At 42.0% G+C, this 257,003-nt stretch overlaps 11 protein-coding genes, 2 long non-coding RNA genes and 1 pseudogene across 39 annotated transcripts; 10 read left to right on the forward strand and 4 right to left on the reverse strand.

Moving 5' to 3' along the window:
• Positions 1 to 5,555: 5,555 nt before the first annotated feature.
• LOC133509054 (transcription factor HES-5-like) lies at positions 5,556 to 6,634 on the forward strand. Its single transcript, XM_061835699.1, has 2 exons — positions 5,556 to 5,670; positions 5,784 to 6,634. The coding sequence occupies exons 1-2, from the start codon at positions 5,614 to 5,616 to the stop codon at positions 6,198 to 6,200; spliced, it is 474 nt and encodes a 157-aa protein (XP_061691683.1). The 5' UTR covers positions 5,556 to 5,613; the 3' UTR covers positions 6,201 to 6,634.
• Positions 6,635 to 10,987: 4,353 nt separating this feature from the next.
• Positions 10,988 to 12,936, forward strand: her12 (hairy-related 12). The gene is given in 3 exon segments (XM_061808582.1): positions 10,988 to 11,071; positions 11,073 to 11,156; positions 12,156 to 12,936. Coding segments are annotated over 3 exon segments (543 nt in total). The 3' UTR covers positions 12,531 to 12,936.
• A 376-nt stretch (positions 12,937 to 13,312) lies between these two features.
• LOC133509008 (taste receptor type 1 member 1) lies at positions 13,313 to 24,745 on the reverse strand. 6 transcript variants are annotated; one of them, XM_061835646.1, is made up of 8 exons: positions 23,542 to 23,635; positions 21,641 to 21,780; positions 21,092 to 21,398; positions 20,219 to 20,521; positions 19,760 to 20,152; positions 18,878 to 19,099; positions 18,098 to 18,218; positions 13,313 to 16,360 (listed from the first exon to the last, which is right to left on the reverse strand). In XM_061835646.1, exons 1-8 carry the CDS (start codon positions 23,626 to 23,628, stop codon positions 15,435 to 15,437), a joined length of 2,499 nt encoding a protein of 832 aa, XP_061691630.1. In that variant the 5' UTR covers positions 23,629 to 23,635; the 3' UTR covers positions 13,313 to 15,434. The 6 variants fall into 6 exon arrangements, with proteins under 6 accessions (XP_061691630.1, XP_061691653.1, XP_061691638.1 ...); XM_061835669.1 differs by adding an exon at positions 22,808 to 22,851 and having other exon boundaries at positions 19,760 to 20,521; positions 23,542 to 23,570; XM_061835654.1 differs by lacking the exon at positions 23,542 to 23,635 and adding exons at positions 22,808 to 22,823; positions 22,906 to 23,530 and having other exon boundaries at positions 19,760 to 20,521.
• Positions 23,592 to 39,401, forward strand: rprd1b (regulation of nuclear pre-mRNA domain containing 1B). 2 transcript variants are annotated; one of them, XM_061835680.1, is made up of 8 exons: positions 23,592 to 23,732; positions 24,116 to 24,312; positions 27,542 to 27,671; positions 31,038 to 31,171; positions 31,429 to 31,553; positions 36,043 to 36,169; positions 36,990 to 37,165; positions 37,814 to 39,400. In XM_061835680.1, exons 2-8 carry the CDS (start codon positions 24,162 to 24,164, stop codon positions 37,961 to 37,963), a joined length of 993 nt encoding a protein of 330 aa, XP_061691664.1. In that variant the 5' UTR covers positions 23,592 to 23,732; positions 24,116 to 24,161; the 3' UTR covers positions 37,964 to 39,400. The 2 variants fall into 2 exon arrangements, with proteins under 2 accessions (XP_061691664.1, XP_061691671.1); XM_061835687.1 differs by lacking the exon at positions 23,592 to 23,732 and having other exon boundaries at positions 23,739 to 24,312; positions 31,432 to 31,553; positions 37,814 to 39,401.
• Positions 39,402 to 40,165: 764 nt separating this feature from the next.
• On the forward strand, positions 40,166 to 68,929 carry cdk11b (cyclin dependent kinase 11B). Of its 8 annotated transcripts, XM_061835748.1 has the most exons (21): positions 40,541 to 41,010; positions 41,102 to 41,194; positions 43,794 to 43,924; positions 44,082 to 44,221; positions 45,731 to 45,858; positions 45,952 to 46,090; positions 52,088 to 52,263; positions 56,049 to 56,171; positions 56,281 to 56,379; positions 56,474 to 56,653; positions 56,753 to 56,827; positions 59,088 to 59,299; positions 60,894 to 60,984; positions 61,076 to 61,197; positions 61,301 to 61,406; positions 61,489 to 61,610; positions 61,727 to 61,834; positions 62,170 to 62,286; positions 62,588 to 62,736; positions 64,089 to 64,278; positions 68,457 to 68,929. In XM_061835748.1, exons 3-21 carry the CDS (start codon positions 43,808 to 43,810, stop codon positions 68,547 to 68,549), a joined length of 2,487 nt encoding a protein of 828 aa, XP_061691732.1. In that variant the 5' UTR covers positions 40,541 to 41,010; positions 41,102 to 41,194; positions 43,794 to 43,807; the 3' UTR covers positions 68,550 to 68,929. The 8 variants fall into 8 exon arrangements, with proteins under 8 accessions (XP_061691752.1, XP_061691761.1, XP_061691732.1 ...); XM_061835768.1 differs by lacking the exons at positions 40,541 to 41,010; positions 41,102 to 41,194 and adding an exon at positions 40,166 to 40,509; XM_061835777.1 differs by lacking the exons at positions 40,541 to 41,010; positions 41,102 to 41,194 and adding an exon at positions 40,166 to 40,500.
• A 3,191-nt stretch (positions 68,930 to 72,120) lies between these two features.
• On the reverse strand, positions 72,121 to 89,872 carry mmp23ba (matrix metallopeptidase 23ba). 7 transcript variants are annotated; one of them, XM_061835842.1, is made up of 8 exons: positions 89,481 to 89,872; positions 82,095 to 82,227; positions 79,606 to 79,745; positions 77,311 to 77,478; positions 77,065 to 77,229; positions 75,013 to 75,123; positions 72,547 to 72,673; positions 72,121 to 72,451 (listed from the first exon to the last, which is right to left on the reverse strand). In XM_061835842.1, the coding sequence occupies exons 2-8, from the start codon at positions 82,196 to 82,198 to the stop codon at positions 72,277 to 72,279; spliced, it is 990 nt and encodes a 329-aa protein (XP_061691826.1). In that variant the 5' UTR covers positions 82,199 to 82,227; positions 89,481 to 89,872; the 3' UTR covers positions 72,121 to 72,276. The 7 variants fall into 7 exon arrangements, with proteins under 7 accessions (XP_061691826.1, XP_061691820.1, XP_061691773.1 ...); XM_061835836.1 differs by having other exon boundaries at positions 82,095 to 82,231; XM_061835789.1 differs by lacking the exon at positions 89,481 to 89,872 and adding an exon at positions 86,584 to 87,082 and having other exon boundaries at positions 82,095 to 82,231.
• On the forward strand, positions 77,774 to 96,898 carry ubiad1 (UbiA prenyltransferase domain containing 1). 3 transcript variants are annotated; one of them, XM_061835870.1, is made up of 6 exons: positions 77,774 to 77,911; positions 87,361 to 88,649; positions 91,504 to 91,687; positions 91,794 to 91,857; positions 92,741 to 93,355; positions 96,183 to 96,898. In XM_061835870.1, the coding sequence occupies exons 5-6, from the start codon at positions 92,776 to 92,778 to the stop codon at positions 96,668 to 96,670; spliced, it is 1,068 nt and encodes a 355-aa protein (XP_061691854.1). In that variant the 5' UTR covers positions 77,774 to 77,911; positions 87,361 to 88,649; positions 91,504 to 91,687; positions 91,794 to 91,857; positions 92,741 to 92,775; the 3' UTR covers positions 96,671 to 96,898. The 3 variants fall into 3 exon arrangements, with proteins under 3 accessions (XP_061691854.1, XP_061691838.1, XP_061691847.1); XM_061835854.1 differs by lacking the exon at positions 91,794 to 91,857 and having other exon boundaries at positions 77,779 to 77,911; XM_061835863.1 differs by lacking the exons at positions 77,774 to 77,911; positions 87,361 to 88,649; positions 91,794 to 91,857 and adding an exon at positions 91,154 to 91,172.
• Positions 95,518 to 95,636, reverse strand: LOC133497365 (5S ribosomal RNA; annotated as a pseudogene).
• Positions 96,899 to 98,158: 1,260 nt separating the features above from the next.
• On the forward strand, positions 98,159 to 141,843 carry mib2 (MIB E3 ubiquitin protein ligase 2). 3 transcript variants are annotated; one of them, XM_061835899.1, is made up of 19 exons: positions 98,159 to 98,292; positions 110,459 to 110,842; positions 112,740 to 112,911; positions 118,496 to 118,602; positions 119,540 to 119,734; positions 121,104 to 121,246; positions 122,951 to 123,058; positions 123,153 to 123,257; positions 123,379 to 123,541; positions 124,094 to 124,227; positions 125,024 to 125,172; positions 125,974 to 126,130; positions 126,697 to 126,851; positions 133,935 to 134,061; positions 134,138 to 134,416; positions 136,787 to 136,965; positions 137,040 to 137,236; positions 137,693 to 137,758; positions 139,381 to 141,843. In XM_061835899.1, exons 2-19 carry the CDS (start codon positions 110,620 to 110,622, stop codon positions 139,620 to 139,622), a joined length of 2,901 nt encoding a protein of 966 aa, XP_061691883.1. In that variant the 5' UTR covers positions 98,159 to 98,292; positions 110,459 to 110,619; the 3' UTR covers positions 139,623 to 141,843. The 3 variants fall into 3 exon arrangements, with proteins under 3 accessions (XP_061691883.1, XP_061691875.1, XP_061691868.1); XM_061835891.1 differs by lacking the exon at positions 98,159 to 98,292 and adding an exon at positions 99,745 to 99,882; XM_061835884.1 differs by lacking the exon at positions 98,159 to 98,292 and adding an exon at positions 105,410 to 105,564.
• A 31,460-nt stretch (positions 141,844 to 173,303) lies between these two features.
• On the forward strand, positions 173,304 to 192,674 carry ttll10 (tubulin tyrosine ligase-like family, member 10). Of its 3 annotated transcripts, none has more exons than XM_061835918.1 (13): positions 173,304 to 173,406; positions 179,202 to 179,457; positions 180,025 to 180,160; positions 181,012 to 181,130; positions 181,235 to 181,355; positions 182,626 to 182,711; positions 183,805 to 183,991; positions 184,126 to 184,297; positions 184,379 to 184,519; positions 191,291 to 191,407; positions 191,495 to 191,588; positions 191,661 to 191,832; positions 191,900 to 192,674. In XM_061835918.1, the coding sequence occupies exons 1-13, from the start codon at positions 173,371 to 173,373 to the stop codon at positions 191,952 to 191,954; spliced, it is 1,692 nt and encodes a 563-aa protein (XP_061691902.1). In that variant the 5' UTR covers positions 173,304 to 173,370; the 3' UTR covers positions 191,955 to 192,674. The 3 variants fall into 3 exon arrangements, with proteins under 3 accessions (XP_061691902.1, XP_061691894.1, XP_061691910.1); XM_061835910.1 differs by lacking the exon at positions 173,304 to 173,406 and adding exons at positions 174,391 to 174,514; positions 174,755 to 174,889 and having other exon boundaries at positions 191,291 to 191,588; XM_061835926.1 differs by lacking the exon at positions 173,304 to 173,406 and adding exons at positions 174,391 to 174,514; positions 174,755 to 174,889 and having other exon boundaries at positions 179,202 to 179,311; positions 180,079 to 180,160; positions 191,291 to 191,588.
• LOC133509184 (uncharacterized) lies at positions 185,537 to 190,947 on the forward strand. The gene is made up of 3 exons (XR_009797257.1): positions 185,537 to 185,658; positions 187,540 to 187,660; positions 188,640 to 190,947. It is a non-coding gene; the product is annotated as an uncharacterized LOC133509184 (long non-coding RNA).
• LOC133509187 (uncharacterized) lies at positions 188,278 to 197,765 on the reverse strand. The gene is made up of 3 exons (XR_009797258.1): positions 197,626 to 197,765; positions 195,468 to 195,505; positions 188,278 to 188,624 (listed from the first exon to the last, which is right to left on the reverse strand). It is a non-coding gene; the product is annotated as an uncharacterized LOC133509187 (long non-coding RNA).
• On the forward strand, positions 194,623 to 204,423 carry LOC133509168 (pleckstrin homology domain-containing family N member 1). Of its 2 annotated transcripts, XM_061835939.1 has the most exons (11): positions 194,623 to 194,746; positions 195,938 to 196,076; positions 197,674 to 197,791; positions 199,259 to 199,405; positions 199,789 to 199,875; positions 199,959 to 200,046; positions 200,692 to 200,828; positions 200,915 to 201,061; positions 201,768 to 201,854; positions 204,156 to 204,231; positions 204,299 to 204,423. In XM_061835939.1, exons 2-11 carry the CDS (start codon positions 195,982 to 195,984, stop codon positions 204,412 to 204,414), a joined length of 1,098 nt encoding a protein of 365 aa, XP_061691923.1. In that variant the 5' UTR covers positions 194,623 to 194,746; positions 195,938 to 195,981; the 3' UTR covers positions 204,415 to 204,423. The 2 variants fall into 2 exon arrangements, with proteins under 2 accessions (XP_061691923.1, XP_061691927.1); XM_061835943.1 differs by lacking the exon at positions 194,623 to 194,746 and having other exon boundaries at positions 194,956 to 196,076.
• Positions 204,424 to 207,146: 2,723 nt separating this feature from the next.
• Positions 207,147 to 251,192, forward strand: scn1lab (sodium channel, voltage-gated, type I like, alpha b). The gene is made up of 27 exons (XM_061835973.1): positions 207,147 to 207,303; positions 209,756 to 210,072; positions 211,585 to 211,702; positions 212,078 to 212,168; positions 213,002 to 213,130; positions 218,118 to 218,209; positions 221,133 to 221,411; positions 221,784 to 221,847; positions 222,772 to 222,913; positions 223,029 to 223,235; positions 224,396 to 224,674; positions 226,600 to 226,941; positions 227,582 to 227,696; positions 228,709 to 228,947; positions 229,036 to 229,209; positions 229,317 to 229,673; positions 230,526 to 231,056; positions 236,283 to 236,418; positions 237,504 to 237,658; positions 239,136 to 239,309; positions 241,123 to 241,245; positions 241,884 to 242,159; positions 244,519 to 244,572; positions 244,680 to 244,817; positions 245,134 to 245,238; positions 245,333 to 245,603; positions 245,696 to 251,192. The coding sequence occupies exons 2-27, from the start codon at positions 209,806 to 209,808 to the stop codon at positions 246,877 to 246,879; spliced, it is 6,042 nt and encodes a 2,013-aa protein (XP_061691957.1). The 5' UTR covers positions 207,147 to 207,303; positions 209,756 to 209,805; the 3' UTR covers positions 246,880 to 251,192.
• Positions 251,193 to 257,003: the final 5,811 nt, after the last annotated feature.

A 257,003-nucleotide genomic window follows, 5' to 3' on the forward strand; every position in this document is an offset into this window, starting at 1 on the left:
CGGGCGCCTTATATGGTCCTCGCTGGCTACCATTCGCCCATGGGCGCCGCATTGGTGACCCCTGCTTTAGAGTCTTCCAGACTGAATATATGTTCAAATAAAATCTCTGCTGGGGTCTGGGGGATTCCAATTTAGAAAACCTCCTTTTGATAATCAATCATGCCATCCACCCGTTCACCCTTTTTTCCCCACCCGTGCCAGCTTTTTTGAATGTGTCAGAGCCATTAAAGTTAATGATTCGCTAAAACAAAGTTTATTGGTTTGAACATTAAATATATTGCCTTTGTAGTCAATTAAAACTTTTTGTTTACCACTCTGTCCCAACTTTGTTGGAATTGGGGCTGTATTTCAACTTTCATGGATATTTAAAATAACACCACAGTACTACAATACAGAAAAATCAGCATCAGCATAAACAAACATCCTTTGTACAAAGGTCTAAGGTTTTGTTTTTCTTTTTCCCCACAATGATCTTTCTGGGACCATTTGCAAGGAATTTTAAGGCGCACAGTGGAAAAAAGAAAATAATTCAAGTCGCACTTTTGGACCAATCAATTATTTGGGAATTAAATACCCAAATAAAAAGGGATAGTGACCCCCCCCCCCGCCCAAAAAAAAAATAATAATAATAAAACAATGCTAAATTCATGCATCTTAATACGAAACACAAATGTTTGAAGTCTCTTGGTCGGGGGGGCAGCACAGCGGGGTGACATCATCAGCGGGTGAGGGGAAGACGCGCAGGGTTTCCCTGGACGATTTGGTGTAACCGTTGTGGAAGATGAGGGCTTTCTTCACCGCAAAGAAGGACACCGTCCTGTCCCAGGCGTCCGAGCTCGAGCCGGACACCCCCGCGCTGAGTCGCCTCCGCAGGGCCGAGCGCACCCTCGCCGCTTTGTCTGTGCACTTCCTCTCCATCAGCATCACCCTCCACATGCTGGGGGTGGGAAAGGCACGTTCAAAAGGTTAATCCCTTGCAATTTGCCCACAGCCCGATTGTTAAAATTCCAAGCCACTTATCCTCATTAGTGCTTATCGGGAGCTTATCTACACCATCGCTGAGTGGGAATTGAGCCCACATTGGCTGCACCAAAAACAAGTGTGTGTACCACTACGCCATCATACATTCAAAACTTGACAAATCAAATTAGGTTCACTTGTAAAGGTTTTCCTAAAATTTTGCCTGAAACAAACACGTCCCCAGTTTTACACCCCTCCGATCTCTCAAACTGCTGACATCATGGAAACTGCAGTGGCGCCTTGAGATTAATTTGTTCCACAATTTGACTGTACATATCTCAAATCATCATTTCTCGCATTCAATTGAAAAGATGCCATTCACCACTTCTATCCACCCCCACACAAGAAATACTGAAACATAGTAGTGTCCGTATAGCACTCTATCTATCTCATCTAAAAGTTGTTCTTTCCAAAGAGTCCACTTTGGGTACCTGAGGGCAGCATAAGATCGACAGATGGATATACTGCTCATTGAGAAATCTCAACCCCTCACAGGTCATCAGTGCGGCACTTACATTGGTCGTTCTTCGCAAAGGATAAAGAATATATGTCTATATATAAAATATCTGTCTACATGTGTTGAGCTACTGTTTGTCTTCAATGCGTTGCTTGAATAGATAATGCAACATGGATCATATTTAGCGTTTGCATTAATAGCCAATATTTATCTCTTAATGTTAAAAAAATGTAAATAAAATGCAACATACTCACCTGAGATTGTGATTAAGTATTAATATTTTTTGCTAGTCTGATTTACTGGTAGCTATAGCCAATCAGAGGAGGGAAAAGAAAAATGCTACAAAGTGATCCGAATAGACTGTTGGGAGTAAATTAAAAGAATTTCAAGATCCATATCTGACTCTAACATAATCTAAGAATCTCTATACTTACGCTGTGTGTTGCTCTCTCATGCTGCCGTCCCCGTTGTCATCCGGACTCGTGTCACGACGCCATAGCCCCCCCCGACCCCCGTTTTTATAGCCTCTTCGATTTAATGTGTCCCCAGTTCTCACGGTGTTGGGCCAATCACGACGCGGCATTATAACAATGCAACATGGGGATAAATGAGTCGAATTCATCGCATACAAAAGCTTCAGTGGAAACAAACAAGTGGGAGGCCCCCCCAACCCAGACTAGCTTACTAGCCCTTGTCACCCCCCAGCTGATGTGTGGTGGGAACACGGACGGAAGCATCTGCCCCGAATCTTCAAAATACGCCAAATGACTGAAATATTTATCCATCAAAATACAAGGCATACGTGAAAATATTAACGGCACAATTTTGGGCCTAGCTCTGGTATGGGATTGGGTAGGCGGCCCTGTCGACGAACTTCAACGCACCGTATTTGACACAAGGTCATCTTTTTAACTCTGCTCTTACGTCATGTTTGGCAGACTGGAAATGTTCATGTTTAAGCATGAAAAAATGAATAAATTAAGAAACCAAAAGTCAGTCATCCGGTCAACATTTAGTGCAGAACTCTTTGGATGAATCCCCTCTCTTCCCGCATTTCAGTAAGTATTATCTATATTAAAAAAAAAAATATTGGTTACTGTAATCCACAAGGGGTTGAATTGAGGCTATATGACTCTTATGTTTTTTTTTTTTTTTAAATATCCCCCCCCCCCCCCCCCGCGCACACACAAACTGCTCCCACCAGCTAATGACTTAGGGTGTTATGCTTTCAGGCTAACAATTTTAGAATTAGGATTAAATTTATCAGTGTAACTGTGGATCAGATGGTAAAGTGTTGGGCTCACAGTTCTGAGGTCCTGGGTTCAATCCCGGGCCCGCCTGTGTGGAGTTTGCATGTCCTCCCCGTGTCTGTGTGGGTTTTCTTCGGGCACTCCGGTTTCCTCCCACATTCCAAAAACATGCAACATTAATTTGACACTCTAAATTGCCCCCAGCTGTGATCGTGAGTGTAGCTGGTTCCTTTCCTCCTCCCATTTTATTTCAATGAGGTTCTCCTACGCTTATCAAGCATATTTTGACCATATTTAGCCTTTTTTGTAATTAATCAGAATTATGATGATTTACAGCAGCCGTTTTGCATAGAGAGTTCATTATTATGACAGATGATATTAATTGATTTTTATTGTTGTGATTTCATGACTTCAATGTCACAGGCAATCTTATTTTTAATAATAATCCTAATAATAATGACGTGCCCTGCGATTGGCTGGCAACCAGTTCAGGGTGTACCCGCGCCCCCTGCCCGTTGACAGCTGAGATAGTCTCCAGTACTCCCCACGACCCTCATGAGGATAAGCGCTGAAGAAAATGGATGGATGGATGGATTAAATTTATCCTGATGGCCTTGCTTTCCCTGCTTTCTTTTTTTAATTCAAAATGAAGAGTTTTTATTTCATTATTATATGTATTATATGAGGCCCACGTTGAGCCGCGACCGTCGTTGGTTAAGAAACAGGATGGTTGAAATAGGTCGATCTGAACTTCAACATAACAGGAGGCCTCACATTACTGTGAATTTTGGTCACCTCTGAACGTCAGGAAAAGTACAGGAAATGTCACCAAACGTACACAACTCTCACACACACGCACACAAAGTATTTTCTTTAACTCGGTCTCTATTTCAGCCTCCAATTCTCACGGTAAATGTCTCCCAAATTCACAATAGCTTACCATGGGTCCAGATGGTCGGCTGCCTGGAAGCCCTGTCGATAAGCTTGTGTTCCTCTTTGTGTGTGTGTGTTGGGATAGGGAGGGCGGGATTGTGGTTGGGAGTGTGTGTGTGTGGGGTGGGGGTGTTCAGTCAATGTCTCCGTTGAATAGGGCACACTTCCTTTGTGCGGATGGCCTCAGTGTCATTAACACTGCAGTGTGGGAAGCTCGAGAGCACCTCATCTCCCACGTTCAGCACAAGGCCGGGGAAATAAGCGTGTGACCGAGACGTGGCCAGCTGCACCCTAAGTGTGTGTGTGCGTGTGCACGAGGCAGAGTACAGAAGTGTGTCAAGCCATGGGAACGGGGGGAAGTAGGCAGGAGTGTGTCGGATGTGTGAGCTTGTGCTGGGAGTGTGTGGACGCTTAGTGTGTGTTTACAGCATTGGCGTCTACTGCGAAGTACGCACTCGCGCGTACACGCCTTCAAAGGGACCCAGTGACACGTTTAAGTCAGTTTTGCACTGCTCTCACGCTCATTTGGTGTTGATGTCCAACAATGACAGACAACAGATATGATATTCGCTTGATGTGATGATGATGTTCAACAATGACAAATAACACATATTTGCTTTGCGTGTCATTTGTGCATTGAAATCAGCAATGACTGTACAAAGAAATACAGTACTGATGGCATTATTTTAGAAAGAAGGGACCTCCAAAAGCTCCTCATTTCTATTGATTTTGACTAATATTTGTACAAACTCCCAACTTCATTGGACTTGGGTTGACTGTGTGTGAGAGAGCGAGAGATAAAAAGAGAGACATATGTCATGTTTGTTGTGGTGTCTAAAATCTAGCACGAATGAAGTTGTACCAATGCCACATTTCACCCAAAGGCAACTGGGTGAGTGCTGGAGCCTATGCCAGCTGTCAACGACCAGGCGGCAGACTCCACCCTCAACTGGTTGCCGGCCAATCACAGATACAAACAGCCGCATCACAATATAATCACACCTAGGGACAATTCAGAGTATCCAACTCATGTTGCACGTTTTTGAAATGTGGGATGTGCCCGGAGAAAACCCACACAGGCACAGGGGGAGCATGCAAACTCCACATTGACCCCGGATCCTCAGAACTGTCAGGCCAACGCTTTACCAGCTGATCCACCGTGCCGTCCCTGCAATATCAAGAAGATGAAACAGAGATTTCATCGGCGCTTGTAATTCAAGTCCCAAATTTGTAATTGTTAAATCCAACTCGATTTTCTTCATCAAAACAGTGAACAGCAACCCTCATGAGGATAAGCGAAATGGAAGATGAATGAAGATATGAGGTTATTTTAAATTCACAACGTTTTATTCTCTTTGTTTGGATTTAGTTTTGACGGTCATCGATAACTTTGTGTGGAATTAAACATGTTAAAGACTTGGTTTTTTTTTTAATTGATTAACCCTGTAAGTCAAAATTTTGCTTGCAAGTGGAAGCAAAAAAACATTTATTCATACAGCCACCTACAGTTTTTTTTTTTTTTTTAATACGCCACGTGCACACACTGCCAACTTCACTTTGTATGTCATTACATCCTGGGAGTGTGGCGCGCTTACTTCTGAGGGTCACCACTTTCCCATATCAACACAAGCAGTGGGTCAGTAACCCCACCTCACCTACGTCCTCCTCCAGCGCCCCACCCCCCCCGGCTCTTTTCTTTCCCAGTCTATCCCTCCACCTGCTCCCCGGAGACACGCTCCATTGTCCCTGGGGCCATAAACACTTCATTGAGCATGTGGCGGGCCTGCGTTCCTCTGAGCCCTTCCCGGCCTTCCCATTGGCTCGGGGAGTGTGAGAACCTCAGGCGAGCCCGAGACCCACACATTCATATGGAGATTGGCGTGTATAAATACAGGGAGGCGGCGCAGAGGAAGGCAGCTCACGCTTGGGGAACGAGCAGACCTGGCTGCAACCATGGCTCCCACTGTTTACGGACCGGCTCACTTCTTCAAGGAGACTTCGGCTCACAAGGTAAACCCCGTCGCATACTAGGCATCGCTCTTGAAGAGAACCGTGTGTCATCGGAAACCTTCAACAATTCCCGGGGGCTCAATGGTTATGCTCTTTTTTTTTTTTTTTTTCAGCTGAGAAAGCCAATGGTGGAGAAGCTGCGACGAGATCGCATCAACACCAGCATCGAGCAGCTGAAGTCCCTGCTGGGCCCCGAGTTCCTCCGGCAGCAGCCCGACTCCAAGCAGGAGAAGGCCGACATCCTGGAGATGGCCGTGTGCTACCTGAGGAGCTGGCAGCAGCAGCAGCGACCCACTTCGTCCTCATCCTCCAACGGCTACGCCCACTGTGTTCACCAGGCCGTCAGCTTCCTCTCCCACTGCAAGGTCCAGAGCCCGGCCCAGAGGCGACTGCTCGGACACTTCCAAGACCTGCAGGCGTCCGGCGAGACCAGCGTGGGCGCTCCGAACACCCCGTCTCCCCCGGGCTCACCCCTCAGCTCCTGTAAAGGTGCCAGCCCGGCCGGTGCGGCCCTGTGGAGGCCCTGGTAAACCTTGAGGACCACAAGCCACAAGTTAAAGACTCTGTGAAGTCAAATTCTTTCGGGTCACTGTGTGGCCATATAGGCGCCGTGTGCCGGTATCCCTTTGGGAGGATTTGATATGGTTAAGGTTTTCCTAGACGACTTGTGTGGTCACCATATGACCGTCTGTACTGACTGCGACATCGCACCCACGTTGGGTTCACATTTTTTGGAGAATTGTTTTGTCTTTGATACTGCGTATCAGTTAAAGGGTCCTGCAATGCATCCCATGGATTCACTCGTGCTGTAAATCTCATTTTGATTGAACACGATTGTCACTATGTGTGTGGCTTTACACGCGACAACACATTTACGTCAATTCTATTGTTCAGAATGGACGACTGTCATGTTCTGCTTTGAATGCCTTTTGAAAAGGAATGACGTGTGCTTCCCTGAGAAGAAAGTCAATAAAAAGCTTCGGAAGAAGTTTTGCAAATCTTTTACTCTTTCATGTGTTTATTCCAGAAAACGTCACGAAATTCAAATAATGAATCAGTGAATTCAGCATTCGTTGTGCTGAAGGAAACACCGGCAAATGTGTCAAAGCAGGTGTTGGGGTCATTTATACATTATGTTATGATACAGTATGTCAGTGTTGCCCAACTTTTATTGAACCAGGGTGAATATTTTTACGAGAAAAAAATATATAGCTAAAAAATGTTACAAAAGTATATACTGTAAAATAATGAGAATCTTTTCTCAATTTACTCATTACTTGATTACCTAGGCCAGTTTAATTGACCACAAAGCTTTTGTTCTGCTGTATAAATGTAACGAGGAGATCCAAATGTAGTTACATTATTTGTCGTAAATAAATATGCCACTTCAATATGCTAGAGCGCGGTTGTTGGGAATCAGTGCGTTGACAGTGGAGCTGTAAAGGGCCACTGTCATGCAATGCATGATTTTTAGTATGTTATCAATGAAAAAACGGCAGCCAACATGGACACATGCATTTTTTCACCACAAAACATGATTTTGATGTATACACTTTTTTGTATCTCCCGCCATGAAAATCCTCTCGAGGGATTTCTTTTCGAGAAGAAGCAGGAAGTCACCTACATAGCAGGACCGCCCTCAAGTGGACTCGTTTGTATCTATTAGTTTTACCTCCTTCGTGTTAGCCAAAATGCCGGCTCTTGTTGACAAGGCCGGGTTGGCTCCTCGCCTCGGTGGCTCATGTCCGCCGCGGAAGTGGGCGTTTTTCACAGCTGTGCGTAGGTGTAAAGGGCGGGGAGGTGGTTTGGCCGTGATCGCGTGTCATCTAAATATGGCTCGAAACAATCGTGTAATATTGCCCCGGTAACTTCACTCAGTTGTGTGATGTTCTCTTTTTCGAAAAGAGCTTCCGAGTCAGAAGGGACGTGTTCGTCCCCCATAGTGGGGTCCACCGCATGTTTTCAATGGCGAATGTCTGGAGTGACGTCACGGACAGGGAATGCAGCCAATATGGCAACCACTTGGATGTCGTCGAATGACACTTCTGCAACTATGCACATGGATGACGCACTCTCCGCTCATATTCATTTTTTCGTATAGACATTGAAGTGAATAATGTTATATGTATTTTTACATTTCAATATCTATTTTAGAATGTTTATAGGGATGACACTTGGGCTTTAAGTGAGCTTCAATTTGGAGCAACAGCTTGAAGCGACTGAACTGTATGTTTTCTTGTTGAGTCTATGACTATTGTGGCAAAGCATTTCGAGTTTTCTCAATCGCAATCTTCAGCTGCAGATATGTTATATATATAGGTCACTTGTGTTGGCAGCGATCTATTCTTTTTAGGAATGTCAAAATAATCTTATCTTTCAAATAGGTCAAGTCCAACGTGGCACACATTTCAAATATTTCCCTGGACACAGGGGTGCTACACTACATATCAAACAGAAACATTTGCAACTTTGGAGTATCTGGAGTCTTTCTTGGACTTAGTGTGCGTATTTTTGGAATGTGGGTTGAAGCTAGAGAAAACTCCCTAGCAAATATTGGGGGCTGAGATCCAAACTCAGGACCTCAGAACTGTGAGGCAGACTTACAAACCACCAGAAGACTGTGCTGCCCTAACTTGATACATTTGAAAGATATATAAATATGATGCTATTTTATTTTATTTTTTTTAATTGTAAAACACTATTGAGCTGTGGGAGGTCATTCACTGAGTATTGATTGAAATGGTTAGTGATTGGGTTACCAGTTACAAATAAACTGGATTTCTTTCAATATTTTGGGCTTTTCACATTTCAGGTAAATTGACACAAGATCATTACTGCTGTCACTGGCAAACAAATGCAATGATGAAATGGTGAAAACAGGCTCATTAACTTCAGTTAATTAGCATGAGCTGTTTTTGATATGTAGTTAGTCAAGATCTGAACATTATTGGTGGTGCACTTTTTTTTTTTTTTGGTTTGTGAAGCCCCCTTCCCAACTCATGCAAATGTGGATGAGCTGCACTCATGCACTTCATTTCACTGCAGGTGTCTGCTGGCAAAAAGCTCGTGTTCTCATGCAAGTTTCATCTGGTTGGTGCACATTGAGTGACACCCCCCCCACCCCCCAAATCCCATGCATCCCACTTGTGTTGTGGTGGTCGGGGTGTGCTGTCTCGTGCTTGAATTATGTGTCAAGTGCCTCTAAAGTCTGAGAACTATTTGTGTGCGCGTGTACAATTTGCGCGTGGAATGCGGCATTCCTTTCCTGGGACTTTCTCAGGGTCTAGCCGGCCAAACCAGATGGCCCCACAGACCCGAGCCCCCACAAACCCCACCAACCTCCAACAAGAGATCAAACACCATAGCTAATGTGATGTGTAACAAGACACACTTCTATTGTTCCTGCCCAGGGGCCGAGCTGAATGGCCACGGACTGTGGGAAACGGCAGAGAGCGCACTCACAGAGGGATGGCTTGACGGGAAGACGCTCTCCGTTGCCGACCAGCCGCACTTTATGGCAGGAATCCTGAAGCTGTAACAAGTGGGAGGGGGGACTCATCTTCGCGCACACTTGTGGGGGAAAAAAAAAAAAAAAAAAGAACAGACCTCCGGCAGGCCCAAACAAGACAGCCTAGCAATGCAGAAGATGACACATAATTAAGCTACTTTGCCTGTGGAGGCCACACTAAGGAGAGAGTTTCAAAAAAATTGCTGAAAGCCAGTAGATGGATGGATGGATGGATGGATGAATGGATGGATGGATGGATGGATGGATGGATGGATGGATGGATGGATGGATGGATGGATGGATGGATGGATGGATGGATGGATGGATGGATGGATGGATGGATGGATGGATGGCCAGGTGGGTCAGCAGGTAGATAGGTATGTAAGTAGACAGCTCTGGGGTCATTGCAATGAAGACAGTTGACTAAATGCAGATGGTGCAGATCGAGATTGTGTGTATTTTTGTGTGTTTGTGAGTGTGCGCGTGTGCTCCTGCCCTGCAACCACAAAAGATCAATTAACATTCCCAGTGGAGCAGGGAGGAGCGGCTCGGGGCTTTTGTAGTGTATTGAGCCTGATGGTGGGAACTGGTGGGAAAGTGGGCGCACAGGCCTGCTCGCACTGAGCACTCCGTTACTCCAGTACCGGTACTCCACTACTCTCTCCGAGGACCATTGTTAATGCCATTTAGTCGACATTAATCTGACACATCACGTTACCACATGACCCGCAGACAAAGTGTGGCGGCCGGCACCGGTTTAGCGCGCCAAATGTCATCATCCAGCATAAGGTCCAGACGCCAAACAGCAAAGAACCTTAGTATGGAAATAAGAGGAGGAAAACACTTGCACTACTGCTACTCACGACAAGGCTTGTATGTATGAGTAGTGGGGTCATGGACCAGTGACAAGACTGGCGTTGGCTCTGTCCGGTACTCAACAGTCTTGCTCCAAATGGCATCATTAGATCCACACAACAGAGAAACTTCAGGGAAAGTTCACTCCAGTACAGTATTCACATATTCCCCAGCCTGGGATTTCAGGAGAGAAACAGCACTCCTGACCTTCGTGACAATGTTTAAAAGGTCAGTACCTCCCTCTGAGTGGTTGTGTGTATCCCCAGATTCCAGATAGATAGATAGATAGATAGATAGATAGATAGATAGATAGATAGATAGATAGATAGATAGATAGATAGATAGATAGATAGATAGATAGATAGATAGATAGATAGATAGATAGATATAGATAGATAGATAGATAGATAGATAGATAGATATAGATAGATAGATAGATAGATAGATAGATAGATAGATAGATAGATAGATAGATAGATAGATAGATAGATAGATAGATAGATAGATAGATAGATAGATAGATAGATAGTGTACCTTCATATTTCATGACTGTCTTTCTGTTTTAAAGAAACAAAGTGCACCACCTGTCCCCTTGGAACATTTTACAGGTCCACTGTTCCTGTTTGTGCATCACACTTGAACTTTATATTGTTTTAGTGCAGGGACAGTTGGTCTTTCATTTGCAGCAAAGTTCTCTTTGAACCCACAGGCCCAGGTTTTTCACGTCATATCATCGTTACACCCCCCCCCCCCCCCCCCATATTGTATTTTGAGCTTTAATGTGCAATGATGAGCTACTCTGGCCTGCTTTATCACTCGTTGCTTATCTTGGGAAACGTGGCCGGCACAGATACATGACCTCTGGGTTATTGATGTCTCTTCTATTGTTGTGTTGCGAGTCCCACTGGTCAGAGTGTGGGAACCCTACCCAGGCCTGAGCCACATGCCTTTGTTATGCTAATAGGAACCTATAAAAAGGGGAGCAGCCTCCGCACAGACACCAGAGCCAACATTACTATCCTGCAAGAAGTTTCTGCTGTACACCTGGATCAAAATGGCACCTTGCTCCTCCAACTTCTCCTTCATGCAGCATGCCAGGATTTCGGAGAGGGACAACATCAAAGTAAGTCATGGAGCAGTGCTTTTCTCAAACGTATCACTGAGCAGTAGATGTAAAGTACTTGATGATAGAGCAACAGGTGTCAAACTAAGCGTAGTCACACAATTTTAAAATTCAATAATGTGTGCCTCCATCATCCTTCTTTCTAAAATCTGGAGCACAATTGCAAATTGTTTAAATAACATTATTGGAAAACTTTCCGTCAATTAGCAAACATTCAAATAAACCATAGTTCAATAAAAAATATTCCTTGTCTTCCGATTTCAAAACTAGTTCTCCATCAGTTTGTTGTTTATGTGTAATACTATGATGGTGCTTTTATACTATGCCTTTATATTAGCGCATATATGCGCTTACATAAGACAGAATACTCACATCTCCAAAACCATCGCTTTTGGGGAAACCACAAAAACATCATGCTAATGTAGCATCACCAAAGACAAGCCAATCTTAACAAACTGGTTTAGTGAATAATTAGGAAGAAAAAAAAAACAACAACTACAACGCCCACAGACCAGCAGTACAAATTTGTAAAAATAAATAAATAAATTGACTGTCTGAATATAAACCTAGATGTATATATTTATATTTACGGCGCAGGTTTGATTCCCAGCCATTATCTGGCGCTAGCCGGAAGTCAGAACATTTTAGCATACTAACGCTAAGATTCCCAAGGAGGGTGCCATGAGAGATAATCCACAGTGCTGTGGGAAATTTAATTTCACTTCACTGGTCTGAAAAGTATTATTTATGAATTACAAATGTACTTTAGTCCATCTATCTATGCCAGTGTATTGTGACAGATCTTAGCTGGAAGCCATTAGCTGGAAGAAAGTACTGTACTGTCAAGTTTTGCTTCCACCCTTTTCAATTCATAATAGTCAAGCCTTCTTGAGTAAATAAGATTTAGTGTACAATTAAAAGACCCATATTTCACACCGAGTAACTTTGTGAAGAAATTGATCATGTCTCTCCTTTCCCATCTCCCCCCCTCGCCCGCAGTTAAGAAAGCCCGTCGTGGAGAAAATGCGTCGAGATCGCATCAACAGCTGCATCGAGCAACTCAAGCTCATCCTGGAGAAAGAGTTCCACAAGCAAGAACCGAACTCCAAGCTAGAAAAGGCTGACATCCTGGAGATGACTGTCAGCTTTCTGAGACAGCAGCTGCAGCGCCCCGCCGGTATGACTGGCGGCGACTACAGCCGAGGCTACTCTCACTGCTGGAGGGACTCGCTGCACTTCCTCTCAGTGGCCCCCGGTGGCACGGGGGCCTCGCTGCAGGCTGAGATAGTCCGGAGGGACCCCAGCTCTTCACCCGGCAGAGGCACCAGGCTGGAGGAGAGCAACGGAGGCGCGGTGATGTGGAGGCCCTGGTAGAAGACTCGCTTTGTAAGAAATATGCAGTATGCATTTCTAGCCCTGTTCCTTCCTCAACATCTCATCATATTGATGGACACGTTGTTAAAGCCAGAGATTGCCACTTATCTAGAAGTCTCTTTTGCTTTGACTGTGATTCACCGTTCGACCTTGGATCTCTGGTGTTGCGTGATGATGGTTTTAATGAATTGTTTACTCCAGTGGAGTTTTACACTATACAGTATCTTGCTCGATTGTAACAGTGTATCTCTGCCATATTGTGCCGTACTGACAGCCCTTGTTGAGAATATTTCTCTTATCGTTTGATGGACTATGCCAAATTGTAAAATGCTAAGTGATGTGACGTCTGTGGCCGTCCAAGCGGATGTGACCGTGTTACTGTTTTGCTATATGACATTTATGCTCTTACGACGCATTTTGTATGACAATTATAAAACAAGAATAAAACAATCATGAAAAGCAATATAGCGTTATGTATTTATTACTTAATGATGCAATAAAATATTTTGTAAAGTCACAGAGGGCTTTAAAACAATTTTTTTTCCCCACATTCCAACAGGAATTAATGATTTTTTTTTGGGGGGGTGCAAAAGTTTTACAAATGTAGAGAGTACAAATACCAGTAACAGATATTCTTATCAGGCCAATACTGGCCTTTTTTCTAGATACTAGATACTTGTGATGGCTTTCGATACCTGCCGCTGATACATAAGGCCCCCTCACCAGTAGTTGGCGTTACATTGTAGTGTATTGACCCATGGGCGAATCATCATGTCTGCCAGGAAAAAATTAAAGAAAGGTCTTTGAGCACAATGAGCTGTCATTGTGTTAATTTTATACATCAAAAGTACTGCGTGAAGGACCAGAGTCAAGAAGCACTACAAGATTTTTCTGCTTCTTCTGGATGGGGTCTGATTAGCAAAACATGCATGTGTGACTGCACAAGGGGATCGGACCGCAGGAACAATGGGAGACGCATCATAACTCCAAGGTGGGGCGGCTTAGACACATGGCTGACCAGGGGAGATAAAGGGTCTAAATCAGAGGTAGAATGATAGGCTGTCATCCTCTTATCAGCCAAGTGCTCTTATCTGTTTTCCCATTCCCCAGCAGATGATTCCAGTGTGAATCAATTAAGAGCCGGCTTGAACCCAGGAGGGGTGGGGCTCCGGGTATTGCCAGGTTAATTGATGGGAAATGAACGAAGCACAGTGATTGGCTGGCAACCAATGTAGTGTGTACTTTGCCTCTTGAAAATGGATGGATGGTTGGATAGTGGATGGATGGAGAGGTCGGTTGACAGACTGGATTGGTGACACATCCATTTTGGAGATGGTCACGGCATCATTTAACATTTGAATTTGAAGTCTCAAAACATGATCTCATGTTGCTGACTGTAATATTTCAAGCCCCTCTTCAAATTGGCCCACCCCCCAAAAAAAAAAAAAAAAGCTGGAGAAGTTGAGCTCCAGTGTCTCCGACTGGACCTTAATGGCCTCCAATAAAAAGTGGCGCCTCTTGCTCAGTGGCACACTTCGCCTGTTGACCGAGCCCACGAAGCCAAGAGTGCGGCGCAGACTGTGGGAAAGCCCCACTCGGGCTCTCCTCACACATCTACTCGTCAATGGGGATGACCTCCCAGCCACAAAAGACCTTTTCATCTACTCTCACAAACAGTGGCTAACAGCACTGTGCGGGTGTGCGCGTGCGCGTGTGTGCATGCATTCATGTGAGACAGAAAGAGAAAGAAGACAGGCCAATTGTGCCTCTATTCAAAGTGCTAAATGATCTTTTTAATAAGATGTTGCTTTTTTTTTTTTTTTAGCAGCTACCACTTGTTGTTGACTCCCTGAAAATACAAAATGCCTTTTTCTGATTGGCTCTCCCAAACAGGAAAATGATATGGATGCAATGACACACCATAGAACATGTTCAAGATGTTTATAGTACCCTGATTGCTCGAGATATTGTTCAATCACTTCCGTGATGACACCCATAACTCAAACATTTGCATCTCAATCATCTTTGAAATTAATGGAAATTCCATTAATCACAAATTCATCACAAAAAATGTATTCCATCATATTTTACTACAGTGAAATAATGAAACGCAATTAAACAATCCTTGCTGCATTTTTTCCTTCAGTTCGATGGGCATTGTGCTGCTCATTGTGATGTGCGTCCCTTGGCCACCTGGGGGCAGTACAATATCCATTCTATCCATTTTTTTTGCCGCTTATCCTCACAAGGGTCGTGGGGAGTGCTGGAGCCTTTCCCAGCTGTCAACGCGCAAGAGGCCCTGAACTGGTTGCCAGTCAATCGCAGGACACATAGAAACAGACAGCCACACTCACAATCACACCAAGGGGCAATTTAGAGTGTCCATTTAATGTTGCATGTTTTTGGAATGTGGGAGGAAGAAAAGGAAGGAGTAAACCCACGCGGGCACGGGGAGAAAATGCAAACTCCACAGAGGCAGGGATTGAACCCAGGACCTCGGAACTGTGAGGCCAACGCTTTACCAGCTGATCCACCCAGTACAATATCTTTGTGAGGATAAGTGGCTCAGATAATGAATGAATAAATGAATATGTGTTTTGTGTCGTCGCTCGGTGTGTGGGAGGGCCCCACGTTTCATTGGAGAAAACAAATTGCCCAAAACACAACAATACAAGGTACATTCCAATGCATTTTCAATTTTACCCCACCCCTCACCTCACCATTTTAAAAAACTTGATGCTCTGAAAAATCCAAATGTGCTTTTCGTTTAGTGCTCATACTGAGAAGAAGAAAAAAAAAATTACTGGACAAATGCACTTAAGTCCAGTCATGAAGTACTTGCACTTTGTTGCATCGCTGTCATTCGCTGATACTGTTTAAGTATCAGAGAATGACATTTACCATTCACTGTTTACTCATGGTGTACATCTGAATGCAGTTCTGGAAATGAACAGCGGTGTTCATTTGTGGCCTCAGTACGATGATGTACATTTTGGGCAGGAAATAGCCACCCAGGACAGCCAGAACGCTGAAGAGTATGGCAAAGACGTGCGCGGCCATTGTGAAGGGGCCTCTGCTGACGAGGTAGATGGTGAAAAAGCTGATCCAGGAAACTAGGTAGACCATGAGGCTGAAGGTGACACACTTGGCCTCGTTGTAATTGGCTGGTAGGTCTTTGCCCATGTAGCTGAAGGAGAAGCAGGCCACGCTGAGGAGCGACACATATGCTAGCTCTACGCCTGCCCCATACGACAGGGTGCTGCTGCACTCCAGGACCACGCTGTCTTGGTAGAAGTCCACATCCTGGGATGGCTCAGGTGGGTTAACGGCTACACGCGTCACAGAAATGAGCAAAGCGATGGCGGACACGATGAAAATGGTCACCTCGGGCCCTTGATTTTTGGCCCACTTGTCGTAGGCTCGTGGCAGCTTGGAGGCCAGTTTAAAAATGCAGACCACCTGCACGGAGCGCACGGTGATGCAGGCCAGACACACGCTGAAGCTGAACATGAACAGAGGCTGCTCAAGCATGCAGGACACGTGAGACGGGGGGCCGAAATGGCACAGGGAGCTCAAGGCGGCGGCGGTTAGGGCGGCCAGCATCAGCAGGCAGGTGCGTCCACCGGCCGACTTGGCCACCGGCGTGCGGAGGTGGAGCAGGAGAACGGCAGCCGAGCCGGAGGTCAGAAGGAGGCAGCAGGCCAGGAAGAAGAGCAGCGCCATGGCGAGGGGGGCGTCCCAAGCCAAAAGAAGAACAGTGCGGTCAAAACACCTCTCGCTGCTTGCTGGAGCCCACTGCTCGCTGGGACAGGGCTGGCATTGAATGGGTTCTGGGAACAACGTTCAGATTCAACACCACGAAGGATTCCTGTCATTACAAATAAACAAACCCACACCTTCTCTGAAGACCACATTGTAGTTACGGCTTCCCTCAGAGGGACATTATGACTGCGAAATCATAAAAATCTTCAGCCGCCTCATCATATTTACACATGAAATTTATGAACGAGTTTTGGAATCACAAATCAAGGGGAATGGGTTTTTCAACCATTGTTCATGTTTGGTAACACAAAAATGTTGATATCCAAATGTGATCATTTATGACATATGTCAATAGGAAATTTTGGTACAGATTTTCATAAGAATCGTGGAAGTTGAAAGAGATGGTTTGCCTTCGCGAGCCACATAAAATCATGCATCTGGCCCTCAGGCCTTGAGTTTGACACCTGTGTTTTACGTCATCCGCATCTGTTCTGATCTGGTCTAATGGCCAAACAGTCGAGAGCCTGCTTACCTTTGAAACATTCTCCCACCACATTCAAGTCACTGGTAAACAGCCATTGTCATGTTAACCGGTTTCATTAGGACTACGGTACTTTTATTGTGTATTTATTTGTTTTATCTATCAAGCCATCCGTCTTCTATACAATGAATCTCTTAACTGAACCTATCCCAGGTGATCTCAGGCGAGAGGCAGGGTACACCCTGGACGGGTTGCCAGCAAATTGCAGGGCACATACTGTATAGACAAACTGTTCACGCTGCAATTTACACGTGTTCTCCCCGTGCCTGCGTGGGTTTTCTCCAGGCACACCGGTTTCCTCTCACATTCCAAAAACACACAACATTCATTGGACACTCTAGTTCGCCCCTACATGTGATTCTAAGTGTGACTGTTGTTTGCCTCTATGCGCCCTGCGATTGGCTGGCAACCAGTCTTGTCTGATGACAGCTGGGATTGGCTCCAGCATTCCCGTGACCCTCGTGAGGATAGGCGGCTCAGAAAAGTGATATCCTTCCATCCATTTGTTATATTACTTCCTGTTATGGGTGACAATTTTGATGGTTAATATTTTTTTAAATTATGAAACTACTTTACAAAAAAAAAAAATCCGTCCTGATCTCCGAATTACTTGACAATCTGTCCGTTTTAAAAATCAAATATGACCCCTAAGCAAGATGGTACGGTACTTTACTGTATTAGTGTTCACTACCATCTGCTGGTTGATTCAAGAAATACAACTCGTGAGTCTTATTTTATTACTTTAGTGCTGCGGTAGGCACTTATTTAAAAAAAAAAAAAACATGTGAATTTTCTTTGGAGGCATGGTGTGGAAACTGGTCAGAGCGATGGATTCACAGTTGTGAGGACCGGAGTTCAAATCCCAGCCCCGCCTGTGTGGAGTTTGCACATTCTTCAAGTGCCTACGTGGGCTTTCTCCGGGATGCCGCTTTCCTCCCACATCCCAAAAACATGCATTCGTTGGAGACTCAAAATTTCCCTTACGTGTGATTGTGAGTGCAACTGTTGTCTGTCTCCGTGTGCCCTGTGATTGGCTGGCAATCAAGTCAGGGCGTACCCCGCCACCTGCCCGAAGATAGCTGGGATAGTGACAATAAGCAGCTCAGGAAACGGATGGTAGATGGATTTGCTTTCATGCCTCAGTGGTTATCTGTGACTGATGGGTGATCAATCCAAAAGTGTACCCCACCCCTCACCTGAAATCAGGTGAGAGAAAGAGGCCAACTTCACCCTATTGTGTAGGAAATGGACAAGAGATGCGTACCGCTTAGGTTGAGGAAGGTGGCAGCAGGACAGGCCTGGCAGTCGAAGCAGCAGGCGTGTTGTCCTCTCATCAATTTCCTGTGGCCTTTTGGGCAGGGGGGAGAACAGATGGACGTGGGAACCTGCAGAAACAGGAGACAGAAAGTTTGTTTTAACACACCTGGTATGTCTTTTCTTTTTGCCTACTGTTTGTTATTTTAGTTTAAAATTCCCAACTGAAAAAAACTTGTTTTTAATAATTCATTCACTGCCATTAATGGCGAATGGTCTTGTTCATGCTGTAGCACTGATCACCTCCTCGCCTGCACACCCGCTTTCCATCAGAACTCATCAGAGCTTGCATTTAAGCTTGGCAGTCCCACCATTCCAGCGGCAGAGGATTCTCACACCTCTGTGGTTCATTGGCCGACTCTGAGTATTGGTTGTTTTTTTTAAAAAAAGTTCATTTAATGAGCTGTGCTTATACTTATTCTTGTGCCTTCGGGTCTCCTGCAACGCTACCTGCCTCAACCAAACTGCCGAGCTCACTTTTCAGGCTTCCTGCAGGGAACACCCTCACACCTCTGGATTCTCAATCTCACACAACTCACAATAAAACCGCTTGCCACGGCTTCTTCTTTTGACCCTGTGAGGAATTACTCATATACATTAATGTCCCCAAGAGAATTAGTTATTGAATTCCGAGGTAGCTAGTCACATCTTTTCAGAGATTTTTCTTTTTCTTTAAGAGTACCCACCACTCCACAGTTTATTCCTCATAAGGTACAATTCCAAATCTTACTGATCTGGTCGTCATCCCCGCGGTGTGCCACTCAATGGCCTCATCATCAAGTGTGAGGTGAGGGGGATCTGGGCTGAAGGAGCCCACCACTCGGTGGGACCACTCCGTCCCCCTCCAAATCCATGTCACTATGTCATATCCGGTGGGAGGGTCTCCGTTCACATCAAAGTACACAGAGGTGTTTTCCAGAGAAAATCTCGTGTCCTTGAGCATGGGCAAGAGCTGAGAGCAAAGAGGGAGTGTTAATGGCTGTGTACACAATCACTCCCTATCCACTATGTAATCCACCAGTCTGTAAAGATATTTTAGATAGATTGCTATTTTGTACAGTTTATGTACATTATTTATGGAGATGCTGAGAGGTTGTCGCTTGGAGTGAACAGGTTGGATAGGATTAGAAAGAGCTCATTAGAGGTACAGCCAAAGTTGAATGTTTTGGAGACAAGGTGAGAGAGAGCAGACTTAGATGGTTTGGACATGTTCAGAGACGAGAGAGTGAGTATATTGGTAGAAGGGTGCTGAGGATGGAGCTGCCAGGCAAAAGAGCGAGAGGAAAACCAAAGAGAAGATTGATGGGTGTTGTGAGGGAGGACATGAGGACAGTGGGTGTCAGAGAGAAAAAGATGCAGGAGATAGGCTTAGATGGAAAAAGATGACAAGCTGAAAGGAAAAGAAGAAGATTTATGGAGCAATTTATTTATTCAGTCAACCATTGTGCCCTCAACCTATCCCACAATGCATCTCGAAGTAGTTAACAACCAATGTCACTAAAACCAAACGACATGAGGGGAAAAAAAACACTATGTAGTGATTGGGGGTCGAAAAATAATTGAATTATTCTGAATACAGCCTTTTAACTTGGGCAAAAAAAACAGAGCTGACCTGCCAAGGGTGCAGTCTCCTTTTTTGGCAACGTCTGGAATCACATTGAAGAGCCTGGTGCAGAGCATAAGCCACGGCATACACTGCCTTGTATACGTTGAAGGAGGAGGTAACGTCATACTTCTCCAACGTGAAGTTATGCCTGGCTAGGCTGAACACGTCGGTGCTGTGCAGACACACGCGGCTGTTGGCGCTCGAAACCGCCTGAGCTTTGCCGTGACGGAGCGAAGCCTCCACGATGTTCCTCTCAAAATCCACAAAGCCACTTATGGCTGCGTTCTTGATGGACACACCAATTACAGTGCCTACTGTGTGGATCCCGGGGATCCCGGATATGAGCGTGGCCGTTGACCAGTCTTCTGTGCCAATCCACACCTTTCCTGTGAGTTTGCCCTGGACAACAAACGGGAAGAAGCCACTGAGTTTGGACTTACTGGAAAAGAGCACAATGGTATTGACCCTGGCTCTCATGATGCCCTCGACCATGCTCCTCATCATGCCGGCTGTCTCGCTGCCGTAGGCCGGGATGACTCCCCGGTAAGCCACGCAGATGTTGTGATCCGGGGCCTGCTGGGACAGGCTCTCCATGCCATCCAAGCCGTAGTCGTTGTCGCTGCCCAACAGAGCGATCCAGGTCCATTTGAAATAGATCAGCAGCTGGATTATGGCCTCCACCTGATTTTTGTCACTGGGAATTGTGCGGAAAAAGGATGGGTAGTGGACCTTGTTGCTCAGCTTTTGGTTTGATGCTTCATAAGAGATCTGTGGGAAAGAGAATGGATTACATACTACTCACAAAAAGTTGGGAACCCTGAAATTTAACCTGAAAGGCCAGTATCTTTTACTTATTGTTAGTAAAACAACTACATCCATCCAACCATTTTTCTATTGTACTCATTTGAAACAACTCATTGAGCTTGTGCTGATCCCAAGTGACATCAGGCAAGACGTGTAATTGGCTGCCAGTCATATACAGTTGTGCCTTGAAATAGGAGTGACCTGGGCACTTCGGTTCCCTCCCACATCCCAAAAACATGCATTCATTGAAGACCCTAAATTGCCCCTAGGTGTGATTGTGTGACTGTTGTCTGTCTTTATGTGCCCTGCGATTGGCTGGCAACCAGTTCAGGATGTACCCTGGCTCCTGCCCGATGACAGCTGGGATTGGCTCCAGCACTCGCGCGACCCTTGTGGGGATAAGCGTCTAAGAAAATGTGTGTATGTATGTAGAATTTTAATTATTGGTTATATTATTATTAATCCTCCTTTGCATCCTTACTTGTGGGAGGACCATCCTCACAACATCAGTTATGATAATACATGGTACCTTACCTGTGGAATGAGGTAGGCCCCGAGTAGACCGGCAGGAGTAAAGGTTTTGCTGCTGCTGTCGGGCCCGATCACAGCCACAGTCATGTTGTTAACGGGTTGTTCTGTGTTTGGAGCCTGGTCATGGTAATGATCGGCCAGTATGTCCAGTGTGGCCAACACACTGGCCGGAACCGAGCAAATGTCGTACAGCTGGTATCCCAGAGACACACCGGGCAGGAGAAGGTGTGCACCAGACTTGTTGTTGATTTCATCTATAGCAAATCGCATGGCTTGCATCATGTGGAAGCCATGCTTGTTGTGTCGACCTCTATAAGATAAATACGATGGAATTTTAAAAATAAAAAAAGATGCATGACATTTTCGAAGTTTGCCTTAATAATAGTTAGCAGTTCTGCCTCACAGTTCTGTGTGGAGTTTAAATGCCCAATGCCTGCGTGGGTTTTGGCCGGGCATGTCAGTTTTAACCCTAATCCCCCAAAGCATGCATGGCAGGACATAACACCCAAGCAGTTATGTAATATGTTGCTGTTGGGGTTCAAATAAACTCACTCATTGCATGGACCCAGAGCAGGCAAACCAGCACTTGGCCCATTGGCGTTATGGAGAGGAAAGAGTCCAGCGATGGAGAAGTCCCCCTGCAGATGTAGTCCTTCCCCCTGGGAGTTGTAGTCCAGTTCTCCGTCAGTCACCTGCAGCACCAGACAACATAAGAAGAAACAAAGAGTTGTCGCACACATGTCAGCACATGTCAAACGCAAACAAGACTGATATGGAAGCATCGCTCTACTTATGAAATGCACGCTATGGAGGGAGGTTTTCCATGTGTGGATTTAAGGCTGTGGGATGAGAGGATCACTTTTGCATCTTTCTCGAGGTGAGTAGTGTTCATTTGCATGTCTAATTTGTTTGTGTAATGCGTACTTCCCATGTTGCATAAATGTTATTCATCATCTCAGTTGTTTAGTGTTTTTGAAAATGGGACATTTAGTGATTTCAAGAACACAGGCTGCATTTCATGAAGGGTCAACGTTTTCTGGTTATGCTTTGCGTGTATGAACTATCGAGAATGAAAATGATTGTTTGAGTGTGTAATTTGCATTGCGGCCAATATTTGAAGCTCATTTTTTCAGATGTGTCTGTTGAATTGACAAAACAATTTGACTCTCTCCTGCATCCAAGCCACAATTATTATGTTTTGACAGCATTACTGTGTATTTAGTCCACCACAGCATCAAGAATGCAAACAAAAAATTTGAATGAACATATTTGCAAAAGCAAGCTGTTACGGAATTGTATTCAACATATCATAAAGTATTATGTTATGTTAGAACAGTAGGATCAAACACAAATCTCAAAGTTATTTTTTCAAATGGTTAATTACAATCACTAAATAAAAACAGCATTTACAAGGCAAAAGACACATTCACACACACTGATTAATACAACACAACTCAAGAAAATATATTAAATAAATACTTAGTAAACAAATAATTTTTAGAATTTTGGAAAGAGAATTGTAAAAATGAAACGTGAAAACCTATGATGCACTTACTAAGTAATACATACTGGTTCAGAACAAAGTTGCTAGGATAAAAATATTTTCCATTGTTAGATTTTATATGCTGAATTTATATGCCCTGCAATTGTCTGGCAACCAGTTCAGGGTGTACCCTGGACATTATCCATCCATGCATTTTCTGAGCCGCTTATACTCACAAGGCTCGCAGGAGTGCTGTCACCGGGCAAGAGGCAAGGTACACCTTAGTTGCCAGCCAATCGCAGGGCACATGGAGACAGAGAACAGTTGCACTCACAATCACAACTCGGGGCCATTTAGAGCCTATAATGAATGCATGTTTTTGGGATGCGAGAGGAAACCGGAGTGCCCGGAAAAAAACCCACGCAGGCACGGAGAGAACGTGCAAACTCCACACAGATAAGGCCGGGATTCAAACCCTGGTCCTTAGAACTGTGAAGCCAACACTCTACAGCCACCGTTCTGCCATCATAAGAGTCAGTGATGGTAAAAAAAAGTATATGATGATGATTCACAATTATAATAATTTTTGTTAATTTTGACGATTTGCTTGCTCTCATTTTAATCATCAAAATGAGACACTCAGATGGCTCTGGCCAACGCTGCCATTGAAAACCCACAAATGGCCTGCTTTAAACATAACATCTAAGAACACTAACATCGTGGAATTTTCCTACCAAAGAAGGTTTCGGTAACAAGTTTCACAATGATTTCAGTGATGTATGGGCAGAAAATCTTGGTATTTTGTTTAAAACATAAAGTGGCATAAAATTCATAGTCCTTATCCGATTTTTACAAACTAGAGCTCGTTTTAGTCCCGTGGCAGTCCTCTAGCTAATGATCTACATCGTCTATTTTGAGATAAAGGTATTTTGAACAATTTACAAACATTGGTAATGGAAAAAAAACGTACAAATAACGATCTAAAAGGAGACGTTCGGCTCATGGTGACGTCAGTACTTCGCGACGCACATGTTGAGGTGAAAGTGCGAGCTGCCATTTTTGGATCATTCTTCCTGATTAGTTGAGCTAAAAGGAGACTCCCCACGAGTCGCTCCACCTGGACGGTTACCTTTTTATTAACCCCGCAGTCGTGGCTAGCAGGTATTCTCCTCAAATATTACAGAAGTTATGTCGGTTAAACACGGGCTAAAGCGTGGGCTAACTCGTAGGAAGCGGGTGGCTACTTAACTTAGCTGCAGCTGGCTAAGCGTTAGCTGGTGCTGTAAACAAACACTTGAGCAAACTGCTGCTCGCAAGCCAGCTCAGAAGCTGCACGGTTTTTTTTTTTTTTTATTTCCAAACAACAAATCCGTTGGTTAGTGGTATTGAATGTTATAACGGTGTTTTGCTTGAATAGGTAGCGGAAGACTTCATTTTTGTATTATTATTTTTTTAACATTTTGCGTGTACTTGCTTGAAGTGCAACTTTAGTTTTAGTGACAGTGGAGGTTTCCTCCAACTAACCGGGACCTCCGTCGGTTTAGAGCGGGGTCGTGGTGCACCCAAGGAGACTCGTAGCAGCACACGGACATGTCGTCGTTCTCCGAGGCGGCCCTGGAGAAGAAGCTGTCGGAGCTGAGTAGCTCGCAGCAGAGCGTGCAGACTCTGTCCCTGTGGATCATCCACCACCGCAAACATTCGGGTCTCATCGTCAAAGTTTGGCACAGGGAGCTGAAGAAAGGTGAGGCTCTGGTGCACTCTTTCCCCCCCCCCCACTTTTTTTTTTATTTTTTTGCCTGGATGTTGATCCAGAGTATGAGCAGTCAAGTTATTTGTGTCACCGTGAAGTGCCTTCGCTGTCCTCATCAGAATCAATCAGTCGTTATGCTAATCATGAAAATACAGTAGACTGATGCTTATAAATGGATTAAAATTATTATACATTGCCAAATATTTGCACACCTACCAGGATGACAAGGTTTTCTTTTAAATGTCTTGGCTTAATTTTATAAAATTTTTGTTGATTGTATGTGATTCTTGGCATGTTCCACGCACTGCTGTGTTAGCTACAGTGTGGCTAATGATGAGACATTGTATATCCACCCATTTTCCACACCACTTATCCTCACTAAGGTCATGGGTGTGCTGCTGCCAAGTTCAGCTAACGCTGGGTGAGAGGCCTTGGCAGCCAATCGCATTGCACATACAGTCCCCTCCAAAAATATTGCAATAGCAAGGTAAAAAGTGTGTGGCTTTAAACAAAAAGCCTTCTGACCTGAATTGTTCAACACCTCTAGATGTAAATACCATGAAATAAAAGCTGGAATTTTGAACTTTTGTCTCATTCATCTTTTGATCTGAAACCTACAAAGGAATTCACCTTGCTGTTCCAATACTTTTGGATGGGACTGGATTTCCACCCTGTCAGCAAGCTCACATAATTTGTTGTTTTTGTGTACATTATGATTGCATTTATTAAAAATATTGAACAGAATGCATTTCTTCATGTAGAACAGTTACTCAGTTCAAGAAGTGAAGTTCAATGGAAAATCTCAACTTTTTGTGTGAAATGGTGATGTCCCAAAGGTACATAATGGGGATACTGACTGATTTACCGTAATGATCCACTTCAGAAATAACATACACAAGAATAGCTAAAAATTGCCCTCAAAACTACACTGCTGCTAACAATTAAAAAAAAAAAAAAAAAAAAGATATTGAAAGTCTGTTGGCAGAGACCATTTTGATCAAATGGATTGGATAGACTTATGTTGTGGTTGGAGGTGATGTCTGACAGTCGATACCTGACTATATTTAAATTGATGCACACCATTATTTTGTAGGTGGAGTTGGTATTGAGTAATCGTCCACAAATTTGGTTCAGTTTTCATGGATTCACCAATTTGTGTTTTTGTGCTCATTTTGAAATGCACCAAGATGCCCTATCAAAATAGGAAAGGGGTACAATAATTTCTGCATGAGAATACAAGACGTTTCAGTGACGAGAGACAAGCTTTGAATGATTGGAGGAGCTGAATTTTGTATAGATTGTTAGCAAATCTAAAGGTGATACATGTACATTCATACCCATCCATTTTCTTAACCGCTTATCCTCACTACAGTCGCAAGTGTGCTAGTGCCTATCTCAGCAGATTCTGGACGAGACGGGAAGTAGACCCTGACCTGATCGCCAGCCAATCGCGGTGCACATGTAATTGATCAACCAACCCTTTAGACTCACATTAACACCTGTGGACAATTTAGAATCTAAAGCAGGTGCCTCAAACTCCATTTACTTTGGGGCTGCTGGAGGCAGCGTCCGCCTGAGGCTGGGCTGCAGTGTCGGCGCACATGCACTCGCGCCCAGTTTCACATGGTTAATTTGAAAAGAATATTCAATATCCCCAAACATTTAAAAAAAAAAAAAAAAAAAAAGTTAAACACATTAAGGTAAACCAGGAGGCAGCAAAGTGGTGCTACTGGTTAGACCGTTGACCTCACAGTTCTGAGGTCTGGGATTCAAATCCCAGCCCTGCCTATAAGGAGTTTGCATCTTCTCCCCGTGCCTGCATGGGTTTTCTCCTGTTATTCCGGTTTCCTCACACATCCCCAAAAACATGCCATCACTCACATTTGAAAAATGTACGGGTGTGGTCAATCATGCCCGCAGATATAAAGTTGCGGGTCTGTGATCTGTTTGTGATTATGTGTACCCCTTTAAGAGCGGATGGGTCGGTGTCAGGTAAACTAGGAAGTAGAAGTAGGCTGAGGAGCAGCTCGTTCTGTGAAAAAAAGATGTCAGGCTGTGGTTCACTGAGAGGGCTCAGTTTAGAGGGAACACTGGTCAAGACTACACAAAATAAGCGACGTCTTCAATATCTATGTATTTCTACTCAAAACAAATTTTACACACGTTCGTGCTCAACTGTGCAGATTTGCGAGTGCACTGTTGCGCAGGCGCGTATGTGCCCGTCAAGTCACACTGACTGAACATGCATTAATTAGGGACTCCAAATTGCCCCTCTGTGTGATTTTGAGTGCGACTGTTGTCTGTCTCTATGTGCCCTTTGATTGGCTGGCAACCAGTTTAGAGTGTACCCCACCTCTTGCCCAACCCTGGTGAGGATAAGCGGCTCGGAATATGAATGAGTGAAGAAAAATAATGATGCTTGTGTCAACAAGTTTTGTACAAAACTACTAGTAAAACGCTACATGACAATGGTACGATTTTCACTCAGAAAAATATTTCTCTGCTTGCATGTGGCTGAGAGTCATATAGTCCACCATGATTGGTTGGCTTTGTACACAACACTGTAAAAGTGCCATTCATGTAAAACTCGAGGTTCCACACTAACATTAAACTGTCATATTAAAGTGGGGGCCACAAAATATTATCTCATGGACCGCCAGTTTGAGACCCCTGGTCTAAGGGCAACCTACCAGGCATGGTTTTTTTTCGAATGTGGGAGGAAACCAAAGTACCTCGAGGGTGGGGGGACACGCTGGCACAAGGATAGCATGGAATCTCTACACAGAGGAGGTGGGATTTGAGTTCATCTTGTTCAATACATTTTTGGCATTCCATTTTATAAATATATTTTTATTTTTACTTTACTTTTATGTATGCACTGATACAGAAGATCTTATTGTACAATGGTGTAAGTAAGTAAGTAAGTAAGTATCTTTCGGCTTGTCCCTTTCGGGGTTGCCACAGCGTGTCATCTCAGATGAACGCACATATATATGTTTGGCACAATTTTTACGCCGGATGCCCTTCCTGACGCAACCCTTCTCAGGGAGTGGAGGCCCCAGTGGGATACGAACCCACAACCCCTGGTTTACCAAACCAGTGCTCTTACCGCTGAGCTACAGGGCCTCTTATTGTACAATGGTGTAATCACAATAAATGTCATTCATTCATAAAGCCCTTACAGTGTTGTCATAATTCAATCTAATTTGTTGTCTTACAGCTAAAACCAATAGGAAGCTGACGTTCCTCTATCTGGCCAACGATGTCATCCAAAACAGCAAGAAGAAAGGACCTGAATTCACCAAAGACTTTGAGACAGTCCTCATTGATGCCTGCTCTCATGTTGCAAGGTACCCGGGGGGATAAATGCATTTTTCACAATCTTAGTTTAGGGAATAATGTGGTTGATAATTTTTCCGCGTAATTGTGAAGCCCCAGAACTATTAAGACAGCAAGAGTTTGATGACATTTGTGTTTTTAAATGTTTAAAATGCTTTATAGAGTTTTCACAAAAATATCACCAAGCTCTGGGACATACTTTCCTAGGCTGTTATTGCAGCCGCCTTCACTTATTGCTTGTTTGTGGGTTTTGCTACCTTTAGTTTTGTCTGCAGAAAGTTTCTCAAAAACATTTTACCTACATGAAAGCCTCAAGTCCGATTTAAAATGGCATCCTTTAGTCTGCTGTTCAGAGCAAGGTTGTTATACTAAACGGGTGAAATAACTAAAACTAAAAAACAACTTGAACATTTTACATTTGCAAAACTAATTATAGCAAAAATGTACTTCCTTTCTGTCTTTGTCGATTAATTTCATACATGAGCTTTCGGCATTGATTTCAAATGAATTTATTTCTGATGAATAAATGGCTACAGGGCGGAACGGTGGCACAGCTGTAGAGCATTGGCCTCACAGTTCTGAGAACTGGGGTTCAAATCCTGGCCCTGCGTTTGTGGAGTTTGCATGTTCTCCCCATGCCTTTGTGAGTTTTCCCCGGACACGCCGGTTTCCTCCCACATCACAAAATTATCCATTAATTGGAGACTCTAAATTGCCCTTAGGTTTGATTGTGAATGCGACTGTTGTCTGTCTCTATGTGCCCTGCGATGGTTCTGGGTGTACCCTGGTTGGCAGCTGTGATTGACTCCATCACTCCCGTGACCTTCATGAGGATAGACGACTCAGAAAATGGATGGATAGAGCTACATGAGGGTTACGAACACTCCTCTGGGAATTGTCACTTACTGTGTGTCGCCTTGAAGCAATGTCATTGGACAGTAGCGTCGTATTGACTAGACCAAGCGCAGGTTTGCCACAAACTTAACTTTGATGTCTAAACTATTTTTGTGCCTAAATGTTAGTAATGGAAATGGCTAAGACGGGTACTGACTAGCTACACACGGAGAAACGGACAACTGCAGAGAGTTTCTAAAGTTCCCTGCCACAAAAGGCAGACGTGAAAGCAGACGAGTTTCTCTCACTGACACAGCAGGTGATTAAACTACTCCAACGACGACATTTTCATATGGCGAACAGCAGGAAAACTCGAAAAGCTTTGCCACAATAGTCATAGACTCAACAAGAAAACATACAGTTCAGTTGCTTCAAGCTGTTGCTCCAAATTGAAGCTCACTTAAACCCCAAGTGTCATCCCTATAAACATTCTAAAACAGATATTGGAATGAAAAATACATGTAACATTATTCACTGCAGTGTCTATACGAAAAAATAAATGTGAGCAGAGAGCACGTCATCCATGCGCAAAGTTGCAGAAGTCTCATTCTACGATATCCAAGTGGTTGCCATATTGGCTGCATCCTCCGTCCGTGACGTCACCCAGACATTCGCCATTGAAAACACACGGTGCACCCTAACTATGGGAGACAAACGCACTTTCTGACACGGAAGCTCTTTTCGAAAAGGACAACACCATACAACGGAGTGAAGTTACCGGGGCAATATTACACGATTGTTTCGAGCCCTCAGGGCAATATCACACTATTGTTTCGAGCCACATTCAGATGATATACGATCACGGCCAAACCGCATCCCTGTCCGATCCACTTCTGCGGCGGCGATGAGCCATCGCGAATGAGCTGGCCAGTGTGGCTTATGACAGAGCCGAGCCGTCCTGCTTTAGGGGGATGTTCACAGGCGCTCAAGTACTGAGCAACACAGTCGAGCCGGGGCGCTTTATGCGCGCACCCAGCTGCGTGAGGCATTCTCGGGTGGGTTCTTCAGAGATGCCCCCATCCCCAAAGCCCGACGCGCAGCCTTCGCAGAAGCAGTGACCGCCGAACGCGGCGCCTCAGCCGGTGTGGCTGATTTTCGGCGCCGTGGTGGCATATAATGGAGCCGAGCCGTGATGCTTTTAGGGGGATGTTCAAAGCTGCCGCAGTACTTGTTGAACACCGTCGAGCCGGGGTGCATTACTGGCTACCTGTTATTTGGAACCCACGAAGCTCTCGTCCTCTGTACCTGTGCAATCCATTTTTCACAACGAACTGGGTCTCTTGCAAACTTATGAAGACTAAATCCATTCTCCCGAATGTTCAAGCGATGTCCAGCAATGCAATGTGCCGCCATTTTGGCTAACACGAAGGAACAACGAGCTACCTTCCCGGAGGTAAACCTAATGCAAACAAACGAGTCCACTTGTGGGCGACGCTGTCCTTTACGTCACTTCATGCTTCTCGAAAATAAATCCCTCGAGAGGATTTTCATGGCGTGAGTTACAAAAAGCTGTATACGTCAAAATCATGTTTTGTGGTGGGAAAAAAAACGCATGGGCCCACATTGGCTGACGTTTTTTCATTAATAACATACTAAAAATCATCCCATTTCATGACAGGAGCCCTTTAACCCATTCATGGGCAGGGTGGCAATTTTTTGCCTTATTGAGATAAAAGTTTCCTAACAGGCCACAATGAAGTAAATTACACTTCTTTTTTGTTTAACGCATAAAACAAAGGGCAAAAAAGATGTACCCGCTCGCGGGCAGTGTGCCAAAACTGGGAAGGGTATGTCATCAGATCTGTGAAGTGGTACATACTAGAGATATGTTTATTAATTAATTCTTATTCTAGAACGACACTTATGCATTAATAATACCGATGGATTAGCACTTTGAAGACAAACTTGGTTGCTTACTGACCTTTCTCCCTTTCTTTTCTCTTGGAAAACGCTCCATGTGTACTTGAGGCAGCCATGTTGGGTCAGGAAGGATAGGGAAATAACTCTGTGCTAACTTTGACCGATGAGTTATCCTCTCCTGATACCAAATTATGGCTTCAGATTAAAACACTTAAATATTTTGATATACCGACGCATAGAATCATGATGTCCCAAAAATGTGACGCTGCCCACGAAGGGGTTTTGAATACAGACACAAATAAAAAAATGATTTAAACACTGTATATTTAAACCAAAAATTTCAACTAAACCATATAATTTTATTTCATGAATGTCACTATCTTAATGCAGCCATGTACTTTAATGTGAAAATGAGAAACAGGCTTGTAAAGTCTGTACATCAACTTAATTGTAGATATTTTGTGAATTTCATTGTTTTCATCTCTTTTGAAGTGTATTTGGCTGTCATTCATATGGAACATCGATAAATCTAGAATGTCTTCAAGCCATAATTTGACACCTCACATTACTTGCGCATTAAGCGCATGCTTGTTCTTCCACTAAAGTCCGTTGTCCTTTTGCAGTGAAGTTGATGAGAGTTGCAAAAAGCACATGGAGAGACTCCTGAACATCTGGAAGGAGCGCAACCTTTACAGAAGCGACTTCATTCAGCAGCTCACCCTGGCCATCGAAGATTCCAACAGCCCCCAGCCTACAGGTTGTCAAATAAATCCCTCTGTTTCAAGTGAATTTTTTCATAAGACTGAAACACAATCACAGATTTGGTGCTGTTTTCGATTTTGTGGTTCACAATTTGCACATATAACTTTTCCCCTGCCGGTTTTGGATCAGTTGCAACTAGGGTTATGTTTAATGAAATGGTAAGCACATGCTATAATGCAGTTTTACAAATGTTGGTTTCTTCCCTGAAGTAACCATTAACAATAACTATGAACTCTTCTGTGGTCTTGACAGTAGAAGATAAGAAACCAGTGAAACGAACCTACCAGAAGATCCAGCAAGATGAAGAGGAGGATGAGGACGACGACTACAGGAGCATTAGCTCTCCTCGCAACACGGACGCCTCCGCTAATCAACTGGTAACTTGGCAACTTTTCTCTCTGTCAGAACTAGGGGTGAGTTTCTGTGGAGTACTTTTGGGTGGGCTGTGCCCATGAGCTAATTTTGGAAAGTAACCTGAAATTTAATTGAGCTTTTTAGACCTTGAAAAATGCAGCCCTATGGGGGCACAAACCAGTGCAATCTGTAGGCCGGTCCCAAGCCCGGATAAATGCAGAGGGTTGCGTCAGGAAGGGCATCCGGCGTAAAAACTGTGCCAAACAAATATGAGCGTTCATCTAAAGAATCCCATACCGAATCGGTCGTGGCCCGGGTTAACAACGCCCGCCCCCGGCACTGCTAACCTGCAGGGCGTCGGTGGAAATTCAGCTACTGTGGGTCGAAGACAAAGAAGAGGAGGAAACCGGATCCAGCGTCAGAAGAAAAAGAGGAATGCACAGAGCCTACAACTGAGTGTAGGGACTTTGAATGTTGGGACTATGACAGGAAAAGCTCAGGAGTTGGTTGACATGATGATTAGGAGAAAGGTTGATATTCTGTGCATCCAAGAGAGCAGGTGGAAAGGTAGTAAGGCTAGAAGTTTGGGAGCAGGGTTTAAATTATTCTACCACGGAGTAGATGGGAAGAGAAATGGAGTAGGGGTTATTTTAAAGGAAGAGCTGGCTAAGAATGTCTTGGAGGTGAAAAGAGTATCAGATCGAGTGATGAGACTAAAATTTGAAATTGAGGGTGTTATGTATAATGTGGTTAGCGGCTATGCACCACAGGTAGGATGTGACCTAGAGTTGAAAGAGAAATTCTGGAAGGAACTAGATGAAGTAGTTCTGAGCATCCCAGACAGCGAGAGAGTTGTGATTGGTGCAGATTGTAATGGACATATTGGTAAAGGAAACAGGGGCGATGAAGAAGTGATGGGTAAGTACGGCATCCAGGAAAGGAACTTTGAAGGGCAGATGGTGGTGGACTTTGCAAAAAGGATGGAGATGGCTGTAGTGAACACTTATTTCCAGAAGAGGGAGGAACATATAGTGACCTACAAGAGCGGAGGTAGAACCACGCAGGTAGGTTATATTTTGTGCAGACGATGTAATCTGAAGGAGGTTACTGACTGTAAAGTAGTGGTAGGGGAGAGTGTAGCTCGACAGCATAGGATGGTAGTATGTAGGATGATTCTGGTAGTGGGTAGGAAGATTAAGAAGACCAAGGTAGAGCAGAGAACCAGGTGGTGGAAGCTGAGAAAGGAAGAATGTTGTGCGGCCTTCCGGAAAGAGGTGAGACAGGCTCTCGATGGACAACCGAAGCTCCCGGAAGACTGGACGACGACAGCCAAGGTGATCAGAGAGACAGGCAGGAGAGTACTTGGTGTGTCATCTGGTAGGAAAGGGGAGAAGGAGACTTGGTGGTGGAACCCCATAATACAGGGAGTCATACAAGGAAAGAGATTAGCGAAGAAAAAGTGGGATACTGAGAGGACTGAGGAGAGGCGAAAGGAATACATCGAGATGCGACGTAGGGCAAAGGTAGAGGTGGCAAAGGCTAAACAAGAGGCATATGAAGACATGTACACCAGGTTGGACACTAAAGAAGGAGAAAAGGATCTCTACAGGTTGGCCAGACAGAGGGATAGAGATGGGAAGGATGTGCAGAAGGTTAGGGTGATTAAGGATAGAGATGGAAATGTGTTGACTGGTGCCGGTAGTGTGCTAAATAGATGGAAAGAATACTTTGAGAAGTTGATGAATGACGAAAATGAGAGAGAAGGAAGAGTTGAAGAGGCAAGAGTGAAGGACCAGGAAGTGGAAATGATTACTAAGGGGGAAGTCAGAAAGGCATTACAAAGGATGAAAAATGGGAAGGCAGTTGGTCCTGATGACATACCGGTAGAGGTATGGAAGCAATTTGGAGAGATGGCTGTGGAGTTTTTGACCAACTTATTCAACAGAATACTAGCGGGCGAAAAGATGCCTGAAGAATGGAGGAAAAGTGTTCTAGTTCCCATTTTTAAGAACAAAGGGGATGTTCAGAGCTGTGGGAACTATAGAGGAATAAAGTTGATGAGCCACACAATGAAGTTATGGGAAAGAGTAGTGGAGGCTAGACTCAGGACAGAAGTAAGTATCTGCGAGCAACAGTATGGTTTCATGCCTAGAAAGAGTACCACAGATGCATTATTTGCCTTGAGGATGCTCGTGGAAAAGTACAGAGAAGGTCAGAAGGAGCTACATTGTGTCTTTGTGGATCTAGAGAAAGCCTATGACAGAGTACCAAGAGAGGAACTGTGGTACTGCATGCGTAAGTCTGGTGTGGCAGAGAAGTATGTTAAAATAGTACAGGACATGTATGATGGCAGCAGAACAATGGTGAGGTGTGCCTTAGGTGTGACAGAGGAATTTAAGGTGGAGGTGGGACTGCATCAGGGATCAGCTCTGAGCCCCTTCCTGTTTGCAGTGGTAATGGATAGGCTGACAGATGAGGTTAGACTGGAATCCCCTTGGACCATGATGTTCGCAGATGATATTGTCATATGCAGTGAAAGCAGGGAGCATGCAGAGGAACAATTGGAAAGATGGAGACATGCACTGGAAAGTAGAGGAATGAAGATTAGCCGAAGTAAAACAGAATATATGTGCGTGAATGAGAAAAGTAGAGGGGGAAGAGTGAGGCTACAGGGAGAAGAGATAGCGAGGGTGGACGACTTCAAATACTTGGGGTCAACAATACAGAGCAATGGAGAGTGTGGTCAGGAAGTGAAGAAACGGGTCCAAGCAGGTTGGAACAGCTGGCGAAAGGTGTCTGGTGTGTTATATGACAGAAGAGTGTCTGCTAGGATGAAGGGCAAAGTTTACAAAACAGTGGTGAGGCCGGCCATGATGTACGGATTAGAGACGGTGGCACTGAAGAAACAACAGGAAGCTGAACTGGAGGTGGCAGAAATGAAGATGTTGAGGTTCTCGCTCGGAGTGACCAGGTTGGATAGGATTAGAAATGAGCTCATTCGAGGGACAGCCAAAGCTGGATGTTTTGGAGACAAGATTCGAGAGAGCAGACTTCGATGGTTTGGACATGTTCAGAGGCAAGAGAGTGAGTATATTGGTAGAAGGATGCTGAGGATGGAGCTCCCAGGCAAAAGAGCGAGAGGAAGACCAAAGAGAAGGTTTATGGATGTGGTGAGGGAAGACAAGAGGGCAGTTGGGGTTAGAGAGGAAGATGCAGGAGATAGGCTAAGATGGCAAAAGATGACACGCTGTGGCAACCCCTAACGGGACAAGCCGAAAGGAAAAGAAGAAGAAGAAGAGACCTTGAAAAAGACCATTTGGTGAATGACCGAAAATAGCACAATTCTCACCACTAATAGATACAGCAATAAAAATAGTAGTAATTGTTATTATTATTATTATTATTAATATTGTTAAATTACATTTATTATCATTTTTTCTTATAATATCTATCTCTTCAATGCATTATAAAACTTGTTTAATGATCAAAAAGAACATACCCTTTTTTACAGTATGAGTGAAATCTGAATATTTCATCTCAGGAACAGAACACTGGAAACATTTTGGTTTGTCTCGAGCTCTATTAAAGCCTAAATAAGTTGAACAAGTTCACCTTTTGATTTGAGGAACAGACACTGTTGGAAATGTAGTTTATACATATATAATAACCATACAAAAAAGAAACAAAGACACACTAATTATCATTCATTTGTATGCATTTATTGCCATTAATATACACAATTGCTGAGAATCGCATGCATGTACTGTATTTGTCCTACATGTGTAAAAATGCTGGGGTATGGGTGGATCTTGAGACGCTAATGTCCATTGATTGGTGAATGCTCAAGATCTCCTCTTTCTGCATTGCAACATTCCCAAAACTTTACCAGAACACAATGACACACAGCACATAAATTCCAGTCTGCATCAATTTCAATGAAAACCTCAGAGATTAACTCCATAAATAGTATTAAGCAGGCGTAAGGGTTCCAAATTAGCCGTCAATGCATGCATTTTTTTCCCCCAAGTAAAATGTTAACAATAACACTGTTAGATTGTACTGTAGTGTTTGTGTACTTGGCACAGGCTGTACAGTATTAGTGACTGTCCATGCCAGTGTACAGTGTGTGTTGCAGTGTGCTACACTGTGTTAGCTGTGGCTAATCAATAAAGGGCTGAAATGTTTTTCGGCTTCTGTGGCTCTCCTTTGTCACATGCAAAAGCATTACAAAAAGGACCCATACTATTTAAAAAAAAAAAATGATTGTTTACAAATGCCAATGAAGGATCAAGTACAATATAGCAGGATACACTATACCTACTTTTGGCCCACCCTGTAGCGGCACCCGTCCTCCTAAATCTCAAGAGGTGGACACAATTTTGAAAAGACAAAAACTAAAGCAGAAATACATATAATGGTCATGATTAAAACAAATATAACATTTACTACATGTTTGTGCCCTCTCCTGTGTTTGTTGCTATCTTTTTTTCATGTAATGTAACAAATCTTTAGACAGAGGAGCTGGTGAAAGCGTTGCAGGACTTGGAGAATGCCGCATCAGGCGACGCTGCTGTACGACAGAAAATCGCCTCATTGCCGCAGGAAGTCCAAGATGTTTCACTACTTGAAAAAATAACCGGTAAGATGAATAGTTTTTCCTTCACTGTCAATTGCATTAAAATGAACCCGTTTATCACTGGCAACAATCCGCAATATAGTGAGCATATGTTTTTTTTAAAAATCATTTTGTAAAATTATTTTTCGATTTTCACATCCTAAATGGGATTTTTAACACAAAGCAAATTGCAAGCAAAAAATGTCGCAAAAAAACAAGTGTATAGTACATGAATCTCTGTGCTTTGAATAGCCTTAGATGGCAGAGAAGATATGGCATTCCATAGTCATTTGTCCATTTACCTAGATCCACGATCTCAATCATTTTAGTAGTTTGTAGGCTACATTGACCCCAACTTGACCACTTTTTTTTTTCTCTCTTTCTCGTCTTTTCTTCTCTCTCATCCTTGTCATCCCCAAGTCCAAGCACTTCCGGTTCTATGGTTCTTGTGTGAAAATAAAAGCTTTAGTTTGAAAATAAGAGCCTATACTATGTATAAATGAACTAAAAGTTGCCCTAGAGGCAAAACAGTGACTGCACACTGGATTGGACCATCTGGTTCAAAAGGACACTAAGTATTCTCTTCAAGACAACATAATCAAGAGACAATCTATGCCGAAAATCATTGAAATCATGTGAAACTCCCTAAATGTTTGTTTTATATACAATTTCTATATACACTTTTACTGCTTTTAACAAAATATTTTAATAGTATACAATATGCAGGATGTAAAAAGCTGTATAAAAAATCTCTATGAACTACAGATTTTCGCAACAGATGGGTAAATGCTTGAATCACAAAAATGAAATGCACGCCCTCCCATATTCTTGCTGGCCCATGTAGATAAGGAGGCAGCAGACAAGCTTTCGAAGACAGTGGACGAAGCGTGTTTACTGCTGGCAGAGTACAACGGCCGCCTGGCCGCAGAGCTGGAGGACCGCAGGCAGCTGGCACGCATGCTGACCGACTACATTGGCAGCCAGAAGGAGGCGCTGGTGGAGAGGGAGAAGAAGCTGGAGGCAAGGAAAACATCTATACCACTGTTTCCCAACTTTTCTGGAGTCATGGAACAAACTTTGCATCAGAAAATCTCACAGCACACCACCAAACAAAACTGTCATAAAAAGTATACTGATATAATGAACACGAATAACGTTGCCCACAAATTGTGTAAAATATGGACCCGTTTAGTTGAACACAAACCTGTTGCTTTGCTTTATGAATGACAACAAGTTGATATATGGGCTAATTTTACCTCCTGTCATCCAGTGGAAGAACATTTAAATGTTCTCCCTGCCATTTTATGTCACCACATATACTTCACCCTTTCAAGATATTCAAGCCATCTCACAGACATGGCAAAGATACAGATTAGGCTGCATGATTACCGCACAGGTGTGCCTGAGGCTACTCTAAAATGTACACTTTTACTCTATGAGGAGAGTGGTTGGGGTCAAAAACAGTATCTGCTGTGTACAAGATTTTGTCATTGAAAAACTGAGCTTTGGCATCACTTTCCAAAACGTGATGTCTGTAAGTGTGGAATTCTGAGCTTTTCGTCTTTCCTTCTGAAATATGCGGCATTGTCTCGTGCAGTAGCCACCCTGATTTAATTTCATGCTCGACGTACAAGAGGTACGGCTGACTTAAAGAACACGTGTGTGCAGGAATACAAGCAGAAGCTGGCCAGGGTGACCCAGGTGAGGAAAGAGCTCAAGTCCCACATCCAGAGTCTGCCTGACCTCTCCCTACTTCCCAACGTGACCGGCGGTCTAGCCCCTCTTCCCTCGGCCGGTGACCTCTTTTCCACCGACTGAGTGATGGAGCTCTGACCAGTTACCACCTCATGTCCTCCCACACCCACCTACCAACGCCCACCCTCAGCATAACCATAGCAGGCTGTGTTGCTGGCAAGGGACTGTTAAGGTTAACACGTACCAGCAGGACAAGTGAGGGACTGGTTTGTGGGATCGAGGTCGGGACAATAACATTGGGTTTTGCAAAATCGCAGCTCTCTGCAGAGAGAACAGAGACTCAGTAAGCCTGGATTTTCTCGCTTAGTGTTCACGCCACCAGCTTGGGGTTAGTTCTTTACTGTTTGTTTTTATTATTTTTTTATTTGTTAATGACATAACATGTAAGTGAATAAAGAGGAAAGGGGTAGTAGACCGTTGTTACGGTTGTCAAGTTGTGTTCAAGCTGCCGTTTCTATTACCTGAATTCCGTACAATGATCTGGCCTTATTAGAGTTTGTGACTGCACTGTGATGAAAATGTACCATTGATTAGTTGCATTTAGGAGGGTTTTTTTTTTTTTTTTTTTTTGGGGTATTGTTTTAGAGAGTTCATTTGAAGGTTACAGAGACAGTGTTGTTGTGGGAGGTGAAATCAGACAGATATGATGAAGTACCCAATAAGCATTTTCCAGATTTTTTTTTTCCCATCTCATTACTAGGGGAAGTTTGTGAGGAGTCTTTAGTATGGTCCACCATTGCTTCATTTTATTGCCTGCAATATTTGGCAATTCAGTCACAAAGATATGTAAAGGGAGTTTGACCTCCAAAATAAGAAAAATATTAATTATCCCATTAAGTAGTCCTTGAGTTTTTCCTAAAGTCACAACTAATACAATTGATGGGAATAAACTCATAATGCAGTTTATAAATGATGAATGATTGACCAGAGCAAATTCTCACCCCATGGTTAAGAATAGAAGTAATCCTATAAATACAACTATTGTCCCAGTCCCGCTTGTTTGTCCAAATGTCACACAACAGCCCCAGTGGATTGGGTGTGTTGTGTTGCCATTTAAATTCAATGAATGTGAAGTTTATTTTATGCAGCTCAAGTTAATTTTTACCTGTCTGCAAAACAAATTACTGATGTGAAAAAGACAGGAAAATATGCAGCGGTCACAATGTTTGCTAAACCAAAGGGTGGGCGTGTGTATCTTTATTTTATTTTTTTTAATGGAGTCAATGCTGGACCTCCTGAGCTCAGTCTTGACCTCAATTATCAACTAAAAAGAGTTTTTATGAAAAGGTTCAAATGTCACTGAAGCCACTGGAAGGTAGGAAGTGCTTGAGAAAGAACACTATTTGTCACTGTAGTTACATCTATTCTTGCCCTCACTGTGCAGTCTGCATTTTTCCCTGCATAACCACCTTGTACAAGCTGGAGTCTACCAATAGGGTAGTTTTATTTCTGTAATTAAAGTGATTCAGTGGCTGCCAATAAACTGGAACCATTTGAACAAATATGGCTTCAAGCTGATTACAAAAACAGGTTGAAAAGAATGCATTACCAGTTAATGCATGTACCAGTATTTTTTTTAACCTAACAACTACAAAATGCAGACATTACTTTTCATTTTATGTACCAAATAGTACAGAATACACTAGTCTGAAATTGTATTACAATTCAGCTCATGGGAACTTCATTAATTGCACATTAACAGCAAACACATTTGTAAACTGTAATGGAGAGGCAGGTTTTTATATTGTGAATATGTAAGTTGGTTTTTTTTTTTTGGTGCCGAAAATGTGTGCGCACATATTTGGGAAACAGATGTGACAAAAACTTTTTTTTAATCTGTTTATAATACTAAATATCTTATATTTATATAATATACTAATTAATTTTTTACAATATTGTATTTATAATACTAAAATTTATTTAAAGGAACCTTTCAAGCCAATCAAGGTACAGGACAGTCAAAACTGTTAATATACAATTTAAAAAAAACATCCATGGTTTTGTGAGTCACTTATACTCAGAAGGGTTGCGGGAGTGCTGCAGCCAATCCCAGCTGTCATCGAGCATGAGACGGGGTACACCCTGAACTGGTTACCAGCCAATCGCAGGGCACATAGAGACAAACAACAGTCAAGCTCAGGGTCACACCTAAAGGCAATTCAGAGTGTCCAATCAATGCATGTTTTGGGGATGTGGGAGGAAACCCACACAGGCATAGTGAGAAGATGTTAACTTCACACAGCTGGGGCTGGGTTTTGAACCCCAGTACTCAGAACTGTGAGGCAGATGCTCCAACCAGTTTCTACACCGTTCCACTTAAAAAAAAAAAACAAAAACAAAACATTAACTATATAAATATAAAACTACAGCGGAATAACAGTTGAGAGAACAATCACAGTGAAAAGGCCTTTCTTGGTTTGAATTTTCAAGTTTTAAAATTGTACAAGGTGTCCAATGTTCCAGATGTCAGGAGGGAGCGCCCCCGCCAAGGAGAAGAACACCCCCTTCTAAACCACATGCGGGACAAATGTGCCGAAAGGACGATGTGGCTGATGGAAGAATCACACTTCAGAATTCCAAGTGGGGGTGTTGATGTGAAGGTTTGAGCGGTATGAAGGAGCGAGGTTATGAATGGCTTTCAACGTATAGAGAATACTTTTGTTTTGTTTATGCGATGTTTATACCGCTCCTCCTTGCTTGAATGTGGTAGTAAATATACAGTAGTTCACTACCAATTCCAGTCTCGTGTTTACATGTGTTCCCGGCTACTAATCTATGTAACACTGTGATTTCAGTTGCCAAAGAATGACATACCGCTGTAAAGATTCAAAATTGCACATCTTAATTGTTTTTTGTGCCCAAGTCCAAATATATTAGTGTACGGCCCTGTGGATGAGAGGAATGACTATAGTATCTGCGCTTTAGTAAAGTGTTGCTTTATATTCAGTCAAAGATACACAGATATGACACATCCAATATGGTTGACGCGCTGACGTATGTCAGCGGGCCATAATGGGCCAAAGGGGCTCTCTTGTCACGCATAATCTGCTTTCAACAGCCACGTTAACCACCTCATTAACTGACTGTCCCACACGGGCTTCCCTCTCAAGGTAAGAAACGAAAAGGAAATAAATACAAATAATGAATCAACACCGACATTGATAACCTGTCAAATATGAAATCTTCCACATTCCAAACCAGTAGGTGGTGCCCACACAATTGCTTCGCTGTTGGCTTAGCCATTTTTCTTCTAATGCTTCCGGTGTGCCAGAGTACTGCTGAGCCGTATTCCAGGTTTGTTGTGCTCTACTTGTTCTTTTAGAAATTTTACCAGTATGTCCCTGATCGTGTAAATTCAAGGTAATAAACTTACTCTTTTTTTCGTGCGATTCCCCTATTAGATGAACAACAATTTCTTGTTGTACTTGACGTAAGCTTCATGTAGTTTGAGGCAAATGTCGCGAGTGCCGACTTTAGCTCAACGTGTTTGTAGCGAAGCAGTATGTTGTTTTCCCATATTGGACTTAGAAAGGAAAACCCTCAAGAGGCTGGCGTGTTTGGTGTTTTTAATTTCTCCTTGCACATCTGCATATTTAGCCGCTGAAGATATACTGTAGTTGCGGTACCGGATTGCTAAACTCAACTCAACTTCATCACGTTAGTAATTAAAGCGCTCTAAAGTCACTACACTGTACATCGATCTATTTATTATCCATAACGGGCTCGTAGGTATGCTGGAGCCTAGACCAAAACAATTGGGCAAAACAATTAAAAAAATATTACAATCTTTAAAAAAAAAAATCTCTAGTCAGTATGGGCCTCTAAGGATCTCATTGTGATCAAACTGAGAGCAGGCTAATACAGTATGTTAATATGTTTAAGAGCAGAACGGAATACCTGCTGAAGAAAAATAATTGAGTCGTTTCTATTTTTTCTCTTGAATTTTGTACAATATTGACCTATGGTTTCACTTTTTTTTGTAGTGGTTTAAATCTTAATGCAGTTTTACATATCTCGCTGTAACGGGGACGTGTTCACTTTCAAATGTAGTACAAAAAAAAAGTGGGAGGCTGATCTTATTGCGATTGGGACCGGTATAACGTTTTGTGGTTATAAGGAGTAAGGTTGTGAGACCAAGAGTACGTTAAACTCCCATGTTTTGTTTGTGGTTGTGTTGTTTTATAGACTACACTCTATACATACTACATGTACGGATTGAAAAAAAAAAGAGCTGGAGAGAGTGCTTGAGCATTTTCTTTCCATCATTAACTTCAGATTAACAACCAACAGGCTTTGAAGCACTGACATACTTCACCTAAGTGGTAGTGGTGTAGCACTCGAGACCACATTTTGTAGGTCTTGGAATTGTCTCAGACTCAACTCCCAAAAGTCTTGGTCCTGTCTGGTGTCGGACTTGGGATTTTCTGTCAAGACCAACACTTATCTGCTATTCTTCAACTTGTGATAATTAGAAGTGCTTAATCAAAATAATAAATACATTGAATTTGTACATGTAATACAGTGTTGCAGAGGCATGTCAAGCGGGACAGCCCCACAACATCCAGAGCCTTTAGGAACTTCAGGTGAATCTCATCTACCCCCGTGGCCTTTCCATTTAATGGCTTTTTGAGCACCTCAGTGACCTCCACCACAGAGAACTATTCCGGTGTCCACCTACAGGTTTGCGGGTTGCTGCCATGACTGGCACTGACTACCTTATTCCATCGTATGGTTTAAATGAGAACATGAAGAAGTGTGTAAGAATTTCATTTGTCAAGGTTTTTATTTTTTAATGTTGGTTATATGTGTTACGGCGGCACGGTGGATCAGCTGTAAATTGTTGATCTCACAGTTCTGAGGTCCAGGGTTCGATCCTGGCCCTGCCTGTGTGGAGTTTGCATCGTCTCCCCGTAACTGCTTGGGTTTTCTCCGGGCACTCTGATTTCCTCCCACATCCCAAAAACATGTAACATTAATTGGACACTCTAAATTGCTCTTAGATGTGATTGGGAGTGGGATTGGTTGTTTGTGTGTGCCTTGTGATTGGCTGGCAACCAGTGCAGCGTGTACCCTGCCTCCTGCCCATTCACAGCTGGGATAGGCTCCAGTGACCCTTCTGGGGATAAGCAGCTAAGAAAATGGATAGATGGTTATATTTATACACGGGTTGAGATATTTTTTTTTTTTTGAGGAGCAGTTTTGATTTCTTCATTTGAGGAGCAACTTTCGAATTGTGAGTTTTTTTTTTTTTCAACGTTTTATCAAGGGATGGACTGGAGAGGTTTGACATAACTACACAAATTTTTCAAGCCTTTGAATTACTGTAAAGTGCCAGCAGAGTGCAGCAATACACTGTTAGATTTGACAAATGCTTTCTCAGTCTTTTGTATGCTAGCAGCAGTGTTGGTGGGCCAAAAATAGCAGCATGGAAATTGGATCCGCTCAAGCAATTTTGCACTCGAATAGATAAGGTATAGGTAGAGTATTCACAGCAAATGCATTGTGTGTTTGTGTCAAAAATGTGTAATGACTGAATGTGTATAACAAGGACTATATCCACAGCCCGGAAATAACACAAGGCCTCATAACATAAATGCTGGTGAGTTTGCGTCACTCACGGCCCATTAGAGTGGCTGAACAACATATTTAATACGTCACCAAAATTCTAAAGGTGCTGTTGACATGAAAATTTCACCATATGTTGGGACCAACCAAAGCAATGCATGCATACAAGGAAAGTAGAATAAATAAGTTGTAATAATAAACATCATTAACCGTATTTTATCTTTGGTCATTCAGCGGACCTTAGTCTCCTTGACTTCTTTTTATCGTATATGATAGGAGTTTTGATTGAATGAATCTTCTGAAATGTATGTGTGTGTCTGTGGTGCAGGTGGTGGAGCGTGGATGCTGATGGGGGACGAAAAAGAGACCTGGAAAGTTAAAACTCTTGAAGAAATACTGCTGGAGAAAAAACGCAGAAAGCAACTTGAAGAACGAACTGATACCAAGCACCAAAAGAATGTAAAGTATATCAGATCTAGATGTAGTTAATAAGTCATCTTCTGTCTATTTACAAGTAGTATTGTGCACATTTTATTTTGAGATGATGCAATTTAGCTGTCTGGTGTTCACTTTTTTTTTTTTTTTTAAATTCATCAATTGTTTTATGCCTCGACAGATTTCCCAGAGCATTGTTGCACAGGCGGATGCTCGGGAAGCTAAACGTGAGACCCCGGAGGAAGGAGAACTACGGGATCAAAGGATGGAAATAACAATTCGCAATTCTCCCTACACACGTCAAGATTCCACAGAGGACAGGTACGAGTGCCAAACATCAGTTAACACGGCAAAGTACAGCAATACTTCCAAAGTCGACTACACCGATCTGGTCGGCTCGATCTGTAATTAACAGTTTATGCTCGTCAATTATAATATCATGATTTGCTGATTGATCGCCTCCGCAAAAGACAATTTTTCCCCGTCACAATCATGTACAATATCATTTAATCCAAAAGCTAGTTTATTTTTGGTTTTGGTGAATTTCTTTTGACCCAGTACTGTAAACAGAAGTGTCTCTGGTAGGATGACGTGCAAAGTTTTTAAGACATTGATGAGTTCAGCCATGATGTACGGATTAGAGACGGTGACACTGAAGAGACAACAGGAAGCAGAGCTGGAGGTGGCGGAAATGAAGATATTGAGGTTCTCGCTCGGAGTGAGCAGGTTGGATAGAATTAGAAATAAGCTCATCAGAGGGACAGTCAAAGTTAGATCTTTTGGAGACAAATTTAGAGAGCACAGACTTTGATGGTTTGGACATGTCCAGAGGTGAGAGAGAGAGAGTATATTGGTATAAGGGTGCTGAGGATGGAGCTGCCAGGCAAAAGAGCGAGAGGAAGACCAAAGGAAAGGTTGATGTATGTTGTGAGGGAGGACATGAGGGCAGTGGGTGTCAGAGAGGAAGATGCAGGAAATAGGCTTAGATGGAAAAAAATGACACGCTGTGGCGACCTCTAATGGGATAAGCCGAAAGGAAAAGAAGAAGACTGTAAACATCTGACCGCCAATATTGTGCTCAGTGGCACCAACTCTGGGGAAGTGGTCCAACTCGTATCTTATTCCAGTTGGGAGACTCATCCAAACAACAACAGGCTCAGATTCGGTCAATGTTACCTAGCTCCTGCTCAAACCTGGAGTTGAAGTGGGAGAAGACAGAACAATCACCCATAAAGCAGTCCTATATGTTCTTTAACTCAATGCCAAAGTGTAGAAAGAAGTCATAAATTTGTATTTAAATATTTCTACTGAGGTAATCAGCTCGAATATCTGCAGCTAGCGCACTGAGTACTGGAACCCAAACAGAAAATGGTCTAGGGTCTCCGGACTTCTTTCTGGCTCTCTGAGTCACCAAAAGGGTTTTTTGAGTTTAGGTTTCGGGATGGAACATACAATACAGATAAGTCAGTGAGTTAAGAGGGCGCTATCCTGTGTAATAATTTGTGAGTAACAGGACTTTAAAATCTCAAGGTCATCCTAACCCTACATTGTAAAACTTCCTACGAGTGCTTTGTCACATTCCCCTTCGCAGTTCAGGAAGTTCTTTGACAAATTTTGCCGAATGTGAAAAGTAGTTGCGCATACACTGGATTTTTATGATGCACTGTAAAAATGCAGAATAAAATTCTTCCTTTATCCTACTTGAAACTCCACTGCGGCCTAACAATAATGTTAAAACTAATGTGGTGGTGGTGTGTAAAAATGACACCACCTCCACTGTAAGGGGATCTTGTTGGGATAAAATTTTTCGTTTTGTTTTCTTAAACGCAGAGGAGAGGAAGACGATTCTTTAGCTATTAAGCCTCCACAGCAAGTTGCAAGGAAAGAAAAATCTCACCACAGAAAAGAGGAGAAGAGAAAAGAAAAAAGACGCCATCGCAGTCACTCGGCTGAGGGAGGTGCGAGACCCAAGTTCATATATGTTTAGCAGTATATATATATATATATATATATATATGCATGCATTTACAGAATCTATATTCCCTTTACAGCAGGAAAGCATGCACGGCCCAAAGATAAAGAGCGGGACCGCGATCGCCGGAAGCGTCAGTGGGAAGAAGACAAAGCCCGGCAAGACTGGGAGAGGCAGAAACGAAGGGAGCAGGCTCGAGCTCATTCACGCAGAGAGAGGTGAACACAATATGGAAAAGCCATTGTGCTAAAATTGCCACACACACACAAAAAAAAAACCCACTGCTTTCTTCCCCAACTTTAACCCCTGCAGTTTACATGTTGTTTTAATTTACATATTTATTCCGATGATCACATTGTCATTACTTCTTTGCTCCTTTTTACCTCCCTGAAATCATGTTTACTTTCATAACTAGATGAGCTCCATGTTGACGTGCTAACATTGTGTAAAGTACAGTAACCCCTCGTTTTTCGCGGTTATTTGGTACCAGAACCGCCCGCGAAAAGTGGAAAAAAATGTAAGGGTATATGGCTTTTTTTTTCTTTTTCCTCCTTTGCGTCATAGGTCCTTGTCATCTGGTTGGGGACGCTGCGTTATACCCTAGCAATGCGCCTTCGGTACAGTACTGCACAAATGTATGCTGGCGTTTTTTGTTCTTTTTTTGTCGCTTCATTGGTCCATGTTTCCTCGCCGGGGATTTTTTTTTTTCGGGGGGGGGGGGGTGTCAGAAATCAGTGATGCACTGAATCCGCGATAGGTTACCCGCGAAGTAGAGAGGGATTACTGTACTTCGGATAACGCGCTGACCCTTTTTATGTGGAAAACAAATGTATTATTTTTGTTGTACATATTTTGTTGTGTGGGAGCACAGTAACCAACTCGTTAGCAGATCTGCCTCACAGCTTTGAGGACTAGGGTTCAAATCTAGCTTCGTCTTTGTGGAGTTTACATGTTTTCCACATGCCTACGTGGGCTTTCTCAGGGTACTACAGTTTCCTCCCACATTCCAATTCCTACCACATGCATGGTAGGTTGATTAAAGACTCAAAATTGTAGGTGTGAATGGGAGTGTGAATGGTTGTTTGTTCATATGTGCCCTGCAATTGGATGACAACCAGTTGAGGTTGTACACCTCCTCCTCCCTGAAGATAGCTGGGATATGCACCAGAAACATCCGCGACCCCATCCGCGTGATAAGTGGTTGTCACGAACATGGGACAAGGGGTAGGACTCAAATGCAGGACTCTGAGGGAGTGACATGATTTCGAGGGTGGTTTTATTCCAGGCTGGTGTCAAACACAGGGTGGCAATCGAACAAAGGCAATGACAAAAACACGTGGCAAAAACAAGAAAACAACACTTAACTACAGTGAAGAAAAGCAGTATTTGAACACCCTGCTATATTGCAAGTTCTCCCGCTTAGAAATCATGGAGGGGTCTCAAATTTTCATCGTAGGTGCATGCCCACTGTGAGAGAGATCATCGAAGAAGAAAAATCCTGAAATCACAATGTATGATTTTTTTTTTTTTAACAATTTATTTGTGTGATACAGTTGCAAATAAATATTTGAACACCTGAGAAAACCAATGTTAATATAATTACAGAGGTCAAACGTTTCCTGTAGTTGTTCACCAGGTTTGCACACACTGCAGGAGGGATTTTGGCCCACTCCTCCACACAGACCTTCTCTAGATCAGACTGGTTTATGGGCTGTCGCTCAGAAACACGGAGTTTCAGCTCCCTCCAAAGACTTTCTATTTGGTTTAGGTCTGGAGACTGGCTAGGCCACGCCAGAACCTTGATATGCTTCTTACGGAATCACTCCTTGGTTGTCCTGGGTGTGTGCTTTGGACCATTGTCATGTTGAAAGACCCTTCCACGACCCATCTTCAATGCTCTGACTGAGGGAAAGCCGTTGTTCCCCAAAATCTCACAATCCACGGCCGCGGTCATCCTCTCCTTAACACAGTGCAGTCGTCCTGTCCCATGTGCAGAAAAACACCCCCAAAGCATGATGCTACCACCCCCACGCTTCACAGTAGGGATGGTGTTCTTGGATGGAACTCATCGTTTTTCTTCCTCCAAACACAGTTCGTAGAATTATTACCAAAAACTTCCATTTTGGGCTCATCTGACCACAAAACTTTCTCCCATGACTCCTCTGTATCATCCAAATGGTCATTGGCAAACTTAAGACGGACCTTGACATGTGCTGGTTTAAGCAGGGGAACCTTCCGTGCCATGCATGATTTCAAACCATGACGTCTTAGTGTGCAACCAGCAGTCACCATGGAAACGGTGGTCCCAGCTCTTTTGAGGTCATTGACCAAGTCCTGTCGTGTAGTCCTGGGCTGATTCCTCACCTTTCTAAGGATAATTGAGACCCCATCAGGTGACATCTTGCATGGGGCTCCACTCCGATTGAGATTGACTGTCATGTTTAGCTTCTTCCATTTTCTAATGATTGCTCCAACAGTGGACATTTTTACACCAAAGCTGCTTGGCAATTACTCCGCAGCCCTTTCCAGCCGTGTGGAGTTGTACAATTTTGTCTCTGGTGTCTTTGGACAGCTCTTTGGTCTTGGCCATGTTACAAGTTTGAGTCTTACTGATTGTATGGGGTGGACAGGTGTCTTTATGCAGCTAATAACCTCAGACAGATGCATCTGATTCAGGATAACATATGGAGTGGAGGTGGACTTTTAAAAGCGGACAAACAGGTCTTTGAGGGTCAGAATTCTAGCTGATAGACAGGTGTTCAAATATTTATTTGCAGCTGTATCACACAAATAAATTGTTTAAAAAATCACATTGTGATTTCTGAATTTTTCTTTTTAGATTATCTCTCTCACATTAGACATGCACCTACAATGAAAATTTCAGACCATCCATGATTTCTAAGTGGGAGAACTTGCAATATAGCAGGGTGTTCAAATACTCATTATCTTCACTGTATATTTGGCTATGGTGGCACAGGAAAGCTGGGTTGTGGCAACAAAGCAAATACTCAGAACGAGCTCGTAGTTCACTTGAGGGTCGTGCAGTCTTATACACTGAACAGGGAACTAGTAACACAACACTACGCTTAAATACATGGCATAATCAGAGCCAACAGGACAAGCCGTAAGGAAAAGAAGAAAATGTGCAGGTGAGAAGCTGCTGCCAGAGGCAGCTGCACACAGGGCAATGGCCTGGCCACGCCTCTCACAGTGGTATAGAAAATGAATTGTTTTTTGTGGGACTCGTATTTTCACTTTTATGGTCTTTCTCCTTTTTTATTTCATTCAGTAAATTTGCCATTTTGGTTTTCTCATTTGTTTGTATTCTACCTTTCTCTGAACGTTCAGTGTTTCGTTCTGCAGATAGTTGTCTTAAATGAGAGGCAAACTGTTCTTGTCAAACTTCAAAATACTTTGTAGTATAACTTTATTAGTTTCACTGACAGTCCCCAAAAAAAGGATTGAAATGGGAAGGTCAATTCTTGTTTTTGTTGTATACTGAAGACATTTAGGTTTTGGGTCAAAAGGTGAATATCAGACACAATCTTAGAATCTTAGAACATCCTGCCAGCCTCCACAGGGTAGTGGTGAAAGTATCACAATGCACTGTTCAAAGTCTTGTGCAACTAAATTTACATGCCATCCCCCAAAATACAAATCTCTCATCAAAGAGAATTGGAAGGCCAGATTGTTTTTTCCAGAAAAAGACAGAGATGAGCCACAAACGTTTAGGAACAAAGTTTTGTGTACTGATGATATCAAGGTTAACCTGTACCAAAGTGATGTGTATTAATCCAAAGTATGGAAAATGAAAGATCTGCTTATTATTCAAAAACACACAAGTTCTTCCGTGAAGCATGGTGGAGGTAATGTCATGGATTGGTCTTACATGGCAGCTTCTGGAGCGGAGTCACTAGACATTGATGGTGCAACTCATGATGGTGCCAGCAGAATGGATTTTGAAGTCTACAAAACTATTTTGTCTGGCATTTTATAGTTAAGTACAGGCGAACTAATCTCGAGAAGCTCCATCATCACCAAGACAATGACCAAAAAACACTGCCAACATAACGAAGGACTTCAGCATACTGGTCAAGTCAGTCACTGAACCAGAGCATTCATTTTACCTCCTGAAGTCCTCTGGAGACAAAAGGAAAAATTCCCCAGAAGCAAACAAGAACTGAAAGAGGCTACAGGAAAGGGCTGGAAAAGCATTTCAAATGAAAAATGGAATCCTCTGACATCAATGAGTCGTAGGTTTGATGCAGTTATAGCAAGCAAGGGCTATGCCACCCCATAATAGTTATTCACTTTAATGTAATTTATAGACTTTTGCGAGACTTTTGCTCATTTGAAAAGTGGGTGGCTTCCAACAAAAGGTGCTCTGTCCAGAGTTTAACGCATCTGTCTTGACTTCTGAACTTTTGATCTGAAACCCAAATGGCTTAATTCTCCAACAAAAACAAATAAATTGACCTTGCCATTCCAGTATTTTTCTGGAGGGTATTATATGGCCGGCTGCTTAGTGCTAACGCGCATTAGGAAACATGGCAGATGGACTCGTGGAGCTTTTGCATCACTTTTGTGGTTATTTTAAACCATCAAACTGTTACTTTATCATAAACATGGCTTTAACAGGTACAAATAGGACATCCTACAATACTCACAGGCATGAATAGTAGGAGGAATACGGAGAAAAAAATTTAAGTTGTGCAAAAATTGGTCGCAAAATGTAGAATAAGATTCATCTAAATTTTCATATGTATTTTTCAAGTAGCGTAAACATTCACCAGACGGGGTGGAAAAAAATGCACAACCCCGTGTTTTTGATAATTAGTTGACCCTCCTTTGGCAACAATAATCTCGTTACACATGTAACGATCAGGATGAATTTTGGAACATCCCCGTTTACTGAAGTGTTTAAATTCTAGAAGAATCCTGTCTTCTCTAGTGTGAAAAGCTCTCTTGAGGTTCCATTGAGTGGTTGGTTATCTTGTAAAGATGACTGCAAGCACATAGCACACAATGCACATTAAGATAAATAATAATAATTTAAGACGAAACTTCCAGAAATCATAGAGACATGCCGTTCCCTACATCTCTTTTGTTGAATGTACCATACTTAAAAAATGTACAGCACCATCCATCTACCATACCTAAAACAAAATTCCACAGGAATGACATTTGTGGGAGGACACGGAAGCTGTTCCTCTCTAAAAGAACAACTTTCTTGCACATTTGAAACTTGGTTTAAAGTGTACTTTGATGTCCCACAGCATTACAGGCAAAAGATTCTTTGGACAAATGAGACAAAAGTAAATTGTTAGACACGACACCATGAGTGGAGGAAAAATGGCACCGCTTACCAAAATCAAACCTTATCCCACTTGTGAAGCATGGTGGGAGCATCATGGTATGAACAGTACCCAAGTTTATCAATAGGTCTACAAAAAAAAGAATACGTGCTCTGGATTAGCCCAGTCAATGTCCTGACCTCGACCCATTTGAGATGCTGGAGCAGGACCTCAAGAGTTACACCAGACATCCCAGAAATCTTGTTGAACTGTAAAAGTTTTGTTTCCAAGGAGTGGTTCCAAATTCATCTCGATCGTCTGATCTGGAAGTACAGGATATGTTTGCCTGAGGTTATTGCTGCCGAAGGAGGGTTCACCAGTTATTCAATCCAAGGGTCCAGTTAATTTTCCTCCCCCCTCAGATTATTTATTCTTGTAATTTAGATGACAATCAGACTACATTTTATGACCAATGCAGAGGAAATTCAAAAGTGTTCACACATTTTTTTTCTTCTACTGCACAGTATTTGTTTTGGTGTGTGGAAACAATTAGAAATGCTGGCCTTCAGCGTGAGTTTAATTTGCTGACTGTACTTCTCGTTGCCGTCATCAATGAACTCTCTGACACTACTGCTACTTTCAGACTAAGGTGTGCACACCAGAGGTGCCATCACAGTATGTTTAATGTGTGCGCCTTGTAAATTTAGTGTAAAAACAGTTTGAAGGCGTTTTGTTTTATTTCGTGCATGTAGTTTATATACTGGTGCAGTCAATGGACTAAATTTTTAAATATTACAGTAGTTTGAACATTTAGCCATATAGTTATTTAGCACCTCTGCGCTCCTAACGTCATGATGCATTGTAGTAATAACGTTTCTAAAATCTGCATTGACAAAATCGGGCTTCTGGTTGTCCGGACAGACCCCGACTGGATTCTCCTGGGTTTTTTTTGGACCACAGGGACCGTCTGGAACAGCAGGAGCGGCAACGGGAGCGTGACAGAAAACTGCGTGAGCAGCAGAAAGAGCAACGAGACCTGAAGGACCGAGAAAGGAGGGCTGATGAGCGACGCAAAGAAAGAGAAGCTCGACGAGACGGTCAGTGGTTGAATCTGGTCATGGAGGATTTGTTTGACAATTAGTCGACAATTTCGTACTAGAACTGTTAAATGAGATGGCTCGTATTTTAGAATTAAATCTCGTCTTTTGTCATTTCAATGAAATCTTTGCTAAGAGAGGGACAGTTAAGAGAGGAGCTTGCAGTTGGCTCGCACTGTCTCTGAAAACACGGAAGAACAAACCCACAGATAAACGTAAATGGGAGGGAGTCAAGGAATAAAGGCCTGTTAAGTTATCTTTTCGAGAAAAGGGAGGCTGATAGAGTCACAGAGAAGGGAGGAATATACAAGCATCAACAGTACATTTGTAAAAGTCATACGAACTATCTAAATAATAACTATCAAAGTGAGAATCACACAAACTTATGGGATTGTCGAAAAGAATAATGACATTTTCTTGTGACAAATCTCCATTTTGATAATCAAATAAAAAAAATAGTAACAATATAATATGGGCTACATGTATGTAAAAAAATTGGCTTTACACGGTCAGGATTTTTGGGGACGATCATCAATCAACTGGTTTAAAAAATGATTACTGGTCACCGAGCCGATCACATGCTGGAGCAATGAGTCTATTTAAATGACCTGTTCATTTATTGTATATATCTGTCTACTTAATTACTCAAAAGATTGATTTAAAATTCTGAATGTGTGTGTTTTCTTCTATTTATGAAAGTGAGGCATAGTGACAGACAGAACAAATTAAGTCTTCTATTGGATGGCAGTAAGTGCAGAGTGTCCCAAAAAAATTTATATACTATTTAAATAATTATAAACTTGACTTTTATTATAATTTGAATAATTTTTAACTTGTAGAAGGATTTAAAAATACTATTTAAAGTGTGTATAATTTTTTGGGGACACCCTGTACATACAGTTATTAATGTATCTAAAAATGTGACATTTTTGTTTGTTGGGGTGCCATCAGATTCTTCAATTGTAAAGTATGTCCCTTGGCTCCGTAAAGTTTAGAAATCACTGCTCTGGTCAGATCATGTACTAAACAGAATGGCAGCATGTTTACACACAAACACTAGCTTGGAAGGGTATGTAATGTTATCTAAGCCATATCGTATTAAAAATATCAGAGCATACCTCAAGCAAGCCTTACAGAAATGTCTTCTCCTGTCCTGAGAACCGGTGACTACATCGCACGTTTTTTCCACCATTTTGTTCTGATAATACAGTCGGCATGATCCACTCGTGTTGTCACCCCAACTGTGACGAGTATCCGTTCGCATTTGAGTTGACAAGGTAAAGCCCAATGATTGTAAAAAACGAGATCCAATGGTATCAGAGTACAAGATTTTTTGCAGTAGTCTGAAGTAGTGTAATGGTGAAAGAGCAAATTTGTATTTTAGTCTGATCCGCACATTGTGTTGTCTTTTTCAGTCGTCTTGTGTCTCCCATGCCGCTGATGTTTTTTTTTTTTTTTTTTAAATAACTTTATTGGGTGTCAGTTACAATACTACCTCAAAAGACATGGAAAAAAAAACTATATACTGTACCGTATTTTTGCGAACATAAGGCACATCGTATTAAAAGGTGCAGTCTCAGTTGCGGTTGCAGTTTCAGTATTTAAAACGTATACAGTATAAGGCGCAAGTAAATGTGATTAAGGATAGCGATGGAAATATGTTGACTGGTGCCAGTGGTGTGCTAAGTAGATGGAAAGAGTACTTTGAAAAGTTAATGACTGCACAGAATGAAAAATGGAAAGACAGCTGGTCCTGATGACATACCAGTGGAGGTATAGAATACAAGCAGGAGAGAAGATGCCAGAAGAATGGCAGAAAAGTGTACTAGTCCGCATTTTTAAGAACAAAGGTGATGTTCAGGGCTGTGGAAACTATAGAGGAATAAAGATGATGAGTCACACAATGAAGTTATGGGAAAGAGTAGTGGAAGCTAGACTCAGGTCAGAAGTAAGTATATACTAGCAGCAGTATGGTTTCATGCCGAGAAGGAGTACCACAGATGCATTATTTACCTTGAGGATGCTCGTGGAAAAGTACAGACAAGGTCAGAAGGAGCTACATTGTGTCGTTGTAGACCTACAGAAAGCCTATAACGGAGTACCAAGTGAGGAACTGTGGTACTGCATGCGCAAGTCTGGTGTGGCGGAGAAATATGTTAGAATAGTACAGGACATGTATGAAGGCAGCAGAAAAGCGGTGAGATGTCCCGTTGGTGTGTCAGAAGAATTTAATGTGGAGGTGGACTGCATCAGAGATCCGCGCTGAGCCCCTTCCTGTTTGCAGTAGTAATGGATAGGCTGACAGATGAGGTTAGACTGGAATCCCCTTGGACTATGATGTTCGCAGATGATATTGTGATCTGCAGTGAAAGCAGGGAGCAGGCGGAGAAACAATTCGGAAGATTGAGGCACGCACTGGAAAGGAGAGGAATGAAGATTAGCCGAAGTAAAACAGAATATATGTGTATGAATGTGAGGGGTAGAGGAGGAAGAGTGAAGTTCCAGGGAGAAGAGAGAGGGAAGGTGGACGACTTCAAATACTTGGGGTCAACAATCCAGAGCAATGGAGAGTGTGGTAAGGAAGTGAAGGAACGGGTACAAGCGGGGTGGAACAGTTAGCGGAAGGTGTCTCGTGTTCTATGCGACAGAAGAGTCTCCGCTAGGATGAAGGGCAAAGTTTATAAAACAGTGGTGAGGCCGGCCATGATGTACGGATTAGAGACGGTGGCAACTGAAGAAACAACTGGAAGCAGAACTGGAGGTAGCAGAAGTGAAGATGATGAGGTTCTTGCTTGGAGTGAACAGGTTGGATAGGATTAGAAACGAGCTCATTAGAGGAACAGCCAAAGTTGGATGTTTTGGAGACAAGGTTAGAGAGAGCAGACTTCGATGGTTTGGACATCTCCAGAGGCGAGAGAGTGAGTATGTTGGTAGAAAGGTGCTCAGGATGGAGCTGCCAGGCAAAAGAGCGAGAGGAAGACCAAAGAGAAGGTTGATGGGTGTTGTGAGGGAGGACATGAGGACAGTGGGTGTTAAAGAAGATGCACGAGATAGGCTTGGATGGAAAAAGATGACACGCGGCGGCGACCCCTAACGGTACAAGCTGAAAGGAAAATAAGAAGACAGTATAAGGTGCACCATATTATAGGGGAGCAGGCATGGTGGTGCTCACGAGACCGTGAGGCACAGTTGTACCTTTTTATTTTTGTAAGCAGAAAAACAATGAGAATTTTGATTCATCAGGAACCCCCCCCCAAAAAAAAAATTTAATCTTTTAATCCTCAATTTCTTTTTCCCAGACCAAACATTTGCTAGCAAGATAGCGTCTGAAAATTTTGGGAAAAAAAATGGTCCTGCATTTCAGGTGATTCCTTGATCACGCTGTAGATTTCTTTAAGCAGCTCCAAATTGCAACTCCTTAGATACCAGACCAAACATCTACTTGTGGAATAGATGTTTTTTTTTTTTCATTTTAATTTTTTTTGATGGCTATCAGTCCAGTGCAGCAGGTGTTGTAACCAACCAAACTGATTTTTTTTGGTATCATATCAGTGGTAAAGCTCGATATTTAGATCCAAACAAAGTGTTTTAATTTTCTCTTAAACAAACAAGCTGAAATCTAAACAATAAAATATCACATTCCATTTAGAGCCGTAACAAAATACTCTTAAAGGCTCAATGAATCAATTTTTCACAGTACAGTGAAACTAAATTGCTTCACCCCACTTCTTAAAAAGGTAGCTTCACATTCAGTCACAAATGAAACCAAAATCTCTGGTCTACAGTGCCTTCACAACACCGGTTGTTACCAGACGAGTATGGTGAGAAGCCGAAACAAAGTCATCGCAGCCGCAGTCCTGCCCATGTTCCTCGGGAGAAAACGGAACCTGGTGAACTACGGAAAAATAGTGAGTGTGTGTGTGGCATAATTACGTGCACCATTTTCTTTAACAGTGGATTCCAGAGAGACTGTCAAGGGCCAGTTTTTCTCTACCATAACTCATGGTTTACCTGCAGCATCAAAGGAGGAGAGGCCCGAGGTTCAAGACCTGCTTGCAGACCTCCAAGACATCAGTGACAGTGAAAGGAAAACCAGCTCTCCTGCGTCTTCTGCGGGTAAAAGATTGATAAAGCAAGGGCTACAGAAAAAAAACCCTCAGGTGATAAGTAGGAAAATTATCACCACTCATTCACACTTCTCTTCATGTAGCATCAAGATCTGGCTCTGAGGGAGAAGAGGAGGAGGAAGAGGGGTCCAGCAGCAAGACTGATGGGGAAGAAGATGGAGAGGGGGAGGACGAGGACGTGGAGGAGGGGGAGGAGGAGGAGGAGGAGGAGGAGGAGGAGGGGGAGTCAGTTTCAGGTTCAGATAGGTCTGAGCAGAGTGCAGGTATGGTACAATCATAGCATAATTTCACATTGTGCCATAATTGAAATGTGTGCTGTATGCAGCCGTGTGTTGTTTAACATTGGGCCTCCCTTCTTGCAGAGGATGTGAGTGAAGAGGAGCAGTCAGAGGAGGACTTTGAAGAAGAGCAGGAAAATGGAAATCATCTACCTGCAGGTCAGTCGCTGATGTTATCATTGAACATTTCATCACGATGTAATCATTTGACCATTCAGATGTGGCTAACAAGGCCATATATTTTACGGCGTCCTTATTCTGTTCCCTATTCGCTGTAGTTTTTGTTTTTGTACATCTGACTTAATAGTCATAATGTATTTGCTTGGTCAGTAATTCAATAAATTACATTTGAATTACAAAATGTACTTAACATGTACCACATGAGGGTTTTTGAAATGTTGTTGCTGCGGCCACATCTGTGATCCAAATGTAAATGAGAAGGCAGACCACTAAATGTTTCTGAGCATAGCAAGAGACGCCTGTAATCAATTTCAGATTCACTCTCTCACCGCAGACGCTTTTACTTTCCTCAGTTTGGAAAGCACTAGTGTGATACTGCATATTATAAAGAGTAGTTTAACACCCAAACCACTGTTAGAGCTAAAATCTCGATGAAACGAACCCCGATGTAATACATCAAAGATAAAATGGGTCGTCAAAAACTGAACAATGTCCTAAAATCGTTTCCATTTTTCATTTAAAATTCCATTGAGAAAAGTCTGTTAGTTCCAGAATTGGCTGCTGTTGTTTACTGCCGCTATGGAGAAATGCTGGCAGAGAAATGGGACTGATGCATTCCTGGGTCACACATACAGTTTGACTGCGATTCCAGAAGACGTGCCTATGTTTTGGCCATGTTGAATATGGGGCATAGTCGTGGTGGCCATGTGACGATGGTGCTCTTGTCTATAGTACATAACTTTCAAACATTTTCAAGCTTTTTTTTCCAACATTTATGATGACTTTTACTGTATTGGGTGTTTTTAGGCCAAAATAAAAATTACAAAAAATGTTGTACTGTACTATAATGTGGGTGCATATTCTGCATGGTTTCAAAAAAGGCTTCAATTTTCAGTTCAATTTCTTCATACCTATAGCTAGGTTTGTTTTGCAGCGCAAGTTAAGCATGAAGATGCAACAACAACAATTTTAGACAAACAAAAACTAAGTATTCAAGGTTCCTATCCAAACTTCCCCTCAACCTTGCGTACATGATGTGCTTTGTTTGGTATGCCTTGTTCATCTCAATAATTGCATCCGAAAGAAAGGAATTTCTATACTGCTTGGTTTTGTCCTTTGGGATTGCAAACCTTTGCCCTGTGGTAAGGTGGAATTCACTGTGCAAAGCATGGGACTCCTCTTTAAGATTTAGCTAGTTATTCCGTATGCTTGACTGAGCTGTGACTCACCAATCAGCCTTCTCGACCATTTGAAGACACGAGAAAAAGAGGAAATCGTTCAATAACAGCAAAGTATGGTAATTTCGTCATGGTTTTGTCAACATGGAAATAAGACATCCGTCAAACAAAAGAAACGCTGGTGTCTCTTTTTTCACAAAGCTTCAAAATTTGCTTTGAAGTTCATCTGAGTCAACAACTTCAGTTTTATTCTTAATAGAGGTGGCGTCGTGTGTGTGTGGGCGTACCTCCTAAAATTTATGTTCATCTTTTGTCTTCGATATGTTTAATTGAAGATAGAACTCCCAGCACCATTTAACGAAGTCGTCGATTACGGAACAATGGCTGGTTTCATCGTCCTGGAGTAGACAAACAATGACCGAAGAGCCATCTGCATACTTTAAAATGCTCTTATTTTCTCATCTACTCTGGCACATATTTGTATAGAGAATCAATAAAGGGCATAAAAGCACACATCCTTGTGGGGAGCCAGTTGAGGAGGAAACCGGATCACGTAAAATCCCATTTACCCTCATTCTCTGTCCAATTCATTTAAAAAGTCAGCCATCCAGCTCACCAGATGACTGCTCAAAGAAGTTACTCTAAAAACCTACTAATTAATGTACGAGGTTGAAATTTATGAAAAGCAGAGGAAAAATCATATAAACGGAAGTCTAGCATCAGACCAGATTCCTTCCACATGTCAAAAACTTAAGTTGAACAAAGTGAGTGGGGCAGCCTCGAGCATTCTGTGTGGCCTACAGCCAAACATTAAGGGGTCAAGGACATGCTCTTTTTAACTGAACCAATTTTTGGAAATTTGTCCTTAAAATTGATGACCCACTGGTCTAAAGTACCAAGCGTTGTACCGGACAATCGAATATATCTGCCGCCGCACATATTAGTCCATTCTATCTAGAATCCATTGTATTAGATTCAGTGTGATACTGGTCCAGACTAATTAGGGCCGAGTATTTGAATAAAATTGAACATCCCCCTAATCCTCAACTTTCATTCAACAGTAACAGAATCCCGGTTTGACCACGACACAGAGGAAAGTGGTGAGGAGATGGAGGATGAGGAGGAAGAAGATGCAGGGGATGGTGACCCTACGCCTCAATCGCAGACTCATTCACGCTCCCCCACACCCGAAGGAAACTATGTTCCTGACTCACCCCCAATTTCACCTGTGGAGCTGAAGAAGGAGCTGCCCAAATATTTGCCTGCGTTACAGGTGCTTGTCAACACATTACACTTAGCTATATGAAACCTGTGATTTCCAACCTTTCATGGAGCCATGCATTGCACATATTTTACAGTGGTCATATCACCAATTAAAAATAAAATAAATAGTAAATGCATTACTGTATATACGTCTTGCCATCTAATAGAAGAGAATTTATCTGTTTTATCCGTCACTAATACTCACTGCTATAAATAGATGAACAAATAATTATTTCCGGTAAGTATATATATTTTTTGGGAGCAATTATCAAATAAAAAAATATCCTTGGAATACTTACTTGCAAAGCGTTTAGGGGACATTGGTTGGTAATCACTGTATTTTAGACCATTATATTTCCCCAAATAGTGGCCTCTGCTCTTGAGTGACCTAATAATTTACATTCACTCGATTGAGACACTTCACCTCAAATCAGTATAAATATTTTAATGCAGTAATTATATACTTGTGTAAAATGGATCTCTGTCTTTTGTTTTTAAATATTATTAAATATGGTGGTTTTACTGTTGAATCAGACTGGTGCCTTGACTTTTGAGTGACTCAACTAAACTTAAATCGCTTTACAACACAAGTGTTTGGCAGAGTGTTCGAAAAAGTGGCTTCAAGATGTATTTTTGACATTATTGTCAAACTAAATAAAGTGAATGGAATTAAACCTTGTGTATTTAAAACCATAATTTTGCTTTTTAGACCGCTAGCTTAATGGTAACACACAATGCAAAATGTCATATAGTCGCAGTGCGATAACCCTTAAAGCAACAGATATTTGAAGACAATTGGGAAAAGCAACACACGTAGACAATATAACAATACTCACAGGGATATTCTTTGCAAAAACGCCTATAAGAGCAGCTTGCTTAGTTGTGACAGTCTTCGTATGTATTATGTACTGGCCCCGGTTTGCTAAGATGCCACACCAGAAGGAGCTTGATGTGGGGGTGGAACAAATACAGTGGAACCTCGGAATGCAAACATAATTCATTCTTGTGAAGTGTTCAATGTTTGATTTGTTCAACCTTTGAGACAGTTTTTTGCATTGGAAATATTGTAAATGAATTTAATCCATTCCCAAACTCCAAATTATAAACTCCTATTTTAATTCCCATTTATGTAAAAACATGTCAATCCTGCATTTAAGCAATGAAAAATTCAAAAAGGTTAAAGCAGAATCAGAATTTATTGGCCCAGTGTCTGTATCATTTACCTGTTTGGTAGCAGTGTGAAGGTTTTCTGAGGGAAGGAGTAAGTGTTACGCCACAGTCGCTTTCCATGATTTGACTGTAGAATTCTCCGGTAGCTTCTCCATTTGTTCTACTATCTGTGGTCTTTGCTTTGTAATCCTAGTCACTCCTCTGTCAACACTGGCTGCCTGTGGTCATGAAACAAACTCGTATTTTAAGGCCTCACTACATTTGATGGATGCCAATTTGACAGTGTCACCATTAATTTGCTTATTTGTATTTGTGGTATTTTGATCTTCTTGAGGATTGATTAGTTGAATTGCACCAAGTACAAATGTACTCAATGAATGAATGATTCCATGATGATGCTGTTCATAACCTTGTTGTGTGTTGTTGTTTTTAAGGGTTGTCGCAGTGTGGAGGAATTCCAGTGTCTGAACCGAATTGAGGAGGGGACATATGGTGTGGTGTACAGAGCGAAGGACAAAAAGACAGGTATGGGAGTAGAAGTGATGTGGAGTCATTGGCTTTAGCAGTAATCGCTCAGATGTGTAGAACTGTGGAACATATGTGGTCATGTTTGCAGATGAAATCGTTGCATTAAAAAGGCTTAAGATGGAGAAGGAGAAGGAGGGGTTCCCCATCACGTCTTTGAGAGAAATCAATACCATATTGAAAGCTCAGCACCCCAACATCGTAACTGTGAGGGTGAGTGGACTTTTTTTGGATTTTTTTTTTTTTTATCATTCCTTTTTGAGAGGCATTTGGGGTCCCTTTCAGAGCTTAAAATCTATTGTATCATCCATTGTAGGAAATAGTTGTTGGAAGCAACATGGACAAGATCTACATTGTGATGAATTATGTTGAACATGACCTCAAGAGTCTGATGGAAACCATGAAGCAGCCTTTCCTCCCTGGTGATCCACCATCTTGATGATTACAAAGGATGCATACCACAATAAATACACGCTAAAACGGTGCTGATCAATTGTCTTGCAGGAGAAGTCAAAACACTGATGATTCAGTTGCTTCGAGGAGTCCGTCATCTCCACGATAACTGGATTCTCCACCGGGACCTGAAGACGTCCAACTTGCTCCTTAGCCACAAGGGCATTCTTAAGGTGAGCTGGCTTAGAAATTAGGTGTGCTTTTTTTCTGTACCAGTACTTACATGGAGTATATTTGGGATAAAGGACTCGAGAATTATTCTTTTCCAATATTTTTTTCTTTATTTTAGGTTGGTGACTTTGGTTTGGCCCGTGAGTATGGATCGCCCCTGAAGCCCTACACTCCTGTAGTGGTGACCTTGTGGTACAGATCGCCAGAGCTGCTGCTCGGAGCCAAGGTAAAAGTGCATCTTCACCAACCACGCGCACAGTAATCAGTCACACTCAAGTGCAAAAACTACTTTTTACTGGGGGATAATGTCGTCACCTCTGATTGTCTCCCCCCCTCTTCCCAAATATATTTCCAAATATAATCCAACATCTGTGAATCACTTAGCTTATGGAAACCCGATTTTGACTTTTACACAAGATGATTTACACATGGTAAACGTCCAACGGTCGTCACAGCACATCCACTTTCACAGGCGAGACAGACCGAAGCAGAAACGTGCCAGGCAGACTGTCTGTGTTATGTTTTTATGGACTGCCACTGTGTTTTTTCTCCTTCCTACAGGAGTACTCCACAGCTGTCGACATGTGGTCTGTGGGCTGCATATTTGGCGAGCTCCTCACCCAGAAACCTCTTTTTCCTGGAAAATCTGAAATTGACCAAATGAATAAAATATTCAAGGTAAAGATTCTGATTTATCATCACCATTAAAGGTGCTTTGAGCCGGTGAATCCTCCGAATGTCTCACAGTAGTGAGCTTACGGTGCAGGTCTGCACTGTACCACAGCGTGGAGCTACTAGATTTAAGTGGCTCCAGGGAAGAATGTGAGAAGGCCACCCTGGTTGTCTGAATGTGTTGGGCTGATTCAGACCTCTTAAATTATTCTGCTGTCGTTACCTGTGAAGGAGCTTTTACACACTTCTGGTTGAGTGGAAACCCATCTGCCTTGCCACTAAGATGTTTTTTTTGTGCGCTCTTTAGGATTTGGGGTCACCGAGTGAGAAAATCTGGCCAGGCTACAACGAGCTGCCTATTGTGAAGAAGACGTCCTTTACAGAGTATCCCTACAATAACCTGCGCAAGCGCTTTGGTGCACTGCTTTCAGACCAGGGCTTCGACTTAATGAACAAGTGAGTTTATGTAAAGCTTTTTGGTTCCTAAAATTGAAGCCAACACTGGGCTCCAAACCTACACACTGATGTTTGACTCTATGGAACCTTTTATGTTTGGGCTTATGTTCTGGTCAAACATCATCAAAAATATTATTTTTGTGTGGTAATTTTGTAGAATGACATGAGGTAAAAGTATTTTAGTCATTGCTGACGGAATACCAAAATCAGATGTGAGCTGGAGGCAAATATCAAACAGAGACATCAGTTACAATCAGCAAGATTTAACAGTGGGGGGAAAAAAAAGCTCACTCACTTCAATGTATTCTTACGTTGGTCTTTCCTTCTGTGGCTCCAGAGTGTTTTATTCGCTCCGTGCTTTTTTGGCCGCCCGCTTATAACATGACAACAGTAGCGGGCTGGTGATTCATCAGCATGCCTCGGCTCCATCCCCATGTTATGTTTTGCAGATCCACTCACCACGGTGACAAGCCATACTACTAAAAAACGTTCATGTGAACATACATTTTGATAAGGGACCTTTGATCCCCAAGAGCAGTGCATTTGGCGAAGTCTGTGTTGTTGAGCAGCTGCAAGCAAGGGAGACATTCCCACCCACAGAGCCCTTTGCATGCACCTGTAAAAGGCAAACATGCCCTGTGCAGTCTGAGGATCAGGTTCACTAGAGGTTTTTGGCAGCCTTTCAGCCATGAAAAGACAGGCAGGGGAGATTCAGTGCATGTGAGGTTGATGCAAAGAAAAACACTCTTGTTTGAAAAGCTTCAGAAAGAACCCACTGAAAAAATGTTCAACGGTGTATGTTGGCAACTGGATCTTTTTGCAATATGAAACACTGGATGCCTGGAAACCTTTCAAGTCCAAGGAGGACTTTGATATGGAGTCGAGTTCAATCACAAGTTAACGTTCAAGTGTTAGCAGAATCTCCAAACTGAAATGTTCCCACCCTGATGTAAAGAACATCCAGAGCAGCATTTCCACAATCCACAAGGATTTATAGTCGTGATGTAATGAACTGAAAGTTCTTGGCTGAAAGTGAAAACCCAAACTAAGGACCCCAAGGCCAAAAACCAGGACACTGAAAGAAATTATCAATCAATAAAAATAAAATTAAAAAATAAATTAAATCTGGCAGTTATTAATTATAAAACTATGCCAATTATGAATAGAAATTTTTTACTTAGTCCTGTTTCTACGGCACTATAGTATTGAACAGTGAGTGTCTGCATGGATGTCACAGGCTTTAGCTCATTTGTTTTTTTTCCAGGCCACAAAGATGGCTGCTGAAAATAAAAAGTAATCTGAGCGGCCTGGGCCAACATGTCCACATGAACTCACTGTTCATTGTCTTTCAGATTTCTCACATACTGTCCCAGTAAGAGGATCCTGTCTGATGAGGCGCTGAAGCACGAGTACTTCCGCGAGACGCCGCTCCCCATCGACCCATCCATGTTCCCTACATGGCCGGCCAAGAGCGAACAACAGAGGGTAAAGAGAGGCACCAGCCCTCAGCCTCCCGAGGGTGGCCTTAACTACAGGAAACTGGTTAGTAGTAGCCGTTTTAACAATTCACCTTGGCAACAATATCATTTGTTTCACAATTCTCGGTTGCCATTTTGATTCAAACACGATATTGCTTCCTTTAGAATGATACAATCCGAAACGATTCAGTAACTTTTTAGCAAAAAAATTCATCCGGTGTAGCTGTGAAATAAATAAATATTATTATTATATTATTATTATTATTATAATATATAATATAATAAATATTGGACAGTGCAGGTAAAACTTCCTAGATTCATGTATTTTGTAAGGGAATCAAGGACAATTAATTGTGGTTATTAAGTGTAAAGATGTTCCTGATGTATTATCTTGCAGTAAAGTACAAAACCACAACGTGGTTATTTATATTATTTCAGCTGAGCAATGGGTCATAAACACATCTGTTAGTGGCTAGCAAGCTAAGCTAAGCTAACCAGCTTTAAAGGCTTCAACATGCATGGTGACAGTCGTGAGTCACACCCATCCTTTTTGATAATTCCTCACTTGTTTCCTTCTATCATCCATCAGACAGAAGTCTTATATGTCAATAAAAATGGTTGAAATGCAACACACGCTAATAAAATACTGCAATATAACTGTCTATCAAGTGTAACGTTCCCCCCCACCCATTAGTCGGTTAAATGAGAGAGTGAATGTGAGGCTTTGTAAAGTGGTTTGGGCACGGGGATGGTGTAGATCAGGGGTGCTCAATGCGTTGATCGAGGCAGTCTCAGTCGATCCCAAGACGGCGTGCCAAAAAAAATAAAATAAAAAAAAGACGTTAGCCAATGTTCCCTCTAAACTGGGTGCGTGCGCAGTTCTGCACCGCTGTTGCAGTCTCGTCACAGATATTCTGCGTTGCGCGCAAAATATATACACACACACAATCCAATGCAAATTGAAAGTACAACATACAGCTATTCAGTTTTGTGGCATTTTGCAATGTGATTCAATGAGTGAGGGATGACTGGTTGTTACATCCAACGGCACAATTCACACACGTACTGTAAAAAAATGAAAAGAAGAAGCCACTGGTTTCTTTTAGGCTGCGCACGGAACTTGCTCTATCAACAACCGCTGCTCCGCCACACTCTTTTTTCCTAGTTTGCCTTACACCCCCCCCCCCCTGTTCTTAAAGACGTACACACATAATTACAAATGTTACAGTACTTACGCAGCCCACCGCTGCTTTAGTTAGCAACACAGTCTATGGCAACGTATAGCAAAGATGAGCTAGACATGCTGCTTATGTTTACTTTCAATACTAATTGAGAAAGTTAAAAAAGAAATGCTGTTGTTTTAAGATGCAATGTTGGAATATGTGAATAAATCGAAGAAAAAGTGGTTAAACTGGATGAGATTTTCTCTTTTCCGAATGGGAAAGCTCTGGTCTGAAGCCCAAGTAGAAAGTGCAGGTTGACATGGTGTGTCATTTTAAAATTCCACCTTGGCACAGTCTGGATGAACGCACAGACAATACAGTGCACAAAAAGTTCATTATGTATTTTAAATATAGGAGGAAACATAACATTAACCTTAAAACAGTTTGGGAGCGTCATCGATATTCCCCCCCCTTTTTCCCGTCATCAGTAGCTCGCAAGAAGCTGGCTGCTTGAAAAGTAGATCTTGGGGTTAAAAAAATCTGTTTACCCCTGGTGTAGATAAAGCGCGACAGTCCTTTTAACATTTAAGTTGAGGGGACACCATACAAGCATTTTTATTGTAAATACAACATATCCACAAATCCATATACAGTCTGATGTGGATAAATGAAGGAATGGTTTTATTTGTATCGGGGGACACAGAAATAAATAAACATTTACTGACTGTAACGCAATCGCTCGACGCATGGATCAGTGTGCTTGCAGCCTGATTTATTTTGTAGCACTCGTCACTAGAAATTATTTTCATAAATACAAACGAATCCAAGGTGTTATTTCCTAGTATTGATACAATCGATTGACCTTTTAAAATTATATCAATTTATACATTTTCGTTCTTATGGCTAACTTACCGGGTACAGACTGAATCAGTTGAATCGTAGGAAGATTAATCGATACAGCGATATAATAAATTTGTAACACCACTAGTAATTATGCCTGTCACAATACTTAACAATTTGACGAATAACCTGGGCATGACAGATTTTCTTCATTATTCAGCCAGTAGTTGACGATAGTGAACGTACTTGATTGACAGGTGAAGGGCTCACCTTAAGCTCCTTTAGAGGACCAACCACAGTCCTGAACTCACGGGGCAAGCCTTATTTGTCATGATTTCAGGAATATAAAAAATTAAATGCTATTATTGTTTATGATGATAGTTTTTGGGGAAATATATCCTAAAAAATATATATATATCGTGACAGCCTTACTGGTAAGGCCATTAAGCTCCACTTTCTCCATTACTTACTGTAGAGCTAGTAGGATTTCCGAAGGCTGCCTGTGTTAAATAGATTAAAGGCCAACAAGCCTCTGCTTTGTGTCTTGCTTAGTTCCTCCTCGTGTTTTCCATGATGCGCACCGTGACGCTCCTAATGTTTTCAGCAGTGGTACTACCCACAAGGAAGTTGAAATTGGAATGATAACTTTTCAAATATAATATCTTGTAAGAAAAAGATTTATAGGATTGATCAATATGCTCTTTTTGGTCTATTCGAGGTACAGTGAGATCTCTATGGTCAAAACCAATTCCTTCTTGGTACTGTATTTTTTTCGTAAAACAATTGAAGAGATGTGTTCCGCTGTCATACAGACAGCGTCATACCCTTTATTAAGTGCGCACATATATTTAGGGAACAAGTTTATTTCTAAAACAATGTCAAGTGTAAACTACGACAATATTGATCTTTTGAAATCAGTGTCACAGAGGAGGCTAATCCAAGAGTTTGCAAGTTTGGCCGGTGTGGTCACAGGGATGTTTGACTTAAAAGCAGGTATATCAAATTCATTTTCATGGCAGGACACATTGTTGTTATGGATTTCCTCCTGAGGGGAGTTGGGACTGTGAAACTCATATCCTGGTTCATTATTACATGTCCCTTCATTTGATTGTTGTCATCCATTTTAACAACCAATTTGAAATCAAAAATCACATAAAATAGTAGCAAGCAAATATTTTAGTATACTGTGTAGGGGTGTACTGTCCAAATCCAATCTTTGAGATCAGAAATAGGTGTGATGTCAGCCCAAAATGAGAATCAGATCGGACTGGATCGAAAATCTCAGACCTGACCACTCTTTTACAAGCAGCCCATTCAATGTTGCGCTCCAGCACTTCGATCCAGCAGCGCCCGGAAGGGGTGGAGAGCCCAAAAGATCACAACAAGTTGCTAAGTTGCCGACATGAATGTGGCTTGCTTCAAGTCATTTCTTGACACTTCAGTTGAAATTCGCTATAAAATTCGCAAAATAAATACATGAAAAGAATTACACCTATTGAAGTCAGATGCATCACTTTGTTTTTTTCTAATTTGTTTAAAAAAAATAGCCAGAACAAAGCTAAAATGAAAAACCAGCAAAACAAAATGAGCATTGAAAATATAAAGCGATTTTAAATTAATTGACTATTTGTTACTGCGTGTATCTCACGGTCAAGAAGTGCAGAACAGGAACAGCGACCACAACAAGGCACGAACTTGGACCGTTAAACACGAACTTCACGTTTCCTCCTCTTATCCACCTCAACATTGTCAATAAAACTAAACCCCAGTTGCATCAAGAAGTTCAAAAGTGTGTTGCCGCACGTGAAGAAAGCAAATGTGTTGATCTCACCATGTATCGGCACACTGACAAAGTAACTGATTTGGACTTTATGTTGCACTTCAAAAATATTTGTTTGAAGGTTCTTTTTCTTTTTTCCCCCAAAATTATTAATTTGACCTATTCACATGTAAAATATGCTTGTTGGTTTTATTGAAGTTAGATATCGGGATTTTCAATATTATTTCATTCACTTTTACTATTCACTTTTTGTAACCCATTGTTTAATAATAAATGAGTAAGTTTTTCTCATAGACAGTGTTCCTGATTGTTCTCTGTTTGTGTAATATCTCTTGATCAACCAATTTCCAACATTTATATTCTCCAACTTTCCTGTATATTCAGGTGATCTCCTCATTATGGGTCAGTATTTTTCCGACATGCTCAAACGTCCATGTTGTCTGGCTCCTCTCTCTGCAGGGGGATGACGATCTAAAAGACACCGGCTTTCACCTGACCACCAGCAATCAGGGAGCGTCTGCAGTCGGTCCTGGATTTAGCCTCAAGTTCTGAGCGCTCCCCTTGGCTGGGAAAAGGAGTACTCCCGCAGAACGCTGCCACCGGGCTGAACTGAACTGAACTGAACTGAACTGAACTGAACTGAAAAGCAGATCAATATGGCATCAACAAGGACTGTTGACGAGGACTTTCATACAGTAAGGAAGGTGGCTATGATAAAAATGTTCAACTCTGCTAAGTCTCATTACCATGTTTAATGGGATTTAGTAAATTAAACTCGTACATTCACTTTTTTTTTACTTGATGAGGGGTGAAGATGGAGCTACTGTATAAAGATGCGGACTTTCTCACAATCTGACAGCCACTCAAATATGTTCACTCAAATGGTAAGATTATATTTCTTTTGCTAGAAATAAAGACCAATGAAACTGTTATGCAATTGGTTTGCTTTGCAAAATACAACGGCGCCTGACCAGAGTGAAGGGGGCAGGGGGGGAGCCATCTTTAGCCTTCCAAGGTGATGTCATTCCGCATGTCGCCATGCAGCCTTTGCTCTGCCATTTCTAATTAAATGGCTCTTCAGTGTTGGACTTGAATACATCAACTATTTGATTTGTAGCCCACCAAAAAAAAGGGAGGAAAAAAAATGAAGCGCCACGTCCGCTCAGTCCAAGATGTGACGGTTTATTTAACAACACAGACAGACAAAGAAGTCACTTACTGGGTTTGATCGGCCCCCGTCCGTGGGGCTTTTCTGTGCGATGTTCCACCTGGTGCGGTGATGAAGAGCAGCTGGTGGATCACGTGACTGACGGTGTTTGGCACGACACCATCTAAGGAAAACAAGTGAGGCTTGTGACATGTTCCACATGCGCTTGCAGGTCCAAATACTGTCCATCCAAAGGCCAGTGAAAACACTGCCTGTCCTTGCTTTAAGAGAGCTCTTTTGGCTGAGCGTGTACTTTGTTCTACAACTCACCTTCTTCACACTCGCAAAAAAACCTGCGCTTGACCGGTGGGTTTTTATTGGGTTTGCTGTTTATGTTCACTGCAGTTCTCCATTTGGTTCATGGAGTTGAATCACAGGAATTAATTTGTTTACTATCTCCAATGAACATTTGAATTTGCAAGCCAATTGTTTTGTTGACCAGGAACAATATACTGAAATCCCATACAAGAGCGCCATCAAATGTTCTGCTTTTACAGAGGTAATAATGTTTTTATTGACACTGGTAGAGAGATACAGTGGTGTCTTGAGTTATGAGTTTAATTTGTTCCGTGACTTAAATTCATAAATCTTTCCCCATTGAAATGTATAGTAGTGGTTTTAAGCCGTTCCGACCTCCCCACCAGCAACAACAAAAAAATTTTGCAAGGTGTTTTTGAAAAACAAATATCGTTCTCATTAATGTTGTTTATAAATAAGTAATGTAAATCAGTTTGTGCATCATGATTTAAGTTCATTACCCAAGACATCTTTCCCCATTTAAATGTATAGTAGTGGTTTTAATCCGTTCCGGGCTCCATGCCAGCAACAACAAAAAAAGTTTTTGCAAGTTGTTTTTGAAAAACAAAAATAGTTCTCATTAATTTTGTTTATAAAAAAAAGTAATGTAAATTAGTTTGTGCATCATGATTTAATACTTCAATACAATTCAATTGTTCCTTCCGACATTGGCCACTGGGGGCTGGCTAATAGTCCTACAGACAAATGAAGAATCACCACCACTTTGACCCAGTAAACCATCTAATAATATTGGCTATTAGTCGCAGAGAGCAATGAACATATACCTATGGGTATTCTTATAGTATTTATCCACATGTGTTACTCCACCATTTGTGTTCAAATTCCCATTGCTAAAAGTACTGTAACACTGCTAAGCAAAATTGTTTGGTTGTTTTAATATATTTAGTTAGTTTTATGTTTAGTTTGACACTAGTAGCATGAAGCAACTCAAAGACTTTTTTTTTTTAACTGATTTTTTTTTTTGGGGGGGGGGGTGAAAAATACGCACTCAAGTATAGTTTGCACACCCAAAATTGACTGAACAAAATCAGGAAAATCCTCCTTCCTATGTTTAATATACACCCATGACTTTTTAACCGTTGATACATTTACAGTGGGTGCGGAAGTTTTCAGACACCCTTAAATTTCTCCCTCTGTTATATTGTAGCCATTTGCTAAAATCTAAGTTCTTTCCCGCAATTCAGTGTACATACACCACCCTATAGTGACAGACAAAATAAAGAAAAACTGAAATATCCCACACTCAAAAGTATTTCAGACCCTTTGCTCAGTATTTAGTAGAAGCCCCGTTTTGAGCTAATAGAGCCATGAGTCTTTTTGGGAATGATGCAACAAGTTTTTCACACCTGGATTTGGGGACCAACTGCCTTTCTTCCTTGTAGATCCTCTCCAGTTCTGTCAGTTTGGATGATGAACGTTGGTGGGCACTCATTTTCAGCTCCCTCCAGAGATGCTCAATTGGGTTTAAGTCAGGGGTCTGGCTGGGCCATTCAAGAACAATCACAGAGTTGTTCTGAAGTGTTTCAGGTCATGTCTTGTTTGAAGATGAAGCTTCGGCCCAGTCTGCAGTTCTGAGGACTCTGGAGAAAGTTTTCGTCTTGGATATCCCTGTACCCGGCCACATTCATCTGTTCCTGCAGCAGGAAAAACACCCCCACAGCATGATGCTACCACCAACAACCTTCACTGTTTTTGGACTGTATTGGACGGGTGATGAGGCTGGTTTTCTTCACACGTGCCACTTAAAATTAAGGCCAACAATTTCTATCATGCTCTTATCAGACCACAGAACCCTTTTTTTTCACCATCTTGGAGTCCATCAGGTGTTGTGTTAGCAAACTCCATGAAATAGTAATCTGTTGGAATATCTACAAAGTGTTTCAACACACAAAGTGACTGTCATTGATATGCATTTCATTTTATGAGTTTTAGTCGACTTTAGTATGGTCAAAAATGACCGGTCATTAGAAATCAATGGGGTGAGACAATTAGTGTAAAATCTCAGTTAAGGTGCACCCTCATTTATAAGATGGGGAGTGCGCGCACACGCGGACACACGCCCAGCAAACGCTACAGGAAGCTTTGAGCAGTCGTCTATGCGCCAGGAACAGCACCTGGGATGTCAGTGGCTTGCCGAATTTGTAAAATGTCGTTGGACAGATGGCCTGCTACTACTTTAAATTGTCATCCAGAAACGATTTCCTTAAGAATCACTGATGACTCAACAGTAGCCAATTAATGATTTGAAATAAGTAACTGTGGTCCCGTTACTTTTATGGATACAGTAAAGTGATAGCTTGCTTGCTCCTCAAAATGGCAGCCATTTTTGAGTAATATGTTACTGGCATCACTGCACATAAACAAAAGATATGTGAGTGTAACTTTTGTCTGAAGATACGTACCAGCATACAGTGGAAGTCAACTATCCTATTTTCTGAGTTTGGTCACATGATGATGCGCATAGAGCGAATTGGGTAACGTGCAAGTGGTCATAACTTCCTGGCTGTTGATTGTCTCAGCAATAAATGCTTCAAGGGTGATCCGTGGGACCTCCAACTTTGCGTATTGAGTTTAAAAAAAAAAAAAAAACACAACAACTTAAGGTCACGGAACGTTTATTTCATTTTGCTCACATAAAATAACATTTTCACAATGACTGTCATCATTTGATAGAATAAAAGGTAACAAAGAAAGTAATATGTGCCCAAGTGAAAGAAGTGTGAGTGAGATTTCAGTTCAGAGCCGCAGAGGCGTTCAGAATCGCACACGCACCCTCCATGAGTATTTGGTGAGAACTTTGTCCTTCTTTTTCACGATACAGGTGTATGTGCCCTCGTTTATGGCGTTGGCCACGATAACGATGTGGTCGTTTTTCAGAGAGATGTAGTTTGGGTGCGAGAACTCCAGAAGCTCGCCGTCCTTGTACCAGCTGAAAACGGTAAACGGCTGCTGAGTCAACCAGCAAAGAACAGCAAAACAGAAGGCCGCATGAGACAAGGTGAGCAAACGGGGGATCATACTCACAATACTTTGCCTTTCTTCGATGCTATTTTTTTCCCACAGCGGAACGTCAGCTTTTTCCCCTCAACCACAAACTTGTGTTTGGTCCTTGGGGGTGTCTGAGTCGGAGCCACAGTTGGGAAAGGGAATTCTGATGGGGAAAATAACGTTTAGATCAATATCCAACATGCAAAAGGCAAGAAAATAATATACTGGCGGGCCACAACTTTCAATAATTTTGAGAGAGATTGATACTGAGTGCCATTCTTATAGCCCGCTCGGCCATTAGGCAATACAATACAGGGTGTTTTCGGGTTAAGACGGTATCGACCTAAGACGTTTCGACTTTACAACGGCTGTCCCGCGTCCGCAATTTTGTCTGAATAATGCTTGTCCGTGTTTGTGCGCGTGGAGTATCTTCACATTTTTCACCTTCCTTTTTTGACGTTATCGCACCAAAGAAGAAAGCTGTGTCTTTTAGCAATGCTTCTGCAGCCAAAGGAAAATCCATGACCATAGAAATGAAGCTCAAGATCATAAAAAGATTGAAGAAAGGAGAGACGCCAACATCACCAAGGCTTCAGTCGGTCGACCGTGGTGACAATTATTAGAGACGAAGCCTGTAAGAGTTCCGTTCTTATGTCGGATACAATGATCACAAAACGAGGTTCTTTGATACTTGTCGAGATGGAGAGGATTGAGGATCAGGTTCCTCCGCAATAACGAAGCACAGCCTCCCCTTCTTCTTCTACATCCACCCCTCAGTAATAATGCTAAGTCCATCACCTTGTTTATTTCAATGTATTTGCTTTTCATCCAAAGTATTTTGACTTTAATGGTGGAATCCGACTTAAGTCGAAATTCGAGTTCAGTCGCTACTCTACGAACGGCTCTGTCGTAGACGGAGGACTCCATGTATAGGCAAATGCTGCCTGCACGGGGCGCCACAAAATTGGAGGAAAAAAAACGAGAAAACTTGTTATACAGTGGAACTTTGGCATAATAGAATAATTGAGAAGGGGGAGCATGCGAAATCGCCAATTGTCTGTTACATTGAAACACTTTTTTTTCTAAGACCATACGCACAATACAAAATGATTGTTTAACGTGAAAGAGTGACTCACTCAACTTAGATGGCTTTTTCATCCAATGTTTGATGGGTCTGATTGTTCAACTACGACTCAGAAATGTATCCCATAGCACGTTTAAAAGGATCTGAATAGTTTGAATGGCTGTAAAATTGCATTTGTGTGCACGAGTGAGGAGTAGAAGGGCAAACACTGAGCGGTGGCTTATTTTCTTGCTCTGTTATGTTGGCTCTGATTCTGGTGAAACTTGTGTAACTTTTATGCCTAATAAACAGGAATATGTGTCACTTGTGGATGAGCAGCTCACCCCGGCATGCGCGGCATCACCACAGCCCCCTCCCCTCTCACATGTGCCCTCTCTCTATTCAAACTTGTGTAACTTTATTTATTCCTTGGTATATTATAACTTGAGCTTTTTAGCCTTACACACACACACACACACACACACATGCACAAGTTTTAAAAACAGCAACAAGAAAAAATGACAAATAGCCACCTTGGGCATAGAGGGCAAAAGCAAATGCCGGGGCCCCCGAAGGCCTCCATCCCCACTACTCCCCGCATGGCCACTTCTTAGCAGTCAAAGATTGTAAAATAACCCCTGCGAATTTTATAAGGTAAAATCATTCATGGTTGTGGTAACGTGAGGGTGATTGGTCTCTGTTTTAGCCCCTGGATCTTATGTTTGAACATTCTTATTTGGCATACAAGAAGTTAAGCACTGTATAGATTATTATACATAAATGTATATTGTATTTGTAAAGGCAGAATGTTTGCTGTAGATCCTCTGTAAAGTGTGACATTGGACCTAATGAAAATGAGAAAACCGGAAAATCTGATTAACCTTATCATAATGGACACTTAGTACATTTTCTAAACTTCCCTCTGAGCTGTGGCCAATCTCGCTTGCTCTGCTGTGAGAACAGTCGGCCTCTCTAATGAAGCAGAAATCCAAATTGACCTGGTGTGTCTCTAACCCTGGAGCCACAGTCTGAAATTCCAGCGGTTTGGAGGGGCTCAGGAATTTTCCACAGCCATACGACGTCTCCCAATCAACGATGAGGAACAGATTAGAGCGAGCCAAGGAATCGTATCCTCCTGCCTGCGCGTTCTGTCCCTTGTTGCAGGCCGAAACCTTGGAAAGCAACAACAAAGCGGGAGGAGCCATTTTGTGTTGTGTAAGAGGGGCCGCTCTGACACGAATGTGTTGCAAATGTACACAACCGGCTCATTTAAACTCATCTGCTGTCACTGGCGTGGACCATGAATGCACTGACACTGTTTTATTGGTTAGGAACTGTTGGCTCACTTTGCTGCATTGGCAAAAGGATCACAGGCACTCCTTAAAGTGCTCAACAGAGACAGCTCTTCCTTCCCTCCACTTGGACTGCTGCTATCTTACCGTAACAGAAATCACAGCTGGAGGGGCAGTGCTTCTGCATCAGCTTGCGCTTGCTTTCACAATAGCCTTTCCGAGCCCATGCAGGACAGATGAAGAACCGGTCCAAACATCCTGAAGGAGACAGGAGACACGATGTGGATCACTGAGCAAATACTCTAATCTTCATGTGCCAAGTGGATCACGTCCGGAAATGGAGTCAAGTAGTTTCTAGACAGTCGAGAGATGACGGCCACGCCGTGTCACGGACCCCTTCAACCTTTTCCCGACAGAGTCTGTTTCCACCTGTCAGTGCAGTGCAGTTCACTTGGGTGGCTTTTCTGAAACATCCTGGGTTCAGAGACCCTTTACAGGGGTGGGGGTGTTTTTCCACTGAGGGGCCGGGGAGGCTGGACCCCAGTTTAAGAACCACTGAACCATAACTTGGAGTACTGTGGGATCTCTAAGGTTCAACACAACCTGCTCCAACACTCACATCTTTATCATCCTTAATCATGATTCACTAGTAAACAGATAATGGGCATCCAAATAGCACACTATAGGGTGCACCTAAAAGCCTTTAATTTTCTCAAGCTGACAGTACGCCTTATAAACCAGTGCGCCTTATATATGGATCAATATTGAGCCTTTCGTGCAGCTCCATTGAATGGATGCATAACATAACCCCAGCCTCTACTGTCGCGTCTATTCTATGTGCCTTATCTGGTGCGTCTTATAATGCGGTGCACCTTATATATGGAAGAAGTTTTAAAATATGTCATTCATTGGAGGTGCGTCTTATAATGTGGTGTGCCTTTTAGTGCGGAAAAAAGGTAATCAAACAAAATCAAAGCCGTTGCACTTGGAGACTGTGTGACAAACTGATATGGAAGTGAAGAGAGAGGATGCTCAAGAGCAAGTCTAGCACATGCCTGCTTTTCGGTATTCTCAGGCTGTGTTAACTATATATTCCCAGCCGCCACAGCTGCCTCATTTCAGGCCACGGTGGGCAAAATAGAATCCAAATCTCAATAATCTTTACTCGCCAAGTATGTCAGAAACATACAGGGAATTTGTTTCCAGTAGTTGAAGCATGTGGTACGACATACATGACGACAACACAATCAATGGAGACATAAAGACATTGCAGTAACAGTCACTGAGCAGTACGGGCTCCTAGTAATCTGGCATTGGTGGAACTTTTATTTTTCTTGTGATAATTGTGCAGAGTATGCAGAGTCCTCTTGTATCTAGCGCTGATAGAGTGCTTGCTCGTGCAATAGTCCGGTGCAATGACTGTTGCAAAAAGACTGCCAGAACTGCAGTGTGCTTGTGAATAATGAGCTTGTTTTGGGATTTTAGTACAAAACACAGATTTGTAAATTAGTTTTTGATCGAAGAGGCTGCAAAGCGTAACAATGCTGCCCAGTGTTCATTTTATCTGTAGAAATCTTGACAGAACGTAACAAACGCGAGGGATCTCATTAGAACGTTACACACTGGGACAGAACCTTCTGGGATCTGTGGTAAACCAAGAAAGAAATTCAGCAAGGAAAAAAAGTGGCCAAAATCCTATGGGGCACTACATTTTGGGAGAACGAGGCTGCTTGAACATTGCGTAAATGTAGCCTTAGCAGTTGTGCAAATTTATAAAGAAGTCTTCTGTCCTAAGAAAAGCTCAGCGAGGAAACCTGGAAAGTATTTGTCAGGACAGGCAAAAACAAAACAACAATTAACCCATTGTGGTCGTCCGCCGTGTTTTTTTTTTTTTTTTTTACTTATGTAGGACTCGGTTAGCGTCAAGTAGGGTATTTGAATGCGGTGTTACGCTCTCTAATGTGTCAAGCTAGAATCACTGCATGGAAAGAAAACAAAATGCGCTTTCTACTCATAGTAAATGGCCGCATGCTGACGATAAAGACGGCCAAATCTTGGATAGCCTCCATTTTCGTCCTCTGTTTACACGTTTTGTGCGAAACGTAAGCCACATTTGGTTATAGTGTTCCAAACAGTACTATTGCGGCAAAACGTACACTATGTTGTAGTGTTGTCATTTAAGGATTGATTGGATCGTACCATAGAGACGATGCAAACCCCACACCTCGTCCTGCGTGATGAGCTTGCGGCCAGTCAGTGTTGCGTTCAGGTGCATAATCGCTTTCGAGTCCCTGGAGTGCATTAGTCCCAGCACGTGGCCTATCTCATGTGTTGCCACGTGGACGAGATCTGTGAGCCACACCCCTGCAACATGGCACACGGCGGATGAACAAACAAATCGCCGTGTGACCCAGCTGAGAGGAAACCACCATGAGGACGGCGTGCCTTTCTTCCAGCTGAAGCGCATGTTCCCCAGAATCCAGTATTCGTGATCGTCGAAGTGGATCTCACCCGTCGGCGGGAAAAATGCATGCGCCAATTCTCCCGTGATTCCATCGAAACAGTGGTGCAAGTAGGACTGCAGACAGTCGGTGTGGTTGACTGGGTAGAAGCCTGGAAAAAAAAAAAAAAGCCACAGGTGGCAAAAGTAATCTCACGGTGGATATAAAGGTCTACACACCCCTGTTTAAATGCCAGCTTTTTGTGAATTAAAAAAATGAGGCCAAGCTAAATCATTTTAAGTGTGCGTGTTTGTGTATGGCTATGTACTGAATCCACCGACACGATCAAGCTAAATGGAAGTCGACACTAACCTACTCTCCCATCATTTTAAAGTGCCTCTGACCCAAATAATGTTTAGCTGCTCTCATGGGATTTTCCTAACATTTCTCTTTGCTTTCTCACAGAAGTCCCAAGTTTTTGTGCCAACACTGACTGTTGCTGTGTTTGGAACTGTTCATATTTCGCTCGACCCTGGCCCAGTCTGTCGTCACCACTGAAGAAAAACAGCCCCAAAGCGTGACGCTGCCGGTATGATGTTCTTCAGGTGAGGAACAGCGTTATGTTTCTGCCAAACATACCTTTTGGAAATATTGCCAAAAAGTTCAACCTGGGTTTCGTCTGACCGTAACAAAATGTCCCAGTTGTACTGAATGTCGTAAAAAGTGTTACGTAGGCCCAAAATGTAAAAATATATTTTTACAGCCATATCTAATACTTGTTTTTATAACTTGTTCCAATTGAAAAAAAATTCTGCACACCAAATAGTTTCCCTCTTATTTTACTAAACGGCATACGATGCTGATATTGAGATGAAAACACCGTTACCCAAGTACAGCAAAGAGCTCTGAATGGTCTACTTAAAGTGTCACTGTCATGAAATGGATGATTTTTAGTATGTTATTTAAGAAAAAACAGCAGCTGGTATGGACCAATCTTTTTTTTCACCACAAAACGTGATTGTGACGTATACGGCGTTTTGTAACTCCCGCCATGAAAATCCTCTCGAGGGATTTGTTTTCAACAAGAAGCAGGAAGTGACGTTGGAGGCAGTAGCGCACTCAAGTGGACTCATTTGTTTCTTATTAGTTTTACCTGCGGGAAGATAGGTCGTTCTTCCTCCGTGTTAGCCAAAATGCCGGCTCCTTGCATTTTTGGATATTGTTCGAACACTCAGGAGGATGGATTTACCCTTCATAAATTGGCAAGAGACGTGGTTCGTCGTGAAAAATGGATTGCACGGGTGCAAAGGATGAGAGCTTCGTGGGTTCCACATGACAGGTTTCTGTTTATACAGCTACTAAAAAAAAAAAAAACAATAGTTGGGGGCAGGCGTAATCTGTAAGTCAGGGGTGCTAAATGTGTCGATGTGCACATTGGAAGGATTCCGTGAAGCCCCACCGCCTTATCGACAAGGCCGGGCCGGCCTTGTGAATCGCCATCGGCCTTGTCGGTGGCTCATGTCCGCCGCGGAAGTGGCCGTTTATCACTCCCGCGTGGAGGTGGTTTGGCTGTGATCCCCATATCATCTAAGTATGGCTCGGAACAATAGGTTAATATTGCCCGGTAACTTCACTCGGTTGTGAGATGTTCTCTTCGTTGTAAAGAGCTTCCGTGTCTGAAGGGGCATGTCCCATAGTAGGGGCCGCAGCATGTTCTCAATCACAAATGTCCGGGGTGACGTCACGGGCAGTAGATGCAGCCACTTGGATGTAGTCGAATGACACTTCTGCAACTTTGCGAATGGATCAGGTGCTCTCCGCTCATATTTATTTTTTCGTCTAGACATTGAAGTTAGTAATGTTATATGTATCTTTCCTTTCAATATCTATTTTAGAATATTTATAGGAATGACACTTGACCTTTAAGTACAGTAACTAAGTATTCATATTTCATTACATCTCAACACTGCAAGTGACCACCTCCCCTTGCTCTGCTCTATTATTTCATCTCAGCGGGGATGGCATTGAGCACAGCAACATGATTTTTTTATGGAGAGTTTATGACTGAAGGCAGGAGGCAAATCAGGCTTGACTTCGAAAGCCTCAACATGGGTTGACGCGCATGAAAGTTGTTAAGCATGAATGTTTTTCCATTGGAAAAAAAAAATGTCTCAGGGTGACTATACGACTTTTGGTTTTATGATTTTAAGAGTCTAGTTTGGAGACTTCATGCTTAAGGGATGACCCCACAAAATGTTTCAACAATCATAAAAGTGGCAAAGGTCTTTGGAATACCCACCAATCTTAATGTCCGCCTCCTGGTCCGCTGGCACCTCTCGGAAGCTGAAGGGCGAGACGTCGCTCCACATGCTGAAAGCCTTGGCGATGCCTCGACGTGTGTCCGTGGCATTGATCAAGTTTGTAGGGTAGGATAGCAACCTGTTTAAAAAAAAGAAAAAAACATTAGTTTACCTTCATTCATAAATCAGATTTCCTGTTAGTGTCTACAAATGTATGTTTAATCCCTTTCTTTAGCATTATTTTGAGGTCCCATCATTTCGAATTGCATAATCCGTCTCATAATAGTGAAATGCAGCTACACTGTACTCAATCCATCCATTTTCTATTTCATATAGCCTCACTATGGTTGCGGGTGACTAAGATCCTATCCCATCTGAATTTGTGCGAGAAGTGGGGTCAATCCAGTGAAAATACAGTACAGAAAAACAAGCACTCACACATTCACACCTATGGACAATTTACAGTAGCGTCTTCAATGAACCTAAGAAGCATCTTTTTCAACGTGGGAGGAAGCTGGAGTACCTGAATAAAATCCACGCAAAAACAGGGAGAACATGCAAACTCCAAACAGGAAGGCCCGGAGCTGAGATTGGAAACCCACAACTCGGGACTATGAGGCAGATGTGCTAGCAAGTAAACTACAGTGCTGCCTTCAGCTGTACATGTGAAGGTAAAATAGACCTCCAGCAGTGCAAATGATTAACCGGCCTGCTTTTACTTGGGTGAGCGCCGGCAAAAAGGAAAGAACTGCTGGTTGTGTCCAGAAATGGAACGTCCTGCTTTACACATCTACCGTATGGCTAAAGCAACATTGCTAATGAAAGGAAGAACAGCATACTATACACCACTGCACTTATGGGAAGGAATTCACCTCCCAAACTTTAATCATGCATCATTAAAGTGCGGTGTGTTCAAGTTTTGGAAAAAACTCAAACTGCAATTTACTAATAGACATACAATTTTATATACAAGCTGCCGTTCGGCTACATTTTTATTGTTAAGATATGAGCGCTGCATTTTAAACTTAACTCATTTCACAACAGGCAGCAGGTTGGCAAATAGTGAGCGAAAAAAACTGACACACCCAGTTCACATTTTCTCTGGAACTAAACAAAGAATATTACAATGTGTGTTTCAAACAAAACAATAACCTTCCTTTAAATTCGTTTCTCAATATTAACAAATATGCCATAGACAGGCTAACAAATACGATCAACATGGTAGTGGTATAATGCTCGCGGTAACGATTATTTAAACCCAAACTGTAGCAAAATATCTAGATGGAAAATACTGACTAGCCTATATTTTTAGTCCTCTGTGGAAAAAAAAATATTACACTAGACTGAGTCATTTCATTGTCAAACTCTTCTTCGTTTGTGTCAGCATGACTGTTTCTTATATTGCCATCTGGGGGTTAAAATGCAAACTTCTTCCTTTCCTTCCGGCTTGTCCCGTTAGGGGTTGCCACAGCATGTCATCTTTTTCTATCTAAGCCTATCTCGTGCATCTTCTTCTCAAACACCTACTGTCCTCATGTCCTCCTGACAACATCCATCAACCTTTTCTTTGGTCTTCCTCTCCCTCTTTTGCCTGGCAGCTCCATCCTCAGCACCCTTCTACCAACATACTGACTCTCTCGCCTCTGAACATGTCCAAACCATCGAAGTCTGCTCTCTCTCACCTTGTCTCCAAAACATCCAACTTTGGCTGTTCCTTTAATGAGCTCATTTCTAATCCTAACCAACCTGCTCACTCTGAGCGAGAATCTCAATATCTTCATTTCTGCTACCTCAACTTCTGCTTCCTGTTGTTTCTTCAGTGCCACCATCTCTAATCCGTACATCATGGCCGGCCTCACAACTCTTTTATACACTTTGCCCTTCATCCTAGCAGAGACTCTTCTGTCACATAAAACACCAGACACCTTCCGCCAGCTATTCCACCCTGCTTGGACCTATTTCTTCACTTCCTTACCACACTCACCATTGCTCTGAATTGTTGCTAAGATGCAAACATCAGAGTTAATCATGTTGCACAGATTTTTTTCATTTTTCCTTTCTAATTATGTTTTTATAAAATACAATGTTAAAAAGGGCTATTTTCCATATATAAAACATTAAATAAAAGTTTGTCGGTTTTTTTGGGGTGCCTGGAATGGATTACTCGCACTTCCATTCATTTCAATGGGGAAAGGTGATTTGACATACAAGTCTTTTGACTTGGCAACTCAGTCATGGAACGAAATTAATCCGTATCTCAGGCGCTGCTCTCTTTCTTGCTTAATTATATGCTTATTATATGCTTATCTCCTTAGTTACTGCAAGGGTTTCATGATGGCCACAGTCTGTGCCCTTAATGGAAGAATTGGATTACCATTATTTCTAAAATGGGAAAAATTGAATCCAAAGACAAACAAGCAAACAAATGTGTGACTTTTGAGCACAGAGGTTTGACTATGGTTTGTAACAAATCAGGATAAAAGGATACTTGTATGTGAGCTTGAACTTGTCCCATTTGAGCTTCTCTGGAGTGAGGGTGTAGCGCTTGTTCCTAGAGAGGTGCAGCACTTGCGAGTGGGCCTCTTTGCGCATTCCGATGAGCAACACGGTGGTGTAAGCTTCTTCCTTGGACAAAGAAAATTCTTTGATTAATCACCTCACACGGCCCCTCAAAGAGAATGCCGGACTTCGGCAGCGGCCTGAAGAAGCTTTGAGGAAGCATGCGAGGAAACTGAGGGAGATTGATGACAAGCGTCAGAAGCCATGCAAGCATAAATTCCATTTGTCATATAACGGGCTTCTACCATTTCATTACTTTGCAAACGAGACCATTACCGTTTTCACGCAATGGACTTCCGCCTCGTGGAAAATGAAGAGGTCAGCAGTGAATGTGCTATCCAAACGCGAGGTATGATGGGGCTTTGGAGTACAAATTCCAGGTAATAACACCTGGATTAGACACTCTTTGTGAAGCTTTCACAGGCTGTTGCTGGGTGCCTTTGGGGTTCAGTACTCTCAGTAAAAAAAAAAAAAAAAAAAAACTTGACTGAACACAGGTTTTACTTTGTTTTGGAAGCAGTATTTCACATTTTTGCACATTTTCACGGAGATTGGATCTACTTTTCCAAGCCGCTCCCTTCTCCATTGGACCCCCGTGAAAATACAGTGGTGATACAAGTGAGGTTTTTTTTTTTTTTTTTTTTGGGGGGGGGGAATAAGAGCTTTGTCCACGTCCATTTCCCAAGCCGCTTATCGTTTGAATGATTTTTTTAGATGCCTAGATTTTTTTTTGTTTTGTTTTTTGCAAAAATCCACACACTTTCCAACAAGCACCAATATGGCAGAGAGTGAACCATTTAAAAAAAAATTGACTTTTAACTTTTTAGCACTCCTAGTTGAAGTGTACTGTCAAAACAAAAAAACAGACAAAATCAAAACAAAAAACAGACAATTGTTGTGTATTTAAAACAACAACATAGTACGATTATGTAAACATTTGTATGGTTTCACAGTCATAAGAGCCCTCTGGGGGAAAGCATAAGTCCGATGTGGCTGGCGATAAAAATGAGTTTGACACCCCTGAAAATTTAAGACTCACCCTATATTTTAAGGGTCTACATTGTGATCAAGATGATCCTTTAAAAAAAAAAAAAAAACCCAGTCATGTTTCCTCTGGCATTGTGGAAAACCAGCAAAGAGCCTTTATTCACTGTTGCGTTTTGCTCCCAGCCCTCAGCTTCCTGTTTCTGCCTCACCCAATCAAGATAAATAGATGCAGCGCTTCCTTTGCTTCCTTTCCAAAATAGAGAACCCAGAGGCCACACAGTCCCGCGCTGTACTTTCACTGTTATATTATTTACAGTCTGCAAGCTCTCTTGATTCACTCGCTTCAACTCACACCACGGATTCCCGTCCTCATTAAACCTGAAATGACGTTTCATGCAGCAAAGCCGGTGCTGACATTCTCGGTGTCTTTTGCACCCTCCAAATTACATGTGCTAACAAGAAAAGATTTACCATAAACTATGAGGCACCCTAGACTAAACAGAGAAGACCCGACGGGTAAACATTGTAAACACACTCCGAGAATCTTTAGGAGCCATCAGCTCCCCACGAATCGACTCACTCCTTACTCCGATATTAGATTATTATTATTTTTTTTGTAATGTTATTTAGAAGAAAATGAAAGGACTCATTATGTACTAATCTCATTTGTCTGTCTGGCCCTCCTGCCATACACAGCAGTCGGTTATCTCAGGGTGTTACGTAACCCCGCTGGAACACTCTTGATGGACACATAATGAAAGCGTGTAGCAAAGGAAATGAAATAAAGCCGCGTTTCTCATGACGGTCACAGCCTTCCTTTTGGGAGTGATTGGCTATCAACCAACAAATAAACACACTGCCTTCTTCAGGGCTCTCTCAAACGGGACTGGTTGGGAAAATTGAAACTGTACAGACTTTCATTGTCCCATCGGCTGCCTGTGCCCTCTCCCTCCATTATAGTACTTCTGGAAATGTATCAATGTAACCCCATCACAAGACCAAAAATTACATTTCTCTAGAGTTACAAGAATATTATACCAGTCAAATTTCATTCATTCATTCATTTTCCATCCTCAGTAGGGAGCTTATCGCAGCTATTTGCGGGTGAGACGTGGGTTACACCCTGAACTGGTCGCCAGCCTATTTGCAGGGCACACACAAACAAACAACCATTTGCACTCACATTCACACCTCCAGGCAATTTAGAGTCTTCAATCAACCTACCATGCATGTTTTTGGGATGTGGGAGGAAACCGGAGTGCTCGAAGAAAACCCACGCAGGCACGATGACAACATGCAGACTTCACGCAGGCGGGGCCGGGATTTGAACCACGGTCATCAGAACTGCAAAGCAGAGGTGCTCATCTGTTTCCGCCTTGCTGCCCCCAGTAAAATGCACCGTATTTTTGTTAACTCTGCATAATTCTTTTTACTTTTTATATCAGGGAGACGTACCCTAAAGTACAAAATATGAATTTTACAAGTTACATAAGGATTTTTATCCGTTCAGAAGCATGACGCAGTTGTAATCGTATAAGGTGAGTGCAGTTAACGGGGCGTCTTCTGGCAAGGAGAAAAACAAAACTTGAAAACACAACAGGTCCAAATTAGCGTGTGTGTATCATCAGTACGTAAGTACGTTTTAATTATGGAGCACTTTGTTCACATTGGTACCTATACAATAATGTATAAAAAATAAAGGACGTCATTAATTGAATACTCTGAGCTCAAATGTATGGAAAGTGGTTTCAGCATTTATTCAGTAATCTTGAAGCCAAGGTAAGTGTCATCTACGTAGTAGTTTTTGTCCTGATTAGTAAGACAATAAGGCAGGAGAACAACTTAAGACTCCAACAGTAGAATAAATGTCCACCCATTTTCTTATCCATTTTCTTTTGCTTATCCTCACAAGGGTCACGGGAGTGCTGAAGCCTATCCCAGCTCTCAACGGGCAAGGGGCAGGGTACACCTTGAACTGGTTGCCAACCAATTGCTTGAACTGGTTGGCAACCAATCGGAGGGCACATAGAGGCAAACAACTGCATTCACAATCACACCTAGGGGCAATTTAGAGTGTCCAATTAATGTTGCATGTTTTTGGGATGTGGGAGGAAACCGGAGTGCCCAGAGAAAACCCACGCAGGAATAGGGAGAACATGCAAACTCCACATAGGGTGGACTGGGATTGAACCTTGGTCCTCAGAACTCTGACGCTAATGCTTTCCAGCTGCTCCACTGTACCGCCGAGAATGTCTCACTAGTAACTTTTTTTCACTACAGTACAACCTCTCCCAACTGTATGCGATTTCTGCATGCTAGAAAATTAAATTTTATATTCTAGTAGCACAATTGCATGTTAGTAGTGACACAAAACTGTGCACTAATTGACATCTGAGTGCCACTGGTACTACTAGTGAAGCAATAGATGTGAACTAGTAGAATTTGTAAAGTCACTCGTACTATAAGCATGTAGTGGTCAACTAGTGCAGTGTTCTCTCCCTAGTAACATGTAGTTTTCCAAAACTAGTGTGAAGGAATAATTTTGATGTACTAGGAATAAAAACTACATGTTGCTAGTGAGGTAAAACTTCTATTATTGCGACTAGTGACATTTTTAGTTCTATTCAGTAACAGCTAATCTTACGAGTAGAGCACAGATGCCTCACTAGTAATGTGGTTGTCTTAATAGTATGTCAAAAGTTTTCGTAGCTCCTAATGTCCAGAAAAAGTCCTGCTGTCGTGGGAAAAAAAATACAACAGTTATTCTAATAGTAATACGTTTAAATAGTGAGGCAAAATAGTGCACTAGTCACCATCTTCATGTTACTAGTACTATTTAAGAAGCACTATAGATGCTGATAAGTAGAAATTTATGTCACATCTAGTACTAGAAAAACGCAATTGTCAGTAGAGCAATTCTTCCTCAATTCTAACGTAGTCTTCCTAATAGTACGCCAAGAAGTTGTACTAATGGAAAGTGGCAGTAGTAGTGAGCAACAATGATGCTAGTGTGCTCAGGGATTCTACAGTGTCTTCAAATATGCTAAATTGTCCTCCTAGCGAGGACAGAACAAACTTGTACGTGGAGCTTAAGGATATGAATTTAAAAAAAAAATACTCAAAATCCATTGCGGCCAGTTAGAGGTTGTACTAGTAGGCCAAAGGTGGCACAAGTCAGATGCTGTAAAGTTTGGACTCGTGCACGCGAGTCATTGTACTGCTGCAGTGCAGTGCACTGAATTGTCTTACTTGAGGACAAAGAGTGTACATGTTTCCCATCCAAACGTAAATAAATAAATATCATACCGCACTTTTGGGGCAAGGTGCCAAATGAGCTGTAGTTCTGAATCTTGTGTGAGGGACAGTAAAGGCCGTCGGCGTGTTGTACATAAGAAACAGAACAAGAAAATGACACGGCGCTGGAGCCTGACCATGGAGGGCAGTGCAGGCCGGTTCCCTCGGCATACCTCGGTCCTCCACGAGGGGAACGCGGCGCTCCGGGGCATCTCTCCGAGCAGGAGGCTGAGCAGCGCAGCCGCCAGCAGAGGCCCCCACCCCCACTTGCTCGGACAGCTCCCCCCCATGGCCGCCGCGGCGGTGCTGTGGCACCCCCGGGAGACTGATGTCGCAGAGCGGTCCATCGAGCGGCTACTCCTCGGCCATTGCGCTCGCTCCGCCGTGCGCCGGAGCCTCTGCGGGTCCCGAGTGGGAAGGAAAGTGGATGTAGGTGTGCACTGTGCGGCTTCCCTCGCCTCCTCTCTCCTCTCCTCTCCTCGCCTCGCCGCGCCGCGCCGCTCAGCGGGCTTTTGGTTTCACGTTACTGCACACGGGGCAACAGGTCAGCGTCGAGACGCTCTAATTGGAACCAAACGCGCTCTGTCCATCCCGGAGCCACAGCACACTTCTCGAGTCTGGCTGCGCCCCTAGCACGTGCCCCAAATCTTCAAACTTGGCTTTTACAACACCCCCCCCCGCCCCCACTTTCTTCTTTTATGAGACTCTGCTGCTATTCATCAGAGGTGGCAAAAGTACTCATGCACTGTGCTGAAGTAGATGCAAGGATACCACAAACATGCAAAAAAAAAAAAAAACTTGTAAAAGCAGAGTACGGACGAGTATTGCATTCACTTGGATCAAAAAACCTGTTTTTCAGAGTGATTTGTTCAGGTTTTTGAAATGCCTCTCTGTTTTTCTGATTAATTTTTCAGGCTGTTTTCCATCCACCCATTTTCTGAGCCACTTATCCTCACAAGGGTCGTAGGAGGGCCAATCCCAGCTGTCGTCGGACAAGTGGCGGAGTATGCCCTGAACTGGTCGCCAGCCAGTCACTGGGCATATGGAGACAGCCGACAGTCGCACTCACAATCACACCTAATTTAGACCACAGGTGTCAAACGCAACTCCCAGGGGCCAGATCCGGCCCTCCACATGATTTTATGTGGCCCGCAAAGCCAAATTTAGAGTTATGTCGTGTCATTATCAAAGCCACTTATCCTCACAAGGGTTGGAGGAAAGCTGGAGCCTATCATATCAAAGGCTACACCCTGAACTGGTCACCAGTCAGTCGCAGGGCAGATATCAACACTATAACTGAACGGGAATTGATCCCACACAGCACGCACCAAAGGCAGGCGTATGTACCACTGCACCATTGGCGACTCCCAAAGTTAGAGTGTCAATTTCAATTATTCTTGTCAAAATTTGTACAAAAATTGCCATGCATCATGAATGATAAAGTTGAGATATTACTAGCATGACCAAACATGAATAATTGAAAAACACAGTGCCCTTGATTTCTGATTTCCAAAAGTAGATCAAAAATTGTTGATATAACAACAATAAGATGAATATTTGTATTTTTTCATAAAAGCCCCCTGAGGGAAACTGGAACCACAATGTGGCCCGTGAGAAAAATGAGTTTGACACCCCTGATTTACAGTGTCTGATGAATATTGCCTGTTGTGGGGATGTGGGTGGAAACCGGAGTGCCCGGAGAAAACCCACCCAGGCACGGGGAGAACATGCAAACTCCACTCAGGAGGGGGTCTGAGATTTGAACCGCAGTCCTCAAAACTGTGAGGCCACCTCCCTAACCAGTTGTCCACCGTGCCACCTCACCCTGTTTTGATGACTATTTTTCTCCCGTCTTTTTCTGAGTATTTTTTTTTCCCATATGTTTGAGTACCCACCCCCGACCCCACATTTTATAAGTTATTGGGACGCACCGAACTCAAGCGAGCACCTGGAAACGACAAGTAACTCTTTACAAACTCACAAATGGCTGATTATTGCTAGCACACCTTCAACATGCCAATCCATTTTTTCCATCAGTCTCCTGATCATCTTGTGTCCTCGCATAGGCAGCCTGAAAGCATTTTCAATGCATCATCTCGTGTCCGTGGAGCATGCCATATCTGCCCAATGGATTGTGGACAAACATTGCTGTATCGAGCAGACCTGAATGGGGTTCCCTCCTGAGCAAACGCAAAGTTCGCAGGTGCGTGAGTAAAGTCGACAAACTAGACTGTGTATGATGCAAATATCTGTTCTGCCAAGTCAAAAAGAACAGTTCACATATCCGTAATTACATGTTTTCCATGCCCAATTGACATTTCATCTGCAACTTCCTTTAAACTAAGACGATCGTCACTTTTGCCATTCATGTCTACTAGGGTTATCGTTACAGTATCTAAAATGCAGCTGCAGGTGAATGGCTATTGGATGGAATTGGAGGCAACTCAAATTTGATTGTGACTTGTCATAATTGTAGTTCAATATACTGTATCTTTTAGTCACTTCAGGTCAAGATATCTACATTGTTTTGAAATGTCGTGAATTAAGTTTTAACTCTGCGAAAATAAATTTGAAGATATTTTGAACTGGATTTACAGATGCAGTGTTCACAACCCATTTGCAGATATCCATGATTGACTAGTAGATCTGATGTTTGTATCTGCCACTTGTAGATATGATTGATGATAAACCACATGAATGACAAAAGTCTAAAGCAAAATAGTGTTCAAATATCTGTCATTCAGTTTTTACTCAGCAATGCTTCTTTGATGTGCGTGCTGAATAGCAACTCTGGAAAAAGCTTAAGCGAATTGGCGAGAGTTGGCGAAAAAAAAGTCAGAAGAAAAGTTAGAAGAAGGCTCTCTGATGGTTAGCAAGTCCTCTCTTGTGTACTTGAGTCCCGAGATGCCCGTGAAACACAAGCAGTAATGGAGACCATTCTGGAGGCGTTAGGTAGAGCGGTTAAATGGCGGCGCACAGTGGAGTGTGGGTAATTCAGCAAAAAAAATGTGATGCCAGTGAAAACAATCCATACCTCATTTCTTGCCCAAAGTCAGCAGGTGCAGGAGGTATCCCCTGCAAAATGCCTTGACAAAGAGATTTTTTGTTTTCGGTCAGTGATAGCAAGTGTCCAGGCCCTGCGGTAATTAAGCAGTCCAAAACCACGGTGCTCCCACCATCATACATCACAGTTGGGATGAGGTTTTTTTTTTTCCATTCCTTTTCAAACAAGTCTACACTCGTTGTACAGTGGTGCTCTTTTGCAAATCTCAAACATGTAGCAGTGTTGTTTAGGCCGTCATGGTTTCTGATATGGTGCGTGACAATCAGCCCAAGGCGCACACGTGAAGGTCGGCGTGTGTGCCACATACACTTGGGTCTGCTATTTCAAGAATAAACAACAAGAACATCAAGGCTTTATACAGTGATTACGTGACCCACTGCAGCTTCAGCAGGTTGACAATTATTAATTATAGATCTTCCAAAAGCTCTTTTGTCCAAAGAGTAGTTTGAATCAAAGAAGGCATTTTGACAAAAAGCTAATTCAAAATGTATAGTTTTTTTTTTAACTTATTATTATTATTTTTTTTTTTGATTTTTTTTTTTATTGGGCAGAGCAGCTTTGACCAACACTTGCAACCTCATCAAATTGATTGGACTTTTGGTTGGCTGACTCCTGACTCAGATGAGCTCTTTAGCCTCAGGGGTTCACATACCTTTTCTTCTCTGTGAATGTTTGATTTTAATCTATTTCCAATAAATACTGAAAAAAAAACCCACGTCATTATGTCTTGTTAGCTGCGATTGGCTGGCGAACAGTTGAAGGTAATACCCCATCTCTCAACAGAAGATACCTGAAATAGGCTCCGGCACACGGGCGAACCTAGTGGGGATAAGCAGTATGGAACATCAATGAATGCATGTTTTATTTGTGTAACTAGACTCCATTATTCTATTGTGAGGTCAGATCAGATAAAATACATGTTCCAAAGGGATCATATTTTTAACTGACTGTCACACGATCAATGACAAATACCAATATGCTTGATGAAAATGTTGCTTTTTCTTTGTTTGTGTCACCTGTCAGTCACCTCTATATACACATTAACACCCCCCCCCCCCACCCCCAGGAGTAAACTAGGTCCTCAGTGCAAAAAATTGACCTGGAAATACTTTTGGATTTAAAAAAAAAAAAAAAGGTCAGTTAGCACCTACCTAAATATCTAAATTATTAAATGTAGCACAAATGAGGACTTGTAATGATAAAAGTGTGTTGGTATTGAGCGGTTGAGGTTAAGAAATGTGATACATATTTTGGTTTAAGACAGGTTCATACTGTACATCAATACTGAAACGAAGCATATTTCTCAGCTCACAGTCCAGGAGCGGTGGGTGGAATTGGATGGAAAAGATACAAAATAAAAAAAATATAAGATAGAATATTACATTTCAAGCAAGTGCTGGGTGGTTTTAAACTTTTCAAAATTATTTTATTATTATTTTTAAAGAAAAGGACGCCCACGGGGAATTTTGTCTTCAATCAACCTATCATACATGTTTTGGGTAAGTGGGAGGAAACCGGAGTAAAGTAAAAGAAAAAAAAAAAACAAAACCCCGCACAGGGAGGATATGCAAACTCCACACAGGCGAGGCTGGATATGAATCCAAGTCCTCAGAACTGGGAAGCCGATGTGCTAACCAGTTGTCCCCTCTGCAGCATAAAAAAGTTTGTTTTGTTGAATTAATTCATTTATTTAGGGGGGATCATTTGTTTTAGGGGTGCTGGGATCCATTGTACTTAAGCCCCCCCCCCCCCCATATTTATGGTAGTCACGTTGCATTTTATCTTCTTTTTATCAATTGTGAACTGATCCCAAAATTTGGACATTCTTTGTCCTTTACGTCTTTTACTGTAATTAGCACAATTTATTGCTATGTGAGTCCGCTAATGTGGGTGTATGTACTAATCATTCCGTTCCAGAGGCCGATACCGGCAACTGGTAGCCATGTTATAACGGAACTATTAGTTTTCCGCGTGGTCTCGTCGAACCCTTTAGATGGTGGGACGTGCTAAGGAGGAAATGGTGCCTGTCAGTTGCACCAGGGGTGAATGGCCATCCAGACGATTCCCATCCAGGATGACACGTCGGATCTGAACGCGCTTCCCTCCTCTGAGTGTGGCGAGCGATACTAGGCTGTGGCTCAATGGACTCCTTGTTTTTTCCGGCGAGTCTATAACACGTAAGAAGAAGCGCCTGTGACATTTCCTCCTCCACACTGTCCCGATGTACAGAACATTAGCTTCCTTAGCTGCTAGCCAGTTAACTTTAATCCCATAATCTCACAGATTGGCCTCCAAACAAGACATGAAGTGCACGTTACTAATGCACTTCTGTGCTATTTCCTTTGAGGTTAGTGCAGACTGTGGAATTATCATGAAATGTGTGATTTATGGACAATAGGATAGTTTGTCGCGTTACTGTGCAACCTATTGTCAAATTATTATTAAATCCAATGCCCTCGCTCTCTTTTTTTTTAATTTAAGTTTACAAGCAATAATACTGGCACCACTCACCTTAACAAACACAAATGACTTTTTTTTTTTAAAGGTTGTTCTCTCCTCAATTCAGAACCTTACCAAAAAAAACCAAATGATTTTAGAAGCATTGTTGGAAATAATTTACATTGTATTCACCATATAAAGGAAAGGTGAGGCATAAATATCCAGTTTATATCTGCATTTAAAAAATAGTTGGAATATAAACTGATATATACTTTCTGATTGATCAAAGACTTGATTTACACTGTGATTTGCTCACAAATTCTTCAAAATTTAGACAGATTTTCTGTATTTTTATTTTCTTATTTTGTCTCATAGGTGAGATTTATGTATGATGAAAATTACAGGCCTTATCTTTTTACGTGGGAGGACTTGGACAATTGGCTGGTGACTAAATATCCTTTTGCCCAACTGTATGTAATTAGGACAGGTTTTCATCAATTTTTCATCCTTTTAAGTGCCTTTCTAACATCTCCCTTACTAATCATTCTTATTTCCTAATGAATCACTTGTGCCTCTTCTACTCTTCTTTCTCATTGTGCTTATTCATCAACTCCTCAAAGTATTCTTTCTTTCTCATCTGAATCCCTGTCTGGCCAAGTTGTATAGCTCTTTTTCTGTAGGGTCCAACCTGACTTATGTCATCACTCGATCTGTTACCGTGTTCACTTGCATGAATATTAAAAGTCATAACATGGGTTACTAAATAATGTTTTTTTTTTTCCCCCCTCTAGGTATATATCACAGATATCACCACTTATATAAATAAATGGCCGAGGAAATGTCTGAAGAGTACAAATACAGCATGACAGAAACATTTGTACTGGCCGGATCGAATGGCCACAACGGGCAACTGTGGCACACAACAACCACCAACTCGGCAGCAGGAGGTCACGCCTCCGGTGCCAACCGCGTATCCAGGATGGCGCGCGTGGCCTCCGACGTCAAGCACACGTGCGCCGCCTATGTTCTGGCGCTCAGGCCGTGGAGCTTCAGTGCCTCGCTCACGCCGGTCGCCCTTGGGAGTGCCTTGGCCTACAAGCTGGAGGGTTCAGTGGACTTGGTTGTCCTCCTGGTGTGTGCGGTAGCTGTGCTGGTAGTACACGGAGCTGGCAACCTGGTCAATACTTACTACGACTTCTCAAAAGGCATCGACCACAAAAAGAGCGACGATAGGACTCTGGTGGACGAGATACTTGCGCCACAGGACGTTGTCATGTTTGGAGCCTTGTTATACTCTTTAGGATGCTTGTGTGCCACATTACTCTTCTTCCTGTCGACACTTCGACTGGAACACCTTGCCCTGATCTACTTCGGGGGACTCTCCAGCTCTTTTTTATACACTGGAGGTAAGTAAAGTCCTTATCCATTCATTGTTGTGAAATTTTCATTTGTGATTCTGCAGTTATTGTAAAGATGTATGACCCCCTCCCCGCACCCCCATTGGTATTGGAACTGTGTCCTTAACATCAAAAGATGAATATTTAAATCAACTACAGCTAGGCTGTACGGTCTTAAACTAAAGTATCCCCCCCCCCCCTCCCAAATTCAGATGTCTTATTTCGATTCCTCCCCCTCCAACTCCCTTTAGAAAAATAAAAAATGACATACATGTTCAAAATGGTTTTGCTCTTATTTATTTATCTTATATATATATATATATATATATATATATACATACAGTGAAAAAATAAGTATTTGAACACCCTGCTATATTGCAATTTCTCCCTCTTAGAAATCATGGAGGGGTCTGAAATTTTCATTGTAGGTGCATGTCCACTGTGAGAGAGATAATCTAAAAAGAAAAATCCACAAATCACAATGTATGATTTTTTTTTAACGATTTGTGTGATGCACCTGCAAATATGTATTTGAACACCTGTCTATCAGCTAGAATTCTGACCCCCAAAGACCTGTTAGTCCACCTTTAAAAGTCCACCTCCACTCCATGTAGCTTCATAAAAACACCTGTCCACCCCATGCAATCACTAAGACAAGAGAGCTGTCCAAAGACACCAGAGACAAAATTGTACAACTCCACACGGCTAGAAAGGGCTACGGAAAAATTCACAAGCAGCTTGGTGAAAAAAGGTACACTGTTGGAGCAATCATTAGAAAATGGAAAGAGCTAAACATGACAGTCAATCTCAATCGGAGTGGAGCCCCATGCAAGATGTCACCTCATGGGGTCTCAATTATCCTTAGAAAGGTGAGGAATCAGCCCAGGACTACACGACAGGACTTGGACAATGACCTGAAAAGAATTTAACACAAGCAATTCAAGCCTTTGGAACATATTAGTCAATACACACCATATCACATGCATGGTTGTATGCGGGTGTATTTGTGGGTGTTGGCAGCCGCAGACCCACAGAAAAAATGTAAATATCCACCGCCCACGCTATTACTAGTCACGAGGTCCCCAAAGTCGCAACACTTGTTTCTGTACCGTGATCATGTGTGGTGTGTTGTGCAATAAATTTTTGCAGCGTGGTGGTGGTGGTGGTGAAGAGAGACGGTCATGGGGGCATTGTGCCCCGCAAATGTCACCCCCATCCAAGCCAACCAGTTCCCCAAAGGATGTGTGAATATATCTACTGTACTGTATTAAATCAGCGGGGTATGGCAGGTCAGAGAGCAGCCCGGTCATATATTTTTACTTGCACACTCTCAATAGGGGTCAAATATCCGACCATTTTTGTCGCAGTCTTGAATGCTAAGTGTACCACAACACCATGTCCATGAATCACCAAGTCAAGGTTATGCATCACTGTTAGGTAATTTAATATACTTTACCATCACTAGTTAGACAGTATTGTAATGCACCTTCAAGTGGTCAAGGATCGACACAGTTGCCGGTGCATTGTCAACCATTGTATTGAACAATTGTGAAGAAAATTAAACAAAATGAACATTCCTACATGAGTTGCTATGGCCACAACTCAAGTTATTCAACATGGAAACTTGTTAATGGGTAAGCCAGTTAACAGCTAGCCAAGTCTACGCGCATACTTGGTGACACCTACGTCACTCACTGGGGCAGGACCAGCGTTTGGAAGCCGTAGACACTCAGTGCACAGATACTACAGTGAAACCGAATGACGGTGGCCCTAAGTGAACAAAAATACAAACACCAATTCCAATGGCTTACGGATCCATCCATCCATCCATCCATCCCTGATCCGAGGCCAATTTATTAACAAGTGGGTTGGCCATTGGCAGGGATACATCAATGCGTCCGCTATATTGAAGATGTCAGTCCTGCCTGATGCGCCGGTCGCTCTGACTGAGCAGGATTTCGCTCCAGCACTTCTAGATTTGGCCCTCTGAATAAGTGAATAGCACAAGGCAACATCATTCTGATTTTCCAAACATTCTTCTTTTCCTATCGGGTTGTCCCGTTAGGTGTCACCACAGCGTCTCACCTTAGATGAACGCATATTTGTTTGGCGCAGTTTTACACCGGATGTCCTTCCTGACGCAATCCCTCTGCATTTTAGCCGGGGCGAGAAGTTTACAGCACCTGGTATTCCCAGGCGGTCTCCCATTCAAATACTAACCAGGACCAAACCCGCTTAGCTTCCGAGATCTGATGAGATCAGCCGTTCTCTGGGTAGCATGGCCGTAAGCAAATCTGTAGTGTATGTATATTTGGTTAATGAGCTTTTGCATAAAGGTATATTCATCATCCATCCATTTTCTTAAGAGGCTTATCCTCACAAGGGTCGCGGGAATGGGAGAGCCCATCCCAGCTGTCATCGAAAAGTGTGCCTGGAATGAATTTCCAAACTACCCGAACGTAACTGTCGAGTAGAAAATGTCCTAATTCTTTGTCGCATATTATTCCTCTCGGTTGTTACCTGAGGTCCCTTGACTCTGCAACTGTATATTCGTCTTTGATCTGCCTTTCACATTACATCACTGGCAGAGATAGATATAGAGTATTTTCTCATTAAGAACTCATTTCACTTATCACTTCTGACGATGGCTCATGGCCCATAGGGTGCTACAACACTGTGGCATCTTATTTGTGAAACACTGGACAAGATTGATAGGCAACCCTAAATTCAAAGAATTTTCAATTTTTGTCGTTGTGTGTGACAGCAAATTTGAATGACTTTCTGTGTGGGTCATTGCGCGCCTGGCCTAATGTTTTCTTCCCTTTTGAATTCTCAGGGATAGGTTTAAAGTACGTGGCCCTGGGTGACGTGGTCATCCTCATCACTTTCGGCCCGCTGGCCGTCATGTTTGCACACGCCGTGCAAGTGGGCTACCTGTCAGTCCTGCCCCTAGTCTACGCCGTTCCGCTGGCCCTCAACACTGAGGCCATCCTCCACAGTAACAACACCCGAGACATGGACTCTGACAAGCAGGCGGGTATCGTCACGTTGGCCATCCTCATCGGGCCCACGCTCTCCTATATACTCTTCAACGTGCTGCTCTTCGTCCCCTATGTGCTCTTCTGCATCCTGGCCACACGCTACACAATCAGCATGGCGTTGCCCCTGCTCTCGCTGCCCATGGCCTTCCCCCTGGAAAAGCAGTTCCGCAGCCGGTGCTACACCAAAATCCCCCAGAGGACAGCCAAGCTCAACCTACTCATGGGACTCTTCTACGTCTTTGGCATCATTCTGGCACCTCAGGGCAGCCTACCATTACTGTGATTAACATCTCAAACACTTTTTTTGTTGGTTTATTTTTTTAAATACAGATTACGTACACTTCAAAGGCTTTAATTTATTATGTAATTTATGCCCTGTAGAAATAGCTTTCGCTCTAGCTCTGTGACACTGAACACAGATGTTTATTCAGTATTAAGGTCAACGCCTATTTCCCATATTTCTTTCCAAATAGTGTTTCATTGCATTGTAATAAAAGTCTCTGATGCTTTACACCTTTCATTTTTTTTTTTGTAAAGAATAATAAGTGAGCTGAGGTGTACGTTAAATTGCTGTATTCCATTTGAATGATATGCACAAAAGCAGCAGTGTCTTTTGCATCAGGGAAGGATCATTAGAAATACAGTAACTATTTTACTTAGTTTAGTGTCAGGTTTGTGTTTCGGAAAGGAATATGTTATTGTTTGGAAAATTTTATTTAAAAAAAAGTGCTAGTTTTGTTTGTGGTTATAAACCTGTTGATCAGCAGGGAGTGCTATTTGTCAACTACTGAAACGTCATGAAGTCCTAGAGGAAAATAAGATATACAGTATGTCCTTACAGTTCCTTCGTAGCAAGACCGTTTTTTTTTTTTTTCTTTTTGCTTGTCTCTTTTGATACGATGTTGTACCTGAACATCTATCTTGTAGTATTTCAACAAGGAGTGATGGGTGACTTTGGCATCAAGGAAAGGATCTTGGAGGGACAGTTGGTGGTTGACTTTGGGAAAAGGGTGTCATGAACACCTTTCTTCCAGAAGAGGCAGGAACATGGGGTGATCTACAAGAGCGGAGGTAGACGCACGCAGATGGATTACTTTTTGTGCTGATAATGTAATCTGAAGGAGGTTCTTGACTGTAAAGCAGTGGTAAGGGACAGAATGGCAAGACAGCATAAGATGGTGGTGTGTAAGATTAAAGGTCAAGTTTCATCCCGATAGATATTGTAATGAAAAATACATATAACATCATTCACTTCAATGTCCATACGAAAAAATAAATATGAGCGGAGAGTGCGTTATCTATGCGCAAAGTTGCGGAAGTGTTATTTGACGACATCCAAGTGGTCGCCATATTGGCTGCATCTCCTGTCCGTGACATCACCCCGGACATTCGCCATTGAAAACATGCTGTGGAGCCTACTTTGGGAGACACACACGCCCCTTCTGACACAGAAGCTCTTTTCGAAGGCAAGAACATCACCCAACCGAGTGAAGTTACTGGGGCAATATTACCCTATTGTTTTGAGCCATATTCAGATGATATGCGATCACGGCCAATCCGCCTCCCCCGTCTGAGCCACTTCCGGGGGGGAAAACTCCAGCCAAGGTGATGAGAGAGACAGGCAGGAGAGTACATGGTGTGTTTTCTTGTAGGGAATTGGAAAAGGAGACTTGGTGGAACTTCATAGTTCAGAGAGTCATACGAGGAAAGAGGTGAGACAAGAAGTGGGACACGGAGAGGAGAAAGAAATACATGGTGATGCAACATAGGGTGAAGATAGAGGTGGCAAATGCCAAACAAAAGGCTAATGTTGGTGTGTATGCCTGGTTGGACACTAAAGAAGCAGTAAAGGATCTATACAGCTTGATCAAACTGAGAGGTCGACATGGGATGGATGTGCAGCAGGTAAGGATGATTAAGGATAGAGATGGAAATGTGTTGACTGGTGCTGATAGCCAGCTGTACAGATGGAAAGCCTACTTTGATGAGTTGATGAATGAAGAAAATGAGGGAGAAGTAAGAGAAAGATGCAAAGAGATTATTTTTTCATGTATGTTTATTGAAAGTCAATCAGTTGAACAGAACAAGATTTCTCCGGGGGGACAAATGACAGTGAGTTGCCAAGAGAAAGTGAAAGAAAAAAAAAATGAATGACCTTTGTGAGGATAAGTGGCTCAGATAATGGATGGATTACATATTGTTATAGCATTACATATCTACAACAAAGCAACAAATGTAGATATTGTCTGCCTCTATAGAACAAATATACATATAAGTGGGGGGCAGGGGGGTTTACACAAACAATTCACATATTCAGAACTTATTTGTTGCCGAGGTGTGCTGTAGGTGTGACTGCATCAAGGATCAGCTCTGAGCCCTTTCCTATTTGCTGTGGTAATGGGTAGGATGAGAGATTATTTTGTACTGACCATGATATTTTCAGATGGCTTTGTGATCGGCAGGGAAAGAAGGGAGCAGGTGGAGGAACACTTAGAAAGGTGAAGGAAAGCATTGGAAATGTGAGGGATGAGGATTAGTTGAAGCAAAACAGAATATATGTGCGTGAATGAGAGGGGCAGAGGAGGGACAGTGAGGGTGGAGGACTTTGTAGACATGGGCTCAACAGTTCAGAGAAATGTTGTGAAGAAACGCGTTCAAGCAGGTTGGAATGGGTAAGGTAAGAGTCGAGTGAAGCCGGCTGGGATAGGTTGCAGTCCCCCTTGAGCCTGAACAAGATAAAAGGTGTCGAGAATGGGGGACACTGTGGCAACTCCTAACATTGACATTTACAATGTTTCATAATTTGTCTATAGCTCAATCCTTACCCCACTCCCCAAGGTTCCTTTCCTCCTCCCATTTTATTTCAATGAGGTTCTCCGACCCTTATCAAGCATATTTTGACCATATTTAGCCTTTTTTTTTGTAATTAATCAGAATTGTGATGGTTTACAACAGTCGTTTTGCATAGAGAGTTAAATATTATGACGGATGATATTCATTGATTTTTATTGTTGTGATTTCATGACTTCAATGGCACAGGCAATTTTATTTTTAATAATAACATAATAAATGATGTGCCCTGCGATTGGCTGGCAACCAGTTCAGGGTGTACCCGCGCCCCCTGCCCGTTGACAGCTGGGATAGGCTCCAGCACTGCCCGCGACCCTCGTGAGGATAAGTGGCAAAAGAAAATGGATGGATGATAATAATAATAATAATAATGCATGTGGAATGGTAACCCCACTTAACCCATAATTGGCTTTTCAAGACGGTACATAGGAACAATTGCCGATTTTTTGGCACCGAATTCTATTTAAATGTTTACGGGAACACACGAACGCAGCATCGCTTCTGACGTCATACATGGGCGTGTTGTCATGGCTGTGAACCCCCCCAGTTAAATCCATATTTAAAAACACCCATGCCAGCGTCGGTCGCAGGCCGGAATAAGGGATTATTGGTTGCCACAAAGTAGACATTCTTAACCAAGACCCGGTGAGTAACTGCACTGTGAAAGAAATTGTTTTTCACCCCAATAAATGTTGCCAGACCTGGGTTAGCTTGCTAGCGTCAGCGTTTGACAAGCTAATAACACACACCAGCCCTCCTCAATCATCTCCTCAGGCACACGCACACATTAAATAATGTCGCTCACTATTAGTCCGTTTGGTTTGCTGCGTGCAATATAGAGAAAACACGGACAGTATTTCCTCCCAATTCCCCGAGTAGCACATTGCATGAGGAAAGTGCTACTTAGACCGTTTGCAGTTATGTAGTGGCTGTGAGCCGAGGCAGGTGGTTTTCACTTGACAGGCGACTGGAGGGTCATTTCGGCGATGACGTTGCCACTTCTGTTGTGCACACAATTTGTTAGCGAGCGTTCGATTATTCATTCCGTACCATGTCCTTGATATCCACCTTCATGTCCACGTTCCAGTACGCTCTTTGTCCTCAGCAGGAAGACCATTCAGTAGAAGTAGTAATAGCAGTAATTATTTACAATAATAATTACTAATAGTGGTAATTAGTAGCAGCTCTATCCTTCTAGCCTGTATTTTTCTTGTAACGATTTGCCGCCACCACCAGTGTCACTTTAGGCTTACTCCTACAACCTTAAACTGAATATCAATGATATCTAAAATGCTCAACCAGGTGTAAACCCTCCTTCATGTCCAAATTGTCCTCTCTTCAAAAGACTACTCGGCGCCCTAGTGGAGCGACAGTCTTACTTGTAACTTTTTTCCCCCCACTACTGGTGCCACATTTGGCTTTTGAGGACGCAGTTATCTTTTACTAGGAAACTACTGTGCTGCGCTACCATTACTATTAAGCTCAAGTAGTAGGCATGTGCAATTCTACCACTAGCACCGAAATACCCACATTGTAGCTTTGCCTCAATAGTCACGTGTAATTTTCCATCCATCCATCCATCCATCCATCCATCCATCCATCCATCCATCCATCCATCCATCCATCCATCCATCCATCCATCCATCCATCCTCACACCACTTATCCTTGTTAGGGTTCCGGGGTGCTGGAGCCTATCCTAGTTGACTTTTAGACACGGACAACCATTCACATTGACACCGTCACTGACTGGGAACTGAGCACAAGCTGCCCCCTCCAAAGTCATCAAGTGTGCCAGTACACCATCGGTGACTTAATTGTCCTACTAGTGTGCTGAAATGTTATCCAGTCGCTGAAGGCAGTAGTGGGCGAAATAAAACATCCTTTGGTAGTCGATGTTTTTGAGGTTTAGTTTAAAGTACATGCTCGTACGTTCTTTTTTTCCCCTCTCTAATAATTGGATGGCTTAGGATACTAGTTGGTAAACTTCATGTAGTAAAACAAAATGGTGCTTGTTGACAATTGTGTGTGACTAGTTATACTAGTGAATACATTCTACTCTTCAACATATAGTGCTTCTCTAGTAATAGTATTAGTAAGATGTACTGTGCACTTCAACTTCCCTGCTTTTCCTCAGTGGTAATGTGGTTGTCCTACTGGTTTGCACATATATCATACAGTAGAGGAAATTAATTTACAAGTCAGAAAGTCATTGTTCAAGTGTACTGAATTGTCTTAATACTGAGACGAACGACATATCGTCATTGACATTAAAGTCAATGTTAAGTACAGTGGTGTGAAAAAGTGTTTGCGGTCTTCCCGAGTTTATTTTTTGCATGCATGTCACACTTAAATTTTTTTTTCCTTCATCATCATCATAAGCCAACTGCCATCAGAATGAGGGTCATCGCTATCGAATGTGGAAAGATGGATATTCAGAAAAAAGCTAAACAGTGGGTTTTAGTAACATGACCCGGTGAAGAAAAGCTACATCTATAGTTAGCAATCCAATTTAATCTTTATAGGTGCACATTTTAAGTGAGTATGTGGTGTGTATGTTGTGTAAAGAGTGTGATCTTGGACCTGCTCTGCACAGAAAGTGCCTTGAGATTTCTTTTGTTGTCAACTGATTTGAGTCATGTCTGAATCTTAATGACCAGATTTAGGTTCATGCAGGTACAGCAGGAGGGTTTGATAGTGTTAATCCAAATTGGGATTTTTCTGACATTAGTGGAAATCAAACGCCAATTTGGTACCACTTTAGTTCGTTGCTAAACAAAGTTCTACTGTCTATCACCAAGTATTTGGCACATATGAAGCAACGTTTACTGTGCAGTTGTTGATTATTTTGGATAAACGGGCTGAACTGAATTCGAATGGATGGCAATGTCATTGTTGATGCACGTAAATATGGCGGCTTCAAAACAGGGCTTGTTTGTCTGGGAGATGGCTGTTGTTTTTAACTGTGTGTGTGTTTTTTTTCGGCTTGTCCCTTTCGGGGTTGCCACAGCTTTTACGCCGGATGGCCTTCCTGACGCAACCCTTCTCATGGAGTGGAGGCCCAGTGGGATACGAACCCACAACCCCTGGTTTACCAAACCAGTCCTCTAACCACTGAGCTACGGGGCCTCCTTGTTTTTAACTATTTGTAATATATGCAATTGCTTGAATAAGTGTAAAAACACTTCCAACTACTACGCTAAATTGACTGGACCTTCATCTTGATAAATAACCCGAGGTTCGTCTGCTCGCATATGTCACACAGCTGTTTTGATTAAATATAGTGCGCATGTACACCCAATCTCAAAACAGTTGAGCAAAATTTCCAAGTCTCCATGTAAAACAAGACTTCACCGATTTTATCGGCCTGGTCAGCTCAGCCAATAATTGGCATTTTTTTGCTGATGAGCCAATTGGTTTTGATGTCATCATTCGCCAATCCGATCAACGACATCATTAATTCAATGACATAATCGATCAGCTCTGAAAAAGCCATTTATTCCGCATCGCCGTCGTGCACAGTATATCTGAAGCCACAAGATAGTTATCTTTATATAGTTGTATTTATATCATTTTTATGTTTTTTGATGTACTACTGTAAATATCTGATAGACAATTAAAATAATAAAGTCTGGGCAATGGGAAAGACGGATGCGCGGATCAGTCTTTCACAATTGCGCAATGTCAGATTACTGCAATAAAATCTTGTTTTACGATGCGGTCGCATCCTGTTTTTTAGATCATTAGACTTTTATCTGGTCAACTGGATACAGTCGTTACAGTGGGGATTACAACACGGGTGGATCACGCCGATCGTATTATTAGAAGAAAATGGGAGGAAAAAACGTGTTGGTGGTCAGGACAGGAGAGAGTGTTCATGTAAGGCTTGCTTGAGGTATGCAGTACGAGGTATATTACTTGCAGTAACAAAGTAGATGTCACGATCGAATATTATCACTCATTTTGAAGACTATATGCTTGGCTGTATATTTTACCCGTTTGTAATTGTGCATACAGCATTTGTGTACAAATATTCCCTATTTTCAGAGATGTACGGTGGCCCAGATGTGCATATCACAACAGAGGAAAAAAAACACCACGGCAAGTTAAAATAACACAGCAAAAAAATACGTTAACGGCAACTAAAAAAAAAAAAAACAGCAAATAACACAATGGCAAGTTTAAAAAAAAAAAGACAAATAACTAAACACAATGACAAGTTAAAAAAAAAAAAACACAATGCCAAATAACTAAACAACGGGAAGTTAAAAACCACAATGGCAAATAACTAAAGATGGCAAGTTAAAAAGCACAACGGAAAATACATAAATAGAATTCCACGTAAAATGACAAAAAACAATGCCAAATAACCAAACAGACCGGCACATTTAAAAGACACCGGCAAATAACGAAACACGCCGCCACATTTAAAACAAACAAAAAAAAAAAAATAGAGAGAGAGAGAGAGAGAGAGAGAGAGAGAGATGACATAACATAATAAAATCTGGGATTAAATTAGTTAAAATACCATACCGGAAGAGTTAGGTCGTGGTTGGGGATAATACTCATTGCTGATTGGACGAGAGGGACGCTTTGACCTTTAGGGTGTCTGGTGTGGTTTTTGTAATGAACATTACAGGTGTTTCAAACGTAGCTGTGTTATCAAATATTTTGACACTGAACATAACCTAATCTGATTCTGAGGCTCAGCATTACATAAGTACGGCGATCCTCGGGATGCCAACCCAGCACCCTCTTTTAAAAGATTGGGAAGTTCGGTTTCTTGACGTACATCCACACCATTAGGCATGCTCTCGTTACACATACATATGAGGTGATGATGGATAAATATGTTCAGGACTAAATCACCACATTCAAATAATTATGCATTCAACGACAATGGGTTGCCCAAATGGTGTTGCCCAATCAAGTCTTACGTATCACCCAATTAGTGATAAGTCATATCGCCCACACCAGCCCCTACTTCTTCCTGTAGATTCATCCAACCAGCGATCATTCTTATCCCAAACTAGTACCTATTTCTTCCGGTACCTTAATGTTGTTTTTTCATTTGCTGTTGTTTTGTAATTTGCTTCTGTGTTTAGTTATTTGTTTTGTTTTTTATTTTTATTTGCTTGTTGACAATTCTTTTCTGTGGTGTCAAATTTACAAGGCGCTGTTTTGGGGTCCTTTTAATGTTTACGATATCAGCCATGTTAATAGTGTTCGCTCGCAAAATGTTGCACGATAGAATGCTAAGTGATTTTGAGACCTGTATTTTTCGAAATTATCACTTTTTTTTTTTTAAAGTAATCAATCTCGCTTTACTAAGGTACTATATACACCTTTGTTTTTGTGTTTTGTTCAAAGATGACAATAGCTGCTGCTTTTCAGTCCCTTTATACCACAGGTTTTAACAGAATACACAGAGCTGTTTTCGGCTACATCGCACACTCAAGCACTTTCTGGCTTGAGCCATTTCATTATTTTTGTTTGGTTCCATTGTTCCATTGTTTTTTTTCATCTCCTGCTGATGTCATTGCCTCAATCAACAGGGCCACACATAAAGTTCAGTTACTGCAATACTCTTACCATGAAAAGATTCAATTGAACAGTGATGACTTTTCTGGCATTGTCACTCAACCATGAGTTATTTTTACATTTCCTGTAATGTTGATATATTTTTTTCCCGCAAAGGTGACACTAGTTCAGGCTGGAGTTGAACGATGCAAGCACCAACATATGACTAACTGTTGACTTGGAAATGAGAAGAAATTTACAAAAAGTGACATTACAATAGAGGAAGCCATTATAATTTGAAAGCAGGAAGACGTAGAACACAGTATCTTATTTATTTTAATCACCTTGCTAAATGAGCATGACCTTTATTCATTGCTCATTGGCTTTTCACAATGTTTTTATGCCTTTAGAGTGTAATTTATTTTTTTGTGGTCAAAATGGTTTTTGTTGAAGAGCAGAGATAAATTCCCTGTGTATTTACATACTTAAAAAAAAAAAAAAAAAAAAAAAAGATGATTCTGATAAGACGTCAGGCTTGTAATGTCCTTGAGTAACATCTGTGAGTGCAAAAAAAAAAGGGGGGGAAGCTGTGTGTTCCAAAAACAAAGGGCAAGGTACACAGCAAACCAAATACAAAGTACGTATTAGGCAGAGAGTGTTCACTCCCCCCTTAGTGCGATGACTGCATGGTGCTCAATGCTCTCATATACAGTCCTGTCTCCTGTCCTACCTGGAATAGACTGCACTCTTGCAGGCCGTTGGAATCCAGCAGTCTGACATGTTCAAAAGTGGCCTGAAGATCATTGGGAGTGAGTATGATAAACCATGATCATTTGTGCTCTGCAAGAATGCTTATGTACGCCCCTGTTCTTTACAAAGGTAGATAATGTTTACTGAAACTGGAGTTGCTTTTAAAGTCTTTTGTCATTTCAGTGGAGTTTGAAACAGGAAGAGTATCGGGTCTTTCTATTTTAGGACCGTCAAGTCATTTGTTTTCAAATGGGTTATTTACTCATAGCCTTTGGTGATTTTTCTCAAAATCCTCTGGCCACCAGGCGATTCTGATATAAACCAGATTGCAAAGCATTTACATCCAGTTGCACTGATGTTGTATAGAAACAACAGGCTGAATCTGTGGATAAAAGCCACATACTTCAGACAAACACACGTGATGGTGATTCATTTTCCATTTTTCAGCAGCACACAGATTATTATTAGTTTGCTGAGCCAGGCCTGCTCGTGACTTGTTTTAATAATCACAAACATGCCATATCGCTTCAAATTCTGTGCTGCACTGCTTACAGCCTTATACAACACTTCAGTGACTTAAAACCATAACTGTGTGTGTGTGGTGTGTGTGTGTGTGTGTGTGTGTGAGAGAGATCTTTGCACTGTCACACTATCGCAAACCCCGTTTTAATCACTTCAAAGCAAACTGATAGCAATAGGGAGGTTGAGTCTTACTACTGCTACTGTTTCCGCTGGGCCAGTAATTTTTTTTCCTTTTTATTAACTGACCATTCCATGTTGTAAAGCAGCTCACTGTGCATCTGAATCCCATTGTGATCAAAGTAATGTGTTCACTTTAACCGATCACTCCATGTTAACACCGTATCATAATTTTGTATTCCTTTCCCTGTTCTTCAAATCAATGGTTTAATCAATCTGTTGGTGGTAAGTGGGTTAATTATTTTCTACATCAGTGATTCCCAAACAGTGTGCCATGGGAAGTTATCCAATTTCATGTAATTGCTATAAAAAAACATTTATTACAAGAAATAATGTATTTTTTATTCATCTATTTATGCCAGTGAGGCACAATGACAGACAGAACAAAAAATCCTTTTCTATTAGATGGCAGGAAGTACATACAGTAATTAATCGATACATTTTTGGTGACATTTACTTTTGTTGGTGTGCTGTGGGATTTTTCAATTGTAAAATATGTGCCTTGGCTCTATAAAGGTTGGAAATCACTCGTCTACATTGATTGCGTTAATGGACAATTGAACACCACATCCATGGTACACAAGAGAGATAAAAATGGAGTCGATGGATGGATGAAATCAATTTATTACTTTACAGAGAAGTGTTTTTTCATCCTGTCCTGTTCAGGTGTTGGGTGAAACAGAGAGGAGGATTTGTATTCCTTTTATGATGAACAGTTTTAGTGTGTCACAGTGAAGTTTTAAAGCTGCCTTTGTGGTTCTCTGTATTCTGATGGACTTTTGTTAAAAATATCAGTTGGGTAGAGAGCTTTTAAAGGGGAGTAATAGAAAAAAAACAAAAGGGAGAGACAGTGACAAGACAACTAAATCTAGGAAGATGAGATAACAAAATAAAGGACATTAGCTGTAATTAAGATCGGAAAGTACATCTTCATATGCCTACTGCAGTGGTTCTTAACCTGGGTTCAATTGAAGCCCAGGGTTTCAGTGAGGCAGTTGCTGGGGTTCATCCGACAACTCCATGCACACCGCGTGTGTGTGTGTGTGTGTGCATGCATGCGTGCATGTATCCCTACTTTTTTTTAGACTGCATTTTGAATGTAGCTGCCATTCAAAACGCAACGCTAAGTCAATGCGTGTACCATTTGTGTACTAAACCTTGAGTTGAAATGCTTTTTTTTTTTTTTAATTCTTTTTAAATTCTTTATTCAAAGTTTGAGTTTAGTGGTGTCAGACAGGGCATCAATAATAATATAAAAAAAACAGCCCCCAAAACTTTTAGAGGATTGTAGAAATAAAGAAAAGGAACACAACAAAGTCTGTTCCTATCATATGAGAGTGCCACTTAAGAGGAAGGACAACAGCAAAATTCCCCATTCACTTTCAGTAAATTTTCATTGAATTAATTTTTTTTTTTGCATGAAATTTAAGTTTTGTTGGTTTTGTTCTTTTAACAATTAATTTTTTTGTGCGGAAGTGTTGCACAGTTCATTTTGTGCATCACTTGGGTGACTAAAAACTACAGACAATAAAATATATAACTATTTTCCGTCCATTTTGAATAGAAGTAAATTAGTAACGGTTCTGTAAACAGTAAAGGTGATTCTTTTTGTAAAGAGCTACTGTAAGTTGGCCAGGTATTCTATTACTTTGGTCTAGTGTAGCGGTTTAAGTAGCCACTTGTGTGGCTAAATGTGTTTGTGTTGTAGACGAACACCTGTCTACTTCCTGTTATTTGTGTGTGGAGCAGGTTGACGTTTTCCTACTCAGTGGCAATGTGGACAACAGGCGCCACTCCATCTGTTGTTGAGGGCTAAGATCTTTAATCCTCCACCTCGTCTTCAGCCTCAGTCACACACAGGCAACAACATTTTTTGTCAACAAACATCAAGGCTGTCCTTAAGTAACTCAGGTCATTATTAAGCTGCAACTACTGTGTACTAATAACAATGGAATCACCAAAGTCAAGCATAATATGTTTCAGATCCACTAACAATTTTCTTCTAAATTCAAAATATTTATTTTCCATGCAGACCACTTTAACTGAAATAATACAGGGCCAAAATCTCTCCACTATACGTACATCATACATTGAAATAAAATTATAACATTCTTAATAGAACAAGTTACCCATTGTTCACTAATACTGAACCAAAGTTAAATTAAATAACTTTTTTTTTTTTTTTGCTGTTTGTTGAACTTGAAGGTTGAGCAATCATGGTAATAAGTTAAGGGTTTGCTGAAGATGAGTTGCATTTTAGCATTATTTTTTGGTCATTCAAGTACATAATTACGTTAATTATTGCTTTATACAGACACTCTTGTGCTATACTATGCATTAAATACAGGTGTCTGTGTTAATTCCATTTCTACTATCACCCGCAAAGCTAATGAAAAAGCCAGAGTAGACATTCATGGAGGTTTTAGCCGCAACGGATATGCAGAAGTTTCATTAGGATGTCACACGTGATGTTTTGAAGCCATCTTATTGATTTACTTTGGGTGGTTTTGGTGTTCAAAATGAGATTCTGGAAAGCTATAATATGCTCCATTTCAACATTATCATTCATCACCACCACCAGAGTACCCTGTTTGTAACGTGATACTTGATGCTATATTTGTCCTGAGAAAAGGGCTTACTCAGTCTCTTTGTCAGTAGGAAATTATTTTTGTCATGCTGTCACCTTGAATGCTAAAGTGAGCCTGCCATTTCCATTAAGACAGAATAGGTGCTGAAATCTGAAGGCTTTGTAGTTGAAGCACATTGTTAGCCATTCAAACAATTGTACCTTTTGGATTCAGTCAGCTATAAGTTTTCACATTTCCTGTCATGGAGAGGGTGTCACACATGCAGTGACCCTCTATCATCTTGGAGTCTGAATGGAGTCAGTAATAACAGAATTGGAGATTAGATGATATTGCTGTGCAAGGCTAAAATAGCGTATATACCTTACGTGTTCTTTTTGTAGAGATGAGGATGGATTTTGGACATGAACTTGTGTGGGTGTCCTCACTTGAATATTATGTGAATTTTACTTGTCGGTGCCAGTACAAGCCTGTTTATCTTTTTACGTGCATGGCCACTGTTCTTGTTCTGCTCGTGCACACAATGACACAACAGCAAAGTGAGTGCCCCTTTTGATCTATTTTCTAAGCCGCGTATCCTCACAAGGGTCGCGGGAGTGCTGGAGCCTATCCTAGCTGTCAACAGGCAGGAGGCAGGGTACACCCTGAACTGGTTGCCAGCCAATAGCAGGGCACATGGAGACAAACAACAGTTGCACTCACAATCACAGCACCTCTAATTTATAGTCTCCAATTAGTGCTGCTTTTTTTTTTTTTGGGTTGTGGGAGGAAACACGAGTGCCTGGAGAAAACCCACCCCAACTGTGGTAAACAGATGTGGTTAGACTGTCGTTTTGGACAGGTAATGGTGTACAAGTTGCGACTCTGTCATCATTTATCATTATTTTAGCCCCACCAAAGCAAACTGTGCCTTTAAGACCAGAATAGCATTGTAATCTTGGTAAGCATGCAGACATAAAAGTAGTCTGTGGTGAGACACAACATGTACAATTAAACTTCTTGTGAAAGGCTACTTTATAAAATGAGGTAATTTGGTCATTTTGCGTCATAGTGACACAGGTAGTTTTGTCTATAATGACAAATTAATTGAAATGAATTCTGTCTACACCAGCATGCATACACGTACGACACTGGGTTACGTGCTACCACTTTCCTAATAGTATAAAAACGAATAAATGAAGTAATCAGTCAAGAGTGTGACTGTGGGTGTTCTTTGTGGTCTATAAATATCAGCTAAAAATGGTGTACCGTGTTACAAATTGTACATTTAAATATATTTGTTTGGAGTCATGTGGGAGTCTCCTTTCTCACAAAAACAGAAAATTCTTTTTGCGGAGAATAGTATGGCATAAGTATGTGTTGTTTGGATTGTTTTTGCTATGAAGCCACAATATTTTAAATGTGTCTATGTGTGCTTAACAAATCAGTCATATCTACTCCGTTTCTCTAGAAGTGAGCATTAATAAGCCTTGAATAATACAACCACCAAAGACAAATCCACTGCAATTTAAATAATTAATGTGCCTCCTGGAGGCACTGTCAGATACATTGTCGGATATCACATCAAACTTGAGTTCTTTAACTTTCAGGACAGAATAAGCAGTGTGGAGCGATATGCACTTGGAAAGTTAGTGAGTTACGTCTTAAACTTTGCATTTCTTTCTTTCAGTCACCCCTGATCTGCTCCCGGAAACCCCCCTTGAACCATCCCTGCCTGTGCTATCATCAGCGCGAGCCAGCGGGAGGGCCCGGAGACGCAGCGTAAACGACGGGGCTGCCAGGGATCGGCCATTGAGCGCGGCCCTCAGGCCAGGCCCGGGTAAAGGCAGCATGGAGGTGGGCATGCGGGTAGTTCGTGGCCTGGACTGGAAATGGGGAAATCAGGATGATGGCGAGGGTCATGTGGGGACTGTGGTGGAGATCGGGCGGCAGGGCAGCACCACCACTCCAGACAAGACTGTGGTCGTTCAGTGGGACAGCGGCACAAGGACCAACTACCGCACTGGCTACCAGTCTACTTACGACTTGCTGTTGTATGACAACGCTCAAATCGGTAAGTGCTCCAGACTTGAGTCACACCAGAAAAGTGGGCGGCTTACAGCGATTAAAATGCCACAAAACCTTTTTTTAAATGTATTTTTTCAAAATTTTTGAAATGCTAAAAAGAAGAAGAAATAATGTACAGTAGTACTGAATTGTTTAGATATGGCGTAAAAGCCTTTGTCCTTCTGAATTTTCCTAATTTTGTGGGCGGGGATAAAAAATGCCCACATGATATTAAGACATTTAGGCATACACTTTCCATCCCCCATCATATAAACAGTGAGCACTCTTATTCCATTGTCACTTCCTCATCAGTTGATCCAATAGCATGCAGTTAGCCATCAAGGTATGTCCACAGCTCGAAAAAATACATTTCATATGAAGTCTATTTGGTGTTATGTGCGCTAACATATCTCTGTCGCGTGGCCCCACGCGCATTCTGTTGCGAGGTCGCAGCGGACCGCAAGGGATCCGCCACCCCATGGCCCCTCACTAGTCCTATAGAAGTGAGTGAATACATACTACAAGGTTCCCGTGCAATGATGAAGAGCTTTCAGCCACTTGTGCTGCGGGTGAGGAAGAGGAGGAGACATCCAAAAGCTGCAACGCGTGCCTCATGAAAGTCCCTCTGTCGATTTATGGCCCACAAAAATTTCAATGAAAACAAAAGGGCCGAAATGGCTCTTTGCGGCCTGTGGAGGCTATGTGCACCGCTCCTTTCCTAGGAGATAACTGTGAGCTGTGATAGAAGTATTTGATTTGAAATCTGGAGGTTGGATTTTCAGAACGCCAAGCGACATGCCCACAGCTTCTGGAAGCTCAATAAAAACCACTTCAGTTCTTGACCATTTTGAATTGTGATTTCACATACATTGTATTTTTTTTTTAATCCATTCAGCCATTGTCCGGCTTGCTAACATTACTCTTTTCTGTGATGTTTCAAATCTACAAGACATTTTTAGACCTGTTTGTGGCACTTGAATACTTGATTTTGAGTCTTTGTTGAACCTACCATAATGTTTTCTGGCTGTGGAAGGACACCATAGTAAGTGGCGAAAACCCATGTAAGCTTATGGACAACATACAAATGGCACATAGAAATGTCAAAGAACTGACCCTTTTGACTGTGAAGCAGTTGCGGTAGCTTCAAAAAACATTCAAAATTATCCTTACATATACACTAGCTTTTAATTAATTGGACATTCTAAATTGCCCTAGGTGTGATTGTGAGTGTGGCTGTTTCTCTATGTGCCCTGCGATTGGCTGGCAACCAGTTCAGGGTGTATCCCGCCTCCTGCCCGTTGACAGCTGGGATAGGCTCCAGCACTCCCCGTGACCCTTGTGAGGAAAAGCGACAAAAGAAAATGGATGGATGGATATAGCTTTTGTAAATGTGGCACTTGGACCCTGTTGCAGATTTCATTTCTAGAAGAAGAAATTTTTTAAAAAGATTGGGCAGCATCAATGATATCATGTAATATTGGAGGACATCATGTCAGTCACCAGATGCTCTTCATGCTTTTGGGAGGGGTGGGTGTGATGCATACAAAAAATTCACACATTCCCATAATTTAGCCATTTTCTTCAGTACAAACTGTTTCCCCACACTAATCCAAAACTACTTTATTCCTGTGTCCCAGGAATCCTCAACCCTCCATGCATGCTTGTGCATTGACTTGATCATAGCATTCCCATGATGCATTTTCGTGTGCATGGGAAGAGAAAAGTTCACTCTGACTCTCATTCACTTTATTAATGATCTTAGCATTTTGTCCCTTTGTCCTGTGACAAACTTTTCCCTTTAATTAATGAACTGAGAGAGAAGAGAAGAGCAGTGCACAACTTGTCTGTTTGTACTCCGCTAACTTTATTCTGCATTGCTGAAGTTACACCTCCTTCTCTCGCAGGGGTGCGTCATTACAATATCATCTGTGACAGCTGCAAGAAGCATGGCATCAGAGGAATGCGATGGAAGTGCAAGGTGTGCTTTGACTATGACCTGTGCACACAGTGCTACATGAACAACAAACATGACCTGAGCCACGCGTTTGAGCGTTATGAGACGGCACACTCTCAGCCGTGAGTATTATACTCCCCCCTTCTCCAGGATCATTCATCACCCTCTTTTTACTTTGTAGTCATTGTGGTGTACTACCAGCCTCCCTTGATTTTATCAGAGGGGCTAAACGTTGAACTCAGATTACCATAGAGACTGTTGTGTCCTTTTCTGGATGGAAGAATGTACTCCTTTCCTTTGCTATTTAGGCTTTTTATCAATGTTTGTTATTGTGTCATTTTCAGTTTCTTTGATACTTTGTGTGTGTGTGTGTGTGTGTGTGTGGTGTGTGTGTGTGGTGTGTGTGTGTGTGAATAATGTATCTGAATCTGAAGATCTATCTGAAAACACTCGTGGCAAATCAAAACTGCAATGAAAGCATAGAAAATGTACATTAGGCATGAATAGACTACTCTATTCTATTTTCTTAAGTGGGGGAATATATTTATGATTGTTTAGTTCTGGGTTTTCGCTGCCAAATGTTGACACTGGCAGCTCCAACAGGACCTACACAGTGGTCAAAGCACAGCAAGCGGTCCACATGACAATTTTAGGTCTTGTTCTCAAATTAGCACCATAGGTTGTTGCTTGATGCCATCAGGGAGGGGGGGGGTCTCATACAGGGTGCTCTTCAAACTAGCAGAGCCACTGCTTACAGCATGGGATTGCGCAATAAGCCAATTGTGTGCAGTTCTCTAGGATAGTGGTTCCCAGTATTTTTTTTTTATCACAGTTATGTCTCACATTACGGCATATTTTGACGGACTGTCGAAGCTGCTTTTCAGCATCCACGAGCTGCCCATGCCCCACGATAGCCTGCCGTCTGCCCATTGGCCATTGTGTCCAATCAGGCACTGTAATTGCCTGCGCATGGTGCCGTTGGTGGGGAACTTTCGTTCTTGTAGTGGCTTACTGAATTCAAATAAACTTCGAAAGCAATAAATTCAGGAAGTGACCAATAATCACATTACACATCCAAGCATCTCACAATGAAGGTCTAGCCTAAATAGATATTAAATATTTAAATCAATTGCAACTGTTTATAATTTACTGGTACTGCCCTCCTAATTTTGAAACAGGATTATTAGTTATAATTGATGATATTCCATCCATCCATCTTCGATACCCCTTTTACTCACTAGGGGTGCTGGTGTTCTGGAGCTTAGCCCAGCTGACTATCGGTGAGAGGCACGGTCCACCCTGGACTTGTTGCCTGCCAAATCACAGGGTTTATATGACCAAATAACCATTCTAACTCACATTCACGACTATGTGGAAATGTAGAGGCTTCAATTAACCTACTGTGCATGTTTTTGGAATGTGCGAGGAAACGATAGTACCTGGTAAAATTGTAAAGATCTTATATGTTAGCTTATTCTCTTACATTCTTGAACATATTTTATTTTCACGTGTCAGAGAAGTCCAGTGAGATGGCTCCTATTTGGGTATAAAAAGATGAATTCAGTTTGAAATCCTCACTCCTATTTAAAAATTGCCAAAAGGGAAGAGCTCAGTAAAATTCAGTGCTATTTTATTATTCTAGATGTTGTTTTTTTTTAACGGGGCTCGATTACTTTAGCTAAGTGGTGCACATTTAGGCTTTCACTAACCCAATCTTGTATGAACAAACTGGTGACACATTTTGACTTCCCAGTCAAATACTACCTTGATAGAAATCAGCTTCTTACCTCCTACCTTTTATCTAATGATTTGACACAGCTTGGAGTTTGTCACTCACCACAGTTTTTCATCATAGATATTGATTTGTCTCTGAGGTTGAAATGTTGTTTGGCTTAGTAGTGTGCTGTGTATTAGTGGAGCTTTACTTTGACCTTCCAACCAAGTCAATATCGGGGTTTACTTACACGATGTGAAGTGAAACATTATCTCACTTTTTAATTTTTTTTTTTTTATTTTTCTTTTTTTGTTTAAGATACAGTGGTACCTCTACTTAAGAACCTCTCTAATAACAAACAATTCAGGTTACTAAATGCCTTCTTGGAAAAATATGGTCTTTAGTTAGGAAGGAACACTCAGGATAAGAAAGGAGGAAAAAAAAATCTGCCCTGGATTCGCAGCCCACAAATTCCACCAAGCGTAAATATCCTGTATCTTTGTTTATGTGGCGCGGTAGAGCTGCTCTCTCATTGGCCATCTTCATAGCATCTTTCTGCCATCCCATTGGCTAGGAGGGATGTCAATCTTTACCCATGATGCTTTTCATTTCCCGTGGACACTCGACTGGCACCGAATCACGTGAGTGTTTTCACACGCTAGCACATATTGTTAAAGTGCAACTTTTTCACAAGTTTTTCGTTTAGTTTTTTTGCAAGTTTATTCATCTTTATTTACCATAGGCCCCAAGAAACTTTAGCCGAATTGTGTGCATGTGTCCATTCGTACGTATGTTTTCTCTCCGCTGTCAAATGTTTGCCTCCTCCTTCATCCCCCATGATGCCTTTTCCTTGTTACTCACTCTTCCCTTTGCATAGTTGCCCAATGCCAAGTGTAACTCAACATCATGTTTTATTATTCTTTACATTATGTACTTTGAATGCTTATTTTTGCCAGTGGGTGGGGGTCACGGGGCTTGGAACGGATAGGCTATTTACATGTAAAATGTGCTTCTTCATAAGAAAAATTCATGTTAAATGACTTAAGGTATGAATTAACTTCGTAAGTAGAGGTACCACTGTACATAGTAACAAAGGTATAGAGATTTCAAATGTCAACAAAAAGCATTTCATTTTATTTAGTGCAGGGTTTGTTTTAAGGAATTAAAGCTTTCTACTTTTTGACTATTTTGAGATGCAGTACTTGTTGCTATGCATCTTTTATCTTTTCTATTTCTGCCAGGACATCACATGAAAGTCACCTCTTTTCTCATCAGATGGAGGGGTGGTGGTGGTGTGTGAGAGAGAGAGAGAGAGAGAGAGAGAGAGGGGTGGAGAGAGTGAGCAAGAGAGAGAGATATCTCTATGTAATGCGCCATGCTGCCTTTTCCTCTTTTTTTTTTTTTTTTTTTTTTTATAACACCAGATCACACTGCATATTCCCTACAGCATTTTTAATAACACAGTCATGGGACTTGGTTTTTTTTCCTCTTCTTTGAATGGCTCTTTTAGCGTGGTTTCAGTAGTGCTCCTTGTTCTACCTCCATTTAACTCTCGTGTTATGCTGTGGGCCAAATTGGCGCATTTTAAGTTAAAGAAATAGACCCAAATTAGACAATGTTTTTCTTGGTAAAACTCTGCTTGATAAATGTAACAACAGTGATTGGTTGATTTCACACATTTATGATGGACTGTGTAGCAATAGTCAATAGTGGCGTTTTTCAGTTTTTGAATTTAATAATGATATTAGTAAAGAAAGATACACTGTGTCAATTTGACTGAAGCATTATTGCAGCTTTTGAGAAACAAACTTAACAGTGAGGGTTAATATTGCGAGAATCGTTCTTGTAACCACTGGTGTAAGGCTACATGCCCAAGTCCCTATTGCATTTTATCCCTGAGAAATCACACATATACCATCTTAATAAAAAAAATCTACAGTGTTCTAATTTATTGACATAAGAAAGCTCTCTACTTCAAGACTGTCTGCACAGAGTTTCTGCACTTGACACTCATTGTCTATGGAAGAATGTGGTTGGATGTTTGGTGGTGGTCAGAGGGGGCTCTAGCCACAGAATGGGAGCCACGCTTCCATCTGACTGCCTCGGGGCAGCCGTGACTACACTAGTTGGTTTTCACCAAAAGGTTGTGCTTGAGGAGTAAATGAATAATGCATGAAATTGTAATGTGTCTTTGGGTACCTGGAAAAGTGCTCTAATGTATTATTATGATTATCATTATTACAATATATCCAAACTACCAATGTACCGTTTATACTCACTATTATTATTAAGTTTGGTGAAATGTAGCTTTTGAAGCCGCTTACGTTTGGTTGACATCGCCATCATGAAAAACACACTGGGAGTCTGCCATTTTGTTTTAGGGTAGCCATTACTCTAAAGGGCTGTTTTTATCCGTTTGCAGGGTGTTGCCAGAGGGATTTCGTCCCCTCCAAAATATTTGCCACATATACCAGACTGATGTACAAAACTAAATTATGAAGGATTTGAGTTTTCATCCTTGTATGCATTTCAAACTCGTTTCACTCAGTCCACTGTGTGGTGCTCCTCTATATTTCACGTACCCCTTGAGCTTGGGTATGTAAAAATTCATTCATCCCTGCTCACAGCTGTTTGATATTTATTGTTTTATGCATCCGCCCTCAAATGTTGCGGAGATGATGAATCTCCTCCGCATACTTGGACACCAGCTGACCAGGTACACGAAATAGTCCCTCGATACACCAAATTTTGCTTATGGAAAGGAGCTATTAGCGAGTAGCTACCATGCAGTGGAAAAGAATGAATGTGAATGTTGGCTTGACATGGGCCACAGTGAAGGAGTCTTAACTGGATTCAACAATACATTTGACGACGTGATGCCTGGTGTGAACTTGGGTCCACTTAAGTTTAAGGCAGTGCCAAGGCTTTGGCTAAGCCTGCCTGCTCGCTCTCCTAAAGCTCTGCTTTTAAAGATTAGCCTTAAAGCATCTGTCTTCAAATGCACACTATTCCCAGCACAGCTTTGTTCGAGCTCACACAAAGATTTACTGCCGTCTCCTGCTCGGGATTCTAGGAAAGTGGACAGGCCTTTCTGTCAAAAAAATTAAATTGGTGAACTCTGGCTTCAACTTTTAATGCAAGGCATAACCTTCTGAGTGAGATATCTGAGCAGCAAAGCTTTGATGACATTTATTGACAACCGCACTCCCTGGACTCGTCTTTGCTCTACATTGGATTTCAACTCAAATGACCTGATTCTGAGAAGTTCTCCAGCTGAAATGGAATTTAGCATTTGATTTTTTTTTTTTTTTTTTGTTTGTTTTTATTTTATTTTTTAAATATAAAGTATGGGAATAGGCAGTTCCTTTGCCCCAAGATCTGATCAAATCTTTACCATCAGGTATATTTGCTTAAGAGGACTGTCTTGAATATCTGCGTGTGTGTTTAGATGCTGTGGATCGTGTTGCCTGTAGCAGCGTGCTTTTTTTTTTTAGACCCAGAGAGATATTACCGTTTTTGTCAGCTCTGTATCTTTTTTTTTTTAATCTCATAAACAACACCAAAACACAAAATTTTGACACTTTGATAGCAAAAGAATATAATCTCCCTAAAATATATCGAATCTTTTCATCTTAATTGGGTTTAGGACATCCTTGTTGCTCTAGAGGTGTGGTATGCTATGTTAATATTTTGTGACACCCAATTCATATAAATGCAAATTATCTTATGGATGACAAATGGGAAGGACAACAAAAAAGATTAGTCTTGTGCTTGACCGTCCTACTTTATTGGATTTTTGCTGTTTAAACGATATATCGGTTATATATAGCAATGCTGTAATAGCAAATGTATTATAAAGGAGCAGTTTGTTTTGTTTCTAAGAGAATTCTCCTGTTGCCAACTTTGTGTTCTAGGACAAAGTGTTGTGCTTTAAATTTTACAGAACAATTACAAGAGTTTTCTTAGCTTTCTCTCCATGCTTTTTATAACAGAGTAAGCTTGGCACCAAGGCAGAACCTCCCACGGATAATTCTCAAGGGAATCTTCCAGGGGGTTAAGGTGGTTCGTGGACCTGACTGGGACTGGGGAAACCAAGATGGTGAGTGGGTTGTGATGGGGTTTGCCGTTCGTGGCCCCAACTGGAATTGATGCTTGGGAACCGCGCCTTTTCAAAATGTTTCTTCATCCACAACCCATGTAACCCAACCTCACATTTCATTAACCTATGAAATGCAGTGTTAATATGTCTGCATGTGCCTATTTTGCTTGTGACCCATGTTTGTTGTATAAATGTCCCTTTCTTTGTCTCTCCTCTTCTCTGTAGCCTCATCAAAAAACAAGTCTTTTCACACGTGTGCATATCGATATTGAAAATATGGAGGTTTAATGAAATCCCTTCTCTTTCACATACAAAATGTTTAGTAACCAATAATGAATGCTATTTTGAGGGGAATCTGGAACGTATACAGGAAAATCATCCTGGTCCTATTGTCTCTGAACATAAAGTAGCTATACAGTACTCCCATTGCTGGGCCAGAGTGAATGAGTCAAAATGTCCTTTTGGTGGTTTTGAGATCAACACCCTGGGGTTATGTGAAGTCACTCATCTTGTTGAGATGCTATATGTGGTATATGCATACAGGACACACTGAACATGCTCAATAACTTTCACAGGTCACTGGTTTATCTGGTGTGTTTGGGCACAGAGGAAGACTGATGAAAATGACTCGTAGTAAATATCGTCTTTGTACCTCAATTAGGAAGAAGGAATTGTTTTGTTACATCCATGTAGCATTGCCCAGTGGGATTGAACTATTTTTGTCCGGCATCTACTGTCATTACCCCACCACCTTGTATTTTCACCATCAATGTTACTTAATCTTTAATTAATCTTTTGTCGCCATTTCCTTCCTTTCCAAACACCTAATGTAACATGTTGATGTTTCCGTTTTGAAAGACAGTCAATCCTCTCTGTTGAGCTCCTGTTTACAAACACTCTGATTATCTCGTGCCTATTTGTGTTTGCTGGTGTGTAGGCGGGGAGGGTAAGGTTGGGAAGGTAGTGGACATTCGTGGCTGGGAAGCAGAGTCTGGTCGCAGCGTGGCTAGTGTGACCTGGACTAATGGCACTACCAATGTCTACCGAATGGGGCATAAGGGCAAGGTGGACCTTAAGTATGTGTCTGATGGCCAAGGAGGCTTCTACTACAAAGACCACTTGCCAAAACTTGGTAAGACAGAGTCCTATATGAAATCTGTATTCCTTCAGAATCTTTAGCCCATCCATTAAAGGAATAATCCGCTGAACAATGAAAAGCCTTAATCCGATAGGTCATGTCATATGTACTGTACCTTGAAAATTTGAGGTTAATCCGACATCATTTAATGGTGTTTTTATCGGCAATTATGAATTTTCATGGGCGGCGCCATTTTGGTGAGCCAAATGACCTACTTGCGCGGATGTGACATATTCTGTTTATAAACAAAGAAATCATGGCCGATTTGTAGTGTAATCACATGCCCTACCACGACACGTGAAAATGGCCTACTGTATCATGAAATTTTGCCAGAAATCATTTAGAAATAATCACAGGAAGGCTCTGTGGCATATTTCGCCCAGTAAGAAAAAGAAACATTTCAGGACCCAGTGGCTGGTGACGTGTGGTCTCCCTGAACCGTACGACATGTACAGATGTATTTGCGCATTTATTTAAGACCAACACTTTCAAAGTACAATAAGTCTGACGAAAGTACGTCTTACCATTAATGAGACTTCTTGTGCTTTCAAATGTCATGCAGGTGTTGAGACTTCCAGCCGTTTATTGTGACCATAATTAAATTTGATTTTCCATCATGATGGTACGATGGTGAACAGTTCTTGCTGACAAAGGCATGTCTTTTATTCGTTTGATTATCTTGTCTTCTGCTAAGGTGGCAAAATGTTGATTGGCAACGTCGAGTACGAATGCTTTGGCATACTCCCCATCTGTGAATTTAAACTCACAACATAACCCTCCCTCTCCACAAAGGCTGTCCATTCTTGTTGAAAACTTCGGTACTCCTCATATTTTATTTCTTTGACCGACCTTTGTCAAAAGTTTCCATAATCATTGTTCCACACAATCGGCATGCGACGGTTCTGCGCCTGTGGTTAGTTCGCGAATCAGACTCCGCGTCATTCCCATCCGAAAATCCATCCAAATATTCACCAGTATTTACAGCCACAGGTTCAAATCTGTATGGACGTATTCCTCCGTCTTCCCGATCAACTGATGCTGCTATTACTTCAGCAGATGAGGATAAATCCGAGAAATCAGCGCTGTGCACGATTGTTTGCGCAGAGGAGGTGCACGAAACATCACTTCCTGGTTTTTAAGTCATGTGACTCGCCAAAATGGCAGCGCCCGTGAAAATTCGAAATTGCCGATTAAAAAAAATCATTAAATGATATCTGATTAACCTCAAGGCTTTTCATTGTACAGCGGGCTGTTCTTTTAAACAGCTTAGTTTTGACTTTTTAGGAAAAAAAATATATAGTGTGATCATTCTTATGCTAAAGACTTGTTTGCGTCTTGTTAATTTAAACATTTGTCCAACCAGGAGAGCACGCAGAACTGCAGCGCCAGGAGAGTGCTGATGGCCACTCTTTTCAGCAGGGCGACAAGGTCAAATGTCTCTTGGAGGTGGACATTCTGCGACAGATGCAGGAGGGCCATGGGGGATGGAATCCCAAAATGGCAGAGGTATTTTAGTTTTGTCCTCAGTGAATTATGATTGATATAATGTGGTTTTGTTTTACAATGTAGAAGACAGGGTTCCTACTTGCTGTCTCAAGCCTTATTCACTATTCACATTGGCAATAATGAATGATGAGTTAATCACAATATGATTCCCCCTACTTGTCTTATATTGGAATAAAGATTTGTCTTAGTCCAACAAAAAAAAACTTCCACTTTATTTTCAATTTTTTTTTGGTTACAAAAAGACTGAACAGTTGTCTGTAGGGACAGATATTCAAAAGACAAATCCAATTTGATTATTTGAATACTATCTGGTTACATCCTGGTCACTGTTATGTCAGGTCTCAGATTTTGTCACCACTTCAGTCGCTGACACATTTTGGCGGGTGTGGATTGACACCCGGTTCTCACCAAAACACTTCCATTTAGTTTAACCAGGAACACCGACCCCTCGCCGCATCATGGCTGTGATCTGCTCTACGATGCTGATCAGAATCAGATTTAATGGCTAAGTATGTAACAACACACAAGGAATTTGTCTCCGGCAGCCTGTGCCTTCCCGGTACGACATTCATGTTGATTACTGAGAAGAACAAACGATCTAATGCTATTCTGATGCATAAATCCAAGATGCCTGGGTGGAACATCTTCTTCAGAAGCAGCTCGTTAGCTGCTAGCTGGCCGCTTGCTCTTGTCAATCATATGACACAGTGTGTTGAATGAATTTTGCTTTAACTTGTGCCCTTGTCATGGCCTCCCAGGAACATCTGTGCAGCTCCTCGGGTATGGCCATGGGACACCTCGTTCCCCAGAGATTATTGTGTTGGCTATGTGCATCCGTGATAGCGACTGTACAACTATGCATATGCGCATACACAATTAGTCATTGTGGCAGACGTAAACAAAGGAAGTTATGCGACATTGCAGCTTTGGAGCTTTTGTTGGCATAAAGTATGCAGTGGCGGTTTAGTGCAAGTGCAAAGTGTGCCATGTCACAGGGCGGTGTGGCTGTGGGGTGGCAAATTAGCAGGGTCAGGGCTTTTAGATATGAGTGCTATTACTTTAAACTTGCTGCAACCCCATTGACGACTGGATGTGTAAGATATATATATATATATATATATATATATATATATATATAAAACTGTACCACCTGCATTGGATCCTTTCTTGATAAGTAAAAATTTTCCATCCACAATATGATTATAATTTTTTTCCCCCCATTCACAAGTTAATTTGACTTACTACCAACTCATTTGTAGCTGTAGCCATTACCAACAAATTGTACTAAAGAGGGATGATCAATATAAATGAATTAATCCATTTGTTTTTAATAGGAATTTTGTTGATGACACCCATCATTATTTTATTGAACTCTCCTTGGCCTCAACAAAGTTACTTTGTGTAGTTGCAAGAAGACTGACCAAGTTCTACTACATCCACCCAGACACTCCTGCGGGCAGCATTATTCTGGTCAATATGGCACTGGGTTTGAATCAAGAACTAAGAATATTCTGTGAAAGATTGTCCCATCTCATTCAAAAAATATCGTGGCATATTACTATGCCGGAGGCTCAGATGGACTTGGCGTTTGTTATAATAAAGGACAGAGCATAAGCGCTAGAGGTCCTCGCTACTAAAGTAAACATTAAGGTTTGAGCCATGCAGAGGGATACTCTGGGCCAAACAGCCTCTTTGTGTTTGCAGTATATTTGCCGGATCGGGACAGTTCATAGAATCACTGACCGGGGAGACGTCAGAGTCCAGTACAGCAACAACATCCGCTGGACTTTTCATCCAGGAGCCCTCACCAAAGTACTGAGTTCCACTTTCATCCCAGTAAAAGATTTAGATTTTGTTCCAAACAGTTTTACAACATTATGCTTCCAATTTGTTTGTCTTCTCCTAGGTGAACACATTTGGGGTCAGCGAACTTGTGCGAGTATTAGAAGACATAGATAGTGTCAAGAGGCTACAGGCCGGCCATGGAGAATGGACGGACAGCATGACTCCTGTACGCTCCTGCTCATGCTGCACTTGAATTCATTATCACTCAAACTCAGGGGAAAAATATGAGACAAGGCAATATTAATCCCCACTTATCTCCATGACTCACCCCCCCCCCCCCCCACTAGGTGCTTGGCCAAGTTGGTAAGGTGCTGAAAGTATATGCAGATGGTGACCTCCGTGTGGCATTTGGAGGCCAGACATGGACGTTCAACCCAGCGTGCCTCTCAGCCCAGCCTGTGGAGGTAGACGCCAATCTCATGACATCTGAAAACCCCAACGAATCTGGAAGTAAGCCATCTGCCAGGACCAAGGGGCTCATCTTGAACTTCTAGGCCATCTTCTCAGTCCACGTTTTTCTATTAATCCTTCCAATTTCTCCTCCCAACTGCTCTATCGCTACTGTGCATTCATGCATTAATGTACTCTATTCATATGAATGTATTGTCTTAATTATAGTGTTTGGGGTTTATTTCTCAAGATGGTTGTCTCCGTTGCATGATCAAGATGCTGCATGTTATCACTGAACTTACAATTGATTTTTCTCATCGCTGTGATCATTCTGTCTGGTCATAATATTTTGTGCCTGCATTCGCTGTATGCGTGCGCATGTGGTCATGTTGCATGGCTGGGGCATTTTGACTCATTCCTGGAGTTTATCATTGAGCTCAACTTGACAATTCTAAACACCCTTTTTTTCCCCGTTTGGAATGGCCTACATACACCATTGCTCAGCATATTTCCAATAGTGGACTTGAAAAATACCTGAATGCTTCTGTCCCCTTTGTTTTCCTACTCTTTTCCCATCCTTTCCCATCTCCTTCTACCTCTGGCACGACTCAGGTACAGTCATCTCTGTGTTGGAGAAACTGCTGTCCCAGTCCACAGAGCAGGATAATCCCAACCGGCTAGTCATTGAGGCAGCACACGGCAGTGTCAATAAAGTCAAAGAGTTGTTGCAGAAGTATCCTGACAAGGTCAGTGCAGCACTTTTACTTTTTGCTTTACGACAAGGGATTTTCTAAAATGGGTGAACTGTTTCTACAACTGGATCTGATGTACAGTGAGGGTTCCTACGCAAGTATGGAAAGTAAGGAATTTAATATAAGAAAGATGTCCAGGTCTATAAAAGAATGTAAAATGGAAACTATTGTATGTACAAATATTATTGTTACAATAAATAATAATAATAATGCTTGTGTGGAGTTTGCATGTTCTCCAACTGCCTGCGTGGGGTTTTCTCCGGGCACTCCGTTTCCTCCCACATTCCCAAAACATGTAACATTAATTGGACACTCTAAATTGCCCCTAGGTATGATTGTGAGTGCGGTTGTTTGTCTCCATGTGCCCTGTGATTGGCTGCCAACCATTACAGGATGTACCCTGCCTCCTGCCAGTTGACAGCTGGGATAGGCTTCAGCACTCCAATGACCCTTGTGAGGATAAGCGGCTAAGAAAATGGATGTGTGTGTGTGTATATATACTATCGATTTTATATGCAGTAGTATATCTATCTATGCATGTATGTATGTTTGTGCGTGTGTGTGTGTCTGTGTGTAAATAGTCTGATTTAGTATTGCAAAGGTCATGTATGTGTTTAGTGATCATACATTATCTGCTGGTGACCACTACTGGTAATAGGATTACATAACACGTGTACGAACAATGTGGTTGTCATTCATGCTCAGATTATTAGGAGCCAAAGTAAGGGCATCTCTGTTTGCATTCATTCTACCACCAATGAATCTTCAACTGTGCTTATGCTCCTGGCAGGTGGACATTAAGAACCAGGGCAAGACTGCTTTGCAGGTCGCTGCACACCAAGGCCACATGGAGGTGGTGAAGGCTCTGCTTCAGGCCAACGGTGCCATTGAAGTCAAGGATGAAGACGGAGACACGGCGTTACACTACACTGCCTTTGGGTAACGACACAGATGCCCTTTGTTGCTTTAAAATCAATAAAAATGTCATGATTGTCAAAATTAGATCGTAGCTCAGTGTATGTGATAATCCACTCAGATAAGACATGTTTTAAGTGATGCCTAATCGGCCAGCCATATTCTCTACTCAGACTAACACGTGCTCAGATGGACTGTGTCTCTTAAACTCTCACCGGAGATTACGAGAATATTTAAAAAATGCTTTGTGAAATTGGTGGCATTTGAAATGATATGATTTTAGTGTTGAATCTTCCTGGGCAGTCCTGTCCATCACAACACTTAACTAGCATGTTATCATAAGCACTTTTATGTTTTGTACACTGGGTCTGATGGTAACTTACTGCTGACTGAATGAGAGAATAATTTGTGTACTTGTGTTGCGTACATCTTGACTTTTCTTACTTTATTATTACTTTGTTTATACTTGTTTGTTTGATGTTTTCGTCAAAGGTGCCAAGGTGATACAGATGTATACAAGCCAAAAGGCTATGACCGTGAACATTTACATCTTCATTCATATGCACAGTCCTTTTAGTCTTTGCTTGATGGTATAGTGGTGTACCGTCGATTCAGTTCCCGCTCAGTGACTGTTGTGAATGTGAGTGCGAATGGTTGTCTGTGTCTTATATGTGACCTGCGACAAACTGCTGACGAGTTCAGGGTATAGTCCGCCTTTTCGCTCAAAGTCAGCTCGGCAACTTCAGGATAAGCGGTGTTAAGAATGGATTGATGGATGGTTGGATTTAGCAGATTCTTTTTGTGTTTCTGATTTCTTTGATTCAGTAACCAGGCAGAGATTGCACGGCTGCTCTTGAGCAAGGGAGCAAACGTTAACCTCCTGAACAATTCGTTGTGCACGGCACTTCATATTGCCGTCAACAAGGGCTTCACGGATGTTGTGCAGGTGCTCATCGAACATTCAGCCGATGTCAATCTCCAGGTGAGAGGGTTTTCCATAATGCCATGATCATTCCTTTGCACCGTCTTTTTTACGGGGCGCTTCCCATAGCCCCCAGTGGCTCAGTTATAAATGTTATGAGATTCTTTTGAAACATTTGCACAACTTCACCAACATTTATACTATTTGGCTGTGATCCTTCACTTCAGCCCTATTAAAGTCTGTAATTGAGTGTTGCTTCTGAGGCTGCCTCAGAACTCACTAACAGCATTTTCTTCTGGTTGACTAGTGTGGCCCCTCAACTAAATATGGAATAGTGGTCTCATGTTTGTTGTGTTTTCTTTCTTTACTATTTTTATAGAATTCCAAATCACAAGTTTTATTTTAAAGGCCAACGAAGAACCCTTTACATTCTCGTAAACGTCTCAAAGATGTTGTTACACTAATTTGTTTTTGTTATTTGAGTCACAGCGGCATCGCCGTTACATTTCTCACGATCAGTGACGGTTATTTTTTAATAGTCCAATGTACTTTAGCATTATACATTTTGCCTTACTGTCTAGGAAAAACTGTTTACTGTGGTCTAACGTCCTCCCACCCCCGCCCAGGATTCTTATGGGGACACACCTCTGCACGATGCCATAGCCAAAGATTTCCGTAATATCATTGAGATCCTGGTTGTTGTGCCAAACATTGATTTTACCCAGCAGAACCACAGAGGATTCAACCTCTTGCATCATGCTGCCCTCAAAGGAAGCAAACTGTGAGTAAAGTTGTCATAGGAAAATCTGTTCAAGTGCTCCCCCCCTCTGTCTCTCTATTGATAAAGTTGTCTGTGTAAACACACACAGACACACACACACACACACACACACATGCTTACACACAAGTGGAAAGGAAGATGACTGACAATCTATAAAAAAAAACATATATTAAAAAAAAAACATATATATATATATAGTTTTTTTTTTATAGATTGTCAGTCATCTTCCTTTCCACTTGTGTGTAAGCATGCGTGTGTTACATATGTATATACATACAGGCATTCTGGAACCTCGTTTTGTGCTCTAGTTTGTGTATGATTAGGTTTTTCGCAAATTTTTGCGGGGGTCTTATTTTTTTCCTGGTTTTCAAACATCCACTCTGTTTGTATACAAAAAAAAATATTACTTAGGAATTCATTTACCAGAAGCATATTAAGGATTCAACAGACTGCAAGGTGTATTTAACACTTCAAACGGATAACCTTCCCGATCCACTCTGCAGCACTCAGGCAAGATCAACGTAATGCGTCTTTCAAAATCAAGTCTTTCAATATAAAAGCACACATTTTATGATCACAGATTCACCCCACTTTTTGGACCTCTTGGTAGAGCTGCGCACTATATAACAGTTGAGCATTGTCATTGCAACGCATGTGTGTCGGTTTTGTCACATTGCAGGGTCCTGCACAATATTTGTGTAATGATATGCAGTCCATCAACTGAATATTGATAAATGACCAGCAAAGTGACCTGTTTGAGATGCTAGTAGGATTAGCTCTGATGTTATGGTAAATTATTACCTATCAAACACTGCACATGGCATAGATCAAAAGTGCTATATTCTTTTTTGTATGAGAACTATTAATGGGAATGTGGGAAATAATCACATGTCTGCATTTACGCTCTCTTTCAGAATGTGCCAAACGAATGAATGTATGTTAGATTACAGGTGGCGGGGTGGGGGGAGACAGGGGGGAGGCAGGAATGCAGGATAGCCATGGCATTATAGAAGAGATGAACAGGTGTACACAACTATGTGTTTTGCCTAAACAAATACACTCAAATATGTAAATACTAATGCATATGAGCGGCACAGAGGAGCGACTGGTTAAAGCGTTAGCTTCTCAGTTCTGATGACCAGGATTCAAATCCCGGCCCCGCCTGTGTGGAATTTGCATGTTCTCCCCGTGCCAGCGTGGATTTCCTCCGGGCACTCCTGTTTCCTCCCACATCCTAAGAGCACGCAACATTAATTGGACACTAAATTGCCCCTAGGTGTGATTGTGAGTGCGGCCATTGTCTGTCTCCATGTGCCCTTCAATTGGCTGGCAACCAGTTCATGGTGTACCCCGCCTCCTGCCCGTTGACAGCTGGGATAGGCTCCAGCACTCCCCTCGACTCTTGTGAGGATAAGCGCCTCAGATAATGCACATGTTAAAGAGGTGTAAAAAAAAAAAAACTTTGCTTACGAACAAATGTACATATGACTATAGCATTACTGGGCAATAATAGAAATTATTTTAACTTAATGTCTGGCTCGACTTTTGTTCAAAACTACAGTGCATTTAGATACAGGTCGGCTTCTTTAAAATCACTCTCTATATTTTTGTGCTGTACAGAGCAAAGCTTTTCTAGAGAGAGAAAATGAGAAATGTGTGCTGTTTTTTCACGTTAGGTATGTATTGTAATTTTTACCATTGCAGCGTACATATCACAGGATTAAAGAAAATCACATTCATCAATCATTATTTTTCCCAAGGTCATGCAGCCCTACCACATTGTACCTTTTTAAAACAGGGAAAAAATTGCTTCAGTGTGACTGCTAAGCCGCCATGGGGACCAAATAATGTTGTGAAATTCATTTTATTTGTGTGCGTTTATTTGGCCCTGCCTTTTGACAGGTTCTTAACGCCAATGTTGCTGAATTTGTCAGTGTTGCTAAACATTGTGAAATACCCTTTGTTGTACCCGTTTTACTCAATACGACAAAATCTTCATTATTACTGTCATTTTGTTGAGAAGAAAAGAAATATTAACGAGAATTCGAGAAAGAACTCGTTGCAATGTACAAAATGGCACCCTTCTCTTCCTCGCTGTGTATGCCATGTTTATTTGTCCACTTCAGTCATCTTTTGTGTTTCAGTTGTCTAGCTTATCTCTCTGTGCACATACACATTATGCCGTTTCTCATTCAATCTCAATAGAAAGTATTTCACGTTTGACTGGGAGTTATGTATATATTTGCCATAATGGCATATCTATTGATGTCAGCACAGAACCAGTGGATAGCTATTATTAGCCTTGTTTCACTGCAATTAAAAAAAAAAAAAACCTCAATTGTGTTGTAAAATCGTTTTGAATCAGCCACATCACAGCCACTATTTTTCCATCCGGGGGAATTGTTTTTTAATATAGGAAGTCTTACGAGCTGAGTGATTTCTGTAACTTAATATTTTTCACAGTCATCCAAGTCCACCTAATCGTGATGGGGTTTGTGCTCCTGTGCTCCGGGGCTTTTATGACCTCATTTGAACGTTACTTCTAAATTATAGCAAAACCACACAGTGGAAAATTGTCCCTGGCCCTTTTTTAAAGAGCTTCCATGAAGACAAAAACTAGACAAAAAAACACCAGCATCCCCATATATTTCCTAACTAAAGTGATGCCACTTAATTTGAGGTTTCCATCTGAGACTTTAATATAGAGTGTCTTATGTAATTTGATGGCTAAAAGCTGGAAAAGTATACCATAACGTGTGGAGTGAGGGTGCTGTTATTAACATTAAACAGGGATTTTTATTCATCCGTTTGATGCTGTTTCTCTAGGTCAGCCTCTTAAGTCTTTCAACAGTTAAGAGCCTTCCTGTTTACCCAAGGCTACCAAAATTTGTTTTGCACAAATCCTCCTGATATGAAGGGTATATCAAACAAGTGGACAAAAATAATCTAGTATAAAGTCTCAGATGTACCATTAAATATTATATTGTGTCATGAAAAAGTATTGGCCCCCTTCTCAAATTATTATTTTTTGTATAGTTTCCACACTTTGCTGGAAAGAACTGGGGGTAAAAAAAACATTCAAACAAATGGAAATATCAGACTAATATAACCCAAGTGAACTTAAAATGCAGTTTTTCATGCTAATTTCATTTATTAAAGGACAAAAAAATATTCCAAATTGGCTAGGACTGTGTGGAAAAAGTAATTACCCATTTGTTAAATAAATGAATTCATTGTGGGTCGTTTTACCTGTATAATGTTAGTATTCTTAATCTGTTTACTTTATATAAATTTTACCATATCCCTTGTAAGTATTCTCTGTAAAAAAGTGTTAAATAAGTAAAATGGTTACGTAGACTTATTCACTACCAGCTTGTGCTCTGGCTCATATAAACCCAAGTCCAATTAAATTGGGACTTTGTGTTGAACATGAATGAAAGCAAAATACAATGAATTGCAAATCATGTTCAATATTTAGTCATATGCATACACTACAAACACAAAATATTTAATGTTCAAACCGATAAACTGTTTTTTGCAAATAATCATTCATTTTAAAAATTTATGGCTCGAACATATTCCAAAAAAGCTCAGACAAGGTCGTGTTTACCACAGGTACATCAGATTTTTCTTTTAACAACATTCAGTAAACATTTGGGAAATAAGGAGAGTAATTGTTCCAGCATTGTAGGTGGAATTCCTTCCTTTCACTTCCTTGATGTACAGCTTCAGCTGTTCAACATGTCATACTTTACACTTCACAGTGCGTGACACATTTTCAATGGGGAAACAGGTCTGGACTGCAGGCCAGCTAATCTAGTACCCACACTCTTACTACAAAGTCACAACCGTTGTAACACGTGCAGAATTAGGTTTGGCATTGTCTCGCTGAGATAAGCAGGGTGACCATCAAAAAGAAGTTGCTTGGATGGCAACATATGTTACTCCAAAACATTTATGTACCTTTCAGCATTAACGGTGCCTTCACACATGTGTACATTGCCCATTGCATTGGCACTAACACAGCCACATACCATCGCTGGCTGTTGACCTTTGCGTCCATAACAGTCAGGATGGTTCTTTTCCTCTTTTACCTGGAGGACAGAATTTGGAATGTGGAGTCATCGGACCACAGAACACTTTTCCACTTTATCAGTCCATCTTAGATGACTCAGGCACAGGGTGTTGTTAATAAATGGCTTTTGCTTTTGTAATAGCGTTTTAAGTTGGACTTGCGGATGTGGCAGTGAACTGTATTTACTGACATTGGTTTTCAGAAGTCTTCTTGAGCCCATGTGATGACATCCTTTTACACAGTGTTGTTGGTTTTTGATGCAGTGCTTCCTGATGGATCGAAGGTCACAGCTATTCAAAGTTGCTTTTCTGCCTTGCTGCTTACATGCAGTGATTTCTCCGGATTTCCTGAATCTATTGCTGGTATTATGGACTGTAGTGAATGAAATCTGTAAATTCCTTGCAGTTGTACGTTGAGGAAGATTGCCCTTACACTGTTTTGAGTATGTTTGCACGTACAGTACTTGTTCATGGCCCCGTCACACCATGACGTTCTGGTCAGCGTTCTATAGCGTTTGAGGAAACGTTGTTAGTCGCCCATGGTCGCCGGGATAGCTCCAGAAGAGCGTTGTTTGAACGCTAGTGAACGTCAATGATCGCTGGGAATTGGCGGAGAACGCCGGTCCGGGAAAAAAAAAGTTTGGAACATGCACAAAAGTTCTCACAGAGACCAGCGTTCATCAACGTTTAATTTTAAACGCTGCAGAATGTTCAAGAACGTCCGTGGAACGTTTTACTAAGGTTTGCCGAGCGTTGCATGTGATTGGCTATCGTTAGTCAGACGTAACTCTAGCTTTACTTGGTTGTTTGCTTTGCAGTGAACGACTCACTGGCGACCTGTCAACGACCACTGAACAATCCCCTAGCGGACACAGCATGTAACTAAAGTGAAACGAACGTCGTTTGGCGTCCATTGAGCGTCATTCGAGCGTTTCCCGAACTTCCATGCATGTGGGTATATGAACCGATGCTTTGTAAGCAAGGTCCATTTAATATTAAGCTACAGTAGAGAGCACCTACGATGGAAGATGCAGAAAGCAGCAGTTCGTTTTCTTCGCGGAAAAACTCCACCAGACTATCCTCAACAGCCTGGTCCAGGATCCTGCAATCCTTTCTCTGCTTCTTTTGTCTCTTTGTCGGCCTGTCCTCACTGGGGTTTGCAAGGTGTTTAGGGTCCCCAGGGGGTGTCACATGGTGCGTGACTTCGCGGACGTGCTCTTCCTCCTGCTGTTGTTTTTCCTCCAAACACATTGCTCGTGATGAAAGAGGCCTAGCTTTCTTACTAGCAGCGCTAGTTGCTGAAGTCCGCGCCCTAACTTTTTTTCTTCTCGGCGGCATGATGCTCACTGTTCTAACTCACGACAACAACTGAAGTGACTATGAACTTTCCAACGTTTGAGTGCCGGTTCCACTGTAAAAATTACACGCCAGCAAAACGCTTTTCTGTTGTTATTCACCCATTAGTTACCAGCTCAACACGCTCGTCTTATGTTGACAAATCGCTCGTCGCGTCCCAATGACGCATTTGCACACGCTAATGGTTTTTAGGGGTATCTTATTTGGTCGCTGTTACACGCTTTTCGTGCGTCAGGCACATGTTAATCACACGCCATATGTGTCATCCGCGTTTGAGAATGCTGAAAAATAGAACGATTGAAATGTTCAGAGGACGTTGGCCAGAATGCCATGGTGTGACGGAGCCTTCACAAAGAGGTAAACCTCGCACCGTGCTTCCTTGTGAATGACCGAGCAATTCAGGGAAGCTCCTTTTATACCCAATCATGGCACACACCTGTTCCCAGTTAGCCTGTTCACCTGTGGGATGTTCCAAACAGTTGTTTGATGAGCTTTCCTCAACTTTCTCACTCTTTTTTGCACCTGTCCTATCTTTTTTGGAATGTGTTGCAGCCATAAAAGTCCAAGTTAATGATTGGTTGCTAAAAACAATGTTTTATCAGTTTGAACATTAAATATTTTGTCTTTCTAGTGCATTCAGTTGTATATAGATTGAACATGATTTGAAAATCATTGTATTCTGTTTTTATTTAACACAATGTCCCAAGTTCATTGAAATCGGGTTTGTATTACCTTTCAACTTTGACACGCTTATACCATGTGGTGTCTGACGTATTCCAGAGTTAAAGATGCACCATCTCTGTGTACCGTCATTTCTCATGTATAATATGCAGTTGTTTTTCCTCCAAAAATGGTGAAAAGCCAATATTGCACATTATACATGGGTATAGGGGAAAATGACAAAATCCTTTAACAGTTTACAAATGCAAGTTGCCATCAATAGGCTATGAAAAAAAAATGTACACTTTCATTGTAATAAACCACTGCCACTTACATTTCAATACAAAACGGCGGAATGTGTGACTCCATAATATATACAGTTGTATTCTAGTTTACATACCCTGGCAGGATTTGTGAAAGTTTTTTTTTGTTTTTAAATACAATTAATAACTGAACAACCTTAAAATCCTGAATTAATTCCTTCTTGGTTGTCTTATGTAATAAGAGTGCTTTTCTGAAAAGCTTGCTTGATAGTTGAATTTGAATCCCATTCAAATTGTTTCACCTGGGCCTTCATGTTTTCTCTAAAGAACTGTATCCATCTTACAAATTCTGCCTGGATAATTAAACATAACACAAATGTGTGTTTTCTCATTTACTGAATAATACTAGGGCTGTGAATGTCAAGAGCATGTAAATAACAATATAATGTGTCCAAATAAAACTGCTTGACTTCTGAATAAAAACTAACAAAATACAGATAATACATCATGTTTTGATCATATAGATGCTTTGTAAAAATGCATTGTACATGGGTAGAGGGATTTTTCCAGAATGTTGAGGTCAATTTTGGGGCTGCGCATTAACACAAGATATCACGGTAATCTAGTGTTAATTGGATTGGCCATAACAATGTTTTAGTGTTGCATTGCCAATTGTCAAGCAGTCAAAATTAGTTTAGTACTTTGTGGGGCTAATTCAGTGTTGTGACAGGGCCACTGAGAAGATTCTCGGGCAAGCACGACAGCTGGTGGACGCTAAGAAGGAGGACGGATTTTCCGCCCTGCATCTGGCCTCCCTCAATAACCACCATGATGTTGCTGAGATCCTCATTAAGGAGGTGTGTGTAACATAATTTAAGAACATTTACGTTTTAATTCCATGTTAGCTCTACCTTAATAAGAGTTTTCTCACAGGGACGCTGCGACATGAACATCCGCAACAACCGCAACCAGACGCCTCTGCAGCTGGCGGTGACGCAGGGCCACACCGATCTGGTCCAACTTCTTGTGGTCGAAGGTGCAGACCTGAACATGGAGGATGAGGATGGGGACACCGCCATGCATGTGGCTCTGCTGCGACCACAGCTGGCTAACCTGATGCTGGGCCCCGCTGTGGGAAGCACCAGCAGCAGTAGTAGCAGTGGCACAGAGGAAAGCGGCGAGGGCTGTGCCTCCATGTCTCTCTATTGCAGGGTAAATGATGAGGGAGTGTAATGAAGGGGAAATCTTATTGACCTGGTAGATGCTTTGTCAAATAAGCAATTTTTAATACTTCCTGATTTTGATTGCAAAGGAGTGGGAAATTTACAGTAAATTTCCACAGGAAGTTAAGATGGGCAATTTCCAAAAGATTGAGAGTAATTCAATGGAAAGTCACATCACATGTGAACATAAATAGAAGCATTTTGTTTTGGCAAAAGCAGACATTAATGCAAAAAATACAGAATCATGGCCTTTTAATTGATTTAACTGTAAATACAACTATCAATTTTCTTTCATTTAGAAAAAAATACATCCATTTTGAATTAAGTAGAACTCATCCCCCCTATCCAACCCATTCAAAACCTCATTCAGAAAATAAGATGTAGTAGTGTAGGTGTGTGTGTGTGTGGGGGGGGGGGGGGATATCTGTATGCTGACTGGAGAACACACCAGTATTAATGAGGCACCAAAATGAAAATCTTTGGTCAAAAAAATCTGAAAATGAGAAAACCATTTCTGAAAACAAATACAAAGAAATTACTCTACCATTAATTAGTAAATGTGAATTTATGGGCATGACTTCAATGCTGCAAACCTCTTGAAATTCACTTCCACCACCATGTGAGGATGAGCAGATTGGAAAATGGAAGGATGGGTGTCAAGTACATTTACGTGGGACAGTTACTGGAGTACATTATTTAATTGGATTAAAAAAAAAAAAAAATTCTGCATGCTGTTCAGTTGTACAATTTACTCATGTGTTGATCATAATCATTAAGTGATAGATTCCATTTTTATTTTAATCTATTTATCGCATCACCCATTCAATCCAGAATCGGCCTCAATGGCTAAGTATGTTATTAATTTTAAAATTAATTTTGTCTCTGGCATTTGGAGCCACTTTAGCATAACAAAAAAAGTCATTTTGGACACAAACGACACGTGTGGAGAGTCATTGAGTAATGTAAGTCTACCATTAGTATGGTGATACTGATATAATAGCAGTTGTGCAAATGATGCAGTCCTCAACCAGAGTAGAGCAGTTTGAATTTAATTGTGCAAATGATGCATCCGGTTTTCAACATGAGTAGCCAGTAGGAATCAACAGCAATGCAAATGCAAGTCAATGCAAATACTGCAGATATCAACTGTTGGAGCCATTATTCACAATGGATGTCATACAAGACCACTGATAATCACTCTTGATCTCGGGCTACATGCAAAATCTCATCCTGTGGGTTCAAGATGATGGCAGGAACAGTGAGCAAAAATCCCAGAACCACATGGAGCCACCCAGAGAACTGCGACCAAAGTAACAGAGTTTGCTGGAGAGCATTGGGTTGATTCAGAAGAGGATTTGGAGAATGTCATATCGTCTGATCAAACCAAAATGGAACTTATTGGTAAAAACTCAACTTGTCGTGTTTTGAAGACAAAAAATGCTGAGTTGCATCCAAAGAACACCATCCCTACTGTGAAGCGTCGGGGTGGACACATTACACTTTGGGGCTGCTGTTCTGCAAAGGGACCAGGACAACAGATCTGTGTAAAGGAAAGAAGGAGTGGGCCCGTGTACCGTGAGATTTTGAATGAAAACCTCCTTCTATCAGCAACGTCCTTGAATTTAAAACATAGCTGGGTCTTTCAGCATGACGATGATCCCAAACACACCGACCGGGCAACAAAGGAGTGGCTTCATAAGAAGCATTTCAAGATCCTTGGAGTGGGCTAGCCAGTCTCCAAATCTCAACCCCATAGAAATTCTTGGGAGAAGTTGAAAGTGTGTGTTGCCCAGCGACATTCCCAAACATCTCTGCTCTCGAGTAGATCTGAGCCAAAATACCAATGCCTGCGTGTGAAAACTTTGTGTAGACTTACAGAAAACATTTGACCTTGTCATTACCAGCAAAGGGCAAATTCACTCATTCACTCATTTTCCACCTTAATTTTCTAATCTTTGATTTTTCTGGATTTTTTTTTTTTAGTCTCATTTTTGGATGGATGAATAGATGCTTTAACAGCATGCCCATAATTATGACAACCTCCAATTCTAAACTCTTCCTTCCTTCCACGAGTTCGTGTATATGTCAAGTGAAACAATGTCGGAAGCCCTTTCCTTCCCGCAAGACCACAAACACTGCAGCACTGTTGCACATCATGTGCACCCCCCCCCCCCCCAAAAAAAAAAAAAAAAAAAAAAAAACACATACACATGACACTGTGCACTTCTATTTTCACGTTAGTCTGTGTGGTCAAGAAACCTGTAAAGTTGACCGTCATCCACCATTTTCTCACAATGGCGTCTTGTCTGTTCCTTTCTGTTCCCACACACACTCTTCCCTTGATGGCGTGTTCCCACAGCTCAACGCTTCGGGCCTTCTCGGGAATACTGAGCTCAGTGTTGGCGTGGCGATCGCCTGCTTCCTTGCGCAGGAGGGGGCTAATATTACCTATGCCAATCACAAGGGAAAGAGCCCTCTGGACCTGGTGACAGACACCAACATGCAGCTGATCATCAAAAACTTCTCAGAGAGGCACAGGTGTTTGTCTGTAAAATTACACAATAAGCGAAAACCTGTTGGCAGCATAAATTGTTTGTTTTGTCATCCCTCAGATTACAACGCCTGCAAGCTATAATATCGGGGCAGCAGGGCCCGAGCGCTGCTAACCTGCGTCGTGTTCACACTACACCCAACACCATGACCAATGTGGTTCTTCCTGCACCACCCGGGCCCAGTGAATGCCTCATCTGCTCTGAGCTGGCTCTGCTTGTTCTCTTTTGCCCCTGCCAGCACAGGGTGGCCTGTGAAGGTGAGTTGACCATTTCTCTCATTATTTGTGTTTGGTATAGGAACGGCTGGGGAAGTAGAATTAGTTCCTGCTTGTTTAAACCAGAGGATGACTAAGTCAGAAAAGATCATATTCCTGGGATACGAAAAAAAAAAATGGTGTGGAGAGCCATGACACAAAGTTTGAAGGCTTTTCCAGAATTTTCAAGACAACTTTGAGGGTGCATTATATATGCTAAATTATGCTTCTCATTATTACAATACACCAAAGAGCCCATGCATGTGCACTGACTTAACCCGTCCTTGTTATGTCACGTCTTGAAATAAACATAATTTAAGTGTGTAGCAATTCTATTCTGCTTACTATGACCGAGTCTAGCAATTAACTTGATTTTGAAGCTACCTTGAGGTCAAATTACTGCGTACTTGTTTTACATTTGGTGCATGTATTTTCTCATTGTGCTCCTTGCTTTAACAGAGTGTGCCCATCGAATGAAGAAATGCATTAAATGCAAAGTCACAATCACGAAGAAAATCCGGCAAGGTAAGCCAAAACCCCTCCCTCTTCTGTGCAGGCACTTGTTTTGAAGCTCATCGAAGTCCGTAATAAATGCTATTAACTGCTTTGTTAGGTACGCGTGCAATACAAGACTCCATATAAAACATTCTGCCTTTACAAAGACAATATTCAAATTATACTTAATTTATCACCCATACACTGGGATCTTCTTTGATGAGTGTCCCACATCTGAGCCACAAAAACCATCAAGGACTCACAAAGTATAGTAAATCTGTCTCCACGGTGACAAAGTATGGCTTGAAGTACTTGTTTTATTGCTGTGGTGACACCCAGCGCAACCTGCAGGCAGAACGGCGTTGGCTCAGTCCAATACTTTACGGTCTACTTCACGTAGATGCACGCGTAGGTAAACACACACATTTAAGGAAAAGTTAACAGTTTACTCTGTTTGCTAGCCCGATAATTAGGAAGGGAAGGAGCTGTTTAAAACGTTCGCTCCTCGCTGGATGTTCCTGTGTTCCTCACATTACAAACACACACGTGGAATGGGAGAAAATTCCGGACTACCTGGAAAAAAACCCACGCACGCATGCGTCATACATGCAAACTTCACATAGGAAGACTGGAGTCTGGATTTGAACCCATGATCCAAGAACTGAGAGAGATGTGCTTGCCAGTCATTGACCGTGACACCAAGATATGGAAATACTGGGGAAAAATCTTGAGACATCAACCATCAGGTTAAAGCTGTGGCACAAACGGGTCTTCCAAATGAAGCATAGCCTGTGGGCAAACTGTTTGCAGAGTAGCTTCGGGACAGCAAAGTCAAGTGTTTTGAATTGGCCATCGAAAAGCACGAATCTCAGTCCAATTGAAGTTTTATGGGCAGAACTGAAAAGGCAGATGCGAGTGAGCAGGTCTACAAACTTGGCTCCGTTACACCAGTTCGGTCAGGCGGGCCAGAGTTCCTCCCTGCAAGGACTTTCAGAATGTTTGACCCAACCATGACATACTGTTTAAAGGCAACGGTACCAAATAGCAATGAAATGTATGTAAACGTCTCACTCTGAAGTAATTGTCTGAAAAGGGGCAAAAAAAAAACCACTTTATTATGACATTTAGCAAATGTTTTTTTTTTTTTTAATGTTTAGTATCATTTGTTGTCAGACTGAAGGGGGGAAAAAAGTTTGTGTTCTTAAACCGTGCAAGTAAAATTCCGATTTCAACTGTACATTGGTACCTGTGCTTACGAAGGTCCCGAGTAACGAAAAATTCAGATTACAAAATGCCTCCTTGGAAAAATATTGTCTCTAGTTATGAAGGAAATTCAGGACACGAAAGGGGGAAAAATAGGCGCGGGATTCCCCAAAGTCCACCAGACGTAAACAATCCTGTATTTTGGTTTGTGTGGCGCTATCGCCGTACCATCTTCCTGGCATCTCATTGGCTAGGAGGGATGGCAGTCTAGAGCTATTTGATTGACAGCTGAGCAGATGTGGTTTCATCTTATTCAGCAGACACGCCCACACCACTTGTTTTGTATACTTTAAAAAAAAAAAAAAAGATTCATTAAGATGTGTCAGTCTTCTTAATGTTGTTCTCTGTGGTGTGTGAAATTTACAATAAACTTGCTCCTCTCTCCTCAGACCAGACGGAGGTGGAGTGCAGCCCCCGTAGCGAGAACGCCGAGCAGCACAACCTGCTGAAGCAGCTCCAGTCTCGCTACCGGCAGATGGAGGAGCGCATCACCTGCCCCATCTGCATCGACAACCACATCAAACTCGTCTTTCAGTGCGGACACGCTTCGTGCATCGACTGCAGTGCCGCGCTCAAGGCCTGCCCCATCTGCCGGCAGATCATTCGCGAACGCATCCCCTTGTTTGTCTGAGCAAGGAGACGGAGAGCGGTGGAGCAGCCCCCGTCCCCCTCCGTCATATCGTCTACCTAGCTGCAGAGGCACATTGACTTCTTATTTGGCACTGTGGACGGGGCGAAAAAAAAAAAAAAAATATATATATATATATTGTCTGAACATTGCTGCTTTTATGTGGAGGTCTGCTACCCTTCATCCTCTGACTGGCTCGGCCTCATTTCTGTTTACACGGCTGCACAGAAAGGCCCCCGCCCCCCCCATCCCTGCACAGCCAGTCATGTGATTTACGTTTGCTCTCATTTAGATCTGGGAATAGTAATCAGTATTGGTTTCTGCGGCGGGCGCGCTATTTAGTCCCCAACCACTTGCCTGTATGCAAGGGGGGGGGGAAATACACAATATACAGTGTATGCATGAGTATATGCATATTGTAACACTAATGGTTGGTTTGTCATTGTTGTGGTTTTTATTTCTTTGTAAAGTGCAGATTTTTATTTATGTGTGAAAGGTGGTATTACTTTGTAATGTCCTAAGGTGTTTGTTTGGAGGGGCAAAAAAAAAAAAGTTTTTGATTCTACTGAAATAATCCCCAAGCCTACGTCCTCTTACTCAGGGTATCAAAACGTTCAAAAAGCACTTGTGATATCCACAAAAGGTTCAACGTTGTCGCGTCACATTGTGTTTTTGTCGGTAGCTGCCTCAGAGTGGCAATGACCTGAAAAAATGTTATCGTTAATAGTCAGATGAATGTTTCTGCAAGAAAACTGGTGGACCTGTTCATCTTGTAAAGGAAGAAAAAGAGAGAGGGGGGAAAAAAAAAAAAAAAAGAAACTCTTGATCAGCATCCTTCCACACTGTTTGCGTATTTAGCTCCCATTAAGGAGCTTCCACTGTGTTTTACTGTGTGTGTATCGCCAGCTAGCAGGAGGCTGTTTATCTTTGAATATAGAAGGGCCAAAACATGACTGAGGTTGTTACATTGTCTACATTCCCGCCGGAGTCGTTTCACGAGAAAAGCCCATTTCCTCCGTTCGCCCTCTGGATTGTAGTCTCCAGCGTCTTTCTGCTGTCTTGGTGTTCCTTGAAGGGCTTCTGTGTATGAGAAAAACAAGTACATTTTTAAGCACTTACTTTTGTTTTTCTGTAACTAACTTCCAGAGATGAGAAGGTTGATTTTTTTTTTTTTTTTTTTTTTCTCTCCTCTCCCCCTCCTCCCCTTCTGTTTTTATTTTTAAATATTTGTTTGGCTTTTTAATTCCCCATTTTGGGAGAGACAATTTTGAAATTTGTACATTTTGAATGTCAAGGTAGGGATGACTTTGTCACTACCTTTTTTATGTATATGGAAGAAAAGTTGAGTAAGTGAGAGAGAGAGAGAGGGAAAATGCCACAGGGATTGAGGTGGGTCAAGCATCAAGGTGTACTTTGAACAATGTCAGTGTGCTAAGTCGCATAAAACGTGCACGGGCATTGGACACAAATTGAGGTTTGAAAGCTGTGGCGACAAGACTTCAAAATTCAAACTTTGCCCCTCATGTTATGTTGAAGTACATCAAGGTGTATTACGAGCACGCGGATATACAGGCGTGCACAATAACCTCACGGTGCGGAGTGATTCCATACTCGCTTCCAGATACTATTGAGTCCCATATTGTTTGGAGTGTTTTCCAAAACATGTATATGAGTTATCGCTTGAGAGGAAGCTTTTTTTTTTTAATTTTATTTTAAATATATTAATTTAAATTCTGAGAGCTCATTGAAGGCATGGCAGGCAAATGCAATAATGTTAAGAAAGAAAAGAAATGGTGATATTTTTTTCTTTTTTTTAATCTCCCCTTGATGGGGGCATAGCTGCGATAATAAGCAGCCACCAGTTGAGGTTTGAAAAAAGAATCCTTCAGCAGCAAATGTTAATTTTAGTTGAAGTAAAGTTCAGCTTTCAGATTTCTGATGTTGGCCTTACTCTCTCTTAATCCTCTTGTTTTCTCAGTTTCTGTACAAAAATATTTTGCAATAAATATGGAACACTTTTCTAAGGACGTGCTACCTTGGGATTCATTCAATTTCTTACAGTGACAAGTTGCAGGCAACTAAATTATTAAACGCATTCACTTGAAAGCTTTGTGAGCTTGTATGTTAACATAGTTATCTCGACATGTTTCATTTTACTCTGTATATTTTTTGTTGGTTCAGAATTATGAAACTTAAGTTCCTCCCTAAATAGAGCGACTACTGTAATCCTTGTCATGCAAATGATTGAATTGTATGTATTAAAAGAAATAATTGATAAGACCGCTTTCACTCACCCCATCATTTATATATTTTGCACATTTGTAGTGCAAATATTTGAGATACAAGTGCTGTATGGCAGCAGAGAGCTCAAATCAACTCACTCCAGCAGCCATTCAGCAGATAGCGAACAATTAATTAAAAAAAAAGTAATGGAACTAACTATCTCAAGTACTGTATCCCCTCCCCAGTGTAGAAAATTTAGCCAAACATTACGTCAACATGATCAGAAGCTAATGTTCTAGCGAGCATTAATCTGTGCTAAAACTGCATCTCTCTCTACTTACCTTTTGGTTTGTCAGTGTTTCTTTTGCTCGAGAATTTTATCGTCCAACAGCACTGCTATTTAATCAGGCGAGAAACTCAATGTGTTATATTGATTATTAATGAATAATTAATAATAGGGATCAGCTGGTAAAGCATTGGCCTCACAGTTCGGAGGTCCCGGGTTCAATCCCGGCTCTGCCTGTGTGGAGTTTGCGTGTTCTACCCGTGCCTGCGTGGGTTTTCTCCGGGCGCTCCGGTTTCTTCCCACATCCCAAAAACATGCAACATTAATTGGACACTCTAAATTGTGAGAGTGTGAGTGTTGTCTGTCTCCACGTGCCCTGCGATTGGCTGGCAACCAGTTCAGGGCGTACCCCGCCTCCTGCCCGTTGACACCTGGGATAGGCTCCGGTACTCCCCGCGACCCTTGTGAGGATAAGCGGCTAATGAAATGGATGGATATTTCATAATAATATTAATAATTCTTTTGGCCATTAATTTGAAATAGCGGGATACGTAAGCATAGCGCAGACCTTTCCATAAATAGGCAGGTCATGAAGACTGACTCAGTTGTTTATTTCACACCTGAAGGCTGGGCGGAACCTCCCGAGACTGTAACTCCAGTGTCTCCTTGAATGCTAATTTGCACCTCATTTTTATTAGTGAACATCATTGGAATTTTTTTTATATTAATAACAAATGTCTTGATGTTGAATTTGGGGTTTTAGTCAGCTGTAAGCTACAATTATCAAAATGATATTAAAATCATGAAATATTTCACTTTGTGCAAAGAATGTAATATATGTTTCATAGTTGGAATTGAACCCTTGATATAAATTACGTTTTCCATAATAATTTATGGAGACGCAACTATAAACTAAATGCCTGTTCAGCTACATGAATAGATTAAAGTAACTTTATTGTTTCAGAACAGTATTTCATAAATGTATTTAGGTCATCTGTCATAAAATAGAGAGCGGACACATATTTAAGGGATTTTTCAGAAGCTTCGTAAAAGAGAAATTGTAAAAACAAACAATCCAAATCTTTTCAAGTCAGTAAGTGGAGTCACTTAAATGTTTTAATATATCATTATTATGATGACAGTAGAAAAAAAAACCCCAAATCAAACAACGATATAGTGATGACTAATAATCACAATCGTCAAACAAAAGCCATTTCCCGTTGGGAATGACTCAAAATGTAAGTTAAGTTCTGATCAGTGGCAGAGCAGCTATTTTAATAGGCAACTGCGCCACCTTCTGGTGGTCGAGGTCAAATCTGCGATGAAATACATGACTGAACGCACCAAGATCTGAAACCGGGGGCGGAGACAGGATTCAAATCCACGCTTCATCTCAAACTCTTGGAAACTGAAGAGCAAAAACAACCTTTTTGTCTTGGGGAGGGGCGGGGCGGGTGCGCGCTGCCGTCTGTTGCCAACAGGGGGCGCCCTGGCCAAGTCACACACTGGGCGGCTTCTATACTGACAACACGAGTCCTCTTAAGACCCGCTTCAACGTTTCCAATCAGCGTGGTCAAAATTAAACCTTAAACATGGCAATAATTGTAGTGTTATGATATTGTCTCCACGTTATGTTACAGTAACACACTCGAGAAGAACAACAAGACACTTTTAACAGTCACGTGTTGTTATAATCAGCGCTATGAAGCGCTATGAATGAATTAATGAGCGGGAAAGCATTTTATCTTTGGCAGGTGAGCCAGGTATGGTTTCGGCACGGTCCACGGATGCGACCGCTTTCAAGATCTGTGTCAAAGAAAGAGGAGAGAAAAAGTCAGGGTTTCACGGAACCCGCTCCAAGAGTAAACCTGGCTGCCAGACCTGCAGTTCTGAGGGATGAACGGAACTTGACCGGGTGTCCTTCTGATTGGTGAGGGTGTCATCAGACAATTGTGAAGGAAACCAAAGCAAAACATCACTCTGACATCATTCTTTCACTTTGTGTCCTTTTTCTGTCCTGAATGTCCGGCAGCCTCTCAATATGGAGCCCTTCCGCTCTCTTTTTTGGAAGCGTTCCTTAACCTTTTTTGTTGTGTGTGTAAATAATCCGGTTTCTGCAAGGGCTCTTGTCCCAACATCCTCTTACGTCCCTTTAATCGCTGTCACCTGCCCTGCTGCTTTTAACCAGTTTGAGTCTGTGAGTCTTGAGTCGTTACGGGGGATTGTGGGCCACTTGAAGCCCCCGTTGTAGGACCAATTGTTATGTTCTGGTTCTTGTCAAATCTGTCTTTCTTCAGGAGTTTAAACAGTCCTTTGTTTGCCCTTTGATCAAAAAACCCAGAGTTGATCCTGCAGGCCTTGTTCATTTCAAGGCCATTCAAAATTTCTTTTTTTTTTTTTTTTTTTTTTTTGCAAATATCCTGGTGAAGTTACTTTATTCCCAGTTGATGTTTTTCTCCCGCCTGGAGAAGTGGGTGAGCATTAGGGGCAAAGAGTTGGAGCGGTGTCGTACTTGGGAGACAGACTGGTTAGCCTGTGTCAGCCTTGGTGACTGTTTCACACGTAAAGCGTCCCACAGGGATCAGGTCTAGGTTCCCTTTACTTTTCCCTTTATTTGGTTCCGCTGTTTTGCCTCCTGAATCAGGAAACATGGAATTTGCTTTTATGCAGAGGAAAATGGATATTCTCTCACTACATTGTTGGACTGTCTGGCTATAAAAGCTTGGCTGGCTCTGAACATTTGAATTTGCAATGACAGTAAGATGGAGGCGGTGAACGTCACGATGGACCTGAACTCCTCGGGCCCTCTGAGACAATCGTCTCTAATCTGGGTGTCACGTTGGATGGTGATTTGAAATTTGACAGAAAGATCAGAGGAGATTTTACCACTTGGGACGGCTGTAAACTTGAATTCCCTTGAAGCATCATTTTGAAACTGTGCTCCATGCCTTTGTCACCACGTGGCTGGACTACTGTAATGGAGTCTACCTGGGTGTCACCGGGCCGGCTATAAGTCGTCTGCAGATGGTACAGAACGCCGCAGCACGTCTTTTAACCAGCACGTGTAAATTTCAGCACATTTCCCCTACCTTGGCCTACTCGCTGCACTTCAGAATTCATTTCAACATTTTTTTATCCATCCATTTTCCACACCGCTTATCCTCACAAGATTCATTGGAGTGCCGAAGGTCTATCCCGGGCTTTATTTGCTTTTAATGCTCTTGCCTTGCCCGACCTCTCTTGAGTTCACGCTTTCAGGCCCGCTCATTCTCTCCGGTCAGCTGGCCAGCTGCTCCTGTGCCTAAATCCCGTCTGAAGCTGAGAGGGGACCTGGCCTTTTGGATCGCTACAAAACTACGGCACAGACTGCCTCAGCACATTGGACAGGCTTAAAATACATCACTTTTCATATTGGCCTTTACCACTCAGTGAGACATTTACTGATTTATCATTATTTATTCTCACTTCCTTTTACTCCTGCTGATTTTATTGCCCATTTTATTTCAATCTCTGAGTTTATGGTGTTATGTATTTGCTTTGTGCAGCACTTTGGTGCACTCTTCCTGATTTTAAAGTGCTTAACAAAGGCTGAATTGATTGGAAACATTATATATGTATATGTGTGTGTGTGTGTGTGTGCAGGGTGGCGGCGCAACGGGTTACTTCGAGCGTTGCTCTCACAGTTCTCAGGACTGCCTGTGTGGAGTTTGCATGTTCTGCCCCTGCCTGCGTGGGTTTTCTCCGGGGACCCCGGTTTCCTCCCACATCCCAAAAACATGCAACATTAATCGGACACTCTAAATTGCCCCTAGGTGTGATTGTGAGTGCGACTGTTTTTTTTTGTCTCTATGTGCCCTGTGATTAGCTGGCAACCAGTTCAGGGTGTACCCCGCCTCCTGCCCGTTGACAGCTGGGATAGGCTCCAGCACTCCTGCGATCCTTGGATGAATGAACTTACATATATGAGATATTTAAATAAATTTTTCTGAATAGTTTTAACCCCCCAAAACGTTTTAAGCACATTTAAATTAAGACAGTGCTGCCAGGCATGTTACACCACAAGTAGGAGCACACTAAAGCACACAACTCTAAATTCTGACTTGCCTGTATTAAAAAACCCTGAAATCACAATCATTTATCTTCTTCTATCTTGATGCCACTTTGGCCCTCACAGATGACTGATGTGGCAGCCGCTTTTGTGGTGTCATTATTACATCACACAAACATCAAGGAAACGTAACAAATAATGTTGCTTAATGACATCATTGTAGGAAAAACTATTTGTGTCATGTAATTATTATATATATCTACGAAAGAATATTTTTCCTCATTGTTTTATTATAGCTGCTCATCGGGTTTATTCAATACAACGGCCGTTCTAGAGTCCAGCAGCTAGGAACCAGCAAGTCATGATGATGATGAGTCTCTGTGTATACTATCACTAAACGCAATGTTTTCCCATCAACAAGTTGTGCCGCTTTGCTTGCATGTAAGCGCAAAATCCACGCCTAGTTCGACACCTGCTGAGGATCCGCACATGGAATTAGCTACAACAAACTTCAGGATGAGGCAAGTATGAATGTGTAGCTGAGATATTTGGCCATCCATTTTTGTACAACGCTTGTCGTCCGGGTCATGGGCGCAGTTGGTTTCGGACTGCTCACAAGCCATTTTTTCACCAGCTGATTAATATTGCAACGGACGTTTTCGTTATAACGGGGCAACTTTCAAGGAAATGGACAGGAAGTTGAGCGTGTTGGTTTGAAGTAGACATTTTGATTAAACCTTCAGGCCATCCATCCATTTTCTGTAGTTTCTTTCCTCATTCGGGTCCACGGTTGAGCTGGAGTCTTTCCAGGCAGACTTTGGAACCCCTTGGATTGGTTGCCAGGGAACATACAATACAGTCAAACAAAAGTCAAAATCATACTCACACCACAACTTAATCTCCAACGAACCGAACAAAGTCAATTGCGATTGGCTCCAGCACACCAGCCAGCCGATGGCGAATTGGACTGCTCCACTGCAAATTGGCCGGGTGCTTCAGCTAGTAGCAAGTAACTTGTAGCCGCTAGTAGTTTCGAAGACCGCTTGCTTCACTGTACGCACCCACACAACTGACATTTAAGAGAAGGTTGACTATTTATTATATGCAGCAGCGCGCAAGCTAAAAAGCAAGAAAACTAATGAGTTTGCGAGCTAACAAGCTCTTATAAACGGACCACCGGTGAAGGTGCCAAAGAATATCACAGCGGGTAGTGCTGGAACGAGCCCAAAAAGAGGTCGCACAATCTTGGGCCAGTTTGAGCCCGCAAGCCATATGTTTGAAACAGTGCCTTATGTTACTAAGTATGTATACATACTGTGTATATTATGTATACTATTTAATTGCACAACTCAGCATGCGCAGGCTTGATACACGGCTTTTGGAGAGTTGCAACTCCTAGCCTGTTTGTGCTGTATACATAACATCAAAGATAGAATGGCGTCACAAACTTTTTTGCCACGCTAAAAAGAGTCAGAATCAGCAAACAAAAAACATAAACAATACCAGGGAGCACGTAGCGAAGGCAGCCGCACTGCTAGGCGCCATCCTGTTTTGGAATCCACTGTGCCAACTTTGGCCCAACAGCTTTGCACCAATGTCACGATGTCCGCCATATCAGAATGAGAATCAGCTTTGTTGGCCAAGTGTTTGGTATACGACTCATGTTAGATGCTGTAAATACTCATGAGGCTCCTTGGACGACAAGGTGCGGTCGAATCATGTTGTTGTTCCTCCCTGTAGGCAGCCACCTCCCAGGCAGCTGGTTGCTGCGATGCGATTCCAACTGATGCAATATCAGCCAACCTTGGCTCAACTCTCAGGGTATGTCACCATGCTCTCATTTTGTTTTTGCTCACGTGTGGTGTGCTTATCGCTTGTCCAAAATGCTTTGCTTTCGACCTAGTCAGCTCGCGCTGCTCCTTTGGGAGCGACGGGAGGTGTTATTTTCGAACCCCGACCTGCTTAGCTCCTCAAACTGGTCGCCCGTTAACAACCACAAATTGAACCCGCGCCAACTCCACCCTGCCCTCATTGTAGTCAACCTGCTGTTGTGTCTCAGGATTTGTTAAGAAAGTGGTCTTAGATTTCCCTTCAGAGAACACAAGGGCCCTCTTGAGCAGATGGGTACATTTGAGCTGCTTAATTAAAGCTTGATGACACCCCGATGATATGTGTTGAAGGGGCGTTATTAACAGGTCTCATAGTTTTTTTTTCTCGCAACTTGGTGCCCGGCAGCCGCTACTGCCTGCTTACTGTTATTTGCATAGGAAAATCCAGGTTCAGTCTGTAGTCGGTCCCTACCAGACAATTCACGTTATCTTTTTTTCCTGCTCAGAACAACACGTCTTTCATTAATGATCGGCGAGCCTGATTTTTTTTCTTCTCGGGGCTGTATTAAAAAAAAAAAAAATGGATGGACGCAAGGGCCAATGTGACATCCTTTGACTTTGTTAAACATGCTAAAACCAATACATCAAGCAATTATGCATTTTAATTATTTCAAGATGCCGCTATATCATATCTTTCCTTAAAAGGTGATAAGGTAAATGGTTTGGGATTTTTTTTCTCAATCATTTTTGGGGGTGGCCCACAGCCCTGTTATTCCTGTTGAATAGATCTGCCTATCCCCTGAACAGGTCTCCATATTCGGAACTAAAAAAAAAAAGGGCAAATCTGTAATAAGATGTTTTTATTTGAGGGTCACAAAGGACATGAATATTTTTGCTTCTGAATTTGAATTATCTTTATTCACAAGGCATTATAAAGAGGCAAGGCAAATTTACAAAGCACACGTCAGATGTGAGTCACATTGGACCCGAAGAGCAGATTGAGGTGGGGTCGGGCGAGTAGATTTAGAATGGTTTATTGCAGGTTTGCTCAGGGTAATGATTTCTAAGACGAGGTGGCGGACCGTCAGGACAAGGAGCGAGCAGGAAGCGGGAACGGAAGCAGGTGGGGTACCTTGGCAGCGCGGTTGGTGCTGTCAGCAGCACGGGGAAGGCACAGAAGGAACACTGGAAATACAAAAACTCAGCCAGTGAATCACAAACAAAGTATTACTACTCGGGCGCGAGATCTGCCCTTGAACTGACAGGCTCATATGCAGGCAGTGATGAGTGCTGATTGGAGACAGGTTCGCGGACAAAGTGATGCTGATTGCCGGGGTGAGAGAGGGAGAGGCAGCACGCAAAGTGTGCCACTCAAGAGATGCAGGGAGTAGATCATGACAGCGCACATCATACGCAAGGTAATGAAATGTGCTCTACACAATGGAAAGCATTTAAAAATTCAGCAGAAAGAAGTTTTATCACCATTTTCGTTGTAAATAGAAAAGCACTATGTGAAACCATTTTTTTTTCCCCTATTATCATTATCATAAGTACCCTTGGCGGAATGGTGGTGCTACTGGTTAAAGTGCTGGCCTCACAGTTCTGAGGACTGGGGTTTAAATCCTGGTCCCGCATGTCTGGAGTTTGAATGTTCTCGCGTGGCCGTGTGCGTTTTCTCTGGGCACTCCGGTTTCCGCCCACATCCCAAAAACATGCATTAGTTGGAGACTCTAAATTGACCAAAAAATTCCCAAAACTCTACCAGAGGCTTACACTAAAACATGATGGAAACGAAGATGCTGAGAAACAACATGACGTGTTGCATAAATCTTGTGACGTGGAGTAAAGAAGAGCAGCATGACGTGTGCATTGAAGACGTCCATAATGTACTGTATTTAAATAAATGTAAAATATATTTAAATATTGTCCCTAATATTGTATCCCTTTTAATGCAGTGAATTGCTCCTCATATTAGGGAGGTTACTCCCGCTGGGCTTGCCAAAGAACTGCGTGATGCTCAGCCCCCCGACATCTTGCCATGTCGAGCAGCCGTATGTTTTCTTCTCACGACTTACGCCTCTTCTCGTTCTCGTGCAATTAAAGTAACGGCTCAGTGCACGCTGCCGTGGAGACAAAGGCCGTGCGCATTGTTCCGCTGGTTCTTTTGAGGTCAAACGGACTTAAAGTGGTGACCTCCTTTCATGTGTACCCTCGCTCTTCCTGGCCTCGCTGGCACTCCATTCAGCACTGTGGCCCGAGGCGGCTGACTAGGCTGCCTTTCCGACTCCTCTGTGGTCAAGCGCTATACAATTAACCTTGACTTGACTTCAAAAATTCTCACTGACTTTGGGCCTGATGAATGAAATGTGATCACATTCTGATCCTATGGGTTGTTTTCACTGACGTCCTATTTTTTGCTTAATGACCCATACACCACTGCGCGCCGCCATATAACACCCCACCTAACGCCTACCAGTGCGTACCCTCCCCATTTCTGTTTGCGTTTTTGTGTTTCACGGGTGTCTCTTTCTGCCATTGTCATCAGATTTTAAACAAATAAACAATTCGCTCTGCTTGTGGTGAACTAATATACAGGTTTTCTTTTTGGAAAAAAAATTGAATAAATGGAGTTTGCTTCGATATCAAAAAAACAATATTCCACCCACTTTCGTTTTCTGTGTTAGCATACAGGTAAGTAAGTTTTTATATGGGCACGGAAAACGAAAGGCGGTGGAATATGCTTTCATATCAACAAGGAATGATGCACGGACGTTACGGAGCTCGGCACACACTGTAGCCTGCTTTTAGATTCTAGAGTTTTTGAACTGTAAGCCGTTTTATTCGCCACGTGAGTTCACATCTTTTATCCGAGTCCGCCTCAAGTTAATCAAGCTAGCACGACAGTCGCGCTGTTAACGCTCGCCGTGCAGCTTCATCAGCTTGATTAGTGATAATTTTCGGCGTTTTGTAATAACTAACATCTTTGTTCACACCAGGTCTGTTTGAGCAACCCACAGAACCGCAAATAGGGATCTTATGGGTTGTTTTCACATGACGTCACCCGTTGCGCTGCCTCGGGCAAATAGCTTCCGAAATACCACCAAGACCCCGATTTTCGTTAGCTACAACAACCCAGCGATGAAAAAGTAAGACCGAACTAACCATTTCCGAAATGTCTAGAGCAGACAAGTGTCCGATCCCACTGGTCCTCTGTCGTGATGTCTTTACGATAGATCGCCTTTTTCCATAACATTTGTCTCTTCATCAGCTTGATTAGTGATCATTTTAGGCATTTTGTAATACCTAAAATCTTTGCTCAACCCAGGTCTGTTTGAGCAATAGGCCTCTTCAAGTTCTACTCAATGTACAAGAAAGGAGCTCAGGGAAATGAAATGGCCGTCGTCAGCTATTTGCCCGAGGCAGCACTCTGGGTGATGTCACGTGAAAGCAGCCCATGTATGTATTATGTCTGTAGATACATGATGTGCTCACTAAATTTGAAATTCAACCAAGCTGAGCATCAGAGTAGAATGATCCACCGGATTGGTAAAGTGCGCATTATTATCTTTGCAATGGCACAATCCATGTGTTCGAGTGTTCCTAATCAAATGGCCAGTGAGTGTGTGTGTGTCTGCTTTGGATTTGGATTAGATAACATTCCGTCCACAGAACTTTTATTTGGCGCTAAAGTTTTTAAGATGTTAGTTCGCTCCATCTACTCTGCCCCAAAATAAAAAGGCCCCACTTTTGGCTCAAGCTACAAAGTTGCACTTAAACACATCCTCTCCTCAGAGACCCTCCCGTGCACCTCACGCCCTCTGCTTTAAGTCTATCCTGTAGATGAAAGCTATTAATAGTAAAATCGGAAGAAGAATGGGGAGTGCCGGTGGTGTGATAACCCAGGCGGAGTGCCCAAGTGCCTCCCGTTCACCGAGGGTAATTAGAAGGATCCAAGGCCTGCTTGATTTTGGCTTCTCGTGTGTTTTGCTATCGTGTGTGCTTAACCTGCGTGTAAGGAGGCTGAGGCCCAGCGCTGTACCAGGCAAAGGTTTCCACCAAACTCTTCTTGCATAACTCAGCCAGCGATAACGCCGGTACATTCCTCTCAACACACATCACAGCTGCCAACATCTTTGCCGTGTTGTTCGTTTTTTTTTTTTTTTTTTTTCCCCCTTTCACAGCTTTGACTTAAATTCAGTCCATCTCAACGCTCAAAACATGTGCTGCGCGGAATAAGTTGCAATTTTGGGGGGACTTAAGGAGGAAAACGGAATTACGGTGACGAAACAAAGCCTTCCAATTGTCCGGCCAAAAGATTTGGGTGGTTTTTCAAAGGTGGCGGCTATTCACAAGGTAGGTCAGCTGGACCCCACTTAATAGAAAGTCATTGTGACAATGGAGCATGGATGCTCGAGTGCTTCGCAGTTGTGAGGTACGGGGTTTGAATCCTTGCTTCAGCCTCCCTCTGTGTGCGTCTCTTCCCTGTGCTTACCTGGCTTTTCTCGCACATCCGGCCCTTAAGCAGTGTTTGACCAGCCCTAGCAGTCAAGTAAAAATGTAAAATGTCCGATGCTTTTATTTTGAAAGAGTTGCTTTTATCTTGATGTGCACATGTTGGTAGCACAAGCGGAGCAACTTGTCACTTGGCAAGCTTGCAGGATGTGGGAGTAAGTCACACGTGCAAGTAAGTCTCAAGTCTTGACTTTCAAGTTTCAGAAAAGTGGCAAGTCAAGTCATTACTCGGTTGAATAAGTCATATGATCTTGCTCACTCACATCTCAGTGATAATATATATATATATGCACTGATCGCAACACAAAAAAGTAAAATGAAAATTAAATGAGTGCAGAAATAGTTTACATTTCCAAATGTATGTAGCACTGTTGCTGCAATGATAAATATTAAGACACAAACGGGTAGTCATCAGATTAAGATATTTTGTTTCACAAACCCTTGTCGTGTGTGTGCACATTGTAGGTTGTGACTGAATGAACTTCAGCCCATTTATGTACCTCAGTTTACCGGAAGACCTTCCACATCAAATATGGTGAAATGCTTCATCTCGAGGTTCTCTCTCTCGCTCGCTCTCAAGCGGCTGCTAAAAGGATTATTTTTAGTTTAAAATAGCTGGGATAGAATCTAGCTCACCCACAACCCTGTTTAGGATAAGCAGTATGGAAAATAAATAAATGGCTGACTTTAACCTAGCTCCCTTGCTGCATTGTGGCAGTGCATCGTAGGTACTTCAATGTTGGTGTCTAACAAGATGGCTAGTTAGCTTAGGTACTAGTAAGTTTAGCTGACTAGCTCCTGTCAGCCATTTGTCATGAGATGTTGAATGGATCTTGCGTAACTGTATCCAATTCATTTGCTGTGCTCGCAGTCTGCCGCAAACATCCACGTGGCTCCTCATGGCCAACGGGCGCCTCATTCCGCAGGGATTTTAATCTCAGCGGAGGCTATGGCTCCGTGATACATACTGTATGTGCGTGCACAGTAAGCCACAGTGGTGGTGTAGATAAAGCATTGCAGCTTGCCAGAATCTAATACGTACTTTGAAAAGTATTATTCAGTATTTTTTCTCGAACGGACTCAAGTGAACGGATAGTGAGGGATTTTGGTGCAGGCAGCGTGGGGCTCAGTTCCCACTCAGTGACTGTGCGGATGGTTGTTTGTGTCTATACGTGCCAGATCATGGTGTAGTCTGTCTTTTGCAGCTGGGATAGGCTCCAGCGTCCTGCCACCCTGAACACTCTAATGAGTGCTGAGACTAGATGGATGCGTACATTGGGGGTGAAATGAGTTCTACATTACGATGTATCGATAGAAGAAAATATCAAAATTAAAATTGTCTTAAAAAGTAATCAATCATTTGGATCGATGCTAGGTAATAACGCACATGAATTTGGAAGTGGCCCTCGCATTCTTTGACTTTTCTGTAAGCAACCCTTGGACAAAAGTTTTGGACTTTGTATTAATGCATAACATTAAATGGAACACAGTTCATTAGCATGTTTGCATGGCCATCGACAACCTTCTCAGTTTCTTACGTGGCCCCTTTTTAAAATGAATTGTCCACTCCTATTGTAAATTGTCCATGGGTGTGAATGCGCGTGTGCTCGGCCATTTGACCCGGACCCGATTCAGGAGAGAAAATGGGTGGATGGATGTGCTCATCTCAATCTGACATGGCTTTAAACAGACATCACGTGAGTGATTTTGCTGAACCTGAGCTGTTTTAACTGCGCCTTCCTGCATGGCTAACTTCCAGGATGTTGATTTTAGAGCCTCCTTAACTGCAGCGCTTTACCTCAATGTAAACACGCCACTATTTGCAATGCCCTGGCCATAAACCATCCGCATCGGACCAGGCTGCTGTGTACACTCGCTCCCCTGGTGCCAAGTCTTACCTGCAGCCTCAACACTTCCTTTTGGATCAGCCGAGCAACAGCTGGTATCCATGGCTCCTGCTCTCCCATAGGCCCGCGTGGGATAATCTTGCCTCTAGCTGTGTACCTGCGATTGGCCAGCCCGTACGAGACGGGCGTCTGGAGACCGGAATGTTGACAGAGCTCGGACAAATCCGAAAGGGTGTGTGAGGTTGTAAAACTGTGGCCGAGCTCGAAGAAGCCTCGTCAGCTGCCCGTGTTAATATGTAGCTCTCTCACAGGGGCACTTTTTGTAAAACGCAGAAGCTCAGACAGCGTTTCTGCCTTGGACTTTGATTTCTTCCTGATTCATGCCAGAAAAAAAAAAAAAAAAAAAAAAAGAAGAAAAATCCAATCTGCTGATCATTTACTACCTACTAGTATCAAATTAGCCTAATTCTCTCTGGGTCATCATTACAATGCACTTCACTATGAGATGTGAAAACAGTATCTCATTGTGCCACTGGATTCTCCACCTTGGACTTTGTGAATTATTCTCGTGTGTAGGTGTGTTCAAATGCATTATAATTAGCTCTCTGGTAGGACTATGGAAATTCCAAAGAAATGACACTTTACTACAATTTCGTCAGTGTACCAGCATGTTTGACAGATTGTATTAACTGTCCCCTCAAGTGAATTAACCAACTAAACTGCCAAACCGAGATATTTATATATATCCTGTGATCATCAGCACTGGTAGAGTGACTTGATCATGATTGCAGTGCTCCCAAGGGAATTATTCCCAGGAGGAAGTGATGGGAAACATTATGAGGCCAGATGATTAACCAGCATGTCTACTTATAGATCTTTGACTGCTCACAATGCCCTGAGCATCTGACAGATCCTTGTTGAGAAGAACTTTGTCCCACTCACCTGACCTGGCTCTGTGCGCTTTTACCACCTATTTCGCTAGTTCAAGGAGGTCATTGGAGGTTGGAGGGTGGTTGAAGACATGGACGACATCGAGATTGTCATGACCGCAGAACTGAAGAGCATCCCGGAAGAATCTTTCCAGGGGTTCATGAATGGGTGGCAGAGAAGCATGGGAAGTACGTTAGACTCCAGGGGAATTACTTTGAAGAGGCAAAGTTTGGATTTGAAATACTGTACATATTTTGTGACCCTATTTTCTGAGATGGCGTAATGAAGCCTTTCCCATCCGACTGCAGACAGGAGGGGAGGTGCACCCTGAACTGTCCACTGGCCAATCACAGGGCACATAATGACCATTCACACATTTGGGTCATTTAGACTCTTCAATTAACCTCCCATACATATTTTTGGTGTATGGCGGGAAACCAGAGTACCTGAAGAAAATCCACACAGGCACAGGGAGAACATGCAAACCCCACACACACACAATATCGTATTTGAACCCGGGTCCTCAGATCTGTGAGGCAGACATGCTAAACCAGTGGTCCACCCGTGCCACTTTTGTGACAAGAGTCCTCAGTCCTTCTATGACACTGGATTAATCATCCTTTGGATTGATTATTCGTCATTTATATTGAAGAAGAGCACAGGTCTAATGTACATGCTTGTCAGCGGTGGAGTTGAAGTGTGTGTGTGTGTGTGTGTGTGTGTGTGTGTGTGTGTGTGTGTGGTGTGTGTGTGTGTGTGTGTGTGTGTGGTGTGTGTGTGTGTGTGTGTGTGTGTGTGTGTGTGTGTGTGTGTGAGTTGGTGTGCCACCTGCACTGTGTTTCCAGGATCAGTATTCCGCATCTCTCCTTTTGGAAGAGCTGAATGACCTCCAAAAGCACTGATGGTGGCTTGAATGCTGCACGAGCTACAATAGGCTTTTTCTTCCAGAACATTGTGAGAATGATTGAAGTCACCAGGAATAGCAGTTTATAATATGATCCAACTCTTGAAGGTTTTCAAGGGTAATCCTGCAAATACCTTGGGAAAAAAAAAAAAAAGCAAACCAAAGTGTGGTGCAACCAGTACGTGAGTAAACCAGGCCTTGCATGTACTGTATAATTGGAGTGTATACATAGCGTTTTAAAAAAACAGATAATTTGGTCATAGCCTCAGGTCTTTGTACTCCTGCACACACACGAAGCAATGAACAGGTGATTCTCCACCTTGGTAACTAGTCCCAGCGGGACACCTCCTGGCTGTGTGTTCACCTGAAACCCCCGTTCCCTCCCCCAGAGAGCCTTTATCTCACAAACACATCCCGTGTCATTAGTGGGACCTGCTGTTACCCTGTAGACAGACCCCGTGATACACTGGATGTACTACGTTTAGACTTATTATCAAACAAATTCGTAAAAGACTGCAACAAACAAAGCAAGCAAAGCAAAGCAAGTTTATTGATATAGCGCATAGAGGCAACGCTTGTTGCATACCTCATGAAATGTTTACACAACAAACAAATGTTTACTGCTAATTATCCTTTCGTTTTGTATACCACTCATCCTTAATAAGGTCAAAGGGGGAGCTGGAGCCACGCCCAGCTGACTTTGGGCCAGAAGTGGGGTACTGGTCGGCAGCCCATCCCAGGTCACATGCAGATCAGAACTGACATTCACAACTATGGACTGTTCAGTGTCTTCAATGAATGTGGTCTTTTCGAAACAAGTCAAATTCTTTCACAGTTTAGAAAATAAGCGTCAAAATTCCCAAAAGGTAACTGCATGCCCAAAATTAAGTGGTGGGAAGCTCACTTGATAGTGCTCTTGTGCAGTATGCTTCTCTCACGTCATGCAAAACATTTTTCCCTTAAAATATTGATTGCTTCAAAATTTGACTCGAGCAATTCCACGTTAATGCTAACTCTGTGCTTTAAAAATGTCCAAAAAAACATTGTTTAGCCCTGAACTGTGACAAGCAGTACATATTGAAATGCCAAATGCCATGCCTCAAAATGTTTAGAATTGCTTCTGTCAATGGTTTAAACCCTAAATTATACCACAAACTATGATCACGAAACACTTTGTCACTTCAAACCCCTTCCAACCTCACCTGAAAAAAAATACTGTCAAGATAATTTGATTAGGAAAAATCACTGATGGTGCAGTGCAGGGGTCGGCAACTAAGCTTTGGTTACAGCCCAAATCTTTCCCTGACGATCCAATCTGGGGGCGAATTTGCTCTTCTTTTCCTCCAAAAAAAAAAACTTTTAGTTCTCAGTTCTACAATTTCATTGTCATTTAATACAACTCAATTTGTTTCAGGCTGATATTAGTGTCCTGCTGTGGCTCATCCTTACGTGGTCAATCAGGTGCTTAAATACTGTAACGAGGATATAAAGTGTGCACTGTGGCTCAACTTTTTTTAATCATTTGAGAGGGGTGGAGGGGTTTAATTATTGCCCACAGGCCGCTCTCTGCCGCCTTTTGGTTTTGCTGTGCAGGTAGCCTGAATTCAGTTCCCACTCAAGTGAAGGTTTCAATGGAAGACGGAAACGAAAGGATGTGATTGACTGACGACCAGTTCAGAATGGATGGATGAATATGGAAAAAAAATGTGATGATCTTGGTCTGTATGTCTTTCTCTGCATTAATTTGAATCGTTTACCACCCTGCTTTTGCGATCATTAACCCCGCAAGGCGACATTTTAGGGTGTGACAGAGCACAAAAACTGGTGCAGCAAATAGTTGCAAAAGCAAAGATAAATTGCGAATAAATTCGGTTTGCTGTATACTGCTTTCAAGAAAAAACGTTTTTTTCTTCGGGGCCTTTTTTTGCCACTATGTTCAGTGTGAAGAAACCTCACATAATGACATAATGGGCACTCTTAAAAGCACCTTTGCTTGAAACTATTGAGGATTTTATGCCCGGTGTGACGGTCTGCGCGCTCCCCCCTAACAGGGGAACTCTGGGTACACAGTAGACTCTTACTGGGAAATCTCCCGGTCTCATAGTTCCCCTTCTTCTACATAGAGCTAACATACGTTATATTCTAACCTTAAAACAAAAGTTGATTCAAAAAAAAAAAAAGATATACACGTATATGTACGTTCACTGTGTTCGACTTTCTGTGACGTCCGTAGCAAACGAACACTCGGCGACAAGTTGCTGAATGGCACATGTTGAAGCATTGATGGGGATGTTTCAGAATGGCCGGAAGTTTACAAAATATACGCACATGCGCATTAATCACAAGGGGACTTTTCAGCACCGGGAGCGCTCAGACCATCACACCGGATAAATGAATATGTATTTGCGCCCCCTGACACCACCATGCTAGCGCTCTAGTAAATGCATTAAGCTGTGAACTAATTTCAATCCTTTGAGAAGCCAGGCTGGCAGGTGTGTTTGGAGATGGTGCACAGGGTCGGAGTACCTGACAATGGCCTCAACTGAACACACACACAAGCCATTTAAATCCTTACAATACTAAATATGCCCGAGAGGCAAGGGAACTTGTCACGCTGTTTATGTTTTGACACAATGAACGACGACCTTTGGACAGCATTTACACACATTTGCCTAACAAACTGCAGCGTCTCGCCTGTGAATGAATGAAATTGGAGCCGGGCGGGCAGCTTTAGGCAGTCGCCGCTTGGGTCCGTTTGTGTGGGTGTTTGCACTTGGAGCGGCGCAAGAAAACAACGCAGTCCTTTCGTTTGTTATATCTCTGTTTGATTGATTTGTCAGTGATCATTTACTGCATTCCCGTTTAGAAAACGTTGTCAATAAAATGACCTCAAACTATCAAATTTACCGTTCTCGCAGGATGTTCATGGGTTAACAGCGGACCTCATTTAAAGTCTGTCGCTAACCAGAACAGCAGTTCTAGAGACGGCGTTCCTAAAAGACTATTAGCAGTCCAGCAGGCTGTGTTTCTGGCAAAACAGGAAAATTCATCTGGATGGCTTTAAATAAAAGTATTAAATATACTCCCTCATGATAGAATAAAATGCAAAAATATGTTTCATAAAAAGAGTTTAGCACAAATGTAGATGCACAGACTTGTCTTTGTTTTGCATTGGTGTCTTAGAGTAAGACTAAATAGCTGAAAACCAGTCCATTTGGACTCTTGTCTGTAGAACTGGACAAATTGCATTCATGGAGGGCACACTTAATAATACCAGTCGTGGAAAGATATGCTATCCCATTGTTTTTGATGGCGAGGTATCCCGGTACCTTTTTAGTAGCAGTACACCGTGCAACCTCAAGTCCTTCATGATCTTGTTTTTTTGAAGATATTTCATGTAAAAGATGTCGAATATAGCTAAGACTCTGTCACTGATGTTCGACTGATCACGAAAAAGTAAAATTTGAGCATAAACCAGCCAGTGTGTTGCGGAATAGGATGCAGCAGTAATTGGTACGCTTCACACGGCTTTTCTATGGCGACAGCTACTCCACGAGAGATTATAGCACAGGACTGCATCATTTACACATGCACGAGTCTGAATCCTTTGGGGCCAATTATACAATGCTGGTGGCAGGAGGCAAGTCGGGGCAGGGCAGGGCCAAGGCTGCCAGACCATTCGTGCTCACTCTTTTCTCCCTTGGTGATTCTCCATTACTGGGAACAGACATGATGCTTGCATCTCAAAGACCAAAAGTGAGATTATTTCATTGTTATCCATGAATTGCCAGAAATAGGGCCTGATTTTTGAGTGGAATTTTCAGCTGATCCTAAAATGCACTATGACAGTCATACATGAGCTGAATTTGACTTTGTCCACCTTTTCGTACCCATGTCCAAGGGTTGAGCGTTTTAGTACTTTTTGCAATTTTCCTGTTCTCGAACAAAGACCTCCCAAGGACGCCCACTGCTATGCCTTTCTGTGCCTTTTCTAGTCTCTGTTGTTGCAACCCGCTGTTGACATAATACTCAATGGCCACTTCCCTATGAGAACATCCTGTTTGAATACTCCAAATCAGTTTGTAGACGTTCTCTGGGTCTCATGTCAAAATGAGACCAACATGAGGAAGACCTCTCTACAAATAGAAATTCTATGCGAACTGAGGACAGTATTGTTGATTAATGGCTCAAACAACGGCTGTTGTAAAGTCTGCCTTTCAGCAGCAAATTACGAACGTTACCGAAACATTGAAAAGTTGGATGTGTGCGTTAAGACAATTTAAGTTAACCTGCAAAAGTTAAAGACACACTTTGGCCTCGTCCATCAATTTTAACAAAAAACTCCATACATCCCTAACTTTTTGGGAATAGTGAATATTTTTGTTTGGTTTTAGGGTGGAAATAACCCTTAGTAATGGAAAAACCGCTACTGCAAGTACAAAAACTTCACTTGAGCAAAGACCGGTTACAGGACAGTTTGTGTGGATCCACCAATGGAACGCACCGCTGCTTGTATCAGAGATAAGGTTGAAGCAGGCAGAACTGTTCAAGATGTCCATAAGCAATGTTCTGGAAGATCTCGGGCATTCGCCTGCCCCACGACAGAAGAATAATTGGTGGAAGTGCTCCCCCAATCCCCAAAGAAATCCATTCAGCAGAAACACAAAGCTTAAGATTGACAAGAAACTTTTGGAAAAGTAACATAAACAATAAGTGACGCTCACACTGAAGATTCTACTGGATGTCTTGGAACAGTTTTCATACAACCCAGTAACCCTTTATTATCTTATCTTTATTTTCTTCAATTGTGAATTGTGAGTTTCCCATTCATTCATTTTCCATACCACTTATCCTCACAAGGGTCGCAGGTGTGCTGGAGCCCATCGTAGATTTCATGCCAACCAATCATCCAACATGATGTTTGTTTTCCATTATTTAGGGTTGTTTGCCCCCCCCCCCAAACAAAACCCCGAAAATATATTCCAATAACGGGAAATCAAAGGGGATAGATACATGCATCCAAACATACAAGCGTAGCTGGCCTGATTGTGAGGCAGACAGTGAGCTAATTGTCTGGAGACGAGCAAGCCGATCAGTGTAATGAGGGCCCCTTTTACACATCGCACCTGAGCAAAGTCCTCCAATTTCCACTAAGACAATGTGAATCTCTGTAATTATCCTCTTGGCCTCCGAACAGAAGGCCAGCAGGGAGACAGGTGGATAAAACAACAGACAGGCCTCCGTGGCCAGACGCTGCATATTGAGCAATTTCATCTGGGAACCTCCCTAAGGTTTTTGCTGGTTGGCCTCTCCGCCTACCCGTGACCTTTTCGAGACCACCGAAGCCTTGCTTTGGGAATCTTTGGATATGAATGATGATTCTCCAGTATGAACACCGAAAGGGTGATCTTCAAGATTAGCTAAATCTTTAGTGTAATATCCAATCAAATGATTTATTCATTCATGTCCAAATGCTCTTTCGGAGTTATTAATCAAAACGTAATCCAAGTAGAGTCCATAATGTATGCATTTACGCGGTATTATCAAATCACCTTTCATGTGGATTTCAGATCTTAGAATATCTTATCTCAAACTTTAGATTCTGTGTTTTATACTAAAGAAGACTTTTGTGGTTGTTCTGACCTAAAGCACTCTAATCCAAAAAAAAACATTTCGTGTTGGATGTACTCACCAACCCCTATGAAGCTGAGCACTACTTCTTGGCTGTTGATTAATGTGAAGGGCACTTCGGAGGCTACTTCATTTTTCAACTACGTCAATTACAGATGATTAATATTACAGATGCAAATAACCATAATTTTTCATAATAGATTAAACCGACTGCCATATCACCCGGAAAACCATTGATCATTGCTTTCCAGAGTAAAACCCGCTTTGCACTTTGCACATGTCTTTGATGAAACACAAAAGATAATCTGTTCCTTCTGTTTTCTCCAAGGTATGTACACTTATTTGGTATTTGTAAACTGTGAGGTGGAGATCTGTCGCAGATGGAGACCCAGTTCAGGCGTAGAAAATGTCTTTCCTCAGACGGAGAAGTGCCTCCCACCCCGCTTGTTGTGCTTTCACTAACAAATCCATGTAAGCAAAGCCGCAGTCCTTCTGTTTGTGTTAAATTTGCGAGTGATGGTTCTGACCTGCTGACTGATGTCCTTGCATCCTTCCTTGCATGACCGGCTGGCTAGATAGCTATCACTAGTCAAATAAATTGAGGTCAGTCTCCCATGGTTGCCCCTCTCCTCATTTGCAATGCAAAACAATAACCCAAACAAAGGAAACCTTTTAGAGCACTGTCATTTAGTCAATGGCTCTCTTTAAAGAACCCGAGCTCCTCACAAGATTGACTTTGTGCAGGGGACAGAAAGATCTACAGCACTCAGTTACTTAGAATTGTCTTGTAAACCTGTGGTGGAATGGTTTGTTCAAGTACAGTGACGAAAATAAGTATTTGAACACCCTGCTATATTGTAAGTTCTCCCACTTAGAAATCATGGAGGGGTCTGAAATTTTCATTGTTGGAGCATGTCCACTGTGAGAGAGACCATCTAAAAAGAAAAATCCACAAATCGCAATGTATGATTTTTTTTCAACAATTTATTTGTGTGATACAGCTGCAGTATTTGAACACCTGTCTATCAGCGAGAATTCTAACCCTCAAAGACCTGTTCGTCCGCTTTGAGAAGTGCACCTCCACTCCGTGTATTTTTCTGAATCAGATGCACCTGTGTGAGGTTGTTAGCTGCATAATGACACCTGTCCACCCCATACAATCAGTAAGACTCAAACTTGTAACATGGCCAAGACCAAAGAGCTGTCCAAAGACACCGGACACAAAATTCTACAACTCCACACGGCTGGAAAGGGCTACGGAGAAATTTTCAAGCAGCTTAGTGAAAAAAGGTCCATTGTTGGAGCCATCATTAGAAAATGGAAGAAAATAAACATGATGATCAATCTCAATCGGAGTGGAAACCAATGCAAAATATCACCTCGTGGGGTCTTAATGATCCTTAGAAAGGTGAGGAATCAGGCCAGGACTACATGGCAGGACTTGGTCAATGACCTGAAAAGAGCTGGGACCACCGTTTCTAAGGTGACTCTTGGTAATACACTAAGACGTCATGGTTTGAAATCATGCATGGCACGGAAGGTTCCCCTGCTTAAACCAGCACATGTCGAGGGCCGTCTTAAGTTTGCCGATGACCATTTGGATGATACAGAGGAGTCATGGGAGAAAGTTTTGTGGTCAGATGAGAGCAAAATGGAACTTTTTGGTCATAATTCCACGAACCGTGTTTGGAGGAAGACGAACTATGAGTTCCATCCCATCTCTACTGTGAAGCATGGGGTTGGTAGCATCATGCTTTGGGGGTGTTTTTGTACACATGGGACAGGATGACTGCACTGTATTAAGGAGAGGATGACCATGGCCATGTATTGTGAGATTTTTGGGGACAAGCTATTTCCTTCAGTCAGAGCATTAAAGATGGGTCGTGGCTGGGTCTTTCAACATGACAATGACCCAAAGCACACAGCCAGGAAAACCAAGGAGTGGCTTTGTAAAAAGCATATCGAGGTTCTGGAGTGGCCTAGCCAGTCTCCAGACCTAAACTCAATAGAAAATCTGTGGAGGGAGCCTGAAACTCTCTGTTTCTGTGTGTTTCTCAGCCCAGAAACCTGTCTGATCTGGAGAAGATCTGTGTGGAGGAGTTGGCCAAAATCCCTCCTGCAGTGTGTGCAAACCTGGTGAACAACTACAGGTAACGTTTGACCTCTGCAATTGCAAATAAAGGCTACTGTACCAAATATTAACATTGGTTTTCTCACGTGTTCAAATACTTATTTTCTTCACTGTACATCCCCCTGCAGTTAATTTTGGATTGATAAATCAGCCTTTTATATGATTTTATAAAAGTACAAAAGGTTCTCCATTGTTTAATTTGTATGGAGAAGCTATCCCACAGAATATGAAAATAGATATCGATTGATTTGGTGAATATTTCGTTGTAGTTTGCGTCAGTGTTGGTGTTATTTCACAGCAATCATCATCTTCCACATTTGCCAGCAGAGTTCTGCCACACCCCTGCTGAAAGAGGATATGGTTCTGCTATTGTGTTTATTGTTAAAAGACTAATCCTGACAATTACACATCCAGACCGAAAGTGGGTGCCTTGCCCAGCATCAAGCCTAACCCCGGTCAGGTTCTGGATTAGGCCTCTGTTTGCGCCTGGGGGCAAGAGCCCCCCTCTCAACCCTTTTGTTGGCTCGCGCTCTCCCACCTCCTCAAAATGCTCCAACCTCTGGTGTCTTTTTCTCATGTTTTACTCACCTGCACTTTGTTCACCTGTTGTTCCCACTGGGGTTATTGTTGAGACAAAAAAAGATGTGTGTACACAAAGGGAAGCAGTTTGTCAGAGCAAAGGGCAGGTATTTCAGGTTGTGCGCGATTTATACAGTAATAATGAAAGCAACGGTTTAAACTCGATGACACCGTTGATAAAACTACATTGAAAATGTGACTCTTGCCATTTGTTGGACACGTTGGCAGTCTTCTAGTCGTGTTTGCACAGAAGAGAGGAAGTAGTTCCCCAAAAGCCTAGCCTGACATCATAAAAAAAAAAAAAAAAAAACACAAGAAGGTACCTGGGGGCTGATGGGGGTTGGAGGGTAGGTAAGTGAACCGGTGAGGTGAGAGAATGCACGGGGGTGGCGTGGGGGGTCTCTTCTTAGTCTCTATTGGCTGAAGACTTTGCAGGGGACACACCTGGAAGTGCCGGAGGCCAAAGGGATTGGCTGCGACCTGAAAATTACACCTGCGGGGAGAAAGAGGAGGAGGGGGAGTCGGGCTACATGAAAACCAAGCCTTTTACAAATTCTGCCTCTGTCTTCTCGAGGAGCTTAACAGTCCAAGACTGCCGAAGAGAAGAGGACAGCGGAAAAGAAAGAACTTCTGCTTCGGCACCAGGAAGATAACTGATGCGCTTTTCTTCCGGGGTTCGACTCTTCCTCCGCTATTATGCAGGCTACGGCTACCTGAAAGCAGGAACATCTTACGCCTCCTAACCGCCACGCCACTGCCCTTCAGCGAGAACAGGAAGGAAGAGGACTAGCCAGCGAGGCGTCAAGAGCCCCGACACAATGATGCCTCTTGTACTGAGTTTCTGGCTCGGTGACCACACCTGGGAAAAGCTGGGTAAATTCACAAATTTCAAATTTCTTTGTCGTCATTATTTGCTTCTTAAGACGCAAGCTGTGGTCAGCACCTGTTGCTCAGCGACGCCGTTGTTCAAACTTTTTGGATGTTTTTTTTTTTTGTTGTTGTGGCTAAGATCAGGAAACGCGTTAACGATTGTGCGCTGAAAAAGGAGCTTTAGGCCGGTTTTCGACGGGGATGTGAAAATAACACGGATCAAATTCCAGCTCCATTTAAGCAGAAAGAAAGCCTACGACACAATAGAAGCCAACGTTCATTCCCAAACTGGATAGACCAGTTGGGGCAGGTAAAGGCAAACTGCCAGACTTGTCAAGGGACATGAAGACAGAAACTGACTCCTTCTCCTCGATCATACAAACTTCTGCACAATGAGACATCCGTGACGGTAGGAGACTGTTTTACTCATAATGTTCCTGCGACAGACAATTAGCCTTAGCATGGGCAGCGCTACAGTGTATAGTGTATCAATTATATAACACATTACGCAACTTTTCTCTCCAACCCGTTGAACTGTTACTCTAGTTTTCTTTTAAGATTCTTGGTGCCTTTCGTCTCGGTTTTTAGAAGTCAAGGCGACTGCTCTTTTAAAAGAGGAAGTGGATGCGCGGCAGACCTAAAATGTCTGCTCATCCGTCCTGTTAGCCTCTAAAGTTCGTCTGTGAGCTCGATACAAACTGCAGCATCATTCTTATTTAGCTGGGGAATTTCCACCACAGAAAGGTTATATGATCATTTTAGAATCCTCCTGTGTGTGCGCAACACAACTCACTTAGATGAGTGCCGCACAAGTCCAGGAAGCGGACGGCAAAATGGAGGGAAAATGTCGACCTTTTACACTGTACAGCAGAGACTACAGACTGAGGTGGATGATTGTGATTGGTGGAAGGTTCATTTCTTTCATACGCCTGGAAAAACTGCAGGTCACATGAGCGCCTGTTGCTCAGAAAGAAAAGGAAAAAAAATATCTCAAAAATGAAATTGAATGATTTTGATGAAGAGCCTTCTTTGCTCTAGTTCCCGAGGGGAAGTGGACTTTTAAAACATTTAACGGTGAGTCGTTACCATCAAGGTGCACTTTTATTTCCTTGATGGAGGAGAATGGGGATCGTTTTAAATAATTGAGGTGATGATGCCATTACATTTAGAAAAATATAATATAAATAATAGAAAGCACGTTATATCAAGTATCATATATAGTTATTACACTTATTTTAAAAACAATTTTAGCAAATAAAATAAATAAATAAACCCACTCATTGAATACAAACGTCTTATATTAACAGGTGATCAGGGTTTAAATGTCTCGGTTGCCAGGCAGCTGCAGGGTTTGCGGAGCCCGAGATAAGGTCCACACTTAAGTAAAGTTTTGGGTTTCCTTTCCATTGTTTCCCCACAAAGACGGCGACTATTGATTAAGGGCCAGACCAGTTTACCTATTGGGTTGTTCACCTCGCAGTGGAGTCGCATTCCAGCACAGAGGGCAGAGTTACCTGATCACGCCTCACTTTGAGCGAGGAAAAAGCGTGGGCAGCTACGAGTGCTCGCAAACTCCCGTTGCGGTGCGCCATGTTGTACAATAGCATAAACCTTTGCCAATAAGCACGACTGCAAGCGGAGGTTTATTGGACGCGAGGGCGTGCTGGTAACTTTGACCAGGTACCGTAAGCTTTTGTCTAATCTTTTCACACCCTTTCTCTTCTCCCTCTCCTTCTTGTCGTCCTCAGAGGGCCTGCGGCACCAGTTGATAATGCTGATGATTAACTAAATAGAGTCTGGGAGAGCAGGTCTGCTGGGCTTTCTCATTTGGCGGGGCCTGACTCACCGTAAGGGAGTGTTCCCAGGCGGCGGCCTGGAAATTCAAGACCTTATTCCTCTTTCTTTTTCAGCGCCTGCCTTCCAAACACCGTCTTTGGTTTGGTTGCATTCTTTGATTGGGTTACCTTTCAAGACGGTAAGACTACAGGTGCGTTCTACATTCTTGCTTCCCCGTGACCTTTTCTCCCTCTTCTTCCCTCCCCTTTTCAACCCTGGGCTCAACTTTTGCCTCGCTTGCAGGGTGATGGAAAAGCCTCCAATATATCATTAACATGCCATTTCTGCAACCAAGGCCGCATTTGAAATAATTCTAACAAGGCGTTCTTGAACAAGATTTTAGTTAGTTTTTTGTTTTGTTAAAAGGAAAGTTAGTTTCGTTTCAGCTTTGTTTGAACAACTCACTTTGCGGTTCGTATGGGGGCAAGCGTTGGGCGTAGCGTGCCTGTGAAGTAGCCACAATATTCAGGAAAAGAGCGCCGTTTCAGTGACCTCCTGCATACGGGCCGCTCAGGTCGAGATGAACAGCATTCCATAAGCCTTTCATCACTTCACTAACACAACAGGACGACAGCAACAGGATTCCACCGATGTGAGGGGTAGGGGGGGGGGGGTGCTAGTATGTTATTCTATCTTTGACTGCAGGTTAACTGCTACTCAAAGTTTTGATGGGAAAAATCCAATTCACGTGAGAGGGTGATTGGGCAACAATCCCCCCCCCCCCCCCCCCCCCCCGTGGCTTGACTTACTTTTTACCAGGACTCGATTTTGTGTGAAATTAGTAACTGCCGCGTATTGTGTGGAAAAAGCAGCCCTTCTTCCTGTCGTTACCGTACCATAGCTTCAGACTAGTCAGAACAGGTTTGGGCAATCATTAACAACTTTTGTGGCCCAGTGTTCTGTGACAGCCAGTGTGGGCTGGAGAGCACAGCACAAGGCTTCTTAACCACGCCGAGGGGATGTCCCGCTCGTAGAATGCAGCAACAGTCTGGCTACTTCGCGAGCATTTTACTAAATTTGCCACTCGAGAAGTAACTTACATTTGTTAGAATTAGCTGAATTGCGTCTTGCCTCTGTGCTGCAACAAAAGTGAAAAACTTCATTAAGTGAAGCCCAACAAAATGGATATAACTGCCTATATTAGAAGTTTGAAGTAGAAATATAACACACTATTATTTCCAATGCTTACACTACCCTTAAGATAAATGACTTGTAGATGATTTTGCAAAATGAACCTGAACTGCGAGTATACGTGCACGTGCTGCAAAGACTCTCTCGCTCTACTAATAACCCATGCTAAACTTAGCTCCTCCCCAATGAACAAAGCTTGTCTCTTAGTCGAGATGTGTCACTTTGTCACTTGGTTCCTTGGCATCACTGCTGGCTTACTGGCAGATTTTACTATTAGTATATTGTTTGGTGCCCTCTTGTAGAATGGAAAAAAAATGTGATTTAAAAAAATATATAATCAAGAATAGTGAACCCTTAATTTAACGTAGTAGCGGTTTGCTTGATGTCACATATTTGTCCATCAATGAAAGGCCTTTATGAGTGTCTTTGAACATGGGTGATCGTCTCCATCTTACGAGGCAGCATTGGACTTAATCTCTTTTTCTAATACTGCCTGGTAATGATGATGATTGTCACCTGCTAGCAACAGATACACAAAAGAGGATTCGCAGCAGTGTAGTGTTTGATAGGCTGAAGAGGCAGGCCCTGAGGATCCATCTTACCAAACAGTGCTGGATTGTACTACTGTTGTTCTAACACTGTCTGGTAACGATGTTTTCTCGGGGACCACAAAACTGCAGTCTGTCACGCGGTTTCCTCACGAAATCTTCTCTTTAACAATTCTAATGATTATTGACTTCTGTCTGACTCAACTGAAGCACGACGCAAGGGTACATTTGGCAAGAAGACGGAAGGAAATGGATTGTCTTTGTAGCTCTAGAAAATGCTGCTCGTCCACTGTGTTATGCCGCCTAGGCAATAGGATAGATGTGTGCGAAAGGTAATGCGACTCTCCCAGTAGCAAAAAAATGCAGAAAATGTATGAGACCGATAATAACAAATCTGACAACAGCGCCGTGGTACTTTTGTCACATGAGCATTCTATGAAGACATGCACATTGCCTCATGTTTTAGGGGGAAAGTAAATGCTGCTAATAGCCATGTAGTACAGCCTCAGTGTTTTACTTCCTCTTTACTTACCTTTTATTACCCTTTTTTTACCTCTGAGCTTTTATGTCAACCCCACCCATCCCGCGTTAAAAAATAGCAGTACATTGATTGTTCCGCTGGTCGTGCAAGGTCGTCTTGTTCTTTTTTTTTTTTTTTTTTTTCCCCTCGCCAGTTGCCTACTACGAACAGCGCCGGCCTTTGTGCTGCGTGGCGGCCATTGGTCCAACTAGCCCGGGCAGTTTGGCGCATCCTGAAACTGTTGTGTGTGTGTGTGTGTGTTTAAGGAGGGAGAATTACCCTTCAACACTGAGCCGCTCCTTTATTTACCCACTCAGCTCCATTACGCACGTCACCAGAAATGGGCATCTAGTTGTGACTGATGTAGAAAGCAGGGAGGTTTGATGGTGCTGGTGTATTGAAATGCAACAGAGAGAGGCATGTCAGGCCTTTTCTTCTGCACTGCTGCTTCCTCACAGGTCACCCTTTCAGCCTGTTGATAGGCGTCTTACCAGACATGGTTAGATGTAATTTCTGGTGTCTAATACTGTCTGGTAATGCCGTCCATTAAATGGCACTGCCTTCCGCTGTCTTCCCTCTGCTTTCTCACTCTTAATGTGCATTCACGTGTTCACCTTGGCATACTTGACTGCAGAACTATGATCCTTGCACTGGAAGAGTGATGAATGTCACTGGGATCCTTCCATGTGACTTGAGTCAAAGTTTAACTACTCTCAACTGAGAAAGTTTGTAAGACTTTTAAGCGGGAACATGACTGTGACGACCGTATCGGCAATCTCGTTGAAACTTGTGCCCTCTACCCTTCTTTATTGTAACTGATTACCTTTCAGGAATTTGGCTTTTCTTCAGGTACAGTAGATAAATGCACATTTGTGTGGAAATGCTTTGACCTCGGGTATGTGAAAGAATAATATATTAAATAAATAAAGTAAAAATTCACGTTGTGTCTTTTCTATTCTTTTTTTTTTCTTTTGTCGTCCTACAATTTCCTGAACCCACTGGCAAAGTATTCCCACTTTTTGGCTCCCTCACAGCAGTGCTGACGCTTCCCTCGGTGAGAGCGGAATGCCGAGTTCCACGCAGGTGTGGATCAGGTTACGGCAGAACAGAGCTTCTTTTTAAATCTGCCACCCCGCCCCCAACTGCCATTCACCCTTGCTGTGTCTTTCCTACTGTGAGCACAAGCTTGCTGACAATATTAATAATAATAATGAATCATGACCATCTTAGTATATTAATAATAATAATGAGAATCATTGAAACAATTCTCGTGAAAAATGAAATCATACAAAACCTGTTGTAATAATTTCAAGATGACAGGAAGACATACACTGAAACAGTGATTCCCAAACTGTGCTGTGAGCGCTCTTCAAGTGTGCCGTGGGAAGTTATCCGATTTTATGTAATTGCTAAAAAAAACATTTATTTCCGAGAAATAATGTATCTTTATTCATCTATTTATGCCAGTGAGGCACAATGACAGACAGAACAAAAAAATCCTCTTCTATTAGATGCCAGGATGTAAATACAGTAATTAATCGATCCATTTTAGGTAACATTTACTTTTGTTGGTTTGCCGTGGGATTTTTCAAGTGTAAAATATGTGCCTTGGCTCTATAAATGTTGGAAATCACTGCACTAAAATACTGGTACATAAATGAAAATTAAGAACAGTTTTTTTTAAACAGGTTTAATACTATTATTACTCATGATTACTGCTACTAATCATAATACACAAATGATAATACACAAAAGTAAAAATGATTATAATATAACATTAATTCATTATTATTATTATTAAGCACCTTTCAAGCCGCTCTAGGGAAGACAAAAAAAAAAAAACAAGTGACACAATAAAAATAGCAGAACATAAAATGGGAAAATATATGATAATTATTAGGGTAAGTAGGCAGTCTGGAACTGGTTTGTTTTGAGTTTGGATTTGATGAGGTTAATCCGTATGTGATTCGTGACTTCTGAAGTCAGGCAGCGACTGTAGGAGTAACGAAGCTCCCATCCGAAAGTGCACTGCGTTGTTTGAACAGAAAGAGTTGAGTCACTGCTTGAAAAAAAATCATCTCAAATAACTTTTATAAGGCTTGAATCATTTTTTTACTGCTATGATCTACGGGGAAAAATTGTGAAAAATATGTGTTCCGACTGGAGCGAGATTGTACGACTCGACTTGCGGCATCAAGTAACGACTTGACTCAAATTGCCTGAAATTTACTGAGTGGTGACATTTTTTTTTCATTTTTTTTTTCTTTTTTCCCCTCCACAAGTAGACTTGCTTAAGACTTGAAGGTTATGACTTGAGAATTACTTGTGACTTGTGAATCAGTCCCACCTCTGGTGATCATATGCCACTTGACTTTGGATATTAATCATTTTTGGTGTTGTAGAATCTTGTAAGCAGTGACTGTTACAAGCAATTGCCACAGCAGCTGCTGCTGACCAACGCGTCACTGAATAAGACCGTTCGATGTTGGTCCAGTTTTTGTGACATCATTGTTTCTAATTTCAGTCTGATAATTATCGAGACGCCAAAATATTATCATCTATCTACCTGTCTTCTGAGTCACTTATCCATACAAGGGTTGCAGGAGTGCCAGAGCCTGTCACAGCTCTCTTCGGGCAGTGGGCGAGGTACACCCTGAACCGGTTGCCAGACAATCGTGGGGCACATGGAGACAGACAACAGTCGCACTCAAAATCTCACCTAGGGGTAATTTTGAGTATCCAATTAATACACGTTTTGGGAATGTGGGAGGAAACTAGAGTGCCTGGAGAAAACCCACGCAGGCACTGGGAGAACATGCAAACTCCACACAGGCGAGGCAGGGATTTGAACGCTCGACCTCAAAACTGTGAGGCAGATGCTCTAACCAGTAGCTCCACCGTATCGCCTATTATAATACAGCACATACAGTATATATATATATATATATATATATATATATATATATATATATATATGTGTGTGTGTCTTATTTAGAATGCCGACCTGACTGCTGCAGAAAGCAGAGTAAAATAAAGCAAAATTAAAGCAAATACATATACCGTACAACTTACTCTACATTGTGATTTAATTGCACATTTGAATTACACATTATAAAAATGGTTTAGAACTGGCTAAACAAGTGCAGCAATACAATCACGCTCACTGTTTCAAGGATATGAATAATAATAATTAATTCATAGTCTCACTGCTCACTAGCCCAATGAAATCCAAACAAGAAGTCTCGTGAAGGGATCCAGTGGCACGGCAGACAGGGAGGACGTTGAACGTGCACTCGGCCAGCAGCCGACAGCGTGGCCGCCGCTTGCGTTCAGCCTGTTGCTGCAGGGCTTCGGTCGACTGGCTAAACGCAGCTCTGATTTGATCGGTCGGAACACAAACACGCAAAACAGTTTTTTGCGTTTCATTGGTAGGTCTCGGGCACCAATGTCCCAACATTTATTCATCCATTCAGTAATCATTTATTTTCCCATCAATCATCCAGAGTAGTTATATCTACATTACCATCATTAAAAAAAAGTTATCTTTCGCAACTAAAATACTTCTTGTCTACCTCTTATTATCTAAGCAGCTTTATTTAATATGTGCTTAAATTAACTTGTTTTTTATATGATTGCTAGATATGCCTTTGAGGTTGCTCGCATAGAATTGTATTGATATCAACATTTGAAATATTTATGCTTTCGGGCAATATGAGCTAAAAACCCTCACGTATTCTCATGGGTTGGCAAACTATTTGAAAACCTTGGTGGATGTCTTTCTAAATATATTTTATAAATGCATACGTTCATCACAGCAGAAGAAGACAACTTGAAATACGTCTATTCCCACATTGTTGACGTCACGCGGGCTGATCGCATTCCAGACTGAAGGAAAACCTGCAGAAGATTCCTGAGCTGGTCTGTGCATGCGTGGAGCAGTCGGTCCAGATTCCTGCTCTCAGGTTTGTTGCCCGAGGATGGCGAAGAAAAGATTCCGGTTGTACAGAAGCTCAAAATTTTGGTTAGCCTAATTAGATGAGTCATTTTTTAAGCATTTTTCGTAAAATAAGAATCCATCCATTTTCTTTGACACTTATCCTCACGAGGGGAGTGCTGGAGCCTATTCCAGCTGTCAACGGGCAGGAGGCGGGGTACACCCTCAACTGGTGGCCAGCCAATCGCAGGGCACATAGAAACAAACAACCGTATGCACCCACATTCAGACCAAGGGGCAATCTAGAGTGTCCAAATAATCTTGCATGTTTTTGGGAGGTGGGAGTAAACTGGAGTGCCCGGAGAAAACCAATGTAGGCACGGGGAGAACATGCAAACTCCACACAGGCGGGGCAGGAGTTTGAACCTCAGTACTCAGAACTGTGTGGCGAAACGCTCTCTCGAGTTGCTGCACCGCGCTGCTAAAAATAAGAAAATACACAACCAATGTAATAAGAAGAGTCTAGCTACTGCCTCAGGTCTTGTTTGTGCGTATGAGCAGGCGCGACATCCACTTGAAGTTAGCAAATGTTTAATGTTCAAATGTTCTGTCATATACTGAATGGACTAAATCACGTTTTTCATCATTTCATCATTTTACCAGCAGTAATCAAAACCAACGGAGAAATCGCAGACAAGGCTGGAAGAAGTCTTCCATGATAGGCAGTGGTAGCCAGAATCTAGGAATTACAAGTGAAGGTGAAGAAGGATGTCTAAATTTCCAAAAAAATACAAAAGTTGTACTTTTCCAATGCGTGTTTGCTTGTGATAGCGCTAGCGTGATTCTAGCAGCTTTATTGCGCCACACAAACCAAAATACAGGAAGCTCATCATGGGTAAAGATTGACGTCCCCCCTAGCCAATAGGATGCCAGGAAAATGTTACGGTGATAGCCAATGGTAGAGAACCTCTTATCGCGCCACGCAAACCAAGATACAGGATGTTGACATTCGGTGGAATGTGGAGAATCCAGTGCCTATTTTTTCCTTTCGTATCTTGAATTTCCTTCGTAACTAGTGACAATATTTTTCCGAGGAGGCGTTTAGTAACCTGAATTTTTCGTTACTGGAAACGGTGGTAAGTTGAGGTACCAATGTATAAAGAAAATGAGTGTGAAATGTAATATCTTTGTAAGGTCACTTCATCTTTGAGAAGTAGCAAAAGTAGTTTTTACACAGTATTTAAGTAGACAAATAAATACCCAGGGACTGAAGATGTGGCAGACAAGATGTCAAATCATTCTCATGTACTGTGCTGTTACCTGTTACGTTGGGCTTGAGGAGCTTTACTGAAATGACGCCAGAATTTCCACCCCAGTTAGCAACTGAAGTTGGAAAGAATTCAGAGACAAAAAAGGGTGAACATACAGGATGACTCTGACTGGTGGAGGGGCCACGAGCAGCTGAGAGGATTCAAAACTGATGCGGCATCGGCAAGATTTCTACCCAACTGGTAAGTTTATCACCTCTTTTAAGTTTTAATTGATTGTGCATTCTAAACAAAACTTCACATTTAGAGGAGTTGTGGGTTTTACTCGTGAAGTGAGGCTACATTCAAATCTTGGTCACAGTTTTAAAACTGCAAACTGACCATTGAAGTACAATAGTAAAAAAAGAAAAAATATTGAAATACATTACTGTACTGTACAATACCTGTTTCACTAACTTGTCACAATAACAAAAACAGTTTTCCACAAACTAAATAGTCTCTCTTTTTTCCTACCTCCTTGTACTGAAAAGAAGAAATTTTTTATGTTGCATATTTTTTTTTTTTAAACCAAGAGAAAGCAAGCATTGGCTATGCAAAACTATCTAATGATAATGATCGTGGAAATGCTTCGCAGGTGTTATTTTTCATATTTGAGAACTTTTGAAAAAAAAAAAAAAAAAAAATAAGGGGCAAGCCCTCTTTGACAATGTATGGAATCAAATTTACAGGTAATGCTTTTCAATTCATAAAAAGTCATTGGAAAAACAAATTGGCAGAGTACAGATAGTGGAAAAATCTTTTGAAGTACAGGAACTACTTGGTTACTTGCCCCCACTGTCTCAACCGTGGTGGGACTGAGAACTAAAAGAGCCTGGGAACACCTTGCGGTACCCCCCGGTCGCCATTGTACTCGTGTAAGGAAATCAGCGCAAGAGAGCAAAGCCTATTGAGGCACGCCTCTCTTTACTCAGTAACTTAACTCCATTGCCGCCACCATAGAACACACGTTCAAGGAGAATCCCTCCAAAGAGCGATATTGGTTGTTGTGTAGCGACATCATTGCTGCGGGCTGTAAATTCCCAGCACTTCCTGATGCAGTTGATGTGACGTGGGAATGGGCCGGTCTCCCAAGAATTCACACTACGCTCTCAACCACACGCTGTTTTATTTGTGTTTTTCATGTATAATATTGTATAGACTTTCCATGTTCTCCCTTTGCCTGAGTGGGTTTCCTCCCACATTTCTAAAACATGCATGGTATATTCATTCAAGACTCGTAATTGTCTGTAGCTGTGAATGTGAGTGTGGATGATTTGTTTGTCTGTAAATGGTTGGCGACCAGATAAGATCCCTTGCCTGAAGTCAGTTGAGATAGATGCCAGCACACTTGTGACCGTGTTGTTGTTGTAGCCAGCCAATCGCATTCTTCAGTAGTAGACTTCTAGTTCCAGGAAGCAGCCACTTCCTTCGGCGTTTCCACAGGTCCATTACGGTCAGCATAGTGGGAACCGCTGCGCAGTTGAAGATGTGCTGCGTGTCGTGAGGGCCCTGTCCGCATTTCAGGCAGAGGCTGACGATAGTATTTTCGACACGAGCCATAAAGTCATTGAGCATGCGGCTTCGTCCAGAGCTGAGTTGCGATAGTTTGGATCTTGTAGCCCGCGGAAGATCGATTTCGGTTTTGTCCACCTTAGGGGTAGGGTAACCACCAAGGATGACTACCGGTTTGTAGCTGGCCACCGCTTCCTCAACCGGCGTTCAATGGAGCCTAAGTAGCCCGTCCCGGTAGGCTTGTTTATCGAACACCGTGTTGGTGGGCATGTCTTCGTTGAGGTCTTGATGGACAGACGTCATGGCGAAGTAAGCGCGGTTGAGGTGGTTCGTTTGACACCTGATGACACGGGTGCGCGGGTAGCTGGCAGCGTAGCAGATACTACTGGGCAGGTAGTTCGTTGTGTTGCTTCACCGGTAGGATTTTGGTTCTCACTCTGCAGGTGGTCCTCGTTAGCCATGGCCAGGCAGCTGGTAGTGACTCCGAGGGCGGCATTCTGCCGGGTCTTTTTCCAGTGTGATTGCTTGAGTGAGGGAGACCACATTGGAGCACCGTAGTTGATGATGGATCTTCCGATATCTCGGCACTCGGGCCCCAGTTTCAGCCGGAAATGGCTTTGAGTATATATACATTGAACAGGAGTGGGGATAGAACACCACCCTGAGGCACGCCCAGGGTGGTGTTCTATCCCCACTCCTGTTCAATCTATATATGTCAAAAGTCCCCACGCCACCCGCCGGTGAAGCTCTCACGTCGTATGCCGACGACATCTTGATCTACGTGTCCAACAGTAAGATCAATGCCGCCTGTGAGCGTGTGAGCAACTACCTCGACACCATACATCAATTCCTGGTTGAATGTGAACTTGTGACCCTAGTGAGGGTAAGCAGCTCACTATGTCACAGCCAATGTCAAAGTATGAATACTGAAATCATAATCATCTCAGCTCATTTAACTCACAATTTTACTGAATCAGCTTCCAGAGGCCTCCATGATTTTTTTTTTTTTGGTCAGAAACAGTTGTTTGTACTACTGTCAGAAACGTTGGACCTTTCCATGCTACTTGGATAGCCAAGTATTTTCCTTAAGTTGGTGCTTGGTAGTAAAAGATTCATGAACGAGTGCTCAAGATTGATGGACTGCTGTTTGTAAAACAAAACCAAAACGGTTTGTGCTCGAACACAATATGATAGCTTTGCCCTCCAGGTAGTTAATATTGGATGAATCTAAACACAAAGTGGCTGTGCAACACACACTCTTGCTGTGGAAAGATTGTCCAGTTGGCAACTGTTGCCATGACTCCCACTACTGGGTAAACTGCTGATTGTTTATGTGAATGGAGTGGAGTCGAGTGGAGTGGAGTGGAGTGGGGGTAGACTTGATGACCCTCAATGTGGCATTATGTCTGTGGCTTCACTGAGTTTCTAAGCCCACCAGACTGGAGGGTTGAATGCACATGGTGGAAGAAAAGCACGCTGAGAAGTCGAGAGGTCGAGACGTTGAGTGGAAAGCTAGCAACAATAGGCTCACGTTTTGCTTGTTCCCAATTGCAGTGTGAAGGTAAGGAAAGAATCCATTGCATTTGTTGACATAAAAGTGATATTTAGGGCCTGAAAATGCTAGCATTTAAAAAAAAAAAAAACTTGTCTCTTTAAGTCAAACTGAAATTCCACTGTTATCATTTCCATGTAGCCTAAACATCGAAAATGGTTCTAATTGGGCCTTGAGATCAAAATGATCCAATTTTCAAATTTTTCAAGATATAAGGCATCATTCGGATTTTTTTGCTTTGGCTTTCAAGCAAAATGTTTTAGACATACGTGTATATTACAGCAGTGAAACTCAGTTGACCTCACAACAAGCAGTTGAGACTTAAATCTGTTTATTGCCACACCCAGTTGAAATTCACTGTCACACTATACATAAAGCTAAGATAATTAGCTGTATTTAAAGCAACTGTATAACTTTGCGTCAAAGTCGAGCTATCTTCATGCTTCCATGCAATGGTACCATGAAAGCCCAAAGGCGGGCTCATGAATTGTGTTGGTGTTGTTGTGTTATAACCCTTAAAGCATCAGATATTTGGACACATACAGTGGAACAGTACACAAAGGTTCTGGGGACCTTGGTTCAAATCCCGGCCCCGCCTGTGTGGAGTTTGCATGTTCTCCCATGCCTGCATGGGTGTCCTCCGGGCACTCCGGTTTCCTCCCACATCCCAAAAACATGCAACATTAATTGGATACTCTAAATTACCCCTAGGTGTGATTGTGAGTGTGGCTTTTTGTCTCAATGTGCCCTGCGATTGGCTGGCAACCAGTTCAGGGTGTACCCCGCCTCCTGCCCGTCGACACCTGCGATAGGCTACAGCACTCCTGCAACCCTCATGAGGATAAGCGGCTCAGAAAATGGATGGACGAATCTCAAGGCACAGATGAACCACAAGGAAAAAGGGTAGTGTTGGATGAGATCAGGAGGGCAAACTACCATTTTTACTAGGTTGCTGATATATGAACTTTATGTGATTACACTATAAATGGCAATCCATGCAGTGGAGCTAAAAAAATGAAAATCCATGCTTCAGAGGCCAACTTCAAAATAAAAGCATTGTCCCGTGTATTATTTGTGTGGTTTTGTGGTGATGGCCGACCTGTTTTCATCGCTGTGGCAGGTGGCTTGACTCTGACATTTTGATAGGAGGTAGAAATAATTACATGATGATTTGAACCCAAACTTGCTCCAATATCGTTCAAACCATTGTTAGACATCATAGCATACAAGGGGAGCCCAAATTCCTGATTTCCAGATTAGTAATATGCTGTTAATGACAGCACTTGACGTTAATTTCAGTCGATGACACAGGGTGACATTACCCAACATTTCCACTCAATGGAATAGGTGAAATTTTATGGATTTAACTACTGTTTTTAAAGTGCGTAATGATCAAAGAAATACATGCTACGATTAATGAATATCCCTATTTATCATCTTCTTCATCTGGAGATCATGTCAATTCGGAGCTGTGTGGAGCTTTGCAGTCAGGCCCTGAATGATGACAACCAAGTGCACAGGCGAGGCGAAAAAGCAGAGGACAACCAGGCTTCAGTTGTCCAGTTGAGTCCTGCACATTATGTCATACAGGTTGAGTTGGCAAAAGATGGACAGATGAAAGTCAAGGGGAAGGGGAAGCCGACTGGTGATGACAAAAGGAGATGTATCCAGATGGCTATTAACAAGACGGCACACAACAGAACCTTAGGTGTGCTCGTGTCACATCCCAACCTTGTAAAGTACAGTGGAACCTGGATAAAACAGACTTCGATATAACGGATCTTACATAAAACTGGACAGTGTGTCCAAAAATACTTTCCATTTGTTGATTAAACTGCCGGTGACAAAGTCTATTATTTCCAGAATTGGCCATTGTTGTTTATTGGTGCTGTGCCGCAATGCAGACAGAGAATGGGACTGACGTATTTCCGAGTCACAGATACACAATATGACTAAATGTCCCTCCCATGCCTATGTGGTGGCCATGTTGAATTTGGGGCCTTGCTGTGGCAGCCATGCCTTCATTGTTAGAGAGAGAAAGGGTGTGGTAAGTTTGAATAAAATGTAAAATTTAAAAACATTTTCAAGCCACCCAAAAAACTCCCAAACAGCAATTTTCTTCTGTGTAGTAATATGAGTGCATTAGTCTAAAAAAATGGCTTCATTTCAAAAGCTAATAGCAATATTTGATGACCCCTTCCGCCGTTATGAGTCTGTTCTATCGAGGTTGCACCGAAAATGCTTTTTTTCATAATTGTATTGGTAAAAATGTCAGGTGCATGCCTCCATAAGTCCTTTCCCAGGACCTTGCTGATGTGGTCCTATCCAGTTAGGAAAGAGGGACAGTATCCCGAGGAGCCTCGAGGTTCTGGGCCTTTCTTCTTCTTCGGAGGCACCAATGGGGCTGAAATGTAAGTACGACACGTGCTTTGAACACTATTGGGACGTGTTTATTACACATACTGAGATTTCAAGTAAGTTAAACTATGGAGTTGGTTTCCACTTTTCCAGAAAACTTTCTGGAAGGTGTTGATATGTCTCAGTTCTTCCCAATGGTCTTGTGTGGGCTTGTCCATCTAACCTTTGACCTGTTTTACTGAATACAAGAGTCGGTTGTAGAGGACTCGTATTATCCAGTAAATCCATCCATAATTGTAACGAGTGAAAATGCTGAGTGGCTAATAACTACGATATGTCTCAAAGTCATCCATCTATCCATACATCCATTTTCTGAACTGCTTATCCTCACAAGGTGCGCAGGAGTGCTGGAGCCTATGCCAGCAATCATCAGGCAGTAGGTGTGGTACAGGGTGTACTGGTTGCCAGGGGCACATGGAGCCAGACAACAATCACACTCACGGTCACACCTAGGGGGAATTTAGAGTCTCCAATTAGTTCAACGTCAGCCAAGCTCATCGTTTTCAACATTGAAATAATAATATATGTATCTCATTTCCGAGTATGAAATAATCATCTATTTGTATTTTTTATGCTCGTTCTGCAAGATTCTCCAAATTCTTCACAATTTGAAGAAGGGCTGTGTCCTTATTCTGCACTGATGGTGGGGGCTTTATTGCATACGTATTTTGATGATATCAGGTTCTCATTGATCCATGCAAATCTTGTCTTGGGAGATTCTCTCCAACCTCTGATTGTTTCTCAGATAGGCTGTGTTAAGTAAAGTTTTCTGAATCTGAAGTGTATCTGTTGCTCCCTCGGTCTTTTGTGTGATTGAACATGATTGCTATCCTCTGCCCTTCAGAGTGAGCGCTTACTGTGAGCGAAGAGGATGGCAGAGGATTCACAACAAGCACAGGGAGGACTTCAAACTCAAGTGGTCTGAGACCAAATCTCCACGCACCTACCTCAATTTCAGGGAAGGTGAGCGCACAGGCTTATTTTCAGGATATCACAGCACACAATTCTTTCTTTCTTTCTTTTTGTGGTCTGGTTCAAGCAGTCGCCATTTCCCGTGTTGTTCCCAGGAGAGCAGCTCGTGTATCAGATCCCCAACAACAAAGTGCTCACCACCAAGATTGGCCTGCTCAGCAGTTTGATGGCATATGAGCGAGTCAGGTGCAAAGTCAACCATGGCCAAGCGCTTAGGTGACTTTCTGTGAATCCACACAGGCTGCTTATGTTGAAAAAAACACAGACGTAGAGTACCTAAACCTATTTCCTCGGAGACATTTTCTTTGAATCATTCATCTCTCAATGCAAACCCAATAAAGTTGATCTAGTGTTGCAAAACATAAAAATCTTTTCAATGTATATTCATCTTACAAAGATTTAACGTTCAAACTCTTGAATGTTTCCGTTTGCTTTGCAAACATTCTATCATTTTGAATTTGATACCTGCTACGTGTTCAAAAATTGCTGGGGCGGGGGCAACAAAAGACTGGGAAAGTTGAATAATATTAAAAATAAAATCTGTTTCCACAAGTGAGCAGGTTAATTGTAAAGAGGTGAGTTTCATGACTGGGTATCACAATGAGAGAAATCAGAGAATGTGGAAAAATCCCAGCAAGTAAACACCTAGGCTGGTTTGTTGATAGTTTTCCAAACTATTATAGAATATAATTTCTAGTTGTTGTTTTTTTCTTTCAGGAATAAATCAGGTCATATTCTGTATTTAACATGAAAAAAATCCATGATTTTAGTACATTAGCATGCAAAATTTGAGATTATTTTGGGTAATATATCACTTCATGGCAGCACGGTGGATCAGCTGTAAAGTGTTGGCCTCACAGTTGAGCTGAGGTCCCGGGTTCGATCCCGGCCCCGCCTGTGTGGAGTTTGCCTGTTCTCCCCGTGCCTGGGTGGGTTTTCTCCAGACGTTCCGGTTTCCAGCCACATCCCGAAAGCATGCAACATTAATTGGACGCTCTAAATTGCCCCTAAGTGTGATTGTGAGTGTGGCTGTTTGTCTCGATGTGCCCTACGATTGGCTGGCAACCATCACAGGGTGTACCCGCTGACAGCTGGGATAGGATCCAGCACTCCAGACACCCTTGTGAGAATAAGCGGCTAAGAAAATGGATGGACAGATGGTTGGATGGATGGATATCACTTCATGCCATAAAAAATCTGAAGAATCGTTTGAGAGCCGAATGAGCCGGCTATCTTTAATTGAGCTGACCAAAAGAGCTGGTTCTCTCAAAACAGTCAGAATTCCCATCCCTGATTCAATTTGTCAAAAAATATAAAATTGACCAAATTTAGACAGAGGACCTTTCTGCCTGACAGTGACAATATATAGATGTAATTATATTATAATATATAAAATAGTTCACTGGTAAAACTAAAACTACACTGTTTATTTAACTTGAATTCTCTGTGCATAATACTGTATTTCGGAATGTGCTGTGCTACACAGGAAGCTGAAAATGGAGGAGTTTATTCCTACAACCTTCCGTATGGATGTGAAGGAAGAGCGGGAGGCTTTCTTTGCTCTCCAGGGGGGTAGAAATAATTCTTTCTGATCCTCTAATACATACACACGACACGGGTTGAATAGCCTTTTTGTGTAGAATATCAAACTGCAAAATGTAATAGTCTGCGTAGCAGGGTTAACCGGTGAAGTGGTGATGATTTCATGAAAAGCGGAAAAATAATGCACTCCACCTCCCATGAGGCCCTGATAAAATCACCCGGGGAACATGCTGTTGCCATAGCGATGAGTCAGCAGAACCCAGGGCTGAGGCACAAACATGAGGAGACGGACTCAACGTGTTGGACAAAGCTAAGGCAAAATCTACAGTGTAATATAAGAATACACATGCATATTTGACCTCAGAAGACTTCAAAGTCAAGTCAAGTTTATTTGAATAGGCATTAAAGACAAAAGAGTCTCAACGGGCTTCACAGGGCCACAGGTGACAAAGATTGACAACACTCCGATGTGAATCCCCCAGTCAGGCAAGGAAAAAGTCAAAAGTCCATTTGCGAGAAATGGAAAACAAAACATGAGAAGGGACCACACATTGGAGGGAACTTGCTCTCAGAATGACCACGCTTCAGTGACTCTTGAATGGAATACATTTATCAGATAATTTGGTGCTATACATTGTTGCATTGATAGCCTTAGGAAGAGTGGCTCAGCCTCAGGACCCGGTCCAATGGATCGGAGCTGATAGCTCTTACAGCAACTCCTCTGGGGAAGCGGAGGTCCACCTCAGATGGTTAGTGCAGAATCCCTACAGGGACAGGATCAAATTCGGTCATCATCACCTCCACCCCTCTCCGAGGATGGGGGAGGAGAGAGAAGAAGCGGCAGTAAAACAGGCCTACATGTATTTGAACGCAATGCCAAAGTGTAAAAATAAGACCTAGTTTGAGATAATCAATGCAATACTGCTTCAGTGACAATAGGGCAGCATCAAGTAAATAAGAGTTTGTGATCGTGACGATTTGACCCTGACGACCCTTTAAGGCTATTTCCTGAAATTGTTAAATAAAAAAACACATTGACGTAACGGGAAATTCAAATTGTCTATGACAGTACATGTGTAGGGCTTTACTTTTCACACTGTTGACTGTTGCTGATGCTCATCAGGTGCGAACAACAATTCCAGTCAAATGTGGATCTGCAAGCCCACGGGTCTGAACCAGGGCAGAGGGATCTTTCTGCTGAGAAACCTGGAGGACATTGGCACCTTCAAGCTGAAGCTGCAACGCTTGGACGACCTGCGGGCCAGCACCAAAATGCTTCACCGCCAGCCGCAGGCTTATGTCGTCCAACAGTGAGCACAGACACACATTCTGATACACACAAGATACTGTGTATACTGTATACCAGGGGCTCCACAAAGTACCACATTATCCACCAGATTCTTAGACTTGATAAGTGTCATCTGTGCAACTTTTAAATGTGCAGTTACATCCAGAGGCCTCTGCTGCTAAGAGGAAAGAAGTTTGATGTCCGCTCTTACCTCCTAATCGCATGCACGTCACCTTACATGGTCTTCTTTCGCCACGGATACGTCCGACTTACCTGTGACCCTTATGAGCCCAGCTCCAATAATCTCTCAGACCACTTGACCAATCAGGTACAAGCGAATAGTGTGAATCAGTTAGTCTTCAGAGGTTACATGATGGGTGTTTGTGCGCCCCCTGCCGCCCGCCTGCAGTACATGCAGAAGAAGAACCCATTGTACAGTCAGATGAAGGAAGACACCGTGTGGTCCATGGAGAGCTTCAACGCCTATGTCAACAACTGGTTTCAGGTTGCCAAGGCTCTACCGAGGGACTGGGTGCTGGGGGCCTTCACGGTGAGTGCTGCCGTTGTTGTCTGGTTGCTCGCAGGGACCAATTATCGGTCATAGAATGATCCATGCAGACTCAACTTGCTCCTAATTGAGGGGAAGGCGAGGTTGGCGTCAGCTCGTTTGTGTCTGACGATGCATCATCTTATCATTGCCGCTGAAATAATGATATGGCTGCGACAGTGACAAAATACAACTTAAGAGTAACAATAAAAACAAAAACATGACAATAAATAGTCACGCAGCTCGTTTCTTGGCCAATTTATTGGTTCTTGCCCCTCTGTTAACATGTTAGTATAAATATAATATAATTCATATAATTTTGTATTGTCTGAAATGTTTCAGATAAAACAAAACACCCCAAAAATAGATCAGCACTTAAGTCATCATTGGGTCGGGTGTACAGTAGAGTCTACTCTATGTTATATTGCATTATATTAAAATAAAATGTTTCATATATTCGGATCTTTAAAAAACTGTTGGGATGGTTCAGTATGCAAAATACCTGAAATTGTAAACACGTAGATTACTCTGCACTAACCAATTAACTAACACCCTATAAAGATTGGTGGATAATAGGTAAGGTTGGGCATTGTTTGAATTTGAGCGATTCCGGTCCTGATTTCCATTCCGGCTTCAAATCATTCTTGATTCAGATTCTTTTAAGGAGGCTCGTTCATTTGCATTGTCTTAAATAAAGGGTGTCCAATTATGAAAAGCAATTTTCATTTCATAGCATAGATTGAAATGAACATTTGACTCGGGGTTCTTTATAACCAGGATCCATGTCACGCCTATGAACAAAAAGGCAATGTGTGTGGAGCTAACCCGAATGACTTAATACTCATCAATTAATGTTTCAGCAAAAAATTAAATATGGGATTTTTAAAATAGTTATTTAAAACATCAAAATGGTTTATATGTGCATGTTTTAACTTGTTTTGCTGTTTTAGGCATGAAGCCTTTAATTTTGAAGGGTATGCATGGGAACTCTGCATTTTGGCACAAAAAGTAACTTCACATGAAACGCTCAAGTTTAAAAAATGAAAGTAAACCCAGACAGCAAAAAAAAAAAAGAGAAATGAATGGAACCAAATGCTCTGTAAAAGATTGATTCCTTAAACTGTTCTCTGATGAGCCACAAGGTAATGTTTCTGACACTGTGAGACGTATGTGAATATTATCCAAATTCATTGTGATGTAAAGTTGCTAGAGTGAACGTTGCTCAAGTTTTACCACAATTTTCAGCATTACTGGCTCTTCCATCAGTTTGAAGAATAAAACTAAGGCTAAAAAGCATCAGTACAGAAGTGCAATCTACTGATGACCTAGTTAGCAGCTTCATTGTTGCCACAAATATTTACTTATTGCAAATTGCTAATTTGACTCCGCGCGGTATAGGTTGAGCCCCGGAGCAGGAGGGAACGTCACAAAAGCCTCCGTTGCATTATCCAAACTTATTCCAAGTGCTGAACTGAGGTGACTGCTCATTTATTTTAACAGTTAAGAAAGGGTTTATTCACAAGCACAAGTCTTTGGGCTCATTCTTTTTCATTGGTTTTCTTCTTCGAGGTCGGCATCGAAAGAGAACAACCACATTTTTTAATTTCCAGAATGTTAGTCCCAATTCCAATCGGGTCCTAATTCTTGATGCTCCACCCTAAATACAATTATCTCTCCTATGATCATACATTCTTAAAAATGAATCCACCAATGACCCGTGGCGTCAGGTTAATGAAGCAGCAAACATTCTGGAAATATCTTCAGGGTCAGAACAGGAGAACCGAGATTAATTCCAATGTTTCAAGCCTAATTGGTGAACACGTCCTTTCTGTATCTGTATATGGCTTTGTCAGAGAGCTGTATATGTGGAATTTTTAAGAGGAAAATTAAAATTATGATCATTTAAAGGATAATTTAATAGATAAAACTAACGGACAGAACTGAGGTTTTTTGGTTTACCTTTCCACCCGCTAATTATTAGGCTTTTATGATGACTACCGTAATTCCCGGCCTACAGAGCGCACCTGGTTATAAGCCCCCCCAAGTACATTTGTAAAGGAAATACCATTTGGTACATAGATAGGCCGCAGCCGTTTAAAAGTCCCAAGTGCCCACCTTGAAACCCACATTGAAACACAAGATATTTACAAAAAAAAGATGGTACACAGATTTTAATGCTAGCGCCACTCCGCTACTGCTAACAATAGCGCCGGGCTAACGGGAGCGGTTAAAAAAAAAAAAACATACCGATAAAAATCACTGACACACGGCAGTGACACGCTTGCGCAGCGCTAACAGGGCCGGACCGGTAAAAGTCACTTCCTCGGCACATATATTCCACCGGTCTCACTCTTACCTTTTCCGCTCGAGTTCCCCATTTTGGCCGTTGGAAAAAAAATGCACAAATTAGCCGCATCACCGCATAAACCGCAGGCTTGAAAGCGTGTGAAAAAAAGTCGCGGTTTATAGGCCGGAAATTATGGTACCTCTTTTGTGATGAGAAGCAAATGCACCACTGTACGCGACCATTAACACCACTGCCCACCTGCCCCCAAACTGTTTTTTTGAAGACCAAGGTCAAGATCTATTGGCCGACTATCGCTGAAGTTGACAGTTTTTAGAGGCCTCGTTGAATTGTCTGCCTACTGAACGATGGAAATTGTATAATCATCGTTTTAGTAGTGGTGTGATGGCTGGGGCATGGGGCCACTGTGGTGTAAGGTTCCCAAACCTCCTGTGTGTAAGCCAGTCCATAAAAGTATTGCAAAAAAGACTGCCTTTCAGGTAAAGTTCACATGTCTGCCAGCTAGGCCTGAGCTGGAGGTGATTGGACATTGCTTTGAGCTGGTCCCCAAGTGCAGTGGAGTGCTGTCATTACACCTTATTGTTTCCTCTATAAAATTCCGAGTATGAAATTAACACATACCCACCTGCCAAATGCACGTTAAAATTCATTTTGGTGCATGGTCATAAAAATATACAAGCCAATTTGGCTGATGTGTGACCGGTGGCATTCCTGCCAGAGATGGCACTCGTGTCGAAGACAGCCTTGCTGCGAAATGCGAAAAGTTGGAGAAGATGTAGCTACTCCCCCGAAATGACCACGCCATCAGACAAAAAGCCCATCCAATGTTGCATATGTAAGTAAGTGAATTAATGTTACTCTTTACATGTTTTACAATCTGTGCAATTACTGTGATATGGTACAGAGTACAGTAATGTAAACGCTTCCATAGAAAGAAATTGAACTTTTTTTAAATTAAACTTTGTCTTTTAAAATCTCACTGAAATGTACTTTGTTGTAGGCTCTTACAGTGGCTTAATTAATTTACATGATAATTACCGCAATTTCCGGCCTACAGAGTGCTCCTTGTTATAAGCCTCACCCAGTACATTTGTAAAGGAAATACCATTTGGTACTTGCATACGCCACAGCTGTGTAAAAGCTGCAAGTGCCCACATTGAAACCCACATGGAAACACCATATTTACAAAGAAAGACTGTACACAGTTTAACGCTAGTGCCACCGCGCTAATGTTAGCACCGCCGCGCTAATGGTAATGCTAACGCTAGGGTTAACAGGGCCAGTTAAAAAAAAACATACCGGTAAAAATCACCGAGACACGGCAGTGACACGCGAGCGCAGTACTAACAGAGCCTGACAGGTAAAAGTCACTTCCTTGGCACAAATATTCCATCGGTCTCACTCTTACCTTTTCCGCGCGAGTGCTCCCTTGCGGCCGTTAGAAAAAATGCACAAATTAGCCGCATCACCACAAAAACCGCAGACTTGAAAGCGTGTGAAAAAAGTCGCGGTTTTTAGGCCGGAAATTACGGTAATGTCAGAGTGGAAGGACCTGAATAGTCGCGAGACATACACAAATGTCTACCAGGCAAAAGCGTTCACACATTACATAACAGTGACAGTTTTTATTTTTCAGAATCAGAGTAAATGTCATTTATTATTTATTATTATTTGTGTAATTGTTGGCAAGCGCATACATTGTCTGAGCCTTCCACAGGAACTTTTGAAGAGTCGCTGTCAACAGAACGCCGCGCCATTGGTGTGCTTACGTCCTTGATCTTTTTGTTGCTCTTCTTGCCATCCCTGCAACGACAGCAGACTGTGAAAGAGGGTTCAGTCTTATGAAGTGGATAAAGAGTGAATTCGTGCTCAGGCCTGAAAGGTGAGACCCTCTCCGACCTCCTGAAAAACCTCCTCCGCTCACTTGACATCAAAGACTTGGATCTTACACAAGCCGTCGACATCTGGCATGCTGACAGCTTGCGCTCACGCAGGCCTCAGTTTGTTCCGCAAAGTCCGCAAACACGGAACTTAAAAGAACTGAGGCCGGCTCAGGTGACGACTCTTTGACGAAATGAGTTCGGAGAGCTCTGAAGACATCTGATTCTGATGGTTTGATCCCAAATTTGGAAATCATCAAGTTTGTTATTTCTACCTTAGCACTTTGGGTCTGTAACTTAAAAATATGGCATCTCCACACAAACATGTTAAATCTTAAAACATTTAATGAAATTTCTTGGAAGGAAATGTTTGTACTTTTTGGGTTTTTTTTCATTGAAATGTCATCAATTCCAATAAAATTACCATATAAATTCAGTGGCACTCATAATTTCTTGTTTTGAATTGGCGATTTTGAAAAAAAAGTGTGACGACATTTAAGGCCAGGATGATATAGTTGGGTGGGTTGTTGGTCTGCTGCATCGGACCCCTATGCGTTGTGGTCAAGGCGATTACATTTTTTTTTAAATGGTGCGTTCCACCATTACTAAGTACAGTACAAATGCTAAATGGCTACAATATCATTTTCACACTATTGAATGTGTTTATTGACCATTAGAATGTGTTGGCTCTTTGATGAAGTTGTCTGTAAAATGTTTGTTCAAATTGAGACCACAGCATATGAAAGAAACATAACCGTGTCAATTATCAGTTCTCCAGAGGAAGTGCTACTATTGTGTCATTCTGTTACATCCCTACTTATGAGAAAATATTTTGATATTTTTCAAATGAGTTGTGAGGTCAAGTCACATTAAAAGTGAAAAAATGTGTTAAAAGTCCACCTCCACTCCATGTATTATCCTGAGTCAGATGCACTTGTGTGAAGTCGTGAGCTGCATAAAGACACCGGTCCACCCCCATACAATCAGTAAGACTCAAACTTGTAACATGGCCAAGACCAAAGAGCTGTCCAAAGACACCGGACACAAAATTGTACAACTCCACACGGCTGGAAAGGGCTACGGAGAAATTTTCAAGCAGCTTAGTGAAAAAAGGTCCATTGTTGGAGCAATCATTAGAAAATGGAAGAAGCTAAACATGACTGTCAATCTCAATCGGAGTGGAGCCCCATGCAAGATATCACCTTGTGGGGTCTCAGTGATCCTTAGAAAGGTGAGGAATCAGCCGAGGACTACACGACAGGACTTGGTCAATGACCTGAAAAGAGCTGGGACCACCGTTTCTAAGGTGACTGTTGGTAATACACTAAGACATCATGGTTTGAAATGATGCATTCCACGGAAGGTTCCCTTGCTCAAACCAGCACATGTCGAGGCCCTTCTTAAGTTTGCAAATGACCATTTGGATATTACAAAGGAGTCATGGGAGAAAGTTTTTTGGTCAGGTGAGACCAAAATGGAACTTTTGGGTCATGATTCCACGAACCATGTTTGGGGGAAGATGAATGATGAGTTCCATCCCAAGAACACCATCCCTACTGTGATGCATGATGGGGGTAGTAGCATCATGCTTTGGACAGGACGACTGCACTGTATTAAGGAGAGGATGACGGCGGCCATGTCTTGTGAGATTTTGGGGAACAAGACCATTGAAGATGGGTCGTGGCTGGGTCTTTCAACATGACAATGACCCGAAGCACACAGCCAGGGAAACTGAGGAGTGGCTCCGTAAGATGCACATCAAGGTTCTGGCGTGGCCTTGCCTGTCTCGAGACCTAAACCCACCAGAAAATCTTTGGAGGGAGTGGGCCAAAATCCCTCCAGCAGTGTGTACAAACCTGGTAAACAACTACTGGAAAAGTTTGACCTCTGTACTTGCAAACAAAGGCTACTGTGCTAAATTTTAACATTGGTTTTCTCAGGTGTTCAAATACTTACTTGCAGCTGTATCACACAAATAAATCATTAAAAAAATCATACATTGTTATTTCTGGATTATTCTTTTTAGATGATCTCTCTCACAGTGGACATGCACCTACGATGAAAATTTCAGACCCCACCATGATTTTTAAATGGGGGAACTTGCAATATAGCAGGGTGTTCAAATACTTATTTTCTTCACTGTATATCCACTGTAAATATTGCACAGGGTTGATCTAGTCTTGGCATTTGCTTAATTGTGTTGTCTTAAGAACTGTAGGAGTTCCAAGGCTGTCCCCACAACTTACACAGCATAGTTTGTTCAGATGCGAACTTGAGTTCAATTGTTTCAGTGCAATCAATCATAATTTCCCTTGTTCATTTCACTTTTTAAGGTATGAATCTTTTTTTTTTTTTTAACCATTTTCACTGCATCATCTAGCTCATCGAGATGAACATACTGTATTAGAAACACCTGCATTACAGCGTAATGACTGAGCATTATTATCTATTCTATTGGATTTCATCAGGGTGTGTAGGCGTACCTAATGATTTGACCAATGTGTGTCGTAAATGACATATGTATGGTTTTGCTATTGACCGGAAGAGCTCAAATACTGTAAGCGATTGCTTTATTTCTTTGTGGTTCAGACGTGCATGCAGCAGATCATGACGCAGTGTTTCTTTGCCGTCAAACCCAAGTTGGACCGGAGGCTGGGTTTCTTCGACCTCATAGGTTGTGACTTCATAGTGGACGAGGAATTCAAGGTTGGTTCGGGATCCAACGAGTATATGTCTACTGTATTTGAAATCCAAGTCTTATGTGGAAAAAAAATAAAAATAAAAATAAAAAAGGTGTGGCTTTTGGAGATGAACTGTAATCCGGCTCTCCATGTGAACTGCGAGGTGCTGAAGGAAGTGATACCCAGCACTGTAGAGGAGACACTAGGTATGTTCATTCAGAGCTGACCAGCACGTTTGCCCGTTTCATAGTACCGATTCTTTTCTTCCTCCTCTTCAGATTTAACTCTTGAAATCTTCAACAAGTGTCGTCTCAGACAGCAGATCCTGCCTTTGGCCTGTCAGGGATCGTTTGTGCTCTTGTACAATGGACATTGTAGCTCGGATTCCAGAGACAACATTGGAAAAGGTCACAAAGTCTCCAAGAAGAGCCCAAAGACCAAACCCAAAAAGTCAGTGAAACACAGCGCAACCGAGACACCGTCCACATCAGGGGTGTAAAACTCATTTTTCTCACAGGTCGCATTGTAGTTCCAGCTTCCATCAGAGGGCCGTTGTGACTGTGAAACAATGAAAATATTTCATGGTCTCATCATATTTACATCATCAATATATGAACTAGTTTTGGAATCAGAACACAAGGGTAATGTGTTTTTCAACTATTCATGCTTGGGAACACAAAAATGCTTGTAATATCTTAACTTTATCATTTATGATATATGCCAATGTGAAATCTTGGTCCATCTTTTTACAAGAATCATGTAACTCGACACTCTAGATTTGGCTTCGCGGGCCACATAAAATCATGTGCTGGGCCGAATCTGGCTCCCAGGCCTTGAGTTTGACACCTGTGGTCTACATCTCTGGATAGCGCTTCAAATATGACCACTTTGCTCTGTCCCGGGTCAGCGGGCAGCGCTTCAGCGGTTTGAGTGGAAGCATCCAAGTCCTTTGGCAAGCATGTGCACCTTGCAGCAAAATCCCGTAGGTGAGGATGTGTTGAAACATCCGGAAAAACCAACGAGAAAATAATGATTTCATGAGGGTTATATTAACTCTGAGTCATAATCATTAACATTAAAAGAAAAATATTTCACAGTTTAAGAAATCCATACAAACGTATTACAGTTTTTTAATTCAAAGACTGGAATATCCTTAGTGTCTGAATTTGACACCAGAAAAGAGTGTTGTTAATTAATCTAAAAGTCCTCTTAAGTGTCTTTAAAACTGACGAAGACTTTATGTGTTGTTACTCAGAGTTGTGCAGCGTTTAAAATCACATTGCAATGTTTATTTCAAGACAATTTATTACAGATTTTTTTTTCATTAAAAGTGCATACATTTCATGTTTTGACATCTTTGTCTTCATTTTTTACAACTTCAGGTTCCATATTGAATATCAAATATATTTTCTACTCATTTATTCATGAAAGGATACACCATAAACATCAGAGTTCAGTGTGTGAAATTACTTTTCACGTCCCTTGATAAAATTTGCACCAATGGTGGTATTTGCTTGAGCTCAATAACTAACTTAGCTTAGGATAATACTCATTTTAAAAAAAAGCTTAAATGTTTATTATACTTCTCAACTGGGCACCAGTGAGCAGACATAAAATGTCACTAGTGTGGTTTCTATTTCAGCAATTAAAAATGTGCATCCATGTCAGTGTATGTGCATATTCTTCCATACAACTCGATGTCAGGAGTGAGGGTATAAATGGAAAATGAGACAATGAGCCACAGTCGGAATAAATGTAATTTAATGAGCAAAAGAACCACGATAAACGCGGCTACAAACAATACAAAAAATAGAATCCAAAGCAACGACGGAATGGGACGTTGTGAGACGAGTTGCTCTAAACAATGACAAAATAAGGGCGTGATGGTGGATGGAGTCGCAGCAGAAAGTAGTGGGGCAGAAGGACCAGCCACGACCACAAATAGCCTCGAATAATGCTGTAGATGTCGGTGATAATAGCATTGCAATACTATCAATATTTTGATTTGTCAGACAAAGGTACCACTACACTGTTTTAAAGGAGACTGTCATGCTCCTGGCATCCTCCCCAGGCTGGGTGTGGTCAGCCAATTAGTCGGCACACACCTGCACCCTGGTTTGGGCTGAGTACACCCGGTATTTATAGGACACGGGGGACAACTAGTCCGCCGCCAGATCGTTGAGCTTCATTCCCGTTCCAGCACGCTCGTATCCCTGATCGACAACCTGTGTGTACCGACCTTCGCCTGTTCTCCGACTCACCCCGTAAGTCTTACTCCCTCGATACTTCTGCCGGCTTTGAACGTTCTCCTGTCTACCTGACCTGCCGTGTACCGACCCTCGCCTGCCCCCGCACCATCCAAGTAAGCCTGCCTATTCTGCTACTGCTGCTCTTACGGACTGACTTGCTGATCATAGACCTCGGACTGAATAAAGGCTTTTGTACTGTACCTGCTTGCCTCTGGAGTCGTGCATTTGGGTCCGCCCTCGATCCTCGCCATGACAGAACGATCTGGCCAAAACATGGACCCAGCCGACTCTGAGACCATCCGCCGCTCGCTGCAAGTCCAGGGCAGACACCTGGTCGAGCAGGAGGCTGCTCTCCAGGTAACTAATCAACATATCCATAAGATTTGTGCCAGGCTGGAACCGTGGCTAGCGTCCCAAGCTAGCGCGGCTGCTACACCGACGATGGTCACTCCGCCTGTCGCTCCGAGTCCACCCGTTCCGCCTGTTACAGAGCACTCCCGTGCCGGCATAACTCCGCTCTCTCGACCAGAACGTTTCTCAGGTGACTCCGGCAACGTTAAGCCCTTCCTGGCGCAGTGCGATCTCCATTTTGAACTGCAGGCTTCCGCTTTCCCCACGGACCGTTCCCGAATCGCCTTCGTCATTTCCCACATGACTGGGAGGGCGGAGGCGTGGGCCACTGCAGAGTGGAGTCGTAACTCTGAGATCTGCCGTTCATGGACGACGTTCATCTGCGCGCTCACAAAGTATTCCAGAACGCAAGGCGGCGGCCTCTCTCATGACAATTCGCCAAGGCTGTCGCCGCGTGTCGGACTACGCCATTGAATTCCGGATCCGGGCCGCTGAGAGCCGGTGGAAGGAGGAGGCCTCCATGACACCTTTTACCAGGAACTTTCCCCACAGATCCGTGGCCACCTCGTTGCCATGGATCTTCCGCCTTCGCTGGACGCCCTCATCGCACTGGCCCTCAAGGTGGATCAGCGCGTGACCGTGCAGGGGCAGATGGACGGCATGATGGAGGAGGAGACGGAGAGGGGCAGCCCGGTCGCTTCCCGGCCACCCCTGTTGCCTTCTACGTCGGAACCCATGCAAGTCGGAACCCAAGCATCATCCAAGTAAGCCTGCTACTGCTGCTCTTACGGACTGACTTGCTGATCATAGACCTCGGACTGAATAAAGGCTTTTGTACTGTACCTGCTTGCCTCTGGAGTCGCGCATTTGGGTCCGCCCTCGAGCCTCATCGTGACAGAGACATATTTTGCCAAAACAGATTTTTTAAGTATTTGGGATGTACTACTGGCACTTTGGTCTCTCAGTAAACATGTGAAATAGGAGTTAAATTTGGCCAAGGTACTGTGAGTTCCAAACGTTTTTCTGCCAAGATGGCTAAAATCAGGTCAATCGAATTTCTCAAGCTTATCAACGTCACGAGCGAAGATCTCCACCTTCTCTTCCTGGTCCAGAGTCAGCACTGTCACCATAACAAACATTTGTGCTATCACGAGGGGGTCTCCTACATGAAGGCAACCCATCAGAGGAAAATGGGCAGTCTTAGCCAAATATGGACAAAGCAGATACAAAGTTGGGTCAAGCAGGAGTAGCTGTCAGAGGGGCCTTTTCTGGACACTCCTATGACAAAACCAAGGTGTTTTTAAAGCAAAACTGACAATTTTATACTAGTTCCATGTGGAGAATCACTCTATGGCAGTCTAAATAGACAAAATATGAGACGTTTCAATCCATATATTTATTTTCTGGAATGTCATGTGACATGAGTCACTTTGAGCAAACAGAAGATCACGCAGACATGAAAGGTTCCAAATGTGTTCACGTTACCCGAGATTCTAGCTCTTCTGCTTGCTTGCTGACTCATCCTGCAAAAATAATCATAATTTGAAAATCAGTATGGAGAGTAGTAGTAATCTAAGGCAGGTTGACTGCATCGAAACAGTTATTTTCTAGACAGGCTTTTACGTCAGAGACAGACAAAACCAAAGTGAGATGCAGCTGACAGGAAGGAAGCGACAAACAAACCACGCTGTGCATCACAATTTATTTCTTCATTCTCCAATTCCTCTTCAGAAACCAGAACACCTTTCATGTGCCAGGCTTGATGGAAATAGATTATATGATTGTGTTTAAAAAAAAAAAAAAGGGGGGGGTGAGGGGGGTCTAGAGATTAGCAACTGCTGCTCCTCCTCCTCTCCTCTACCCTATTTCCTTTTTTGGGCCCTTCTTGTGTGTTTGTGCCAGTTTTGAATGTGGCAAACACACAGTGAGGAGATGGTGCTCACGCTCCTGTGTAGGATCTGACAAGGTCAGGGCAAGAAAGGAGGAGACCTGGTCAAGAATGGGATGCTGCAGTTTGACCCAGAGACACACCGGTGTGGATGAAGTGGGTCCTGATGAGATCGAGCTCCTGGAACTCGCTGGAGACCGTTCAGGGTAAGCAGTATACACTTGAACAAGCCATGGAAAGAATTGTTGCGTGTAGGTGAGAAATGTAGATTGGTTGTTCTTGCTGTTACGTACATTCCCTCGTAGGGTTTTGCGTTTCAACCTTCGTGGTCTTGTTTGGTCTCCTTATGTTAAGTGATGTACAAGAGGGAGGCGGAGGGCACAACAACATTGTGAAAGCATCTAAATCAGGGGGGGTCAACCAAGGGGCCGCCTAAAAGAACTGAAATATGTGGGACCCACTTCTTTAGCTCTTGTTTATTTAAATCTTAAATCAATCCAAAATATCTTCTTCAGCATGAGTTCACCAAAACATGGGTTTTCCTTTCAGAATTAACCTTTTGTAAGTCATACAAGCCAAGATCAATTGTGGGTTATTAAATTAGATCAATGCCTATGTACCAAAATTACATTTTCTGTATGTACCTATGCTAAACTTTACATGAATGGAAATGGTTAAAAAGATTACATTTCAAAGTGTGCAGTTGTGCTTTTATGATCGAACCTTTTATAATTGTTCGCTTCTCATTGTGCCTCCAATTTTATATGAACAATGTTCTGCTGAAGTCATATTTCAATGTAGCTTTAAAAAAGATCCAGAACAAACAAATAGTTGTGGGCAATGATGGGGCCCTGGGGCACCATGGACACCCTAAAAGATTCTTGCAAACCACGTTCACATCCATATGCTTTGCTGCCCTAAGCACATTGTGAACTAATTGTCTCATATTTACGCAACAAATTTGGGAGCTCATTCATGTGGCATTTATGTGATTAGGAGATTAGAACAATACACTGGCCAAAGCACGGAGGACGCTAATACGACTGACAATCACGGGACAAATCCCCGCTCATTTGAAGACTACAAGATTACAAGAGGCTAATCTACAACTGCAGCCATCAGTCTGTGTTTGAGCGTGTGTGTGTGTTTAACCATCGATCACTACTGTAGCGTGAAGCTCATTCTAAATATCATGTAGCATCACTGCACATTTGATCACAACACGTGTTGATTGAAGACTCTAAATTGCCTCAGTCAACAATTTCTGGCCTCCACCAAGGATCATAAAGTCTTTTTGATTACAGTTGACAATTTGTTCGGTAACAGGAGTATGTTTAAAAAAAAAAAAAAACCTACTTAAGAGATTTGAATTTACCCTTGTGGAAGGGAGTGGGAGTGGCCCGAGAATTCAACTTTGAGGTGGATCCGGATGAAGGCAGGATTAAATGAGTATTTGACATTTTCCTTCGTGACCGAGTGACTATCCCTTGACTCATAATGAAACTCAAGATCGCTACCATTGTTCTACCGAACTAACATTCAGATGGATCTTTTTGTGCAGAATTGGGGCACAGCTGAACAACTATATACAAACAGGTTAAAAGGTGTATGTTTCAAAGTTTGTGTGTCTGGTCTGGTTATAATCTGATTATGTCTGCAGGCAGGACTCATGACAGTCAGTTTAGTTGTCTTGTTTTTAGAGCACAAGACTGGCCCGTTGACAAAACCCCCCACATAGTCACACCCAATACGTACATGCTGAACGTCCTAGTTCACAGGTCTGAATGTTGTTGTTGTTGTCAGGGTCTGGAGTTTGGAAGAGACCAGGCTACAAGTGTCAGCGAGGAGCAGCGCAAACGACAAGCCGCCACCATCACGGCACACTTCAGTACCGCAGCTGGAACAGCAGCTTACTCATACTGTACGTCGGTGTGTGTGTGTGTGTTTGTTTGCAGTGATGAAGCCTTTTCCGCAGACCACATGACTTATTTAAGATGACTTCCACAAGATTGTTCGGGTTCTAAAAACACATTCAGTCAATGACTCCCTCTGCGTTCCTTGTCTATGATTCAAAGTTTAAAGGAAGTTAAAGTCGTTGCAATAGTTGGACTAAACTTGTTGAAGGACTGAGGATTCAATAAAGGGCTCTGAGTAATATGAAACCAGATCTGTTCACCAACTATTACAGCATACACTTTTTTTCAAAAATATCAAGTTTACGAGCACATTCAAAAGAAATCAAGCAAAAAAAAGCAGTATGAGTTTCTCCCCCCCCCCCAAATGCATAATGTGGAAATACATGATATCCTCAATTAACCCTATTTTGAAATGCACACTTGCAAAATTGCTCCAATAGAACAGACACACTACTGTACACCAATGACTTTTCCCTACTTTAGCTTTGGGCCATTTAAAAAATCTGATACAATTGTGCTTTATTTTCGCATAAATCTTACATCCCAACATGCGCTAGCCAGAATTGATGGCAGATTTAATTAGGTTCCATTCCTTTGCAATCAACAGATCATGAATATTTAGTTTAAAACATTAAAAACGTAAATAATTCCCATGGATTTTAGGTGTATATTGTAAATGGACCTAAAATGTTTGACAACCCCTACTCTGAAGGCTGAATCAGACCTCCATCCCTTTACATACTGCTTGTCCTCATGAGGGTCGCTGTCCAAGCTGGCTTTGAGCAAAAGGTGGGATACGCCCAGGCCAGTCAACAGGTGGCTTTAAATCACAGATATGCAAGTCACAAGTAAGTCTCAAGTCATGAACTCCAGTATGTACTAAAACGTTCATAATCACATCATTTTTATTTTTAATCCTCCCAAACAAGTCCACCAGCTAGATAAACTATTAATTTAGCCTACCTGTCTTTTCTCAGTTTTGCAGTGATGGGAGAAGTTCAGCGTCTTCGTTGTTGTCTTTCTTGCGTGAGTTGCTAACCATACAGGTTGCCATCCTCTTTTTGCTGACTTCCTTGACGATATAATCCATCCATTTTCCTTCACCGCTTATCCTCACAAGGGTCGCAGGAGCTCTGGAACCTATCCCAGGTATCTTGGGACAAGGTGCAGGGTACACCCTGAACTGGTTGCCAGCCAGTGAGAGGGCACATAGTAACAATTTATAGTCAATGAACCCAACATATTGTACATGTTTTGGGAACGTGAGAGGAAAACAAAGTACCTGGAGAAAACTCACCCAAGCATAGGCTAAACATGCTAACTGCTGACAAGAAGGCCGGCGTGGAGATAGGAACCCAAGCCTTAACTTTAAGGCTTTAACTTCCTAGTCACTCTTCTGGCTGCTCCAGAGAAATGCAGGTCCTTTTCCAAAAGATTGACAATATGGTGTGATTCTTTTTTTGTGTCTGTAGGTGGTGGTGTGGGGCAAGAGCAGAGAAGAACTGCACCAGAGGATCTACTCCCAGCAGCCAATCAGAGGCTGGGAGGGTCGACCTGCTCACATGCATGGAGAGATCGTCCACTCCGCCCTTGTTTTTCTGCACTGCAAATACTCTCAGGTCAGATGGGTGGACAAGACTAGATGAGCTCGTCAAACTGCACACTCAAGACTGTTGACCATAATCATATATTTACAATTATTGTTGAAATTAGGAAATTCTTGATTTTATCAAACATTTTTAACAGTTTGTGATAACAAGGTTGAGTCATTTCTCAGTTTATTGTGAGAACAAAATGCGCAATGTTTCCGCAAAAAAAAAAAAAAAAGGTTGGACCTTTCAAATGTGATGCTCTGAACGGACCTAACTCTTTGGTTACACCAGCTCTTAGTATTAGAGTTGTACACTATTTCTGTTTCCACATTTGTGTGTGTGTGTGTTTTTTGTTTTTTTTTTTTGTATCCATACTCATCGTTATTCATCACTTTCATTTCTCTACACAGGAGAGACATGAGCATTTCCTGGTTTTATTCTCTTTCCACTTGCTGCTCCTCTCCCTCGATTACACACACCAAGACTTCATTTATGAGGTACTGTCATATTCTTCTTGTGTGTCCTGATGTATATTACAAGCTGGTGGCTAATCAAAGGGGTTTAATTTTTTTTCCCCCAGGGCATGCTTCCACTTTCCGGCCTTTCCTTTCAGGTCATCCCTGTGGTGCGTGACATCTCTGAGTCACCTCACATGTTTGAGATCAGCGGTAAGTGTGCAACATGGTCCAATCCAATTAATAATTTTCCGGTTCTGGTAAATGTAAAACCAACACAGGACCCAACCTGCAAGCTTCAAAAACACCTCAAATGTTCCGTTAACAACATTGCAAAAATATTAGTGCGCAAAACACAAATCAACCCTAGCGTATTTTCACGACCATAAGGCGCACTTAAAAGTCTTACATCTTCTCCAAAATGGACGAGGTCCGTTATAATATGGTGGCACCTTATGTGCATAGAAGAGGACGCCAAGCACACGCCCCGCAACCATGCCTGCGCCCAATAATACGATGCGCCTTGTGTACGTGTTACACACAGAAATTGCACACACAACTGAGACTGCGCCTTTTAATACGACGGTCACAAAACTACGGTAATCCAAAGTTTACACAGATCCAATCCTCCACAAACCACACCATAACCCTACATCTAACCTACGGCGACTAAAAAAAAACCCGTCATACTTGGTGGAGGATTTTGTCGAGTGTTTTGCCACTGATTTCATTTAAGTTGGAGGAAAGTACTTCATTTAGTCGGTGACATTCATAGTGCGGTGGTATCAAAAAGTGTGAACAATTGCGTGGGGGGCATCAAGTAGCACAGTAATGCGTCTTGTTCTTTGTATTGTACAGGTTCAATGTTGGACCCGAAGATCTTCATTTGCTCTAATGCTGCAGAATTACAGACATGGATGAAACACTTGAAGGACAGGAGATGCAAGACTCTGACTCGACCAAAAAGTCCTTCTCACAGTGCTCTTTCCTATCTAGTAATGACTGACCAGTGACTAATCAAAATGTTCAAAGTTGCGAACAGGATGAAGAAACTTCATCTCTTCTTATGTTGTGTCTGCAGCTGCCTTGTGATGAGCACTGGAAAAGAGAGGAGCTGAAGAAATACTTGATGCATGCTCCGATATGGGGGTGGGAGGGGTCGCCTATTCAACACATGGGCCAGCCAGGATACATCTCAGTGGTCCATATCGTCAACACACAAAGAGAGGTATCATCTTTATTTATTGGCTGTAAAGTGACACAAACTGTGAACTTGTATGACCTCGGCAGCATGACTCAAGTACTGTGGGTTTTCTCCGGGGACTCCAGTTTCCTCCCAAATCTCAAAAACATGCAACATTAATTGGGAACTCTAAATTGCCGCTAGGTGTGATTGTGAGTGCGACTGTTGTTTGTCTCCATGTGGCCTGTGAATGGCTGGCAACCAGTTCAGGGTGTACCCGCCTCCTCCCATTGACAGCTGGGATAGGCTCCAGCACTCCAGACACCTTTGTGAGGATAAGCAGCTAAGAGGATGGGTGGATGGATGGATGTTTTCAGTCTTTTTCAAGATGCCTCAGGAGCAGTGGTACAGTACCCTAGAACCCTCTATTGACCAGCGCCATTGTTATGATGAGTCCATGAAACATTGATTATTATAATGGCCTTCTGATAGAAAACATACCCCCACCGTGGCCCAGGACAAAAATGGGGTTGACACCCCTGGGCTAAGGTCATGCAGTCAACCTCTCACCAGCGTGGCAAGGGGCTTAGACCAGCCTGCCCCCTATTGACAGTTAACATGTTTAATGCGGGTGTGCCTGTTTTTCTTCTGAAATTATGGGTCATACTCCAAATTTGAGGTTTGGAACTTCAATGAACTATATTGTCGCTTTGCAATAGATGTTTTCTTGAAGTTGGGTTTGTTCTTGCAGGGCCTCCAAGAAAGACTGATGATACTCTTCCCTCAAGATATTCTGCTGCTGTCAGTGGACAACAAGAACCTCAATATCACATACCAGGTAGTGACAGCTAACTCCATGGGAGAAGTTCCTTCCATTATCATTTGTATACTAATATACAGTTCTGGAAAGCATTATTTTATATTGACATTTGAAGAAAATAACAGACATTGCATGAAGATTTGCTATGACAAAATATCGACATTTTTGTTAATGACCACATGTGCTGTTATCAGTTAGGTGTGCCATACGACTGGAGCATGATTAGTGCACAGGTGAAGTTGTTCGTTAGCCCCAAAAAGAACATTCATGAATTAATTTTTTACCGTTATTATTGTACTTTATTTTAATGATAGCTTGCTTGCTTATACAATCCTCTTTTAAAGGAGTCTGGGTTTTTTAACTTTGAACATATCTTTATACGTCTATTTTAGAAACGGAATATAGATAGATAGATAGATAGATAGATAGATAGATAGATAGAATTCCTGGGATGAAGCCCATAGGATGTCTGTCTTGACTTACTAAGGGGCCTAATGTACAAAAGGTGCTTACGCACAAAAAGGTGGCGCAAGTTCTTTTTCAGAGAAAAATTCACACGTACCAAGAGTGAAACGCCAACATCATTGCTGGCATACGCACGTTTCTACAGCTTGCGGTGCTTTGGCGACACTTAGAGGTGAGGCTGAGAAAATGTTGGACTAAATCTGCACATCAGGGATACATGAACAATTACCACTGATGAACAATTCATCTCTGACAACATTTGATTTCAACAATGTAAACGATGCAAGGATTCTGAATTTAATCAGTGTATTTAACGAATCGCTGATATTTGTGAGGGCATCCGTTAATTGACCAAGGAGATAATTTATGCTGCCGGTTGGCCTGCACAATCACTTGTTGTGACTCCAGCACATGTAATCAAGAGAGTCCTTTGAATTTACCTAATTTAAATGTACATTGGTTGCTCTTGATTAAAATATGTCAAATGACTTTTTTTTTTTGGGAGCGGTAAATTATGTCATGTTAACAGTGTAATCACGCACCGGATGCATGTTCAAATTAACTAAATTTAAAACGGTTTTATTAGTCTGCAGCAGCAGCTGGTTGTTGGAGCATAATAGCATTGGAGACCCTGAGGATCCCGGAGGAGATGTCGGGGACCGTGGACGAATCCCCCAACATGTAACGCGTGTCTGCGACTCCATTGATCAATAGAATTGACTGAATTTGAACATGTATAGCAGTCGAACATGATTGAAATGTGTTCAAATGACAACACTATGACGTAATATTTACAAAGCTTCTCCTCCTCCCGTCACGTCATTTAATGACATTTTAATCATCTGTAACTGATGTACACGTTTAAATTAGGCAAATTCAAAGGACTCTTTTTTTTTTTTTTTTTTTTTTATCAGGATAGCATCCTTTCCTGTGAAATAAAATAATAAATTGAGTAATCAAAAAGGAGACAAAATTGTTGATAGCCTCTTTGATGTGCTGACGTATTTCCCTTTGAATTCAAAAGATTGCAACACTTTCTCTCTCAGGATTGAGTGTCTTCACAACAGATCAACTAGATTGACGAAGACCAGATATCTGGTCAGAACAAGGTGTCACCCCTCATTGACAGAACACGGTTAGGTCCCCCCCAGTGGTGACCAAGAATTCTGCTAAATGAATCCACTGTGGCCCTCTACTATATGTCGAGAATGAAGATTAAAATTTGTTGTTGGATAGTATTCGATACAAATATGTGAAAAGAGTGAAATGAGCTCATTTTATGTACTTTATCTCTGCTTGAAACGGTTTCAAAGTTCGGTATGGTTTTTAATGGATTAGAGTGCTCTCAGGGCGGCACGGTGACTCAGATGGTAAAGCGTTGGCCTCACAGTTCTGAGCTCCCAGGTTCAATCCCAGACCCGCCTGTGTGGAGTTTGCATGTTCTCCCCGTGGCTGCGTGGGTTTCCTCCGGGCACTCCGGTTTCCTCCTACATTCTAAAAACATGCATCATTAATTGGAGACTCTAAATTGCCCCGAGCTGTGATTGTGAGTGTGGCTGTTTGTCTCTATGTGCCCTGCGATTGGCTGGCAACCAGTTCAGGGTGTACCCCGCCTCATACCCGTTGACAGCTGGGATAGGCTCTAGCACTCCCTGTGACACTCGTGAGGATAAATGGTGAAGAAGATGGATGGATGGAGTACTCTCACTTATGTATATGCGCATTACACAAAAAATAATGTGACTTTGTAACCACTGCAACTATAAATATATTTCATAATAAATGTTGAGTCATTTTCATTGCAACTATGATATTTGTAATACAGTATTAATTTGCTGTTTTCCTATTTAAAAGGGCAAGCTACCTCGTCACTGTGTCAAAGTCACAGAGAAATCAACTCGACCAGGACGACTTGAGTTTGAGCTTCGAGGTATGTAAACATAGTTTATTAATTCCACAAAATTGCACTAGCTATACTAATTATGATTACATTTCAGGAGACCTGGTGGACCCTCTGCAGGTCTTGTGTACTTGCCTGGAAGATTATAAGAACTGGATCTTTCATTTACAGCAGGTGCCAATGACGAGCTGTCGCAATGTAAAATGCTCATAAGAAAAATTTAGCAATTCTGTCAGTTCTTATCTTTCATCTCAGCTTTCATAAAGTTACTTTAAATCAATACTGTGTTTGTATTTAATAGGGTATACACACTACCCAACACCGCATTTGTCAAAACAGACTACTGTCTACTTCCTGCCACCCAGTGAATGCATGAGGAAGGGACAACGCACCCATAGAAACTTTATTTATTTTTATTTAACATGAGACGTGACCTAGCCAAAGATTAGGCTTCCACTGCGTTTAAGTATATCAAATATTTGTATAAATAACGGATATAAATGTATTTTACTTTTGTCCAAAGACACACAAAAAGTGGAGGCACGGTGAGCGAGAGAGCATCTGGCTCACAGTTCTGAGGACTGAGGTTCAAATCCCGGCCCACCTGTGTGAAGTTTGCATGTTCTCCCCGTGCCTGCGTGGGTTTCCTCCGGGCACTCCGGTTTCCTCCCACATCCTAAAAACATGCATTCATTGGAGACTCTAAATTGCCCGTGGCTGTGATTGTGAGTTCAAATGGTTGTTTGTTTCTATGTGCCCTGCGATTGGGTGTAATCCTCCTCCTGCCCGATGACAGCTTGGATTAGCTCCGACACTCTCGCGACTCTCGTGAGGATATGTGGCTCGGAAAATGACTGCATGAATGAAAAGCTAAATTTGAAGAAGACCCCTCATTACCAAAAACCAAAGGAAGAGCAGGCTGCAATTTTCACAAAAGTACAAACGAGCCCCACTAATTCTAGGAAAAAGCTTTCATCCATCCATTTTCTTTTCCGCTTATCCTCACGAGGGTCGCGGGGTGTGCTGGGCCTATCCCAGCTGTTAATATGCAGGAGGTAGGGTACACCCTGAACTGGTTGCCATTGAGACAAACAGCCGCACTCACAATCACACCTAGGCGCAATTTAGAGTGTCCAATGAATGTTGCATGTTTTTGGAATGTGGGAGGTAACCGGAGTGCCCGGAGAAAACCCACAAGTTGGAAGGATTTAGACTTCTAAATAGTTTTCAGAAATGGGCATTGTCACTGAACTATATGTGGAATGGAAAGCCAGTGCTATAAATAATTGTCATGTAAAAAAAAATGAGGAAGAATAACGAATCACAATAGCTCTTTATTGAAACTCGAGCACAGCTGTCCATGCCTTCTCCTCTGAAGGCCACTTAGAGAAAAATCCACTTGGAAATTTTTCAACACAAATTTTTTAAACACACTAAAACTTATCAAGATTTATAATTTTGAACAATTGCAGCATAACAACTCCGTTAGCAGAGATAGAGCAAATAGTTCAGGTTGGTTGAGATTTGCGGGTGGCCTTTGGCATGGCCTCACAAGAGAACAGATCCACCTCTGCACTCTTACAAAATCACTTCTCCACATTAAGAACCAAAATAGCAGCAATGTGTAGGATGTTGACAAGTTTTAAAGCAGTTACTTGAGGACCAGTAATCTGATATCCTCAGAAATTCGACATCGACAGAGCAAAAAGTGCAACAAGCCATTTATGCTTTTGAAAAATCATTATACAGCCTTATGAAGAGTAATATTGTTACTATTTTAGTTGTAAAGAGGTTCTCTGTGTCTTTGCATATCAAGAAAAGCTTTATATAAAATCTATTTATTATTTGTAAGTCCTAGTACTTGTCAGGGGTGTCACATCTTTGTGGGCTTCAGGCTTTTAAACACCCACACTTTGTCCTGCAATGCCCCTTCCCCTTTTCAAAAATTGTGTTGCTTGCCATGTCAAATGTTACTTTCAGTATATCGTGTATGCTAGGGGCCACAGAAGCCGGGAAAGGGCACCACCACGAGCCTTGTAAAAACCCACCTGTTCCATGTTACTCTGACTGCCAGGTCACCAACTGGTAGTCATTGGCCCTAACCCGTGCACGAGTGGCCCCTGAGTGATGTTGTACATTCAAATCTGGACTGGCCCATGAGGTTTAGGGCAGTGATTCCCAAACAGAGTGCCGGGGTACATTAGTGTGCCGTGAGCGCTCCTCAGGTGTGCCGTGGGAAGTTATCCAATTTTATGTAATTACTAAAAAAAAAAAAAAATTGTTCCAAGAAATTATGTATCTTTCTTCATCTATTTATGCCAGTGAGGCACAATGACAGACAGAACCCAAAAAAAATCCTCTTCTATTAGATGGTAGGAAGTACATACAGTAATTAATTGATCCATTTTTGGTGACATTTACTTTTGTTGGTGTGCCGTGGGATTTTTCAATTGCAAAATATGGGCCTTGGCTCTATAAAGGTTGGAAAACACTGGCTTAAGGTATGCAAGTGATGTAAGTCTGGGGTGCATTTGTACGCAATATGAACAGCGAGCCAACAGGTGGCAACATTTCCTAAGGCAAAGCGAGGAGACACTCTTAGACCCTTTTTTTTTTAATGCTCTCCGTTATTATCCATGACATATACCCATTTAGTCAGACGAATATTATAAAACAATATTCGGTCAAATCAAAATATAAAAATGTCAAGGTGGAATAAATGAGCCGTCGAAACAATGGTGGGTAAATGTTTTTCTTGCATCTGACAGCAGGTGGACTTGTCCTCCTTGCCGGTGCCTGTTGACGTTCTCGAAGGTTTTTGGTCTCATGCCACCATTGCGCGTCCATTCTGCCCGAGCCCAAGCGACAGCAAGCGGCGAAAATTGATCGAGGCACCCTGAAAAGACACCAATGTCTGCTCCTAATTAGCAGCAAGACATATACGTCTCTCTTTTTTTTTTATGGGAGGCTGGAGGGGTTAGGATTTTGAGATGTGTTTTATCATTTGCCGTATTTGTCCTGTCAATCAATCCGGTTTGAAGAAAAAGCGAAAGATGAGAAGGGATTTTACCTGAAGGTTCCAAGTGGAACGTCGTAATGATGGTGAGTATCTATCATCTCCTCACTGACGTGTAGAAAACATCTATTGTAGTCGCCAGGTGTCAATAACATGCTACAACTGGAATGGTGGAGCCACGAAACGAGTCAGTTCAAATGAAAGCCTTTCTAGTATTTCTAATGTTATTCGTATTTCATCAAAATTTAATCGTGTCAAATCTTTGTCAAACCTGTTGTATGTTTGACAATCGCTCGCGTGGCCAACAAATATTTTAGAAAAGCGATTACTTTCAAGGTACGTGAGTCATTTTCCCCCTCCTCTTAGCGAGGAGTAAATATATCATAATATTTGATCGGTGACGAAGACAAAATGGACGAAAAATAACGTCGGGCTTCCTATATTAGCCCGTCAGCCACCGTCACGTCAGGTCAACCAAGGGATGAGATTGGGACGTGAGCATTTTGAAATCAACTAGGGACCGAGTCCGTCGTTATTCATTGAAAAATAAAAGGCACTTGTCTATTTTGCGACAAGTGGCCGCTCCCTTCTGGGAGCAAAGACTGGAGACACATCTGGCAAGGACACGCCCAGACTTCTTTCAGCGGTTCACGCGGAAATACTGGAAGCATCTTCAAATAAGCGAGTGCAATATGTGACGCTCTTATTGCTTTGGTGTTTATTTAAGAACTTGTTTTGAATTACCAGTGGTTTGGATGACGTGTCCTTTACATTTTAGTGTATTGAACGACAATCGTGCGGTTTCTGGGCCTGGATTTGGATCGCTGTGTTTTCCACTGATAGCCTCTAAGCCACAGATGGTTGTGTGGCCTGTTTGGAGGCAAAAGGTCATATGCCAGGGGTCAACCACACATTGCCGAAGTGAGCATTTGAAATTGTAAACAATTGCAGACAGTTACAGAAACAAGAAGTCAGTGACAAGGTCGTTTTTTCAATGACTTTCATTCGTGATAAACACTCACTTTAAAGTAGTTTGAGCAAAGTTGTGATTTCAGAAGTGTGCATTTTCATGGCAAAATGACTAATTACAGTCAATATACCCTCGTATGGCATTAGCCAATCGTTTATTTACTCCAAATTCCTTTGTTAAATAGTCCTTTGTTCTTGTTCTTGTGTGGGGTTTCAAAATGTACTTTGTAGATTATGTTAATTGTTTACTGTAACGCAGTAACTAGGACAACGTGCGACAGCAACACAATGACGTCAATAATTCGGATGAGTGCACATCCCTTTACTCATCCTGTCTTCAACCTCCTTTTTCTGTCGAGGACAAGATAACCATGTGAATAGATCTTTCTTCTTTCCTCCTCTCCTTTTCTTTTATTTTGGGGGGGGGGGTGAAAAAAATATTATTTTTCCATGTACCTCAGAGATGGGCAGAGACGCAGGCACCCCGTAACCTCTTTTGACCGTCTCTCTCTTTGCCAAGGTATTATTAAAACTACATGAAACAAGATTGAGTCTTGATTTAATTTGCAGTATCACAGTATCAAACTGATAGACTATCCCAAAAGTCAGTATCCAAGTAGCTTTAAGTTCTAAAATGTTGGCATAAGCCATTCAAATTCTGTTGGTTCTGGAATTATGCACTGTAGCATTTATAATCATAATAATAATAATAATGATTTTGTTTTTGCAGCCTTGCTAAAAAGACATGCCTATGTGACCAGCTTGAAAATAAGTCATAATTCATTTCCCAACTAATTTTCATCAGGGTTACTCTTATGTCAATGGCCAAGCATGTGCTATCAATACAGGAAGTTTGAAAAAGAGGTTAGAAAAGAAACTTTAAAAGGTTAGGCTACTCCTCATTCCTCGGTGTGATTGTTGTGCAGTATGCAATGTGCAAGCATCCTTTTTGTTTTGGTTTTCATGCCATCCGCAAACATGGAATGCACTGACACTTCACCACATTTGTAGGATTCATACTTGACAGGACACGACCCACTGCAAGTGATTGCCTCCTGTATCGCGGGAAGTTTCAGCAACGCAGATGTAACAAGATGACCAATCCAAACATCCCCCCCCCCCAATCTGGCAGCAGTAGGGCATGTTCTACCGGGATAGAAAAGCGACCCAAGTCCTTGAGCGAGTCATATTGGAGCAGGGCGCAAATACATTGCAATGACAAAGCTCAGAGAAAATATCTTGCCGCCCGAGCCACTATAGTGTCCCATGAGGAAAATTATTACTACAACCGGGGACTAAGAGGTGCAGAAGGCGATCTGATAATGGCTCACGTGGGCTTTTGGGAAGCCATCTTTGTGTCACCCCAATTCTCCTCCATAGGGTATGATGGTACTTGTGAGTTATGAGTTTGTTTTTGTTTTTTTCAAGAGCAGTACCAAGGAAAATGTGTGCTGGTCTATAAGATGTTCAGTGTTGCGACTTGGAATTTTTGCACTGTGTCAAATAATTTCACACGGTATGAAATGACACAACTCAACTAATTTGCGTTCACTTCCTTCTGCACTGCAGTTCTCGAATCCAACTGAGTCACTCTCGCCTTAAAGGAGCAGGATGACAAAATGGCCCAGCTGCTGGTACCGCCTGGTCCTGACAGCTTCCGCCCCTTTGTCCCGGAATGTCTGGCCGCCATTGAGAGGCGCATCGCCGAAGAGGAGGCCCAGAGACCACGGGCCGAGCGGCGCAGCGACTGCGATGATGAAAATGGGCCCAAACCCAATAGTGATTTGGAGGCAGGAAAATCACTTCCCTTCATCTATGGTGACATCCCTCCAGGTTTGGTGTCCACTCCTCTGGAGGATTTGGACAGCTATTACAGCAATCAGAAGGTCTGTTTGAATTTGCCTGCCGGTTTATGTTGATAGAATGAAGGCTGCATCTAAGGACGTACTTTCCATTCGGTGAAACGTGGTACAACCGCGTTGGCACTCTGAAATAGGAACCTTACCCAACCCTAAATGACATTGGTGGTGGGTTGAGGTGGTGTATCGGGCCCGGGTGTTCACGCCAACAGATTGCATGTACTGTTGGTGGGCGTAATGCACACAATCTACAAAGTTGTAGTCTTGTACTAACTTACCAAATGTTTACAGGGCTGAAAATTGCATGTTCACTGACTCTTAACAGATTGTATGCAGCTGTTGGCAACACGTGTAAAAGTGGTGAAAATTTTGCTCTTTTGGTATCTATGCCCATTTTGATCAAGGACCATTTAGGAGCTCAGAGCAAGCATAAAAAGTAAAATTTGATGGAATGGAATTAGAAACATTAGTGAGACCGACCCCACAAGTAGATAGAAAATGGTCGTATTGTGTGTGCTATACTACGATAATCCTGACACAGGACAGCACACACACAAAGATTATGTTCTGCTGCTGATCTCATACTCTTGCTTGTCCACAAATGAGCTCCCAAAACTGAAGACAAGCAGACATTTTCGGGGATGCGCTGATGTTACCCCAATGTTTCTGAGCAGAACGGTGTCAGGACCGTTGCTTTGGAAAATACGTACTGCTCGCTGGAGAACGTTTGAATCCATCTCGTTGGACAAGTTTTCATTGATTTTGTTGTGTTTGCTGCATGGTTTTACGCAGGGCGATTCTTTGGTAAGCTAACATACATTCTTTTTCACGTCATGATTCAGGGAAACCTCTGTTTTCCCCAACACAAGAAGAGTTCTCATCTTAGTGTTTATTATTTAATAACTTCAAACCTGTTTCGGACCCTAAAATCAGGAGAGATCCACTCCAAACACATCTAAGGCCTAAGGAAGTTATTATATCACCGTTTTATAATACATGAGATTGTCTGCTTGGTCAGGAAGAAACAAATACAGCCTGATTGGCTGTGTGTGTACCAGACTTGCCATTTCATACATTCATAAAGTCCCAGATTGCTTTGCTGCTTGGGTATAAAGCAACCAAAAAAAAATCATCTGGCATTTCCATAATGTTTACACTGGTCCCGAAAATCTGTTATCAGTTCTCCACTCATTTGCATTTGTCTTTTAGATGCAGCACTTCAAGTCACAAAATCAGCCATTGCAATTCTTCTTAGGTTCGATAAATCACATTGCCCATGCTAAATTAATCTATTTGCGTATACTCCTCCTAGAACAGCCAAAATGAGCTGAACAATTTCGTGCGTTTGGGAAACATAAATTCTTGGGTGCTCCTCATTATAAGAAGATGTTTCAGTTTGCACCACTTTTTACACATACCAGTTTTGGGTATATCACTCTTGAGGATGTTTATCACACGCATGTTCACATACTGTAGATTAATAATTTCATGCACATCATCATATTTGAATGTCTTCACTGTTTCTTGTCTCCTTTACAGACATTCATAGTATTGAATCGTGGGAAGGCAATCTTCCGTTTCAACGCCACTCCTGCCTTGTACATCTTAAGCCCCTTCAACCCTCTGAGGAGGATAGCTATTAAGGTTTTGGTACACTCATATCCTTTTGAAGTGCATATATGGAGAGGTTCATATCGATTAATGCCTTAATTAGACAAAAAGAGATACCAAAACAACCTGTTGTGTCGAATATCAAGATATTACAGTCACTGCCCATTGAAATGCAAATGATGAGGGGACAATACGTGTATACGGTTTCACAGTTACAACAGACCCTTGGTGGGCTGATGTCGCTCGTGATGAAAACAAGTGCGACAGCACTGAAGAAATATTCTACTGACAGCTTGAATTTAAGAAGGATACATGTTTTGGGACTTTGTGGTGATGGTACATCAGGGTCAGATTTTCTTTTTAGTCTACAATGCACGATTACATAAATTTTCCATTATGTTCCTTGACTGTTGTGTTTTAACGATGTTCAGCGTGTTGATCATGTTCACCATCCTAACCAACTGTGCTTTTATGACCCTAAGTAACCCTCCGGAATGGGCCAAGAATGTAGAGTAAGTCCCTTTTCTCTTTTTCTCATTGAGTCATTGGTTCTGTGTTGTCATAAATGCAATTGTTACTTTGATGTGTGTTTCAAAATAGAATTCCGTTTTTGCAGGGTTTTAGTTTTCAAATTGTAATGACATCATTATACTCTCCAAAAATATTGGAGCAGTGCACTAATTCCATTACTTTTTCCATTCCGTTACTAAACTCGTGACTACAAGGCGCACAAACGGTACGTCCAGCGGCGGGTACGTTCAAATGAATCCAGTCAGTGAGGTGGCTTTAAAATAGCCACACTCTTGCTTTTATTGCCGCCCACGTCCAGTCTCTTTAGCGACCCGCTTCTTCCTTAACTATTAATGTACAGTATGTTTGTATGGTTTGAGAAATGCCATAAAGTACGCACAGCATCAAATCCCTATACGGGCTCGCTAAGGGTATTCATATATATTGTAGCACAATGTGCTGAGGTGCGTCTGAAACTCTTATTTTCATGCAATGGTCGGATTCAATAGGGTTCAACTGCATGGCGCAATGTGCAGCAGGCCTAATGTGGCGCCATGGTGTAGTGCTAACTTCATTACTGGAAATACAATCAAAGCTTTTACTCTCTATATGATAACTCACTTTTTTTCTTCACACTTTGGTGTAGTAGTAACCCTTCGGCTTAGCATTACATTCTAGGTCTGCCCTCGCTCATCATGGTAACCAAAGCTTAAACCGGCTACCTTGAGCATGTCTGATTGCAATGTAAACATGACACGACAGATGGACCAGTGCTAAGTCATGTGCTGCTGCCTGTTTTGTAACACGCTATATGTCACTGTTTTTTATTTGCCAGATACACATTCACAGGAATTTACACTTTTGAGTCCCTCATAAAGATCCTAGCCAGAGGCTTTTGCGTGGGGAAGTTCACCTTTCTACGTGACCCTTGGAACTGGCTGGACTTTAGTGTTATCCTCATGGCGTAAGTATTTTGGCACACTTACACTTTTACCCCTAATCAATGTGTTGGAAAGCGGAGGCCAATCTACAGTATATTATTTTGTTTTTTAAAAACTCTCATTTCCTAATTGACTTGTGTGCAGTCTGCATACTGGATGTCCACTGCCTCAATAAATGTCCTAGGTTTATTTTGTAATTGCACTTTTACACACATTAAGAATGTTGTCTAAATCCTGGAGATTAGATGGTTACCCAATGGTGACTCGACTCGCTGGTTGCAGACATGTCTCTGTAGCGGCTCCTGGAGACGAGCGGGGTTCCCAAGGAGTCGTGGTATAATCAAACATATTTGATTTCAGTGGAGACCTCTAAATACTGACTGAGGTGAAAAAATAATGTTGTGTAGCTTTAGGTCACAAAAGTGAAATCACCAGTTGCCTACATTTTTATGGACATCTCTACTTATGGCTATGCCAACCTCTAGAAATATCAGAACTATCGCCACAGTATGTTTGATTTATGGATGTTGAGTTTTCCTCTTCGGTACATAAGTGCAAATCACTCACCTTCTGGTGCATTCTGAACTCAAAATAGACAATTTCCATGAATCATATAGAAAGACGTTTTTCCCGGTGGCCATGTTTGAAAGGTCATTATTTCCATGACGGCAACAGCGCGGTACTCATATTAACGTTTTGACCAACAAAAACAACAGCTTTCATATATTGTAGTAATTGTCTGGCATTCTCAGCCATGGATATTTCAGACTATTTACATCTTAAGACAAACCCATATATATATATATATATATATATATATATATATATATATATAGTGTACGTATAAACACACGCACACATAATTTGAACAGTCATATTTTCATTAATTAGGAAACTCCCATACAAAATGGGCAAACTTCAAAATCAGAAACGGCCAAACATAAAAGAAAAATACTGTACTTAATATTTTCCTGGAGGATGCATTTGAGATTAGCCTTTGAAGGTGGTAATAGTGAAAAATAAAGTGAAACATAGAACGGTTTTAGTCAATTCTTTTCCAGAATGAGAGTTCTTAGAGAGGAGGATGCTATTCATGTGGCACAGCTTCAAGGAGGCATCAGGTGCAAGTGTGGAGAGGCCAAAACAAAAACAAACAAAACAAAAGGAAAGGAATGAGGCAAATTTAATTTAATCTTAAATTTGATCAAAAGCCATCAATATGTACTAGAGAGGTGTGGTTTTTTTTTTCCTGCATGAAGAAAAAACATTTTGCCTTATTGTACTCTTGGGAGTCTTCCAGACTACTTAATTTATTTCAAAATAAAAAAAATTCTCTGCGCAGGCCCACTTCTTTCTGGTTTAGGTAAAAGCCAGAACCCCATAGCAGGAGACCGGGACAAAGCACCCATAGGAAGTTGAAGAAAAAACAGGAAACAGAACTGGAGGTGGCAGAAATGAGGATGTCGAGGTTCTCGCTTGGAGTGAGCAGGTTGGATAGGATTAGAAATGAGCTCATTATAGGCACAGCCAAAGTTGGATGTTTTGGAGACAAGGTGAGAGAGAGCAGACTTCGATGGTTTGGACATGTTCAGAGACGAGAGAGTGAGTATGTTAGTAGAAGGGTGCTGAGGATGGAGCTGCCAGGCAAAAGAGTGAGAGGAAGACCAAAGAGAATGTTGATGGATGTTGTGAGAGAGGACATGATGACAGTGGGTGTTAGAGAAGAAGATGCACGAGATAGGCTTAGATGGAAAAAGATGACACGCTGTGGCGACCCCTAACAGGACAAGCCGAAAGGAAAAGAAGAAGAAGAAGAAGATTTGACCCGATTTAACTTATGATGGGTGGCATGGTACAAGAGTGGTTGACACATCTGCCTCACAGTTCTGAAGATCCAGGTTCAAATCTGGCCTCACCTATGTGAAATCTACCTGTTCTCCCCGTGCCTGTGTGCAAAACATGCATGGTCGGTTTATTGAAGACTATTAATTTCCTGTAGGTGTGAATGTGTGTGCAAATGTTTTTTTATAAGTGCGGTATGTGCCCTGTGATTGACTGGTGAGCAATTCAGGGTGTACCCTACCTTTTGGCCACAGTCAGCTGGGATAGGCTCCAGCACACCAGTGACCCGAGTGAGGATAAGCAGTTTGGAAAATGAATGAATAACTTACGATTGGTCTGCTCGGTATGCGTTTTTTATGGATGGTGAATTGATTGCAAGCATTAGTTTTTAAAGAAAACGACTACTTTGTGAAAAGAAAATCCCATTTTGACATCGCAACGTCGGATTGTTCAGGAATCAATGTCTGAATACAATTCCTGCTTGTAATGCATTTTACAAACTCTGCATGCTGAGATGCATTTGACACGAATACTAGATTAGCTCCTTAAGATTCATGGAGTCAAGTGTTGGAACTGGTTGTAAATAAGTATGAAGACCCAATGTACATCCAAAGACATTGGGACCCAAACCTGCACCATCATTTAAAGCTGGGGTCTCCGGTTTGATGATTTCTGTGGCTGCGTTCTGCAAGAACCTGCTATACTGTATGGAGATTTTGCCGATGCTGTACCTGGTGCATGGCCAATTCACTGTAAGATCAGCATCTCATTTCTGTTTTTCAGCAAGGTCTGTGTGAAATGGCTCATGTTTCTTGACACCTTCCTCCATGCACTGGTTGACACTGAAGTGGTAGAAAGTGAGCACCCAACACTTGTGACCAGAATGACTATTTCTCATCCTGCCTGGACTCATACCACTTTCAAACTTGAATGCCTTCATTTATATCTGCTTATAACAAGTGTCACATCATGTGCTTATTAACCAGTAATGCCTAGAAGAACGAACAAACAATTTTTCTGTGAACACTGAAACAATCTCTCGCTAAGCAGGTTGCTTCATGCGTGGGTGGTACGACCGTGCACCCTTGACATGCCAAAGGTTCCCAGCAGCTGAAAAGATGTCTGTCATCCTACTAACAATGCAGGACAGGTGCCCATTGTGGTCTGCCGGCTATTCACTTTTAAGCCTCTTCTAGCAAGTCTATTAAAGGTTTCAACAATCGTTTCCTCAAACACAGCAACTGCGAGAGCCATTGCATGGATCCCCTTTTTTTTCACCAGTTACCTTCTGTATAAAGGTCCTTATATCACCACGTGAAGCCATGTTTTATCATTTGCTGAAAGATGCCTGCGTCGACAAGGAAGGGAGTACGGATTGCTTTGTCAAAACACTCTCTTCAGGGTCTTGTTAGCTCTTGTACTCCACAGAAAGATTACCGCTAGTATTCCAGTATCCTCCTTTACATGACCAAGGATCTAAAGTTCTAGTTTAGCAGGTGAAACCATCTTAAATATGGAATTAAAAAATGAACATTTACATTTTAGATGATGTCCACAACCTTGAATCAAATGTGGAAATTGAACATGAGAATACTTACTACCTTTCAGAGAGATGCATGGTTGCTTTCCCAAATAAGAGTGGTTTGGGTGGAAAAACTAATGCTTCCAATCAACTCAGCACTTGAAAAAATAAAAATAAATAATCAGACCCACCGGATGTTGAGTAAGGCGATAATAAATAATCCATTTGTCCATTTTCTGAGCTGCGTATCCTCACAAGGGTCGCAGGAATAAAAAAAAATCTGAAAATTAAGTATGTGTAATCAACTTTATTTCCCCAATTAGTTTAATTTTATTTTATTCATCCATGCAATTGCACACCTTAACAAACACATAAGTGAAGATGTTTCCATAAAAGATTTACTTCCCATAGATCAGGTAAAATCCCCTTACTAAACCTCTAGAAAGTAAACAAGTGGAAATACCATAAAGTAACCAGATCAAAATCCTGCCTGTGCCACAGCAAAATATGCAGACCAAAAATAGGTCCAAAATCTTAAGAAAGTGAGATTTATTCAACATTGTTCTCAATGCTGCTTCTTCCATCGTCATATCATTGATTAAAAGTAAATATGAATTAAAATTGTCGACGTACACTCAAGGTCCAGATGTTCGTCTGCTGAGTGGCGTGAACTCACGTCATTCAAATTTCTCAAGACTATCTTTGTCACTAAAAAAGATCTCCGCCAAACTCTCCAGTCCAGCGCTGTCAACATAACGAACATGTGTGACACGGAAGTAACCAATCAGAGGAAAGCCAAATATGGACAAAGCGAATCCAAAAACTGGGATAAACTGAAGTAGCTTTCAGAGGGGCCTTTTCTGGACACTCGTACGACAAAACCAAGGTTTTGAAAAGTAAATTGATACATTTTTACTGAATCCATGTGAGAGATTATATATTATATTATCTTATTTATTTATTTATTATTATATATATTATAGAGATTATTATAGCCAAAATATAGGATAAGCTTTATTCTCAGCCCCCTTAAAGAGAAGCTAAGAATAGACAAGAACACTCAGCGCCTGGGATTGGAAAAATGCACTAATTAATTAACGGCCATCATGGATGGGAATTAAGTCTTACAGTATGAAATTTTCAGTAGCTCCTCATCTTGAAAATGATGGACAGTTTCACATGTATTTTTCTGTTTCTGTCAGTGTACAGGAGTTACCAGTGTTTTATTTCCTCACATGGTTGAGTGTGCACATCCTTGAGTGATGCTTTGTGATAACTGTTCATTTAATTCTGCAGGTATATAACAGAGTTTGTAAACCTAGGCAATGTTTCAGCTCTGCGCACATTCAGAGTATTGAGAGCTTTGAAAACTATCTCAGTGATACCAGGTAAGGCTGCCCTAGATTATCCTCCTGTGTGTGACCATTTGCCGTTCCCTTCCCTTTTCCGTGACCCCTCCCATTTTGTTTTGCCATGCCATGGGTGTGGGTGTCTGTGCTGTGTGTGTGTGTGTGTGGTGTGTGTGTGTGTGGTGTGTGTGTGTGTGTGTGTGTGTGTGTGTGTGCGTGTGTGTGAATGTGCGCATCCCGAAAACACCTTGCACTCCCCGAACCTCTTCCCCTGCCTCGCTGCCTCCTCCCTTACAGATATGTCACAGAGTTTGTGGACCTGGGCAATGTATCAGCACTGCGAACCTTCAGGGTTCTGCGGGCCCTGAAAACTATATCGGTCATCCCAGGTGAGCACACCATCAAGGCCAAAAAGGCGATTGAAGTGCTCAGTGCTAAGCGGCATTTTTGGCAACATCAACTCACTTCTGAGCTCATCTTCACTGTAGCAAACCCTGATAGCACCGTTATGCCATCCCTCATGTTGCCTTTAAAAAAAAAAAGCTGGAATCTGGCTCCAATCTGCATAGATTGAAATGATTCTTAGCTTTTCGACATGTACAACAGCAGAACTTTCTTTGAAATCTGTTCTTGCCTTGGGAGCCACCTGTGGATATGTGTGCTTTTTTTGTTATGCATGTGACATTGCAAAGGAAGATTTTCTGGTGGCAAATGAATGTTATGTGTTAATGTGTGTCTTTGTTGTCTGTAGTGCTTGTTTGGGATGTTACATTTTTTGTAATGTACTGAGTAGTGGTTCAGAAAATATATTATACATCTATAATTTACATCCACAAAAACACCATAACAACAGAAAAAAACTCAAAATAATAGACAATATTTAGTGGGTAAACGTTTATTTAATTTTTTACCAGTATTGTTTGATAAACTTTTATAATGACCCACTATATTTCCTTTCATAATACATTATGGCAGAACACAAACCAGTGCCGTATGTTCTCACCTTTTTCCCCTCAACTTTGCATTTTCTTTTTTTTGGGGAGGTCACAGGTGTTTCATCCCACTACCAAGTTTTTTGCAATTATTCTCCTAATTAAACCTACAAGTAGCTGTAATTTGTACTGTATTACTGTTTTTTTTTTTTTTTTTTTTTTTTGCAAGGCGGCACGGTGGCACAGCTGTAGAACGTTAGCCTCACAATTCTGAGGTACCGGGGTTCATATCCCAGCCCCACTTGTGTACAGTTTGCTTGTTCTCCCCGTGCCTGCGTGGATTTCCTCCGGACACTCCGGTTTCCTTCCACATCCCAAAAACATGCAACATTAATTGGAGACTCCAAATTGCCCCTAAGTGTGATTGTGAGTGGGACTGTTGTCTGTGTCCATGTGCCCTGCAATTGGCTGACAACCAGTTGAGGTTTTACCCCTCGTCCTTCCCGTTGACAGCTGGGATAGGCTACGGCACTCTCGCGGCCCTTGTGAGGATAAGCGGCTCAGAAAATGGATATGTTGATGGTCAATATGGGTAATTTAATAAGAACTACAACTCCTATATACAATATACTGTACATAGATGTGTGGGATTGACATTATGAGCAGCAATGTATACAGTTGAGTATTATGACAATAAATGAAGTGATAAACATTTCTCAACAGTGTAGCAGAATAATCAATTGGGTAATGTTCACAGTACTGCAAGGGCAAGGGAAACACTGTGTTTAAAGTGGAGTTTGTGCATGAGCTTAATTTCTGGTCTACATTCAATGGTAGTGGGTGCCAGGGAGGGATAATGATGATGAGGGCGAAGCTGAGAGGGAGTTGAGCATCCTGACTGCCTGGTGGAAGAAACTGTCATTGAGCCTGCGGGTTTTGGCCCGAATACTGTTCGGTCTCCTCCCTGATGGCAGCAATTTGAAGAGGCCGTGGCAATTGGTGAGTGGGATCACTTGCAAACCTGGAAGCCTTGCGGGTGAGGTGGGTGTTGGAAATGTCCAGAAGGGCGGGGAGAGAGAGAGACATCAATGATCTTCTCAGGTGCTCTCACAGTGTGCTGCAGGATCTGACGGGAGGAGGTGGTGCAGGCACCGTACTACACGACGAAGCTCCTGCACAGGATGCTCTCGATTGTCCCTCTATAAAATAAGATCATGATGAGGGACAGGGTTCTCGCTCTTGTCAGTTTCCGTAGGAAGTAGAGCCGCTGTTGAGCCAGTCCTGTGGTGTTAATGGTCCGGGATGGGTCTTTGCAGATGTGTACTCCCAGGAATTTGCTGCTGCTCACCTGTTCTACTGCAGCATTGTGGATGGTTCACGGGGGATGCCCGGTGTGCCCTCTCCTGAAGTCCACTGTGATCTCCTTAGTCTTCTCCACGTTCAGGAGTTGGATGTGGGTGCGCTGTCATGAGTCAGCAGCCTGAAGAGGAGGGCACTCACCACACATCTATGGGGGGGCCTGTGGTCAGCATGATGGTATTGGAGGTAGTAGTGCTGACCCGAACTGCCTGCTGTGTCCCCATCAGGAAGACCAACAGCCAGTTACACAGAGAGGTGTTGAATCTCAGCAGGTCCAGTTTGAGGCAGAGGTGCTGGGGGATGGTAGTGTTGAATGCTGAGTTGAAGTTGATGAACAGTATTCTGAGATGTGAGTCTTGGGTCTCCAGGTGAGTGAGGGCTGAGTGGAAGGTAATGGAGATAGTATAATCTGTTCCGCAGTTAAACTGGTATGCAAACTGGTAGGGATCCAGCGTCGGGGAGAGGGGGGAATAATAACAAATGTGATTAAATAAATAAATACAAACCAAAAACTAATCAAAATAGTCATTAAATATAGTGTTTAAATCGTAAATGATGATGATAGTGGGTAAGATAAAGTACATCCCAAACTGGTTGCCAACCAATTGCAGGGTCCATTAAGACAAGAGAGCCTTCACATCTCCACAATTAGTATGTCACATTTTCATTTTCTGATTAATTGGCATTGTTAAATGTTTTTCCATATCATTTTGGCACAAACAACTCTTAATTTTTTTGATGCTTTGCAATAAAATTTCCTTCTGCAACTCATTTTTTTTTCTAATCATCTGATCTGTGATGCATTTAAAATGCATCTGAATAAGTCAACTTCACATCACGCAATAGACAAACATCACTTCTTGTAAATTGCGTTTATCCATGATAACGTTCCAAGAGTTCATAAGGATACCTCAATTTGACTGTTTGTTATTTGAAAAGCTTTACAGGCTTGTATGTACAGATAATAATAATTTTTCCTTGTGCCATGTTCCACAACCCCTCGCCCTGTCCCCCACTGAAGGCTTGAAGACGATAGTTGGTGCATTGATCCAGTCAGTTAAAAAGCTGTCAGATGTGATGATCCTGACAGTGTTCTGCCTCAGCGTGTTTGCTCTCATTGGCCTGCAGCTCTTCATGGGCAATCTGAGGCAGAAATGTGTGCGCTTGCCAATCCCTGGCAATGACACCAACAGCAGCTATACTGGTGGCGCTGACAACAGCAGCCAAGCAGAAGTCAATGACACATTCTTGAACAGCACGGAGAGTGGCTTCAACTGGATAGAGCACATCAGTAATGACAGTAAGTCAAGAGGGAGAGATGTATGATCTAAACTGATCTTTAAATTAGCTTCCCGACTGATAGAGGAGACGGTTGGTAGATGTGTGCGTCTCAGATGATGATAATAATAGTGAGTAAATCCCTGTAACAGTCGTTGACAACTTTGAAGCGGCAAGGTGCTTAATTTATTTGAGAAAAATTTCCACCACCACCAAACATAAATGTCACAAAAGTACCTCAAGATAAAGTCATCTCAATTAACTGATGATTTTACTCGGTGAAATCTCCTCCCTTTAAACTACATTACGATAGTAACTGAAGACCCAATTAAATAGTGCCCAAAAAGTGGTGCAATCAACTGTTTATTTCATTTCTGCTGTCTTTCTATTTTAGAAAATTACTATTACCTCCCTGGTCGCAGGGACGCTCTCCTCTGCGGAAATGGCAGCGGGGCTGGGTAAGCCTTAGGGATAGGATATCCTTGTCTTTTTTTATTTTCTCGGTGAGTTTGAAGCATTCCCGTACGGGTACACACTTCATCCACATTTCCACAACAGTCGTCCCCAAGTGAAAAGAAACCAATGGAAACACATTTCCTCGTTTTACACTGACACTAGTCTGGATTCATAGTCGCAGATGAAATACTGTTTTGACACAATTCTCAATTGGAATTGTTATCGTTTCATAATCTCCCCATGTTTTTAATCTGTCAATTCAACACTACTGTTGATTTTGCTCTTTGTAGTGTTTACTTATGCAGTATGTTTGTGTTGTGTAAAAAAAAAAAAAAAAAATAAAGAAGTTAATTTAACGGGATAAGGAATAGAAAATTGATGGACATTAAATGAACACCTCTCTGGCACTATCAATTAAAACACATTATTATTGGATCTCATTAGATTATAATCAATGAAGTAGCCCATCAGTGCATAACGTGGATATGAAAAAAGTCCTCACATCTCTATAGGTGCCTTTTTTTTTTTACATAAGAATTGACACCTAGATAAATCATTTGAGAATGTTTTATACCATTAAAGTGACCCTTAACCTGCACAACAGAATAGAAAAGGTAAGAAAAGTGAACAACTGAGCTCATGTGTTTGTGCACCCACCGTCGTATAAATTGGCACGTGGGTATGTTCAGAAATTCAGTCTTATATTAACTTGTTCTCAGAACACACCTGCCACCATCCAAATGAATCACCTATGAATAACCCCAAATACATTTCAGATGTTCTAGTACGCTTTTTAAAAAATGAACTTTACTTTTGCAAAACCAGCTTTGAAAAACGTTTGAAAATATATGTTAGCCAAATTTCCGAGCAGCAAGTCAAGACATTTATGAATGTAAACTGAATTTAAAATCATCATTGTGTGACAGGCTTTGTCCAGAAGGCTTTATTTGTGTCAAAGCGGGCCTTAATCCAGACTATGGATACACAAGTTTTGACACTTTCAGTTGGGCTTTCCTGTCTCTGTTCAGACTCATGACCCAGGACTACTGGGAAAACCTCTATCAGCAGGTTTGTATAAACTCACATAAAATCCACACGTATTATTGCTTATTGGTTTTTTTTTTTTTTTTTTTTTTTAAATGATTGTCTTATTGTGTGATCATTCTAATCTTGGCTCCATTAGACTTTGCGAGCGGCAGGGAAGCCCTACATGGTCTTCTTCGTTTTAGTGATCTTCCTGGGTTCCTTCTACCTTGTCAATCTGATTTTGGCTGTTGTGGCCATGGCTTATGATGAGCAGAACCAGGCCACCATAGAGGAGGCTCAACAGAAAGAGGAGGAATTCCAGGCCATGCTGGAGCAACTGAAGAGGCAGCAGGAGGAAGCACAGGCAAGAACATTTTTCCATTGAAGTTAATGTCGTGTCATAGTTTGAGCTGTGTTGCACTGGACACGGTTAAATTTCAGATGGTATTTATTGTTAGGCATCTAAAAACATTTTTGCACTTAATCTGTGAGGAAAAACTATAAAGGTGGACAAAAAATTCCAGTGATTGAAGTGTTGGATGATGGTAAAAATCCATTTTGGGTGAATGCACTTTTGTTTGTAAATTATCTAGTTCAACAAAAATACTCAAATATTTTCATCCTCATCTAATTTTAATGAAAATTAAACAATATCATCACGCATCCTAAACAAAATCCAGGATATGAGAAATCCAATTTAGATGGGCATCACGAATGCTTTATTCTCAATTAAACTATTTGAAGTCAGCCGATGAATCCAAAAACATCCATCCATTTTCTTTGCCGCTTATCCTCACGAGGGTCACACGGAGTGCTGGAGCCTATCCCAGCTGTCAACGGGCAAGAGGGGGGTACACCCTGAACTGGTTGCCAGCCAATCACAGGGCACATTGAGACAAACAGCCGCACTCACAATCACACCTAGGGGCAATTTAGAGTGTTCAATTAATGTTGCGTGTTTTTGTGATGTGGGAGGAAAACTTAGTGCCCGGAGGAAACCCACGCAGGCACGGTGAGAAAATGCAAACTCCACACAGGCGGGTCTGGGATTGAACCCGGTACCTCAGAACTGTAAGTCCAACGCTTTACCATCTGAGTCACCGTGGCGCCAATCCAAAAACATTTTGGGAAAAAAAAAAAATGATTCAAAATTATATTTTGGCACCAACATCCCCAAGTTCCCCCAAAATTTCAATATAATACAATGTAATATACAGTAATTATTATACATTATATTGTATATTAGTGTCATATTATATAATAATTTGAAGATGAAAGACTTTAACGTTGAAAGAGGAGAGACAAGTAAAGCAAATCAGTGTGTTTTACCGAAGTCAAATTCAAAATGTGCATTTGTCCGAATAAATTAGAGACATTGATTTTTAGACCTGTTGCCGATTTCTCAGCGGGGCCATGACAAGTTTCAGCTGCCAGGCGTTCTCTTCCATACTCATTTGCGCAAGTCTTTGAGACAGCCGCCAGGTTGCCTTGACAACTGTGTTTCGTTTTCCGATTGGCTGACAGGTTGCCGCGGCAGCAGCCACGGATAGCGCCGAGTACAGCGAAAGGGGGGGGGCCACCTCTGGGTCCTCCTCAGTGGCATCCAAGCTCAGCTCAAAAAGTGCAAAAGAGCGACGCAACAGGCGGAAGAAAAGGAAACAGAAAGAGGAAGAGGAGGAGGATAGGGGACCAGGCAACAAGTTCCATAAGTCTATGACCGTGGATAGTATCAACAGATCCTTCCACTTCTCCATTGATGCTAACCGACTTTCTTATGAGAAGCGATGCTCCTCACCCAATCAGGTACATTATGGCCTCTTATTAGTATATATACAATAGATATGTGAGAGGAAACCGGAGTACCCGGAAAAAAACCACTCAGAAGATGCAACACCACACTGGCGAGGGCCGATTTGATTCAGAGTCCTCAAAACCATATGTGCTAACCAGTTGGCCACTGTACTGTGCTTGATATACAGTGTACACACACAGGAATCTGGTCTGGTGGGAGTCAGGCTGCTGACATGCACAGAAATTAGCAGGGATGCATAAAAACGTGGTGAATCTGGATCCACAGACTTATAGCATTGCTTACCTACGCACTGTGTGTACATGTTGCTAAAGTGCTTCAGCAAATCATGAGTCACTAAAAGTAGAAGTTCTGTCTTGGTGCTTGTCAGTCAGAGGCAGAGTACATTATGTTGTCGTTTGATATAAGATATAAATTTCATTCAACTGGGGTGCTCTTTTCCGGTTATCATCCTTAAAGTACCACTGACACCCAAATATACATTTTAAAATGGATATAGTAATGAAAACTACATATAATATTATTCACTTCAATGTCTATATGAAAAAAAAATATGAGCGTAGAGCGTGTCATTAATGCGCAAAGTTGCGGAAGTCTCGCTCGACGTGCCAGTGGTGGCCATATTGCCTGCGACGTCATTTGTCATCCGGGACAGTCGCCAAAGAAAACACGTAGTGGCTCCTGGGATGGGAGAGGAACAAGAGAGATTTTCAGATTTTTCCAACATGCCTTCTGACACGGAAGCTCTTTTCGAAGAAGAGAACATCTCACAATCAAGTCAAGTGACCGGGGCAATGTTACCCTATCGTTTCGAGCCATATTTAGATGATATGTGGATCACTTCTAACTATAACAACAGACTCCCCGATAGTATGTATGACAGTATGTAGCGTATTCAGGAGGACCCATGCCGGGCGGAGTAACTACTTCAGGGTGCCCAGACACCGGTGGCCGGTGGGGGTAGAGCTCCTTTCTTCTCCCGCATGCGGCCAAACCACCTCCCCGCTCAATCCACCTCCGTGGCAGTGATGAACATTTGGCGGATTACGTCCCCCCCCCCCCCCAACTATTTATTTTTTATAGCGCTATGGACACCTACCTGTCATTTGGAACCAACAAAGGTCTCGTCCTTTGCACCTGTGCAATACATTTTTCACGACGAACCGGGTCTTTTGGAAACATAGAAAGAGTGGATCTGTCCTCCCGAGCGTTTGAGCAAAATCCAGCAATACAACGAGCCGGCATTTTGGCCATGAAAAAAAAAACAGGTAATTTTTCACCGGTACGATAAGTATAAACAGAGTTAAACACTCAACCCCTCTACTGCAAAAAAAAAACTCCCTTCCTGGTTCTTCCTCAACACAAAATCCTAGAGAGACTTTCCCTGGCGGGAGATGAAAAACACGATATTCGCCAACATTCTGACTTGGTGTGAAAAAACGGACGGTATCCGTTCCGGATGATTGTTTTTGGTTTAAAAACTTACTTAATGTTATGTTTTAGATGTCAGTGGCACTTTAAGATGCTTCTACACCTTCATTGGAGTCCACCAGTAATGGATGATACTGATTGGACTTGATTGGGAAAGCCACAGACCTGTCGATAACACTTTCCAGCTCACAGTACGTGTCAGAGTAAATTAGAATCATGAGGTCAAAGGAACTGCCTGAAGAGATCAGAGAAGTTGCGAATATTTTTTATTGCATTTCTTGTCTTTTACTCCTCAAACCATTCAAGATGATAATATATAAAATTTAAAAAAAAATGTATAGGCCATTCATTACTTGTGGTGTTTCTGCCATTTGTGGCCAGGCTGGGTCTCTTTCCTTGGTGAAAAGCAGTTTACTGTATATTTACATAAAACCCATCTCAACCCATGAAACTACCTTTAGGAGCTCATCGATACTCTTTTCCGCAGTCTCTGCTCAGTGTACGTGAGTCACTCTTCTCACCACGGAGAAACAGTCAAGTCAGTCTCTTCAGCTTCCGCGGACGAGTACGTGACATGGGTTCAGAAAACGACTTTGCGGATGACGAGCATAGCACCTTCGAAGAAAGCGACAGCCGGCGTGGCTCCTTGTTCTTGCCACGTCGCCTCGAGCGTCGTTGCAGCACCGTTAGCCAGATGAGTCTCAGGGTACCTCGTATCACGCTACCTGCCAATGGGAAGATGCATTGCACGGTGGACTGCAATGGCGTTGTTTCGCTGGTTGGAGGAACATCTGGAACTAACTCTCCTGTTGGTCTCCTGCTGCCTGAGGTAACTCAATCCATTTTTTTATTTACCCATTTTTGCATTCATTTGCCGAGGTAACCTGACTAAGTCAGACTAAACTCACTAACTTTAGGACTTTGGACTAAATCCTTGGGGAAATTTTTGCTTTGACTAGATGAGAGAGGATATTTTTTATTTATATATAATTTGCTGAAGAGCCTACTAGACTCATTTTCCCAAAAAAGTGTTTAGTGCATATTCAAGCGCTAAGTATGTCATTGGGGACTCCAAACAGTTGAGCAAATGAAGTTGTACTCTAACCAAGAATGGGAAAGACTTCCTCCTACAAAGCTTTAAAAATTAGTTTTCTCATCTCCCAAACGCTTGAGTGTTGTTAAAAGTAAAGGTCATGTGACAGTCGTAAACATGCCTCTGTTCCAACACAAACCATAGTTGAACAGTTTGAACATTAAGTATCTTGTTTTTGTAGTGTCTGCATTTGAATACAGGTTGAAAATGATTTGCAAATCATTGTATTCTGTTTTTATTTACATTTTATTAAATGCCTCAATTTCATTGCGATCATGGTTGGTAGATCTGGGAAGGTTGATCAATGATCTTGATGGAGTTATGTTGTGGCTCCATGTTCTACTAATACAGCAATATCTCGGATACTCTTCTCTAGGGTACCACGACAGACACCGAGGTGAGAAAACAACGCTCAGTTGACTATTTAGGTGAACCAGGAAGCAGGCAAAGAGCCATGAGTGTGGCCAGCATCCTTACCAACACCATGGAAGGTTAGAAGTCTTAGATTTCCCACGTTTCAAATTATGTGACGGTCAAGTCTCAAAATTTTCTCACGCTTCTCATCACATACAATGTTGAATAATAATTTCACCTAATATCAGAATATATGGGGGGTTGCATTAGGAAAAAAAAGTGTAGTTTGAAAATGGAAAGTCTTTGACATTAAACGAGAAATTTTGTTTTTTAATTATGAAGTGCTGTTCTGAGAGATGCTGACTTTACACATAACTCGAGTGGTAAACATCAATAAATCAATCAATAAACATCAGTGGCTTTTTTTTTTTTTACATGCAGTCCATCATGCAGTGGAAGAACCATGTCCTCTATTCTAATGATCGTGAACACATGCTAACCTCACACTTTCTACCACTTACATGACACATACTCCGTCTATAACATACTGTACATACAGTATACATACTGTAAGATGCGCTGATAAGATGGGCAAGCTCTTCCACGCCTACCCGATGAAAAGTGTACATGACTTATATAGTATGTACGTCGAGTGGCAGTTCACAGTTGGATTCCAGTTAACAGCTTTAATCGGCATTGCAGTGATTGAGAAAATGAGCGGTAGAATATCAATCCATCCATTTCCGGAGTGCTTATCCTCACTAGGGTCGCGGGGTTGTGGAACCTATCCCAGCTATCTTTTGGCAAGAGGCGGGATATACTCAAACTGATCACCAGCCAATCACAGGCTGCTACTACTTGCGCTCATAGTCACACCTACGGGAAATTTACAGTCTTCTATTACCCTGCCATACTTGTTTTGGGGATGTGGGAGCAAACCGGAGTCCCCGGGCCACAGGCACGGAGAGAACATGCAAACTCTACACAGACGAGGCCAGATTTGAACTCGGATCCTCAGAACTGTGAGACAAACGATCACTGTGCTGCCAGCTCAAGAATAATCAATTGTCTATTAGAAGAAAACTGGGGAAAATTTGTTTTTCTCTCTGCTCCTGTGATTTTTACTCACTTTCAATCTCTCCCCTCCAGAGCTTGAAGAGTCGAGGCAGAAATTCCCCCCTTGCTGGTATCGATTTGCCAACACTTGTTTGATCTGGGACTGTTGCCCTACCTGGCTTAAAATTAAGGAGTTTGTTAACATGGTGGTCATGGACCCATTTGTGGATCTAACGATCACAATTTGCATTGTTCTCAACACCCTTTTTATGGCCATGGAGCATTACCCAATGACGAAAGAATTCAACTATGTCCTTTCTGTTGGAAACCAGGTACCTTAGAACATTTGAGCAACCTTTAATGTTCTTCTGGTGTTCATTCTAGAAAATAACAAATACTCCCCCTTTTTCTCTCAAATAGGTATTTACTGGTATTTTCACAGCAGAGATGTGCCTCAAGGTCATCGCTCTGGACCCTTACTACTACTTCCAGGAGGGGTGGAACATTTTTGACGGCATAATTGTTAGTCTGAGTCTAATGGAGTTGGGATTGTCCAATGTTGAGGGCCTTTCTGTGCTCAGGTCCTTCCGACTGGTAAGGGACGAAGTTCCGTGTTATTGGGGGGGAGTCTACCATCCAGTCTGCACTATACATTATATCATCCATGTTTTTTTTTTTTTTTGCTTTTGTTTTTAAAACAGCTGAGGGTATTCAAACTGGCTAAATCCTGGCCAACTCTGAACATGCTGATCAAGATTATTGGTAACTCAGTGGGGGCTCTGGGTAACTTGACCCTGGTGCTCGCTATCATCGTCTTCATCTTCGCCGTGGTGGGCATGCAACTTTTCGGCAAGAACTACAAGGAGTTCGTCTGTAACATAAACGATGACTGTCAGCTACCACGCTGGCACATGCATGATTTCTTCCACTCCTTCCTCATCGTCTTCCGGGTGCTGTGTGGAGAGTGGATAGAGACTATGTGGGACTGTATGGAGGTATCGGGACCAACAATGTGTCTGATTGTCTTCATGATGGTTATGGTCATCGGAAACTTGGTGGTATGCATTACCTTTGGTGCTCTTTTAAAAAAAATATATATATATATAAATATGGCAATCTGTAAAGAGATTTAGCTAAAATGAAATTCATGTGAAAGCCTCTATTTTTGTTCAGGTCTTGAGTTTTAGTCAGTTTAAATTTAAATGAATAAATTTAATTAACTAGCGTGCATGACATTTGGTCCATTCCACCCTGACAGAATTGGTGTAACTGAGCCAAGTTTATGGGCTGTCTTGCTCACGCATGCTTTTTCCAGTCTGCCCATAAATTTTCAATCAGATTGAGATCAGGAAATTGCAATTACCTGTCCAAATTGAATTTGTTATCCTTTAGCCACTTGTAACCAGTTTAGCGGTATGCTTCAGCTCATTGTGCATTTGGTTGACCCATTTGCGCCTAAGATTTAACTACCTTGTGTTCATCCATCCATCCATTTTCTGTGGCATTTTCCCCCTCGCTGTGGTCGCAGCCATCTTCGGGGGAGAGGCGGTGTACACCCTGAACTGGTCGCCAGCCAATCGCAGAGCACATACAGACAACTATTTGCCACTCACCTTCACACCTAGATGCAATTTAGAGTCTTCGGTCGACCAAGCAGTCTATCAATTGGACTGTCTTTCACATGTACATGCATGTAAAATTATAATCGAGGTTCTAAAAAGACCGGTAAAGTTGCAGCGTTTATACTATGCATTTATTAAAGTAATCTATCACCGTGTCTCCCAATTGACGACCTTTTGTTCATATAATATTGTTAGAGAAGCTTGTTCATAGATTAGAGTTTATAGTTGAAATCTAATTTAGCCGAAATGTTTCCAGTCATTTGTCTTATTTTATCATGTTCTTTTTAGGTTCTGAACCTGTTCTTGGCTCTGCTTCTGAGCTCATTCAGCGCTGACAATTTGGCTGCAACTGATGACGACAGCGAGATGAATAACTTGCAAATTGCTGTGGGCCGGATCCAGCGTGGAATTGCTTTTTTAAAATCTACAGTACGACAGTTCGTCCAGAGCCTGTTCATTGATCGCAGTGGGAAGGGCTCCAACCTACCTGAAGAGAGCAAACCCTTAGAAGAACTACATAGCAATGGCAAAGGCAACTGCATCACCAATCACACAACAGTAGAAATGACTAAAGACCCTGGCGGTATATACATGACAGCTGAGGGGAACGGCCGTCCTGGAGGAGGCCTTGTTGTAGGGGGCATGATTGAGGGGGACAGCACTGAAAAGTACCCCATCGACGAATGTCACTATATGTCCTTTATTCACAATCCCAGCCTGACAGTCACAGTGCCTATTGCTGTGGGTGAGTCAGACTTTGAGAACCTGAATACAGAGGACTTAAGCAGTGATTCCTCCGATGTGGAAGGCAGCAAAGAGGTAAGCGCCAAACTGCCTTATTTCAGTCTTGATTAGTTGATCTGTTTTGACCTTTAAAATTGACTCTGGTGAAATTATTTTGCCATTTATCAGCCCCTTGTGAGCGTGGACCATCCCAGTTGTACAATATGTTAAAGTGTCTGAAAAGCTGATGTTGTTCTGGAGAATGTCTGTGTTTCTTATTTACAGGTTGATACGGTACGATATAACATGGTGTATGTTGCAAAACAATCATATACACAGCCTTCAGATGAAATGAAAGTGAAGACAGGTTGGGTCCGGGTTATGGTTGGAGGGGATTGGAGGGGTCCGGTGCCATGCTGCAGGGGCCATCAGCAGTAGACGGGATACGGACGAGCAATAATCAGATTCAATCTATTTTCTCCGCTTTGAGACTTGAACCGTGACCTTTCTTTTAAAAAGCTAAAGCCCTTATGGATATGCTACTACCTTGCAAACTAATGACTTGGATTCACATTGACGATTACGGTACATTTAAAACAGACCAAACAGATGTTTCTAATTTAATTGAGAAACGCCCGAAGGGTGATCTCAGCTTCCTCCCTACCAATCTAATTGAAACTCCAAGTAAAATTAAATAAGATATTGTTGCCACACTATTTCCCAAATCTCATGTCACTTTAATTCTTTAATCTTACAGAGAAAACTATTATGGTGCCCATTAGAGCTGAGACCTTTGCAAAGCACAAACAATCAAGAACATTTAACAGTAATTTGATTCATTTGACGGGAAGAAAAAAAAATGTCCTGCAGGAGACAGTGATGGGTATTACAAAGTATGAAATTGCCACACAGTTGTTTTTCCACTGCAGTTCAATCTATTGGATCTGGTGGCTCTGGCCCTACTTGTCTTAGTGTGTGATTCTGGTAACCAACATGACATCTGATTTTGCACTTGGTGGCAAAAGGCCTTGATTATGTTGCCTACTACTTTAACCATTATTTTATAGGTACAGGTGTTCAAACTGTAAATCATGTGAATATTTAGTTACAATGGTTTGCCCTGCTTATGTATCTCGTGCAAGAAAATCCTAACTTCATTCTGAACACAGACTGGAGGTTGAGTGCTGGCTTGTGGTGTGCATGACTTACTTTGTTTTACTCCCACCATTTGTTATTGCAGCCATGTCACAGACGCTCTCAAGGTTTTCAGTGAGAGAAGAACTGTAAGACCACTTTATTGTATCATAGCAATAATCATGAGGACTGCCAATGTCATTTACGAGCAGGCATTTTTTTCTTCATACTTTTAATGGACTGCCCATTTTCGTTCTTTGCCTGGTCTTGCCCTCCGCCCCACCGAAAACCCTTTCCTTTATTCCCACCTCTTCCCCAAAAAGCAGGACACATACAGAATGAAACTTTTTAAGTTTTATCCTCTTAATTTGTTTTGAAATGGGAGTTGGTCTGCATTTAACATCTGAAAAAGAGGAAGAATTTCAAGAGGGATCCAAATTTTTTTCTTTTTTTTTTTTTTAATTTTTACTGGAATTTATCATGACGCTGATATACTGTATGACCTGATTGATGTATGTTTTGAGGATGTGGGAGGAAAACTGGAGTGCCTGGAGAAAACTTACGCAGGCACGGGGAAAACATGCAAACTCCACTCAGGGGGAGGCCGGTATTTGTACCCTGGTCCCAGAACTATGAGGCCAACGCCAAGGCACAGGTGTAGTGCGTTGACCTCACAGTTCACATCCCAAAAACATGCATTAATTGGAGCCTCTAAATTGCCCTTAGGTGTGATTGTGAGTTGCGACTGTTGTCTGTGTCCATGTGCCCTGCGATTGGCTGACAATCAGTTCAGGGTATAACCTGCCTCCTGTCCGTTGACAGTTGGGATAGGCTCCAGCACTCCTGTGACCATCGTGAGGATAAGTGGCTCAGAAAATGGATGGATAGATGGAAATATTATGTCATTGGAATTAGAAGACCAAGATAGCTTTTCCACAGCAAACTGGAAAAAGGACGCTGTGGAGTGATGAGTCTCAGATGATTTAAGAATCCTAACTCTAAAAAAATATATATATATATTTCAACTGAACCTCCTGGAGTTTCTCATAAGTGAAATTAAGAACTAGACACGGATGCTGTGTTGAAATCAACTATTCGTGGAGGTGTGATTAGCCATGCCTTTGGCGAAAGGTGTCACTTTTCCCTTCACAGTGAGGGCCCTATTGGGAAGGGTTTAAAATGGTGCCAGTAGGTGTCCATTTTCTTGGGAGTTCTTGGATTTTGGAATAGGGTTTACCCATTATACAGACATGGACAAAAATAGTTGTTACCTCTCTGTTACTGAAAGAAAAAGCCACAGTGGTCTCAGAAATACAGGTAGCTTGAATCTGACAAAACTACTGAAAAAAACAATGTCATTAAAAAATCCGACAAACTCATGAAACAGGCCTGGACAAAAATAATGGTATCGCAAGTTAAGAGCGATAATAATTTAACCATAGGAACATGTTCAAGCAAGGTGTGTCCTCTAATTATCATCACAAGTGTCTTCAAACCTGTAATGAGTCACTCGGTCTATTTCAATGATGACACTGTGCTGTTTGGTGACCCTGGACCAAAGGAGATTAGAAAGAAAATTATGGACAAGTATGTTAAAAGTTGATTTCACAACACTATTTCTGAGCAGCTTGATGTTCCTGTGATAATACAGTTGCAAATAATATTCAGAAATTTAAGATCCACAGGACTGTAGCCCACCTCCGTTGAATTGGCTACAGGAGGAAATTTGTAGACAATTTGAAGAGACAGAGTATGGGTGCTAAAAAAAAAAAAAAAAAAAAAAAAGAGCCCAGAACAACCTCCAAAGAAATTACAGTAAAGGTGCACTCCAAGGTTAAGGTACGCCAGTGTCCGCTCGCATCTTCATGGAAGACCACTATTAGAAATAAATCATAAAAAAGCGAGACTGGAATTTACCAAACTGCATGATGCTTCTGCCTTTGTCCTACAAAAGGCTTAATACAGGAAGTTCTTGGCAAGCCACATCACGTCTGTGTTCACAGATACAAAATTGAAGCATACCAAGAAAATATCACCGTCTCTCCTGTGAAACTTGGAGGAGGCTCTTTTGTGTTATGGGGTTGCTTCGCTTCATCTGGCACAAAGTTTATTAAATCTGTGCAGGGTACAATGAAATATAAAGACATTCTAGGAATTCCAGAGACACATTTGTTGCCATTGTCAGAAGGCTTGGTCTAAGTTGCAAGTTGTGTCTTGCAACAAGATAATGACCCAAATCACACAGCTAAAAATACCCCAAAATAGCTAAGAGGAAAACACCGGATTATTCTGAAGTGGCCTTCTATATCGCCTAATCTAAATCCCTATTGAACATCTGTGGAGTGAGCTGAAACATGGCGTCGGGAGAAAGCACCCTTGAAATCTGAGACAGTTTGGAGCAGTTTTCTCATGAAGAGTGGATCAAAATACCTGCTGAGTGGTGTGGAGATGTCATTGAAAGTTACAAAAATCGCTCAATTCAGTGATTGCCTCAAAAGATTGTAATATCGAAATATTAAGTTAAGAGTACTCTAATTCTTGGTCCGGGCCTGTTTCATAAGATTTTTTTTTATTCTGTTGAATCACATTTGTGATTGAATGTATATTAATTTTCATTCATTTAAAAAAAAAAAAAAAGTATGTGTTGTCCGATTCCAGTTATTGGGCGACCATTGTGGGGTTTTCTTTCATTCACAGAGGGATACAGAGAATTTGGCCTTGTCGGCATTGAAGATGACCTCGTCTGAATATGAAAATCTAACAAGCTGAAAATAACCACATCTGGTTACATAAGGTTGATGACGCCAATAATAAATGATTAGATAATCAAAAAATCAGGGGACATATCAGGATCATAAATCAAGCTCCATATTTATTTTTAACTTAAACCGAATCCTCAGCCATACATGAAATAAGCAAATGCCTGCCTGTGATAGCTCTGATAATGGAGTGGAAAAAAAATATTTTACCTGGAACATTGTTTTGAACAAATGTTAGAGGGTATCAGAAAACGTAAGAAGCTTTTAGCCAATTTCAATCACGTTGAAGTGTGAATGTGCATAAATCACTTCAATAAAGAATTGATAATCTGCATAAATAACCTTTGGGAATAATGATCTTCAAGTCACACAGGCACACAATGTATAATACAATGCCAACCTATACTGCTATAGATAAAACCGTATACAGACATCACCTCATAGAATCCATAACCCACCGAGGTAAAACGAGAAACAAAAGTATAGAGAAAGGCAGCACCCTTTCAGAGGTCAATGCACATCTGAGAAGCATGTTTCCATCATTCCCATGTCCTATTAGCTGGGTTCCACTGCAATCAGGGCTGCTGCACTGTCTAGGATGACATGTTTCAAAACATCACATGCCTCAGGGAAAAAAAAAGAAAAAAAGTCACCTGCATGCAATACAGTTCTAGGTTTTCTCTATGAAAAATTCCAAGTAGCAAGACTGACACGTCTCACATTATCCAGATGCTATATGGTGCATATTTACTTTTTGCCACGTTATGTACTGTAAGTAGGAAAAACATAAAACACCAGACCGCATGGTGTCTGATAAACAGTGCACAGTGCTGGTTTTTGCTGGTAAGCTAATGTGGTCACCTATCGACTTCAACACAAACAGAAAAAGCTTAAACACTGCTTTCAAGGAATGAAAATCATGTATTTTCATGTCACTGAGGAAAATTGATGATAAGAACTTTAGGTGGGTGGATAATATGTAATGGGAGTAGGGGCATAACCAATTCAAGAGTTCTTTTTACCTGGGCCATTTAAACAGATGAACTAAATACTAATTGATCTGGGGGGTTAATTTCTCAGTAGATGTGAAAATACCGCACGTTTTGCTTGGTGCAATTTCAGGCTTGGATTGATGATGCACTGGAATACTGCATGCACTCTTCCTCAAACCGAGGTCGCATCAAACGTACCCACAGTTGCATTAGTGTAACTTCCAACTGTGATATGATTTGAGCCTTCAGATATGTCATATCTAAGCCTGTAGGTACATTTGATCAATGTTGCATGTGATGACAATGAGGAAGATGTTAAGAAGGCTCCAACTCTGTTACGACAGCGCCTGGCCTGAGGAGAGCACGTCAGGACGTTTGGTCCTGGAACAACTCTTCATTTTCTGGGTAACTTTGTGCACCTTTCCTTGCTCATGCAGAAGCTCGACACAGAGCCGAAACATCTCAGCTCTTCAGAAGGGAGCACTGTTGATATACGCCCCCCAGGAGATGGGGTTGATTCAGTGGAACTGGAGCCTGAGGAGTCACTGGAGCCAGAGGCCTGCTTTACTGACGGTGAGATGGCTACAAGTGTGATGGATCAAGAAAAAGTAGGACAGAACTGCTCATGCTTTCAACTGGTCTATTAAACTCACAGCTGAGTGACACTGAATAGAAATGCTCATCAGGTTAGAAACAAAAGTAGTGTATTTCATTTCATTTTGTCTGACGTGTCAGCAATTTCCAATGTGCAAATGTCCTACAAAACTGCGTTTGGACATGGAATTTAGAAATAAAAAAAAAAAATCAGTGGATTAAAACAGAATACGATGATTTCAGAATCCTTTTCAAACTATATTCAATTGAATACACTAAAAAAGACACCTAATATTCAAATTCATAAATGTTAGATAGTTTTTTAGTATTCTCTCATTTTGAATTAGATGCCTACAACATATTCCCAAGATGGGACAGGGGCAACAAAAGACTGTGAAGGTTGGGGAATATTTGGAAGATTCCACAAGTGAACACGTTATTTGGAAACAGAGTGTCATGATTGGGTATAAATAAAGCATTTCGGAAAGGCAAGCTAGGATGAGGCCAGTTTGTAAACAACTGCTTGAGCAAATAGTCCAACAATTTAAGAATGTTTCTCGACGTAAAATTGCAAAGAAATTGCCATCATCCAGGCTCCATAATCTCATCAAATGATTCTGAAAATCTGAAGGACTCTATGCATGTTATTCAAAGGAAAGGTGATGTAAGATTGTCATAAACGTCTGTCCCAGGTTCACCTGCTTTTATTGTTATTTTCATAACTCTTTCTTACAACTAACAAAAACCCACAATTACCAAGAAAATTGAATGTTACATAAGCAACATACGAAAAAATTTCAACATTCAAATGACGTTGGAATTGGCCTTTTGAAAAATATCTTTGTGTTGACTGAATCTGTATAATTTGAGTTTCACTTTTGGTATTGCAATGCTGAAATACAGAGAACTGTCCTATAGTATTCTAATTTATTGAGTTATATGGATATTTTCATGATACATGCACAGTAACGTGATCATATGCTGTTGGATACATTGTGCTCAATGACAAACATGAGATTCATATCTGTGATCGTTTTCGTTTGTGTTCTTCTCTACGTTTGCAGGATGCATAAGCAGATTCCAGTGTTGCGAGGTCAATGAGGAAGCACCCGGGTTTAAGAGCTGGTGGACACTCAGGAAAACGTGTTTTATAATCGTGGAGCACAACTGGTTTGAATCCTTTATTATATTTATGATCCTGCTCAGCAGTGGAGCACTGGTGAGTTTAAATGCATGTTTGCACAACTCATACCTGTGTGTGTGTGTGTGTGTGTGTGTGTGTGTGTGTGTGTGTGTGTGTGTGTTTCATGGGGACATTTACTTTAGGCATGTAATTGTATTACTTAAGCGAGTTGTACTTTGCAATTGTCACATTGTGGTTGAGCTTCTTTTATTAAGTGTGAAATGACCCCAAACTTTGGACATTGTCTTTTCCTCCTGACTCAAGCTCATTCCTACACTCCTACAACCTACAACAGGGGTCGGGAACCTTTTTGACTGAGAGAGCCGTGAATGCCAAATATTTTAAAATGTAATTTCAAATGAGCCATACAGTATTTTAAACACAAAGTACAGGTGTATTTGCACATTTATGTAAGACCAACACTTTCAGAGTACAATAAGTCTCAGAACTCTTTGAAATAACATTGTTACGCTGTTTCTAACCAATGATGACAAAAGTAGTTTTTACGATTAATGCGACATCTGGTGCTGCACGGTTTTGCTGATGGCTTTGGAGTCTGTTTCATACATTGTTAGACACAAAGCTTCATGCAAGCGTTGAGACTTGCGTCCGTTCATCATCGTGAACGTAATTCAATTCGATTTGCCATCATGCTGGTACGATGGTAAACGGTTCTTGCCGACAAATGCATATCTTTTATTCGTTTGATTGTCTTTATGCGAAGTTGTCAAAATGTTTATTTGCAACATCAAGTACGATTGCTTTGGCATACTCCTCATCTGTGAATTTAGACACGCAGCATAACTTTCTCTCTCCACAAAGGTCAGTCTGTCCATTCTTGTTGAAAACTCCTTTTTTTCTTTGAGCGACCTTTGTCACAAGCATTTCCATAATAACTTCTTCCGACCTGATCGGCGTTCGACCCTTCTGCGCCTGTGCACATCGACTGCCACACCAAACTACGGCAACCCCACTAGGACAAACTGTCTCTGGGTCATTTGCGTTGCCTGCACAACAGAAATCACATGTACAGTAAGTCGTTATGAGGGCTCTGCGAGCCATATGCAACCATTAAAAGAGCCAGGTATGACTTTCGAGTCATGGGTTCCTGACCCCTGGTCTATAATAAGGGTTAGGGTCCATGAGGAAAAATAATCACCATAAAATCCCATAAAATATTGAGTAATCTGTGATATAACTATGAATTAAAAAACTGCTTTGCACGAAACTTACAAAAAGTGAACTGTGATATATTGAGAGAGAACTGTATTGTACAAAATCCTAGCAGCCAGTCCTTTTATTTATTACCAAGTATGGTAATAAATGGCACTCCTGCAACCGGAGGATGCCGGTTTGGAAAATAGACATGAATAGATTAGATGGATAGATCTACTCTTATTGGATTTGAGCGAGCACCCAAATTTCATTCAATTTTTACCAATGCGAAGTGAAATCCTTCCCATCTTAATGTATCTTTTTTTTTTTTTTTTACTCATTTGGGAATTTTGTTTAGGCTTTTGAGGACATATATATTGAACAGAGGAGGACCATCAAAACGATGCTGGAGTATGCAGACAAGGTCTTTACTTATGTCTTCATTCTGGAGATGCTGTTGAAGTGGGTGGCCTATGGATTTGTCAAGTACTTCACCAACGCCTGGTGCTGGCTCGACTTCCTCATTGTTGATGTATGTACAATATTCAACATATCTAGCTCTGGATGGAGTCTAACTTATTCATTCCATGTTTCCATTCTTCATATTAAGTTAAGATATTAAAGGTCTAATCCAGAGGAAATGTAGTTTGTTTATCATGCAAATGTAGCTAAAATTTCATCAAAAACAATGTTTAAAAAATTCTCAACACAACGGAAACTAAATAAATTAACGCCAAAGTGCCCATTTTCTTTGTAATCCTAATGCCTCCGATGTCTGCTTCAAACCGAGGCTCTGTTAAAGCTGCTTCCGTGTGAGGTCACTCCAAGACAACCCCAGTACAGAAATGGTATCCCATATAGACAATCATACACGCGAGTGGGATCTTGAGAATAAAGACAGCAGTGATGAAGACATTTTTATGGAATATGTAAATGCTACTGGCTTCTTGTGCATGCATAAGAGATCTCATTGGTTTCCGAAGCAATGAGTGTTTATTGAACTCCAAGGACATGGAAGACAGTGAGCGCCGACATAAAGACTGCCACAGGTAAATAACTAGGACATAGATAATGGACCCAACCCATGACACCTTGGAGAGGTGTATGCCCCTACTTGGTATAGTAACAAACAACCAATAATCTACAGAACCCTAACCTAACTCTAACCCTATGGATAAGATAGGAACTGAAGTGGAGGCATTTTCTTATTCTTCCCGTGTTCGATAAACAATCCCATGCAGGTGTAATTCAACCATGTATGTTTAAACTGGAGTTGACGAATGTAACACAAGGACAGGATTTCGCGAGACCTGACGAAGTTGACGTGGAACTTCTCACCCAAAACACAGACTAGTAGGTGCCTCAAGAAATCTACGTACACCTTGTTGACAAAATAATCTAATTCAAACACCATTTAAACGTCTGATGCTGCTTGCACACAACAGTGAGTCGTTTGTTGTTGTTGTACTAGCGACTGAGTCGGCGTAAAACAAAAATCGAAACCTTCTGTATCGTTCTGCATTTAAAGGTTTAGCCCGTCTTTTAAATAATGCACCTAACACATGAGAGCACACATCACCGTAGTCAAATTTCAGCAAGACCTCAGAGTCGACAGTGCGATAACTTTATACAGTGTCCAAATTTCATCAACTCCTAAACATCACTTTAGGTGACATATGTATCTGTATTGGTATTAGACTTACATTTAAAACGAGGTACATACCTGTCAATACTAAATTGAACATGTTCGTACTTAGTTGCTACCAAAGCCAAGTGAACGCTGTACCGGGTTTTCAAAGCAGGCCTCCGTGAAATGCTTGGAACATATTACTGTCCACTTTGATTTGTAAGTCCAATGCTTTGTCTTCAAAAACCTGGTCCATAACCTGTCTGTCCGTTCATGTTTTGGCCATTCATGTAAGCTGACTGCATCAGTGTTTGACGCAGAAAAGCCGTATACAACACACTTCCTCACCATCTTTGCTAGCTTTTTCACTCCCTGGCTAAATTTTGTCCGGATGTGACGTTTCATTCCAGGGAGTTCCAGAACTTGCCCAATCTAAGTGACATTTCCCAAAAAATCTTGAGACTGAGTTTGATGCTAATTTATTTCATTTCTGTTGTGTTGAGAATTTTTTAAATATTTTTTAATGGAATTTTAGCTACATTTGTAAAATAGACAGATAAAATAAATTTCCTCTGGATTAGACCTTTAATAGCACAAGGCAGTTAACCTTCTACCATGTACCTGCTGGAACCTTCAACACCTAATTTGTATTTCAGTAAAATTTCTAAATCAGTTCATATTTTCCTCTATGTTTATCTGATAAACCATGTTCTCTCAGGTGTCCCTTGTCAGCCTTGTGGCCAATGCGTTGGGCTATTCCGAGCTCACCGCGATCAAATCCCTGAGGACACTGCGAGCCCTCCGGCCTCTGAGAGCCCTATCTCGGTTCGAGGGCATGAGGGTAAGTAAGAAGCCATTTTATTCTAAGATTTGAACAGTTGCAAAGGAATGTTCCAAAACATACAGAAACATATTGAGTTTTCCATTAGACATCTTAGATGCAGTTGTCATTGTGTAGCAATGGATACTTTACTACATACGTTTCAGTAATTTAATGTGTAATTTAAATTGAACTGCATGCTAATGTTTTCCTTCCAATTCAAGTCTGTACTTCTTCTATCTGCATGTTTCTTTTTACATTGTGTTGATGGATTGCAGACATTGCTTTTGACGCTGCTCGTTTGGTGCCTTGTAAAAGTGACCTGTAATCTTTTTCTTTGTTGTGTGTCTTTTTCATTTACAGTCAGACAAAATGTTGTGACCTCATCCTGCCGCTAAGGTTTTTTTCTGTTTTGCTTTTTTCCCTATGAAAATATAAACTTGACTGAATCGACCTTCACCTTCTTAAATGTCTGTTAGCAAAAGCTTTTGTGTGCAGACCTCACTCTATAAAGGTAGCTTTTGTATATTGTAAGAATACTCAAGTGATTACTGTAATGACCACTTGTCCAAAATTAAGCTGCCTTTCTATTTCGGTTAGCAGAACTCCCTCCGTTCGCGCAATTAGAGGGTTCTGAGTTGTACTTTCAACCTGTCTAGGTTGTGGTGAACGCACTACTGGGGGCCATCCCCTCCATCATGAATGTGCTGCTGGTCTGCCTCATCTTTTGGCTCATCTTCAGCATCATGGGCGTCAACCTATTCGCAGGGAAGTATTACTACTGCATCAACACGACCACTGACGAGGTGTTCCCCATCGAGGAAGTCAACAACAAGTCTGACTGCCTGAATTTGGTCAACGACAGCGCCCGATGGAAAAACGTCAAAATCAATTTTGACAATGTTGGTGCTGGCTATTTGGCGCTGTTGCAAGTGGTGAGGTGTTCAAAAAGTCTCAGCATGCATTTTATGTCATTCAACGTAACAGGTCGGAGGTCTGCAGTTCTAGAAATAGAAGCTGTAAGCTAGATAGATGCACTCCCATCCAAAAGGATTGCAACAGTTGGGCCGTGCTGTAAACTGAAAACAACTGTGCTTGACATCAGAAGGCAATGTGAGACAACAGGTCAACATTTCAGCTTTTATTTCAAGGCCTGATACACAAGATGACATTATTTGAAATGTAGTTTTGTTCGTCCTTACTTACAATAACTGTATCAGGCCTGAAATCAACATTCTTCACTGTCATCCTTTCACTTTGGCCTGTGATATGGGGGATATATGGGCGGCCGCCTAAGTGCTGCATTTTCCAGCTCCAGTCAGTACATGTTTGATTTCTGTTATTTAGTATTAGGACCGTGGGATTATTTTATTTAAATTTCATCATTTGTGGTGGTGGGTTAGGGAGCTTTCCCCCAAATTTGGGGGGAAAAAAAACTACATTTTGCCCAAGTCCAGGGGCAGACTGGTGTATGAAACCCCGGGTTTCCCTTGGAGGGCTAGCGGGCCATGAGCCAAGAAAAAGAAATAAGATTCCTCCTTTGAACCAGCCCTGTTTCCATTTGGCTTGTATTTCTTCTAGCACCAGTAAAAGGGGGAAAGTCTGAGTGAGTGAGTGAGTGAGTGAGTGAGTGAGTGAGTGAGTGAGTGAGTGAGTGAGTGAGTGAGTGAGTGAGAGTGAGTGAGTGAGTGAGTGAGTGAGTGAGTGAGTGAGTGAGTGAGCGAGCGAGCGAGTGAGTGAGTGAGTGAGTGAGTGAGCGAGCGAGCGAGCGAGTGAGCGAGTGAGCGAGCGAGCCTTCATGCAAGAGAACTAGTAAACTGTGGGGAAACAGAATAAGAAACAACTGAGCATGCAGCAAGATGTTTGCCAGAACTTTTCGTTAATGGTTTGTTGTTGTTCTTTTGTGTCTTAGCCTTTATTGCGGATGACAGTTTTTGTTTTTTTTTTAATTGCAGTTAATTGTTTTAACTTGCATTTCCATGTATACTCTCACCTTATGGTTTATGACTTGTTTCTCTTGGTAGTCATGACTCTGTTGCTTTTGTTCTTGTTTATCATTTTAATTTGTCCAGGTACTTGATTCCTCGATGATTTATAGTCTAAAATATGCAGTTATTTTCTCCACATTGGGTTAAATAAAATCTGTGTTACTGGCTGGCTCGGTATCCATGTGTATTGGGCCGCTTATCAACTCCCAGGCCACCTTTTGCACCAAGTCAGCCCTTGTTGGCCTGCTGATGCCTTCGTCATTGATTTGTGTTAGCAGCATTTACAACGTATGGTGAAACGCTGTGGATAGCAAAGCAGGTAGCTGGACAAAATTATTTTAGAATTTAAGACACTGTTGCTATGTGAGAAACAGATAATTGTGATGGCCTTTTTTCTGGTCACACTTATTAATTCAGCTACTGATATGTCATTGTTTAAGAAACCTCCAGTGTTTCCCTCTCAGAGGAATGATGCACACATTCACTCTATCCACCATAATCTTCAGGAAACCCATTGTGTCTGATGGAACATGTGCCTGGATGTGATTTTCCCGTAAGATGGGTCTCAGGTTCACTGGACCATTCTAGGTTTTGTCCGTGATCCATTTTGTGGCTCTTAGACACCTACTACCACAATCAATGTCCTGTGTCACAGTGGACCTTTCAAGCTGCCACTGTGGTTTCTTAGTATCTTGATGTATATTTAATAAGAATTAAAATCGATCAGTCAAACAGAGCAAAGTTTCTATGCTAGCTGGGCTTAGCAATTTGGGTTCTTGGTCAGTGCCCCTTCCATAATTGAATTCCGAGAACACCACTGGGCCGCAATCTTGAGACCGCCTGACCAAGGACCCTTTGGGTCCCACCTGCCACCAGTTTAGTATTCATACTTTTTTTTTTTAAACATTTTATAATGTAACGTGTGTGACTTGGTTAGAAAAAAAAAAGTGGAGATTTTTTATTTTTTCTTAATGACTTTGTACAACTGCTCTGATTTCTTTTTCATCTTCTGTACTTCACAATTGCTTGATTCCCCCAAATAGAGAGCTATTTCATTTCATTAATCCTTCCTTTTTTGGGGGGGGGGACCATTGCATTCAAACAGAGTCCAATCAGATCCAGGTGTAAATATTTGGAGATGAAATGTTTATCTCTTGTCTGATATTCATCACTTTCAAATGTTTCCAGTTTACAGCAAGGGTAACAGTTCTTGCTGGTTCAGTACCAGTACTTTTGGAGAAGGGTGTACTGTACATGGATCGACAGACATATACGTACTGACTAATTGACTCTTATCTGTTCTCAGGCAACATTTAAGGGCTGGATGGACATTATGTATGCAGCTGTGGATTCTCGTGATGTAAGGTTCCTCCAAATAAGAAAATCACCTGTACACAATAATTTAACGATGGATTTGTTATACAATTCATTAACATCAATGATGTCTTTCTGTCTCAATCGCTGTAGCTGGAGGAACAGCCCAAATATGAAGTGAACTTGTACATGTATCTGTACTTTGTCATCTTCATCATCTTTGGTTCTTTCTTTACACTCAACCTGTTCATTGGCGTTATCATTGACAATTTCAACCAGCAGAAGAAAAAGATAAGTAGTCTTTTTCAGGGAAATATCTATGCACAGTGAATTATTTATAACAAAGGTCACCAGCAGAGATAATCTTTTGCACAAATCTGGCATGAAATTGATTTAAGTGAACAAATGAACAAAATGATTTTATCCAAGGTATGGGAATGGTCTCATGTGACTGAAATCTGACTAAATTCAGTATTATGGTGACATTTTGCTGTGAAAATCGTAACACAAAATTTAAATTAGAATTAACATAACATGAATACATTATGGTTACAGTCAATCTTATAATTTCTGTGGTTTTAACCATCTTTCGATGTGTTTTCTATACTTTGGAGGGCAAGATATCTTCATGACAGAGGAACAGAAGAAATATTACAATGCTATGAAGAAGTTAGGCTCCAAGAAACCACAAAAACCAATTCCTCGACCAGCAGTAAGTTCTCCTCAAACCTTCTTTTGACATTGTCATCCTGTACTCTGATGATCCCGTGGATTGTAATTTCTTTCTTGTTCTGTTTGGCCCGCAGAATGAATTTCAAGGCTGTGTGTTCGACTGCATAACAAAGCAGGCTTTTGACATTGTTATCATGATCCTCATCTGCCTGAACATGGTGACCATGATGGTGGAGACTGATGACCAAACTGAAGAGATGGACACGATCCTTTACTGGATCAACATGGTCTTCATTGTGCTCTTCACAGGAGAGTGTGTATTAAAGATGATCTCCTTGCGTCACTATTACTTCACCATAGGTTGGAATATATTTGATTTTGTGGTGGTGATCCTGTCAATCGTAGGTAAGGCCATCATTACTGTCATGAGTATAGTTTATCCTCTGTTGAGTTCAGTTTTATCCAAATGTGCTTATTGGATGTCTTTACTTTTGCAGGTATGTTTTTGTCAGAAATGATCGAGAAATACTTTGTTTCCCCGACATTATTCCGAGTGATCCGTCTGGCCAGGATCGGCCGCATTCTCCGCCTTATTAAGGGTGCTAAAGGCATTCGGACTCTCCTCTTCGCCCTGATGATGTCACTTCCTGCTCTATTTAACATTGGTCTTCTCCTCTTCTTGGTCATGTTCATTTACGCTATTTTCGGCATGTCCAATTTTGCCTACGTCAAACAGGAGTCTGGAATCGACGACATGTTCAATTTTGAGACCTTTGGGAACAGTATGCTCTGTTTGTTCCAAATCACTACCTCAGCTGGGTGGGATGGTCTGTTGGCACCCATCCTGAACAAGTGGGAACCTGACTGTGATAGCCAGATGGAACACCCAGGCAACAACTACAAAGGCAACTGTGGCAACCCATCAGTGGGTATTTTCTTTTTCGTCAGCTACATCATCATTTGTTTCCTTATTGTGGTCAACATGTACATCGCCGTAATCCTGGAGAACTTCAGCGTGGCAACGGAAGAGAGTGCCGAGCCACTGAGCGAGGATGACTTTGAGATGTTCTACGAAGTGTGGGAGCGTTTTGACCCTGACGCCACACAGTTCATGGAGTACAGCAAGCTCTCAGACTTTGCCGATGCACTTGACCCGCCCTTGCGTATGCCCAAGCCAAACATGATTCAGCTCATCTCTATGGACTTGCCGATGGTCAGTGGCGAGCGGATCCACTGCCTCGACATCCTTTTTGCCTTCACCAAGCGAGTACTCGGGGAAGGCGGTGAGATGGACGTGTTGCGTGGACAGATGGAAGAACGTTTTATGGCATCGAACCCCTCAAAGGTCTCGTACGAGCCTATCACCACTACTCTCCGCCGCAAACAGGAAGACATGTCCTCCATCATCATCCAGAGAGCCTTTCGCCGCTACATGATTTGCATGGCCATGAAAAAGGCTTCGGCCCTCTACAAAGAACAACTGAAAGAAGGATTACGTGACCCTGACAAGGACGTGATGGTCATCAGCAAGTTCAATGAGAACTCTATCTCAGACAAAACAGACATCACCCCTTCTACAGCTTCCCCACCCTCTTACAACAGCGTGACAAAATCTGACAAAGACAAATATGAGAAAGAAAATGGTGAGAAGAAAAAAGATTTGAAAGAGCGAAAGAAATAGACCCCCCACACACACACATGCACACACTGTTGTGTGTTAATTGCTTGGAGTTGATGAATGTCTCGAGTAGGGGAGGCCAAATACGTTGTGTATAAAGTGAAACCACAAGGACATCTAAAGGGACCAAATCATCCAGAACACGTTACCACACTGAAAAGATGTGCAGACAATTGATTTTCTGTTGGGTAGATTTGTTAATTGGCACAGTTTTGTGTACTATTGAGTTGTCTGTAGTTAGTGTTGCTACTCCTATAAATACAGTGTCATTCATTTGAAAATGGCTTTATTTCTCAAAGTACTCTGCTTTATTTGTTGTTATTTTGTTTGGGTATGGAAAAGGGTTTTTTTTCCGCCAGTAAACGACAATGCCTGAAATACTTCAACTCCACCATTTAGGGAAGGATCTCCACCCTATACTGTGGAGCAAAGAGTGAGGAGAGAAAATACTAAAGAAATCTTTGAGCCAGATGTTGGATGGGTCATATGGGTCATCTATCATGCTAAGCGCTAACATTGCAAGTAGAAGAGGATACTGCAGAACAAGATTAGCATCTGGGTTTCTTGAAGTACTAGCATTAAGTGAAAGAGTACAAGCACCCCCCCCCCAAAAAAAAAAAGTTTTTCAAGCATTGATGTCAATGAAGATATGAGTGCAACACAGTCACATAATCAGAAAACTGCTATTTTTGCCAAGAAAGCATTTGAATTGCACTTAATTCTATACTAATGCTACCAACCTTAGTTGAAGCCATATTTATATGTTATGCATATTATACTTGACATGAGAAAAAATGGTAGCACACTATGTAAGTAGATTAGTGCCACTAGGATTTGAATTTGAAATATAAAGTGAAATAGGATTTGAATTTGAAATGCCACAGAAAATAGGATTTGAATTTGAAATGTAAAGTGATCACAAGATGCGACGTAGGGCAAAGGTAGAGGTGGTGAAGGCTAAACAAGAGGCATATGACATGTACACCAGGTTAGATACGAAAGATGGAGAAAAGGATCTCACAGGTTGGCCAGACAGAGGGATAGAGACGGGAAGTAAAGGTGATTAAGGATAGCAATGGAAATATGTTGACTGGAGCCAGTAGTGTGCAAAGGAGATGGAAAGAGTACTTTGAGAAGATCATGAATGAATAAAAGGCACTGAAAAGAATGAAAAATGGGAAGACAGTTGGTCCTGATGACAATCCAGTGGAGGTATGGAAGCAATTTGGAGAGGTGGCTGTGGAGGTTTTTGACCAACTTATTCAATAGAATACTAGAGGGAGAGAAGTTGCCAGGAGAATGGAGGAAAAGTGTGCTTGTCCCCATTTTTAAGAACAAAGGCAATGTTCAAAGCTGTGGAAACTATAGAGGAATACAGATGATGAGCCACACAATGAAGTTATGAGAAAGAGTAGTGGAGGCTAGACTCGGGTCAGAATTAAGTATATGCTAGACACAGTATGGTTTCATGCCTAGAAAGAGTACCACAAGAAAGCCTATGACAGAGTACCAAGAGAGGAACTGTGGTACTGCATGCACAGGTCTGGTGTGGTGGAGAAATGTTAGAATAGTAGAGGACATGTATGAGGTCAGCAGAACAGCGGTGAGATCTACCGTAGGTGTGTCAGAAGACTTTAAGGTGGAGGTGGGACTGCGCTAAGCCCCTTCCTGTTTGCAGTACTCATGAATAGGCTGACAGATGAGGTTGGACTGGAATCCCCTTGGACTATGATGTTCGCAGATGATATTGTGATCTGCAGTGAAAGCAGGGAGCAGGGGGAAGAAGAATTTGAAAGATGGAGGCACTCACTGGAAAGGAGAGGAATGACGATTAGCCGAAGTAAAACAGAATGTATGTGCATGAATGAGAGGGGCGGAGAAGAAGAGTGAAGTTCCAGGGAGAAGAGATAGCAAGGGTGGACGACTTAAATACTTGGGGTCAACAATCCAGAGCAATTGTGAGTGTGGTAAGGAAGTGAAGGAATGGGTGCAAGAAGGGTGGAACAAGTGGCGGAAGGTGTCTGGTGTTCTATGTGACAGAAGAGTCTCCGCTAGGATGGAGGGCAAAGTTGAAAACAGTGGTGAGGCCGGTCATGATGTACCGATTAGAGATGGTGGCCCTGAAGAAACAACAGGAAGCAGAATTTGAGGTAGCAAAAATGAAAATGTTGAGGGTCTTGCTTGAAGTGACCAGGTTGGATAGGATAAGAAATGAGCTCATTAATGGGACAGCCAAAGTTGGATGTTTTGGAGACAAGATTCGAGAGAGCAGACTTCGATGTTTTGGACATGTCCAGAGGCGAGAGAGTGAGTATGTTGGTAGAAGGATGCTGAGGATGGAGCTGCCAGGCAAAAGAGCGAGAGGAAGACCAAAGCAAAGGTTGAAGGATGTTGTGAGGGAGGATATGAGGACAGTGGGTGTTAGAGAGAAAAAGACGCACGAGATGGGCTTAGATGGAAAAAGATGACACACTGTGGCGACCTCTAACGGGATAAGCTGAAAGGGGGAAAAAAAGAAGAAGAAAGTGATCACATTTTCAATAGTTGTATTTCAGTGTAACTTTTCAATGTTAACAATTCAACTGGCTACAATTCGCTGTCTGAAATTCACCCTCTGTGCCACCAGGCAGGGTTACCTCAGGTCGGATCCGGACACCCGACCAATCCAGTTTCACTTTCTTAGTATGCGACGTCACGTGACTAACAAAGTGTAAAAACAAACTGCAATTGGCTGAATGTTCTGCCTGGTTGCACAGACAGCGAAGTGTAGCAACTATTGAAAATGTGATCACAACATTTCAAATTCAAATCCTATTTTACTTTACAATTCAAATCCTGGTGGCACTAATCTACTTCCATAGCACACAAGCCAAAAAAGTGGTTACATAAATGATGGATGCATGGATGGATGGATGGATGGATGGATGGAACTTCTGCCATCTCGTAGAGGACCAATTATTTGTTCTAAAATTCACTCTTTATCACTGGGATGGATACAGTATATGAACAACATTGCATAATTGAAAGTAAATGATTTTCAGACAAATGAAGTACTGTAAAATTGGATCATTTGCTGTGAAAGACTCACTGATCAATACCAGGCTTTCAAATGGAAATTGCTCTTTTCTTAACTAAATATACATGATAGGGCCACACCACCTTCCTTGCCAAGTGGTTTTAATCACACATTGACACAGAAATTGAATGGGCATTTCACAGGTACCATAAAATTCCAACTGCATTGTCTTTTCCGTTATGATATTCCACACAGCAAAGCTGAATGTATGCAAGCAGAAGGAATGACTTTATTTTGCTCTTTTGACCTTGGTCTGGGAAATTTCCCAACAAGGGGCACTTGCAAAACATATATTGCCTCATTTACTTTAAATCAACACATTTGTGCTGAATTTCAAATTTCCTCTAGCCTATTACAAGTATGCGTCCATCCATGTTCTACTGCTTATGGTGTTCAGGGTAACAGGTGAGCTGTACCCTGTCCCAGATGATTGGGTGAGAGGTTAGGAGTATTTTTATACAATTTAACTCTACATTCTAAAAACATGCATGTGAGGTGGATAACCTGATGGATAACTCACGTGCCCTGCCTCTCAACAAAGCCTAGCTCGAATAGGCTCCAGCTCACTTTTATCCCTGACGACTATTAGCGATAGGAACTGAATGAATGAGCAAAACGTCAAATCTTTTCCAGGTACTGTAATTACATGCTAAACCTTTGCCGGTGGATCCATCGAGAAAACCAATCATACTTGAGTTGTGATTTTTCTCCCGTACATCTTTTTGCAACAAAACCAGTTAGTCTCACTAGATTAGGGGTCACCACAACCCCACTCCAAAGACTACATAAAAAATAGCTCACCAATGATGGAACATTGTGATGTTCTAGGAATGTTGTCAAAGTGATCAGGGATTTATGGAAATAAAGTGTTGCATATCTATCAGTTTCCTAATTATTGTGAATGAGTGTCTTCACAAAAATGATTAGCGAACGAGTGTCTTCACAAAAATGATTAGCATTCGTTGTTAATATTATGAAACATTTAAGGTAATTTGAGCTAATTTATTACATATCTAACTGTTAGGCCTAAGCAAAAAGCAGCTCTCAGTTTCAGAAGCCCTGGTGACCCCTGCCCTAGACACCATCCAATTCCTTTTTGTGTATGTGAGTTTGGCAATGCCCCACAGTAATCATAAATAAAAATGCAGTGGCACTTTGAGATATTACCTTAATTTGTTCTAAGACCATACTTGTAACTCAAAGTACCATGAACAAACACACATTATAATACCATAGATGCTATTCATTAGACCATCCACATTTCCTATGTAATAAAATTAAGCTAGCTGACTTAAATGCAAAGTTATGTGGTTATTTTTTTAATGCACAAGATATTATTCTCTTTCTCTTACAAAAAGTCTGATCTCAAAGCACACATAAGTCAAGTCCCTTGGATCTCAAAGCACCACCGCACAACATTTCAAGATGTGTAGAACAGGCCAAAACATGACATGGGACAGTCATAGTAAGTCTCAGTTACTATACAGCGAAGAAAATAAGTATTTGAACACCCTGCTATATTGCAACTTCTCCCACTGAGAAATCATGGAGGGGTCTGAAATTTTCATCATAGGTGCATGTCGACAGTGAGAGAGATTATCTAAAAAGAATAATCCACAAATAACAATGTATGATTTTTTTAATGATTTATTTGTGTGATACAGCTGCAAATAAGTATTTGAACACCTGTCTATCAGATAGAATTCTGACCTTCAAAGACCTGTTAGTCCGCCTTTTAAAGTCCACCTCCACTCGATGTATTATCCTGAATCAGATACCTGTTTGAGGTCATTAGCTGAATAAAGACACCTGTCCACCCCATACAATCAGTAAGACTCAAACTTGTAACATGGCCAAGACCAAAGAGCTGTCAAAGACACCAGAGACAAAATTGTACAACTCCACACGGCTGGAAAGGGCTGCGGAGAAATTGCCAAGCAGCTTGGTGAAAAAGGGTCCACTGTTGGAGCAATCATTCGAAAATGGAAGAAGCTAAACATGACGGTCAATCTCAATCGGAGTGAAGCTCCATGCAAGATATCAGCCCTGGACTATACGACAGGACTTGGTCAATGACCTGAAAAGAGCTGGGACCACCGTTTCCATGGTGACTGTTGGTTGCACACTAAGACGTCATGGTTTGAAATCATGCATGGCACTGAAGGTTCCCCTGCTTAAAGAAGCACATGTCAAGCCCCATCTTAAGTTTGCCAATGAGCATTTGGATGATACAAAGGAGTCATGGGAGAAAGCTTTGTGGTCAGATGAGACCAAAATGGAAATTTTGGGTCATAATTCCACGACTGTGTTTGGAGGAAGACGAATGATGAGTTCCCTCCCAAGAACACCATCCCTACTGTGAAGCATGGGGGTGGTAGCATCATGTTTTGGGGGGTGTTTTTCTGCACATGGGACAGGACGACTGCACTGTATTAAGGAGAGGGTGACGGCGTCCTTGTATTGTGAGATTTTGGTGAACAACCTCTTTCCCTCAGTCCGAGCACTGAGGATGGGTTGTGGCTGGGTCTTTCAACATGACAATGACCCAAAGCACACAGCCAGAAAAACCAATGGGTGGCTCTGTAAGAAGCATATCAAGGTTCTGGCGTGGCCAAGCCAGTCTCCAGACCTAAACCCAATAGAACATCTTTGGAGGGAGCTGAAACTCCGTGTTTCTGAGCGACAGCCATAAACCAGTCTGATCTAGAGAAGATCTGTTTGGAGGAGGGGGCCAAAATCCCTCCTGAAGTGTGTGCAAACCTGGTGACAACTACAGGAAACGTTTGACCTCTGTAATTGCAAACAAAGGCTACTGTACAAAATATTAACATTGGTTTTCTCAGGTGTTCAAATACTTATTTGCAGCTGTAACACACAAATAAATCGTTAAAAAAAATCATGCATTATGATTTCTAAATTTTCTTTTTCGATTATCTCTCTCACAGTGGACATGCACCTAGGATGAAAATTTCAGACCTCTGCATGATTTCTAAGTGGGAGAACTTGCAATAGAGCAGAGTGTTCAAATACTTATTTTCTTCACTGTATATGGTTTGAAGTGGATTGTAAGTAATCATACAACTATTTTGGGCCACAGTTTGCATTGTTTGAAAAAAGCATATTTATATTATTTTAAGGTTTTAGTGTGTGTGTGTGGGGGGGGGGGGGGGGGGGGCGGGGGTGTACCTAGACCTTTCCCAGCTGAATTTGGGTGAGTGTTATGGAACACCAAGGAATGTTTCAAATTGATTACAGGAAAAATAGAGAACTAATGACATCTCCTTATTTTTGTTGTGCACATAATAAACAGCGATTATCTGTATATACTAGCCAGTCATCACATAATAGCCATCTCTAATTGCTCATGTGCTGTTTTAGTGAACTGCTTGCGGGATGTGACTGCAACCCTGGTATGATTATTGTTTAAATGCCAAAAGAATAAAATTACGGGACATATTTTTCATAAATGTCATCTTTTTTTTATTGGAGCGGTCTGTTCAGTTCATCGATGTTCGTTTATTAAACTCATTCAGGTAAACATTGACCAATGTTAATAGCTCATGTCAACGGTGATTTAAATCGGATTAAGTCTTTTAAATATAAAAAGTTGAAGAATGAAACATGAAAATGTACAGGAAGAAGAAGGAAAAGGTCAAGAAACGTCAAGATGACCGGCACTCCCCAACTAACATTATCCTGACCTTCAGCTGCTCTCCTCATTGCAGTTGCCTGGCAACCGAACACATCGAGGACCCCAACCCAACACTTAACAAAAGTCATCAGCTGACTGATTTCTCGCTGACCCATAATGCTTTGCAAAACATCCCATTTTACAAGCCTCTCAACATGACTACGGGCCAAAGGGCATCACATCCAAAGCCGTCAGAGGGCAATCACCAAAAGAGTCGTTCTCGATGGCAAAATTGCATGACTCTCACGTTGTACTTGTTACACCACTCACGAAAGACTCCTCAGGTGGTGTGGGGAAAACGTCAGGAAACCTCCGGAAAACAACGGCTTGCAGGTGCGTACACAGCAACACTCGCCACATAGCTTCTCCTCTCCTTCAGTCAACGGCATCAGGTTATAACCCGCCGTCACATGTTGGTGGGTGAAACGTGCAAACCTATCGCCGTCTCCCACACAGAGAATAGTTAGAAGGCATAAAAACATTTTAAAGAAACAAGTGCATTAAAAAAAAGGTATAACAAGTTCTTTACAGGTGCTATACATACTCTAGTAGAAGTACAAACTCTGATGAAAAAGTAGCACTGTACATCTAGATCTACATCTGATTTGACTTATTGGAGTAAAGGAGTAAGGAAGGAGTACAGACTAATAATATAAGGGATATGAAATATAACATTTCAAGTATAGATACATCAAATCTACTTTTTTTCCCAATACCTAACGTCTGTCTGTAAGAAACCTCATCAGGTTTCACTTCAAGTCTGAAAATGAGTGCTGGTATATACAGTGAAGAAAATAAGTACTTGAACACCCTGCTATATTGCATATTCTCCCACTTGGAAATCATGGGGGGGGGGGGGGTCCTGAAATGCATGGCCAATGTGAGAGAGATAATCCAAACAAGAAAAATCCAGAAATAACAATGTATATATTTTTTTAACGATTTATTTGTGTGATACAGCTGCAAATAAGTACTTGAACACCTGACAAAACCAATGTAAATATTTGGTACAGTTACCTTTATTTCTTATTCAAACGTTTCCTGTAGTTGTTCACTGGGTTTGCACACACTGCAGGAGGGATTTTGGCCCACTCATCCACACAGATCTTCTCCAGATCAGACTGGTTTCTGGGCTGTCGCTGAGAAACATGGAGTTTCATCTTACTCCAAAGATGTTCTATTGGGTTTAGGTCTGGAGACTGGCTTGGCCACGCCAGAACCTTGATATGCTTCTTACAGAGCCACCCATTGGTTTTTCTGGCTGTGTGCTTTGGGTCATTGTCATGTTGAAAGACCCAGCCACGACCCATCTTCAGTGCTCGGACTGAGGGAAAGAGGTTGTTCACCAAAATCTCACAATACAAGGACGCGGTCACCCTGTCCTTAATGCAGTGCAGTCGTCCTGTCCCATGTGCAGAAAAACACCCCCAAAAACATGATGCTACCACCCCCATGCTTCACAGTAGGGATGGTGTTCTTGGGATGGAACTCATCATTCATCTTCCTCCAAACACAGTTAGTGGAATTATGACCAAAAAGTTCCATTTTGGTCTCATCTGACCACAAATTTTTTTCCCATGACTCCTCTGTATCATCCAAATGGTCATTGGCAAACTTGAGACGGGCCTTGACATGTGCTTGTTTAAGCAGGGGAACCTTCCGTGCCATGCATGATTTCAAACCATGACGTCTTAGTGTGCAACCAGCAGTCACCATGGTCCCAGATCTTTTCAGGTCATTGACCAAGTCCTGTCGTATAGTCCAGGGCTGATATCTTGCATGGGGCTCCACTCCGATTGAGATTGACAGTCATGTTTAGCTTTTTCCATTTTCTAATGGTTGCTCCAACTGTGGGCCTGTTTTCACCAAGCTGCTTGGCAATTTCACTCTAGCCCTATCCAGCTGTGTGGAGTTGTACAATTTTGTCTCTGGTGTCTTTGGACAGCTCTTTGGTCTTGGCCATGTTACAAGTTTGAGTCTTACTGATTGTATGGGGTGGACAGGTGTCTTTATGCAGCTCACACATGTGCATCTGACTCATGATAATACATGGAGTGGAGGTGGACTTTTAAAGGCGGACTAACAGATCTTTGAGGGTCAGAATTCTAACTGATAGGTGTCCAAATACTTATTTGCAGCTGCATCACACAAATAATTTGTTAAAAAACATACGTTGTGATTTCTGGATTTTTCTTTTTAGATGATCTCTCTCACAGTGGACATGCACCAATGATGAAAATTTCAGACCAGTCCATGATTTCTAAGTGGGAGAACTTGCAATATAGCAGGGTGTTCAAATACTTATTTTTTCACTGGAGTTAAACAACTTTATTCCTTTATCTATGCCAGTGATTTACATTGACGGGTAGGAAAAAACACTATTGTTTCGCTCGATGGCAGAAGCTATGTAATCTGTATGTCCACTTGTAACTGTTAGTATAACAATTACAGCTTTGTGTTCAACTAAATTGGCTCACACTTCACACAGTTTGTCCATTTGTGAATAAATTCAGACAAGATTATCACTTTCAGTGTCTGCAGCCCTATGGGGGCACAAACCAGTGCAATCTGTAGGCCGGTCCCAAGCCCGGATAAATGCAGAGGGTTGCGTCAGGAAGGGCATCCGGCGTAAAAACTGTGCCAAACAAATATGAGCGTTCATCTAAAGAATCCCATACCGGATCGGTCGTGGCCCGGGTTAACAACGCCCGCCCCCGGCACTGCTAACCTGCAGGGCGTCGGTGGAAATTCAGCTACTGTGGGTCGAAGACAAAGAAGAGGAGGAAACCGGACCCAGCGTCAGAAGAAAAAGAGGAATGCACAGAGCCTACAACTGAGTGTAGGGACTTTGAATGTTGGGACTATGACAGGAAAAGCTCAGGAGTTGGTTGACATGATGATTAGGAGAAAGGTTGATATTCTGTGCATCCAAGAGAGCAGGTGGAAAGGTAGTAAGGCTAGAAATTTGGGAGCAGGGTTTAAATTATTCTACCACAGAGTAGATGGGAAGAGAAATGGAGTAGGGGTTATTTTAAAGGAAGAGCTGGCTAAGAATGTCTTGGAGGTGAAAAGAGTATCAGATCGAGTGATGAGACTAAAATTTGAAATTGAGGGTGTTATGTATAATGTGGTTAGCGGCTATGCACCACAGGTAGGATGTGACCTAGAGTTAAAAGAGAAATTCTGGAAGGAACTAGATGAAGTAGTTCTGAGCATCCCAGACAGCGAGAGAGTTGTGATTGGTGCAGATTGTAATGGACATATTGGTAAAGGAAACAGGGGCGATGTGCATCCAAGAGAGCAGATGGAAAGGTAGTAAGGCTAGAAATTTGGGAGCAGGGTTTAAATTATTCTACCACG

The sequence above is a fragment of the Syngnathoides biaculeatus genome, chromosome 2, assembly GCF_019802595.1.
Source record: "Syngnathoides biaculeatus isolate LvHL_M chromosome 2, ASM1980259v1, whole genome shotgun sequence".
In the NCBI taxonomy this organism is placed as follows: Eukaryota; Metazoa; Chordata; class Actinopteri; order Syngnathiformes; family Syngnathidae; genus Syngnathoides; species Syngnathoides biaculeatus.

Coding starts and splice junctions, on each gene's coding strand:
- ttll10 (XM_061835910.1), top strand. CDS start 179,205: ATGTCAATTCGGAGCTGTGTGGAGCTTTGCAGTCAGGCCCTGAATGAT. Junction 179,458..180,024: donor GGCACACAACAGAACCTTAG/GTGTGCTCGTGT, acceptor TAAAAATGTCAG/GTGCATGCCTCCATAAGTCC. Junction 181,356..182,625: donor AACCATGGCCAAGCGCTTAG/GTGACTTTCTGT, acceptor TGTGCTACACAG/GAAGCTGAAAATGGAGGAGT.
- ubiad1 (XM_061835870.1), top strand. CDS start 92,776: ATGGCCGAGGAAATGTCTGAAGAGTACAAATACAGCATGACAGAAACA. Junction 93,356..96,182: donor CTCTTTTTTATACACTGGAG/GTAAGTAAAGTC, acceptor TTGAATTCTCAG/GGATAGGTTTAAAGTACGTG.
- mib2 (XM_061835884.1), top strand. CDS start 105,534: ATGTTCAAAAGTGGCCTGAAGATCATTGGGA. Junction 118,603..119,539: donor GGACTGGGGAAACCAAGATG/GTGAGTGGGTTG, acceptor GCTGGTGTGTAG/GCGGGGAGGGTAAGGTTGGG. Junction 125,173..125,973: donor TTACACTACACTGCCTTTGG/GTAACGACACAG, acceptor TCTTTGATTCAG/TAACCAGGCAGAGATTGCAC.
- LOC133509168 (XM_061835939.1), top strand. CDS start 195,982: ATGGGATGCTGCAGTTTGACCCAGAGACACACCGGTGTGGATGAAGTG. Junction 197,792..199,258: donor AACAGCAGCTTACTCATACT/GTACGTCGGTGT, acceptor TTGTGTCTGTAG/GTGGTGGTGTGGGGCAAGAG. Junction 201,855..204,155: donor ACCTCAATATCACATACCAG/GTAGTGACAGCT, acceptor CCTATTTAAAAG/GGCAAGCTACCTCGTCACTG.
- rprd1b (XM_061835680.1), top strand. CDS start 24,162: ATGTCGTCGTTCTCCGAGGCGGCCCTGGAGAAGAAGCTGTCGGAGCTG. Junction 24,313..27,541: donor GCACAGGGAGCTGAAGAAAG/GTGAGGCTCTGG, acceptor GTTGTCTTACAG/CTAAAACCAATAGGAAGCTG. Junction 31,554..36,042: donor ACGCCTCCGCTAATCAACTG/GTAACTTGGCAA, acceptor ACAAATCTTTAG/ACAGAGGAGCTGGTGAAAGC.
- LOC133509054 (XM_061835699.1), top strand. CDS start 5,614: ATGGCTCCCACTGTTTACGGACCGGCTCACTTCTTCAAGGAGACTTCG. Junction 5,671..5,783: donor AGGAGACTTCGGCTCACAAG/GTAAACCCCGTC, acceptor TTTTTTTTTCAG/CTGAGAAAGCCAATGGTGGA.
- scn1lab (XM_061835973.1), top strand. CDS start 209,806: ATGGCCCAGCTGCTGGTACCGCCTGGTCCTGACAGCTTCCGCCCCTTT. Junction 210,073..211,584: donor GCTATTACAGCAATCAGAAG/GTCTGTTTGAAT, acceptor TCTCCTTTACAG/ACATTCATAGTATTGAATCG. Junction 211,703..212,077: donor TATTAAGGTTTTGGTACACT/CATATCCTTTTG, acceptor GTTGTGTTTTAA/CGATGTTCAGCGTGTTGATC.
- cdk11b (XM_061835711.1), top strand. CDS start 42,435: ATGTCAAGCGGGACAGCCCCACAACATCCAGAGCCTTTAGGAACTTCA. Junction 56,654..56,752: donor TAGGTCTGAGCAGAGTGCAG/GTATGGTACAAT, acceptor CCCTTCTTGCAG/AGGATGTGAGTGAAGAGGAG. Junction 59,300..60,893: donor AATATTTGCCTGCGTTACAG/GTGCTTGTCAAC, acceptor GTTGTTTTTAAG/GGTTGTCGCAGTGTGGAGGA.
- LOC133509008 (XM_061835631.1), bottom strand. CDS start 23,628: ATGGCAGCTCGCACTTTCACCTCAACATGTGCGTCGCGAAGTACTGAC. Junction 21,781..23,541: donor CTCCTTTTAGATCGTTATTT/GTACGTTTTTTT, acceptor CTGGTGCTGCAG/GTGACTGACGGAGAACTGGA. Junction 20,522..21,091: donor GGGCCTACCTCATTCCACAG/GTAAGGTACCAT, acceptor TCTTTCCCACAG/ATCTCTTATGAAGCATCAAA.
- mmp23ba (XM_061835789.1), bottom strand. CDS start 86,793: ATGGACCGCTCTGCGACATCAGTCTCCCGGGGGTGCCACAGCACCGCC. Junction 72,674..75,012: donor CAGCTGTGATTTCTGTTACG/GTAAGATAGCAG, acceptor TTTCCCCATCAG/AATTCCCTTTCCCAACTGTG. Junction 72,452..72,546: donor TCGAAGAAAGGCAAAGTATT/GTGAGTATGATC, acceptor TACCGTTTTCAG/CTGGTACAAGGACGGCGAGC.